General features: G+C 45.5%; 7 protein-coding genes and 2 long non-coding RNA genes across 18 annotated transcripts in view; 3 read left to right on the top strand and 6 right to left on the bottom strand.

Annotated features, from left to right (window-relative positions):
- Positions 1 to 5408: 5408 nt before the first annotated feature.
- On the bottom strand, positions 5409 to 34187 carry ARHGAP27 (Rho GTPase activating protein 27). Of its 4 annotated transcripts, none has more exons than XM_079133203.1 (16): positions 33523 to 34187; positions 13069 to 13488; positions 12755 to 12937; positions 12488 to 12568; positions 12332 to 12415; positions 11927 to 11994; positions 11566 to 11656; positions 10940 to 11044; positions 9123 to 9221; positions 8100 to 8211; positions 7870 to 7995; positions 7704 to 7802; positions 7472 to 7549; positions 7249 to 7383; positions 7021 to 7126; positions 5409 to 6940 (listed from the first exon to the last, which is right to left on the bottom strand). In XM_079133203.1, exons 1-16 carry the CDS (start codon positions 34177 to 34179, stop codon positions 6763 to 6765), a joined length of 2622 nt encoding a protein of 873 aa, XP_078989329.1. In that variant the 5' UTR covers positions 34180 to 34187; the 3' UTR covers positions 5409 to 6762. The 4 variants fall into 4 exon arrangements, with proteins under 4 accessions (XP_078989329.1, XP_078989330.1, XP_078989332.1 ...); XM_079133204.1 differs by having other exon boundaries at positions 7870 to 7992; XM_079133206.1 differs by lacking the exon at positions 33523 to 34187 and adding an exon at positions 16705 to 16954 and having other exon boundaries at positions 7870 to 7992.
- A 1223-nt stretch (positions 34188 to 35410) lies between these two features.
- PLEKHM1 (pleckstrin homology and RUN domain containing M1) lies at positions 35411 to 88513 on the bottom strand. Of its 3 annotated transcripts, XR_013762758.1 has the most exons (14): positions 82854 to 83028; positions 76321 to 76409; positions 73550 to 73797; positions 71152 to 71778; positions 63621 to 64011; positions 56615 to 56885; positions 53042 to 53962; positions 50489 to 50634; positions 46059 to 46252; positions 42198 to 42261; positions 41620 to 41777; positions 39453 to 40880; positions 36513 to 37294; positions 35411 to 35544 (listed from the first exon to the last, which is right to left on the bottom strand). XR_013762758.1 is itself a non-coding variant. In XM_079133201.1 (12 exons), exons 2-12 carry the CDS (start codon positions 76366 to 76368, stop codon positions 40769 to 40771), a joined length of 3180 nt encoding a protein of 1059 aa, XP_078989327.1. In that variant the 5' UTR covers positions 76369 to 76409; positions 88338 to 88513; the 3' UTR covers positions 40743 to 40768. The 3 variants fall into 3 exon arrangements, 2 of the variants coding, with proteins under 2 accessions (XP_078989327.1, XP_078989328.1); XM_079133201.1 differs by lacking the exons at positions 35411 to 35544; positions 36513 to 37294; positions 82854 to 83028 and adding an exon at positions 88338 to 88513 and having other exon boundaries at positions 40743 to 40880; XM_079133202.1 differs by lacking the exons at positions 35411 to 35544; positions 36513 to 37294; positions 82854 to 83028 and adding an exon at positions 88342 to 88513 and having other exon boundaries at positions 40743 to 40880.
- A 2724-nt stretch (positions 88514 to 91237) lies between these two features.
- On the top strand, positions 91238 to 94592 carry LOC306656305. The gene is made up of 3 exons (XR_013762469.1): positions 91238 to 91726; positions 92289 to 92410; positions 94039 to 94592. It is a non-coding gene; the product is annotated as an uncharacterized lncRNA (long non-coding RNA).
- Positions 94593 to 99291: 4699 nt separating this feature from the next.
- Positions 99292 to 143361, bottom strand: LOC306657325 (leucine-rich repeat-containing protein 37A2-like). Its single transcript, XM_079133209.1, has 14 exons — positions 141972 to 143361; positions 139313 to 139384; positions 138045 to 138116; positions 134661 to 134732; positions 133983 to 134063; positions 115749 to 115820; positions 115080 to 115154; positions 110202 to 110320; positions 106500 to 108433; positions 106026 to 106130; positions 101047 to 101096; positions 99737 to 99788; positions 99516 to 99658; positions 99292 to 99417 (listed from the first exon to the last, which is right to left on the bottom strand). The coding sequence occupies exons 1-14, from the start codon at positions 143318 to 143320 to the stop codon at positions 99348 to 99350; spliced, it is 4266 nt and encodes a 1421-aa protein (XP_078989335.1). The 5' UTR covers positions 143321 to 143361; the 3' UTR covers positions 99292 to 99347.
- A 2013-nt stretch (positions 143362 to 145374) lies between these two features.
- RDM1 (RAD52 motif containing 1) lies at positions 145375 to 153619 on the bottom strand. 2 transcript variants are annotated; one of them, XM_079133208.1, is made up of 8 exons: positions 153518 to 153619; positions 152963 to 153142; positions 151373 to 151495; positions 150507 to 150675; positions 149391 to 149489; positions 147701 to 147786; positions 145987 to 146184; positions 145375 to 145394 (listed from the first exon to the last, which is right to left on the bottom strand). In XM_079133208.1, the coding sequence occupies exons 1-7, from the start codon at positions 153611 to 153613 to the stop codon at positions 146083 to 146085; spliced, it is 855 nt and encodes a 284-aa protein (XP_078989334.1). In that variant the 5' UTR covers positions 153614 to 153619; the 3' UTR covers positions 145375 to 145394; positions 145987 to 146082. The 2 variants fall into 2 exon arrangements, with proteins under 2 accessions (XP_078989334.1, XP_078989333.1); XM_079133207.1 differs by lacking the exons at positions 145375 to 145394; positions 145987 to 146184 and having other exon boundaries at positions 146498 to 147884.
- A 912-nt stretch (positions 153620 to 154531) lies between these two features.
- On the top strand, positions 154532 to 158204 carry LOC306658237. Its single transcript, XR_013762994.1, has 3 exons — positions 154532 to 154811; positions 155759 to 155877; positions 157831 to 158204. It is a non-coding gene; the product is annotated as an uncharacterized lncRNA (long non-coding RNA).
- Positions 155050 to 200445, bottom strand: LYZL6 (lysozyme like 6). 3 transcript variants are annotated; one of them, XM_079134998.1, is made up of 5 exons: positions 200026 to 200445; positions 159393 to 159602; positions 158257 to 158415; positions 157021 to 157099; positions 155050 to 155819 (listed from the first exon to the last, which is right to left on the bottom strand). In XM_079134998.1, exons 2-5 carry the CDS (start codon positions 159535 to 159537, stop codon positions 155750 to 155752), a joined length of 453 nt encoding a protein of 150 aa, XP_078991124.1. In that variant the 5' UTR covers positions 159538 to 159602; positions 200026 to 200445; the 3' UTR covers positions 155050 to 155749. The 3 variants fall into 3 exon arrangements, with proteins under 3 accessions (XP_078991124.1, XP_078991126.1, XP_078991125.1); XM_079135000.1 differs by lacking the exon at positions 200026 to 200445 and adding an exon at positions 163264 to 163578; XM_079134999.1 differs by lacking the exon at positions 200026 to 200445 and having other exon boundaries at positions 159393 to 161325.
- A 962-nt stretch (positions 200446 to 201407) lies between these two features.
- Positions 201408 to 202859, top strand: RPRML (reprimo like). The gene has a single exon (XM_079130714.1). The coding sequence runs from the start codon at positions 201895 to 201897 to the stop codon at positions 202255 to 202257; it is 363 nt and encodes a 120-aa protein (XP_078986840.1). The 5' UTR covers positions 201408 to 201894; the 3' UTR covers positions 202258 to 202859.
- A 23869-nt stretch (positions 202860 to 226728) lies between these two features.
- Positions 226729 to 237288, bottom strand: part of GOSR2 (golgi SNAP receptor complex member 2) — a 19640-nt gene continuing 9080 nt past the window's right edge. Inside the window, exons 3-6 of one of the 2 annotated variants that reach the window (XM_079131137.1) lie at positions 236292 to 236400; positions 235364 to 235496; positions 232473 to 232613; positions 226729 to 228875 (exon numbers count right to left, since the gene is read on the bottom strand). In XM_079131137.1, coding sequence (XP_078987263.1) covers positions 228714 to 228875; positions 232473 to 232613; positions 235364 to 235496; positions 236292 to 236400 — 545 coding nt within the window. In that variant the 3' untranslated portion in view covers positions 226729 to 228713. The remainder of the gene's footprint in view (positions 228876 to 232472; positions 232614 to 235363; positions 235497 to 236291; positions 236401 to 237288) is intronic. The other variant, XM_079131138.1, reaches the window with a different exon arrangement.

The raw sequence follows: 237288 nt of genomic DNA, 5'->3' as shown, positions 1-237288 counted from the left end.
CCTTCCCTATCAGTGCTGAAGTTTTGGGAAAAGGCTGTTCCAGAGCTTCAGGAATAAAGGGTCCATCAATCTAATGTGCAATCCTGCCCACCAGGCAATGTGGCTACATCTGGGGTGTTTCCCAGGACCCAGGACTGTGGGGGATCCTCTCAGCCACATCCGGCATGGATGAGAAAAGGGTTAACTGCCGGAGGAGGATGTGGGCTGTATATCACTCAGTTATCCAAAAACTTATCACTCAATAAACACACAAAAGCCAATACTCTTTTTAAATGAGAGGGGGCATGACAGGTCTGGTCATACCAGCTCTGGCCTCTAATGACAACAACTGGGTGTAGCCCAACTCTCCTTTATTTATTTATTTTTAAAATATTTTATTAGTAGTTGATGAACCTTTATTTATTTATTTGTATGTGGTGCTGAGAATCGAGCCCAGTGCCTCACACATGCTAGGCAAGCGCTCCACCACTGAGCCAAAATCCCAGCCCCAACTCTCCTTTATTTATAGACAGATAGATAAAGGGGGCGAGACTGGGAGGAGCTTCTTCTGTGACGGACAGGATAGGGTGGAGTTAGGGGAGCCATTCTCTCAGGGACACTAGACAGGGAACTCTCTGATTCTGCTAGATAAGGATGGCTTCCTACACAGGTTCCTTGGGCCTGAGGAATGAAGACTAATGAGGCTTCACAAATGTTCTTGCATCAGGTCAGGCCCGTGCAAGTTACTCACATCTTATTTTCTAATCAAAAGAAGTTTCTGAGGTGGGTGTGAATGTCCTAACTTTATAGATGAGCATGAGGTGAACCATTCACCCAAGATTGCTCAATAGGAAATGGCAGGACAGGGGTTTGAACTCTGTCTGTCTGCCTTTTTACTAGTTCATCAGCAAGTATTTATTTATTTAAATATTTTTTAGTTGTAGATGGACACAATACCTTTATTTTATTTATTTTTATGTGGCGCTGAGCATCAAACCCAGAGCCTCACACATGTTAGGCAAGCGCTCTATTGCTGAGCTACAGCCTCAGCCCAACAGGCACTTATTGAATATCTGTGTTTTAGTCAGCTTTTTCGCTGCTGTGACTAAATGATCTGACCAGCCCAATTATAAAGGAGGAAAAGTTTATTTGAGGGTTCCCAGTTTCAGAGGTCTTAGTCCATAGAAGGCAGACTCCATTCCTTGGAGCTGGAGGTGAAGCAGAACCTCATGGTGGAAGAGTGTGGCAGAGGGAAGCAGCTGGCATCATCAGAAGCAGAGAGAGAGATGCACTCTCCAGATACAAAATATATACCCCACAGTCACGCCCCAGTTCCCACACCTCCAGCCACACCCTGCCACTTCAATTAATCCTATCAGGGATCAATTCAATGATTGGGTCAAGACTCTTACAACCCAATGTATTTCTCCTCTGAACCTCCTGCATTGTGAGCTTGTGGGGGACACTTCAGGTCCAAACCATAACAATCTGTTATGTGCCAAGCACAGCACTGGGTGCTGGGCATACGAGGGTGAGCAGCAACAGGATCCCCTCTTCTGGGGCTCGGTATCATGGGCTCTTGGGGGAGACAGCAATAAATAATCACCATGTATGAACGTAAAATGACAAATTAAGAGAAGAGAGGTATGTGGGTCTCTGAAGGTGTAACTGAGGAAGCAGACCTAGATGGGCACTCAGAACAGCTGCCTGGGAAAGGGTCACCTGAGCACAATGACAAAGGGTGACTAAGCAAAGGGAAAAGTGACCTGCAAAGAATACAGCACATGCAACTGTCCTGGAGCAGAAGGGAGCGTAAAACATTTGAGAAACAGATGGGTAAGGGTTAGGGTTAGGGTTAGGGTTTAGGATTAGGGTTAGGGTTAGGGTTAGGGTTAGGGTTAGGGTTAGGGTTAGGGTTAGCCAGAGTAGCTGCAGTGCAGAGAACAAGTAAGGCCTGAGGTCCAGCAAGTGTTCACTGCCTGTTGCTCTGGCCAAACTGCTCTCAGCACCATGCAAATATCACCTCATGCCATCTTCACAATTGCCCTGGAGTTTGGTACTGGTACTGCATCCCAGTCACCTGAGTGGAGGAACGCAGCTGCAGAGGAGCGGGTCAGTTGCCCCAAATCCTCTAGTAGGTGCATTGGGGAGCCCGTGCTGGTGTCCCAAGATGAGGGGGAAGACTTTTAAGTGGATCAGTCATCAGGTGTGTTTTAAAACAAGGCTTCCCTGGGGTGGGGGCACTGAGGATAGGGGGTGGGGAGATGGAGAGAAGTGGATCCAGGCAGATGTGTGCCCCTTAGAGCAGGGTGGCACCCTGCAATGAAGAGAAGTGGATCAGAGAGGAAGAACTGACCACGATTCGCAACCATCAGGTAGGAGGGTCGTGGTCACAATCCCCGGTTTCAGCTAGCGCAGTGGAGGCTTAACAGAGCTATTCCCTGGGACAGGCAAAAGTGCTGGAGGAAGCTCCAGTTCATGGAAAAATCATGAAACCAAGTCCTGGACTAAGAACTGTCCCAGAGCAGATGTCAGGGGGGCTTGGAAGTTGAGAGCTTCAAGGAGTGGGCAGGCTGGGTGCTGGGGATCACTCAGGATACCATGGGGAGGGAGGATGGCGGAGGAGGGCTGACCTGGAGAATTCCACCTTTCGTGACGGGGCACTAGACAGTGAGATGCTTGGTCAGAGGTGGGAGGATAATGAGGAGGCAGGGGAGCCAACCAAGAGGAAGAGGCTGTTTCTAGGAAGGAGTGGTCCATGGAGGACAGCATGTCCAAGGAGGACAATGAGTTTGGAGACCCCAAAATGTCCAGCTGCTTTCCATGTGGAATCATTGTTGAGGCTGGGGACTTCTGTGGTCTGAAGTGCATGCGGAGTGAGCAAGGTTGGTGGACAGGGACAATGAATGTGGACATCCTTCGAGAAGTTTGGCTGTGAAGAGGGGGAGAACGGCAGCAGATGCAGAGATGTGGGGTGAGGGAGGAGAGAGAGGTACTCAGCATGATCCCATGGTGCAGGCAGGGCCTGTTGGGGGTTGTGGAGGATGCTGTGGGCACCACCCTGATTCCCTCCTTCAGGACTGAAGCAAGAATTTCTGCAGTTGCAGGCAAGATCAGCAGCTGGCAGTTCTCATCTGAGCCTCTCTCCAGGATCACCCCTGGGCTGAAGAGAGCTGCTTTGCCCAAATCCACACCACCCAGTGAGGCAGCTAGCATCCATTGACTCACTGGATCCAGTAAGGCGGTTTGAAGGTCTGTCCCTTTGTTTGAGGCCTGGGATGGGCCTGTGGCTCAACTCAATTTCTCCTGAGGCCTGGCCCACCTGTCTTCATCCCCGACAGGTGCTGCTCCTGAGTGCATCCAGTCTACCACCTGCTTGTTTCTGTTTCCTGGGGAATTCAACCCAAGATGGCCACTGAGCATGTAAGAGAGGAACATGCTCGGTGACAGTGATATTTCCTGGAAAAAATGGAAATTAACTGTACTCTGGAGAGATGAGTGCTCCTAGGTACCAGGGGAAAGGAGGAAAGGCAGGATGTGGTGAGGAAGGGCTGAACTTTAAATGTGTACACTGCTTCTGGGAGGTAGAGGCAGCCATTGTCAAGAGGGAGGGAGGTAGGAGGCCTGGAGTCTGAGGGGCGTGAAAACCCAGAATGGTTGTTGCAGAAAGTGGAAGAGAACAGAAATCCTCCCACATGGCCGATGGGATGTGAAATGGTATAGCCAGTATAGAAAACAGTCTGACAGGCCCTCAGAAGGTTAGAGTCACCCAGGATCCAGCAAGTCCACTCCTACGTCCCTCAGAAAACTGAAACATGAGTCACATGTTCACGTTCCTCTGGTTGACATGTTGGAGTCCTGCCCTCCCCTGTAAGCAACCGGGTGGGTAAAAGAGGGGGAGCTGAGAAAGGGAGGGTGCAGGAGTGGAGAAGAGCCATGTTGCTGTAGAAGGAACGTGTACCTCTGGGAGGACACAGGCAGCTCGTGTCCACGTGCACAGACGTGTCCACCTGACTGAGCAAGCTTGTGGGCTCCATGACCCTTTCTAGAGTAGCTCAGGGGCAGAGGCCAGGCCAAGGAGGACTTAGGGCATCAGTGAGATGGTGGGGAAAGGGGCTTGGGAGAGGCTCTTTGGCAACCATTGACATCTATGCCACTGTCACTCCTCATGTCTCTCCCCAACCAGAGAGCAGCAAGAGGGCAGGGTCTATTCCCATGCATCTTTGTGTGTTTGGACAAAGTCCAGGTCCTTCAAAATATGCTCAATGGCTCCTGCAGGGCTCACCATGCACCAGGCTCAGTGCTGGGACTTGTGGTTGAGCCTCGAACTACCAGTGAGGTGCATAGTAGGTCCTCAGACGATGCAAATGGAGCTTTGGGCCAGGTGCCATCAACCTACCATGACCTCAAGTGAGTTAGTTACATGTCACTTCCTCACTGGTGGTGGGTGATTTCTGCTGCTCCTCCTGGTGATGATGGGAGGATTCTAGGGTGTCTCTGCCTGCCGCCACATTATTAGTCCCTGAGACCTTGCTGGAGTCAGAAGCTTGGGGTGGGGTGAGGAGCTGACACTTCCTAAGACCTCTCTGACCAAAATCCTCCAGCTACTTGTCCTGGTGACCCAACCAACACCCTTGCCAAAAGGCCTTCATCAGGGTGATCCAGAGGGCCCTGCAGGCCCTGTCCCTTGCCAGCCTCTCCAGTCTCACTCACACCCATACCCACTGGCTTTCTGGGCCCAGTCACAATAGTCTCAGATTTTATTCTCCCTGCAAACTTGCCTGCCTCTGAGCCTTTGCACATGCTGTTCTCTCAGACTAGACACACTTCCCTTAATTCCTTGCCTGGTTGATTCCTCTTTATTACTGCTTGCCTCAAAGTGGCTTCTGCAGAGCATCTTGAGTCCCAGGCAGCAGTCATATCCCAGCCCCTGGGCTTCTTCCTAACTCTTGTACAAATGTATTTGGCCAAGTCATCAGTTGCCAAACGCCTGCCTTAGACTTGGATGATGGAGCCCTGAAGTGGGTCTCTGCTCTGGAAGGTTCCAGTCTGAACCCTCTCTGTTTATGGCTCTTCTCACAGGATGAGGAATCTAGGGAGAGCTGGAACCTTCCTCTACACCAGGCTCCCTACATGCAGAGTCCCAGAATGCCCTGCCCCAACGGCCCAGGCCCACTTCCTCCTGGGTCACCAGCAGAGTGGCCAAGTGGCAGCGGGTCGTAGGAGGTACTGGCCATCTGTGCTCATGGACCGGAAGATGGAGCCGCCTGCATGCGAGCCTCTCCTTGGGTGGGAAGGTAAGGGCAGCAGGTTGGAGGCCAGGACTAACTCTTCTTGTGCCACCATGTTTGGGTATGGATCTTGGAGAGTCACAGGAGTTAAATTAGAACCTGGCCTTCCAAGTCATCATCAAAGCAGGTTTGCCAAAGTAGGAGAATAGAACATATTTTATTTAACAGCTGTTAGCTTGATTGATAACCTTTAAATATTTAGACATTAGGCCTCCATCTGAACTCCTACCCTGCCCCCACTGGCATCAGGGGTGGGCTTGGCTCTACCAGGACAGTAGGCATGTATAGCATCCTTGCCCCAGAGCACAGTGCTGGGCACACAAGAACAAACAATAAATACTGACTCTGAGAAACAGGTGGGGGTGATCCAAATTTGCTTGGCAAATGCCTAATAAATATTACCTATTATTGTTGGTTAAGTCAAAGAATGGATGGGCGGGGCTGGGGTCCGAGATCCATAAACTGAGGTGGTTTGTGCATGAAGAGGGAAGGGGTCTGCTGACTCCAAGGTTCACCTCTCCTTTCCTGAGGTTGTCCTCCACCCCCTGCAGGCTCTTCCCAGGTCTTCACAGCAAGGTGGGCACCAAGTAGGCACACCTTTCCCCTCCCCCCAGAGAAGAACAACTGGGGCAGTTTCCCTCCTTGCTTTCAGGAACCTCCCCAGCCCAGACACAGACAGGACAGACCCAGCTTAGTTCTTTGTTTTGCCCATGGGTCCATGATGGGATGGGGCCTGGGTGGCTCAAAAGATGGTAGCCCTCCCTGGAGGCTTTGCTCTGGTGTGGGAGGAGCCTTTGCTGGGGAGTCAGGTCACCCACTGGACCCTGAACAAGTCACTCTGTCCCTGAAAACCTCAGTTTTCTCATCTGTAAAATGGGATTAAGTATGGAAAGGTGCACATCAAGTGCAGGTGCAGGGTCCACATCCAGTGGGCATGAAGAACCTGCCCAGGACACAGTGGATCAGAGAGAGCATAGGTGCCCAACCCCAAACAGGAACCTGGACCTCAGCCAGCCTGCAAAAGGCCCAGGAGCTCATCCCTGAGGTCTGAGGAAGGCAGGTTCAGCAGCCGGGCTGGAGGGAAGCTGTCAGTAGCTGTTTCATGTCGGGCACAGGGCCTGGACAGGGCGCCAACAAGATACCGTTAAGTCCTCAACCAGGTGAAGGTCTGAAGAAGCCAGGAAGGTCCTCTCCAAATTCCTCCTCCCAGTGGGAGTCCCAGAAAACACAACTCACACCCCCACACATTCTCGAACCTGCCCAGCAGGCAGCGCAGTAATAAAGAACAGAACCTAATTAACCCAGGAACATGACCCGCCAGGCTGGGGAAAAATCACATTTCACGAACTGCCCACCAGGGGTCACCATACCCTCAGAACCGAGGGGTCCAGAAGCCACAGTGCTTGCAGACCCACGGAAGGCCAAGGACCTCCGAGAGAAATTCCAGTCTCACTAGGACCATAGCCATGTCCCAGGTCCTCAGTCCGTGCAGTCAGTGGGGCGGGAAGATATCTGAGCACTGCTGCAGGATGAGCTCCACCACCTGGTTCTGGAACACCATGGTCATGGGCATGCTGGTCTCCTCGGTCTCGGGCCGCAGCAGTGTGGGCCCGAACACTATGGCCACGCTCTGCACCGACATGCGGTTCTGCTCACCGTGCTCAATCACCCTGTGGAGGGGTGGGATGGGGTCAGGGCCCAGACCTGTGGCAGGCATGGGGGCTCTGGCCAGGACCTGCCCCTGCCTCACCTGCACAGGTGCTGGAAGAGCAGCCGCAGCGTGTCATGGTTGGGGGCTGGCAGTGAGCGCACCAGGTCACGCACACAACGGCTGCGCTGGGCCTGGTCCTGTAGCTCTGGGCAAGGGAGGTCAGGGGAGAAGGAGGGTTGGCTGGGTGGGAGGGCAGTGGGCTCAGTCAGCTTGGTCTGAGGCCGAGCAGGTCCCCCAGCCTTCCCCTCCCGCTGCCCAGGTTCTCACTGATGGCCGCGATGAACTGGCAGAAATGCGAGAAGGGGAAGAGGGGCTCGGGCAGCTCCCGGAAGAAGAGCTTCAGAGCGCCAGTGATGACGTGGACGTCCTCCCAGCGCCCATCGTCCAGGTCCAGACGCTCATCTGCAGCAGGAGGGGAGAGAGGATGAAGGGGAGGCCAATACCCCGTTGCGCTTTGAGGCCCCGGGGCAGGGACTGGGATGAGCCTCACCGTGGTCCACCTTATAGCGCAGCTTCTGAATGGTGGCCAGGTTTCCACTGATGCGGTACAGCCCGTCGATGTCCAGCCCTGGGTGAGAGGGAGGCGCTGACCCAGGTGGGGCCAGAGTCCTTTCTGGCCTTTCCCCGCTCTACCCTGAGCCCACCCAGGAATCTCCATCTTTTGTCCTGGAAGGAGGACGTCAGGCACGCAAGGGCCGGACCCAGCGCGCAGCCGCTCGTACCCCGGGCCTCCACCGTGCGGATGCACTGCTGGACGAAGCGCGGCACCGAGCTCCTCTCGCGCTCACACAGCACCGCCAGCGCGCAGCCAAACACCTGGTCTGGGGGAGAGGCTTGTCAGCGTCGACAGGCACAAGCCCAGGGGCCCACCCAGGGGTGCCACCATACCTCTGATGTAGCCCTTCTCCCGCAGCGATTGTAGCGTGGGCCGCCTCTGCAGGAACTTGCGGAGTTTGTGCCGGACCTTGCTCAAGTCGCTCTCCAGGCCCCCAGGGCTCAGAACAGGGCCAGCTGCTGCAGGGAAACACAAGGCCCGATCAGTGGGTGGCTTTGGGGTTGGCCCAACGGGCTTTAGCCAAGGTGACACGTCGTAGATACCCTCCATCGGCCCCGCACACCTGCACTGGACCGAGAGTCATCCTCTCTCTCCCGCCAGCTTCCCAGGCGCTCACTGGACCCGAAGTCAGCGCTGCTGGTCTCACTCTCCTCCTCCGGGGGCAGGTCTGCAGACTGGAATTACCACAGCCTCAGAGAAGGAGTGCCTGGGGCCAGCTGAGGTTCTCTCCAGGATGGCGCAAGGAATGGGAGAGCCACCCGGGTAGAGTTCTTTTCCCTAATGTGGTTAACTTTCCTCATCTCCTCCAGGGAATCTCAGAATTGTCACTTTACTTGACTGTAGAGAGTCCTTAAGGTGTTGGAGAGTCATTTTTCTTGCTCACCCTTTCTTATCCTGGCCACTCTTATGCCTACCTTCCAGCTGCTGGCCCCGCTTCCCTCGTTTTCCTCAGTGTCTCTACATGCACTTGACTAGACTGGCCTCTAGTCATGAACTTGCAATTTCAGCTGGGGCTGGAGCACCCTCAATGATTCCCTGCCTCTGGATTCCTACTTTGAGTACTACAGCTAAAGCCTGCAGGAAATGCTGGCGTGTAGGGAGTGAAGAGTCAAAAAGCCCCAGGTCATTGCCAGGTGAATAAGTGTTAGAGGAGGTCTCCCCATCTCTACAAATGTAATTGATACTTTGAACCTAAAAAATGGTAGCTTCTTGAATCAATCCTTTTAAGTCTTATCTTCTAATTTTAGTCTGTCATTTTGGCCTGAGGCTAATTCTCAAAGCATATACTTTGCTTTCTGCCTCCTTTGAAATGGGAAAAATTCCTTTAGGATGTACCCAATCCCTCCTGCAAAGTCCTCCTGCAAGGACAACCCTAGGGACAGGATTAAGGAAGCCCTTTCTTCAGCAGCCCACCTGCCATGCTGGCTCTATGGGGTGGGGGTGGGGGATTGGGGGATTGTGTTTGCAGGGAGGGGCACTCACCCCCTGGTGCCCATGAACTCCCACCCATAGAGGGCACAGCTACACTGCATAATGACTGGCCAACCCCTCCCCACCAGCCCTGGAGACCCCAGGCTTTGCCTACCAGCTCCTGGATGCCCTGGGCAATGGCTTTGTGCCAGGTGCTGATGATGGCCTCTGAGTCATGCTGGATCAGGTACTCTGAGCCATCTCGGCTCTGCAGCTGTGGGGGGGGGGGGGTGACACAAGTTACTCAGTCATCTCTGGTTCCCTAGGTCTAATCTGGGGTGGGCTGGGAGTGGGGGTACAGAGGGAAATAACCTGTTCCTGTCCCCAGGGACTCAGAGCCTCATGGCCCAAAGGCCTTGCCCCAGGCCCAATCTTTCTGCTCATTGAAAGCTGGGCGTGACAGCACCACTGTACAGAAGAGCAAATCGAGGCTCAGCAAGGTTTAGTAGCTTGCTCGTGGGCACACAGCTAGCGAGTGATGGAGTCCAGTTCTGCAGGGCTCAGTTGTTTGGTATACTTCCTCATACCCAGCCTGTCTCTCCATGAGCCACGGGACAAGTCAGGCCTCACCCAGAGCACTGGCCGGCAAAAAAGCAAGTGAAAGAATCCTCCTGGGGGAGACCCTGGCAGCTGGAAGCACATGGAGACAATGCGGAGACAGAGGATGTGAAAGCAGACCACGGCTGAGCCTGCAGAAAACCAGCCTCCTCATACTGAGGCCCTCGGAGTGTTGCCTCCGCTGAGTGGCCAGAAACTCCCACCCTGTCCCACACTCCAGCTGGGGTCACATGTCCATCCATAGCCCCCTTCATTGAGAAGCACAAATTAATCAAACACCAGAGGGGAACTTTCTGCCGCAGGACTGCTTCTGACTTGGACAGATTGCTCATTGGCCTCTGGCTCTAAGGACCAGCTGCTTCAGGTTCATTGGAACGTCTGGCTGTGGAAGTGCCCCCCAAACCTGCCCTTTAGGGCCCATGAGCGGCAGACACAGCAGAACCTGTCTCAGGGAGCAGGGAACAATTTCTCGGGTCAGACAGGACTCCTTTGGCTTCCCTCCTTTTAAAATTGTACCTGTATTCTTTTTAAAATGAAAAGGAGGGGTCTGGGTGTGGCTCAGTGGTGGAGTGCTGCCTAGCATGCTTGAGGCTCTGGCTTTGAGTCCCAGAAGCCGCCTTAGCACCTCTTCATTGTCTGCCCCCAAATCCTCTCCATCTTGATGCCATCTCTAACTTATTTTGCCTGGTCCTGGCTTTTCAGTGGATTTTGCCAGCTTACCTTCTGGGTTGTGTTGTGATCTGTCTCACAACTTTCAGGGACTAAGGTGGGAACACAAATAATTTCAAAATAAGACCATGATGGAAAAGCAAAGGGCTGGGCACTGGAAGACCTTCCTGGGTCTCCTTGCTCTTCCTGCTGGGAGAGCCTGACAAGGCTCCCCACTGTCCTGGTTTATTCAGGGGGGACTCAGTCCTGCTGGAAGCAAGGGTCTGGCCCGTGAGAGCAGGTTTCCTGGCCCAGCCTGTCGGAGCAAGCAGCTGTAGTCAGAGTCTCCTGTCGGTCAACTGGGAGCAGCTAGGAAGGCCACCCTGGTTCTCATCACCCTCTGAGGCAAGGACTACTGACTCAGCTGGAGAGGGAGCTACAGGAGCCATGATGCCAGGGCTGGGGATGTGGCTCCATGGTAGAGCTCTTGCCTGGCATGCATGAGGCTCTGGGTTCAATTGCTAGTGCCATCAAAAACAAACAAACAAACATGATGCCAAAAACGTAAACAGATCTCTGAGGTGGGAGCAGCTTTGACCTTGAGCCCTGAGAATTTCAGCCTCAACTCTCCCCATGTCCCCCTTTTTCCTTCCTAGAGCCTGTCTGTAACGTGGCTCCTAGGCTATCAGTAAGTCCCTTCATTCTTCCTCCTTACCCACCACTCACCTCCAGCACATTCTTCTTGCTGGATTTGTCTTTGGGGGCCCAGGACAGCGAGGCCCCCTTCAGTTCCACAGTGTACTCGGGGGTGGAGAGCTTGTAAGGCTGCCTCTGTAGCAGACAGGAAGGGTGAAGTGAGGTTGTGGGGAGCCCTCAGCTCAGACAGGCCTGCTGCAGCACCCAGGCTCAGACCCCCATGCTCCTTTGGCTCTAGGAACAGGCTGGGGTCACTAGAGGGTTCAGGCAACAGCTCTGGGGAAAGGGCCCAGGGGTTCCTGGGACCCAGAGATTCTGGTGCTTTTTAGCCACAGAGCCTGTTGCCTGGCTTGTCTTCTGCTGCCTGCCCACCCAGGGAGGAAAGGGAAAAAGAGAAAGGAACACAGCCAGCCCCTGTGAGCAGGTGTGCGAGGCCCCTGCCTCCCTGCCCTCCTGCTGGAGTTGTCCACCCTTAAGGACTGCTCCCATCCCCAAGGTGGCTGGAACTGCTTGTCCTGGGGTGAACCTGCAGTCGTCATCCTTTCCCTGCCAAGGCACATCTCCTTTGACACTTGGGCACCACTCTTGCAGACCTGGCCTTTCCCAAACCAGAGACAAAGAGTAGATGGGACGTTCCTGCAGTTCCCAGGTCTCACCAGGCCGCCTGCAGCTGAGGTCTTTGAATCCTTGAAGAAGGTCAGGACGCCACCCTCCAGCACCGTCCAGGAGGCGCTCCAGTGCTTCTTCCTGGGGGGTGGGGGGGAGGGCTTCAATTCGCTCCTGGGCTGAGGCCCCCTCCCGCCCCCACTTGGGAGGGCTGGACTCCTGCCTCCTGCCTCTAACAACTGATAACCAAAGGACCTTGGGCAGGTTACTTTATCTCTCAGGGCCTGGGTTCCCCTCCCAGTACTGCACATGAAGTTGCTATGAGAATTAGTAAGAGCCTGGCCTGTGGGAACGTCACCATTAAGGCCCACCCTGCCCTGGTCTGGGTGCAGATGGGCTCTGGTCTCTCACCGGAGCCGCTTCCCTTTGTCCACTGTTTTGGTGCGATGGAGCACTCCTGCCTTGTCCAGAGTCCTGATCTAAGAGAGAGAAGGGGAAAGAAGGGGAAAGACGAGGTGAGGCATGAGAGGAAGCTAGTCTCCCCCTAAGCTGGCAGCTTCCCACAGGCTGGGCCTGAGTCTCCACCAAGCCCTCTTCACCAGCCCAGCCCCCCGCAGCTGGGGTGGGGGAGAGGGGATGCCTGTTCCTCCAGCGGCAGGGCAGGACATTCCTTCTAGCTCTCCCAGCTGGGGCCCACTGCTGGGCCTATGAAGAAGACAGGTATATCCCACTCCATCTGGGCCCCAGGACCTCCAGAAACCATCCCCCATCTCTTTTGTGGTGGTCCTGCCAGGGCCTACATGTCCCTTCCCTTACTCTTTCTTCTGGAGGGCTGATCTGGGCTGGGGTGTCACTGTCTTGGCTGGATTTGCAGATGCTTCGAGGGGCAGGGACGGGGACCTGGGGAGAGAGATGCTATCGTATATAGTTCCCTCCACTCTCCCCAGTGCACTCCCTTCACCAGTTGGTTACCTGGGGCAGCTCCCACCGAACAGAGGAGTCCTCCGGGTTGTAGAAGTATGGCTTCCCCTGCTGGTCCTCCAGCCTCACCCACTGTGGGGACAGGGATGGTCAGAGCCCTAGCCCCAGCTCAAGAGAGAGGGGGAAGAAATTTCCTCCAACCAGAGTCCAAGATAGCTTCAGGGCCAGGTGCAAGCCACCCAGTGTTTGGGGTTGGCTTGGGATCTGTGTGGGAGCGATCCTGTGACTGTCTGGGTCCATCCACCTGCAAGCCCCTACCTGCTCTTGGGTGAAGTGGTTGGTGTAGAGCATCTGCTTGTCTGGGCTGATGTGACAGGACCAGCCTGGGGGTGCAGCCAAAGGAGAGGTGGGGCCAGGTTCACTGAAGGAACCCACTGGGGAATAGTCCTCTTCGGGGTAACTGGTCAGCAACTCGGGGTAGTCCGTCTCAGGGGTGGGGGGCTGCGGGAGCAGAAGATGGATCAGAGGTCTCAGTGCCAGTCTCCCCCACCCCCTGTAGCAGACCTGCCCCGTCAGGAGGCGGAGTCAGAGGAGCTGGGAGGCGGTCCCACCCACCAGGCCCCGCCCCTCACTCTCTGGTCCATTGGGCTGCCGGGGCTCAGGCCGGGGCTCAGGCCGGGCTGCATCTCCAGCTGGTCCTCGGGTTCGTCCTCGGGCTCGTCCTCCCAGGCGGTCTCGCCCGTCAGCGCGTTGTAGAAGAACACCCTGCGGCTCTCCTCATCCCAGTACTGGCCCCACTCGGCCTCGAGGCTCTCGGGGCTGCCCACCGAGGCCGGGGAGGTGGCCGGGCTGGAGGTGCCCTCCGCAGGCTCGAAGGGCGACTCCCAGGTGGTCACGCCGGTGTCGGGGTTGTAGTAGTAGGGACGTCCGGTGCCCGCGTCCGTGTGCGTTTCCCACACCTGGCTGGGGAGCGGGGCCACGACAGCGCGTGGCGAGGTGGCCCGAGGTTGCCGCTCAATGTTTGCGTACACCGGCTCCGGGGGTTCGTCCACCTGTGTGAAGAGGGAGGACAGGTGTCTTTCAGGGAAGCTCCAGGATCACATAGTGCTCACTTGGCCACTTGCCACCAGGGCGACCTTCAGCAAGTTCCATTCTCTCTCTGCTTAAGTTTTCCTGGGTGTCAAATGTCTGTTCTGCCCAGTCCAGAAGTTGCAATGAAGAGAGAGAATAAGGACATGTTCCTGAAGGTACTTTGTGAAGTAGTTAGTGCAGCAGATAGGTGGGGCAGTTACATCAATTTTTAAATTAATAATGAAACACTGATACCCAGTTGGCACAACTGTGTACTCCCAGAGGCAAGTGAGAAGTTGAGAGAAATGACCCAGGACTTGTCCCTTCGGTGGTTTCCTTTCTTGTACTTGTTGCATTCCATAGCCCCCAATGAGCGCTCCCACCCCTCCCCCTCCAGACCAGAAAGAGCTGGGATTGCCTGCTGCCCGACATCCTGATTTAGGACTGGAACTTTCTAAGGCGGAGTTTATCGGTGTCAAAGAAAGAAGATGACAGTCAGATGGGCTAGAAAGGGGGCAAACAAGGTTGAGTACCTATCTCCCTTTAAAGGAAGAGGGGGCAGGTGGGGTCTGTCACCTGGAATACAAGCCTGGCCATGTCTGGGTACCCTAAGGAACAGAAGCTTACCTGATTCACACCTCCTGGCTCCCTGCTGGCTGCAGGTCGAAGTCAAAGCCCTTGAGCAGGCAGCACCAGAGGCTGCCTATCCTGGCCTGTGCTTACGCCTTATTTCCTGCCACTCCTTGCCCCTGGTCTTGAACTTTGAGCTCTAGTAGCACCCTGCAGTCCCCACCCTCTCGCTGTGTCTCCTGCTGACAGTGGCTCATTCACAGCCAGCCCCATCTCTGCCCCTTCTCACCTACCTGACGCTCCTCCTTCCTCAGGACTCAGCTTAGGTGCCAGGTCCAAGACCTAGCCTGGGATTCCTCCAGTGTGCCCACTGCACCCAGCCAGCACCCTCAGCACCCCCTTAAAGGATATACAACTATATCATCAAACCCCAACCAGCGAAAAAGCATGTGGGGATTATTATTATTTTCTAAGGACACCCTATGCACCAGTGGAAAACAGTAGACCTATTATGATTCCAATTTTATATCTGGAAAACATCCAAAATGCTAACAGTGGTCCTAGCTGTGATTATAGGGGTTATATTTGTTTTCATTTCGTTTTGCTTTTTCAGTGATGCTGGGGATTGAACTCAGGGCCTCATGCATGCCAGGTGAGTGTTTTCCCCTGAGCCACAACTCCAGTTTTCTTTTTTTTTTTCTTCTTCTTCTTCTTTTCTTTAAACATTTTATAGCCTCAGAATTTTCTAGCATAAAACTTCTTTAAAAAGTGTCTGTTGACTGTGACATCTCTGAGAGGGCAAGCATGACCTGCTCAAGATGGGCTCTCTCTGGGCCACAGACAGGCACCTGAAGAACATTCATTTGTTCAACAGAGATTCGCCTGCTATGTTCCATGCCTGGTGCTGTTCTAGGTACCAGGAATGCAGCGGTGAACGAATGACCACAAAACACCCCCATCTTGGCAGGGCTGGCACTCAAATGTAAATGGTCGTGTGTCGGGGGTGACCAGTGAAATGTACAGCATGTCAATGATGATCCCTGCTAAGCAAGAGAGCAGGACACTGTTGGAGAAGGGGGCATTGCCGTTTTAGACAGGGTGGTCGGTCCCCAGGCACACGGGCTAGGGAGAGCTAGGACTCCAGTCCACTAGTTCCTCACTCCTCGCCTTCACCCCTCCAGGCTTCTCTGTAGCTGAGATGGGACTCTTCACCCCACTTCTCTTTCCTTCTCCCTCTCCACAGGCCTCATGTAGCACTCCATATTCCAACCACACCAGGCCCTTGCCCACCTCCAACACAAAAGGCACCTTCCTCCCTCTGTGGCTTTGCTCCAGCTGTTCTCTCAGCCTGGACTCTCTTCCCTCACTCCCTGCGCACCCAGATCCTGCCCCTCTCTGACCTCAGTTCACAAGACTCTGGAGAGGTCTAACCTGTCCATTGGCATTTCGAGTTGGGGGTCAATCAGCTACCAACTGGTTGGCACCTCCCACCCCCCACTTAAGGCAAGAGTTTCTTGAGAGCAAGATGCAGAATAATGCCATGCATTCCATTTGCTCCTATCAGGTGGGCCAATGCCCCCAAGGACATGGCGGATCTGCCAAAAACACTGCTTGAATACACAAATCAATCCTATGCAAACATCAACACACATACACACACACACACACACACACACACACACACCACAATAGGAGACAACTTGGAGCAACAGCTTCCTGAGAATGAGGGTTGAGCCATAGAACCCAGGAGGAGGACAGGACAGAGGCCACAGGACAGGAAGGTGAGTGAAGGAAAGGCACCTCCTGCCTAGCCCAGCTGGAGCCACGGGGCAGTGGCCTTGCCTATCTCTGGAGAGGGGTTGGTAGGGAGGACCCATGGAGTGGGGCGTGGAAGCCACGGGGCTCTTCAGATCAGGGATTTCCTCACCTAGATTTCAGAGGGGAAAGTTTAGGGCTCAGTGTGATGGAGTTGTCACCAAGAAGAGAAGATGCAGAATCACACTGGGAGCGAGGTAGAACGCTTAGAAGGAAGCATTCTGAGGACATGGCTGCCCTGGGTTACAGGCTCCTTAGGGAGAAGTGGGGGCCTTCTCTGGGGACGAGCAGGCAGGGGCCACTCCCCTTTAGGATGCTGCAGCCCCTGGGAGGGGGCCGATCTGCAGCCCAGCCCATCAACAGGGTTCTGACTATAGCACCAAGGGCTCAAGAATTGTCTCCTAGAGATACAGAAGACACCAGGCGGGAAAAAGGAAGTTACCTCCCCACCTCAGGCCAGAGGACAGAGCCAAGAGGGACCCTGGCGTTACCATGTCAGCTGCCCAGCCCCGCACACTTCCTTACAGCGGTTCTCCCCTGGTCTCTAGTTCTCTCCCCATGGCCACAAACAGGTAGCAGCACTGGCTCTTGCCCCAGGCTGAGGACCTCAGAATTGCTCATAGCCAGGGCTCAGGAACAGCAAAGAGGCAAGAAACGAAAAGTCCCTGACGTCCTGAGACTCCCTGCCCTGAGTTCCACATCACCCAGCTCCTAACAGTCCTGAGTAATGGAGGCTCACAGAGAGCCCCTAACCCCAGAAGGCCCAGTGCTCCTGTAGAGGCTGAGATTGTCCCCAGGGCCATCATCCCTACCTGTGCCTGCAGGGCCCGGCTCTGCCTCCTGGTCAGTTTGGCAATCATGTCCACCATCCTGTCCCCTCTGAGCTGCTGGGACAGAGCCCTGGGAAAACTTTAGGGGTGGAGCCAAGGGACACAACCCCAGGGCTGGCACAGGGCAACAGGGAAACAAGAAGTTGCCCTGAGATGGCGGTAGGCTGAGAGTGCAGCCCATTTCCTGTCAGGGTTGCGGAAGTGCTGCCTGAGACAGGCTGCCTGAGGCAGGGGTGTGGGTATTTTTTGTGCACTGGCTGCCCACTCTGAGCTCTGAGTCCAGGAGGAGATCTGAATCCCAAGCCCACACAGCACAGAGCCAGTCACATTTGAGTCACAGGTAGGGTGGGGGGATGCTGCACAGATGGGGACCAGCAGAAGGGGCTGAGGGCTCTGGCCTGGGATGGCCTGCAGTAGTAGTGCCTGGGCTGGAAACAGGGACAATGAGTGGCTGTCAACTCCCCCAACGCCCAGGGAGGATGTGAAGGGAAAGAGGAAGCCCGCAGGGGAGGGGAAGGGTTCCTAAAGAGGAAGGGGCCCAGGCAGATGTGGTATCAGGGAGCTGGTGCCTGGACCCTGCACACCACAGAGAGGGCAGGAGTGGGTCTGACCACCCCACTATCTGGTCACCTGATCGCCTATGTCTGTCTCCTTCAGATTTGGTCACCAAGATGCACCCACCCCCACCTTTGTGTCCACATCAAGTACAAGAGAGACTGTGCCTTCCCCAACCCCACTCTCTAAGGACCCAGAGAAGCATGGGGGGTGCCAGATCCCCTCCTCACCAACCCTGGGACCCCCTCTCTTCCCACTACCCCACATGTGGGTGGGATCCAGACCCCAGCCATGTGCAGGAGACACAGCACACCCTGGCTGAGAAGCTTCTGCTGCTGCTCCCTGGGGACCATCTTGCTCCCCTCTCCTCTCCGAGCTGCTTCTTCCCCAGCCCCAAGGGCCAGGTCCTGACTACAATGGCTGCCCAGCTCCCTCCCACCTCAGGTTCTGCCCTCTCCCTGTTCTTCCATTTCAGCTGTCCTCCTGCCTCCACTCTGATCTTTCTCCCCTGCACCCCCTGTGGGCTCAGATTCTGAGTGTGGGGTCCTTGGTGAGAGCACAGCAAGGCTGGGCCTCCCCTGTCCTCTGCCCTTAAAGTCTCCAGTGTCTTCCTGAGCCCATGCCAGGCCCCACCCAGGAGCCGACTCCTGGGGCAACCTGGCGAGGGTGGAGGGCAGGAGGCTTCGTGCTTGCCACACATGTGGTACATCTCACTGTTCCCACCCTGAGACCAGGACCAGATATACACACTTGTGCCCCCTCTGAGTCACTAGGGAGGAGCTGGATGGGGGCATGAGGGGAGGATGGGTATGGGAAGCCAGGCCCTCAGCACTGCCCTGCACAGAGCATGGGGGCAGGGTCTCCATGGCAGGACCAGGAGTGATGGTGTGGCGGCAGGCAGGGGGGACCTGGGAGCTGTCAGGCTGCCTCTTTCCCAGTGAGTGGCCGGTCCCAGGTCTGGGAGTCTCCCAGCAGGCTCAGGACCCCACACTCCAGGGACACAGCAAACCCACAAGCTCTGTTTGCTGCAGGCCACAGAGGTTGGCTCTCAGGCCCAGCAAGAGGAGGTGATGACCACAGAGGCTCCCCAGAGGGTCTGCCTCCCTCAAGTATATCTTCACACCTCTGAGAGACACACAGGGGAGGGGAGGGAGAGAGGAGGTGCCAGAACCAACCAGCCCTGCCTCACCCACTGACACCCCCTTGGCCTTCACCTTTCTCTCCCAGACCCTCCCAGGAAGGGTTGGGGCAGAAGCAGGTGTGAAAGGGAAATCCTGTCCTTTGAGTAAGAGGCAAAAGACCCCCAAACCAGCTGTTCCACCCAGGTACTGGCTCTGGGAGTGCTGAGGGACATGGCCTCTGTGCCACCCAGGCTGAGCAGAGAGAGTCCCTCTCTTCCTCTCCCTGCCACACCTCCTCCAGGACAGGGCCTGGGTCTCACTTTGCATCCACCGGGGGCCAAGCCCAGAGCTACCTGTCCAGAAATGTGCAGGGGTAGGGGTGGGGTGGGGACAGGGGGTCCCAACACAAGGTCCTGGTCCTCATCTCAGAATGCTTGGAGGACCCATGCCTGCCTCAGCCCCCTGAGATTCCAATGGGACTGGTTTGGGCAGGGACAATTTGGCCAGGCGGCCGAGGGTGGCGCCTCCGCTCAGTGAGGGATGTGCTCTGAGGTTCGGAACATAATGGGTTTGGGGCTGCAGCTTTGGCTGACGGGGAAAACCGAATGGCGCAGGAGTCCAGAGTGGACTCTTGGGCGGACTCTGCCTCGGCTTTCCTCTGAGCAACCGCTGGACTTTCTGCGCCTATAGAATGGGGCTGTCCTCCCTGTCCCCACCCAGGGCTGGCCTCTGGGAAGGGGCAGAAGAGGCCACTGAGTTCCCACACCCACGGGACAGAGTGAGACACTTCTGCTTTCCTGAGTATAGGTTTCGACAGGGCACCCTGGGCACTGGACTCTGCCCCAGCCAGCGGGTGACCTCACGGGGCCCTGCTAACCCTGCTCCTCCGGGTGCGTGGGATCTGGGGTGCGGCTCCTCACTGGCTCCCACCGCCTGCGCTCTGAGTAAGATAGGTAAAGCCCCAGCAGGGCCTGCTGGCACCAGCAGTGAGGGGAAGTGGCCTGCCAAGGAATCTCCCAGCCAGTGGTTATGAGCAGAGCCAATCAGGCAGGAAGGGGTGACAGGGGGGTTGTCACCTTCTGCCTCCCCAAACTTTGTACCCACACCCACTACTTCTTCTGCCTCTCCTCAATAGAGGGGACAGAGCCCTCTTCTCCAGGCTAAGCTTCCCAACCTGGGCCCCCAGCCTCCCATGTGATTGGGAGAGGCCTCACCACTGACCCCTTTCCTGCTTGCTTTCATCCCTTTGACATTTCTACAGATGTAAGGTCTCTCTGTCTTAAAAAGAAGAAGCACCCCCTGCTGGCTGCCTCCCTGCATCTCCTTTAATGCTAATCCTGGCCCCTTTCTTCAGTCAGGCCTCCTCCTCAGCCTCCTTGCTCAGGCACCTGGCCATGCTCAGAAGACCTCCGGTAAGTGGGTCCCTTGCAGCCTCATCTGTCTCTGATAAGCATTTTTAAAACCCTCTCCTCCCCAGGCTTCTTCAGACCACGCCTCCCCGCTGTCCTCCTCTTTCTCAGTCACTTGGAGCCAAGCTCTGCCTCTTCTGCCCTGGCCTCAGGACTTCTGGTGGCACCTTGTTTCTCGTCCTAGCACTCTGGGAGAACGCACCAGCTGTAGGTTAACAACGCAGATCCGTCTCTCAGCTTCTGCATCCGGCTGCCCTGGATGTCCTCTGTACATATGTTGGGACAGCTGCATGTCCAACATCAAGTCCATCTTCTCTCTCCCCCTTACCCCATCCAGGGCCACCTCTCTTGCTCAAGCAGAGGCCTGGGATTCTCCCTGTTCCTGCTTCCTTCCTATCAGCTGTTGTAGAGTCTGTTGATCTGACCCGCCTAAGCCAGTTCACAGGTAGTACAGGGGTTAGAGACCATGGGGACACCACTCCCAGGAAGTAAACAGATGGACCTTTCACAGGACACTCACTCCTGTCTCTTGAGCAGCATCCAGCAGAGGAAAGGCTGGGGCTGTTCCCAGGGACTGAAGAGACAAGTGTCATGTGTAGCCTTTGGTGGCATGCTGGGTCAGCGGCAGCTGTGCATTGGTGTTTTAGGACAATGGGGAAATCTGACCATGGCTCTTGCATGATATTAAGGAGTTCATGCTAATTTTGTTAGATATATTAATGGTAGGGTGGTTATGGAGAAGCACACTTATTTCCAGAGACACATCCTGAAGTTTTCAGGCATGAACCATGGTGATGTTGGAAATTTATAATTCCTCAGCAAAACAAACAGACAAACAAATATGGCCAGTGTTGCTCAATCTAGGTAATAGGTATAACAGCATTCGCTTTTTAAAAATATTATTTTTATTGGGTTGAAGGTAGCTTGGTGGTAAAGCATATGCTTAGCATGCAAGAGGCCTTAGGTTCAAACCCTAGCACCACCCCCCAAATTATTTTTCCTTATCTATATATTTAAAGTTTCCTAATGAAAAGTAAAAAAGAAAATATTCCTTAAGCTTTCTTTACAGTTCCTCATCCTCCACGTTACCACAGCACACATTGCTCACTATTCTTACCTGGAAGTTGACTTGCCCTTCCAGCACCCCCAGTCCCAATCTCTCACAAAGTAATTTCCCTTCCCTTAAGATGCAGCCCCCAGCAGGGGGTCCTGCTCTCCCTCTTCTTCCAGCAGCAAACTTCTACTGTATGAGTCAGGCAGGGCAGGGCAGTGGGTGGGCAGGACCTGGCCCAGGCCAGAGGCTATGCCCAGGGGCGGGGCTGGAACCCAGGAATCCTGGTGCAGGCTGGGCCTGCCATGAAGCCCCAGGGATAAAGTGGGGTGGTCCTGTACCAAACCCTTTGTCCCCAGGAGCCCAGGGTAACTGAACAGGCTGTCCAGGTACTGTCTACCCCTGAGACTGGGAGTGGTAGAACTGCTGGCCTGGAGACTGCAGGAGCCTCAGGCTCAGCCTCACAGGAGGAGCCCTAGAGGCCCCTGGCTAGAGACCACCCTCTTGTACACTGTAGCCACGCCCCCGAGCCAGCTACTCCAACAGCAGCAAGTTTACATCTGGTGACCTAAGATGTAAACTCCACCCCTGTGACAGTCAGCAGCTACAAAGAGGCAGAACAAAACAACCCAATGCAGCCAGGAACCTGGCCATGCCCAAGATGCCCTCACAAATCACGGCAGAAAGATGACCTGGTCAGTAAAAGGTGATGGGACAAGTGACAGCCATCTAGACATAAAATAGACAAAGGTGGGTCTACAGCTTCCTCCATCTACCCAGAAAACCCTTCAGGGATCAAATGTTTAAATGCAAAAAATGAAACCATAAAAATATTTGAAGATAGGGCTGGAGTATGTGGCTCAGTGGTAGAGTGCTTGCCTGGCAGGCGCGAGGCCCTGGGTTCGATCCTCAGCACCGCATAGAAATAAATAAAATAAAAGATCCATTGACAGCTAAAGAAAAAAAATTTTTGAAGAAAAAAACATAAATAAAATTTTTACACATACTCTCACAGATATTCTGGTCAATGACAGAACACAGAGGTTATACCAGAGATAAAATATTTCTATTGCCTCGTGACCTCATAGCCATTGTAAAGTCACAAGTGATGCCTGAGTCATAAGTGATGCCTGACCCCCGTGTTCATGGTGACCTACTGAATTGCTGTAAACAAGCTATTGTGTTGCCAGCTGTATAAAATGATAGCACATACATCCATGTGCAATGCATGCTACTGGATAATAGTAACTAACGACTATATTACTGGTTATCTATTTACTATCCTAAGCTTTTTATTGTTATTTCAGAGTGTTTGCCTTTCACTTATAAAAAAAAAAAAAAAGTGGGCTGGGGAGATAGCTCAGCTAGTAGAGTGCTTGCCACGAAAGCACAAGGCCCTGAGTTCGACCCCCTGGCAGTGTCCTCCTCCATCTAGTTTTGCCACATCAGGAGGTCACTTGAGTGATCGGGTGATCTAGGTTTGGGAAGTGTAATCTAGATGTTCCCTTGATGAGATCACCGAAGAACACCTTCCTCAGAGTGTGCTGCCATGCTAAGTGACGTGTGTGTGTGTGTGTGTGTGTGTGTGTGTGTGTGTGTTTGTAGAGAGACAAAGTCTTAGTTGACCTGTAATAATTCAACAGTCTATTTTGAAGACTCAGAATCTAAAAAGCCATAAAGTAAAGGATGGATACACTCAATTATGTAAATACATTCTAAGAAAATGCTTTTTTCTTAGACTCTTGCTATGTTACCCAGGCTGGTCTCAAACCCCTGGGCTCAAGTGATCTGGAAATACAGGTCTGTGCCATGGTGCTCAGCAAGAAAATTTATAAGAAAATCAACAACAACAAATGCTGGTAAAGACACAAAGAGAAACTTCCATATATCATCAGCAGATGTGTGAACTAGCACAGCCATTATACAAACCAGTATGAAGTTTCCTCAAAAACCTAGAAATAGCTGGGTGTGGTGGCACACACGTGTAATTTCAGTGACTTGGGAGGCTGATGTAGTAGGATGGCAAGTTCAAGGCCAGCCTCAGAAACTTAGCAAAGCTGTTAAGCAACTTAGGGAGACCCTATCTCAAAATAAAAAAATAAAAAGGGCTAGGGATGTAAAGCACCCCTGGATTAGATCTCCAGTACCCGCCCCCCCCCCCAAAAAAAAACCCCTAGAAATAGAACTACCATATGTTCCAATAGTTCCCCTACTGAGTATATAACCAAAGGAAATGAAATCAACGTGGCAAAAAGCCATCTGTGCTTGCACATTTATTACAAGAGCCAAGAAATAATCTAGGTGTCCACCCACTGATGAATAAAGTTGTATATATATGATGGAATCTGATGAGCCAAAAAAGGATGAAATCCCATAATATGTGAATGAAATAAATCAGGTATGGAATGACAAATACCACTTGCACTAAAAAGTTGATCTTGAAGCAGAGAATAGAATAGTGGTTCCCAGAGCTAGGAAAGCACACCCATAATCCCAGTGGTTTAGGAGGCTGAGGCAGGAGGATTGTGAGTTCAAAGCCACCCTCAGCAAAAGCAAGGCACTAAGCAATTCAGGGAGACCCTGTCTCCCTGTCTCTAAATAAAATACAAAATAGGGCTGAGGATGTGACTCAGTGGTCAAGTGCCCCTGAGTTCATTCCCTGGTACCCCACCCCCCAAATAAAAAGCTCCTAGAAATCAGTAAGAAAAAAGACCAATAACCCAATAGGACAGTGGACAAAAAATATGAGTAGAACATTCACAGAAAAAGACAAAACGACAGACTTTAAAAAATTGGAAAGAGGTCTGGGGTTGGAGCTCAGTGGTAGAGTGCTCACCTAGCACATGTGAGGCACTGGGTTCGATTCTCAGCACCACATAAAAATAAATAAATAAAATAAAGGTGTTGTATCCATCTACAACTAAAAATATTTTTTAAATTGGAACAAAAAATGGAAATTCAAACCACTTTAAGATAATACTGCATATTTAACTATCACATTGGCAGAAAATAAATAAAAAGTTTGACAACATCCAGTGGGTTAAGGCTCTGGACAGACACGTTCATTTGTGTCTATCCACATACCAGCCTCATGGATGGTAATCTGGCAATATTTATCATTTACCCTTTAACCCAGGAACCCTTCTGGAATTTTCCCTATATTTATGTGCACATGTACCAAAGATTGTTCATTATAGCCTTGTTTGTAATAGGAAAAAATGGTAGACCCTGAAGTGTTCATCAATAGGAGATTGGTTAAATGAATTATGATTCATTCCTGAAAAGGAGAACCATAGCTATAAACAAGAGGAAGAATCCTCCGTATGTACAATCTCCAAGGTACACAGTGATAAAAAAAAAGGCTAAAGGAAATGAGGTATAGGAAAGTGTGGACCACACTACCTGCGGGGAGGAGCACAGAAAACCCAGGCATTGGCTACCTATTCCTAGTAGTTTGTATTAAGAAACTCTGGAAGAACAGAGAGAATGATCTAGAGCGGTAACCTTGGAGCGGATGGAGAACGGGGAGAGAGCAATGGCGCCTGTGAGGTTTTTACTTTATACTTCTTAGTATGGCTTTAACTTTAAACAACTGTAAATATGTTACCAATTAAAACTATCCAAGCCTCTTGGCAGGTAGAGGGGCTAGAAAATACAATTACAACTGGAACAAAAAAATAAGAACTTGTGAGGAGAGTCAAGTCAAGTACAAAGGTTGTTTTTGGTTTTGGTACTGGAGGTTGAACCCAGGGGCACTTTACCACTGAGCTGAGACACATCCCCAGTCCTTTAAAAAAAATTTTTTTTTAAAGTTTGAGACAGGGCCTTGCTAAGTTGCTAAGGCTGGTTTTGAACTTGCAATCCCCTCGTCTCAGCTTTTGGAGTCTCTGGGATTACAGATGTGCACCACTGTGCCTGGCTAAGCACCGAGTTTTAAAAAGGATTTTTTTTTTTGGACCTTATATCATTGTACTCATTAAAGGAGCAGATATTCACTTTGTTGTTGTTGTTGTTGTTGTTTAAGATATTCACTCTTGAGATTCAAAATTTGTGGCCTGGAAAATCAAGTTGAAAAAATATCTCAAACAGAACAGAAGTATATAGAGCTAGAAATAAAGAGGAAAGTAGGGGGACCCCGTCAGCACTCACGTACAGTTGAAAAAAATAGTAATTGTGCAACAAACAGATTTTCCTAAACTGGACCTGAGTCTACAGACTCAGGTTCCAGATGGGAGTGCCAAGAAGAATCCCATCTATAAAATCCTATAAACATCCTATAAAATGTGTGTTTGATTAGGAACCCCAGGGAAGGGGGCAGAAGCCATAAATAAAATGGAAAGCATTGTAGGAAGAAAAGAGAAACCAACAGCAATCTGACTGAAGGGGAAAATAACCCACAAGGTCAAGTGTTAGATGCAAAATAAGCCAGAAGTAATAAAAAAGCAAGAGCAGGAAATCAGTTGTTGAATGAAATATGAGGAGATGGATCTGTCCCATTAAGACAGTTAAGCCTGTAGTCCCAGCAGCTCAGGAGGCTGAGGCAGAAAGACAGAGAGTTCAAAGCCAGCCTCAGCAAAAGCAAGGCACTAAGCAACTCAGGGAGATCCTGTCTCTAAATAAAATACAAAATAGGGCTGGGGATGTGGCTCAGTAGTTGAGTGCCCCTGAGTTCAATCCCTGGTACCATGCCCCCCAAAAAGAAATAGCTTGGTTTTAAAACTACAGTGATATGATATGAACAAGGAACACACTCCCCTGTCCCCCAGGGTGCTGGGGATCTGGGGATTAAATCCAGAGGCTATTGCAGGCTAGGCAAGTTTTCCACCACTGAGCTACGTCCATCCCCAGCCCTTTTTTCTTTTTGGGTGCTGGGGATCGAACCCAGGGCCTTGTGCTTACAAGGCAAGCACTCTACCAACTGAGCTATCTCCCCAGCGCCCCCCCAGTCCTTTTTTCATTTTGTGACAGATGTCATTAACTTGCCAAAGCTGGCCTTGAACTTGTGATTGATGCTCTGGCCTCGGCCTCTCAAGTAGCTGGCATTTAGGAATGAACCACTTCAGCTGGCTTAAAAAAAAAATGCACTTAAAACCATGTGATCATGGTGGAAAATAAGAGGATACTAAAAGATACCAGGCAGGTGCAAAAAAATAGTCGAATAAGATAAAGGGTGGCCACATTGATACTGGGAAGGTAGAGTCCAAGGCCGAGTGAGCCCTGAAACAGGATGAAGAGGGACACAGCAAGATGGCAGAAAGGCAAGGGTGACTGCAGAAGAGTCAAAGTCTCTGCGCTCCCAACAGCATTGTAGTTAAATATAAAAAGCAAGACTATTAAAAGCACAGGAAGAACTTCATAGAGTCAGTCTGAGCAGGAAGTTTAACAAATCTCTATAAGAAACAAAGCCACGCCCCCCCCCCCCCAAAAAGGGCAAGGTAATAAATGTTTGAATAATACGATCAACAAACTTGATCTGATCCACATGGAACCATATTTATATCCCTTAAATAGAGAATATACACGTTTCCTGTATGTCTATGAAAAACAGAAGTCATTTACTTGGTTACAAAAATAGTCCATAATAACTTTCTTAAAAAAATATTTTTTTTTTAGTTGTCGATGGACATTTATTTTATGTATTTATATATTTATTTATTTTTATTTTAATTAATTAATTAATTTGTATGTGAGAACTGAACCCAGGGCCTCACACATGCCAGGCAAGTGCTCTACCACTGAGCCACGACCCCAGCCCCCCATGATAACTTTTTAAAGAAAGAAACTAATCTAAAGAAAAGGAATGCTTTCCTAAAAAAAAAAGAAGAAAAAAATGACCCAAATTAACTACAGAATTAGTAGAAAACTTGAATAGATTAATCATCACTGATGAGAGAAAAGTCTGCCACAGAAAAAGTCACAGATCCAGAGGATTTCATGAGAGAGAATTACAGAAGACTTTAGGATTCACCTCTGAATGTCACCTTCCTCCTCCAGGAAGCGTTCCTAGATTTTTCCTGCCAATGAGACTCTGGGAGGGGTCCTCCTCCGATGGCCCCGCTCACAGCTCCTTGCAGAGGCATCTGCCACATCCTATTGTAACCCTAGACTTAATGGTCAGGCTCTCCCACTGGACAGCAAGCTACCTGAGGGCAGGGCCTTACTTTTCATTGTCTTCCCAGTGCCCAGTACAGCACCTGCTGGTTACTCGCTTCCTGTACGTGGGGGTGAAACAGCAGGAAGCACCCATGTCAGCACATGGCCATGCCCCACACGGAGCCTGGGACAGCCAGTAAGGGAAAGAAACCCAAACGCTCTCAGGAAGTAGATAGAAATTTCTCTATTATCTAAATATTGATAATGAGGCTTAAGCATTTTATAGGGGGAATATAGTTATTTACACATTCAGACAGGCCCAGCCCGGCCAGGAGTGCTTTCTTATCATAATAAGGAAGGAAGGAGGCTGGGGGATCTGCAGGCAGCCTCTGCTGGTCTCTCTGCATCCCAGGACTGGACAGGGACCCCTGCCCCATTCTCCTGCATGACTGCCAGGGGACCTCTGGCCAGGAGGACCCCTCCTGATTTGATCCATCCATCCGTGCAGCGTCTGTAGCCAAAGAGCCCACAGCCTGGCAGGGGCCTCCCCTTGCCTAGGCCACAGCTCTGGAAATTCCCTCACCACCAGAATCCTTCCTCAATCCGGACACATGGCTTCCCAAACTGAACCAAGTTCTCTTATGACCCTGGGCCCCAGGGCCTAGCAGCCCCATTTTCCCCAGACACCAACCAACAGCCACTGTTCCCTTCAGCCCAGACCAGGCTCCAAAGCTCCCCAACACCCTGGCAAGGAGCCCTGACCGCATTCCTGATCCCTGTCTACCCCTAGTCATGATCCTGGGCCTTACTGGGCCCCAGGGCCTGGCACTGACCACCCATGGGGCCGGCCTTCAGCACCGGGGCCCCTCTCCTCCCGCTACTGAACAGAGTTGGAGGAACAGCAGAGAAAATGGGCCCAGAGTGAGGCTCAGGCTACTCAGGAGGAAGGGCAGGTGAGTGGGCTGGTCCTGGGCCCTCTCAGAGCCTGGGGGTGAGGAGGCTCAAAGACTAAGGGTGAATAATGAGCCCAGCCCCCTTCTGGCCTGCAGGAAGGGAGTTCTTAGTGGCCAAGAATGTGGGGCCAGGCGGGAGGGAGCCCCTGAGAACCTGCTCTCTCACAAGCCAGGTCACAGGCGGGGCAGCAGGGTTGGGGATTCTGGGTCTGCCTGGGGCTGCAGGTGAGGCATGGGTGGGGTGGGAGAGTTCAGGCCACATGTGAGGGAACTGGCTGAGTCACTGCAGGGCCCTGCCCTAGCTGGAGGTTGGGGGTTGTCACTGGGTCCCCTCAACTTGACCTCCTCTCCTGCTCTTCCATCCACTTTTCAGGGCCTCCCCAGCTGGCCTGGAAGTGGGAGAGGTGGGTCTGTCTTGAGGCCAGTGCCTTTATCTCAATCATGGCCACCTTGGGTCGCCCTTGGAGTTCGTCCCGGGAGATTGTGCAGAGAAGAGGAGGAGTCGGAGAAGGAGGGGAGTGAATGAGGAAATTGCAGTGCTGGTCCCCTTCTTCCCCGGAACCCCCGGCTGCCTGCGGAGGTCACTCACAGTTCCTGGAGTTGGAGGAGAGAGGAACGAGGCCCTGGGGCTCCTTCCAGTCCCGGCTGCCAGCTCAGGTGCGGCGCCTCCAGGCTGCTTGCATAAGAAGTTGCAGCCCGGCTCGGCTGTAACTCTGCCCTGCCAGCAGGCACGGGCTCCCGTCCAGATCTGCAGCCCTGAGCCTTCCCACCTCCCAGGCCTGGGGCGGGGATGGTGACCACACCTTGAAATCCCCAATCAGGTCTGTAGCTGTCGGGGAGGGGCCTCCGCGGTTCCTGGTCACGCTGGCCCTTGCCTGGCTCCCTGAGAGGCCTCCTAGGGTGCCTGAGGGGAGTCCTCCCAGCATCCCTCACCCCTCTCCCTCTCCCCCATCAGCAGCGCTGGCTTCTGCCCTCTCCTGGGGAGTCTTAATTCTCTTGCTGCTTCCCCAGCTGCAGACAGCAGGGAGAAGGCTGGGAAGTCCTCCTGCTGCCCCTGCCCTCCCTCCACAGGGCCTGCAGACAGGCTGCTCAGAAAAGTGTACATTTGCTTGTCTTCGGCTTGAACTGTTCTTGCTGAGGAAAACAGAATGGCCAACCCTGAAGGCCACCTGGCTGAGACTGAGTCAAATGGGGGTGCTGGGGCAGTGAGGAGGTCGGGGTCAGAAGGCCTGGAGCTGATGTGAGCACAGCCAGCTGCTGGCTGCGGGACCTTTGGCCAGTCACTAAATCTCTCTGAACCTCTTTCTTCTCTGGGCAAATGGGTGCACCTGCACTGCCTTCCCAGCTGCTAGGAGTCTGTCCTGTGTCCAGGCCTCTGAGTCCACAGGGCTAGCAGTCCTGTCTTAGGCACTCTGTGTTCCCCATGTCCAGCCTGGCAACCAGCCCACACCAGGTGCTCATCTGTGCTGCTCGAGGAAGTGGCAATTGACAAGGCTAGAAAGTGCCATCCGTGGGAGTGGCTCTTCTCTTCTGTGGGGTCCCTGGCCCTGCCAAGTGACAGCTTTGAGTTGGACTAAGCTTGACAGATGGACGTCCCTTCACACTCGCCGGCGACTCTGTCACCTCCACCTGCACATCCTTGCCCTCTGTTCTGGATCACTCCTTTCTCCCAAGAATCCCATCTCCATCTCTACCTCCTCCCCATCCGCAGCCTCCGGGTCTCCCAGCTCCTGTCCATCCACTTAAGCCAGGGAAGTCTCCATCCTCTACCCTCCACCCTCTGTCCACGCAGCGCCCCCCACCCCCGTCCCCAGGGGTCAACACTCTACCCACAGTCCTCTCCCTTCACCCATCCTTTGACCATCTGGCCTTCAGGTGGCCACTTTAGATAAATACCCTGTGTCCTTTATCCAGCTTGACCTCCCCATCGCCCCCTTTCTTCTAGACTCTTCCTCAGCTTCTGGGTCAGCACTCTCCTACTTTTCCTTCTTGTCCCTGGCTCTATTTCCTCTTTGCTCCTCTTTATTTTTTATTGGTTCTTTTTAGTAATACGTACCATTAGGATTCATCTTGACATAATTATAAAAGCATGACATGTAATTCGCTCGAATTCTCTCTGCTCTTCTTTCCCTCCCTTTGCCAACTAAATTAAGGTGGGCCCCATCTTCCCTCCACCCCTCTCCTTCTCAGTCCTCACCACTGTCAGCCTCCAGGTCTGAGCCGGGACGCTAGGACTCTGCCTGACTGCCCTCCCCCTGCCCCAGCCCATTGCTGCCAGATCTTCCTATCACCACCTTGTGCCTAGGCCATTCCGAGGACCCCGACCACTCTTGCAGCTGTGGATGTAGAGGTCTTTTCTGCATCCCACTCCCTCCTCTGCTAAGAGCCTTCCAACAGCTGCAGGAGAAGTCCACATTCCTGGCAAAATCTCCTGAGACCCTGCTCAGCAGGCACCACCCACCCCTGCCCACTCTCTGGGCCCCCAGCACCCAACACTCAGGGTGAGTGGGGCTGTAAGACACCAAATGTGCGGTCATCTCCACACCTCTTCTGCCCAGGCTCCACTGTACCCTCAGGGCAGCCCATCACAGATAGCCGGGGCTGCGCTGGATGGAGGCATCTGTTATGATTTAGATAAGAGGTGTCCCTCAAAAGCTCAGCTGAGAGACAATGCAAGAAAGTTTGGAGGTGAAACATTGTGTTACACGAGCCTTCACCCAATCAGTGTTAATCCCCTTGAATGGATTAACTGGGTGGTTGCGGTAAGCAGGTAGGGTGTGGCTGGAGGAGGTGGGTCACTGGGGATATGCCTTTGGGGCTTATATTTTGTCCCTGGTGATCAGGAGCTCGCTCTGCTTCCTGGTGGCTGTGTCCTGAGCTGCCTTCCTCCTCCACACTCTTCCCCCATGGTGTTCTGCCACATCTTGGGCCCAGACCAGTGGAGCTGGCTGTCTTTGGACTGAGACCCCTGAAACTGGGGGCTCCAAATAAAGTTTTTGTTTTCTAAAATCGTTCTTGTCAGGTCTTTCTGTCATAGTGGCGGAAAAAGCTGACTAAAACAGCTTCTGTCCTCTTCCACCAGTTTCCTGTCCCAGAGGATGAGTTCCCCAGGACTGCCCCAGTACCTTGATCCCTGCTGCTGTGCCTAGATCCCCAGGCCCACCTGGGTCTTGGCAAGCATTTAAGCAATTCATGCTTAATGAAGGAGCAGTTGGACTTGGGGTGGGGGTGACCCCTCCTACTGCATTCTTTGAGGGAGAAACAGGCAGGCTCACCTTTCAGGAAATTCCTTCCTGAAATGCTGCCTGGAACAAGGAAGGACTGGGGTGGGGTTTCCTTCCCAGGGGAGAACTAACTCCCAACCCCCAGAGTGTGTCGGGACAAGGTGTCAGGGAGAGGCACAGCTGACCTTGTGTAAAGCACAGTCACAGGGAATGTAGTATTGTTACACACATCCCACAGAGGAGTCAGTGAGACCAGAGATGGTAAGCAACTTGTTGAGGCCACACAGTGAATTAGGAGCCAGGGGCAGCTCTCCACCCCAAACGGAAGTCTCTGACAGCTGTCCCAGTTTCTCTCTGTGTAAGTACCCCCCAACACCATCACCTGGGCCCCCAAATCACTGCAACTGGGAACCTGCTGGGAGCTGAAAGGAGGACAAAGGTACCACTGGGCAGTGACTCTGGTGTTAGGGTGATTTCTCAGCAAATGCTGAGACCAGGGGACCCTCCTTTGATCCCAAGTTCTGGGTTAAAGGCCCTTGGGTAGATCCGCAGAGTCCTGGCTGGTGGACAAGGGGTCTGTCATTCCGGCGCTCCTCAACACACTCAGTGCACAATCTCTAGGTCACAGGAGGGGGTTCAGGGAGCAAGACCTTCCCCCGCCCCCAGACGGGAACCTCTCAGGGCGGGCACACTCCCTCCGTCGCTAGGACAGAGAATGAGAGAGTCTCGAAAGTATGCCGCCCACGACAGCCTGCCCTGGAACGGAGGGGACCCAGGGGACAGAGAGCTGGCATCCAGCCATTTGTCCTAGAGAGGCCTCCTTGCCTGCCGGCAAAGAGCACCGCACCCGGGGCCGTGCCGCTCCGCGCCAGCCAGGTGCTGTTGCCTGCTCTGGCCACAAGGGGGCGGGATGTCCCGGAGAGCCCTGAGCAATGCCACGCAGATTCCAGGGTAAGAATGCGGAGAGGGGCGCCCGCCGGTCTTGGTGGACCATCTGCTGCTACCTGCCAAGTCCTTCCACACTTCACATCATTTAAGGCTCACGACAACCTAATGTGTTTACACACAAAGACACCGAGCCTGAGGGAGTTAAGTGGCTTGTCAGCAACTGGCGGGTGATCAGCAGAGTCAAATTCAAGTCTCTGTAGTTTCAAAACCTGAACCCTGCGTTGCTACTAGACAGGGCGGAGGGCTGACCGTGCAGCTGGTTGACCGGCAGGTGGTGGACCACCTCCTAGGTCTGGGCACCCCGAACTCAGTACTGCCGCGTGCAAGCATTGGCGTTTATTGAGATTACAACCATATAAAAAGAAATCAGAGGCTCCCAGGCCTCAGAGGTCCTCCATTCGCCCCTGTCTTTGGGCTAACGAACAGAGGAGACCCTGAAAGGGGAAGTGAGTTGCCCATAACCCACAGCTGGTGGCAGATGTCAGAACGGGTTTGGGCACCTTTTTCCCCCTCGGGGAGCTCCCCGTCCCTGAAAAGTTTCTAAAGTTCAAGATGTGAGGACCTTCGTAGTAGTCTGGGGATATAAAAGTAGTTTTAAAACGTGTCTGCTGTGCGCGGTCACGCACGCCTGTAATCCCAGCAGTTTGGGAGGCTGAGGCAGGAGGATTGCGAGCTCAAAGCCAGCCTCAGCAAAAGTGAGGCGCTAAGCAACTCGGTGAGACCCCATAACTAAATAATATACAAAATAGGGTTGGGAATGTGGCTCAGTGGTCGAGTGCCCCTGAGTTCAATTCCAGGAATTAAAAAAAAAAAAAAAAAAAAAGGCGGTATTTTCGATTTCTCAGATTAACACAATCGGACACCCTCACAATAACTGGACTTCTCTCTGAAACAAACCCATCAAGAGTTTTAAAGAAGGAACTGAAACGTTGGAAGCAGCCCCAAAGGGAAGTGGTGCCTGACTTTCATATCCACCAGCTCATCTGAACTCTCTCCCCCTCAAGCTCCTTGGAGAAAAGCGAGGCAGGTAGAGCCGCCGAGGTCCACAGACCCATAGCGGATGCACTGCGGAATACAGAGTGTGGGGATTTTAATATGGTAATACTGGACATGCATCTGCCGTAGGATCTGTAACCTCCTGGCATGGCTTGGGACAGTACCTGGTAATCAATCTCATTTGCGTTTCTGCAGGAAAACATGAATAGTTACAGTAAGTGGAATCAGTAAAGACTCCAGATCAGTTCCAAGACCAATTTTGCCACCAGTTGAATTATGAAAACATTTGGGCTTCCAAGGAACTTTGTCATTTAGGAATTGCAGATAGTTGTGAGCCTGACCACTTGTTTCATGCTGAAGGAAAGAGAACTCGACCAAAGCCCATGGATACTGAGGGGAGCATCACGAGGGCGTGGCCCAGCTCCTGCCTACCGGCTGGCGGCGCCTTACCTGCTCTGGGATCTCCTCGCGTTGAGGGCCGCGCACATCCGAGATGGCCTCGTAGATGTTCTCTGAGTCGCTGCGCGCCAGGGGCCTTGGGCTCACCCAGGATCCCGCCACGCTGCAGGCCTTGAAGCGGCCTGCGCTTCCAAGGAGGCCGGCAGGGGGCGCTGCGGAGCGCACCAGGTCGTCCAGGGACTGCGCTGGGCGCACAGACGCCGAGGGTCGCACATACAGACAAGTGGGCAGGCCCGGCGCCAGGCTGCTGTGGTGAGTGGCGCCGCTGCGACGCGCAGGGCCGCACAGGGAGCTGGCACGGCCCCGGGGCTCCCCGGGTGTGTGGTCGGAGCCCGCGGGCGCGGACAAGCTCACGAACCGGTAGTCGTAGGTTTGCGGTTCGGGTACTGCGGGGCCCGTGTGGGGCGCGGGTGTCTGCGAGGCAGTAGCAGGGTCGCCGAGCGCGGGCAGCTCGCGCACATACTGCGCGGGCAGGTAAAAGGGTCGGCCACCGGGCTCGCGCCGCACGTGCCACCAGTGTTCAGTGCTGCGGCGCAGCAGCCTGTAGCGCTCGTTGGGCTGTATGGCTACGAGGCGCCCGTCCTTGCCGGTGTACTCGAAGGGGTGCTCCACCAGCACGTACACGTCCCCCTCGACGTCCGCCGCCATCGCGGCCACCGCGTTGTCCTATGGGCAATCAGGAGAGGGGCCACTGAAGTCACCGCACTAGGCGGCAAAGGCCTGGGCCTGGATCCTGCACTCGCCCTGTGCGTTCGGGCTTCAGTTTTCCCATCTCTAAAAGGGACTTGCATTTAAAAATCTCCGAGGCTCCCCTTCTTACAGTCCGTGACGGAATTACGACAACCCCTGTCTATCCGTGGGGTTGATTATAAAATCTGAGCCTCGCTTCAGTACCACGTTGAGGAAACTGGGGGTAATACCGGTCCAGCTTTGCTGCCGGGCAGCCTTGGCTCCCACGGGGTGATTGCCTGCAATAAGGTCAACATCCGCCTAAAAGATGACTTAGACTCAATTTTCCTGTCACCTATGTGGGAAGAACGGCCCATTTCCCGCCGCCTCCAGTCCCTCCCCGCCCGGTCCTGTCCTCAGGCCGCCAGCCCACAGGGAATTCGGGGAAGCTCCGCGGCTTCTCCTCCCTCCAGGAGCCTGTACCCAGAGCCCGCGGAATCGGGTTGAAGTGCGGGTTTGGGGCGGCCCCTGAGCTATTCTACCCTGGGGTTGTTCCTGCTTTTAGTCCAAGGACCTTGACGTAGGGGCTTCGACTGCCGAGGCTGGAGAACCGGTTTTCTCGGTTTCTCTTTCCTTCTCCAGTGGCTTCCCCACAGACGTGAACCCGGAGACCGGCCCGCCCAGACCGGCCGACACCGCCCCCTGCTATCCAGCTCCCAGGCAGCCTCCCCGGAGAGCCTCGATTAGCACCTAAAGAATGCACTTTGTGACAGTGACTATCCATAGGGTGTCCCCAGGATGCTGCCCGGCTACTGGTGTGTCAGGGAAGGGTTCAGAGCCGAACTGTAAATCTGCCTGTGTGCTTCATCAAAGCTAAGAACCGGAAGTGCCTGGTCCCTCCAAATTCCTACATTGACCGACCACACCTTCGTCTGCCCCGCGGAGGTGTCCCGGGACCAGCAGTCTCGAGTTCGGTTTCTTGCTGAGGCCAAAAGACCCCAGGAACAAGTTCCGACGGGGGTCCCATGGCGCTCCTACTCTGCTTTACTTAAACGTTCCTTGACTGGGAAGGGGTGTAAAGGGAGTCACTGAGCACACTGGGCCAGGGGGGCGCAGTCTGTGAGCAGTTCAGAGCTAAGCCAACAAATCCCTTGGAGGAGGACCCCACCACCCCCAGGTTCCTTTCGCTTGAATCCCACTTGAGCACTCACGTTAGCTGGGCGGGCCTCTGGGAGCCCATGGGCTGGATGGGCGGAGCCGGCAAAGGGCTGCAGGTTAGGCCACTGTCATCTCCTTGGGCGGGGCTTCCAGTGGCAAGGCTGGAGAGACTGCGCGGAGCAGGAGCTGACAAGGGGAGGGAAGGAGAAGAGGGACACTCAGGAGGGCTGTCCCCAATTTCCAGTGCAGCTGTGTCTGGGAGGACAAGGAGGATCCATAATGCCTGTCCCAGGGCCTTTGGGAGTGCATTGAGGACAGGGCGCAGAACAAGAGAAGGCATGCGTGGGGTGCCAGAACCGGGAGGGCTGCGTCTGAAGGGGCGCTGGGGGTGGTGAGGGGAGCCCAAGGACCTGCCCCTGTCCCGCCTCCCTCCTCCACCAGCCGCGGGATTTGGTGTCCGCGGGCCCCTGAGTGCCGCGGGGTGAGCGGCTCTGGAAATGCTCTCCTGGAGCTGGTTGTCTCGTCCGGGCGTTCCCATTCCGAGCGAGGCCATTTGCACCCTGAATCACCAGATTCGAGCCCTTTCCACCGGATTGCCAGTACTACCCATTCCGGGCCCCCCTCCGCCCTCCGTAAGACCTTTCTGGCCGCAACCCAGCCGGGCCTGGAAAAACTAGGAGGGAGATTCCCACGGGCAGAGACGCCCACCAGAGCGCAGTGTCTCGGGCTGTGTGGGAAGGGGACCTGCGCTTCAGCTCCTTCCCGGATCCTGGTGGGTGCGGAAAGGGAGGGAATGGTAGAGCGGGGAAGATCCCCGGAGCGCAAGAATGCACGGGTCGCCAGGAGGTGCCCTGCTTGTACTGCCCGGGGGACAGGAGCCGCAGAGGCGCTAACGCCTGAGTGGGCACTGGGGGCCTGGGTCTGGTCGCCTCCCACCCTCGAACGGAGAGCTGCTCCTCGCCTACTGCTCTTCAGGGGATCCGGCCGACAGGACCCTCCTCTGGGCTCGCTCAGCTCCAGCCCCCAGCGCTGTGCGAAGGGGACGCGCCGTGCGGGGCGCTGGAGTGAGGACAGGCCACCTGGGGCACCCTTCCCTCCCTCCCCCTGCTCAGTCCCCCCCCCCCAACGCCGCCCAGCCCTGCTGGCCCTGGCACCTCAGGGCGTCCGTCCGCTGGCTTCTCTTCCACTTGCCCCGACAGACGCGAGAGGGTTCGGCGTCCGGTGCTCCCTCCTCCACCGCCCGGCTCCCGCGCTGCCCTGTTTCCTGTTCAACAATATAACGAGGGAGGTACCGGCGGAGAGCACCCGGCAGAACTTCCTCCTGGGCTGGGGCTGGGCTGCGGTTGGAAGAGACAATCCCCGGTGTCCTAGCTTCCTGTCCCCTCTGGGCCGGGCCAGTGTCCCAGGAGCAGAGACGCCACACCTTCCCCCGTGCACCTCCTGGAATCCTGGGCCACACCTGGCTGTCTCCAGAGAGGAGGAGGCAGCCGGGCCAGGATCGGGGGATGAGTGGGGTGGCAGCCTCCCACCAAATGCTCCTGGCCAGATTTCCCTCCCTTCACGCCCCTCCTCCAACTAGTAGGGGAGGAGGGCCACCCTCCAATGTGTTGGCAGGGTAAGCTCGGAACAACCTTCTGAAGGCCAGGATTTCTTGAGTCCAGTTCCAGGGTCCTCCACCTTGGAGGTCTTATCTTTTGGAATCTGCTGCCTCTGGGAAAAGCAAACTTACCCCTGTGACTTGGCCTTGCACTCACTCCCGACTTGGGCAAGCCGCCCCCGTGGATCCCAGCTCTCAGGGTGGCAGGAACAGTTGTGCCATCTCCCTAGGTGCTTGTGCTGAAAGCTGGCTGCTTCAGGTAAGTGAGTTGAGGGTTTGATTGGAAACTGAATCTGGTCATGCTTGTTCTTGAACTCCATTTCCTCCACATCTTTGACCCTGTTAGGAGTTGCCCCCCAGGGAGTCCTCCTTGTGCTATGTAGAATCTCTGCATCTGCGTTCTGGAGGCATGTTGCGATCCCCGAAGGCAGGCATATAGCAAAACTCAGCACTGCCCTGCATGCTTAGAAAATAGTGACTGGATTGGACCCTCCCCACCTATCCTAGCTAGGCAGTGTGGCTGGTAGTGGTTGTACTCCTTGTTTGGAGTCTAGTAGGCTGATGCCCAACTCTGCCCTGTGTTGACCTTTAGACACTGGGAGTATTGCTTTATGTGTGCATCTCAGTTTTCTGTCCAATAAACTGGGGAGAGTTAATGCCAACTTCATAGGCTTGCTGGGAAGATAAAATGAGATGCACTAAGAACAATGGCAACTACACACACTTCATTAGTTATTATTACTACATTTATTGAGATGGGTTGGGTTTTGAGGTTGGGTTGTAATCTCCAAACCTCCCATTCCCTAGGTAGAAGGGGAGGAAGGGGAAACATGTGGCCTTACAGGTACTTTGGGCTGAGTCCAAAGGCAGGAGAGCACAAGCTCACGTGTCCTTGGCCCTCCACTGGGCCTGCCTCCTGCAGCCCTCACACCAGCTCCTCTTTGCATCTCTGGGCTTACCATCTACTGCCCTTGGAAGAGGGAAGACCCTTGGGGGAAGATGGGGCTCATGGATGGGCAGAGGGTGCCAATGATGGGCTGAGAGGGATCTTTAATGGCAGGAAACTGTAGACCTGAATGTTATTCCTTTTTTTTTTTTTTTTTTTTTTTTTTTTTTGCAGTGCTGGGGATTGAACCCAGGGCCTTGTGCTTGCGAGGCAAGCACTCTACCAACTGAGCTATCGCCCCAGCCGGAATGTTATTCTTTTCTGCTCCATTTTCCTGCAAACTGACTTTCTGGGGAATTAAGTCTGTTTCCTTCTTTTGTTCTTACATGGATAGTTGGGGGCTTCTCCCTACAGGGGCCTCCAGGGGTTGTGAAACTTCTGAGAAAGGATGGTAACCAAGTAAAAGTCACTTTGAGCCCTAAATCCAAAATTCATGATTTCAGGGCTCTGCTCAAGCCACCTGTTCCCCTCCCACCCACCCCTTTCACACTGCTTTATTTCTCCTGTATTCCTGAGGTGTCCGGTGATCAGTGTGAAGGGGCTGTGTGTTGACATTTAAGGCGCAAGAAAAGAAGCCATGGGGGAGTTCGCTTCAGTTGCCATAGACAAGTGTATGAGCGAACCTCCCAAAGTCCCTGAAATCCCACCCCAGGGGACCCTGACTCCTGGGCATGAAGGGTGGGATGGAACACTGTTGTCACAGGCCCTCTTCTCCATGGCCATGCCTGGAACACGAGTTGCCTGCCTCCAAGTGTCCTTCACTGACCTGGAAACCTCCCTGTGCCCAGGGTCTAACAGGAGAGTGGGGGGCCCATCCAATGGTTATGATGACTGGTCCCCCTACCTCCCATGGTTGAGTTAGGATTCAGAAGTCAGACAGTGATTAGAAAGATCAGGTCTTTACTGCAAAATCACTCAAAAATCACACAGCAGCACTTCCTTCAATACATTGCAAAATCTAGGGCCAGAGCCCTACTTTCTAGAAACAGTTTATTGCATAAAATAACATTTTAAGAATAGTGTGGGTACTACTGAGGATCACCTCAGCTTTCCACTGGAGGTGTGGGGGTCAGAGTCAACTCATCTGACAGCATTAGCAGCTTTTTGGTACTGGAGGAGGGGGCAGCTCTAATGCACACAATCCCAGGGGTAAGGAGGCCCCTTCAGGGAGGGCCTCACTCCTGCTGCTTCCCAGGGCACCATAAGGAATGTACTCCCAGGCCCAGGGCCCACACCAGGCCACACTCCTGCCCACTCAGGGACCTGGGGCAGTGAGAGCTCTGATCAGGCCGTGTGGATGGGGAGAGAGTTAATGCTGGCTGTGGGGTGTGGGTGGGTAGGGATATGGACACACTTCCTGGCTCAAGAGGCTCTGGTGCTCTGAGCACAGGTGTGCACCACCTTCCACAATGGGGACACAGGAGCTGTGTGGCAGCCTCCGCTGCCTGCCTACCGCCTCCTCTGTTCTATTGCACAATTCATCCAGCTCTGTGGGGCTGGGTGGGTGACTCAGCAGCTCTATCACTCCAGGGAGGATGGGGGAAGGCTCACCTTGACAGTGACAGGTACATCTCCACCTGAGGCCTCTAACTCCAAGCTGAGGGCAGGTGAGACAGTGAGAGGAGCCCGCTGGGTCCAGAAGAGGACGGGAAGGCAGCAGAGACTACACCCACACTCCCCAAACCTCAAGGACCTAGACATGCCTCGAGGGAAACTCCAGGCTCCCATCCAGCCCCCGGACCCCCTTAAAAAAGCGAATCTGTTTCAAGGAAATTCTCCAGGCGCTGGCGGCCCCTTGCTGGGCAAGTCCAGGGCAGCTTTGGGAACTCATGGCTTTGTAAGACTGAGGCTGCAGAGGCATCCACAGGATAGCTTCTCTGCATGTCCCTGCACAGTTCGGCAGTGGAAGGACAGGGTCACTTCTCCACAGGGTGGGGCTCGGCAGTCATGACACCTGAGGCAGCCCCTGCCCTTGGCTCACTGCCCTCTCTGGGGTTCAGCCTGCTCAGGGGTCAGTCAGGCAGGGGTGTGACCCTGAGTCAGTTTGAGGCAGGTCCTGCCCATCTGTGGAGGAGTAAGGTGGGTGGGATGAGGGTGGGCAAGATGAAGGCCTTCCCCCAACCGAGGAAGGCTCAAAGTGCTGACAGTGCTGGTTTTGAGTCATTTCCCTTCTGCACAATGACCCCAGACTAGAGAAGAGGCGGGGGCTCTGGCGCTGAGAAAGGGAGGGCCTTCCAGGTGAGGAGCACGGGGATAGGAAGACAAGATGAGGTGGGAGAGGAAGGACATGGTCCTCAGGACTGACCTTGTCCTGCTGGAAGCAGTTTGGCACATGGCACTCGAGCTGTGAGCAAGCAAGTGCCAGTAAGGACGAAGGAAAGGCACCTGGTCCACAGACAGGCTGTCTGCCTGCCTTCGGGCCAGGCCTAAGTGGCTACTGCACATCTGCCAGGGTGAGAAGGCCTGGATTTCTTGGGTGACTTGTGTAGGGTCAAGAATAAAAAAATATTTTCTGTTGACATATGAAGGGGAAAAAACCCACCTTAAAAAACTAGACCTTTTAATCAGGAATGTGGAATTGAAAATGTCCCCCAAGTCTCATTCCACAGTGTCTGAACAGCCCTAATGGAGGTGTGACAGTGAGGTGAGCCCAGCCCGGTGAAGGACCTCCTTCAGCCCTCTTGTCCCTGCTCCTGGGACAGAGGGTGGTGGGAGGCCATGGGGTGTCATTGGGCTTCCTGGCTTTCTCTGGGAGGCCCGTGCTCTAGTCACACCTGAGGGTCTTCCTGACAAGGGGAGACAGCTGTGACACCAAGAGGAGCCTGGGCTGATGGCACCCCGGCTGGGATGGCCGGCAGGAGATCGGCCTAGGTCAGAGTGCTCTGTTCCTGGTATTTGCGCCGGCGGGCACAGCGGGGGCAGCCTTTCTTCACCACAGCCTGGCAGCTCAGGTGGAAGACCGTCTTGCACTCAGCACACCTGGGGAGAGAGCACGTGCGCAGTTTGTGCCAGTTGGCTGGAGGCTGCCTGGGGTGGGGGCTGGCTAGGGCTCTGGTCAGAACCCATAGTGAGGCTGTGTGTGCTCGGCAGCCCCACCTGCCTGCTTCAGAGAGGAGATCCACAGCCATGCTGGCCCACTGAGATTCCCCACCCACCTCATTTCTCACAAGTGCTGCTTGAGTGTCCCTAAGTGATTTCTTGCCTATCTTTAAAAATAGAGTTTGAAAAACAGTGCCAGGCCCACGCAGGGCTGGTCCTGGCTGGGGTGGACCTGCTGGAAGTGGAGGAAAGTGTCCACTGGGGCAGTTTTCCACTCTCCATGGGATGAGGGAAGAATGTCTGGGTGAATTTTCCCTTCAGAGGCTTCCGATAATGAGCAACGACTGGGGACAAGAACAATCACTACAGTGGCAGGTGCCACCCACACTGTGAGCCAGGCCTTGTGCCAGGGCTTCAGGGCGAGGGCCAGAGCTTGTTCAGTCCCTCCTTAGCTCAGACGCAGACTGAGGTGGGGTTCCCTCCTGGAGCCAGCAGCCTCCTCTTCTCTAGGGCCATGGATGCTCAGTACAGGAGGAGAGCCACGTGAGCCCCAGACATGGGCTGCTCCAGACCACTGTGCCGCCTGGGCATGGGCACAGAGTGGATGTTCACGCCTCCTGAGTGACAAAGCTAGGTCTGCTCCCTGGGGTGTTGTGTGAGCTGTGGGTGTTCTGCATACCTGACTGTGGTGTCAAACTCAAAGGGGAAGATGATGTCATGGTGGTGGCAGATCTGGCAGATGAAGCCCCGCTGCGTGCACAGGTCACAGTGGTAGACGTGCTGGGAGGCAAACTCGATCAGGGCCTTGAGGAACCCTTCGTACACCCCGTCTGCGATCTGCAGGGATAAGCACAGGCCTGGCCTCAGGAGATGCACTGCGGCACCAGGCTCCCTGCTGGGAGGTACTGCCTCCCATATGGGCAAGGAGACCGCCCCAAATCAGGCTGCACCTGAGGTCACTGGGAGTTACTGGATTTACAGATGAGACCAAATCTACTCTTGAGGAAGGCAGTGTTCTAAACCTTCAACCCAGGATTCTGGGTCTGCTGGAGTGCCTGATTACTCCAGGGAACTTCGGGGGCCTGTCACTGCCCAGGATGCACTGGGGCAGCAGGGAGGCCCATTCTGAAGTGTGAAAACGCTGAAGACTGCTATCTGGTCTCAGTAATCTGAGGTATTCCTCTTCCATTTCTCTTTCTGATTTCTCCAGGAATGAGACCCCTCTAAAGAGGTCTGGGGGGAGCTGGACATGTTCACCTGCTGGAGGTCAGCAACGCTGAACTTGTGGGGAGACTCCAAGAGATAATTCCTGTGGTTGAGCCTGCAAAGAAAATACAAGAGCTTCCTCAGAAGGACTTGGGAGGAGGAGCACCCTTCGCTGTCTGTCTTCCTTCCCTCAGCACTGCTAACCAGCCATAACCTCCCGCCTTGCCAGGCAGGGCTAAGAGCACAAGTCAGCTGAACGGGACTTGCCGTGGCCTCCCAGGTAAACTAACCAGCTGCTGCAACCTTGGGCAAGTTACTTAATCTCTCTGAACCTCAGGTGTCCTCTGAGAAGTGGAACTGTTTTTGAGGATTAAATAATGTATTTAGAGCACTTGGCACAGTGCCAGCACATAGTGAAGCACATAGTGAACACATAATTAATAATGATGAGGATGAGGATGATGAAAGCTGACAGCCAGTACCAGGAGCTGGCTGAGACCTTACACTCAGTCACTGATCTATCCCCTCAAAAACGCTGCAGGGCTGGGCCTGTTGCAACTCCCATTTTGAGAAAATGGGCAAATGCAGAGAGCTTAAATAACATGCCTGGGGTCACATGCTTAGTAAGAGTCAGAACGGGAGCTTGAATGCAGGTATCTGGCTCTTAGAGCCGGCATCCTTCTCCATTCCACTGAGACACTACCACCATTACATACCAGGGACCCTGCTGAGGACAGAAATGCATAGATGTAGCCACTGCCCTCTGGCAGCTCCTGGTCTACCTGAAGGACAGACATTCCAGTATCTGGTTTCAGTGCTACATGAAAGGAACTGAGACATGTTCTAAGCATAGTAGATCGTTTCAGAGGGGAGCGGAGTGGAGGACAAGGGCTTAGCCACCAACCCTGTTTTGGTTCCCACCATACCAATAGCAGAGACTCTGGGTCACATCCTGAAGGATGGAGAGGAAGTGCCTGCAAAAAATCCCTGGCACAGATCCCTAACTGGCCTTGCTCATGTGCCTGTGCAGGTCCTGGGGAGGGGATTAGCAAGTCAGAGGAAGCCTGGGAACCTGCACCAGGATGCCCCGGATATCTGGAGCAGATGGTGTCAGGCATCGGGAACGGGGGCTTGGCCTACCCCATCCAATGGCCTTAGCTGTGGTTCAGGGGAGCCCAATGTGCAATGGAGAGGGCAACAAACATACAGGCAAGCCACACTGTGCCATGTGGGGTGAGGACGCTGCCAACTTGCCACTCAGTTTACCATGCTGGTTTCCTTAGTAAACTTCCAGCTTTCTGGGAACAGGAAGCTGCCATTTATCACCAGGAAAACATGGTGGGAGAGAGGCACACAGGCTGGCTCCAAGCTGGAAGGAAGGGTGGGGCTGACTTGGATGGAGAGGTCCCTGTCATCTTGGAAGCCCCGGGAGCCAGTCGGGCCTAGAGCTTGATCTGAGAGTCACCGTTCCCTGGGCCTGTCACACTCTCAGTAAGGTTCTACAACTGATTTCTCTGCAATGCTCTGTCAAGGCCAGAGAGAAAGAGGTACCACTGGCCTCCAGGAGAGGAAGGCCTGGGCACTGGAGCAAACCCTGGCCTCCTCCGGGCCTCGGTTTCTCATCCACACAATGGAGAGACCCCCTCTCAGTCTTCTGCTGTGAGGCTGATAGCCTGGAGAAGGGACCAGAGAGAACTTCGGGGCTTTCTGGGAGACAGTGGAAGCTGGAGAAGGTTACTTCTCAACTCCTGTAACTTATGCAATGATGGGACAAAAAAGGGCCCTGGCAAGGCTGGATGATCTGCAGGTCTCAGGTAGGCATCCTGGGTGCTACCTGCTTCCTGACCCCTCTTCCTCCTCTGTTTACCCCTACTCAGCTATTGGTAGGAGCCACCAGGTCTGGTAGGGCCATCCCTGTGAGCATTTATTCGATGGTTCCTTCCCAAAGTCCTGAAAATGCTTTTTTAGAGACACGTCCCAGGCCTGAGAGAGGACACCTTTCTCTAAGGAGACCCACCAGTCTGTTGCCATTGGCAAGGGGCCGCTCCTCTTGACTCCTCCCATGTCCTGCCCATGTCCTCTCCTTTCTCTTCCTTCCAGCATAGTCAGGCCTTGCCAGACCCTGGGGTCAATAACGACACCAGCCACCTTGCCAGCACTCTCTCCTCAGCCCTTACATCCTCTGTTGCCAGAGTGGTCTCTTATCACAGACTGAACCATGATAGTCTGGGCTCAGACCCTTCAATGGCCCCATGCTGGTGGCAGTCCAAAGGACTTCAGTGGAGGACATGGGGCCTCTGAGTTCTGGCCCCTGGCCTTGCAGTCAGCTGTCTTGAGCTTGTTTGGGCCCTTGTGAGCTGTGTTCCGCTCACTGCCCACCTTGGGTCCCTCATCCAGGAAAGCCAAGCCTTCCCCTGGCCCTTTCTTCTCTAGCTATTTTTCTAAACCCCAGTTCAACAAACACAAGATGCCCCTGGTGCTGAGAAAGCTCTTTTCCCATGTGCTAACAGTGAGGTCTGGGAGCAGATGGTGGAATTTGATGAGCTGATACAGATGTTCTGCTTCATTCCCTTTTATTATAAACACCCCTTTCAAATTGACTAACTTTGTAAAGAAATGAATTACTCTGATTTCAGAGACCCAGCAAAGGTGAACACGAAGCCCATGCTGGGCTAGCAGAGGTTTCTGACAGGCAGGGAGGCTAAGTCTATCCTGAGCCTGCAGTCACCTTCCACCCCTGGGAACCAAAGGCCTCCAGGCCCTGGGTACCCAGGAGCTTCTTGGAAGGGCTGCCTGGGGGTGCGGCTGATCACACACTCTCAGAGGATGCTGCCATGGACAGCAGCAGCAAACAGTGGAGGGAGGGAGCACGGGCTAGCAGGGAGGAGACAGGGAGCACAGTTGTCATCACTGGGCTAGCGTGTGTCCCTGGCCTGCCTCTCGTCACACTTCCTGCCTCCCTTTCTACTCCAGACAATGTTCTCCCTGTGCTTTCTGTGTACAGTGCCTTCCTCTGGGGCCTGCACCTGCTATTACTCTTTCTGGAACACTCTTCCCCTCTTCTACCTCCTACTTACTTTTCAGGTCTCACCTTGGGAGTCATTTCCTCCAGGAAGTCTTCCCCACTGGGACTTCCCTCCCCTAATCACTTGAGTTTCCAGGCATCCTTCCCCTCACCCCACTGACCCGGTTGGAGTTGCTGGTTGGCTCATTGCCTTCCCTCCTAGATCAGAGGCTTTCAGAGGGGAGAACCTGGGTCTATCCTACTCAGCATCTTCCCTGTACACCTTGCCAGGTGCTTGGGTATGTTAGCAATACATAAATTACACACACACATATATATATACACATATAGGTATATACAAATATAAATATGTATTTATATGTGTGTATGTGTGTGTGTGTGCATATATATATATTTATATATTTTTTTTTTTGGTGGTACTGGGGATTGAACACAGGGGTGCTCTACCACTGAGCTACATCCCCAGTTCTTTTTATTTTATGAGACAGGGTCTCACTAAATTGCACAGGCTGGCCTTGAATTTATAATCCTCATTCTCAGCCTCCCAAGTAATCAATTTGTTCATGAATAAATAAATACATGAACAAAAACCACCCCTGAGGGGCTGGGGCTGTAGCTCAGTGGCTGGGTGCTTGCCTAGCCCAAGTAAGGCACTGGGTTTGATCCTCAGCACCACATAAAAATAAACAAATAAAATGAAGGCATGCTGTCCATCTACAACTAAAAAAAAAAAAAAAATGAAAACAAAGCAAAACCTCGCTGAAGGATGTGATGATTCTGCAAGCCTAATGGGAAGTTCTCTGCCCAGCCCTGGCACTGCTCAAGGGGATGCCTTGCCAGGGCACTGGCCCAGAGTGTGCTGGCCTCTGCATGCGGGAGGAACTCACCTCTTGCTCAGCTCCTTCAGGGCACCACTTCGACACAGGCCCAGGTAATCCCCGAGAAGCTTCAGCTGCTCCCGGCTCCTGCCAATGAGGCGCATCTGCTCCACATGCTCATACAGTGAGGCGTTCACCAGCTGCAGGTTGACCAGGGGCTGGGTCCGGATCTGCGCCAGAAACTTCAGGGCCTGCCGACAGACCTGGGGGCACCACGGAAGGGCCGGCTGTTAGCAAGCACCTTCGGGCTGAGCGCTGCATTGCCCGACTCTCACCTGCCCTGCAGCTCTCTCCAAGGGATGCAGTGCTATCTCCATTTTACAGACGAGGAAACTGAGGCTCACTTTCCTACTTAGCCAAGAGCACACAGCTCAGAAATGTCAGTGTGACTCCCAAACCAGCTGTCCCTCTAATGACACCCATGTTGCCCCCTCCCAACCATGACAAGATGTGGGAAGTCACTCTGGATGAGGCCCCCTCCCCTGGGCCTCACAGACCTTCCTCACTCTTTCCTGTCCGCCCAGCTCCCTTTTCCTGCCTGTAGGAAACAGGTGCTCCCCTCTGGGCCCTGACTCAGGAACCAGGTGACTGGTGGGGCAGCTCTAGCCACAGGAAACCACAGAGCAGACACAGCTTAACAAGGTTCCCCCTATGCCCTGGGCTCTTGCCAGCAGCAACCACTAGGACTCCCCTGTGACTCCATAGAGCTGAGTGGTCAATCTCTCAACAGATGGAGAACTCTCAACTGAAGGTTCCACTCAGGACCCTGGCCCTAATACTAATGCCAACAATTGTGCACCTACTATTAGCCAGACATAGGGTCAGGGGCCTTGACCATATCCTCTCTTCATCCACAGAATAACCTGTGGGGAGAAGTGGCATCATTCCCATTCTATAGATGAGGAAACTGAGGCTCAGAAAGCTAAAGTGGTTTATCTGACCTGCCGATGGAAAGTGGAGCCCAGGTCTAAGCTGCAGCCTTGTTTCTGACCACCAGGTTGTTTCTGAACTCCTGTGGCATGCTAAGGAGCTGGGGCCGACTGGAGGAAAATCAAAGCACCGACCTCAGGAGACTATTTATTTGGCAGTCCTGGGAATTGAACCCAGGGCCTCACTAGGCAAGTGCTCTACCACTGAGCTACATCCAGCCCCCTTTCTTTTATTTTGAGACAGGGTCTTGCTAAGTTGCCAAGCTGGCCTTGAACTTGGGATCCTGCTGCCCCAGCCTCCCAAGTTGTCAGTATTACAGGTATATGGCACCATGCCTGGCAGATTATTTTGAGTTTAGCTTAAGAGATATTCCATGTGTTTGGCACAGGGCCTGGCACAGAGCTCATCCTCAGTAAATGTGACCTTTTGTCAGCAGCTGTGTAGGAGCCTACCATGGTCCATTTGTCCCTTTGAGGGTCAGAGAATGTAATGGGGTCTTCAGGAGAATTGGTCCTATATCTGGGAGCTGGGGAGACCTCTGGTCTCTTGTCTCCCAGCTCCACCAGCAGCTCTCTTCTCCCGTTGCCATGAACAACTCCTTTTCCCATGTCCTAGAGCCCTGAGGTACCAGTCTCCCAGCCCAAGGGCAGCCCAATGGCAAAACCCTGGTGACTTGGGTGAAATTGCTGTTCTCCAGCCCTGGCTCAGCTCTCCCCACAAAAGCCTCTGGCCTTGAGTGAGGCTCAGATGAAATACACATAGGAATGAGTGCCAAACACTGCCCAGTGCTACAGACCAGCAGGGACCTTGTGCTCCCCAGGGACTGTCCCTGTCCTGTGGGCGTGGAGGAGAAAGACAAAAGCAAAAACCCCAGTCTGAGGCTGACATCCTGCCAAGTGCCAGCTGGACCTCAGCACAAGTGGGTCAGCCAGAGCAAAGAACAAACAATAAGGTCCCAAAGCCCTGGGCCAGCCACTTTCTGTTTTGAATTTTCTTGTCTCTCTCAGGTTACTGATTTTTTTTTTTTTTTTTCAGTGCTGGGGATCAAACCCAGGGCCTTGTGCTTGCAAGGCAAGCACTCTACCGACTGAGCTATCTCCCCAGCCCTAGGTTATTGATCTTTGACAGAGAGCTGGATACTTCCTGATCTCAGATAAGCCTAGAAAAGTATTGCAGTTTCCTAGGGAGAAGGAAGAGCACAGGATTCCAGCAGTGAGTAAGGAGCGGTCCGACAGAAGTATCAGGATCTGGGGAAGAGGGAGTGTGCTCACTGTCAAAGGTTCCTTGCGTTCCTGGTGATTCTGAGGGTTAGTTTTCTGTGTGTAGTTAAATATTACCGAGGCAGGGGTGGCGATGGGTGGACAACAGAACGGCCAAAGTGAAATTACCTTTGGGGTTTCCCCTCCCAGGAGAGTGGAATTTACTTGCGCTCTGAGGACACATCCTCAAGCCAAGACTGTGCAGCCTGCAGGTCCTGGGCCTCAAGAGAAGCAAACAACTGCTTCCTTGTATTTCTGTGTCTATCTGAGTAGAAATCTTTGTCTTTGGGATGAAGGCAGATTTGAAAGGAGAGGATGCATGGGATAATGGGATAGGATGGAACAGGATAGGATAGGGTAGGGCAGGACAGGGTAGAGTTACTAATGGATTTGTGAATGGATGGATGGATGGGTGAACAGGTGGTGGATAGACGGGTGGTCTTGAGGCAGACTCTGAACAAGTGAATCAGGGATAAGAGGTGTGACTGGCCTCAGAGGAGGGAAAGGGCAGTGTTGCAAGGCACTGTTATAAGTGACAGGCATATACTGCCACAGGCTTCACAATGGACACAAGACAATACACTATTTTTTTTGTGGGGGGGGGGCTACCAGGGATTAAACCCAGGGACACTTAAACACTGAGCCACATCCCCAGCCCTTTTTTATATTTGATTTTTAAAAATTTATTTATTTTGATTCATTGTACACAAATGGGGTACAACTGTTGTTTCTCTGGTTGTACATATATTTGAGACAGGGCCTCACTGAATTGCTTTGGACCTCACTAAGTTGCTGAGACTGGCTTTGGACTCACAATCCTCCTGCCTCAGCCTCCAGACCCACTGGGATTACAGAATTGCCGCTGCCATGCCCAGCCTGAGACATACGCTTTTATTAAACCTCCTTAATAAAAGAAAAACAAACGAACCAAAAACCTTAAAAGATGAGGGATCTGAAGCTAATTTGCTCATGATAACACAGTTAGAAAAGTGGCTAAGTGCTGGGTGGTGGTGGTGCATGGCCATAATCCTAATGGCTTAGGAGGTTGAGGCAGCCTCAGCAACTCAGTGAGGCCCTAAGCAAATTAGTGAGAACCTGTCTCAAAAAATTAGGGCTGGGGTTGTAGCTCAGTGGTAGAGGGCTTGCCTAGCCTGTGTGAGGCGCTGGGTTTGATTCTCAGCATCACATATAGATAAATAAATAAATAAAATAAAGGTATTGTGACCATCTACAACTAAAAAACAAAATTAAAAAATTGAAAATTAAAAAAAAACAAAAGGGCTGGGAATGTGGCTCAGTGGTTAAACACCCCTGGGTTCAATCCCCAGTGGAGGGGAGGGAGGAGTGGAAGGAGGGAGGAAGGAGAGAGAGAGACTAAGCCCAGTTAGAGAAGAGGACAATCTGAAAGATCATAGAATATATTTTGTTCAAAAAAGAAAAAAAAGAATATATGTTGTTCAGAAGCATCTGGTGGACATAAAAAGTACCCAAGATATAATATTAAGTGAATAATGCCTGTGATAAAGCAGGACGAGTCCAAGATGATCCCAATGTCACAAAAAATAGATGTGTATGTAAATTAATGCCCAGGAAAGACTGCACCCCAGAATACCCGTAGTGAGTATCTCTGGGTAATGACACACAATTTTGATTTGTCTTTGGGCTTTTCTGTAAGTTTTAAGTTGAACAATAACCATGTATTACCTTTATAATACAGAAAAAGCACACTTTCAAAAATGTGAAATAAGTAGGCCACGCAGGGCTGGCAGTGTAAGTGTAGTCACCTGGAGTCCTCAGGTTTGGCAAAGCTAAGGCTGAACTGCTCTAAGGGGTGTGGCCTGAGCATTCACTTATCCAACAATCCACCCACCCACCCAACTACCATCCACATGTCCGTTAATATATCTGATCTATCCTATCCTGTCCTTCTTCTCTACCCACCTGCCTACCTGCCTGCCTACCTAGTTGCTGGTGCCTTAGTTTTGTCTGTTCCTTGGAAGCTGCAGAGAACCGTCCTCAGATGTCTACCTGGGGACCCAGGCAGGTGTTCACAGAGCTCTGTTCAGGGGCTACAGATAGGCCCCAAGCTTTTTTCTTGGTCCTCCCCACATCACAGGTCTTAAATGAGCGATCCTGCTCCCCAGAGCCAAATCACTTCAAACAAACAAACAGCAGCAACAAAAAGGGAAGAATATTCCTCGGTCATTCAGCAGCCCTGTGTGACCAGGACTCACTAGGCCTGAGACTTACCGGGCGCTTAGTGAGGTCCCAGTTGTGGATGATCCTGGCTGGAATCACTGAAGCATCATCTTGGTGGCAGATGTCACAGTAATAGAGGCCAGAGAAGGCACAGAGTTTGGGTCTCACAAAGGAGAAGCCAATCTGCCGGGAGCAGCCTGGGGAGATAGGCATGGGTGAGTGAGCAGAGGGGCCAGGGTCAGCTCTAGGTAACAGAAGCTACTATGGCGGGAAGGGCCTGCTAGTTAGTATTTTTTAAAAGGAGAGTACAAAGGTAAAAATAACTCACTCATATTTCCACCACTAATGATTAACACTATTAATACAATAACACACTGCATGAATTATCATCACCATTTTATAGCTTAAGAAGATGATGCTTAGCCAGATGCAGTGGTGCATGCCTGTAATCCCAGTGACTCTGGAGACTGAGGCAGAAGGATCATGAATTCAAAGCCAGCCTCAGCAATTTAGCAAGGTCCTAAGCAACTCAGTGAGACCCCGTCTCTAAATAAAATACAAAATAGGGCTGGGGATGTGGCTCAGTGGTTGAGTGCCCCTGGTTCAATCCCCACTTACTCCCCCAGACCAAAAAAAAAAAAAAAAAAAAAAAGTTGATGAAGAAATCTGTCTGGTTACATCACAACTAATTTACACATGGAACTCAAGTTTGGGCTTGGTTGGTCCCAAAGGCTGAGCTCTCTTCCTTCGTCCCATGGCTCCACTGCTTGCTCCCCAACACCAACCTCCTCTCCATCCACCCCTCTACTGGGGCCTGTTAGTGCAAGCAACCAAGTCAGGGCCTGGCCAGCAGAGAAGGAGCTGAGGAAAGGGGGCTGGCCACAGGAGTGGATGGGGACACTAAAAGGAGGCAGGGTGGCCTGGACATTTCCTGGGGCCAGCCTGAACCCTGAGTAGCCCATTATTTCAGAACAGAGGGGTAGAGCCAGTTTCAGTCCCTTGGTTGAAAATCTCAAGGGACAGTGGGAGTGGGGTGTGGCCAGGGCAAAAGCTACGGCTGGCTCAAATGCTAAACATGTGCTCTGCCTCCCACAGGGGCAGGAGAAAGTGTCTCTTTGGCCTGGACCAAAGTGCAGGATCTCCTGCTCAGCAGCTGCCTCACCCTCACCTTCACCTAATTTTCTCAAGATCCCAGTTCAGTGTCTATAAAAATCAGCTGGTACTTGCTATTTTGTGGGGATATTACAAAGTCATAATGAGATTGGGTTCTGAAAGTGACCTGCAAACTGAAATACAACACAGTGTGCACTGGTGTCTGCCTGGCTGCTGGGCTGTGCCGCAGGGTGGGAAGGAAGCAGGAACTCCTGGGTTTCACAGTCCTGGCTGGCAGGTGACAGCCATGGGGACAGCTGTTCTCTGTGCCAGTGCTGACTTCACTGGTGGGAAGTCTCCCCTCGAGTGCTAGAGTCCCGGCCCCTTGGGCCAAAGAGATAAAGAAGCAGGAGTTCTGGGGTGGCGGGGCTGCTTGCTGGTGTTCTCTGCAGGAAGCTCTGCTCAGCCTGCTTCTCCCATCCTCCAAGGGGGCCACCGCAGGCCACTTCCTTCCAGACATTTGAAGCAGGCTTTCCCCTCTGGTCCCACAGGCTCCACCCCATCAGGACAGCTCTGAAACTGGAACTCAACTTCTTGCTGTGGCCTTCTGCAGCAGTGCAGCTGGCACGTCCCCCTGGACACTGGGGAGTGGGACATCACATAGGCTTGGACAATTCAAGGGCAGAGAGGGCCTCTGGGGTCCTCTCCACTAGCTTGTGCTAGTAGGGCTCCGGGGAGCAACCATCAAGGTCCAGTTTTGCCTCTCACACTTACTAGCTGTGTGAGCCTGAGATGAGGCACTTACCAGCTCTGGGCCTCAGCTTCCTCACCTATAAACAGAACAGCAGTCCCTGTCTCTATTAAATGAAATAATCCAAATAAAGCATCTGGCTCAGTGCCCCACACAATGATGATAATGACATAGCAGATGCAGTGATGTAAAATAATACCCATAATGTATTACTAAGGAGAAAAAACCAAATTGCAGAATCACACACAGAGTTGTCTGCCTGAGATAGTGGCCACAAACCACAGGTGCCTCTTTAAGTGAATTTAAATGGAATATGCAGTTCCTTAGGCACACTAGCCACATTTTAAGCACAGGTGGCTCACAGCTACCACACTGGACAGCCCAGATCTAGAACTCTTTTATAATCACTGAAAGTTCTACTGGACAGCATGGAATAGCATGACTTGCAAAAAACATGCAAAAATATTTGCTTTTGGGAGGATCCCAGGACCCTTTTGTAAAAGCATATGACAGCGTAGCAAGAAGGTAATACAGAGGGTAGAGAGTAGCAGGAACCAGGTCCCACACAGCAGCAGGAGAGGGGAGAGACAGGGGCTACCCACGAGCAGGCAGCTGGCCCCAGTGGGTCCTGGGGAGGTGCAGAGGTTGCATGGAAAGTCCCCTGTTGCTTTGGCTCAGGGGAGAGATGAAGGCACCGGAACCTCGCTGGAGGTGGGGCAAGGCTGGCAGGGAGCGGGTGGTGGGGAGGGTCAAGTCAGCACCTGCACAGAAGCAGCCCTGGGAGTCCAGGCCCTTCTCTGTGGGGATGGCCACCAGGTACTGCAACAGGAAGCCGTTCTCCCTGGTGGCGAACTTCAGCACCTCCTGACAGTTTTCATCCAGACTCCCGCCAAGCGTCACGGCCTCTTCGGCTGTCTCCAAGTAGGATGATAAGACCTTGCGGACCAGGTCCCTCCACTGGGCAGCCTCCTCCGCATTCCCTGCCTGCAGCTTCAGAACTGCCTTGGCTGTGATGATTTTGAAAAAGGCCGGGCCCCCGAGGCTTGTGTCTGGCAGGATGTCTCGAATGGTCTCCACTCCATGGCTGTCGCTTAGCATCTTTTCATTGTTTTTCACTCTGAAGCATTTAAGAGAGTCCAAAGACAGGGAAAAAATATAGGGTATCCAGGTCCTGTCCACATACAGGTACAGAAGGGACTCTTTGATAGCATCTGGCTCGGGAACCTGTGCAGACGTCCAGTCAAACTGTGTGCCCTGGGGGACTATAGACTCCGGGAGCAGGGCTGAGTTAGAGAGGTGGCCGCCCAGGGGAGCCTCGGTGGGGTCCTCAGGCTGGTCTGGATACTGGATGTTCACCCATTCGTCCTCCTGCTGAGGCCGGACCTTCTGCAGGGCCTCCCGCACCCGGTCCAGCCAGTCCTCAGCCTCATCCTGAGAGGAGGCACGCAGTGCCAGCTTCTTGCCAGAGAAGACCAGCTCAAAGCGCCCGTCACTGTGGGCCGGCCCCACAGCCTCACAGCGCAGCAGGGAGCAGCTCTCCACACAGGTGCGCTCCTCATCGCTCAGGTAGAGGCGAAGCTCCAGCGGGGAGAGCTCGCAGAAGAGCTCCTTCCAGATGCCCATGGCCCCTCGCCGAGCCACCGTGCCCAGCTTCATGAGGCCCCGGAACGGGTTGGACAGCCCTGAAAGCACAAAGAGGCACTTTAGAGTACGGGCCACAGTGGAAGTCCCCAGAACACAGCCGGCCGTGGGCTGCTACCAGATGAGATTCTGAAAGCCAGACGGGAAGATTTTTTGAGCACCTTGGCCAGTCCTCCCTCGGCTTTGACCTCCCTTCCTGCACTTCACTGAGATGAATGTGCTCGATGCACTCCAGCATCTGGGCCCACAGTCAGCCTTCCCTCCTGTCACCAGGGCTGTGCTTCTATGTGAGGCCAACCCCTCCCCCCATCCACGCAAGGCCAAGGACATCTTTCCAGCAATTCTCTCTCCTGTGTTGTGCTTTCCTCCCTTCTCTACTGGATCAGGCCTGCTGGCACACAGAATGCTGTAATTTCTCCCATTTTTAAAATCTCTCGCCTCAACTCACATCTCTAATTACTACTTTGTTTCTTGGTCCTTTTTGCAGAAAAACTGCTTAAGAAATATTGGCATCTCTGTCTCTATTCCTGCTCCCATTCCTTCTTGAACCTGCCCCAATTAGATTTCTGACTCCTCACTTCACTGAAACTGCTCCTGGGAAGGCCACCAATGCCCTCCTTGTTGCCAAACCTGAAGGCTCCCTGGAAGCCTCCCCTGCCCTTTGGGGTCCTTGGTTCCCTGACCTTTCAAGGCTGGAGCGCTCCAGGGCTCAGCCCTGAGTCCCCGTCTGCTCTGTGGACACCCACTCCCTGGCTGAGCTTACCTGCTCTCAGGGCTTTATGCCAACAGACCCCAACTCTTTTCCTCTAGCCTGGTCCTCACCCGTGAACTTTAATACATCCATTCCACATATGTCTAATAGGCATCTCAAAGTTCATGTGTCCAAAAATGAATTCCTAATTCTCGAGCTGCAAAACTGCTTCTTCCCTAATGTTCCTTATCTCATAAAGTGGAAAACTTCATCCTTCCAGTTTCTTGGGCTAAAAACCTTGGAGGTATCCCAGATTTTCTTTGTTTTCTTATTTAATAGTCCCCGGCTCCTCCCCCACCTCCACTACCACACAGGTGAGGCCACTGTCATCTCTCTCTTGAATTATGACAGTCCCCTAATTGGTCTTTCTTCCCCTGCTGTCCTTTGGTATAGGAGCTGGAATGATTAGTTTAAAAGATAAGCCAGAGCATGTCCCTCTGCCATCCCGCCCCAGAACAAAGGCCTAACCACCCTTCGTGGGCCATAGGCCTCCATCCCACTGACCTTATCTCTTATCACCCCTCCTCCGCTCTGCTCCAATCGCTCTGGTCACGACTGTCCCCTGGACATGTCAGGCATGTTCTTGGCACAAGATTTGCATTTTTCTCATTGAGTGAAACACACAGACCACCGCATGCCTCCCTCCCTCCTTCCTTTCCCACGTCCTCACGTCCCCTTATTTGTGAGGGTGCCTTGGCCACCCTCTAGCTTGGCACTGCCTTGACTCCTTATTTTCCAGGGTTTTTACTACCACCTGATCATACTCTATGATTATTTGTCATTTTCTTATTTCCTGGACCCCTGTGCCAGAACACAAGTCCCATGAAAGTAAGGACACTACTCGGCTTCCTGCTGTGTCCTCCACACCTAGAACACTGCCTGCCACATCAGAGATACCCAGTAAATACCTGCTCCATGAACAAAGGAGAGAAGGCTGGTGCCTGACACTGCTCAATGCCCTTGCTCCCCTGGAGTCTGCCACCAACGAGGGGTCCATAAGACTCCTAATTCTCTCTCCTCCAGCCTGGACTAACCTTAGAGATTTGTACTGTGTGGGGTTTCCTGACCCCTCTGGATAGCCTAAGAAGTGCACTTCAGGGACTGGGGCTGGGGCTCAGGGGTAGAGCGCGCGCCTAGCATGTGTGAGGCACTGGGTTCGATCCTCAGCACCACATAAAAATAAATAAAATAAAGATATTGTATCCATCTACAACAAAACAAAACAAAACCCACACACCTTCTCAGGCATGGTGAGAGACCACAGCCAGCATGTGGACCAAATCCAAAAGAAGCCAACAAGGAGACCACAGCTCTACTCACTCAAAGCCCCATGGACCTGACAGAATTCTCAACCATGTCACTGCAAAAAGAAAATGAGGAGAGACAGATGCCAGGGCCCCCTTGTTTTGTTTGTTATAAAAGGAACCCATTTTGAGGAAAATTAGGTTATGGTTATTTAATGCTTTCTGGAATTTCACAGGGTGTAGAGATAGAGCTGGCTTCACCGTAAATACCACACGGAGGACAGAAACGAACAGATCTGATGAAGCTCACCAGCGCTGTTAAATGAACCATCTAAAATAAGGCCTTTAGAAGGAGCCGTTAGGACACCTGGGCCCCAGGCCCCAAGGCACAAGGTGCTCTGAGCCACAGAAGGAATCAAGAGTCCTCTAATTCTTGATTTGATAGTGCAATTTCAGGGAGCATATTTTTGCTTCAACATATGAAGCAATATTTTAATTCTCTGTAGATAGATTTGAACACTATTTTAATAAGAGTTTATAAGAGAATACAGCACTTTTCCTGAAATGCTCTCCTGAATTACTAAGCATGAGTATGCCTCTTATTACATTCTGAGATGAGGTTTTTTCTGGGAGAACACACCACCCATTGGATAATGGCAAACACGATTTTATTGCATGGTCCCTGCCAAGCCACCTACCCATCTGCCTGCGGTGCACCACCCGGAAGTTCTTATGCTCCTGCGCTGGTGCTGCCCTGGCTTTCCTGCTTCCTGGGGAAGGCACACATGCTTTGTCTAATGCCCCCAGGGAGGAGCTCTTTCTCGGTCCTTGAGAAAAATGCCTGCAGAGAGCAGGCCTTGACTCTGGAGTCCCTCGAGAAGCAGCTGTAGAGCAATCTGGGGTGCCCTCCGGGGCTTGCTCCTGGGTAGGCCGGTAGAAGTCATCTTCAGAGATCCAGCTCTTGCTTTTCTATTGAGAAAGAAGACAGAGGCTGTCTGCTTTTAAGTTGTTAAAAATTACATGCCATAAAATGAACCCATTTTAAAAAATGATATGAAATTCAATAGTCTTGGTATATTCACAGAGTTGTGCGACCATCACCTTAGTCTAAGTTTAGAACATTTTCATCACCCCCAAAAGAAACCCCACGCCCACTGGCAGCCACCCTCATTTCCCCATGACCATCCCAGCTCCAGGCAACCACTCGTCTACTTTTTGTTTCTATAGATTTGCACATTCTGGCTATTCATACAAAAGAAATCATATAATGTGTGATACTTTTGTGACTGACTTCTTTCTCTTAGCATGATGTTTTCAACAAGTATGTGTGAAAATTCAAATTCTCTTTTACCGCCAAATATTTGTGTGGGTGCACCACATTTTATTTATCCACTCAGCAGTTGATAGGTATTTGGGTTGTTCCACTTTTTTGGCTATTGTGAATGATACTGCTATGAACACCCATGTACATGTTTTTGTGTGGATTTAGGTTTCCCTTTTCTTGGCTATGTACCTAGGAGTGGATTTGTGGAATCATGTAACTCTATGTTTAACTTCTTGAGGACCTGTTAAACCATTTTCCAAAGTGGCTACACAATTTTACATTCCCACAAGCAATATACGAGGGAATCAATTTCTCCATAAACTCTCCCACATTAGTTATTTCTTGATTACAGCCATCCTGATGGGTGTGAACGGGCTATTACGTTGAAGTTTTGATCTGCATTTCCCTAGTGTCTAATGATACTGACATCTTTTCATGCGCTGATTGGTCATTATTATCTTCTTTGGGAAAAAAAATCTATTTGAATCCTTTGGTCTTTTTAAAAATTTTTTTTGTATCAGGAATTGAACCCAAAGGCACTTAACCACTGAGTCACATCCCCAGCCCTTTTTTATATTTGATTTTGAGACAGGGTCCTGCTAAATTGCTTAGGGCCTCACTATGTTGCTGAGGTTGGCTTTGAACTTGTGATCCTCCTGCTTCAGTCTCCTGAGCCACTGGGTTACAGGTGTGTGCCACTGTACCCAGCCCTTTGGCCATTTTTGAGTTATTTATCTTTTTTGTTAAGTGCTGAATTGTGCCCCGCCCCCCCCCCCAAAAAAAAAAGACTTGTTGAGCTCCTAACCCCAGCACCTTAGAATGTGACTTTATTTAGATGTACATGTAATTAGTTAAGATGAGATCATATTGGAGTTGGGTGGGCCCTTCATCCAATATGAGTGATGTCCTTATAAGAAAAGAAGACAAGACACACACAGAGGAGAACCGAGTGAAGACAGCACAGAGGGAGAATGCAGGTGAAGGTGGAGGGTGTGTCAATGAGTTCAGGGACACCAAGATTGGCTGGCTGCACTGGAAGCTAAGAGAAAGGCATGGTACAGATTCTTCACTGGAATCTCCAGAAGGAGTCAACCCTGATGACATCTGGACTTTCGACTTCCAGCCTCCAGAGTTAACAAAGAATGCATTTCTGTTGTTTTAAGCTGTCTGGTTTACGTCACTCTGTCACAGCTGCCCTAGAAAATGAATATCTGTTGCACGGGTTCTTCGCATAGTCCATGAACTAGACCTTTACCAGTTATATGATTTGCCAGTGATTTCTCCCATTCTGTGGGCTATCTTTTCACTTCCTTTCTTTTTTTTTTTTATTTGTTCTTTTTAAATATACATGACAGTAAAGTGTATTTTGACACATTATGTATACATGGAGTATAACTTATTCTTATCTTTTCACTTTCTTAACGGTGCCTTTGGAAGCACAGAGTTTTTAATTTTGATGAAGTCTAATTTATCTATTTTTTTCTTTTGTCTCTGCTCCTGGTGTCGTATCTAAGAAACCACTGCCAAAGCCAGTGTCATGAAGATTTACTCCTACGTTTTGTGCTAAGAGCTTTATAATTTGAGATCTTACATTTAGGTCCACGATCGGAGTTAACTTCTGTGTTAGGTGTTTAAGAAAAGGGTGCAACTTGATTCCTCTGCAGCCTTTGCAGGTGGCTGGCCAGTTGCCCCAGCATGTTGGTTTTTCTGCCCTGCTTACGGGGTCTGAGATGAGGGAGGTGCGGGGAACAGGCTGCCTCTGCTCCCCTTCCCCGCCGCTTCTGCTGCTCTCTGCGTTGCCCTCTCGTCTGAAGCTCACCTAACAGGGGAAGTGGGGGAAGTCTGGGTTCTGTGGCCTTGTGGAAATGAATTCCGGTTCCTTTATTTCACTATTTCAAGCCCTCCCTGCCTTTCTGTGCCTAAACATGCAAGAGCAGAGGCAAGGAAGCCGACCGGGCTGTCCTACGTGGCTGTCTACACAGAGGAAATGAGTCACACAAGGGGTGGGACCAGCCCAGCTGTTTTGTTAAGTGCCACCCACCTCACCCTGATGTTGCTATTTCCAACCCCTATATCAAGACATCCTCCTTGCTTATGGAGACAGGAAGGGGTGCTGGGCTGGGGCTGCCCCAGAAGGGTTGGTTTGAACAGTTTAATCCATTCGATGCTATAAGACTCCTAGGTCAGGAGTTGTGAGTTCTGATTCAGGCACCTGGGGGAGCCTCCCAGAACTGGGCCCCCAACACCTCCTCCAGAGGCAGAATTGGCAGGTGCTTCTGCCAGGGATGGAAGATCTGTCAACAGCTCCTGGGGACCATGTACAATGCTGCACTCTTAACAAAGACTGCCTATGACACCAAGACCCAGGAGAAAACGGGCTGAAGCAGCTCCCTGAAACCTGTGGCTATCCTGGCAGCCTCGTGCACACTTGTAACGTCCTTCCTGCTGTCTGCAGCCCCTGCTCATAGTCCTGCTGGGAGACCTTGATCACCTCCTCCTTAAGTTTCCAAATTGGTTCTCAACCCACACTTCCCCCCAGTCCCAGAAGGGTCAGAGACCCCCACTGAACCCAGTGATATTCTGTGCTTAACACCATCCTGTTTGGACAGTCATTTTTCTTGCTATCTCCCACAAGTACATGGCACAGGGTCAAAAAAACGGGGAATAAATCTCGACTATCCCAATGTCATTAATGTAAAATAAGAAAGGTGAATTGAAGGAACCGGAAGGATGGAAACAAACGTGAATGTTACGACCATGGATGCGGGGCTGCTCTCTCCACCGAGGACAGGGGGACTACCAGGAAGCGTGCAGACGAGTTCACTGACCTCAGAGCAGCCTCCAGGAAATGGTTCTCTAGAGAAACTCCTTGGCTCTCTCAAATGACAGGGAAAAACACTGGGAAGCGGATTCCTTGGAAAAAGCGCTGAGGGTGCACATCCCACCCCTGGGCATGAAGGGTGTGGGGGCGTGTGCCTGCAAAATCATCACACAGGGTTTTTTTCTCTCCCCTTTTCCATGCCTGCTGGCTCAGGGGCCCACATCTGGCCAGCTCCCTGCCCCTTTAAGAGTGGGGGATCACCACTGACTCAATAATCACACCACAGCACCACCTGCCACCAGGGATCCAAGACAGAGAAATGCCACCTTGAGTTATTCAGGCACCATGACACTGTACACAATGGCTAAGTTCCAGAGAGAGCCATCTAGCTGAGGAATGCAATGCCGGGTCTCTGGACCACTTTCAAAAGGATTAGACGTTCTGTCCAGGCTGTTCTCATATGCCAGGCAAGGGGACTTTGTACCCACAATTGTGGTAGGGGTCCCTATGCCACAGGTGGGTGGTCCATTGGGGAATGATTGGACCAAACTCATAGACAGTCACCCTTGGGAGCTTCCAGTTTTCCACACCTTCCTACCTACCATTCACCACAAGTCTAATTATGATGTGGATCATTTGTCTAATCTAGTGTCTGTCCCCAAAGGGTAGGGATCTTGTCTGTCCTGTTCCATCTCTGCATCCCTAGCATCCATCATGGTGCTTGGCTCATATTAAATGCTTTGTGTTGAATGAATTTAAAATGAAACATTTTTTAAAAGAAAGGCTGACTGGCTCTTAGGGCTACAAAACTTGACATTGACTCTAACATTCCTCCAAACATTTTTGCTCGAATAATAAGCATAGAAGCACAGAAAGACAGGAACTCAGGGACAGACATGTAGGGCACAGCCCAGCACCATCCCAAGATGGGGAGCCTACCAGGACCCTGTGCACGTGTGCCAGACAGGGGCAGTCAGTGACTGCCTACTGAGTGAGGGAATGAGTGAATCCACAATTCCTGCGCAAGACAGAGGAGGAAGCGGGCAGCATCAGAGACTCTGGCACAGGACCCAGCATCAAGTACTTTGATTCCATGTTCCCCAGCATCCCGCTAGTAATCGGACTCCCCTGAGGCAGCAAGAAGGCAAAGCTTGCCCTGGTCAGACCAACTTAATCACCCCACACACCTGATGGTGCACTGCTCCAAAGAAACTTAGAAGTTGGCATCTTGAGAGTCTCTTGAGAACTCAAGAACCCTTAATGGTGCCCATTCTCCCAGGTGCAGAGCTCAGGGCTGACAATTCCAAAGTGAACAGGCATGGTCCTTTGTATCGTGGAACTAAGATCATTCAAGTGAAGAAGTAAAAAAATAAACAAGCAGACAACTGAGGAGGCAGTGAAGTTTTCCACTGTAATGAGTGTTATGCACAAAGGAGAGTAGACAAATGGGACGGAGTTGAACGGGATGGTGTTTTTTTAGACATGGGGTTCAGGGTAGACTGAGACAATGATGAGGGCCAGGAGCGAATCAGAAAAGTGGTCCAGGCAGAGGGAACAGTGAACTGGAAGGAGCTCACTTTGTCAAGGCAGCAAGGCTGGAAGCAGAACTTAGTGGGCGGTAGAAGAGCTTTGTTGACAAGTTAGCTGGCCTATCCCATTAGCTCTGGGTCCTTGGCAGGATAGTGTGGCTAAACCTGCAAAGCAGAAATCAGACCCTGGGCAGGAGTGAACCCAACATCGCCAAGGTCACTCTGTGGAGCCCTGTAGGGGTGCAGGCCACCATCCACAGGAGGTATTGCTCTGCCTCCAGTTCAAGTCAGGTGCTGCAGAGCCTTTCAACCTTCAGCATGGCTTAGGAGCCACCTAGTCACAACCTTTAGAGTTCCATGACATTCATCTTCCAGAAGTAAATCCAAAGCCATCTTCAGCATAGTAAACACAGAGAATCTAGCTCACATTTATAGTTATGTGATTTATACAGTCATATTCAATAATGCATGAATATGGAGTGAGACCCCAGCAACTTAACAAGACCCTGTCTCAAAATAAAAAAAATAAAAAGGACTGAGGGTGTAACTCAGTGGTAAAGCACTCTAGGTTCAATTGCCAATACCCCCCTGCTCCCTGCAATCCCATGAATACACTAAAAACCACTGAATTAAACTTTGGTTAGGTGAATTGTATGGTGTGTGAATTATACTTCAGTAAGGCTGTTAGAAAGTGGGGAGAAGGGCCTCTCTGGGCTTCACAGTCCTGATTCCATCCTAAGTCATATGATCTAGAAGCTACGACCCAGGAAGAGGTAAGCATGGATAGAGCTGAAAAAGCAAGACCACATCCCAACCTAAGCCCCAGATGGCACTGGGGTAAACTGGTGCGTTCTGATTTCTACCTCTGCTTTCATGACTCTCTTTTGCCCTCCATGGTGTAGTTTAACTGTGAAGACTAGAGAGAGAAGTAGAGAAACTCACACCTGAAAAGGTGTCCATTTTCTCTCTTTCACGGTGGCCTCTCCCCTTCCTCCTCCACAGGTCTCCCTGGGCATTCCAGAGCAGCTGCTTTCCTTCACCCTGCCCTGTTAGGTAGCTAGGGCTTGAGTCATGGAAAGGGCAGAGACCACACACATACCTTCCTGCAAACACAAGCCAATGACTTTGGGAAATGTCAAAGGCCACACGAGAACAAGTGTGAGGCACAACCTCTGACAGGTGCTTCATTGGGCCAGCAGTCCCCAAGCCTGTGGGCTCACAGCTCTCTCAAGGAGAGGCCCAGGGCTGGCTCTCCTAGGGTTACTGACAAACTGGACCGGCTTGTCTAGAAGAGTACTAATAGAAATATACTGTGAGCCACACGCATAGTTTTAAGTGTTCTAGTAGGGACATAAAAAAGCTAAAAAAAAGAAAATGTGAAATTAATTTTAATATATCTTACTTAGTCCAATATTTCCAAAATCTTTTCATTTTAACATGTAATCAATAAAAACATTATAAAATTATTGAGTGAATTTTATCCCCCCCCCACACTAAGTTGTCAAAATATAAAACTTATTTTACACAGCACATCTCAGTTTGGACTGGTCATATTTCAAGTGCCCAAGAGCCAAATGGACTGCCACATTTGACCACAAAGTTCTAAACCCTGGGTCATGTAAAATGAGTATTTTCAAAGCCTGGTATTTTATAAAAATATTAATTTAACGGTAAGTACTAAGGAGGAAACCAAGGCTCAGAGATGCGAAGTCACTTGTCTAAGGCCTTACGCTGGTGAGTAGTAGTGGCTAAGAGCAGAGACTGTGATCAGGTAGGAGCCACCTTCTTCACAGAGTCAACGTGAATGACAGGAGGTACCTGTGGGAAGTGGTGGCATGGCACTTGGCTCATCACTATTCACAGCCCAAGAAACCTTGGCCCATCCTTACCATGCTATTAACACTACTGCACGCAGGAGAGGGAGGCTCATGGGGAGAAGGCAGAGACGACTCAGGGTCCCTAGCTGGGTAAACCCTGCTTCTGCTCTGAATCATTTCCCCAGGACTTCCCCAACATCCTGCACCACTCACCGGGCTGGTGGGGGAGGAAACCACAAGCTTCAGTCCAACCGAACCATCCTCCAGGGCTTTTTGCTGGGTGTTCCCTTGGCTGACTGCTCCACTCGTCTCTCTCACAGCGCTAGAGGGCTGCTGGCCTAAAGTGCTCCCCACAGCTTGGGCGACATCTGGCTGCGGCACATCTGGGATGCCAGGTGCCTGAGAAAGTGACTGCTGCTTGTGACCACCATCTGGGCTCCCCGAAGATGCTTGGGCAGGAAGGAGCTCTGCAGGCACATCGAAGTCCAGGTGTGTACTTGAGGCGAGGGAGAGCGAGGCCTGCAGCGTGGGGATCTCTGTCTTTTGGCCAGGTCCGTTGGTTGGCACAGAGTTGACCTGGGCTTTGCTGAATTCTGACAACACCCTAGAAGTTTTCAAACGAAGAAACCTGTTTATAGGATGATGGATAAAATGCCTAAGGCTACTGGGACAGTGGTAAGAATGGAAAACTGCTGTTCTGATTTAAAAAAATCATACAAAACAACACTCTCTTAAATACCCACTGCACTCCCCAGCCCCCAGCCCCACGCAGCCCTCCACATACTCCCCACAAAGGCTGTCCCTGATCAGGTCTTAGGCACACGGGTGGTCAGGTGAGCTGTGTAGCTGGGGTCTCAGGTGAAATGCTCACGGAGTACAAATGAACACTTGTGCATGGGAACTAACTGCCATCCTGAGAGTCTGCTCAGTCAAACAAATGATTGTGTGGGCAGTCATTTCCCCAGCACCGTCTGTGGCAGAGACTCCTGGACAGATGGTGTCTACAGTGGGGTTCCCCAACAGCAAAGCAGCAGAGACACCGAGACTGCTGGGACAGGACTGGGCAAGACGAGGTTGTACTTTTGTCTTGCGACAGTCACTGGGACAGCAGGGATGGAATGAGGTGCAAGGGCTGATCCCCCTCAGAGCTGGACTGGGTGTGGGATCATAGAAGCCTCATGTCCCCAGAAGTTGCTGTTGCAGCTCAGCGTACACCAAGCGTAGAAGGGAGTGTACAAGTGACATGGGCTGCACCTCTTCAGGCCTCCTGTGGGACTGCCACTCCTTGCCTCCTCAGAGGTGCTTCCTGGGGCCAAGGGGAGTCAATGTTATTGTCTCTATATGCATGGATGCACTGCACAGAACATATTTCTGAGCCTTCTGGAATGTGCCCTGGCTAGTGACTACTCCTTTGCTCTGCTGTGGTTTCTGGGGATCCAAGTTTGCTTTCTAAAATAAACCCATTTGCTGTTTACTCTTCTGCTTATAAAAACCAGTGGAGTATGCCTCAGGTGGTAACAAGGTTGTCTGGAGTTCAAAATCTGCACATATCTACTTAAACTGGTTCCAGAAGATATATTAAGCGTCCCTTAATTGAGGCTGGTATACTCAGGGATTTTAGCACCCAAGTTGCTTACCTGCTTGGCTTCCCACTGAGCTGTGCTCTTACCTATGCCATCCTGACTCAAAAACATTCCAAGACATTATAGTTAGAAATAGGTGACCAACCCATACACTTATAAGCAACAGACTTCCAATATGGACACCAAGACATTGCAATGAGGAAAGAACAGTATTTTCAACAAATGGTGCTGGAATCAATGAACAGACACATGCAAAAGAATAAAGTTTGAATGTGATCTCATACCACATACAAAAATTAACTCAAAATGAAGCGAAGACTTAAATGTAAGAGCTAAAGCTATAAAACTCCCAGAAGAAAATATAGGTATAGGTGGGTGCAATGTTGCAAACCTGTATTCCTAGTTACTCGGGAGGCTGAAGCAGAACTGTGTTTGAGACCAGTCTGAGCAACATAGTGAGATCCTGTCTCAACAAATAAATTAATTAATTAAATAAAAAGGCATAAATTTTGTGTCTTTGGATTAGGTAATAGTTTCTCTAAACCATAGGCAACCAATATAGATAAATTAGACTTCATTAAAATTAAAAACTTTTGTGTCCCTAAAGATCTATCAAAAAAGTGAGGGGGTTTGGAGTGTAGCTCAGCAGAGCCCTTGCCAAGCATGTACAAGGTCCCGGGCTCCATTCCCAGCACTGTGAAAAAGGAAAAAAAAAAACAAAAAACAAAAAAAGAACAAAATGATGGGAGAAAATATTTGCGAATCATACACAGTGGTCTAGTATCCCCAATCTACAAACCATTCTTACAACTCAACAATAAAAGATAATCAAATTTTAAAATGGAAAAAGGATTTGAATGAACTTTTACCCAAGAGAAATAAACAAATGCCAGTAAGTACATGAAAGGCATTTAACATCATTGGCTTTCAGGGAAAAGCAAATCAAAACCATAAGGAGATACTACTTATACCCATTAGGATGGTTACAGTCAAAGAGACTATCAAGTACTGGCAAAGATGTGAAGAAATCAACTCATATTAGTGGCGAGAATGTAAAACAGTGCAGCTACTGTAGAAAGTTTGGTAGTTCCTCCAAAGGGTAATCATAGAGTTACATGTGACGGGCAATCTATCCCTGGGTATATATCTAATAGACATAAAAATATGTTCACAAAAACCTGAATACGAATGTTCCCAGCCACATTACTCGTAATAGCCTACATGTGTGGGGGAAATGTCCATTAGCTGATGAATGGATGAACAAATTATGATCGATACATACACTGGAGTATTATTCAGCCATGATATGTGTTATAAAAGAGATGGATTTTGAAAACATTATACTAAGTTGAATGAAAGCAGTCATAAAAGGCCACATATTGTATGATTCCATTTATATGAAATGTCCAGAATTGGCATTCCATGGTATCGGTAAGGGGTTTCCCTACAGACTGATGAAAATGTTCTTGAATTAGATGGTAATGATGTCGATTAACCCTGTGAACATACAAAATACCACTGGATTATTCTTTTAAAAGGTGAATTTTATGGTATGTGAAGTCTATCTCAATAAGAAAAATGGGTAACCACTCAGAAAGGTGGGAACATGTTTAGGAACAGTTATGGGGGAGGCAGGCAGCGGCTGCTTCTTGTTCTTAATGTCTTGACCTAAAACCAGAGCAAAGAAAATCCAAGAGTGCAGCTTGCAGGGAGTGGGCAGTACTGAGTTCTGGAAACAAAGGGCTTCCACAGGCAGAGAAGGAAAGGAAAATTTGCTAACAACTGTACGTATCCATACCACTGTGACAGAAGGGGGCCACTTCTGAAATGAGGCAGGGAGGCAGATTTTGGCAAATGTGCTCTGTGAAGTCCCAGGTGCCCAGGAGCACCAGGAGATGGTATAGTGAATGGTTAAGAGCAGGGGCTCCTGAGTCTATGTGGTCTCACTTAGTACACTGCTGTTAAAGCAGTTCATGGACTTCAATTGGCTTATCTGCAAAGCAGGAGCCATAATAGCACCCCCTTTTATGATTGTGACAAAGACTGAGATAATGTAGGCAAAATGCTTAGCAGAGTGTCTGGCACAAAGTAAATACTCAATAAACATTGACCTCAAATTTTTATGGTAGTTGCTTTTATCACTGATAAGATGGCTTAACCTTCATGTACACAAACATAAACATTTAGAGGAAGAAGTCAAATTATGAAAATATTTGTTATCATTATAAAGTGATTATCAATTAATGAATCCTAATGAAAGACAAATTTTCATGACAAAGTAGACTGGGTATTAGAATCAGTGAGTGATAAGGCCTAAAGAAATGCTACCAGATAGCAGGGAGCTTGTATGATCAATCAGTTTCCACTAAATCAAAACCAAGGTCAAGATGAAAACAAGTTCAGTTCCATCAGCATCAGTACCAATCTTCAGGGTCCAGAGAAAATAAGGGAGACACTTACATCGAGTGAAAACAACTGCTAGTTAGAGATGAGATTTTGAATGAAAAGTAAAAGAAAAGAAATTTTTGAAGAATTGTGAAAAAAAAAAAAAAAGCAACTGAAATGGCTACAGTCCTTTCACTTCTATTTGGATTAGGACACCAATTTCCAGAAACTTCTAATAAAAAAAAAAAATTAAACGTGATTTCTTTTAGAAAGCAATTTGAAAAGATACGTGTCAGTGGGCACAGTGGTGCACACCTACACTCCCAGCTGCTTGGGAGGCTACAGTAGGAGGATCACAAGTTCAAAGCCAGCCTTAGCAATTTAGTGAGGTCTTAAGTAACTTAGTGAGACCCTGTCTCAAATAAAATATAAAAAGGATTGGGGATGTGGCTCAGTGGTTAAGTGCCCCTGGGTTTAATCCCTGGTACCAAAAAAAAAAAAAAAAAAAGGAGTATGTGTTTTATATGTGTGTGTGTGTGTATAGTCATATGCTCACACACATGTGCAGTAATTAAAAATCATGGTCTGGAAAACCACCTCACAAAGCAGTCCTGACAAGCACTTTTTCTGAACATGTAATATGTGGACCCTTGCGTTAGTGGAACATGGCACTGTTTTGGTGGGCAAGGGCCACTGAAAATGGCACAGAGGTGGGCCGCATATGCTGAGAACCATTTTCCCCAAGGGAAAGTTTCACGCCAAAAACCTCTGACAAATACTCATGAAGGTTTTGCAGCAGTTTTTTTTTTTTTGTTGTTGTTGTTGTTTTGTTTTTTTCTTTTTGGTGATGGTTGTTTTGTTTTTTGGTACTGGGATCTGAACCCAGGCCATTTACCACATATCCAGTCCTTTTTAGTTTTAATTTTTAAAGACAAGTGGTGGGAGAACTGATATCACAGGTACTTAGATTAAAAAAAAAAAATCACAATAAAACCACCTAGTGAGCGCTCACCATACCATAAGGGTCTGTTTTAACACTTTACATAACTTGACTCATTTAATTTGCTTTCCTTTGAAGAATTTGTAACCTCATTTTGCACATAAGGACATCGAGGTCAGAAAGGATAAATACCTGGTACTTTTTCAAGTTCAAAAAGCTGATAAATGGACAACTTGGGCGGTCTTGTTTCTGAGTCCACTAGACTGTACCTAGGCTTAGGGAACAGCCAATCCTCTATCCACAAGGCAGACTGCAATGTGGTTTCCACAAAACAGAACTCCTTATATTAAATTAATAAATTCCATCTAGAATGTTGTTTTATACTTTAATTTACAGGTTCTAATTTTATAGTTGTAATAATAAGTACAAGGTATTTAGGCCCAATTTTAAGTTACAAATATTTATGTAATAATAACAAAAGTCAACTCTTAAGTGCTGGTGAGACACTTGTATCCTTGAAATATCCTCCAAGAAATGCTGATCTCTGTGGATGCTCAAAACTTACTATGAGGCCCAGCTCTAGGAACCACGGTGCTGGACATGTGTTTGTGCATCTGTGTGTTTAGTGTTTGCCAGGGGCTCACCCACACTGTCCAGGGTTTGTACATTCTGACCCTCGTCCCTTGAGTTTCCCCATAAAACCCAAGACAGTGCTTCCCACACAGGGTGGATGGTTACTGATTCAATGACCTCAAGCTGGAATTTTCCAATCATAAGACTCATGAAAGATAAACACCAGGCACAAGACCCAGCAAAGCAGGATGGTCTGTGGAGAAGGCAGAGACATAGAAAGAGCTGAGACAGGTGGGCAAATCTACCTATGTCACACGGTAGGGACTGCTCCTCCCCAACACACCCTATCTAAATTCATCCATTTGACATCTGGAAACACCATCTGAAGGGCTCAGTGCTTGGCAGCTGTCTCTGGAGCCAACCAGACAGTCTCACCAACAGGCGTCTGATTTGATTCTCAAACAGCCATATGTAAGGGAATCTCCATCTTTTGTTTTTGTTTGTTTGTTTGTTTGTTTTTTGTGGTGCTGGGGATTGAGCCCAGGGCTCTTGTGCTTACAAGGCAAGCACTCTACCAACTGCGCTACATCCCCAGCCTGGGAATCTCCATCTTAAAGATGAAGAAACAGCTTCAGTAAGAGTCAGCAGTTCGCCTGGCATTATTGGACTTGTAAGTGGTAGAAAAGGACTGAAAACTAGTCTACATACCACCGAACCCTGGTGCTATTCCCGCACTGGGTGGGAACTCTGAAGGACCTGGACCAAGGTCAGGGTGGGCAGCAGGAGTAGAAAAAGGGCAGGCTGATGGAACATGGGCTTAACCAAGGGAGGCTCAATAAAAGGTCTACATTCTTCACCTGTTAATGAGCAGAATCCACAAGTTTGATAATAATTTGTGGCAAGGTAAGAGGATAAGGGTACATTCCCGGTGGAGTATAAATAGGCAGCGCCTGAAAATTACATATTAATTCACCCTTCAGCCTAGCAATTTTGCTTCTAGGAGTTTACTGAACAGAGATATTTATATGAAACTAAAAGACCACAAATACAGGATTATTTATGGGACCAATGAACTCCAATATCCATTAAATATAGGGCTGATTAAATAAACTAAGGTATATTCAAGCAATGGAATAATATGTGATAGAAAATGAGAATGAAGATAATCTGATATGAAAAGATCTCTAAAACAGAGATAGAAGAATATACATATATTACCTTTTGTGGAGAAGGGGGATAAAAAATAAGGAAGAGATTTTTAAAATCTGTATATTGTTATTTGTTACTGATACATTTAGAAACTTTGGAAGTATATGCAATAAATCAGCAATATTTATTGCTGTGGAACAGAAAGGGAAAAGAATTTTCATTGTATTGTTTCATTGTATGGTTTAGATGTCTTTTACCATAAAAAGATTATTTGAAAAGTAATCTTTAGCTGGGCATGGTGCTGTACACCTGCAATCTTCAGTGGCTCAGGAGGCTGAGGCAGGAGGATCATGAATTTGAGGCTGGCCTCAATAATTCGGTGAGTCCCTAAGCAACTTAATGAGACCCTGTCTCAAAATAAAAAAATAAAAAGGACTGGGGATCAGTGGCTCAGTGGTAAAGGGCCACTGGGTTCAATGCTGTGTACCAAAAAAAAAGTCTGGTGTGGGGGTGCATGCCTGTAATCCTAGTGACTTGGGAAGCTGAGGTGAGGATGGCAAGTTCCAGGCCAGCCTCAGCAATTTATCGAGAACCTGTCTCAAAATATAAAACGAAAAAGGGTTGGGATGTAGCTTGGAGCACTTCTGGGTTCAATTCTAGTACTGCAAAGATGTTTAACAGAAAAAAAGAAGAAAAAAAAAAAAGGCTGGGTGAAGTAGGTCATGTCCAGGCTCCCCTCTTAGGTCAAGTGTCAAGACTCGGACACTTCCACACTCGCTTATTCCTCTGTCTCGGGTTTTGTGTCCCAGGGAGTCTTCTATGAAGTTACACCCTTATGCATATGCTCACTGTACTTGCTGGACATTGTACATATTGTCTAAACTATTAAACATACTTTACGCTAAGCCTCAGGGATACTAAGTGACTTGTTAAAGGTGGCCCGGGATCAGAGCTGGAGTTTTGTACCAGCTCTGAGCCTTTCTAAATCTAAAAGCCATGCCTCCCTTTGACTTTCTTATATCTTGAGAGTTCAGTGACAGAAAATCACGTGATCAGAAAGAGAGACAGAAGGGGAGGAAGCGGGGGAGGGCAAGGTTGTGGGAGGGGCACTCACTCTTGCAGAGACGGGTCGGAATCATCAGCATTTGCTGTGCCCAGGTCTGAATCGTAGGACATGGGCTCCTCAGAACGGTCTGGACTCTTGGAGCCATTCTCTTGAAGTAGGCAGCTATCGGAGTTTAGGCTGCAGGACAGCTGGGAGGAACTGGCTGTGTCCAGGCTGAGGGAGGAGGCAGTGAGCTTCCTATTCCGCCGGATCTTATGACCCGAGTGCTGGACTTCAATGTCCTCTGAGCCTGAGGAATGGGAAATTGAATCCAGAGATTCCTTCCGCTGTAGTTCTGCACCAGAGGTAGTGAGAGGGTCAAGCTCAGAGAGTGGGCAAAGCCCAGAGAGGGCCAATGGGGTGAGCGTCCATTCATTTAAGATGGCAGACTTATAGGACAGTTCAAAGGACAAAGATGTTAGTCCCTGCAGGAAGCTAAGGAGGAACTCGCCCTCCTCGGCGTCTCGAAGCAGGGCCGTGGGCTGATAGTACTCGCACAGCCGGGCCTGCTCCTGGAGGAGCAGCTTCAGGTAGCACTCCATCAGGCCGTCATTGAGGGCCAGCCGCAGCCAGGCCCGGCAGCGGCCCACGTCTGTGTTGACAAAGACCAGGTGCTCCAGTTCCGAGATGATGTGTCTGGGACCGGGGAGAAGAGACTTGTTTCAACAAACTGTCTCAATTTATTGAGATGTCATTTTACCCACTGGTTAGCAAGAACCCATCATAACTATGGCAAGTATACATAGGAATAAAAAATACTTGGATAATATGTTTTAAGGGGAATACAGAAACATTAAGCTATAACCCCTGACGTTTGAGTTTGGTGTTATGAAAGATAATGGCCATGTTCACTATAACCATCCCTACCGTCCCTGAAATCATCTGTTTGTCCAAGACATGTTTGTTGAGCCCTCAAGTTTTTGGAACTGGGAAGAAACAGGGTAAAGTAAATCCCTTTATTTTTTTTGTGGTGCCAGGGAACAAACCGAGGAACTTGTGTATGTGAGGCAAGCACGCTACCCTCGAGTTACACCTCCAGCCCTAAGTAACCGCTGTTCATGGGCAAAAGAAGGTGGGTCTGTTTGTCGACACAGCTGCTGTGGGAGGTTGGGCCATCATTTCTGGGTTGGCGGGAGAAAAACCATAGAAAGGGCAATATCTGAGCTGGACCCAGAGGCCTTTCAAAAGGCATAGATGGAGAACCTTCTAGGAAAATTGGATGGACAGAGAAAGGGCACAAGTGGTAGGAAAGCAACAGACCTGTAACAGGAGTGGTGCGTACTCCACTTACAACAGGTGGAGGGAGAGTGGCTGACTTGGTCATGAAGTCAGGTAATGGAAGATCTTGAGTAAAACTGGTAAGGCCACATAAAGCAAAGGTTCCCACAACTAGCTATGCAGAAGCCCTTGGGAAATTTACCAGGATATAGAATTGGGGGCCTGAAATTAGTAGACTGGACTCTAGGGCAGCATTTGGGAGCTATAGGTACAGGGAAGTGACCTACCCATAGGTATAAGGACTGCGTTAGGATGGATTACTCTGCACAAGGAGATCAGATCCTAATAAGGGAAACTCAGTTTCCAAATCCCTCGGGCTGACATAAATGCCCCTCTATGAGACCACAGTGCCTTGTGTGTGTCTCCTGTGGGGGAGTACAGACCATGTGCCACTGGACTTGGTGGCTGAGCTCCAGCTAGTTTAAGCTCAGTAAGTGTTAAGCAGCAGATGACTTAAGGAAAGACAGGGTAAGATAATGGGGACAATTAAAACCACTGTTGCCCAGAAGAGAGGTAAAAACCTGAGATAGGGCAGTGGCAAGAGGCAGGGAAAGGAAGCTCAGGGACTAATAAGGCACCTGGGGCTGAAGGTAGCATTTAATAGCCTGTGAGGTACCATGCCAGCCACTTGCTCAAAAGTTCCAGCAGTTAGGAACAGGGTCAGACACATGACTCAGGTGGACATTCAGATGGCTACTTGGATTCCACTTTTTGATAAAACAAACAACAAAAAAACCCCCATACCTCATTATGAGTATAATATTTAGAAGGCAGATGTTCAAAATATCAGAGGACAGAGCAACTTTTTCTATAAAGGGTCATAAAATAAATATCTCAGGCTTTGTAGGCCATACAAGCTCTGTTGAAACTGCCTGACTGCTATACATGATCAAAATGCCACAAGCCCTGGCGTGAGAAGCAACCACTGACTCTTGCCCGAGGGCTGAGGCTCTCAAAGTGTCAAGGTCTAGTGTCTGTCTGGGAAGCTAGGTCTGGTGACAAACCTTTCACTAGACACTCTCCAGTACTCCCTCACCCCATCTCTACCCTAGAAGACAGGGAGCAGATAAGCCTAGCATCCCACACTCCGAAGCTCCTCCCCTAAGAAAACCTCTCCAGCTGATCTCACTTGTGAGTGACAGCTTTCAGGAGGGACCAGAAGACAGGCTGAGGCAGAGGCTTCTGGTGGGCACTTTTCTTCCTTTTCCCTCCAGCCTCCGCGCGAATGTGCTTGGCATGCAGGCCGTGGATAAATACAGCCTCCAAGGCACTGCACATGGTGTTGGCATCTCCATCTTCACTGGTGACCACTGTGTCCAGGGACACATACTGCTTCTGCAGTGCCTTCACAGAGCCCACCAACTTCTTCTTGATGACCTAGGCAGTGCCAAACAGAAGACAAGCCGTTAGAAGAAAATTCTGTGGAGTGTCCCTGGAACATAACCTTAGCCTCTCACCAAATACGTGTGCAGACACAAGCAGACACACCTATATAGGCATCTATAGATTCCTTCAGCAAACTTAGCACATGTTCATTATAGCAAATAAAGATGAAGCACAGTGAAGGAAAGGAAAATCACATAAATCACATGACCCTCCCCAGGAGTACTGTTGCCCAGAGGTAACACTATTGGTATTGTTTTGCATATCATTTGCTGTGGATCCTTTTTGCTTTCTAAATCAAATTCCAGTGAACTGATAGTCATATAATCTTTGGGTTTTTTTTTTTTTTTTGTACTGGGGATTGTACCCAGGGGCACTTTACCACTGAGCTAAGTCCCCAGCCCTTTTTATTTTTTATTTTGAGAAAGGGTATCACTAAATTGCTAAAGTGCTGAGGGTGGCCTTGAACTTGTGACTCTCCTGTCTCAGCCTCCTGAGTCACTGGGATTATAGGCTAGCCATATACTCTTGTGTTTAAAAACTTGCTCTATCATAGAGCAAGGGAACAGGGGTGAAGCTTCCCAGCTAAGTTACATGACCAGCATTCTGCAAAGAATCAACAAGCTAAGGGGCAAAAAATTGCTGTTGTGGAACAATAAAAACATAGAGAAAGGGCTGGGGTAAAGCTCAGTGAAAGCATGCTCAGCATGCACCAGGCTCTGGATTCAAACCCCAGAAAGACACACACATACACACAAATCAAGAAAACAGGAGTATGGCTACATTAAGAAAGATTCTAGGCTTGGGAACCGAAGGCCTACGTTCGGTTCCAGCTCTGTCAGTAACCATCTGAGTCACCTCAGACACTTCACTTAACCTCTGAGCCTCAATTCCCACATGTGTTAAATGGAAATAATATCTCCTGATCTATACTACTGGGGACATCACTCCTTGAGGAAGGGCAGGACCAGTTTTTTATTCATCATTGTGTCTTCGACATGTGGCACTGTGTCTGGTACACATAAGAACTCAATAAATGTTTGTTAAATGAATATATTAGAAAATGTGCAAGAAAGTGAAATACCAACTCAAAAAATGAATGCAAGATATTATTAGTAGATTATATAAAAACTAAAAATCTCCAGACCCCCAAGGCAGGGATAGCCAGAGAGGGGTAATGGCAGGCCCAGAGGGCATCACTGAGTTCTGTAATGTTCCTGATGTCCATGTAAGTTCCAGGTGACCAAATAAAGGTTAAATGAAAAACTAAAACAACAACAACAACAAAACAAAAACAAAAACAAAAACAAAAAAACCTAAAAATACTTTTAAGTGTCTGTAAGGTGTTAAGTATGTAGGAATAGGATAAGCATACACCCTCAAGAAACCTTAGCCTCAAAGAGTCTGCCATGCTATAAGGTCAAACTGACCCCAGCTCTGCTCCTGCTCCAGGGGCCCTCGGTGGGATGGGAGGGCCATGAGGGGTAGGGTGGGGACGGGGAAGGAAAAGGGCCTCTGCCCAAAAACTAGCTGGGAGCTGGGTGCCATGGTGCATGCTGACGATCCTGCGACTCAGGGGGCTGAGGCAGGAGGATCTCAAGGCCCTAAACAACTTGGTAAGACACTGTCTCAAAATAAAATATATAAAAGGGCTGGGGGTGTGGCTCAGTGGTTGAGCACCCCTGGGTTCAATCCCCAGTACCAAAAACGAACAACAAAATACCAGGTGAAGCTGAACCCTCTAGTGGCCAGGAGAGGAAGGTACATTTCTGAGAACTGAAGTTCCTTTCAGGTAGAAAGTTCTCTGAATTGGGGAGAAAAAGCAGGGAGGAAAGGGCAATACTGGCTTCTCCCAAGAAGCCCCCTCAGGATTCTGCTGAGAGACCGGTCCAAAAGCTCTCCAGTTTTCTGCCTCTTCAAGGGAAGCGACAGAGCCAGTCCAGAGTACCCGAGACAGCCCTGGGACTAGCATGGGGCAAAGGACTCTCTAAGAAAGAGGATTTGAGGGACCTGGTAAACTGGTGACAAGCAACTGTGTTTGAAAAACCTTGGAAGATGCCCACATTCAGACATATGTAAGCTACCAATTTGCCTCCACTCTTGAAAAACCAAACCAGTGCCTAGAGTCTGTTCTGCATCAGATCAGCACCTTGACCAAACTGACCTAATCATGGCCTAAGGGCAGAGGGCTGATTGGAAATCCTTCTTCTTCAGATAACTTAATTTCCTGTTTCTATTTATTTATTTATTGCAGTGCTGGGGATCAAATCCAGGGCCTCACACATGCTAGGCAAACCTCAACCACTGAGCTCTTCCCCCTGTTCCTCCAATGTTTTAAAAATAAATCCCCATTTTACAACCAATACAATCTAGAAAGGGCAGGATCTCCCCAGGGTCTGCCTCTGCTATAACCTTTTCTCAGCCTGAGGCCTCTTTCTAGGCACTGCCCATTCATCTCAGTGAGAAAAGCCAATAAAATGGCAGTCCTCCGCAGCCCTTCCCACCCTTGCCACCTACCGGGATGGCAGCCCGGGGGTCCAGTCCATTCTCCACCACTGAGAGCATTTCCACTCAGGCAGCAGCTCCTGAGGAGACTCACATGACACCTGCAGGGAGAGATGGTGGCCAGGTGAGCAGGCTCCCAACTCACCCCAGCAGCCAGAGTTCCCTCCCAGCAGGCAGCAGGCGGAGGCTCACTCAAACTGCAACTGAAAGGCCTTTGAGCAACACAAAAGTAAAAACCGGAAGTGGATTTTAAGGAAGGAAAGGGAAGGAAAAAAAATCAGAGGCTCAGTGCTTGGGAGGTGAGGCCCCCTGAGTGCCACAAGTGCGTGGTTAAGGGCTCTTCATACCAAAAGGTGACCCAAAAGCCAGGGCCTGTGGGATGTGGGTGGGGGTACGGACCACACGCTGATCTAGGGTGCAATGGGGAAGCTTCAGTTGAAGGTGCCAAGAATCAGATGGACCAGGACTCACAATTAACACCGAAAGCCCAACCCTGAAGCAGGCCCCCAATTCTCGTCCCATCCAGGGTCTGCCAGCTCGGCAGTGGAAAGCCCAAGTGGAGCAGCTTCAAAATAGAGAACTCTTAACACACTTCTGCTTCTCCTTTGGGGTGCCAGGGATGTGTCTAAACAGACCAACATGAGTTCTGCTCGCAATCTACCCCTAACCAGCAAGGCACGCGAGGGCGCAGTACCAGATTTCTCAGGCGGAGAGGAAGAATGTGTAAGATTCTTACCGGTATAAATGGCATCTCCAATCCAAAGGGTGTGGCTACCCAAATCTATAAGCAAAGAATGCCACTGCCCCAAATAGTTGGAAGTCAGTACATCATTAAATCCCTCAGGGCAGCTGGCTCCCTCCCTAGACCTGAACCTGAAGGTGCTGTTGGAAGGCCTGGGTGGACCCTCACATCTAAACAAATCTCTAGTGAATATTCTGCTGAGCCTCAGGGGAATAAAAAATAATAATAATTACAGTTGTGTCTGCTCTCAAATCATTATGACCCAGAGAGGTTAACAGAACCAAGGAACGTGACATAGATTGCCTCATTTATGCTCCTCCTAGTCACAGGAGTTCCATTTTATTATCACCACCTGACGGATAAGGACATGGAAGCTCATCAGGTCAAGGAACTATCGTAGGTGCCATGGCTGACAGTGGCCTTGCTCTATCAGCCTCGAGGGTAATGCCAAGCCCAGCTCAAAGGAATCCCAGATTCTGAGTGAGTGCCATGGGTGGGCTGGAAGGAGGACACCTCTACTGGGGACCCAAGAGAGGGTGCAGGGACAGCAAGACTAGCCTGGCAAGCAAGAGTTACAGGAGTGTGGTGGAGCATGGGGTCTGGGAAGGAGAAAGCAGGGTGGCCTTCATTGAGGTTGCTGCTTCCATCTCTGGCCTCTGTTGGCCAAGAAGAAAGAAGGTACAAGGACTTAGGGCCTAGAGTGGACCTTCCAAGGGAGGCCACAGAGGGAGGCAGGTGTGTGTGAAGGGTGGCCCTGGCTGACAACTCACCCTCTGCCACATTTCGTTCCATCTACCAGTGGATTCTCAGAGCTTCCCGAGACCTGCTAACAGGTCATGTTGACCAACAGGCCTGATCCTGGAGGCTGGGTTCCTTCAAAGTTACCCTCATGCTGTCCAACAGGTAAAATCCAGCCTCTGGCTCCAAGACACAGAGTGAAAGCCCAATCCACAATTCCAGTGGCCTAAACCACTCCCTCAAGCCCTTCTAAACACGCCCTCAGGCTCCAAAGTTGCCCTTTCTTCAGCCAGCTTCAAGGATCCTAGGGCTGAGACCTTAATAATCTCAATAATAGCTTGGGTTCATTAAGGCCTCATTAATTAGCTGAGAATAACAGAGCATTTATTAGAAGGGGCTATCAATAATTGGGTGCTCTGGCCAAGGACCAGTTTGCTAAAACAAACAAACAAACTAAACTTGAAGTTAAGAGACATCAGCTGGATGTGGTGATGTGCACCTGCAATCCTAGCAACTTGGGAGGCTGAGGCAGGAGATTGCAAGTTCAAGGCCAGCCTCAGCAACTTAGGGAGAACCTGTCTCAAAATAAAAAGGGTGGGGACATAGTTCACTGGTAGAGTGCCCCTGGGTTCAGAAAAGGGGTGGGGGGTGGGGAGACAAGTAACTTACCTAAAATTAAAGGAGCTGTACTAACAACAGGTCAGAGGGATTCAAACAGGCATTCACAATTTACAAAATAGGATCAAGACTTTGGGGCTCAGGCCACAATTCAGGAAACCTCTACTTTTCTTCAGAGGAAGTCAAAATACCCTACTTATTCATGTCCATTTTGCAGCTCTTCAGGGAGGCAGGAATGTGACCACTGATGACATAAGAACTTGCTGGTGGAAACTAAGAGGCTCTGGATCTCTTGACTGCTGGGTCAGTGTTTATTATCCACTTGGTGGTTCAGACCCCAAATCTACCTTTGGGTGGGCTGGTGTTACTTCCTGTTCTCAGAATATCCTTTACTGATACCAAGAACCAAACTGGAAGGAACCATGGCTTCACTGAAGGGAGTAAGGAGAGAACAACGGCCACTGGGGAAAGACTGGCAGGGGAAAGGTGACTCCCACCATTCAGGAAACCCCCAAACACAATCACACCCCTACACAGACACTCGCTCAACCCTCCGTGGCTTTCCAGAGTGAACAAAGCAAGTTTCTTTGATTTCATTCTCCAACCTCATTTATTTCTTAGAGCAATTCCATGAGAGATGATCATCCCTATTTTACAGAGGAGAAAACGGAAGCTAAGTAGAAACAGGGCTCAGCTAAGGGACAGGATTCTCTGGTCTTCTCGCTCTTCCATCAGATCAAATTATCTCAGGTCTTTGACTTGAAAAATTTTAAGCAAGCGGGGTGGGGGGTGGTGGTGGATGCTGATGCACGCCTGTAATTCCAGCGACTTGGGAGGCTGAGGCAGGAGGATGGAGTTCAAAGCCAGCCTCAGCAACTAAGCAAGACCCTGTCTCAAAATAAAAAATAAAAAGGGCTGGGGATGTACTAAGTGGTCAATGCCCATGGGTAAGATTCCCCAGTACCAAAAAAAGAAAGAAAAGAAAAAAAATTTTAAGCAAATTATTATTCACAGACTCTTCAGAGCTGTGGTCAGAAGCTCCACTTTATTGAATAAGGCCTGTAAGCAACAAGACATAGTCTTGCTGATCAGATTTAAAGCCCCAATCAGCTGAGCCCAAGTCCTTCCCAGGGTACCTGAGTTTTGGAGTTGTCCTCTCTTAAATGTTTTAACACACAGGAAGGACAGTTCTAGTTGTTTTTCTTCATTATACCGCCTGTCCTTCTATATACAGTATGTCCAATTTCACTTCCTCCAGAGGCCGAGGAAGAGATAAAAAGAGAAGAACAGCTTAGACAAGACTTACATTAAACGAAGAAATGGATAAACTGGCTTTACCACTCTCAAAACACTAAAACCATCAGTAAACAGCAACCAATTCTCTTTAGAGACTTCTCAGCCACTCCTAACAGCCTTCTGTCTACTGCCTGAATCTTGCCCCGGTTGTTCAGAACAACAGGCTGGTGTTTATGCCATCCAACTGCTGTACTAATTGATGAGTCATGTTATTTCACTTGGAAAAGAATGACAAAGTTATCTTCTGATTCGGAAAGGCAGCTGATCTTTCAGACATGTGAGTGCTGAATGAGTAAATAGCATCTCCTTCTATCTGAAGCAGGGTGGATTTCTAGACAAGTGTCCTGAATGGGGTGGGATGGAAGGAGAGGATAAGTCCTTCAGAGCAATAGATTAAAATTAAATATGTTGGAGGGTGAGGTAGGGCGTGGTGGCACACACTTGTAATCCCAGTAACTCGGGAGGCTGAGGTAGGAGGATCACAAGTTTGAGGTCAGCCTCAGCAATTTAGTGAGGCCCTAAGCAAATAGATGAGACGCTGTCTCTAAATAAAAATAAAAAGGGCTGGGATATGACTCAGTGGTTAAGCGCCCCAGGGTTCAATTCCCAGTTAGAAAAAAAAATATGCCGGAGGGTAAGAAATTTCTAGCTTCTGATCCCCAGACCAAGGATTAGTGGGCGAAGACAGAACTGTGAAAGTGGTGAACACTAAATATCTTTCCTCCTTCCTTTCTAGCCAGTAGTCCCCACTTTCCCCATATCATTGTCCCATATGCTGTAGAATTCTAACAAGGTGCTTTACCACTGAGCTACATCCCCAGACCTTTCAATTTTTCATTTTTAGACAGGGTCTCACCAAGTTGCCCAGGCTGGCCTCAAACTTGCAATACTCCTGCCTCAGCCTCCCAAGTCACTGGGATTTACAGGTGTGCACCACCGTGTCTGGCAAGGAACAAACTCTGAATGAAAGAAAATAGGAACTCTGCCTGAGTCATTCACCATTGCATTTCTATACCTAGAATTGCGCTTGGCACACAGTGGTACTTGGAAAATGCTTGTTGAATGACTTGACACATACAATGAAAACAGGGCATAGTGCAGGTATGTCCATTTTGAAGACTGTGAGGAGCTGAGGTACACCATTCTGAAGTGGTAGGGGTACCGTGCAGCTGCTGCTAAACAAAGCTGTCATGTATAACTAATTAGAACAAATAAAATAGTTAAAGAAAAAGAAAAAAACAAAACAAAACAAAACAAAGCTGTCAGTAAGGCTGAAAGCCATTCAGGTAAGTTGCATCTTAATGCAAAGATACTGAAGGTAGCACTGCCATTCAGTTTTCAAAAGAAAAGACCATAGCGACAAGCAAAGACAATGGGTCCTCTTGGGGGCCCTATAAATCCTGCCAGAGCTTGGGGTGTACTCAGTGCAAGCATGTGCAAGGCCCTGGGTTGGATCCTAGCACCAAAAAAATAAATAAATAAATTGCCTTCAAATGGCTAACCCTTCTGAAACCAGGTCATCAGAATTCAGAGGAAATGTAAACAAAAAGTCCCCAGGAAGCTATAAATGGTGAGCATGAGGTGCCTCAGAAACATCTGTCTGCCTCAGTTACTGTGAAATAACCTGGCTTCTTGTGTTCGTGAAACCCAAATTGCTAAAATTCAATGATCCAGCACCTACAAAAGAGGAAGTAATGCAACAGCTTCTGAACCCAACTACGTCTCAGTTTCCTCATGGACCCACTCACCTCTACTCTTCACATGTAACATGACTCTGACACCATGTGTCCCCTGTGTTTAGTGCTGGAACTGATCTGCCATCAGCTCTGGCAAGGAGCACTGAGACAGGATCCTCCACAAGTGCCAGGACAAGACACATGGCCATGGCTCTGTAAACAGAACCAACCCCAGTGGCATTCCCTGAGTTTCTCCAGGTCCAGAATACAGTCAAAAGGAAGATGGGCTTCAGCTGTCCCAGGGTGAGTGAGCTGGATGAGTGACCATCACTCACCTTACAGGTATTTCAATGACATCTACCATTCCAACAGTCAACACAAGTAATATAATATGAATGGTGGGAAAAAACGATTCCTGGGGACAGGTATAAGGGACCAGACAACAGGAAAAACCTCTGACCCAAGATTAGGGGATCTCTACTTCCCCAAACTCATTTACCAGTCAAGCTGCTTGGTTAGTCAAGCTGCTCGGCTCTGAGCAAGCACCCAGACCTGACTGTTCAGGGGTAGCTGGTGGGGTTCCCAGAGAGTTCTGCACTAAATTTTCAGGCTGAATGGAAGCTTGGTCAAGAGAAGAATGGGCACAGAGTTGGTGTGAAGAGTTGCTATGGAGACAACAGGTGAAAGGACTTGGATGACTTCTGTTAATAAGAGGGAAGAGGGTGGTAGGAACTGAGGCAACAAGAGTTGGGGACAGTTTAACAAAGACTTAGGGATGGGGTGTCCTCAGGATGGTAGAAGAGGGAAAAAGAAATATATAATGAGCTAGGTAGTTAAGGGCAAAGTCTGTGAAGAAGCTACACACAAAATTTGGGATAAGGCTGAGACCAGAGTTATCACGAAGGGGGCGAGTTCAACAGGGCACCTATTTTTGTGGTAGGTCTTCAATGAGAGGAGGGGAGAGGTAAGATGTTTGGGATAAGCAGAATTTGGGGTGTGTGGGGGGGTGCTGGGCAGAGGTATGGGAGCCGGGGATGAGAAAGCTGAGCCAGAAAAGGGGAAACCTGAATGTTGGGTTTAGGGGAGGTTTGTGCGGAGCATTAGGATTGCCAGACGGGTGAGGATTGGCTAAGAGGAGGTAAGGGATATATCCAGTTCCGAGGTGCAACTGGGTAAAAGAGAGGTCACGAGTGAGGCTGCATTTGCAAGACCGGCGGTAAGGAGATGGGGGCAAGAGCTGAGGTCGGGTCACGGAGGGGAGAAAATGGAGAAGACGTGCCAGCGGTGGCAGCAGGGATCGAAGGCTAGGGTGAGAGCCCAGCGCGGGCTGGGAGAGCAGAGGCTCCGAAGCCGAACTGTCTCGAGGCAACCAAGGGGTCTGGGATCACCGCATGGACTGGAGGACCCACTGTCCGTTCGAGTTACGGCCCCACCGCCCCTGCGCTGCCCTCTTCGCCCCCTGACCCCTAACTCACCAAAAGGAGCGGGGAGCGGGGCTGGGGGCGCTCCTGGCCGCTGCAGCCCCTCAGCCTCCGAACCGACGCTGGGGCCTCCCGGCCACTGACAACAGGAAGCGGCGCCCCAGCGCCTGACGCCATCACGTTGACTCGGCGATAAGGCCCCGCCTCCAGCCCGAGGAGCCAATCGTAGGCCTTGGAGTATCCAAGGGGCGGGGCCAGGGGCGCTTCAAAGCCCCCGGGGTGCCGAGCCCAGTCAGCAGGTGACTGCTATAGATGTCTTCAGGTTCCTGCACGCCAGCCCGGCTCCGAGGGGCTAGTCCACCGGCGCGGGTAGGAAAGCGACTGTACTGCGTCAGACTAGGTCCAGGCTTCTGGGTCCCTGACTCCACTCGGCCTTGGCACCAACTGAGCGACTTTGGGGTAGTGATTTATCCTTACAAAGCCGACGATTGTCCACCCGAGTGGCACCGATAACACCTACTCTGCCTTTGCCTCTCGAGGGCATCAGTACAGCCCAGTAGGCAAAACCTGGGCCCAAATCGGAGCCTTCTTCCTGGTTTTTTGGAGCCAGGAAAACATACCTGTTTTGACGGCGCTTAATACCACGTGATCGCCTTGAGGCGCCTCTGGGCTGTCTCTTGTGTGCGCCATGCCCCCGTCAGCCCTGGAGGCCTGAAACCCAGGGGCTCGCTTTTTCTCTTCCAGCCTTGTAGTTGTTTGTTTTCTTTCCTTCCTAGAAGTGACATCTCTCTTTCAAATGAACTTAGAAGAAAAATGTGGAGTAACGACTGCCCTTTGACCCCAGGGACCGTGCTTTGAGCACTTAACACTTGCAAACTTTGATCAATGAGAGCCTAGAGCCTGAGTCAGGACTGTGCATTGTTGGGGTGGGGAGAGATACTTGCAGGTCCTAAGAGAGCACAAGGGTGACCAGGGACAGGCCAATTCTTGGAAACAAACTACACTGACTTTGGTCGGGGGGGTCTTGTGCTCCCTTGGCTTTTAGGCAAGAAAAGTGTCCCTCATATCTCCACAGAACTTGGGGGCCCAGTGCCTACTTCCATTTATAAAACCGGATATTGGCATTGGTGACCCACCCTGTTCCTGGGCTGCCTGATCAGTAATTCTCCTCCCCTCAGTTTCAGGCTAGATGGGTCACAGTGTTAGGTACAGTTGGCAGTTGAGCAGGAAGATGACAAGTACACACATACAAATTATTCTTTCATGTCAAACATTTTAAACAAGATGGAAGGTAAGGGCTTTTCTAAGGAAACCTACCTACCTTGGAAAATGGATAGCTGTTTCTGGTCATAATCAGCACAGACAGAACATTGATGGTTTGGGACAAGCATGTCCTGCCCCCAAATCAAGCATTCTACGTCCTCTCAGTTATTCCCTTGCAGTTTCACTCAGCTGTTGAATGCAGAACTGTGGAATTCCTCAAAATAACCTCTTGTCTGCTTTTCAGGAGTCCCTATTTCCTGGTCCCTTATTTTCCAGGTTCCTTATCTCTGAAAAGTCTGCAGACTTGTCTACCTCTTCTCCTCTTGCTCTACACAAGGTGAAACTGTACAAAGGCCTGGGGTGGGATGAGGGAGGGTGGAGGAAATGGCAAGAGAGGGCGATGCACAAATGCACATAAGTATTGCACATTTCCACAAAACATTTCATAATGGAGCCTGAGCTCACCAGCTAGACTCCAGATGGGGGGGGGGGGGGGAGTTATCCTGTGACTGCAACAATAATAAAGGCACCTGCAAAATACTGTGGGACCAGAGAAGAGAATTTGAGAGGTTTCCAGATTCATAGTATCTATGAACATGTGAAGAACTGTTGAGTTTGGGCTTAAAGGTTAGTTCAATCCAGCTTCAATCTTTGATCCTCTATTACTCATCTCATTCCCTCGTCTTTTGGTAATAGAACTTCCTGTAACATTGGTCCACTTCATGCTTTGAATATAGCTGTAGCTGCTCTGCCACAGCGACTTAATTATTTTTTATTTTTTGGTACTAGGGATTGAACCCAGGGGCAATCAGCCACTGAGCCACATCCCCAACCCTTCTTCTTCTCTTTTTTTTTTTTTTTTTTTTTTTTTGAGGCAGCGTCTCACTGAGTTGCTTAGGGCCTTGCTAAATTGCTGAGGCTGACTTCAAATTCACAATCCTCCTACCTTAGCCTCCTGAGCTGTTGGGATTACAGGTGTGCACCACCACACCCACACGGAGATTTATTTTTAAAATAGACATGTTTCTTTCCCTCCCCCTCCCTAATCTCAGGGGAAACAGGATTACTCTTCTTCTCCATCCTAGGCCCAGTTATCTGTCCTCGAGCATACCTCCAACCATAGGAATGAAGTAATTCGGATTTGAATGAAGTAATTCGGAATGAAGCCATTCGGGATGGCTCCAGAAGATCTAAGAGATCTATCAAATTAACAAGTGGATTCTGTCTGTCTATCTCTTTTTCTTTCTCTCTCTCTCTCTCACACACACATACACAAATGCGCGCACATACACCACACACACACCCATCAGGGCACACCTGGAATGTAGCCTTTGAATCACCTCTAAAAACTCTCACTTCTCCCTGATGGGCAACCTCTTGGACAGGAGTCTCCTATGGGTTGTTTTTTTTTTTTTTTTCCTTTTTCTCAAAACTGTGTCCTCCTTATAGGAGTGGCACTGGGGACAAGGACTGAGCTTTTGGCAACAGTCTTATTTTACTTTTGGGATGAGCCTCCTTCACTCACTATGATTCTGCTGGGTTTAAGTTCCCTACTCCGGGATGTGTGCAAGACCATGGCCAGCCATTCAGAGCCTCCTCTTCCCTGACCTATGGTCCAACAGGCCGATCAGAAACCTTTTGAGGAAGGTCTTTCTCTGAGCCATTTCTTCTTTACTGATGACCATTCTTGCAGACAAGGGGAGTCCTCTCAAGGCTGAAGCTATCCCAGAGGAAAGTGGAGCTGAGACGCAGATAGGGAGAGGATGCAATGAACCAAGATGCAGCCAGCCTTAAGCCCTTAGGGGTTCCTGTTATGTAACCTTATAGGCCATTTTTTATTCAAGTATATTTTAGTTGGATTTCTTTTATGTGGTACATGAAAAGCCCTAATATATATCTTTTTGAACTTAAGCAAGTTATCTATCCTCCAGCTTCAACTTCCTATTAAATTGAGAATAAGATCTCCCTTCCAAATAGCTATAAGATTTAAAGAGATAACATGCATACACCTTCAGTATATGATTCCTATTAGTGATATAGTGACTATGGGAGACACAGACATGATTTATTTACTCTGCAAAAAGTGTATGATGCACCCATGCATTCAGAGGCCTCCTGCTGTGACAGGTGCTCCAAAGACCTGCAGTTATTAATTGGAAATTACTGTTTCAGAGGTTACCTTTTGAGCAGGCGATTTTTATTTTCCTGTCCCCTCCCAGTCAATGTGCATTCTTCCTCTAAGAGGTAGTTTGGTGTTATGGTTTTCCCCATCCCATTCCCACCTATTTGGCCTAGATTCAGGTTACTTCCAAGCAGAGTCCCCATCCCTCATTTTGTTAATAATCAAACTTGCTTAGGAGACATGGTGCTTGGATGTTGTACGTGTCACAGTACACTTATTTCTGTTACAGAACTGGAAACACCCTTACCAAGAGGAACTATGGCTGTTGATTATTCATGTGGAATAAAATCACAATGACCCACATACATTTCTTAGAGGAAAAAAACTGTCAACCAGTGCATGGCAGCTGGTTGAGTTTTTCCTTTAATGTTCCACTGCTACTTACTAATTCACTTTGCTGCCTGTGAGCTCCTAAGAGCACAGAGAGAGAGATTGGCAGGAGCTAAAAAGTTTTAAGCTGTTTTAAAAAAGTAAAATATCTATTAGCTTGTTTTAGGCAAATTGCAAAGTTATTTCCTGTGAACCACTATCCCAGTAAAGTGACCCCTTATAGGGATTCCTAATTCCCAATTTTTATTTTTTCAGATTTATCATTAAATGCCCAATGTAAACCCATGATATAAAATTCAAAATGTATAAAAAGGCATATTATACTGCAACCTCCCAGTTGCCCTCTCTGAAGACAACCACCATCACTAGTGTTCTGTAATGTCCTTCCAGAGGAATTCTATACCAGCATGTCCATCAGAACTGTAGTGATGAAAATAGTCTACCATGCTGTCCGATATGGTAGCCATTAGCCATGCGACTACTGAGCCCTTGAAATGTGACTAGTGTGACTTAGAAGTTGACTATAAATTTTTAATTTGTATTAATTTAATTTATAATATATTTGCAACATATATAATATTATACATAAATATTACATATATACTTTTTTTATACTAGAGATTGAATCCAGGGTGTTTAACACTGACTATATCCCAAGTCCTTTTTATCTTTATTTTGAGACAGGATCTCACCAAGTTGCTGAGATTCTGGCTAAGTTGCTGTGGCTGACCTCCAACTTATGATTCTCTGAGTCTTGCAAGTCACAGGGATTACAGGTAGACTCCCTTACATCTGGCTAAATTTGTATTTATCCATGTGTAGCTAGTGGCCACTGTGTTGGGCCACACAGTTCTATACAGATAACATACAATGCACAGTCTCATACTGTACATGCTGGATTATATCTTGCCTTGTTCACTTACCAACACCTACATATCTTGGAGATATATTGTTCCAGTCTACCTCATTTTTAAAAACTACTATAAAATACCTAGAAGGGTATTTTATACTTTACAATACCTAGTTGTAATTCATGAAGAGAATTCCTTACTCCATTAGAGAGCCACAGACCATCACTTTTTATAATTATCTCTAAAATCCTCCACATATAGTAGGGTGCAGTGATGCATGCCTGTAATTCCAGCGACTCAGAAGGCAGAGGCAGGAGGATTGCGACCTCAAAACCAGACTAAGAAACTTAACAAGACCCTGTCTCAAAAGAAAATATTTTAAAAAGGGCCAGAAATATAGATCAGTGGTAGAGAACCCCTAGTTCAATCCCTGCCCCCCGACCCAAAAATATCCTCTCCCTGTAACCAACACATCTCACAACAACCCTGTGTTCGCACTCCTCCACTTTAATCAGCCTGGACAGGAGGTAAATTGACATTAAATTTTATTTTATTTTTGTACTGGAGATTGAACCCAGGGGCACTTAATGACTGAGCCACATTTCCACTAACTCTTTTTTGTATTTTGTTTAGAGACAGGGTCTCGCTGAGTTGCTTAGGGCCTCACTAAGCTGAGGTTGGCTTTGAACTTAGGATCCTCCTGCCTCAGCTTCCTGAGTTGCTGGGATTATAGGTTGCTGGGATTAAGGGCACAGTATGGGCTTTAATGATCAATCTCACTGTCTTAAAATTGCCCTTAAGCCACATGGATCCCTGACTAGCTTGGTGCCTTCAGACAGCCTTCCTCTTAGGATATCTCAAGTGATGAGAATCTTTCCAGTTTCAAATGGCCCTTAGAGGAAGCAATGTCACTCACCTGTTTTGGTGTTTAGTCCTTTCTTCTGGAGGCCCCTATTGGGGGCAGCAGATTCAAAATTGGTATGAGACAGATCTCAGCTTTAAGTGGCACAGTCTCTTTACAGTTTATGGGGCAGATACTTAGCACTGTGCACTGTCAGTTTCTCTTTTGTAACAAATCACATGATGAGAATGAAGGAATGGTTTAAAAGTCACCCAGTAATATTTCTGAGTCATCCCTAAGGGCAGGGCTTGGTACTAGGCACTGGGGGAAAGGGAGCAGAGCAGGGTGGAGAGGAAGGGGATGTGATTCTTTTTCAGGGCTCCTGATCTAATAGAGAAGGTGGCCGAGCCACTACATTGCTGGCACTTCCTTTCACTAGGCTGCAATTCCAGGTGACCACTAGAAGAGTGGGTCCAAATTGTGTAACCTCCAAACCAGGGCTCATCACACGCTGAGAGAGAATTACTGGCCCCAGTTTCTGTCCCCCGCTGGCATCCAGGGTTTCAATGCAGTAGAGTGTCCTTTCCTGTCCTCTGGATTTGGGCTTGCTTTGATCCTTCACATGAAGTACAAAAGGCCTTCAGATGTTTTGATGGCCCTTGTGTGCATCTGCCTTCACTGGGAGGAGTGCTTCTCTCCGGCAGCTGCTGCCTCTCCAGCCTGGGCTGCAGAATGAATACACTTGGAACAGAGATGCAGGGAGAGGCGTAGCCAAGTGGTCAGCACAGCATCAGAGACAGATCTATATTAGACAGCTACAGCATTCTGCTGCAGGGAGCCTGAGTCCAATCTGGAGTTTCAGGGTGGTTTGTTACATAGCATTATTGTGGCAATTGCTAAGCCATTCCTTTTTTAGATTGTAAGTCCAGCTGCTACAAGTGACACCTAGCACAACAGTGGGTTAAGAAAGTTCATTGGGTTGTCATGTAATAAGCCAATAAAGAAGTCTGGCGTTTCCTACACACATTGCCATGTAGGAAAGATAGTGGAATGAATCGGACATGACTTTCCTATGTTTATATATGAATACATGACCAGTGAAACTCCACATCATGTAAAACCACAAGATCCTAATTAGAATAAGTTATAATCTATGTATGTATGATATGTCAAAATACAGTCCACTGTCACGTATATCTAAAAAAGAATAAATAATAATAATAATAATAATAGTCTGGTGGCTCATATGTGAGAGACCCAGTCTCTATCTATCTTCCTGCTCCACCTTCCTTGGGGTATGGCCCTCATCTACATGAAGCCCTCTTAGTATTCCCAGTTTAGAAGCCCCTTGAAGAAAGGGACTCTGTCCTAGTCAGCTCTTTCCCCCAGTACCAGAAACAGGTCTGACTTATAACCCAGACTCAGCTCAAGCTGCATCTTTTTCAAGGACTCTCCTTAGGCGACCTTTCCCTCCCTGAACCAATACCTCTTTTCTGTAGAGTTTTTGCCCAATCGTGCATTGCCCCTTCTTCTTCTTCTCCTCCTCCTCCTCCTCCTTCTTCTTTCTTCTTCCTGTTCCTCTTCACCAGGAATTGAACCCTAGGGTTCTTAACCACTGAACCACATCTCTGACCCTTTTATATAATTTTTATGTAGAGACAGGGTCTCTCTGATTTGCCTAGGGTCTTGCTAAGTTGCTGAGCAGCTCTGAACTCACGGTCTTCCTGCCTCAGCCTCCCAAGCCACTGGGATTACAGGGGAACACCACTGCGCCCAGCTCCATCATCTTCTTCTTTTATGTTTTTTCCCCAGTCTGAGGATCAAACCCAGGAGGACTCAACCACTGAGCTACATCCCCAGCCTTTAAATTTTTCATTTTGAGACAGGATCTCACGAAGTTACTGAGATCCTCTGGTCTCAGCTTTCTAAGTAGCTGGGATTACAGGTGGGTATCACAGTGACTGACTTATCATCTGTAAAAACAATGTCTCATTTCTCTGACAGGTTTTACTGGAATCACAGTGTTCATTAATTCAGTGGCCATTGGCCCTTGTGTCTACCTTTATTATTCAGGATTCAGTTAAGAGCTGGTCTTCTGAGCTGTAATTTACCCCTTGGTAAGATGGAGGCAGCCATGTTTTGCACCACCTTGTCCTGGACACCCCTCCCCTCCCACATGTATGCACCCTTACAGTGAGAGGTATATACCTGATCCGTGGACACATAGCTCATCCACAGGCTGGACAGACAGAAATTCTGGACTCAGGCACAAACTCTACCCCATTTAGGATGAGCTAGGAAAGGCAGACTCTGTCTCTTGGGAGTTTTAATTTGGAAAGATGGTTAGAGTAGCACTTGAGACTAATAAGAATTGAATACACTTGAGATACTGATATGTAAAAAACGTTAACTAAGCCTCACTGTGTGTGTCAAGTTTGAAGTAATATAAATATATCCAAATAGTAACCTGGAGCTGCCTGGAATCCTCATCCAGACTCTGGGAAGCCCAGCAGGACAAGGATTTCTATTCTTGCTTTCTCCCCAGCTCTGTCTTTTGGTCTGACACTCTTCTTAAGTCACAATACAGAAGATAAGAGCTTATCTTCATTTTCAGTAAGGATCTTTGGGAGGCAAGTTGGTAGGGCATTGAGGGAACGGGGTCTCTTGCCCAGCATCAGCTAACTGATCAACCAGATGAGGAACTGATAAGCACTCACTTTGTTTGGACCCTAAGCAGCAAAACTTGTTGTATTGCTCCTCTGGGGGACTCAGTACTATACTTCCATGGTTGGTGCTATTCTCCATCTCATATTACTGGGCTGCCAGCATTTTTTTTTTTTTTTTTTTGTTGTCAGTAGGATTATCAATTCTTATTCATTCAGACTTTCTTTTGTGTTTAAGGCTCACTGACCTGCTAATCATGTGGGGAGGCGGGCAGGCAAAAGGACAGTCAGTGTAGGTAATAAATGATTGGGTCAGAAAGATGGGGGCTGATTCAAGAGGAAATAAAATACTAATAGTTCCAGAGAACTTCCCCCTCCAACCTGTTGCCATGGTTACCTGCCTCCAGGGACTTGTTCCTCCCTGCAAAAAGTTGCTAATGAAAGCCCCCAGGGCTGCTCCCTTCCTGCCTGTGTCCCTGGAAGGCTCTCTTCCCACCTTTTGGCCCACCTTTTGGTCGTGTAGGCAAGATGACAGGAGGAGGAGGCATGAGAAGAAAGGAAATCTAAGATGTGTAAAAGGGCAGGACACCCACACTCCCTCAGGCATCAGCTTGGACCCTCTCTTCTGCAGTCACCTCTGTCCCTCTCTCTCTCTGTTCTGTCCTTTAAATAAAACTTTTTGTGCTTGCCTGGGGGTTTCTTGGGTGTTCAGTCTTCAACACCAGGGGAACGGGACTCAATCCTGATTCTCAACACTGGTATCATCTCTGAAGGTCCCACTGACATCGGTAACTGAGGTAAGCTCCTTCACAAGCACCCCACATCTTTCTGAGGACAATAATGGGTACCTGTCAGCTAATTAAATGCAGTTAGTGCAAGCTGCCATTCGATAAGACTAGGGTGACAGGATTCATGGCCTAGGTGGCTCCTAATCATCTGTCCTGCAGGTCAGGCACGTCAGGTTCTGCCAGAACTGTTTCTCATTGTCCTGTCCAGGCTCAGAGCACTTTTGGCTTGGGTACACAGTGTCTCTAATCCCCGTTTGCCTTTGGACATGTGCAGATAGACAAAGGGTTGGAAAAACTGCGAGGTTCTGGTCAGGGCCATTCCCCGGTGAACCTCAAAGGTTTCTCCCCCTACTCCTCTCCCAACTGCCCCTATGGGGAATCCTGTGGCGACTGGTCCATTGAGTGGTACTGGCAAAAGCCCCTGTGACACACCTGCCTCTGAATGAGCCATACTGCAGTTTCCCTCACTCACTTCCCCCGAGTACACCCCTCCCCTGGCCGATCAGACTCTAGGGTTGAGAGGGACACAGAATGGTTTGTAAGGAAATGCCTGGGTTTCCTTTGTTCACAGCCTTTACAAGCCTGTAGGGATTTCCGTTGTCATTTCTGTGCTCCTGTGTGCTTGTCGAGCTTCTTTGACTACAGAAAGGGATATTTATACCCACAACCCTCTGAAGATTCCTTTGGCCCATGGTGAGTGTAGACTTCTTATTCCAGCCTTCACCCCTAGAGTTCTTCTACTGCCAAACCTTGTCTCAATACCAACTGTCTATTTGATAGAGAATCATGGTCATCAGTGGGAAATATGAATTTTAATACCATTCTACAGCTCAGCCTCTTCTGTAAAAAGGAAGAAAATGGTCCAAGGTTTCTATGTGCAGTCCTATGTAAGGACTTCTCAGACCTTGTTTAAAAAATCTAAATTGTGCCAATCCTCCATTCTAAGTGAGGCCAAATCCCCCCAGAAATTCATTAACCAATGGGAGGCTCCACACATACAGATCAAGATTCACTACAAAAGGGGTCCTGTGTCCTCCCAGGGAATTACAAGTCACATGGTGAGGGTGGATAATCCAGAGGCTTGCATTTTTTTTCATGGTCACCCATGAAAAAGCACATGGGTTATGATCAGACTGGTAAGGCAGCAGGTAAATCCAGAGGTCATGCATGGAAGGAGGGGCGGAAACTGCTGACCACTAGAGGCTCCAGCATTTGGGAGACGTTTCCTAACCAAAGAGATAGTTCCTCAGTGCAGGCACCTATGGGTTCTGCTCTTTTGTTCAGTTCCTTTTTGTTGTTCAGAGGGGAGCCTCGTCCTCAAGTATTAATGGGAGATAATGTCTCATAATTATCTACATCCAAATCTGGCCTGATTACTGACAGGGGGAATGATAAAAGGGTCTCCAGAACAAAAAATGGTTAAAATGCCCTATGCATGAGGTTTTGCCTCTCAAGCTCAAAACCGTATCTTCCCTTACTTAGCATCTGCCAGATCTCTCTCTCTCTCTAAGGCTTGCATTTGAAATGTAAATTGCAGGGGCCTGCAGAGCTTGCAAGACTCACAAGGTTTGCAGAGAAATGACTGAGACCTAAGGGGGGGGAGGTTGGCAGTGGGGAGTGTCACTTTTAAATTCAAGTTGCTTGTGGGACCTAAGTAGCTGACTCTCTTATCTCCTTTTGCAGTCTACCATGCTGCTTTCTTAACAAGTTCCTCCCTAAACACTACAGCACAGGGAGGGAAAATGGAATGATCTCATATATATATAAGTCTTCTTTACCTTGAGAATCGTTACCTAAGGATTTCAGGGCTCTCTTATTCTTTCAATATCTGAACTGACTCTAATCTAAGCCAGAAGTGCACTCTGATCTGATAAGGATGTTCTGCTTTCTCCTTTACTAGAGCAATTATGACTTTGCCATTTTGTTTAGAACTCCTGTTTAAAATTCTGTATGTTTGAGCTCATGGTTTCATGGTGAATTCACATTTGATCCTGTGCCCCTAAATTAATATATTTTTCTGATTAGTCTTTTTTAACTATAGAGGTTTTTTACACTCTGTCTTTGTTCACAGGCCAGTTTTCAAGGGTTAGCTCTCAAAGTCTTTGGGAAAATCTCCTTCCCAAAATCCTAAAAAGGACATATAGTGTTGGTGTTGGGAATAAATTTGATAGCCATCAAGGACAAGTGGCCACCTGAACCTTTGATTTCAGTGTCCACCATGGCTACCAGACTTTACACCTAGCATTTCCAACTGTAGAGATCTGCCCTATGTTTAAGTCATAATATAAAAGACTGATAGGCTCTATTTTAATTTCTAACAGGTGGAATCTAATAGAGGTTTTAATAAACATCTGTTGCCTCCTACCTGTGGAGATACACCTCCAAACTGCTACAAGATCTTTGTTTCCTGTTTTATTATGTGTGCAACACCTGTGTATTGTATTGTGTCTACATGTGTGCTTATGTCCACATATCATGTACATGGTATCAAAATTGGCATATAGATAAATGAGCACTCATAAATAAATTTAAAGGAAAAATGGATCCAAATGCCTTTTAGTTCACATGACTTAAAGTGTTCAATTTAAAGACAGATGAGAATAAAGATGTCTTTAAAATTGCTAACTAACAAGTTTTTCTAGATGGTCAGACAACTAATAGAGTGTTGATTTCTATAGAATGTCTAGAATGTAATATCTATTGCTTCTAGGACTTTTCTTCAACAAGGAAGATAGCTAGTACTGCTCACTACACTTGTCTGATATCTTGGTTTTTACAGTTAGAAATGAGTAAATTAGATTTAATATCAATGGGGTTAATCTTCATAAATGTGTTTGTTAGAGACATCTGATTAATTTACAAAGTGCTAAAACATCAACTGCCAAATATAAAATCAAGTACTCTTGACTTCTTAAATTCCATAAGGTAATATATTTAAACATTAAATGTGTTTTTATAAATTGGTAAATGGAAAAAGGTTTAAGATTGTTTTTGTGTCTTCACTAAAAACATTACTAAGTGTTAAAGTTCTATCAGGTGAAATTTATATACAAGTATAAGAGGCCTCAGTTGGATTTCAATTAAAATACTTTAAGAACATAAACGTACTTCATCTTATTAAAATGGAATAACATCTAAATTAAAAAATTTTATAAGGGTTGTTTCAGAATGTGAATTTAAAACAGGGGTAAACAACCAGAAAGGAGATATAAGAAGGTTCTAGGTATGGAAATATGTTTTAATATGAAAATAGAAGAAAAAATAAATTTTTCTGGATGAGAAAGTCTTTGTGTGGTAAAAAGTTGTAAAATGTGTAAGTAAGTTGCAAAAAGTTTATGGAGGGCAAATTTCAAAAAGTTCATGTGTAACTAAGTTGGTTATATATATAAGTAGCACAATTAATTAAAGTTATTGAAGGTTTTCCCCTAAGGTCAAATATTAATGTACTAATATAAACCAGAGTTTAATCTTCTATGGGTTGAAGTAACAAAGATTTCTTAAAACATTAATCTGCTCTTATCTATCAAGATAATTTCTTGTGTCTGTTAAGTTTTATTATTTAGAGGAACTAGTCTGGTTAAACAACAACTGCTAATTTATAGTATTACACTACATTACAGATCCTGAATTTTTCTTTACAACTGAACTTGGTTCATATAAGAACAACATTGTAATTGTGGTGCTGTTACTGGCCTCTTTGTGTACTAAATGTATTTGTATCTTCCAAGTATACAAATCTTTTTTTGTGTGGGGATGGGTACCAGGGATTGAACTCAGGGGCACTGGACCACTGAGCCACATACCCAGCCCTGTTTTGTATTTTATTTAGAGAAGGGGGTCTCACTGAGTTGCTTAGCACCTCACTTTTGCCGAGGCTGGCTTTGCACTTGCCATCCTCCTGTCTCAACCTCCTGAGCCACTGGGATTACAGGTTTGTGCCACTGTACCTGGCTATAAATCTTTTAAATATAAGGTTTAGAAGAACATTTTACCCACTTCAAACTAAACTTTAAAGATTTGGGATTATAAAAATTATGTTTCTTAGTTCATAGCTATTATTACAGACTAAATATGTTGTTACTCTTGTTAATTTCATTTTGTATTTTCCTTGTAAACTTTATAACTACTATCTGTTAGTGTCTTACAGAAGTATAACTTCTAATATAACAACCTGAATTAATTTGAACTAACAGGCCATCACCTACAGGACAGACAGGATGTAAGGCTAACTTCTAGTACTCATACAGACCCCAATTAAATAGAAGGGGTAAATAATCGTAAAGTTATAGACATTATAACTTTAGACATTAAAGTTAAGACCCAGTACTCTAAGACTGCTGAAACTGGCTAGGCTAAATGTTTAAGACTAAAGTTTAGAGACTAAAGTTAAGAAAGCACTTGCCCTCTGGGGTCAGCTGGAACCCAGGGAATAAAGGGACTTCTCTAAGGGCTTTGCAACTCTGGGCCTCATGACATCCTGATCATGGGGTTTAATGAGACCCTGGACAACAGAAAGCTGACCAGTGCACGTGCTGCAAGGAGGAGGGTCATTGTAGAGGGAGATGTCCCTGATGCTTCCAAGGGAAGCCATGTGGTCAATAAGACCCTGACCCATCCTGACAGATGTCACCAAAGGAGCTAAGAAGATGCTCTCAAGTTCCCAAGAGTGACCCCCTAAGGGAACTTGGCTGAATCTTAACAATAGATAGGAACAAGGTCAATTTGACCAGCTTGGTCTTAAATACCTAGCAAAAACAGTTATAACCAAAGTACAACCATATCTGGGCATTTAAAAGAGAAAGAAAATAGTTCTTTCAACCTAAGATGTACATTTGTGTTAGCCCCATCAAGAGTAAGCAAGACTGGAGGCTACAAAAGAGGGATTCTTAGGAGTGCCTGATAACTATCAAAAGAGACTATCAAGAGTCAGAAGTTTTTTTAGTCAATAGTCAATTTAAGGCCTACAAATCTTCCTAACCTTCTACACAAGTAGGCCTGATCTGTATTTGCTAGTATGATTACCTAGCCCTAAGTGACAGATATAAAGGAATCTCTACTGAACACAGAGGATATGCTAATAAAAAGTATTTTATAAAAATCAGATGACATTAGCTATCTTAACATCTTATGGGGGCATCTTGACATTTTAGAAACTAAGTATTGTGTTTACATTCTTTAACTCTGGCAATGTACTAATAGCCTTAAAGATTTACATTCCTAAATAGAGGCCATGTCCTCACTGGCTCTCGCACCTCCTGGTGAGAGATTACTGTTTTCTTTCATCTTCATGATGTTCATTGACATGTTCCAGATGCTGTGATGTTTATTTCATACTAATCTTATTCCGGTACTTGTCTTTTTCTCTCATAGAAGGACCCACCTCTCAGAAGACTTTATAGCCTATTGCCACCAAATCAAATTTTACCACTGACCCCTCAACTGACCCAAAACATTCCCAAAAGGGAAACCCAAACTGCTTGCCCCATGTCACCCCTCTCAGCCTGAAGCAGCCAGAATAGTCATCGTCCATTTCCCCTTACAACAGTAAAGGTTCTGTTCTCAAGAGGGTAGATTGAGGCTGGGGGGCAAAAGGACAGTCAAAGTTGGTAATAAATGATTGGGTCAGGAAGATGGGGGCTGATTCAGGAGGAAATAAAATACTAATATCTCCTTCTCCTCCAACCTATTGCCAAGGTTACTTGCCTCCAGGGAATTGTTCCTCCCTGCAAAGAGTTGTTAATGAATGCCCCTGGGCTGCTCCCTTCCTGCCTGTACTGCTGGAAGGCTCCTTTCCCACCTTTTGGTCATGTAGGCAAGATAAGGGGAGGAGGGAGACCTGGGAAGGAAAACTAAAATATATAAATGGGCAGGACACCCCCACTCCCTTGGACACCAACTTAAGTCTCTCTCTCTCTCTCTCTCTCTCTCTCTCTCTTCTATTCTTTAAATAAAAACTTTCTGTGCTTACCACAGTGTTTCTCAAGTGTTCAGTCTTCAAAACCAGGGGAAAAGGACTCAATCCTGATTCTCAACACTGGTATCACTAAAGGTGATTTATTAACAACTTTGTCTCTGAGGATGGGAGTGGAGGAATGCTTGCATCTTTTTGCAAATTATCACTTGTAATCCTGCAGTTGTACATGATGCTGGATGAGGCAGGAAGTGGGCAGGTTTGGGGCTAGGTGGAGTTGGAGGGAGCTGAGCACACATGTGACCCTAAGTGGGGTCAGCAGAGGCTGAGGCAGTCCATGAGAGTAGAGAAGTAGCTCTACACATATGTTTTCCAAAATAAAGGCCCAAGGAGGACAATCTTGGGAAATCACTGCTCTTACATGTTCTATACCCTATCCTGCTAGTTGTCCAAGGGTCAGAATTTTAAAAAAGAAAATCCAATAAACCAATATTAATTTTCTACCAGTTTGTAAGGGTAGAGAATCCCCTGCCCAAAACAGGGCATATGTTTGCACCTGAGTTTGAAGGATTGGGAAGAAAGCAGAGCTTGGCCCCCCAGTGCAGCAGGTTCAGTGATTCAAATATTCTGGCAACCCCAATACCCAATGAGAGAGGCCAGAAGGTGGAAGATCTTTGTGGGCAGGAGGTCAGGTATGTTGGAACAATTGTTTCTTGATGAACCAGAAAAAGAGTTCACCAGAACAACTGATTTTGATTTAGAAATCCAGGACTGGGATTGTGGTTCAGTGATACAGCACTTGCCTAGCACGTTTAAGGCACTGGGTTTGATTCTCAGCACCAGATATAAATAAATGAAAAAAATAAAGGTCTATCAATATCTAAAAAAAAAAAAAAAGAAAAAAAGAAATCCAACCCCTTGAAGATGGATGTGTTTTCTGGCCCTCTGAAGCTGATTTTTTATACTGGGGGCAGGAGGCCTAGAAATGCTTTCCAACCTTGTCCACATACCCGCTTACAGAAGCATGGCTGCCACAGAGGATTCTGGTTTCAGACCAGCTCTTCCTGCCTATGCCTTTGTTGTCTGTACACATATATTTAACTATTTACATTTTACTTCTTACTACATGTGTTGGGAGCCACCTATGAACCGTGTTGTGAACTGAGCGATGTCCCAGCCATTAGGCAAGGATCCCCCAGTTTGAGAATGCCTGCATCATACCCGCACCCTGACCTAGCTCACAGCTCCAAGTTCAAAAACAGCTTCCCGGAGATGGGGGTAGCCTTCCAAACAACTTGTTTACTGCAAGACCCCTGCCACACTAAGAAGCAAGCACGAAAACAAGACTCCTCCCACACTGAAACCTCATACCTGCTGATCCCCTTTGATCTGTGCTGCTATAAATAAAGCAAGCACAGGCTTTTTCTTGTTAGAGCCAGACCCTTCTGGTCAGCTTGACCGGCCATGCCCCTGCTTTAAAAATATTCTTGCTTTTTGCCTTTATTTTCGGATATATCACTTTCGTAGCTTTTATTTCATAGCCAGCCCGTCCCTCTGATGGGCACCCACTCTCTTACCCATGTGGGATGTGAGAGAGACACACATAGAAAATTGTGAATTTTATACCTTTTAATATGAGAAAAATAAGTACTTTACAAGCACTGATGAGAAGCCAATATTAGAAAATAAAATTTGCCAGTTGCCTGAGGCAAGGCAGGTTTACTCTCCAGCCTCTTCACCGCCCTCAGCAGAGGCGGGGGCAGAGGTCTGTGATGGGGCTTCCATATCCCTGGGAAAAGAACAAGGCCAAGGCTGTTACTCTTGAAAGGAGCAATCAAGCTTTTCCTTACCTCTTCACTTTAGAATTTTACACCCCCGGCCACTTACCCAGCATCCTTATTGAAAATCTCATCCTCATCAGAGGAGTCCTTGTCATGTAGCTTCTGTGCCATGTTTTTCTTACGAGTGGCATTGAGAGGCCTGTACATATCCCTAAGCCAAAGTGGCCGCCTTAACCAGAAAAAGCCCTCCTAGAAAAGAGAAGAGGGGATATTAATTCTGCTTTCCCTGCCTGCCCTGGCCATACCACTGGTCCTCCTCAAATTTACCTGACTTTCGCTATCTGTTGAGCCTCTCCTACACAGAAATCCAAAAAAGCCCCTGTGGGGGAAACACACATACAAGACAATTAGTGATGGATGCCATTTTTTGGTGTCTTTTTGCAATGTACACCTTTGGTCTTAAAGGACAAAGCCTGTACCTTAGTTCATGAACACAATGAGCAAAATCACTCTAGACTGGTTCCTGAAAACAATTCCCTGCATGCTGGGCTACCAGAATTCTCTATGTGTGTTCCAAAGGGCCACACAAGTATGGGCAGAATTGACAACCCTGCTTACCATCTTGGCTAAGTGCCTTGTGCAGTGCACAACCATACTGGGCCCAAGTATTTTACTCCAGAGCCTTTCACATCAGTTCTCTTTGGATTTAAGTCTCACATGCATCATTCATGGTGGGGGTTGGGCAGGGTGGCTGTTGAGGGGGAAGGTGTTTCTATTTCCTAGCTGCTTTATCCTACAAGTTGAATCACATCAAGCAAATGCCAAAGTCCAATTAGTAAAGTTGTCTAGCTTACAGATTTCCATACTGCAGGCTGTCACTTATGATTGAGTTGTAAAATAAGTTTGGACACATAAGATATCCTTTCTGAAGATAAACAAAAAAAAAAGCGAGCCTTGTTTCAGAGACTATTGATGTTTACATTGGTATGTAACTACTAATCCATGATATCAAATGTAGCTTGCAGTCCAAGTGTGGGTGTAATTAATGGAGAAGTGAATAGCTGGAGAGGAACCTTTCTCTGACACTAGCGGTGTGACCACAGGGCAAGATATTTCCCCTTTCTTCTTCTCTATATCTTATTATAGAGAAGGAAGAGACAAACTTGTCTCTAAGGTCCCTATTAAAATTCTATGAAACCTGGGTAAAAGGAATAGAGAGTGGGTGTGAGAAGGTGATCAGTAGGGCAAGAAGGTAAAGTTTTCCCATCATTCTAGAGGAAGGACTCATACATTCTACCTCCAACAGACTTGAAGGGGAATAGCCCTGCACGCGAACACCCCAAGGCCTTCCCTCCCTCCCCTGAAAGCCTTCCGGAAGGGCGCTGGTTGGGTCTGATGCATATGAACAGTGGGAGCAGGCACAGCCCAAACTTCTCGCGCTCCACTTTATTTCCTTAAGGATGGTGAAAGCAGATGCTTCCCTGCTAGCACCGGTTACCTCAGCAGGCTGGGGAACTAGTTTTCCTGGAGCCAGGGAGACCTGAGAGGAAGTATTCTTCCTGCCTTCAGCAGGATGAGGGAATTGAAATAGACGAGTTCTAAAATTCTCATTTAAAGACTGCCAGGCTCATATTTACCTTGAGGGCCTTTCTTTATCGTCCTGTGATGCTGTTTTATGGGAATAAATCTGTTTTGGAAGAAAATAGAGTCATAAGTATCCATCACCATGACCACTAAACTCTAAGTCTCTATTCAATCCTTTTATTTATTTTGTCTCATTTACTCAGTGAGATGATAACTTTTCTGAGGGCAGGAATTTTATCCTGTTGAGAGTTCTCTGACTCTTCCACAGTACCTAGTTTAGGGTCTTGCGTGCAGTTGGCACTTAATATATTTTATTGACTGTTTTAGATAAAATTCAACAGATAATGCCAAATAAAAACTCTTAAAAGTAGGAAAAGAAAGAAACAACCTCAACTTGATAAACATGTCTACCACCACCCTAAACAACAGTGTTGTTTTAAAATCAAGAACAAGAGTAGGATGCCTGTTATTGCTGCTGTTCAACCTCATGGAGGAGGTCCTAATCAATGCAGTATGAAAAATAAATGGGGCAGGGATAGGGCTGTGGCTCAGTGGAAGAGCACCTGCCTAGCATGTGTGAGGCATGGGGTTCGATCCTCAGCATCACATAAAAATAAATAAAACAAAGGTATCATGTCCATCTACAACAAAACAATATTTAAAAAAAAATAAGTGGAGCATAAGAATTGGAAAGGAAGGAACTGAAACTATATATCAAAATTTATATCAAAATGGATTCTACTGTCATGTATAACTAAAAAGATCCAAAAAAAAATCCATATAGTAAAAATACTAAAATTCAGCTGGGTGTGGTGGCACACATCCATAATCCCAGCAATCTGGGAGACCAAGGCAAGAAGATCACAAGTTCAAGGCCAGTCTGGGCAACTTTGAAAGACCCTGTCATAAAATAAAAAATAAAAAGGACTAGGAGTTCAGCTCTGTGGTAGCATGCCCCTGGGTTCAATCCCAGGTACTGCAATCAATCAATCAAACAATCAAAGAAAACACTAGAATTCTTCTGAGGTACATTAAGAAGAAATCAATGTATGGCATGAGATAACATGTTCCTAGAATGTAGTAAAGATGTTAATTCTCAAATTAATCTTCAAATTCAGTGTAGTCCTATTCAAACTCCAAGACAGTTTTTGTTTTTGTTTTACAAAAACCAGTCAACTGACATTTGGTGGAGAAAATATATAAGAATAGCTGTGAAATGTATGAAAATGATCAGAAGAGCAGGAGGTTGCCCTACCAAATATATAGCTTGAAATATGTTATAAAGCAACTGGAATCAAGCGGTGTGATGCTAGTACTGTACAGGAAATGACACCTGGGTCAATGGGAAGAGGATCCAGAGAAAGACGGTATTTCACAGCAGTGAAGAAAGAATGAACCGTTAGAATTGTTTTAAAACGACTAGATATTCACATAGAGGGGGGAAGATTCCTTATCTCAACCATACTAAAATGAAACACAAATTCCAGGAGGATTAAAAATATAAATTAATTCTAAAAATTATATAAAAAGTATAAATACAAATGCAATGTTAGAAAAGCACTATTAGAAAGTATCCGGAATTACCTTTATTCCATGAGGTAACAGAGGCCTCTCTAACAAGGGCACATCCATGGCCACAAGGCAGTGCTGGTGACTTGGCTAGAAATGCACCTACTCTTCACAGCCCCGCCCCTTTTGACTGCATTGTCTTTTTTCTTACGGATATGTAAAACTCTTTTTATACCACATATGTTAGTCCTGACAATGGTTTGCGGGTTTTTTTGCTGTATTTCAATGCTTCAAATATTTCCCAGTATTTTTCCCTTAAGGAGGCAAACAGGCTTTGCAGCAGGGGAACTGGACTTTTGTTCTTGGTTTGCCACTGAGGCTGTAAGTTGATCTCCTTCATTTGTAAAAGAGGGTTTATGATATTCTCCTACAGGATTTTTGTGAGGATTAAATCAAGTAACATGTGGGAACTGTCTGTCCTATGCTTAGCATCTGTAAGTACTGTTTGCTAATGGCACCAGAGAGGTGTCGTCACTTCTACCAAAGGTATGCCTGTGGTACCAGACTTGGAAAGCTCTTTTCCACCACGAGATTATAAAAAAAAATATATATATATATTGCTTGTATTTTCTTCTAAAGCTTTCATGGCTTCTTTCTGTTCCCTTTTTTTTTTTTTTAAACATTTACTGAAACATGTTTAAGGTGAGAAGTAGACATCTTTTGTTACTTGCCCCCCAAATAGGTAGGTATCTGTTCTATTACCGTTAATTCATTTTCCTCCCAAAGATTTGAATATTAAAAGGTGACATTTTAAGTCTTAGGGGCTGAGAGTGTAGCTTAGTGGCAGAGCATACCCAAGGCCCTGGGTTTGATTCCTAGCACATAACATGCATGTATATAAATATATGCAAATATCTTAGGATCACTTGGGTCTGTCTATTGCTGAGCTCTGTATGCTACCTTCAGATACTGGATTTATATGATTCCTCATTGTGGAATTCACATAATACCTCATCTCTCTTCTTTTGAACACCATATTGCCTACTACAATAGTATCTATTGCTACTATATGCTCCCTGTCTTCATGGAGTTTATCATCTAAGTAGGAAAAGGAAATAATAAAAATATAAATAAACACAAATATAAGGTTGAATTGTACATAAAATTTTTTGTTTGTTTGATTTTGGTACCAGGGTTTAAACCCAGGGGCGCTTAACCACTGAGCCACATCTCCAGCATTTTTTGTTTTATTTTGAGACAGGGCCTTGCTCAGTTGCTTAGGGCCTCACTAAGTTAACTGAGGCAGGCTTTGAACTGGCAATCCTTCTGCCTCGGCCTCCTGAGCCACTGGGATTGCAGCTATGTGCTACCGCACCCAGGTGTACATAAAAATTTATAAATCAGTATAAAAGTTTACAAAAATTTCAAGAAAAGTCACATGCCACTCAGAGATGCAGATTGAACCATCTGTGCAATGGCCAGTGATCATCTTCCCAGAGGCTTTTGCAAACTGACCCCATGCATAAGCACCTCTTAGGCTCAGAAATTTGACTCTGTCCTCACTAAGAGAGGACTTACTTCTTCCCTTCTGACAAGTCTCACTTTATGGATACCACAGGACTAACCCAAAATCAGAATGCCAGATAATGACCTGACAGTAAGAAATACTTCTGTTTCACAAAGAGAACATCTGTCTACACCACAAGGGAATTGCTTCTTTGTAGAGATGCCTTTAAGGCACACTCAGGCACAATAGGAAAGCTACTTGGTGAGAACAGAATTAGAGCAAAAGGGCTGAGGTGGACAGATCCATCCATCTTCCCTCCTGGCCAGAGGTTGCCTGGTCAGTGGAACTGACTCCACACCTGCCCAGGATCCATGGCTACTCTCGCAAAATGTTAGGATGGGCACTAGTCACAACAGTTTCTTTTTCATCTTTTCTGTGCTTTTACTACTGACCAGCTCTCCTGTAGACAAACATATTTTTCTTTTCTTTTTTTGTACTGGGGATTGAATCCAGGGGCACTCTACCACTGATTTACTTTCCCAGCCCTTTTATTTTATTTTGAGAAAGGGTCTTGCTAAGTTGCCCAGGATGGCCTCGAATTTGTGATCCCCCTGCCTCAGACTCCCTAAGTCACTGGCAATGTAGGAATGTGCCACCACTCCTGGCCTGGATGAATTTTTCTGAAGATATGTTAAGACTGTCAGTTTCTATTCAAGTCTGAGCCATCTGATCCTTATATATATCTGTTCTACTCCATTAAGTTTTGATTTTGGTGTTTCTCTCTTTCTTTTAAAAAATTGTTTACCAAAATTTTAAGTTCTGAGGGGAGGGTCAAAGTCTCACTATGGCCTCAAGAAATGGAAACAAATCTCATAGTTGGCATAGGCCCAGGAGAACTGGAGTATTCGGAGAAGGCTTTATAAAGAAAGATGAACTTGAGTTGACTTTTGACAGATTCATGAAACTTCCACAGACATGGTAAAGTAGGGAATTTTAGACAGGCAAGGAATGGGCATGGCGTGACTGGGGTGTGTGGAGGGGTTGCTTTGGCTGGAATGGAGGGCTGCCATGACAGTGGAAAAGCTTAGCCCGCTAAGTTGGGTGGTTGAATTGGGAGGGTAGAATCTAGATTGTCAGCTTATTAATGGACTCTTAACATTCTAGCACTTGCCTATTGAGAAAAGTAATAAACCATCATGTAAGCAAACAAAAGGTAAACAGAAGTGGGCACAGGAGCACGCTGTCACTGTGGCCTGCCCTGGAGTGGCTGATGAGAATTCAGCTGCTGTGCCTTAACTGAACACCTAGACAACGCCTCACGCACTGGAGGAGGAGGTGGCTTCGTGGGTCCAGTGAGTCTACAAGATAGCACTTTTATCTTTTAGCCCTCTCCTTTTACCCCAGGGTGATGACTACTCCTTGAGAGTGAAGTCATCTCTTGTCATTTCAGCATGAGAGTGATTGGTGAGTACATAATATTGTGGACGTTGTTTTAGATTGGGCAGATTTTGCTATGATGTCATCTCTGACCATCTTAGTCTTAATTTCTCAGGAAATTATGGCTTATTCTCTTGGTTTCAATTTCTCAGATATCTCCTGGAAATGAGGTTCCTTTTAAAAATCCATGGAGCTGGGCACAGTGGCACACACCTGTAATCCCAGTGGCTCAGGAGGTTGAGGCAGGAAGATCGCAAGTTCAAAGCCAGTCTTGGTAACTGAGCAAGGTCCTAAGCAATTTAGTGAAACCCTGCCTCAAAATAAAAAATAAAAGGGCTGGGGATGTTGCTCAGTGGTTAAGCACCTCGGGGTCCAATCCCTGGTACCAAAGTAAATAAATAAATAAATAAAATAAAAATTCCTGGAATATATTTATCAATAAAAGAACAAAGCATAACTCAGTAACTGAAGAGAAATGTCAAGTAGCAGCAGGGGAAGGAGCTTTGATTTTCAGGGTATATGTTCTAAATCTATTACAGTGATAAGATGTATTCTGGAAACCTCAATTGTTGTCCTTACCTCAATGAGACAGAAAATTATAATCAAAATCATCACTACTACAGTCACAGATATTGCCAAGATGAGTTTGTTGTTATAACCATATCCTGGAACTCCTTTTGTGAGCTAAAAGAAAGAAAGAAAAAGAGTAATTTTTGTTAAGTAAAAAAGAGATGGGAAAGGATGAAAGTTAAGTATTCAAAATTTTCTTTCTTCCATGTGAATAGCTTGCAGTTTCTTAAAAAACATACCAAATCTAATATGTTACATCTTTTTATCACACATCTTTTTTTTTTTTTTTTTTCCTATTCTTGATCTTGTGTGTTAAGTCCACTTTATTCTCTAATGGAACAAAATGGGGATCTCTGTCTTGGCCAAAGTTATGTGGCCAAGACAAGTGTGAACTAGAAGCCCCTGGTCTGCCTGCTTGGGTGCTTCCATTGCATACCCTAAGTGATGGAAAAGTCTGGGCTCCTTGTTCGATAGTGCCCTCACCTCACTTGTCTCCTCATGCTCTTTCATTTCACCCTGGGCTTCTGTGCTCTCATTAATATAGTTCTCAGTTTTCCACTGGTCTGTATCCCATTCAGCCTTGGACACCTTGATTTCTTGCTGCTCACTGAGAAGCTTCATCAGGAGGCCTGTTCTGGAGATGAGCTTGGCACAGGCCAGTTGCACATAGGTCTCAGAGCAGTCCAATTTCAAAGTCCGGATAACATGAGAAATGAGCCTTCTCACATCATTGTTAGGGATGAGGGACCGTAGTTGCTGGTTTAGCTGAATTTCAAACTGATCACCTGGGGATGCCGTCAATGGGAAAGAGAGGTCTTCGGGCTTGGGTTGCGAGTCAGTGTTCGCATTGAGGTATTCCCATTGCGTCTCATTGGTTTGTTGAACAGTTGGCATTATGTTGAATGCGGTCGCAGCGTTATCTGCAGATTCTACAGAAGGGGTCTCATAGGTTGCATTTTCAGAGGTGGCTTCTTCTAACACAGTGACATTTGTTTCGAGAACATTTCCTTCAGAAGGAATTTTTGCAGTTTGGTTTTCTACGGGAGGGTTTTCTACGGGAGGGTTTTCCACGGGAGGGTTTTCTACGGGAGGGTTTTCTACGGGAGGGTTTTCTACTGGAGGGTTTTCTACGGGAGGGTTTTCTACGGGAAGGTTTTCTACAGGTTCTGAAAGAGCATTTAATCCTGAGAAAGGATTCTCCTGAGAATCCGGGTCTGAATTTGAAAAGGCCCCTCGTGCAGGGGAGTTTATGAGGCTCCTTAGGGCGGAGAATGGGAGCCTCTTGGCAAGCATCGGTCTGCTGTGCGAATTATCCTTTCTGAACTTTCGACTCCCTTTGGCCTTGGGTATTCTGCGGGCTGCAAAAGGGTTAGTTTTATGAAAGCTGTGAGTTTTTTTGGAACGTAAGATTGGTTTATCAGCCTTCATGCTCTTAACTCTAGCATTTGCATCTTCTAAAACAAAAAGGGTGTAGGTTAAGTCTTTTGTTTTGTTTCTGACCTCAGGCTGGAATTTTGAAATGGTGGAGGTGGAAGACTTGCCCAAGGAGAATTGTTTCAGGAAAGAAGAGACGGCTGCTTTATGTTCACTTGTAAATGAAGGTTCCAGGAGGGAGTTTTCCACTAACTTCCTGGGCCTCCGCTCCATGTGAAGCTGCTCCAGTTCCCTTGCGATTGGTTTCCGGAGGCTACTTTCTTGGGCGACTTTCTCCACAAGTGGCGGGGCACTCTGTTTCCTCCTCCACATATTCTGTTTTCTTATTTCTCTGAACCGCCTTTTCCGCCTTTTCCATGAAAAGCCTCTGGGCCCCTTGATGAATTTGTTCGCTCTCTGCAGTCTTTTCTCTGTACTCTCAATCTCTGCCACATTGTTTTCCTGTGGTTGGGCAGGTTCCACTTTCTTTTGAAAGATTTGGCGTTTAAATTTGGGACCTAAAAGCCTAGACTGCATAAGCATGGCAGTTTTCTCTTTTTTTTTAACTTCATCAATTTTTTCCTGAATTTCTGCATCTAACAAATTTTCCAGAAAATAGAGCTTCTTTAATTTGTTTTTATAAGTTGAATTGTTGGATGCAGGTGAAAGAGAGGGGTTCTTTGTATTGTTCTTCAAATATTCCATGGCATTATCTCCATCTTGAACATTTGAAAAAAGCAGTTTAATGAATGGTAATAATGTTGACTCTACATCTTCTAGATTTCCCTCTGAGAAATATGGCAATATGTAATTTAATGCACTAATAACATCGCTTTCATCATTGAAGTCTAGCTGCTCATTTAAGAATCCCGAAAAGGTGACACCATTTTTATCTGAAGCTGGCCTTTCAGGCTCAATAGTCAGCTCAGTGCTGGTGTTCTTCTTCCGGGCCTGTAACACCTTCATGAATGCGCCTTCTGCATTCCCTACAGATGCTTCTTGAACTGTCAAAAAAGAAGAGACTGATTTTGATAACAGAAGACTGATGGACAGCTTTTTGACAGTCCACAGCCATACATCCCAGTCAAATATAAGAGTGTCATTTAGAAGGAAGAAAAATAATTTCACACTTAAACCTATGAAATGGCAACAACAAAAAGAGAAAAAGACATCTTTTTGACAAGGTGCTACTTAACTCAGAATATCCCATACTGTGAAGTATAAGGAACTCTGTTTAGAACAGTCAATTGCCCAGTACTCAATAAAAGCCCAAGACTGGAAGAGAAATATTTATCAGCTCTATGAGCCTCTCTACAGATCAGCTGTGTCTCCTTACATTCACATACCCCATGCTGTCCCCGCTGATATTCAGAGGGGGCACAAGGCCTCCTCCTTCCACGTTTTCAGTGTGCCATGCATGTTCTTGCCAGCATCATAGATGATCATGACAAAGGACAAAGCTACTTTGGTCAGAAGCCTGCCCTGTTTTCATATTAGATGTGAAATCTAAATAATTCTGGCTTTACTTGGGGAACAATACAAAGCTTCGCTACATGAACTCAAGTATACCATTGTGGAGCTGGGTTTTTCTTTCTCCTTTTCTTTGGTACCTGGGATTGAACCCAGGGGCACGTAACTACTGAACCACACTCACAGGCCTTTTTATTTTTTATTTCAAGTCAGGGTCTCGCTAAATTGCTTAGGGTCTCACTAAGTTACTGAGGCCGGCTTTGAACTTAGAATCCTCCTGCCTCAGCCTCCCAAGACCCTGGGATTGGATTCTACCACTAGGCTGTAGCTGGTTTCTCTCCCAGGAAAACTAAAGTATTTTTGGTGTGGTGAGGGTCAGAGGAGGAGGTAAGGATGGTGAGAAAAGAGGAATGTGGGCTAGACTTGAGTACAGAAGACCTGGGCACAAGGCTACAAATCCTTGACATCTCTGATCTTGTTTTCCTTATCTGTAAATGGAGATGAAAAATACTTGTTCTCTGGGGGAAAAGGAAATAATGTGATTGGTGAAAAATTATTTTGAAAAATAAGTTACATTGTATGTAAGTAGCAAAGTGCTATTAGTTATTATTTGCCCCAGATCACTGGTAAAGACCTGTGTTTAAGCTATTTGGATATGAAAGCAACCGCATTTTGGAAGTTATGAAGTTAGTGCTAAAAACATCTGAAAACATAGAGAAAAACATCTGAAAAACATCTGAAAGCACATGAGTTACCTGTGGATAGAAAAGTTTGAGATTCAGAGGAGTTCAGAGTTGGATGGTCTAGGTGTAATATCTGGTTATAGAAACAGAAAGTCCTAGACTTCAAATAAAATATTTATTCTCTTTTTATAAAGTTGCAAAACAAAACAAAACAAAACAAAATAGATCTATGTCTGCCCTATAAGGGAGAGGACCCTTGAGACCTAATGCATAAAACCAGCTTACTAACTGCATTGTACTATGTGAGTAAGTTATCACTGGAAGACAAAGCACAAAGCAGAAAGCACAGGATGCCACGTGTGGCCATTAATGTTATTCCTTCTCCCTTCCATTCCTTTCTCTTGGTCCTTAGGCACATGGAATAGTTATATTATTAAATTATAGCAGAGAACCTGATTTTTAGCAAGAGTGCAATTCAGAAATTTAGGGAGTTGAATTCTAGACAAATGAATAAAAATAAAGCAATTTCATCATTAGTTTGAAAATCTATGATCACCAGTAAAAAGCTGAATAACAAAACAAAAGTTAAAGCACTTCTCATCAGGCAGTTTAGACTCACGGCAACGGGTGTTGTTTGTCCGACAGGCACTGTCACATCGCAACTTCACTGTCTTGCAGACAACTTCAATATTGTTTTTAAACTGGCAGAGGCAACAGGCCATATGGCTAGGTAAGATCCTATACATGGAAACACAGATGATTACATTAATGTAATTAATAGAAAAGGAGTTCCTCGAGTAGCAGAAGAGCAGCCCAAGGCTACCACAAGGCAGTGCAGAATGGAGTCTTGATAAATAAAGCCTGGACAAGTTGGGTTAAAACCAATGGCTAACTGCTTTTATTATTATTATTATTATTATTATTTGGACCAGGGATTTAACCCAGGGGCATTTAACCACTGAGCCACATCCCCAGCCCTTTTTATTTTTTATTTTGAGATAGGGTCTTTCTAAGTTGCTTAGGGCCTCTCTAAGTTGCTGATCCTGGCTTTGAACTCATGATCCTCCTGCCTCAGCCTCCTGAGCAGATAGAATTACAGGTGTGCGCCATGGTGCTGGCATGCTGCTCTTGAATATTGTAAATAAACTGGAAGGAGGAGAGGGGTGCCCACCAGAAGGGTAAGCATGGCAGTGGATGTGGCAGGCCTAAATGAAACAAGAGATTAGAACTGGGTGACATTAAGAAGCATCTCCTTTCAAGTCAGTCTTGCTCTGGGTTAGTAGTACATAAGAAGGGTCTGAATAAGTCTCCAACTACTGGAGTCCATTTCTCAATTCCTGTTGGGAGTGGCAAATGTTAGACATTTACTCTGGGCATAAAAAATAGCTTAGTTCAACTCACGCTGTGTAGTTAAACAACAGCAGAGATCACATTGGCCAAATCTGGATACTCTGAACATGTAAAAGAATAAAGAGGGCTTGGGGGTGAAGCTCAGTGGTAGATGTATGCCTAGCATGCTCAGGGCCCTGGGTTTGACCCTCAGTCCTGTGAAAATAAATAAATAAATAATAAATAAGGTATAACATAAACTAAAGAAGAATCCATGAATTCATAATGATATTCAAAAAGAAAAGGAGGGGGACATTTAAAAGAATAATGCTGGTACCAGGTGTGGTGGTACATACCTGTAATCCCAGCAGTTTGGGAGGCTGAGGCAGGAGGATTTCAGGTTCAAGGCCAGCCTCAGCAATTATTGAGGCCCTAAGCAACTTAGTGAGACCCTGTCTCAAAATTAAAAAAAAATAAGGGACTGGGGTTGTGGCTCAGTGATAGAGCACTTGCCTACTATGTGTGAGGCACTGGGTTAGATCCTTAGCATCACATAAAAATAAAATAAAGATCCATCAACAATTAAAAAAATATTAAAAAAATAAATGAATAAGAAGGGCTGGGGATGTAGCTCAGTGGTAAAGCATCTCTGGGTTCAATCCCCAATACAAAAAAAAAAAAAGAATAATGCCAACTAGGAAATGTAGAAGTAATGCTAGAATTAGAAAAGTGTCATTTTGCAATCACCAATGTACCAATGTAATACTTATTCAGTCAAGAATTATCATTAATGTACATTTGGGTGAAAAGACATTTGAGTATAGGAAATTATTACCCCACAGGCTACTTATTAATTGCCAAACAAAAACATAACTTTACAGTGAGGAAGTCTGAAAGGTACTACCTTAATCAAGTTATCAAAAATTATGGGCCACCTGAAACCACAAAGTAGGAAGACTGTAGTATCCTTCCCAAAAATGTTTAACCTGAATTCACTCATGAGATTGTTGATAATTTATAGGACAATGATCTTAGATGCCTCAAAAGTGCTAAAGTCACAGAGATACAGCCACATCAATGTTCATAGCTGCTCAATTCACAATAGCCAGACTGTGGAACCAACCTAGATGTCCTTCAATTGATGAGTGGATAAAGAAACTGTGGTATATATATACAATGGAATATTACTCAGCCATAAAGAATGATAAAATTATGGCATTTGCAGGCAAATGGATGAAATTGGAGAATATCATGCTAAGTGAGATAAGCCAATCTCAAAAAGCCAAAGGACGAATGATATCGCTAATAAGTGGATGATGACACATAATGGGGGGAGGGAAGGGTTAGTGTTAGGGTTAGAGTTAGGGTTAGGGAGGGGGGCAAGAATGGAGGAAGGAAGTACTGTATAGAGGGAAAAGAGGGGTGGGAGGGGTGGGGGAAGGGAAAAAATAACAGAATGAATCAAACAACATTACTCTATGTAAATTTATGATTACACAAATGGTATGCCTTTACGCCATGTACAAACAGAAAAACAACGTGTATCCCATTTGTTTACAATAAAAAAAAGTAAAAAAAAAAAAGTGCTAGGGTCATGAAAAACCAAAAAAAAAGAAAGAAGGAAGGAAAAGGAAAATCTTTAGGTTAAAGGAAACAAAACATAACATGTAATACCTGATCTATCACCCTGAATCAAAACAAAACAGATTTAAAGATTTAAAGAATGTTATTTTTAAAAAAAATCTTGCCAAGATAGAATGACAGAGACCAATTTAATCTTCCATCTGAAACAACCAAAAAAGACAAAATATGTGAAACAACAGTTTTTGAGACATTGGTTATCAAACAATCAAGGTCAGTGATCACAAAGAAGTGGGAAGTCAGTGAAGCGCATCCCGGCTGACTGCTCTGAGCGCGTTGCGTTTCTAGGCCATGGTGCAGAAGGGGAAGCAGGCCACGACTGGCAGAGGGACAGTAAAGTACTGATCAAGTGTGAGGAAACCACTGAGGCGGGAAGAGAACCACCAAAGGGCTAGAATATCAGAGTGGGTTGGGAAGAGTCACTGTTTCCATAAGCCAGATGGGAAAACCTCATGACTCACAGGGCACCAGGTACCCGGAAAGGCCTTACCTCAGTAGCTGTGATAATGAGCTTTAGACCAAAGGTTACTTCTGCCCCACCTCACAAATCTTAAAAGTTCAACCCAATGAGATAAAATTGTTTTGAATAATATAACTTCACCTAGAATGTGCTCAAGCATATTTATAAGAATATAAAAATAAATCCTAGCAGCTTGGCAGGTTGAGGTAGGAGAATCTCAAGTTTGAAGCTAGCCTCAGTAATTTATCAAGGCCCTAAGCCACTTATCGAGACCCTGTCTCAAAATAAAAAATAAAAAGGGCTGGTGATGTGGCTCAGAGGCTAAGAACCCCGGATTTCATCCTTAGTACCAACAAAACAAACAAAACTAAAAAATCTGAAATTCACAATGTTCAAAATCAAATTAAAAATACTAAGCATGCAAAGAAACATGGAAATATGAGCTACATTGAGGAAAAAAGCAATCAATCAAAACCAAGCCAGAACTTACACAGATGTTAGAATAAGCAAAGACTTAAAGCAGCTTCTATTAATGTGTATGTCATCTGTTCAAAACTTACAGACTGAGACTAGCTACAGAGAGGAATACTTTTCCTGTCCAAGGCATACCAGGTAGAACCCCGCCACTCTGGGTAATCGAGAAGGTGGTTGGTAATGAGTTCTGACTATTCAGGGAGGAAGGCATCTAACTGACATGGGAGAGAGCCACTGGCAGATGATGGAGGAGGCCAAGGAAGACGAGACCAGAGCAGAAACTAAGAGATCTGACAAGAGGAGGAAGGCAAGTTAGTCCAGGAGGTGACCTGACAAAAACCAAGGGGCAGAGTGCTAAACGAGGGGCCCTTTTCCATACTACTCTGTGAACCCCTCAACTAATCTTAGCATTAGAGTAAGTTTCTATTTAGCTGGTCATATAAGACAGGAGAATGGCAGAAATTAAGCAGCAGTAAATGGTATAATGAACTATCACAATAGGCCCTTCCAGAATTATTTTCAAAACTCAAAGAAACCAACTAAACAAAAAAACCTAACTAAAAATGGATCATAGACCTAAATCAAAGTGTGTAATTTAATTTCTGAAAAAAACCAAAGGATAAAAATCTTCGTGATTGTGAATTAGACAATGGGTTAGATCTTAAACAAAGATATCTTAGGCAGGACGTAAGCACAAACCCTCCAAGAAAAACTCGGTAAATTACAGTTCATCAAAACTAAAAAATTTAAAACTTTTACTCTTCAGGAGATAACAGAGTGAAAAGACAAATTACAACGAGAGAAAGGATAATTATTAAACACCTATCTGAGGGAAAGGACTTGTATCCAGAGTATATAAAGCACTTTTAAAACTTAATAAGATAAATATGCAGTTGAAATATGGGAACAGATTTGAACAGATACTTCATTGAAGAAGAAATGTGCATATAAATAGATATTAAACATCATCAGCTATTAAAGAAATACAAATTAAAACCACAATGAGATATCACTACATTCCTACTAGTAGAAAGACTAAAATTAAAAAATGAAAACAAAAACTTGAAACAAGGATTAGATGAAGATGTGGAAAACTGCAATTCTTCTCTACTGATGGTAGATAAGGTACTAAGTGAAAGAAGCTAAAAATCTACTCCTAGATGATTTGATTTATAAGACATTCTGGAAAAGGTAAAACTATAGGGAGAGATAAAAGACTGGTGGTTTGCAGGGGCTGGTGGTGGGAGGAGAGGATGAATGCAAAGGGATGTGAAGGGCTTTTTTGGGGTGACAAATGTTCTATATCAGGAATGTGGTGGTAGTTATATTATTACACAAACTCATCACACTGTACACTTATGTGTGAATTTTATTACGTGAAAATTATACTTCAATAAACTTAGGAAAATAATAAGGGCTGGGGAGATAGCTCAGTTGGTAGAGTGCTCACCTCACAAGCACAAGGCCCTGAGTTCAATCCCCAGCACCACAAAAAAAAAAAAAAAAAAAAAAAATATATATATATATATATATAAAATAAAACAAACGTAAAAAATACCAACTAAAATAAATCTAAGAAAAAAAATAACTTACAGTTTTTCCAATTCGAGAGTCATCAAGAGGATATTTTCAACTGTTGAAAGTGATACTTGTGTTGTTCCCATGTCTCTGAAAGAGAAAGCCGAGATATTCGCTGTGATGACCCCCAATATAAAAATAGTCTATACTTGAAAAGATACTTCAAGGGCAAGTGATGACTTCTATTTTGGCTTCTCTATAAAACAAGCTGCCTCAAGAGTTTATTCCTCACAGAAGATAATTCCATAATGCTCTTGTGGAAGATACTTAAGTTGACTATTTGCATCATCAAATCAAGGCCCTTGACATTGAATAACAGAACCTATATCTTTTCTTTAAGTATGAATTACTTCTCATTTTCATATTGCATTCATTTCTCTCTCTCTCTCTCTTTTAAATAATATACACCTATTCCTCTTTGCTTTCTGGGATAAACGATACTCTACACGTGTTTATGTGTTCCATATCTGTATGCATTCTTTAATGCTGCTGCCTTCCCCATGGCTATCTTGCCCCATGATACATCCTTTCTTAACACTTCTTTAACACAATGTTTTTCTCCAATAACTAATTAAAATTAAAATTATGAGTTTCTAAGTCTTAATATAAAATACTAAACCTTTGATGAAGTAAACAAGAAAAGCAGAAATCATATCTTGATTTTAAAATTATTATAATACTTACAGATATTTTAATGCTGGCAACTTAAAAAGATGTGAATCTTCAACAGTTGTCAGAGGATTACGACTGAGAACTCTGAAAAATGTAATGGAATTAAAATTATATTTTCAACATGCATGAGACTACATGAAAAGCTTCTATTCTTTTTTTGGTGAAGAACATATATGTTAAAAAAATCATTTTGTCTTTATCTATAAATCACCCTTAGAATTCATAAAGCACTGTTCCTTTGGGAACTACCCAGCTCTCCAGAAGATAAAGTGCAAAAGAGAAAGAAAAAGAAAAAGAAGGGAAAAAAGTGGAGAGCAAAGAAAAAACTATGCCAAAGAATTTTCAGGCCTAAAACCCTAGAAGTAACTATGCTAGTAGGAAGTCCTTGCCCTGTAGGAAACACTACTTTTAGTGTCTTCCATGGTTCAAGGTGTTTGCCTTTCATTTTTAGAAATTTAAAACAATTCATGACCTAATTCACTTGGATAAGAAAAAATCTAGGACCAATTCCTTGACTTGGACATCAAGGAAAAAGGGATGAAGCTAAGCAGAGGAGCTGGCTGAAGCCACGCTCCCGCGCTTGCTGTTCCTGTTCTCTTCCATCACATCACAGGCTTGGCTGCGGGCCTGGGGTCACCTGCTTACTTCTCAGTCTCCTGGATTATCAGTTCAGTTCCTTGAGGGCAGGGATCTCATCTTATTGTCACTGTCATTCCTGTGCCCCGCACAGTGCCTAAAATTCTCCAGATATTTAATAAATGTTTGTTGAATAAATAAATAACATTTTGTTTACATGCCAATACAATGAATAAATTCTTTTTTTAAATTTTAATTTTTAAATTGTATTTGTTCTAATTAGTTGTACATGATAGTAGAATGCATTATACATTTTGATAGATCACACAGAAATTGAGTGTAATCTCTCATTTTTCCTTTGGAGATGCTCTCAGTACGTTGGGCAGGCTGGCCTTAAACTCCTGGGCTCAAGTGGTTGTCCCACCGTATCCTCTGGAGTGGCTGAGACTATAGGCATGTACCACAACACCAGAAATAAACTTTTTTTATTTTTTTGAACACAGGATTGAACTAGGGGTACCTTATTATCGAACCATATATCCAGCCCTTCCTATTTTTTTAAATTTTGAGACAGGCTCTCTTGATAAATTGTCCAGGCTGGCCTCAAACCTGCTGAGGCTGGCCTCAAACTTGCAGTCCTCTTGCCTCAGCCTCCTGAGTCCTAACACACCCACTGTAAATTCATTTTTGATGCAAATTTTACTTTAAAATACAGAAAGATTTTTTTCAATTCATTAAAGCAAACAAACAGAAAACAAAAAAGAGAAAAGAAATAGGAAAAAAAAAAAAAGAAAATCTGCCTTTAGCTTAATTCTATTCAAGAAGCATTAGTGTATTTCTACAAAACATTTTTTGGCGTGGGGTGGGGGGGTTGCGCAGTACCTGAAATAGAACCCAGCTGCACTTAACCACTGAGCCACATCTCCAGCCCTTTTTATGTTTTGACATAGTTGCTGAGTCTGGCTTTGATCTTGTGATCCTCCTGCCTCAGACACCTGAACTACTGGGGTTACAGGTGTGTGTTACCATGCCCAGGTAGAACATTTTTTTAGTTGGTTCTCTATAGTCATTCATAACATTTTAGGATTCATCTTAACATAATTATGAAAGCATGTAATATAATTCACTCTAATTCAGTCCCCAGTACTTCCCCTGTCCCTCCTTTCCTACCACCCCCTGTTCTCTCCCTTCTACTCCACTGATCTTTCTGCTATTTACTTATAGTTTTTAAGAATAATAATTATTACACTTAACATCTACTGGGCTGCCAGGCATCTATGATCAGCATTTCACATTTAATCCTCATAATAAGCTTATATGGTAAATGTTATCATGAACCCATTTTACAAATGAAGAAACTGAGGCACAGAGAGGTTATATAACTTGTTCTAGGCCACCACGCTAGTAAGAAGCAAAGCTGGAATTTGAACTTAGTTCTGACCCCAAAGCCTGTATGAAGAAAAAAAAAAAAAGTTTAAGATAGCTGTTACTTTAATCTTAACCTTGAGAGGACTAAATACAGAAATGCCCTTGTAAATTTCATCTGCTCATCTGGAAAAGATGTTATGAGAATATACTTTTATTTCTTTTCCCTAATTATTTCCCATGATTAAATAATTAGCCCACAGAAATGGAGACTTTAGAAATGTAAAACCTTGTTATAGGTGACATCGATGAAAATGGTAGAGTAAGGACATCTGAAAATACATCCCTCTACAAAAGCAACAGTAACAAAAAAATGGCAACATGGTCAAAATCACCTTTTCCAGTGTTCTGGAAATTTAACCAAAGGCTTGCACAAACTAAGAAGCTTATATTCCAGAAAAATAGCTGAATTGCTATGAGAATCGTGAGATCTGTGTTGTTTTAACCACTCCTCATGCTCTAGCTCAGTGGTAGCCTTGAAAAATAGCCCATATCTACAGTACTAGAGGGGGCAAACAGAGTTGGGGCTCCTTCAAAGACTCTTTCCTAGTAAATTGGAGATGCCCTGGAATACCTCACAAAGGTTTGTTTTTGTTTGACCTGATTGAAAGCTGTCTACTGCTAAAAGCCTCTCTCCAGAAGGTATTTCTGGAAAACGATTATAGAAAGTATTTTAACTATGGCAACTTCACGAGACAATGGATAACAGATGGAACCAAAAAAAATAGTCTAAGCAAAAAGCTCAATAGAAATGCTGAAGAATAAGATGTCCATATGACATATTCCAACATGTCCCTGGGAAATTGAAAGACCATGAGAGATACATGCCTGGGAATTTGGAACCCTATACACATATGTAGGACATGTGAGCATAAGCAGAAAAAATACTGAGAAGACCCTAAAATTCTCCACCCTAGCTGATACTGAGGTTCTGTACAAGTAGGAAGTAAAAGCTGAGGCGGAGCTATAGACTCAGACTGCCTGGCACAGTACTGTAGGCATGACCCAATATATACACAGAGCCCCTTAGCAAAAACTAGAAGACTTTTGGTTTTAAACACTTAATGAATTCTCTGTTCAGTCACTAGGAGAATGTTAAGCTAACTAAGCAGAGACTTCAGTGGCCCCACATGACATGACAAAGAGTACCGATATTACAGAATTAGTTTAGCAAACTCCTTAAATAATCAAATAGGAACTACTACAATAAGTAGCAATAAAATCAAACCTTTGGGATGGAAATTTGATTTCCAGAATTGCTACATTATAGTATTTAAAATGTCCAATTTTCAATAAAATGATTGAAAGAGGCAAGGAAATAAATTGTGACCCAAACATGGGGGGAAGGAAATGGGGGAAAATCAGGAGAGAATGTCCCTGGGGAAGCCCAGCATGGGACTTACTAGGTAGAGATTTAATTCAGCTAGTTAAAATATGTTAAAAGAGAAAAAGAAACCATCTAGTATGGTAGATTAAATGAAAGTTATGAGAAATTACAAGGGAAAGTAGCAAATATTTTGACATCAATGAAAATGAAGACACAACATATCAAATGCTTATGAAATCTAGTTGGAGCAGTGCTCAGAGGAAAATTTATAGATGTGCATGCAAATATGAAAAAAAATATCTGTGAAAAAACTAGAAAAAAACCCCCATCAAACTAAATCCAAAGCAAGAAGGAAGGAAGAAAATAATAAAGACTAGAGCTGAGGAAGGAAGAAAGCAAGGAAGGGACATAGAGAAAAAAACAGTAGACAAAATCAACATAACCAAAAATTGGTTCTTTGCAAAGATAAAAAAAAAAACTGACAAATTTTGGCTGACAGGCAGAGGTGCGGGTGGGAAGACTCAAATTACTAAAATCGGAAATGATCAGGAATGAAAGAGGTGGTACTATTACTGACCTTACAGACATGGAATGGGTTATAAGAAAAAACTGTGAACAATTTGTATGCTAATAAATTAGATAATCTGGACTAAATATATACACTCCTAGAAATGGATTTGAGAACAGAAAATCTGAATAGATCTATATTAAGTAAAGAGATTGAATGATCAAAAAACTTTTCAAAAAAGAAGAGAACTCCCCCCCCCCCCGTTTGTTGAGACAAAGAAAAGCTCAGAACTAGAAGGCTTCATTGGTCAATCTACCAAATATTTAAAGATTTATCACCAATCCTCATAAAGTCTTCCAAAATATAAAAGACAGTACATTTCCTAACTTATTCTATGAGTCAGCATTGCCCAAACTGTATGAAAACATCACAATAAAATTATGAATCAATATGTCTCATGAATATAGATGTAAAAATTCTTAAAAAAATGCTAGCAAATTCAACAGAATATATAAAAAGCAGTTTACACCATGACCATGTGGGATTTGTCTCAGAATGCAAGGTTGGCTTAACAAATATAAATCAATCATTGTAATACAGCATATTAATACAATAAGAGAAAAGAGTTGATATCGTAAAAACATTAAAAATGCTTTCATTATAAAAAACATCAACAAACTAGGAATAGATGGGAATATCTTCAAGCTAATAGAGGACATTAAAAAAAAAACATTCTAACATCAAACTTAATGGTAAAGAGTGAAAGCTTTCCCCTTAAGAACAAAGCAAGGATATCCACTATTACCACCTTCTATTAAACATTGTATTGGACGTTCTAGCCAGGGCAACTTGGCTGGGGGAGACATCTACAATGGGAAGAAAGAAATAAAACTATATAGGCAGATGACATGATATTACATGCAGAAAACTATTAAAAATCCACACACAGGAAAAAAAACCCTAGTTTTAATGAGGTTAGCAAGGTTGTAAAGCACAGATCACTGTGCAAAAATTAACTGTATTTCTGGGTTTAGGGGTAGTTCAGTGGTAGAATGCTTCCCTAGCATGTACAAGGCCCTGGACTTGATCCCATGTACAAAAAAAAAAAAAAAAAAAAAATCTGTTTTTACTCAGTAGCAATGAATAATTCACAAATGGTATTAAGAAAACAATTCTGTGCATAATAGTGTTAGAAAGAATAAGATACCTAGGCATAAATATAACCAAAGAAGTATAAGACTTACACACTGAAAACTAAAAAACACTAGTGAAAGAAATTATAGTGTGTCTAAATCAATGGAAAGACATTGTGCATTAATGAATCAGAAGACATTACTGTCTAGACGGCACTATTGACTGGGAGTGGGGGCAGACATATGTAATTCCAGAGACTTGCAGGAGGACTGCAAGTTCAAGGTCAGCCTCAGCAACTTAGGCCCTAAGCAACTTAGTGAGACCCTCTCTCAAAACAAAAAATAAAACAGGCTGGGGATGTGACTCAGTGGTTAAGAACTCCTGGGCTCAATCCCCAGTACAAAAAACAAAAACAAAACAAAACAAAACAAACAAAAAATGTCACTATTCTCCAAAAGGTTCCAGTGCATTTTCTATCAAAATCCAAGCTGGCTGGACTGGGGACATAACTCAGTGGTAGAACTCTTGCCCAGTAGGCATGAAGCTCTGGAGAGAAAAATCTAGGTGGCTTCTTTCTAGAAATTGACGAGCCAGTTCTAAAATTCATAGGGCAACCAACCTAGATGCCCTACAATTGATGAATGGATAAAGAAACTGTGGAATATTACTCAGTCATAAAGAAGAATAAAATTATGGCATTTGCTGTTAAATGGATGGACTTGGAGAATATCATGCTAAGTGAAATAAGCCAAGCCACAAAAACCAAAGGTTGAATGTTTTCTGTGATAAGTAGATGATGATACATAACGAGGTGGGGAGTGTGGGGGGGGGGAAGAGCATAATGGAGGAAGTTTGGATTGTGTAGAGGGAAATGGGGTGGGCGGGGGTGGGGGAAGAAAAGATAGTGAACTGAGACAGACATTATTACCCTATGTACATGTATAATTACATGAATGGTGTGAATCTACATTGTGTACAACCATAGAAATGAAAACTGGTACCCCATGCAGTCTGTAAAAATAAAAATAAAAAAAGGGAAAAATAAATATACACCTCAAAGCCATGCACCAGTTCTAACCTCCTCCAGCCACAACCTACCACTTCAATTAACCCATGGGTTAAGACTCTTACAACTCAATCATTTCTCCTCTAAATTTTCCTGCATTGTCTCACACGTGAGCTTTTGGGGGACACCTCACATCCAAACCATAATACTGCTGTTATTTCTTGTCCTGAAGTTGATTGTGTCTGATATCAAAAGTCCCTCCAGGTTTCTCATGAAAAATAAAATAAAATAAAATAAGATAAAAGAAATGAAATAAAATAAAATAAAATAAAATTCATATGATAATTCAAGGGACCTAGGATAACCAAAACAATCTTGAAAAAGAATAAAATGGTAAGATTCAAACATCCCAACTCAAATCCATAGCAGAGTACTGTGGGAATAAGGATAGAAACATTAGTTAATGGAATACAACTGACAGTCCAGAAATAAATCCTCACCATTTATGGTTAATTGATTTTTGACAAAAGAACCTAAACAATTCAATGTTGAAAGAATAATGTTTTCAAGTGGTACTAGGGCAGTGGATATCCACATGAATATTAATGAAGCTGGACCCCTTTCTGTGTGACACATAAAATATATCCAATACCTAAGTATAAGAGCTAAATAAAACTATAAAGCTCTTAGGAGAAAACAGGAGTAAATGCTCATGACTTTGTTTTAGGTAAAAGTTTCTTAGATATGACATGAAAAGCATAAAAAAAAAAAAAACAAAGGAAAAATTAGGTAAATTAGATTATATCAAAATTTAAAACTTTTATACTTGAAGGACACTAATAAGAATGGGAATGGGAGAGATCCAAGACAGCAGGCTAGAGGGAGGCTGCATTCCTTGTCACTTTGTAATTTGGGTTTCAAGCAGAGGAAATCTGTTCCTCTGTGAAGCAGTCTTTGCTGCTCATCAATCCTGTTTACCCCTTTTGTCCACCTCGACCACCCACAGGCTGCCAGCATATCTACTACTTCTTGCGTGCAGATTGCTGCAGATTGCTCACTGACCGCCGCCTTTCACCCGCTATTTACCCGTTTGCCTGCTTCTTGCCTGCCTGTCGCCTGCCTTTTACCTACCCATCACCCACCAACCCAAAGTCCACCTGCCGATTTTCCTCCGGTGGCCTGCAGACTGCCAGTGGATCACCAGCGGCCTGCTGCTGCCTGGAAGTTCACTATTACAGTGCGCACAGATTTGGTTACACGTGGCTGCCACCATTTTGGGACAACAGCCTGCAGGACCTGCAGGAACCCTGGCACAACTGACCACGCCCTGCCTCAAGAACCCCTCAGCCTGACTGAACACATCCTGCCTCCAGGATCCCTGGCCTGACCAACTGCACCACACTTGGACTTGGCACCCATGCCCCAAGCTGCAGCTCCCCATTTGCCAACATGTTTGGAAGCCAGTGCAGCCATGTTGGGTTATCCTGGAAGCAGAAGCTGCCATCTTTAGGTGGGGCAAATCCCATCCTGAGATGCCTTCTGGAGACTGGAAGCTTATTGTCAGGTACCTCTCATGCATCAGGCTACTGAACACTGGGAGGTTTGAATACTGTATGACTGTTATAGTGTAGTTTTTTTTCCTCCTTTTTGAACATTTTTTAGTATTTATTTCTTTATTTTTCTTGCTATTTTCCTTTTGTTTATTTTCTTCCTCAGAGTTTCTTTCTCCCTTTTCTCATGCCAATAACCAACTTCTTTTGATTACACTTTCACTATTTCTATGATCTAGTACTTCTGTATGCTCTTTTCTTATCCCATTAACAGTTACATCCTACACCCCTCCCCATCTTCTTTGTCTTCCATTAGAAACTACAGACCTCATTGCAAATCTATTTGTTTTACTGTAGATAATAGTCAAACTCATCCTCTCTGTTTATTATGACAATATTGTTAATGTCTTCATAGGGGCTATTTGGTTTAGGGCTGCATATCATCTGTACTGGGTGCTGCTAATATTGATCTCCCCCTTAAAGAAGAGGTTTTGGAAACCTGCAGGGTCACCATGAGCCTATAGGGGGAAAACTGCAATACACCAGATCTGCACTGCTAGAGGGGAAGATATGTGAACAACATGAAAAAACAAGGGAAGAAAGTGTTCCAAACAAACCTAGATGCTATATTAATAGAATCCAATGAAAGTATGGTAGAAGAAATGTCAGAAAAGGAGTTTAGAAAATACACAATTAAAATGATTTGTGAAGCAAAGGATAGACAAGAGAGCAAATGCAGGTACTGAATGACCACTCCAAAAAGTAGTTGAAAGAGAAACTGCAGGAAGCAAAGGATCATTTCAACAAAGAAATAGAGATTCTGAAACAAAACAACAACAAAAAAAGAGAAATCCTTGAAATGAAGGAAACAATAAACCAAATAAAAAACTCAATGGAAAGCATCACCAACAGACTTAGATCACTTGGAAGACAGAACCTCAGACAATGAAGACAAAATAGTTAATCTTGAAAATAAAGTTGACCAAACAGAAAAGATGGGAAGAAATCATGAATAGAACTTCCAAGAACTATGGGATATCATGAAAAGACCAAATTTAAGAATTATCGGGATTGAGAAGGGCACAGAGATACAAAACAAAGGAAAGAATAACCTATTCAATTAAATAATATCAGACAATTTCCCAAACCTGAAGAATGAATTGAAAAATCAACTATGAGAGGCTTACAGGACACCAAATGCACAAAATTACAACAGATCCACATCAAGGCACATTATAATGAAAATGCCTAACATACAAAATAAAGATAGGATTTTGAAGGCTGTGAGAGAAAAGCATCAGATTATATATAGCGGGAAACAAATACAGATATCAGCAGATTTCTCAGCCCAGACCCTAAAAGCTAGAAGGGCTTGGAACAACATATTTCAAGCTCTGAAAGAACGTGGTTGTCAACCAAGAATCCTATACCCTGCAAAAGTAACCTTCAGATTTGAAGACGAAATAAAATCCTTCCACGAGAAACAAAAGTTAAAAGAATTTACACATAGAAAGTCTATGCTGTGGAATATTCTCAGCAAAATATTCCATGAGGAGGAAATGAAAAACAACAATGTAGGTCAACAAAGGGAGGAACTACCTTAAAGGAAAAACCAATCAAAGGAGAAACCAAGTCAAGTTAAAGACCAAAAATAAGCCCAAATGACTGGGAATACAAATCATATCTCAGTCATAACCCTGAATGTTGATGGCTGAAACTCATCAATCAAAAGACAGAGACTGGAAGATTGGATTAAAAAGAAAGACCCAACAATATGCTGCCTTCAAGAGACTCATCTCATAGAAAAAGACATCCACAGACTAAAGGTGAAAGGATGGGAAAAAAAACCTACCATGCACACAGACTCAGTAAAAAAGGGGGGAGGTTTCTATCCTTATATCAGATAAAGTGGACTTCAAACCAAAGTTAGTCAGAAGGGATAAAGAAGGTCATTTCATACTGCTTAAGGGAACCATAAATCAGGAAGACATAACGATCATAAATATTTATGTCCCAAAGAATGGTGCATCCATGTACATCAAACAAATCCTTCTCAATGCCAGGAATCAAATAGACCACAACACAATAATTCTGGATGACTTTAACACACTGCTGTCACCACTGGATAGATCTTCCAAACAAAAACTAAACAAAGAAACCATAGAACTCAATAACACAATCAATAACTTAGACTTAAACATATATAGAATATTCCATCCATCAACGAGTGAATACACTTTCTTCTCAGCAGCACACGGATCCTTCTCTAAAATAAACTGTATGTTATGCCACAAAGCAGCCCTTAGTAAATGAAAGAAGAAATAGAGATGCTACCTTGTATTCTATCAGATCATAATGGAACAAAATTAGAAATCAATGACAAAATCAAAAACAGAAACTACTCCAACACCCGGAGACTGAATAATATGCTATTGAATGAAGCATGGATAACAGAAAACATCAAGGAGGAGATAAAAAAATTCTTAGAGTTAAATGAGAATGATGATACCACATATCAAAATCTCTGGGACACTGTGAAAGCAGTACTAAGAGGAAAATTCATTGCATGGAGCACATTCAAGAAAAGAATAAAAAGTCAACAACTAAATGACCTAACATTACATCTCAAAGCCCTAGAAAAAGAAGAACAGAACAACACCAAAAAGTAGTAGAAGACAGGAAAAAATTAAAATCAGAGCTGAAATCAATGAAATTGAAACAAAAGAAACAATTCAAAAAATTGACAAAACAAAAAGTTGGTTCTTTGAAGAAGTAAACAAAATAGATAAACCCTTAGCCACAGTAACAAAGAGAAGGAGAGAGAAAACTCAAATTACTAAAATTCATGATGAAAAAGGAAATATCACGACATTGAAATATATAAATAGAAGCTACTTTGAAAATCTGTACTCCAACAAAACAGAAAATCTCGAAGACATTGACAAATTTCTAGACATATGATCCTCCCAAACTGAACCAAGAGGACATACACAATTTAAACATATCAATTTCAAGAAATGAAATAGAAGAAGCCATCAAAAGTCTACCAACCAAGAAAATCCCCAGACCAAATGGATTCTCAGCTGAGTTCTGCAAGACCTTCAAAGAAGAACTTATACCAATACTCCTCAAAGTATTTCATGGGCTGGGGAGATAGCCCAGTCGGTAGGGTGCTTGCCTTGTAAGCACAAGGCCCTGGGTTCAATCCCCAGCACTGCAAAAAAAAAAAAAAAAAAAAGTATTTCATGAAATAAAAAAGGTGGGATCCCATCCAAATTCATTCTATGAAACTAGTATCACTCTGATACCAAATCCAGACAAAGACACATCAAGGAAAGAAAACTTTAGTCCAATATCTCTGATAAATATAGATGCAAAAATTCTTAACAAAACTCTGGCAAATCGCCTACAAAAACATATTAAGATAGTACACCACAATCAAGTGGGGTTGGGGGAAGGAAAGATAGTAGACTAAGACAGACAGTATTCCCCTATGTTTATGTAAGATTACATGAATGGTGTGAATCTACATTGTGTACGACCACAGAAATGAAAAGTTGTACCCCTTTTGTGTACAAAGAATCAAAATGCAGTCTGTAAAAATTAAAATTAAAATAAAAAAGAACGTGAAATGATAACTTAGAGAAGGGGATAAAATATTTATAGATCATACAGCTGATAACGTCTAGTACAGAAAATATTCAAAATATATAAAGAACTCGTATAACTTGGGGAAAAAAAGACAATGCAATTTTCAAATGGGCAAAGGACATGAATAAACATTTCTTCAAAGAAGATATGTAAAGGCCAATATGCTCATGAAGAGATGCTGAGTTTCTCAAGTTGTTAGGGAACTGCAAATGATAACTATGAGATACTACTTTATACTCATAATGTTATGAAGAGAAAGAATGTCACAAGACTGGTTAAGCACTGTTCCTCAATCTAGGGCATTAAATAAAAATAAGACAGATAATAACAAATGTTGACAAAGATACAGAAAACCTTGAAACCTCATACATTGCAGCTGAGAATATAAAATAGTGAAGCCACTGTGGAAAACAGTCCGGGAATTCCTCAAAAGTTAACTATTGTCACCATATGACTCACCAATTCCATTTCTAGGTATGCACCCTAGGGTTAAAAACGTGTCTACACAAAAACTGATACATAAGTGTCCACAGCAGCATGATCCATAATAGTCGGAAAGTAGAAACAACCCAAATATCCATTAATTAATGAATACATGAACTGATATAGTGGTATCTCTATACAATGGAGTATTATTCAACCATAGAAAGTACTGATAACCGTTACAAGGGTGAACCTAGGAAACAAAAAGGTACGTGAAAACCAGACATAAAAGGCCACGTACAGCCAGGTGCAGTGGTGCACGTCTGTAATACTAGCAACTTGGGAGGCTGAAGCAGGAGGATTTGGAGTTCAAAGCCAGCCTCAGCAATTTAGAAAGGCCCTAAGCAACTTTAGAGATCCTGTTTCTAAATCAAATACAAAATAGGGCTGGGGATGTGGCTCACTGGTTGAGTGCCCCTGAGTTCAGTGCCCTGGACCAAAAAAAAGAGGCCATATACAATATAATTAGTTTATATGAAATGTCCAGAATAGGCAAATCCAGTAGGACAGAAAGTACATTAATAGATGCCGGGGCCTGTGGGGAAAGAAATAGGAAGCGATAGCTAACTGGAACTGTTTCCTTTTGGAGTGACGAAAATGTTCTGGTAGATAATGGTGATTGTTGCAGAACATTATGAATGTGCTGAACATCACTGAGTTGTGCTTTGTAACGTTGCTTTTTTGTGGTATGTGGGTTTTTAGCAATTTTCTTCTCTCCATGTTTCCCCATTCATAAGGTAAAGGTCTAGTACACAGAGTGGGGACTGGGGATATAACTGTGCCTGTGCCTATGATGAGATGTACCTGGGGTAGGCTTGCTCGTCCCCCTCTTTCTGTGCACTTAATGTCAGAATACAGCCAGTGTGCTAAGCCAGAGGATGGAAAACAACCATATCGTAATGTATAAAGCACCAACAGTTGCGAGCCTAATCATGTCAGTAGACAGGAAAAAGAGGAGCGAAGTTTCAGACTCTTCTTGACTAAGGTCAAAGTGAGTAACTGGTGAAGCCGGGAGCCACATAGCTTACTTGTTCTTGCCTAGTGATCTCCCCTTTTCTAGTGCATTTTTCCAGATATTTTTCAGTCTCATTAACTCGCTCAGTTTATAACACTAGTTCATACTCAATAAGATCATGTTATGAAGAGAAAAAAATGTGAAGGTCACATGGCTTCACATTCCAATGTCACATGTCTGTTCCTCAACCTTGGGCTCTGAACATTCCCTGCCATGAGTGGCGGCATGAAAACCTGTGAGGTGGCTGGTGTGCTCTGTACAAGTAGGCTCCTACACCTCTATCTCCTCTGGTTCTCCCTCCACTGGCCTTAAAGAATGACTGTGAAGCGATATGTAGCCAGAAGAATTTAGTGAAGTTTGCTATCTTTCCTCTAAGATGATCTCGGTCCTTCAGTGCTCCATGGCCTTAAGCCTATCATCTCAGCATTCCCTCTTAACAGGCAGCCCCTTCTCCCATGGACATCGAGATCTTTGTATCTGTCCCTAGTGAAATCAAAACCATGCTAGCTTATCCTATTTTTTTTCCTTCTGTATTAGAGCATTATTTTCTTCACTAAGGTTGTACCTGTGCAATGCAGAGAATGAGTTAGAAGTTGGAGCACTCTACAGTGATTCTTCTATGAACCAAACATTTGAACGTTTGTAGATTGACCGTGGACACTTCACTAGAGATCATTTCCATTTCTCTCTCAGTTCCCTCATTTTATAGATAAACTAAGTGCCCTGACTCCTCATCCATTGTGTTTTTGATACCTTTATGGGAGTATTATGTGGCTAATTTTTTGCCTTAAAGACTGTCTCAGAGGCAAAGTTTAAGAAATAGTGCTTGTTTGTATGTTTGCTTTGTGTTACTGGGGATTGAACCCAGGGGTGCTTAACCACTGAGCCATATCCCCAGTCCTTTTTATTTTCAGGATCTCACTTAGTTGCGTAGGGCCTGGCTAAATTGTTGAGGCTGGCTTTGAACTTGTGATCTTTCTGCCTCAGCCTCCTGAGTTGCTGGGATTACAGTCATGCACCACTACACTCAGCTTCTAGCCATTTTTATTTTATTTTGCGATAGGGTCTCACTAATTTGCTGAGGCTGGCCTCGAACTTGCCATTCTTGCAAATAACTGGGATTACGATGAGCATCACCATGCCCAGCTTAAGAAGTACAGTTTTAAGTGGTTTTTAAAAATGTACCTTATTGGAAAAAGAAAACCCAAATATTTTTGCATAAGCCTTTTGCTGTAGAACAATGGGACAGAATAAAGGTAGCTCACAAAATAAGGGAACATTTCTTACTTGTTTTTTTTTTTTTTTTTTTTTTTTTTCTCCAAATTCTTCTATACAGGTCCAGACAGATGGGCTACGTTTCCTTTCTATTAACTGAAGAGACAGAGAAGAATTGAGGACTGAAGCGTCATCACTGTCCTGAATGTACTGAAATCCTAACAGCTTTAGCTGAAAATATGTCCAAAGCAGGCAGTCAAAACAAACAAAATAGGACAAACTCCAACACTATCTATGCTAGAATCCCAAGGCAGGCAGGGAAACTGGTTCATTGGAGGAAAGTAGTCAAAGAAACAAGCAGAGTAGCCCTCACCCTGTTCCAGTATGTTTGAAGTATTTGGGGATGGAGTAACCCCTTTCCTTTATTCATCTACATAGGTCCATGAGTCACAAGAACATGACTCCCCACATGAAGCTCCTCAATACAAGACCTCTGACTGCATCACATCAGTCTTTTCTAAAGGCAAAGCCTAAGGAACCCGAAATGGCAAGCCTGTATCTAAAAGTGCTGAGCCAAGCCTTGAAGAAGACTCCCTGGCAGTGAGGAACAGAAGCAGCAGCAAGGCCCCTGGAATCAGGCAGACCTGGGTTTGAATTCTGACTCTGTCACTTTATGCTGAAGTGACTTGAATTACAAACATCTGTGAGCCTTACTTAGTAGCATTTTCCTCACCAGGTAATCTGAAGATTAGATGAAAGAACATGTTAAGGCATCTAGGAGGGGCTGGGCCCAGAGAAGACCGTGATGATGTCAAATAGTCACTGGCCAATGAACAGGAACCCTGGAGATGCCCAGAGATGGTATGGCCAATAGTTCTAGGAGTGCAGAATTCTCAGAGGCAACTGGAGCTGTCTGCTCCAAAGGTCCTATGCAAGTTAGAAACCGACTTCAAGATACAATGCACAAAAAAACAAATTGTCATCAGCCAGCTCCTATTACAAGGAAACAAAAGTTGCATAGAACATTACTTATAAAGCTTGTAAGAGCTTCTGCCATTTATTAAAACTGTGAATCCAGGCAAGTTATCCAAGGTTTCTGAATTTCAACTTTCTACAAAATGGGGAATATCAACATTGAAGAGTTCTTGGGAAAATAATGGAACATGTTTTGAGTATTTATCATGTGCAAGCACTATTCTAAGACCTTTCAGTATACCATCTCATTTGCATAAGTACTTAATACAGTGCCTGGAACATAATAAACAACTAGTAAATGTAGGTATTAAATAAATGTAATGGAAGAATTTCTAACGTTCCAAGAAAGAGAAGAGAAGATGCCTGTGTTACAGGTGGGAAGAAGAGGATGCAACTGGGAGAAGAACAGTGTAATAGTTACTGGATATGAGATTCTCAAAACTTTCAAACCATTAAAAATTAAGCCATTCTAACTCACCCCAAAAGACAGACCAGAGCTTTCTTTTCATCTTTATGCCTCTGAATCGGAGAGGCTGCTGCCAGGATTCCAGTACAAACCAAAAAGTGATGACCATACCCTGAAGCACGCAAATTTTTGTGCCTCTTCAGTTGTCGGTAGGAAACTGGTGCTAGTGGACAAGTGGGGAGCAATAGGGTGTCTCTGGGACCTCAATTTGCCTTTATAGTGTGGCCACATCTACCTCATGGATATTCTCAGCAGTGGAATAAATAATTCAGTAGGGATAAAGCTTGGATTTCCCTCTTATTTTTTCTTTGTGCTTATGGTCTTGGCATAATATTGACGTGTCACAGACAAGTCAGCATGTGAATGTGTTCAATCTGAATAGAGCCTGCATTTCTACCTTGGAGAGTCCTTCAGCTTCTAAACTCATGGAGCTTGTATTTTTAGAACCAATGAAGTAACTAAAAGAATTTAAAAAATAAGCCATCAGTCTGGACCTGTGTAGGTGAATGAAGGAGAAGCACTTTAGAGTCAGGGGGAAAAAAGTATACTTGACATTTAGGATTATCAACCAGTGCTGGTTTTCCATAATATATTCATTTCTGATTTCATCTGGAAGAGATATGATTATTACTACCATTTAAAGAGTGGTACTTTACTAATAAGCTCTTGGCACATCTTTGACACAAATTTCAGGTTCAAAATAGACTGAGCTTAACATACTGCTAATTTGTTGTATCAGTGTTTGTTATAGGCCTTATTTAAGCTTATTTAAGAGATTTACCAGGTTGTAATTATACGGAACCCAGAGGTGAATCCAGACTTTGTGGGGAACTGAACCTTATCTAATTTGGGAAATGTCCTCTGATAAAAACATGCAAACTTTATGCATACAGAAATTGAGAGGGCCCCAATCAGAACCTTAGAAGGGGGCCTGTGCACGAGGAGCCCTAGACCTTAGGTTCCATTCAATTCATGACAAATCCATATCAACTGGGGCCTCTGTACAAACTTTCGTAATTCATGGAAAATTGGTATTTCAACTTACAAACACCCCAGTACTGTGTCATATTGGTCATAAATCACTGGCATCTTCCCTTGGCTTATCTCTCACTATGGCAAAGTGTTTCCTGAAGGAAGAGAGCTTTGTCTATTAGAAGAATTTTACCCAAAAGTGCTCAGTCCCCCAACACACACTTGGTAGACTGTTACCATTGTGCTGATCTTTTTTTTTTTTTTTTTTTTTTTTTTTTCTTTCCCTCTCTTTTTTGGTACTGGGGATTGAACCCAGGGGTGCTTAACCACTGAGTCACATCCCCAGTCCTTTTTTGTATTTTATTTAGAGACAGGGTCTCCTGAGTTGCTTAAGGCCTCGCTAAATTGCTGAGGCTGGTTTTGAACTCAAAATGCACCTGCCTCAGTCTCCTGAGCCACTGGGATTACAGGTGTGTGCCACTGTGCCCAGCTCTGTTTTTCTTTTTTAAGAGACAGGTCTCACTATGTTGCCCAGATTATCATTGAGCTCCTGTCTTAGCCTCCCAAATGGCTGGGACCACAGGTGTGCACCTTGTCTGGCTCATTGTGCCAGTCTATAAAAGCAACTGAATTGGTCTGAGAGGAACAGCTCCATTCAGATCACATGAAATGAGTATTAATGTCCAATGCCAGTTAGCTCTGATTTTCTCACGACCATGAAGCAAATGCCTTTTTTCTGTTAAGATGAACACAGAAGCTAAAGACAAAAGTTGGTGGCTTCTCCACTTTAGGAGTCTTTTCTGACCCACTACCCATCCCTACTACTTTGTTTGAAAAGTAGACCCTCAGTATTTTTTCCCCAATTTATGCTTTAGCAAACTGATGAGGGGGAGAGGTGACTGTAGTAGATCAGCATCTGCAGGAAATTCCAGGCATATCCTAACCATCCCTCCATGGAACCCCAAATGAACCATATGAACCTAGATTTCTGACCCACAAGACAGGTGGACAATTTTTTCCAAAATCGGGTTGAGAGGAGAACTTTCACCATGAGTCTAAAATCCCTTTCAGGGGCTAAGGGTATATGTTGCTCAGTGGCAGAGTGCTTGGCTAGAATGCCCAAGACCCTAGGTTCCATCCCCAGCACCAAACAAACAAACAAAAAACCAAAATAATTAAAAAAGTAAAAAACAAAAACAAAAAAAATTCCCCTTTGAACTGAAAGGGAATAAAACCCATATTTCTTGTTGCAGGTAGTCAGGAAAGAAAGTATATGTAATTAGGTTAGAGCAATGTATTGTCTTTACAAATATTTTTTACACTATAACATAAACATCATATTTCCCACACCTCAAAGGTTCCTATTGCCTACAGATAATTCATGGCTTCAAAGACACACATTTTTAGAAAAATATTTCTTTTAGAAAAATAATGCTCTGGGGAGAGAGGTCCCCTGTGCCAGGTTTTCAGAATTCTTTTCTGCTTTCCATTGAGAAAGCGCCTGCACTTGTGCTCCCTGGAGGACTTTAAGCTAAACTTGATTCTTTGTAGCCCAATGGTGCATACATTTAAGCAGTTAGGGACTCTGAATATGAAATGGAATCAGAGTTAAACTCCCAAGTGAAATTCAAGGACCATTCACATGTCAGAGCAGCATCCAAGGCTACTTTGGGTGTTACTTGCATGATGCTTTCTATTGTCCATGCCAGAGATCAGTTCTAGAAAAAGCAGAGCATGTCCTATATAAATGACAAGTCTCTTGGCCTCTTTGTACCTTAGTTTCCTCATTTGAAAAGAATGGATGGATCTTAAGACATACTTTTCAGAGTTCAGACAGGGTTTACAACAGCTAACCAATAACTGTATAAGGTTTTTAACACATAGATTTTTTGTTGTTGTTCTTGTTTTTTTTGGTACAGGTATTTATCTTCTATTTCACTTACAACTTGTGTAAAAACTGCAATCCATGCCATGCCTGAAATGTTCCAAAGCCCAGTTCTGTGATTAAATTGCAACCAAGGTTTCTACAAAAAAAAAAAAAAGATATAAGCCAAAGAAGGAGGAGAAGAAAAAAGATATTCTTTCAGAACATTGATCATTTAGCAGTGATTCTAACTTATCTATGATGAAATGTAACCACAATACTTTTTCCATGCACTAAAGAAATCTCACTGTGGAAGATACTGGCTTATGATTTATACTTCTGCATTTATACATGCAGAGCCTTAGCTATAAAACAGTGAATGCTCACAAAATACTTGATACTTATTTCTCTAAAACAAGTCTTCACAACTTCAATGCTATTGACATTTTGGGCTGGACAATTTTCTGTTGTGAAGGTTTGTCCTGTACATTGTAGATGTTTTGCAGCATCCCTGGTGTCCGGTCAATAGATGTCAAAATGTCACCTGGGTGCAAAATCACACTAATTGAACCACTGCTCTGTAATAACTTGTTTCAACCCATGTAATAATTCTCATACTAATCTTTGCTAGAGGCTAAAAGGATTTGCTAAATAACTTTAGTAACTTTTTACTAGTAAAATTTTAATCATAATTTCAAATGAGTAGCAAGGGAGTTTATAAAATTTCAAATATCATGAAGTCATACTTGTAACTTACATAAACTGCAAAAAAGGTAGTGGTTCAAATGTCCGTCTTTCGATAGATTGTATTTTATTGCAGGATAAATCTCTAGGAAAAGTAAAAGGAAAATAGTGCCTTGATTAGATATTAGGTATCTAATTAGTATGAATAAATAGAGTTGAGAATTGTTAATATCGAATACCTAGTTTTTGTTTAAATTCTAAACCTTTGGATTTATATTTGAACTTCCTAGAGTTTTTAACCTTGCCCACTCTTCTGGTTCAATTGGTTTTTCTTTCGTGTGTGTGTGTATGTGTAGTACAGGGGATTGAACTCAGGCCTTGTGCATGCTATACCCTCAGTCCTTTATTCTATTGTCTTAAACCAGTTTAATACTAGAAGAAAAAGAGACCTTTCATATCATTTGAAAGGCAGTTACTCCTCTAATTAATAAATGACTTTCAAAACTGTACTTTCTATCATAGTAATGGAAACTCATTTTGGTTTCATATTACCTTAATATTCCATAAAGGTAACTGCTTCAGTTGTGTACTGCTGGGACAATAAAAAACAACAAGGAACTGGATTTTTAACTGAAAACACCCATTCTGACTAGAGTTGACTCTTACTTCCATGGGTTTCAGCTTGTCCTTCACTTTTCACCTGGATGGGTATAACTGCCATGACTGGTGTCTCTCCCTTTCTAATCAGTCCTGGACACAGTCACCACATAGGCTCTCTAGAAGTGGTTCTTAAAGCCCAGTATCACCTGGGAACTTCTGAAGAATGCAAATTCTCAGCCCTACTTCAGAACAACTGAATCAGTAACTGTGGTGGGCGGCGGGTGTCCAGAACCAAGTTCTACCAAGTCCTCCGGGTGATTCTGAGAGAAACTTCAAGGTTGTTTTAGAGCACAGCAGATGGTTCCCCATCGGGGCTCCTTTGCTTGGCACTCAAGACTTAGAAGGTCTGGTTCAACTCTCCCTCTTGTACCCTACAGGTGCCCATGGCACTCCTCAAACACATTCCTGGGTTTTGCCTTCCTCCTGCTCTCCCTTTGCAAGCTTAGTATATTCTCCCCAAGATGCCTAGCTGATGATTCCCAGTGGGCTCCTTCAAGGTCTGTTCAAACAGCACTGCTCTGGGAACATTTTCCTTGACCCAGTTTGAAATCTTTTCTCCTATTCTGTGATGTAGACACAATTTATACCTTTTAGTGCCCATATCCATTTCTTTTTAATGCAATTATTTTTGCATCCCATTTCTTTTGATACAAACTCCTGGAAAGCCTGGATTAGGTCTTGTTCATCTGAGGTGCCCTCCAGGTTTGAAACTGACACAAGTATTTGAGTAAACTCAAATAGTAATAAAATAAATGGATAGCACCGGGGAGTAAAGAGGGGGACAAAAACGACTATTTGAAAAGAAATCCAGTTTATGGCTTCATGGCTGGCCCTTCTACTGCACCTCTTCAGCACCTTGTCATCCCCTGGGCCCTTGCTGCATTATGGTTTGAGTTCTGAAAGGGTAGGAACCTGTCTCATTCATCTTTGTGCCTCTAATACTAGGCACGGTGTTTGGCATGTTTTTCTGAGCTCTTTTTTATTGGCATTTTTAAAAAACAAATGTGAATATATATGCTAACATGAAATTATTAGCTAACAAAGTATTACATAGTAGAAATAATGAAAAGTCTACTCCATTAAGCAGTTAGCTCATCTATTTTCTCCAAACCATGTTTGTAGGGTTTGAGGCAGAAGTGACCAAGACCACCAATATAAAAGTGGTTGTCCCTTAGGGCCTAAGAGGTTTGATAATTTAAAGGACTATTTTTAGTACCATGTGAAGCTCTTTATACCCACTTCCTTTAAGCTTTCTACATTTGAAAGAATAAATTTGCTAAAAAAGCATCATTAATTAGTTTAATAGGGTTAATGACCCATACATATCTGGATCCCATGTACAAAGGATAAAAATCAAGCTATCACAGCAAAGAACCTAAGTTATCTTTTTATCTTTAACCAGACAGAAATACTATGCAAGTACTCCCTCCTTGACAACAAGAAGAGAGCGATTTTAATTTTGTGATTAATGAAAAGTTACGGGCAGTTCTGATCTGTTTACTTAATGGAAACATTGCAAGTTACATCATTTAATCATCATTTCAAATATCTATTTTTTTTGGGGGGGGGTGGGGGATACCAGGATTAAACCCAGGGGCACTTTAAAACTGAGCCATATCCCCAGCCCTTTTAATTTTTTTATTTTGGGACAGGGTCTTGCTAAGTTGATTAGAGCCTTACTAAATTGCTGAAGCTGGCCTTGAACTTGCAATCCTCTTGCCTCGGCCTCCTGAACTCCTGAATTTACAGGCATGCACCACCATGCCAGATCTTTCCACATTTTTATTGGTGCATTATAGTTGTACATAATGCTGAGATTTGTAGTTATATATTTGTACGTGCACACAATATAACACTATGATTTGACCAATCTCACTCCCCAGCACTTCCCCCTTCTTCTCCTCTTCTCACCCCGTTTCCTCTTTTCTACTGATCTCCCTTTGATTTTCATGGGTCTCACCCACACCTTTCTTGTCCTTTTTCCTCTCTAGTTTCTACTTGTGAGAGAAAACATACAACTCTTGACTTTCTGTGTTTGGCAAATATCTATTTTTAATGTAGGTATGGCAATTCCTGCATTGAAATTCTTAATACTGGTATGTTCTCAGTAGTTTATTCATCTTGATATTATTATTTATGTAATTTATTTACTTAGCTAATTATTTAATCTTTAAGTGTTAATTTAATTCAGTTTAAATTGTTAAAACATTCTGGGTTGATGGCATTCAAATTAATATAGGTGGCCTATTTTTTTTTTTATCTCCTGTAGGCATCAAACTGAGGTTAACTTTAATTCCCTTTGTTCTACTAATCCAACTTGTTTAAACCTTTTTTTGTAAAGGTCAGATAGTAAATATTTTAGACTTTGCAGGCCACATGTTTTAGACTTCTGCTGCATATTCTTTTCTTTTTATTTTACAACACTTTAAAAATGTAAAAATCATTCTTAGTTTATGAGCTGTGGATTGAATTTGATCCATAGGCTGTAGACTAGATACAAATACATACGAACACTTATAAAACAAGGTTTATAGAGTGTTAGTAATTGCTCTGATCTTACTACCACTTTCCACTATAAGCGGAATTGCTTTTTTCATCTGTATCTTATCCACATAATTTTTAAAACTAAAAATGCTTAGGAGGTATTTAATGCTAGAGATGGGCTAATACCTATACAAACTTACATCATCACAAAATTTAATTGCTGGGATAGATTTTACAGATTATCTAATTTCAACCCCTTATTCATTTTATAGATAACTCATAACTCACAAAAAAATGTGATTAACTAACTTACAAATACTGGAGGGATAGCAGGCCTTCAAAGGAATCTTTGTGTAATTCAGTCAGGGAGTTTTCACTGAGAATTCTGGAAGATGGAAAGGTTATTTCTGGATCAATATTCAACACAAAGATGGAGAATACCCAGTGGTAAAAAAGTATGAGAAAATGAAAGTTGTCATATTCTGTCACCAGGAGTATAAGGTGGCATAGCCTTTTTGAGGGCAGATAATACTTTATATTGATAATAATCTTCACCCCCCAAAAATCCCATTTCTATTCTATATACGTATTTCCTCTGTTCACCAAGAAGCAGGTTCATGAAGGTTATGCATGTAAGAGGAAAACTGGATACACTACACATCCATCAGTAGGGGAATATTATTAAATAAACCACGATACGTTCATACTTTGGAACATTATGTATGACTTCAAAAGAATACGGTAGCCTCTGTGTGCTAGAAAGAAACCTGACATATGAAGAAGTGAAAATCAGTTGCATGATGTTACCATTTATGTAAAGAAAGATAATAAAACCATGCCACAGACCTATTTTGCTGTATGCAAATATGTGTGTAGGGAAATGCAAAGGCAAAGGTCTGGAAGGACATACACCAGGCTCAGAGTGATGGCTCCCTCAGGGGTGGAGGCTCAGAGCACAGGGAGGGCTCGCCACACCTGTTGTTTCACATTCGTTCGTTAAGATCGTAGCCATGGGGCTGGGCTGCGGCTCAGTGGTAGAGCGCCTGCCTGGCAGGTGTGAGGCTCTAGGTTGGAGCCTCAGCACCGTATGAAAATAAATAAATAAAGGCATTATATCCATCTACAACTAAAATTAATATTTTTTAAATTATGTAATCATGTATTACTTATATAATGGAAAACAAATTTAAATTTACAAAATTGAATATTTAATTATTGTTGCTGTGATCCTGGGGATGGAACCCAGGTCCTCACTCATGCTAGGCAAGTGCTCTACCACTGAGCTATCACCCCAGGCCCCATGAAATTCAATTTTTTTGTTGTTGTTGTTGTTGTTTTTTGGGTGCTGAGGATTGAACCCAGGGCCTTGTACTTACAAAGCAAGCACTCTACCAACTGAGCTATCTCCCCAGCCCCGAAATTCAGTTTTTAAAATAACCACGGAACTTCATTCAACACAGGCTGATTTGAGATATGGAGGGGAAAATCTTTTTCTAAGAGTTACTGACCTCAACGTTCTAGACTAAGAAGGATCTTACAATGCAGTTTTTCTGTATTCACGTTTGGAGAGAATATACTCACAGTTTCTCAGTCCAACGGTATGATCTCCATATGTTTTCTTCAATGTAAGAAATAACATTTCCTTGGAAATTCCTGTGAAGAAACAGTTTATACCTTTGAATAAGTAAGAAAAGAATGAACAGAATAAGTAAAACAATTGAGGCAGACACATGGGGGACATTCAAATATAGAAAAAACAAACACAACAGAAAACCCAGCTTTCTAATTTCCAGAACTATCAGCTTCCCAGTTTGTACAATAAAGGAATAATGTGGGCCACGGGCACACATGACAAGGCAACTCCTCAAAAGTTTAACTTCCTATCTGTCCAATTTTAACAGAAAAATGGGCAAGAATTTACCATTATTAACAAATATGAATCAAGAAACACACGGACAAAGAAAGAAAGAAAGAAATACACTGCAGGTAACCCACCCCGAAGCTTTGCCTAAGTGCCCTCTGTTGAAATTGCTTCAGGTATTAAGAGGATAAGGACAATAAGAAATCAGAGGAACTAATGTGCTGATGTAGAAAGACCTCTTGAAAATGTTGCACAGGAAAAAAAACATGAATCAGAGGGAAGGTTAAAAAAAAAAAAAAAAACTTCATCAGAGGGGGAAAAAAAAAAAAAAAGACACAGAAGAGAAATCAGAAAGAAAGACACACACCAAAATGTAACAGGGGTCATCTTGTGGGTGGCTGGGTATGGACAAGGGGTGACAAAGGGTATAGAGTATGAATTTTTACTTTTATCCTATATACTTGTGACTTTTTAAAAAAAAATGTGAGAATGTATCTATGAATGACATGTTTAAAAGAAGCTGTTAAATATGTTTAGTTTCAACTCTACAGATAACTTGAACTTTTTGAAATTCTGTTCTTATCCCTTAGCAACAACTTTCCTGTTTATACACCTTTACGTAGACTTTTTCTTGGAGTTTGGTGTTGGAGGATAAGCCTGCTCATCTGCCTAGGGACATTTCTACTCAACCAGAAGCCTTCTGACGGCTTTATGGTCCCCACTAAGAAATGCCTAAGACTGAACTCATTATGTCACCAGCATTCTCATCTCCATACAGGACAAAACCGGTGGGGCCATATTTTATTTTCCTTTTTTCTGTACACCTCATCCCCCATCTCTTTAGTCAGTCACTAAGTTCTTTGTTTTTCCTCTAGTGCCCCCAGGATTTTTTTTTTTTAATATGATTCTGGTTTGTTTTATTTCTTTTAACAGACTGTGGTCATGTCCTAAAATGTTTTTAAATTCTTATTTTTTAAAACCTGGCATTTTTGTTATCAAACAGAATAAGTTGATGGAAGGGTGATTTTGTTTTAATTTTTTGTTTGATCTTTTTAGTTACACATGACAGTAGAGTGTATTTTGACATATCATACACACATGGAGTATAACTTCCCATTCTTGTGGATATACATGATGTGGAGTTACACTGGTCGTGTATCCGTATATGCACGTAGGAAAGTTATGTCTGATTCATTCTACTGTCTTTTCCATTCCTGTCCCCTCCCCCACCCTGCCCCACAAGGATTTTCTTTCTACTCCCCTCACAACTACTGACTCAGCCCCTTCTTGTTTTACTCCTAGATTTTGCTAACATTTTCTAGGTGCCCCCCAATTAAGCTTTCTCCTCTAGATCACTCTAAATATGGATTCTAAAACAATCTCTTGTTTTAATTATTTTTTTCTCTTGCTTGAAAATATTCAGTGGCTCTGCTTCCTAACCCAATTCTTTGAGGCATACTAGTCTACTAAATCCTGGTCATTCCTTTGTGTAGGCTGTACTCCCTGTTTTTTCAATTATAATTAACAATTATAGCCACCCTTCCAGCCCCAGGTAACATTTTAGCTTATCCGTGCAGCTTTCCCTAACATCCATACCTCAGTGATGACAGATTCTGAAGAATTATAGCACCTATGGTCTACTTCCTCTTTTAGTACTTATATATCATCTCCATTTTTATGTTTCTTCCCACCTATCATTTTCGTATTCTGAGGACAATGTCTTCCTTTTGTGGCTCCCACAGTACCTAGCCCTCAGCTGGGCACAAATGGATGCTACATATTGAAAGGCCAAGGTCAAGATGAATTCTGAACATAACTAAGGGACTGAATAATAATATTAATAACATTCATAAATATATGATAGGCACTGATATAAGTATTACATGTACTCTTCATCTAAATTACACAACAATCCTGTGAAATGGTAACTATCATAATCCTCATTTTCCAAATGAGGAAATCGAGTCGCAGAGCTCAATAATTTGCCCAAGTTCACAAAGCTAATAAATGAAAGATCTGGGTTCAAACTCAGACAGTCTGATTCAAGAATCTACCCTTCACCACTGGTTATATCATCATTAACGTGTGGTAAAGCAGATGGAGTAAAATGGCAAAGTTTAAGCAACGATATGATAGGGCTCAATAAAAATGGGTAAGGAAATAAAGAACGATCACAAGTAAAAGACTGGAGAAAGGGCACTTTAGTAAGGAGGAGGAGAGGATATGGAAAAGTTGACAAGCAAAAACTAAAAGCAAAAAGTCAGTCAATGTGGGTTGGGGAGAGGAAGGAAGAGAGGAGGAAGGCCCAGGAGACCCTTGAGGAAAAGGCTACCAAGATAGGCAGAATGCAGAGCACAAAGGAGAAAAGGCGATGCTTACAAGACCGTGAAGGTGCCATTGTAGCTGTAGGGCTCGAGCACAGGCACTCGGTGGAGTTTCTGCACTGGGTTGAGACCGACACACAACAGTGTCTCATCTTGGCAGGTACAGAGCTCACATATATTGGTGCTCGTGGTGACATTCTCTTCCTTTTCTGTGGCATAAATTTCGGGGAAATGAGTCGCTGTTTGTTCTGGATTCACATGTGGAACTGTGAATTCAGTCAGGTGTGATAGCTGTGGAAGTGTCGTTTCCGGGTACTTTGAAAGAGTTGTAGGATTATTCAGGGTTGCAGAATTTTCAGTTACTGCAGTGGGTACTGGAGTCAGGGTAATCGTCACATCTGGAGGTTGAACTCCAACACTAGATGACACCGGCTGCGGGGTTGGATTCGTTGTTGGAAGTGTAATCTCATAATACACGGGAGGTTTAGCTATAATCTCCTTATAGGGCTCTGGAAGCTGAATTGGCTTCCCCTGCATGGTTTGAGAAGATGCGACCTCCACATTGGGTTTTGGTGTTATGGTGATTTCCACGTCAAAAGATTGAGCCATGACTGAAGTCTCCTCATGGTTGACTTGAGAATTTGTAGTCCCTTGGTCCGGACGTACTAGTGTCACCTCAGGGGGCTCTGGAGGAAGAATTGTAGTCCCCAGATTTAGCTGTGGAAATGTTATCTCAGGGGGTTTTGGAGGAGGATTTGTAGTTCCCTGGTGAGGACGTAGAAGTGTTACCTTAGGGGGCTTTTGAGGCAAAGTTGTAGAATGTTCAGCCTCCACAATGGGCTCTGGAGTTATGGTGAGTTCCACATCCACAGGTTTAAACGTGAAGCTGGGTGATGTTGGATACTGAGCTTGATTCTGAGTTAGGACCTGCTGCTGAGTTGGAGGAGTTTCTTGTGTTGGAACTATGATTTCTTGATATACTGGTCGCCAAGTTGAGGTCTCCTGTAGGGTTTGAAAAGTAATTTCGGGAAGCGTTGGAGGAGCTGTAGGTTTCTTCTTGGCTGTAGAATGTTTAGTGGGTTCTGGAGTTAGGGTGAGTTCCAGGTCCAAAGGTTGAAATGTGACACTGGGTGATGTATACTGAGCTTGATTCTGACTTAGGACCTGCTGCTGAGTTGAAGAAGTTTCTATCTGAGTTGAGGTCTCTTGTTGGACTGAAGAAAATTCAACATTTTCAGAGACTCCTGGAGACTGGGAAGGGGAATTAACCTGGGTTGGCGAAAATGTAATTTGCTGGATGGGAATCGGTTCCATTTCTCTGGTGACATCTGAAGGTACAGTAACTATCAGGGCCACATGCTGAACTGTGGTTTTAGACAAAAATGTAGGCTCACCTCTGAACATCACTTCCAGATCTTGAGCTGAAAATGACACGGAATCACTGACTGAAGGATAAGTTTGACTAATAGTAGATTCTGGAGGCTTAGTCGGGCGTGTTTCCTGGACTGGTGGAAGTTCAACACTCACAGGGGGCGTTGAGGGCAGAGATGAGCTCTCCTGCTGACTTGATAAAGATTCCTCAGGCAGCTCTTCAAGCTGACTGGGGACCTCTTGATCAACTGGAGTTTGTTCCTCCTCTAGAGGGGGGCTTGGTTGAGGTTCCAACTGCTCAGGGGACACTGAGGACTCATCTAGGGTCTCCTGTTGGGCCGAAGTGTCAACCTCATTATTTAACTCTGGGGTTGGAGGCTCAACTTGATCAGAACCTAGAGAAGAACCTGTCACCTCCTGACCTTCTGGAGGTTGAGCTACTTCATTAGGAAGTTCTGGAGGCAGAGTGGGGACTTCAGGCTGGGCTGCAGAAGGTCCTACCTCATTAGTTGGAATTGAGGGAGGAACTATAGCCTCACCGTTGATCACAGAAGTTCCCACCTCTGTAGTGGGTTCAGGTGTTATAGTAATTAGCACATCTGCAGGTTTACCAGTCACACTGGGCAAGTCTGGAGGTTGCACTGGTGCTTCCAGCTGGCTTTCAGAAGACTGGTCCTCCCCAGGAGACTCAGAAGGCTGAGCTGTGGTCTCCTGCTCACTGAGAGAAGGTTCAGTCTCCACAGCAGGGCCCAGAGGCTGAGCTGGGGTTTCCTGCTGGGTTAGAGTAGGTTCTACTTCCTCAGCATACTCTGGAGGCTGAACTGGGGCCTCTGGCTGAACTGGGGCCTCCTGAATAGGGGCCTCTGGCTGAACTGGGGCCTCCTGAACAGGGGCCTCTGGCTGAACTGGGGCCTCCTGAACAGGGGCCTCCTGAACAGGGGCCTCCTGAACAGGGGCCTCCGGCTGAACAGGGGCCTCCGGCTGAACAGGGGCCTCCTGAACAGGGGCCTCCGGCTGAACAGGGGCCTCCGGCTGAACTGGGGCCTCTGGCTGAACTGAGGCCTCTTGAACTGAGACTTCTGGCTGAACTGGGGCCTCCTGCTGGGCTAGAGAAGATTCAACCTCCTTGGTAGGCTCTGAAGTTATGGTTATTTCCACGTCCGCAGGCCTACCTGTAACACTGGGCAAATTATAATAATTAACTTGACCCTGACCTAGAGATGGAACTATAGGTAGAGTTGGTAGAGTTTCAGCTGTATTCTCCACAGGGGGCTTTGGAGCTTGAATTGGAGCCTCTTGCTCGGCTAAAGAGGGTTCTGAGAGCTCTGAAGTCTGAGCTGGAGCCTCTTGTTGGGTTGATGAAGGTTCTACTGCCTCAAGACCCTCTGAAGGCTGAGTTGGGGCCTGCTGCTGGCCTGAAGGCATGCCAATCTCTTTAACTGCCTGTGGAGTTATGGTAATCAGAACTGCAGGTTTACTTGTGACAACTGGCTGAGTGTCACTTCTTAGAGATGAAAGTTTATGATGCACTGATGGCTCACCTGCTAGGGCCTCCTGCTCCTCAGGGGCTTCTTGCTGGGATGAAGAGGACTGGAGCTCCTCAGGAGTCTCTTGGGCCTCCAGAGGAGGTTCGACCTGGTCATGGGTTTCAAGAGGCTCATCTGGGTTCTCCTGGGATTCCGGAGGTAGGCTGCCAGGATAAGCTACATCCGTACTTGGATATATATAATCATCCTGCAAGGTTTTTTGAAGCTGAAGTTTTGCAAATTGCTTTGGAGTTCCAACAACAACCTTAGCAAATCTCCGACGTTGAGCTACATCCTTCTTCAGATTTGGTTGCAAAAAAATAAACTTGGCTGTTTTTGAAGTCGGACTACCCAGAGGTGGAACAAGTACTTTAAATGACGGCTGTTTTGTAGGACGAACTAAATTGACAGTAGGAATCTTACTTTCGAGTCGAGAAGGTAGAGCTAGGACCTGCTTCTGATCTCTGTCTAGCATTGGAACCAACTCTGGGAGCCTCTCTTGCCGAGTTAGTTTGTCGTGCAGATCCTGACGTGGAACAGCAAGTTGATCAACTTCTGGGGGCCGCTCTCCAGGTGAATCCCTGCCCAGGAATGGAAGCAAACTGTCAGTTAACTTCCGTGGTGGATCCAACATCTGGGAGCGAGCAGAAGACCCCAGGTCATCAAAGCCCCCGGGGTCTGCCGGGGGTGTAAGCGCATAGGGCGATAAGGGTGGGAGTTCAGAGGAGTGCAGAGACCAGGGCTTGATAGGCCCTGGGGGTTCGGAGGTCAGGTGGGGAGGGTAGTGGGTCAATGGCAGAGGAAAAGCTGCAACGAGCAGCAACAAAGGTTGCCACACGAGGAGAAGCCGAAGTACCCAGTTGCACAATAGGGACATGACATACGGAAGCTCCGAGGCGCAGCGACCCAGGCCAATGGGGTGCCGGGTCGTGCTAGTGGGAGTCGAACCGTTATGGCAGCCCTTAGCTGTGGGCGGCCGGGGAAACCGGGTGTCCGCCCCGCCCCGCCCTTTATTTATGACATCTTTGTTTACGCAACCTTTATTAGGTTCGCTCGGGCGGGGGAGCCTTTTCCCACAATCACCCGACCCAGGCTTCCCTTCCCCCAGCAGGGGCGACAATCGCTTCTCACAGGCCCCCATCCCCATAGCCAGGCAGGATTTGGGCCACAGACCTGGGTGGTCCCGGGACTCTAGCAACCCACTTGGTCGGGGCGACAGAGATTCCCCGGGAAGCCACAGGGTTAGGGGATATTCGGTAGCGGGTAGGGCTAGTTCAGTTCTGGAGGCTTGAACTCTTCCTCTTCCAAGCGGAAATCTGAGAGACATTTTTCCTCCCCTTGGTTGAACTGCTTCCACGAGAAGCAAGTGGCCTGCAAAACGAGGGCCGGTTAGGGTGGCTGGCAGACTGTATGTTTATACATTAAGGTTATTTATTCCAAAATGTTGCCATTTCCTCTGAACTCTCAGTATCCTGTTTCATGTGTGATAACTAATTCATAACTCTGTTAGGCTGTTAGTCATCAGTGATGACTCCAATATTTCTGCAGGATGGGCTTTAGGCAGGAGCAATTCAGTCTGAGAGGGGGTTTGAATCCGTGTGGACAGCCCTTTACACTGGAATGGGAAAACATCCCCTTCCCACCTTGGGTCAGATAGACGTAACACTTTTTTAGAGGCGTCCCTCATGTGCACACATCTGGAGAAGCCAGGATGTTAAAGCCCGCAAGTTAATTTTCTTTAAACGCTACTAAAACTAGAACCCAAATGACGTTTTCCAGAGTCCTTAAAATAATCTATTTTATTACTTGCTTATTACCTCACACAACCCTGGTGTATAAAGACAATGTGTCATCTTCTTATTCCCAGTGCCTTGCATATGGCTAAGCACACAGAAATGGTTTTCAGAGTGGATCTGTAGGGATGGATCTCTTATAATGGGATTTCTGCAGTCAGTGTAGACTTCCTTCCCTTTCATAGAAAGCTAGACCTCTTAAAAGTGTGGTTTCCTTGACTGGTTTTATTTAAATTGAACTAAAACTATTTTACATGGAAATAAGAAAGGACTGTTTCAGAATGCAACCCACTTTCTCTGCCTTTTTAAAATGAAACTCACATCTTTGAAGTCATATAATTGAAAATCCCTAAATTAAGTTCCTCCCTTGCACCTCCCCCAAATATTTTATACATAGTAAATAATAACTATTTTCTTCTAGAAATTACTTTGGCAACTTACTTCCTAGTTAAGGGCTTTCATATAATTGATTTACAGAAAAGTTCTTCAGCAAAATATTCTACTTGAGTATAGGGAGATGTTGAGATTCAGAGCTATAACACAATCACACCTAAGGCCATACTCTGTTTCAAATCTCTGGGACGTGTTCAAGCAGCCCACTTTCTCTAATTCTTGGAAAGGGAGCCTAGCCCCTCTTTTGGGCCCACAACTCTAGTAGTACTCTAAGAGGTCTTAATTCTGCTCTCTAAGCTTCAAACAAGGGGTCAGGAAGTCCCTAAATCCCCTGCACTCAAAGTAGTTTCAGAGTTTTCCTATTTTCCTAAGAATGATACATGCTGAAATGCAGAACTCTTCCAATCCCATTGATTTCTTTTGTCTTTTATGATACCAAGGATTGAACCCAGGGGTGCTCAACCACTGAGCCACATCCCCAGCCCTTTTTTTATTTTTATTTTTTTCTTTTGAGACAGGGTCTCACTGAGTTGCTTAGGACCTCACTAAGTTGTTGAGGCTGGTTTTGAACTCCTGATCCCCCTGCCTCAGCCTCCCAAGCCACTGGGATTATAGATGTGCGCCACTGCATGCAGCCCACTGGTTGTTTTCAATCATGGCGACACTGGCTATGGAATCCCTGCGCTTTCATCTTCATATACTTGAATGATATCATGTAGTTCTTCTTCACTTCTGGCATCTCTAATCTCTTCACTGGGTCTGTACTCCACAGCTATTTTTCCACTTTCTGAAATAAAGTTAACAAGGATCAATTCCGAATTTTCCTTGTTCTAAAATTTCTCCTGCACATCATGGTAGCACCCTCATGAGACATGCCTTTGATTTCTGAAAGAAAATAAGAGCATTTCTTAGAAATGTCCTTACCTACATATCAGTTTTAATATAACTCTTTGTTAAAAAAAAAAAACACATAATAAAGTATCAACAATGTCTGGTTTAAAGAATGTTGTGATCTTAGAGATAGGAACTAAGAAAGAATGACACAAAATATTTGTAAACAAAAATGTTCAAATGGTTGAACAATAAGGCATGAGGAGGAGTCAAAGTGAGTTCAAACCCAGGTGTAGATCCCTGGACTATAAGACACTTCATATTAGAAGAAGGAGCAATTTTCTACCCCCTGAGAACCAAAATTCCACCAGAAACAATGAACAAATTTTTGGAGAAAGTACTAGAACATTTTATTGGTAGGAAATGGTCTACTTACCTTAAAGACAATACAATTTTCTTCAAAGCATAAGGTTTTTAGTCTAAAGAGTTTTGAGTTGATATAAGCTTAGTTCTTAAAGGCTGTTACTCAGAGTTGACAATTGGAAAATCTAGCCCATGACCCAGGGAGTCAGACTTTCACTGGAAGGCCTCCCCAGATTGGAGGGCTGAGACCCATCAGGGTTACCTCTTATAAGCAAATTAGGGTATCTAATAACTTAGTTAGTATTTCTTAGTCTCTAAGCCTGTAGGGCCAGTTCTGTTTGGGAACTCTGCTAATTATCACGTTTCCTTTGAACACAGCCTGTAACATTCATATCACAGGAGAACCCAAGCAGGAATGTGACACCATTCAAAACATGCTACTTTGAAGGCTCACATGAAAGCAGCTAATTATTATGTAAGCGTCATATTTACCCAATATGTCAGTGCCATAAATGAAAACTGAAACTGAATTCTTTTTTTTTTTTTGCGGTGCTGGGGATCGAACCCAGGGCCTTGTGCTTGCAAGACAAGCACTCTATGAAACTGAATCCTTAATTCAGCAGTTTATCTGTTCATTCAGAAAGAAATGACAATAATGATAGCGAACATATTTTGTTTGCTTACTGCGTAAGCATAGTTCTGAACTTTTTACATTTGTCATCTCATTTACTCTTATACTATCTCCCCTAAGAAGGGCAGAATTACTAGCTCTATTTTAGAATAACAAGATTTCATTTTAGAGATATTAAATATCTAAAATCTGTCTGACTATAAAACCTAAATTACATTAAAAATCTAAGACACAGAGTTAGGACTCAAACCCAGGTGTCCAAAGCTTATAATCACTATATTGTTGACAGGCAAGCAATTGAGAAGGAAGATATGGATCAAACACTTTCTGCATCAGCACAGGCAAGTTGTTCTACAATCATAGACTGGGGACAATAATATTTGCAGTCATTTTTCTCACAAATGTCATAGGACAAATTTGAGACCACTGCTATGAAAGAATTTAGTAAATGAAAGCAATATATGGAGGGTTTTAGAGATCCATATTTTCATCTGATTAACTTTTCAAAGTGAGTTTATTTACTCATTGAAACTGAAGTACTTCAAAGGCTATCAAAGAAGTCTTACCTAAAACCACAATGGACAGTTTCTGGAATGCATCTGACAAAGCCTTCTGAATAGCAAGCTTCTGGGCCATCTTTCTTTTCATAAGGAATGATAATGGTCCTACATCCAAATGAAACAAATGGATTTAAAATATGGGTATAAATGATTATTGTTCTATATTTAAAAAAAATAAGAATACACCCGCAATTCTGAGATCATTATCTGCACAATTAAAAGCAGCACATCACATGGGTTTTGTTGAATGGCTGTTGTAGGTTTATCCTGATGGAGTCCATTTTCACTGCCCCAATCCATTATGGAAGTTCTTAATGTGCTAGAAGGGAGATCTATGCCAGAAAGCTGGCCTAAGTCTCACATCACTCACTAATTTTATTTTATTTTATTTTTTTATTTTTTTGCGGTGCTGGGGATTGAACCCAGGGCTTTGTGCATGCAAAGCAAGCACTCTACCAACTGAGCTATATCCCCAGCCCTCACTCATTAATTTTAAATGGACAACTGGAAGCTACGCTCCTAGACTCCTATGCATCAGGACTGGAATCACACACTGAGAAAGATTTTCTGGTTATGCAAATGACCAGTCCCTGCCTGCACTCAGCCACAGCAGCCTACTCTGCTCCACGAGCAGCCCTCAGTCCTTCCTCTAAATAAAAACCCTAAGCCAGAGGGCCATGGATTCTAGAAAAAACTCAGTTATCAACCGGAGTACCCTTTCTAGGTATCTATATTTGATTCTTTTTCTGCTCAAGACTCTTCAAATGACTGAATATTTATATAAGAGAGTATGAAAATCTTATCTAGATTTTGCTAAGATAAGTGAAGACCACAAGAAATCTGCAGTTGAAGAACTATTTTAGCATAAAGCAGGTTCTCAACCCAGAATGAGAGACACATTATCTCTTTCCTCCTCCTAAGCTTCTTGGCAGGAGATCAGTCTCAAATTTTAAATTTAAAGGTTCTGTTAGGTCTGGCCCAAGGCGAAAACCTGTATTATAAGGCACAAAAGTTCTGCCTCAGACTTTAGCATGGCAAGGGAAAGACCTGATAGGGAGCTGAAAAGTGAGTTTTAGAAAGAAGAGAGACCCTTCTCCTTCCCTTCCCTGACTGAGAACCAACCTTCCTCCAGCTGATCCAAAGGCTCATCTGCAATGCCTACTCCAGGACTCCTGCAGGCATAGGACAGCAAAACCACCTCTAAAGCACAGAAGAACTTCAGGCTTCGCTTCTCCAGTGGTGCCTCCAGAGCTTCATTTTCTCTTTCTTCAAGGTCAGAAAGCTCCTGAAGCTGTTAGGATTTGAATTAAAACACCTTCCTATGATTTTCTATTTTTCTTTTTTTCCTGGGAATGGAACCTTGGGCTTCACACATGCTAGGCAAGTGCTCTACCACTGAGATACATGCTAAGCCCCCACCCCCAGTACTTTAATGCACACAAATAAAACTAAACTGCAATAATCACAGATTGAGATGCCCCACAGCTTCAAAATCAGGTAAGATTTGCAACTAAGTTTCTAGATATAGGAAAGCATTTTTTTTTTTTTTTTATTATACACCACACAAACACTGGAGAAAATTATGGGCATCACCATTGAGATGATTAAGGTGATTATCATTATTTATTTGGTACTCAGAATTGAACCCAGAGGCACTTAACCACTGAGACACATCCCCAGCCCATTTTATTTTTTTGAGACAGAGTCTCACCAAGTAGTTTAGGGTCTTGCTAAGTTTCTAAGGCTGATTTTGAATTTGCAATCCTCCTGCCTCAGCTTCCCAAGCTGCTGGGATTACAGGCATGCACCACCACACCTGGAATTATTATTAATTCTACGTTGTGGGCCAACTCAAATATATCCACTTGCCCTCAGTGATAGGTAGCTTCTCACATCTCCCCCTACAACCCAGTTCAATCTTTCTGTCTAGAGTCTAGGATTATAATGTTGAAAGGAGAGTGTAGTTAAAGAAAGTCTACAGGGTTTACCTTGATGATCCTTTTTGACCATCCATTGAAACCAAAGTAATAATTTGCCAGTTCTTGGCATTGTGAGCTGTTTAGAGCAAAGGTTTGATGTCGAACTGCCTTATGTCTGGTGCCAAGACGAACCTAAAGTCATAAAAGAGACCCACAAATATTATAACCTGTCAGAGATTTTATCTTGGATATACCTGAGATGTATTGATACTAAGTTCACAGAGTGATTGTTAAGATTAAATGGGATAGAAAGAACATTTTAAGTACTGCATTCCTAATAAACCCTAAACAAATGTTATCTATTCTTTCTAAGCCACAGTACTTTGCTGCATCATTTTCAGGACTCCTGATTAATTGGAAGGTTCCCCTCACCTCTGGTGGTGATAAGTGATGATGAAATCAACAAGGGAGTCCTGCAGAAAAATTATAGGATTGTGAGGGAGCAAAGACTCATTTTATAACTATACTGCACCAATAAAAATATGGAAAAAGAAAAAATCATGTCTTTCCATCCAGTAGCTCCTGCTTGAGAACATGACTTAAAAAGCAGTTAAGATGAACTGCCACTCACCAAGTTACTAACCTATATTAGAGGTGAGAATATATATACCTGTGTGAATGTTACAAGCCATTAAAATGATTAATGGTTCAGTTGCATTAACAGTCTTCTTTGAGAATGTAAATATCTCCTAAGCATTAGCTCCCTAAATATTTTATATATAATTGTGGAGTGGAGTGTCTCAGACTCAATCAAGTTTAAATCAGTAAGCAATATGAATAAGAATAGGCATCAAGGTCAGTAGCCAGCAACTAGATCAAGTATCCAATTAGGAACTGAAATAGTCCCTGAAAAAAGAAAGGTGGTTGAAATGAGGTACAATGAGATTTTTGTTCTGAGACTCTTAAGAAAGCAAAATTGGTTGACACACTAACGTGGAATAGGATTTTTACAATGCATTAAAGAAGGTTTTGCCCATCTTCTGCAAAATGAAGGGAGCTCTTATGAGCAGTTTGAGAATTATGAAGAAAAAGCATCCTTTATGTTACAACTGACGACTCTTAAGTTTGTGAAGTTCACACACTTTAAATTCACATAAAAGTAAATATAAGCAGAACTTCTCTGATGAAGATTTCTTAAAGGGCAACAAAAAATGACATGGGATTTTGCAACAGTAAGTCTGAGTTTGACCTCCAGCTTCCATGGTTATTGTCATGAATCTTTTTTTTTTAATCTTTAGTATAGATGGACATGATATCTTTATTTTATTTACTTTTTATGTGGTGCTGAGAATTGAACCCAGTGCCTCACGCATGCTAAGCAAGCGCTCTACCACTGAGCCACAACCCCAGTCCCAACTGTCATGAATCTTAAGCAAGTCACTTAACCGTCCTGATTTTGAGTTTTTTCATCTAAAAAACAAAAACCAAAATAAAACAAAAACAAAAACCAGAAACAAAAAACAAAACCTCGAACTAAAGGATCAATGTGGTAATGTATCTGGAAGCATTCAGTAAACCAGAATGTTGCAAAAATGCTACCCTATTATTGAATTCTGCACTTCATTTCGTTGGAGCTAGGAATTCCATATTTGAACTCACCCTCAATGGAGATTTCTGAAAAAGCAGTTTCCTGTCGCACGCCACTTGGGCTCTCTGAGCATCCCTTGATGAATAAAACTTAATGACAGCATAGAAACCAGGCTCGGCCACTGCAGCATTTGGGAAGACCCGGACTGAATACAGGAGGCCAAACCGGGAGAATACTGTGAACAGAGAATGCTGTGGGGTGGTCCCACGCCAAGTTAAGTGCATGAACGCTCACGCCCCGAAAACAAAACTGCACATTCCCTCCTGTGCCCCAAGCCCTTCTACACGATGTGCGCAGCTGAAAACACTTCACCCTTCACGAACGAGTTTTCCTCTTACAAAAGAGGCAACGTTTGGCAGAGATGCATCACAAGGCAACATGCCCTGCTTGTTGAGAGGAACCTCTCTGGGTGGCGGTAAAATCTGTTGGGGCTCATTGGCTGCTGGGGTCCCCTCTAGAACTAACAGCTCTTCAGCAGAGGCCCTGAGGCGGGTGAGGGGCTAGAACTCCCAGACAGCGGGTGAGCGGCTTTCTCCATTCCTCCCTCCGCCCTGGCCCCAGCTCACATGCAAGGCCTCGGCCGTGGGTCCAGAGCTCAGCTCCCACACCAACAGTGTTTTGTCACTCTCAGTGGGAACCGCAAAAGGAACCAATTCCGCCATCCTACCGTCACTGCGCCTGCGCGGCTGAAGCCCAAGCAGTTCTGCGCCTGCGCAAGGCATGCCCGCGATATTTCAAAAAAGGGGGCGCGTGCAGGGGGCGTGGCCGCAGGTGGGCTGGGGGGCACGAGCCCAGATCGCTACCCCGCCTCTCCCACCCCGGGCGGTCTCAGTGTCCATTACTTGACTCCGGCCACACCACCCCATGCCTTAGGAAGAGTTTAGTGCTTCTCTTCAAGTATGTTTTTGTTTTTGCGATGCTGGGGTTCGAACCCCAGGCCTTGCACAGGGTAGGCAGGCGCTCCATCATGAGCCCTATCCCCAGCCTAGTCAAGTGTATTTTTAGGGCAGATCCCGAAGTGTGGGTTTACAAGATCAAGTACAGGACTTCTTTATAGCAGGTAGTTTCATCTTCACTTGTGGAGCAGACTCGGGTTCTTATTGTAACACGGGGTTGTGTGAACGCTGAAGGGTTCACGTCTGACGCACCTGAAGCATCAAAGGACAGAGGGTGGGAATTCAATAGTAGATTTATAGAAGCAAGGAAAGCTTCCACAGCACGGGAGGGGTCCTAAAGAGGGTAGCATCGGTGGCTGTCTGTGTAGGGTTGTTTTGTTGTTGTTGTTTGTTTCTATTACTGCAGCAATTTGCCAATTTTAACACCTAGAACACCACTTTTCAGACACCATTTGCTCCAGTGTTGGTGTCCTATTTGAACCCACTCTGATTCCAAATTTATTTCTCCTCCTTACTCTGTCACCCAGTTTCCCATGTCATTCAATGTCCACAAGCATGTGTGTGTGTGTGTGTGTGTGTGTGTATGCCACCAGAATCACTAGGACAACTTGGGAATTCTAAAGAATTTCATGCAAGACTATTAACAGGTCAGTCAGTTTTACTTTAATTTGCACACCTAAAACTTCCCAAAATAGGGTTAATGAATAACACGTCTAGAGGTCCTTTCTTGCAAACTCAGTAGATAGCACTAACTGTTAGCAGAAAATGAGCAAGCAGGGTGCAAACTTCACAGATCAGCAAGGCCCTTTATTCATCAGTGAAATCATGCGTCTGGCGGATCCACTTTCCTAATGGAAAATAAGCCCCTGGCCAAAGGCAGAATCTTTGTGCTTATTATCTATGTTACACTGAGAGGTGACTTAATTATTGACAGAGTGTGTCAGTCTGGGCACTCTGGAAACAGGTTTGTGAGAATTTGAAAATTTGTTCTTACTGGGCAATAGTTTTACTTGGGGAAGAATGGAGGGTCTGGGGTCAGTGTTCAGTGCTTATCTCTTTCCTTCGGGGGTCCCATTGTACTGTTACTGGGAAAGGATTTATTTGGGGAAGGATCAATGCTTTGGCTTTGCCCCAGAGACTGCCATTTTAGGCTTGATGGATATCTCCTTCCCAGGGATTGTCCTGTACTGGGAAAGGATTAATGTTACCAATGTGTTGTTTTCTTCCTCACTCCCTCTTCCCAGGCCACACTGTTTGGGGGTTTGTCATTTTCCATAGCTTACACTAATTACCTAGTAAGGTAGGACCACCACCCAGATTAAAACCCTAGGTTAGAGCTTGTTTTTGGTTTTGGCCGCCTGACTGGAAGGCCTCACTCACCCTTGGATGACCACACATTCTATTGTTGTCTCAGGTTTCCTTAGCTACCCTAACATTAGTCAACCCCAAAGAGTTGTTTTGAACTCAAGAAATTCTTTTGTTTTAAGGACCATGTACAGGACAAACTCAGGTTAACAAACACATTAAACGATCCCACTGTGGGAATAAGAAATTAAAATCGTGCACCTTCAAGTGTATCAGGATAAGAAAACAATCAAGACTTTCCTATGAAAGATTAGTTCCTCATCAAAATAGTATAGAAACCCCTAGACAGAGGCCCTCAAAAACTTAGCCAGACCCTGTCTCAAAGGGAGCTGGGGATGTATGTGGCTCTGTGGTTAAGGTGTTCTGGGTTCAATCCCTAGTACAAAAATCATTTATCCCTGGATTTCTTCTGATCCATTTTATTTGTGAGCAGGAAGGGAAAAAAAATAAAGTGTCGACAAGAGGAAGAAGTGTCGAAGATTCCTAGAATAAGGACAGGAATTCTGGAATGACTGCTCAGAGCACCTACACCCTGTTTCAATTCAGATGGCACCCGGTCATCCAGTAGGAGAGAGGCCGGCCGGCACAGAACAACCTCCAGTTTAACCTGTGGAGAAAAAAGGACACTTATTAGTAGCTTCTCCGCACACCTGTCCCAGCTCCTGGTGAGTCTCCCTGCGGAGCAACACCAGGAATTCCCTTCACTACTAGCTCTCTAGCTTGTTTTCCAGGCCTCTCTGATTCTTTGAATTTCCATCATCTCTGGTTCTTTTCCTTTTTTCTGCATTCAGTATGCTTCCTTATTTTCAAATCCTAATCTCCCTCTAAAAGTAGACAGTACTGTTTTAGAGGGCTAAGAATTACTTGAAAAGGAAGGAAGAAAGAAAATCCTGTGTGCAACCACTGACTCTCCTCTTTCAGAAACAATCAGCCTTAAGGCTCATCCATGTCTCATCTTGTAAGGTCTGCAGAAGCACAGGCAGGAGGACTGCTTGAGCTCAGGAGTTTGAGGCCAGCCTGGGTGACAGAGTGAGACATCATCTCTATAAGAAAGAAGAGTGGGGCTGGGGTTGTAGTTCAGTGGTAGAGCACTTGCCTAGCATGTGCAACGCACTGGGTTTGATTCTGACTTGGGTTTGAAGCACAAAAGTTTAGTGACCATCTGAATGTTCACCACTGAGGAGCTGGAAGCTTTGGGGGTGTCTGCCCAACTGAGGAGCTCCTTACCTGTTGGCAGTTGTTTGTATTGCTTAAATCTTCCTGTGCCTATAGCCAACTGGACTAAGGAAGAACACTCGTGGTCCAAACTGGACCAATCAGATTCTGTGTCCCTGGAACTTGGACTAGTTGCTTAGACTTCAGCTCATAAACTTGGGACTTTGATAGGCTTGTGAATGGGGAGCAGAGGAAACAGGTCTATTTAGAGTTCAGTGAAGTGAATGCACCAATAGAAATAGAAACCGGCCATGGAAAACTTGTGCCAGTTTCTGGTCCTAACTGCATTCTCTTTCTGAGGTCTAGCTGCACCCCTTCATTGGGCTCAGTGAGACACCGTCTCCTCTCAGAATAAGTTTCCCTCGCTAGCTCAAGTCGTTTTCTGTTACCGCAATCAAAATAATTTTGTTATATACAATATCAGAGAATGTACCAAACCCAAGTCTTCTCAGATTTCCAAGCCAGTCCACTATCCCTTATTTTTCTAGACTGCTGAAAGAAAGTGTCCAGGAGACCCTGCCCACAGCCTCTTTCTCTGTCACTCCTCCTTCTTGGGGTCCTGCCCATGAACAGTCCCGTTGTGTCCTCCTCACCAGTTCCTCATCCCTCTTGCTCCAGACACCATCTTTTTTGCGCAGCTGATGCTCGAGAGAAGGTTGGGTTCCAGCAGATCTGTCAGGAGGAAGGAGAACATTAGTTAAGAGCACAGAGGACAATCACAACGACAGAGGCAGACTCTGACCTTCCTTGCATAGGATCTGCTACCCAGGCTGGTGCACTTCCAGATAGACAAGGCCTCCCTCTCAGGGTTCTTTTAGACACTCTCATAATGACTACTAGAGATTGGGGTAGCTGGTGATATGGGCAGGAGAGGCAGGAGGACTGATATTTGGGCCTGTCCACTACCATTCTTCTTAGTCAAAGTAGGTGGTGGTTCCCCCAAAGTTTTCAGGGTTTCCAGGAAGAAGAACTATCAAGAGGCAACTCAGAGTCAAGGTCAAGTCCTGCCTAATGGGGCACCTCTTTTGGTGAGGATTACAGAAATATTAGAGTAACAAGGAGGAGGTAAGGGGCAGAGTCATGGGCCTTGCCAAGCCTCCTGGATCAGCTCTGAGGTGAGAAGTTTGCGCTTGGCCTTTGGTCAGACCATTACTCTGCAAAATACTGAGTGGTTAGACTTGAGCCTTCAAAGTCATGAGTTGCATTCAATGCTACTCTTCTTTTCTTTCTTTCTTTTAAATTTTTTTTTAGTCGTCAATGGACCTTTATTTTACATATTTAAATGCAGTGCTGAGAATCAAACCCAGTGCGTTGCACATGCTAGGCAAGCGCTCTACCACTGAACTACAACCCCAGCCCCACTCTTCTTTCTTATAGAGATGAGGGCTCACTCTGTCACCCAGGCTGTCCTCAAACTCCTGAGCTCAAGCAGTCCTCCTGCCTCAACCTCACAAGTCAATGGAACAACAAGCATCCCATCACCTCAGGTTCACTTCTCCCTTTGAGCCTCAGTTTCCTCATCTGTAAAGTGGGAATCACAAACAGTTTTGAATGGAAAACTGGGCATGGACATTTGGATGTAAAAAGATAAGCATGTGAAGTGCTTAGATATAATATGCTCTCAACCAACTTTGGCTGCTTCAGGATCTGCAGAATTCTCTGACTGGATGGATATCAGGGCCAATAAGTCAAGCCTCTGCTCAGTCAAGGGATTCCCTGACTCTTAAAACTCTCTACGGACATGCCCAGGCTGTGGATGGGAAGAGAAATCCTGTGAGTGAAGCCTGGTCTCCTCTGTCATCCCTCCCACCCTGGGACCTGGGCCAGACCTTCACAATCCACGTGGCAATAGTTTTCGGAGTGACTCCGGTAATCATTGCACCAGTAGTGACTGTTGATCTGGAAGATGCCATAGTCTCTGCTGCCATCTACGTTTTCATTTACCTTTGATATGTTGAACTTGCTTTCCGCAAAAGCCAGGCAAATCCCTTAGAATGAGGAGAAGAGGGTCAGGATTTAGGGAGGTCCCAGCTGAGTGGGTAGGGAGATGGCAGAGAAAGGGAGACAAGGATTCAGAGGAAAGGAACAAGCTCTGAGAGGTTAGATGCAACCAGAGGGCTAGAAATGACCATGGGCATCTCCTCTCATCCTTTGGTCCTCCCAGCTACCCATCAATATAACCAACCATTCATCATCCTTCCATATACCTATGCTTTCTGCTTTATTGAGCATCTACTGTATGTCAGGAAATATGCAAAGCCCAAGAAGGAGCATTCAGCTGGGTCAAGTATAGATGCTGCTTTCAAGAGACTTTTAGTATAAGAATGATAATATGTACCTAAAAAAAGCAAGGTGAAAAGAGAAAGTGTTGCCAGACAGTTGCACAGATTCCAGATAAAAGGGGAGTTGTCCCTGCCATGCAGGAAGATGAAGCTTTTGCGCAGGCCGTTCCCTATGCCTGGAATTTTCTTCCCCTAACACTTGGGTTATCAGATTTTCCATTTCATTCTGCTCTACTCAACATCACTTGCTCAGTGTCTTTCCCTGAGTTCCCATCCAGAACAGTCAGTGTCACCTGTCATATCCTCCTGCTTTATTCTTCTTCATGCATTTATCACCACCAGATAGTACTGTGTGTGTGTGTGTGTGTGTGTGTGTGTGTGTGAGTGTGTGTATGTGTGTGTGTGTGTGAGAGAGAGAGAGAGAGAGAGAGAGAGTTTACTATCACTCCCTTCCCCCTGGATTGTGAATACTTTGAAGGAAGGGACTTTGTTTATCTTTATACCCCTAGAATCTGAAACAGTTCTTGGTACATAATAAGTGCTCAGTTAATAATTTTTGAATGAATGTGAAATGATGGGAAAGGCTTCTTGGTTTTGAAAAGATGAATGGGAGAGAAGGAAAGATGGCCAATAGGCATGGCTAGGAAAGGAGAAAGAAGAAGGGGTGGAGGAAATGCACTTACATTCACTCAAGGAGTAACCCTCAAATCCATCCAAATCCTGCTCGTGCAGCACCTTGGCCAAATCACAGCGACGGATGAGCGCGGCCTGGGTTACGACAAGAAGGCAGCAGGCTACCGTGATAAGCAGTGGTGCCCTGGTCATCATCAGATTAGGCCAAGAGTCCTTGTCTCACAGACTTCCTGTCAGTTTTCTCTGGGAGCCTGGGGAATCTGGAGAGAACAAATTTCCTTGCTTACTACCAGACTGCTCCCAGTCTCTTTCCTCTCATCTATTATTTTACAAATATTTTTTAATTTAAACATTTACAAAAAGAGACTCTCATGATCCTCCCTGTACCCATTTCTCAGCTTCAACAGTTAAAAACCAAGGCCTATCTGATTTTCTCTGTAGGTAATCTTGTACTAGATGCTCAGGGTCCAGCCACATTTGGGTACTGGGGCTGGGAGGGAGGTTGACAAAGGAGATTAATGAACAGTATGCTTCACTGGCATCTGTGCATGTCTGTTTGAGCATGTCCTTTCAGAATAAGAGTTAGGTAGGACACTGGGGCTGGGGTTGTGGCTCAGTGGTAGAGCCCTTGCCTAGCACATGAGAGACCGGGTTCAATTCTCAGCAGTACATAAAAAAATAAATAAATAAAATTAAGATATTGTGTCCCTAAAAAAAGAAAAGAGATAGAACCCTGGATGCTGATCCCTTCCCCATCCCCCACCCTTAGACACATGATACACGACCTTCCCCAAAGGCATATTGTGCCTTCTGCGAGGTGGGCTGGTTGTAGGCTCTACCCTTTTGTTTCCACTCCAGGGTGGTAACTCAAAGCAAGTAAGAGTGATCTGATTGTAGAAATAACCAAGTTCACACTGGTGAAACCAAGGGCTTTGGATTCACACTGCCTGCTTTCAAAGGCTGAGTGCTGTATGACTTCGGCCATACACTTAATTTCATTTATGAAACAAAGATATACTTACATGGCGATTAAATAAAATAATAAATGCTCAGATCTTGGTTTCACATTCCCCACAAAATGAACCCAGACTCCTAGGAATATGGCAGATTCCTAAGCTATAGCAGGAACGGATATGAGATAATTCTGGATTATTTGGTACTACACAAGTTAAGGAAGTGCTCAAAATATGAATTGAGGCAGTCAAATGGACATAAGAGCTAGCTCAAAGAGCCATCAGCTGGCCAAACCTTGAACAATATTTTTATAAAAATTTTATTGAGATACAATGCACAATAGATCATTAATTTATTGAAAGTGTACAATTCAATAGTATTTCGTATATTTGCAAATGTATGAAACTATTCTCACAATCAATTTTAGGACATCTTTATCAACCCAGAATGAAACGCTGCACCCATTAACATTTTGTAGCCTTCAGAGATTGGTTTGAGCAAGAATAATCAGCAGGCGCTAAGTCTGAAGAGGCAGGAAGCTTGATGAAGGGCTGGTGTGCATGTGGTCTCAGAGAGTTGCCCCTTGATTGCTTGGTAGTTGCACAGTTAAACAGCAACTATACAGTGGAAAAACCAGTGGTTTGATCTTGTAATCAAAATTAGTATTGTTGGGCTGGAGTTGTGACTCAGTGGTAGAGTACTTACCCAGCATGCATGAGGCCCGGGTTCAATTCCCAGAACCACAAAAAAAGAATTAACAATGTCAGTGAGGGATGGAGGGACATTTGTGTGCCTCTAGATGTGATACCATGAGAAGGGCACAGCACGCTTTATGTAGTATCCTGGCCAAGGACGTATGGTTTGTGTCTAATCCTGAGGAAACAAAGCCAAACTGAGGGAAAGATCTGTGAAATAACTGGCCTGTGTTCTTGAAAATGGTCAATGCCATGAAAACAAAGAATGGGGCTAGCCAGGCAGTGGCACCTGCTTGTAATCCCCAGTAACCCAGGAGGCTGAGGCAGGAGGATTGCAAGTGAGGCCCTAAGCAACTTAGACTCAGCCTCAAAATAAAAAGAGCTCGGATGTGACTCAGTGGTTAAGTGCCCCTGGGTTCAATCCCTGGTACCAAAATTTGAAAAAACAGGGGCTTTTTCTGTCATAGGTGTGTCTGTCTTTCCCCTTAAACTAGGGGTATGTGGCTCAGGGTACAGGTCCTGGATTCTTCCACCCAGCACCTCTACTCTCCAGCAGCTGCTGGGTGGACAAGATGGCTTCTCAGGTGGGCTCGCTTCCATTGTGGTTCTCTTGTTCTCTTGTCTCACTTCACACTAGCCTGAGCCTGGAGACATTCTTTTACTTCGCTTACAGTCCTCACCCAGGGTGGCCAGATTCAGCCAGTAAAATTACAAAATGTCCAATTAAATTAGACTTTCAGGCAAATGACAAATCATCACTTAGTTGAAGAATGTCCCATGCAGCCTTCCCCACCCTGACTCAGAGACTTCTCTCAGACCCCACTCTTTGAGCCTGGGAAGAAGGGAGCTCCCGTTCTGCCCTTTAAGCCCCCTCTCACGGCAGACAGTGGTCCTAGCATGTGTGTTCCCACCCCACTTCCGAAGCTTACCTCTTTCCCACCCCTCTCTGACCCCAGGTCCCAGTCTCTGCCCAAGACTTTCTGTGAAATCTATAGAGCAAGGCAGTTTGGAGTAGGAACCTCTTCCTCACCAAGCACACTTCAGCCCCACCTGGCTAATGTCTCTCCTTGTCCTAAAGAGGATAGGAGTGCTGGCTACCCTTCTGGAACTCTAGATCTGTGACATCATAATTCCCCCTGGAAATATGCTGGTTCGAGCCATGCAAACTGACCAAGCTTGGGGCAGTAATGGCAGACGGGTCTGGGAGGTGAGGTGATAAGTGTGAGAGAGCTGGCTGGGCCAGACAGGGTTCCGTCCTTCCACCTCCCATCCCTTCTGGGAATAGCACCAATAGCACCACTCGGGGGAAACTCCTTCCCCCACAGGTTTTTTGGTGCATGCTTCCATTCATAGGATCCTGCCTCCTTGAGGAGACAAGAATTGTCTGTGGATCCACATATTTTGAATTGGAGCCAAGTGGAGCTTAAGTGCTCAAAGGAAGCCCTAGGGTACAGGGATAGAGGTCAGTAGCTTTCATTCCTGTGGATACAGCCTACATCAGAGGCTGGGCCTCCATGAACAGGCAGTAGAGTCTGGGGCAGACTCAGACTGCACCCTTTCTAGGATTCAAACACACCCTTCCTTTCTCGCAGTTCTGAGATTCAATAAATGTCCCTTCTTGCATAAACAAGTTTGAACTGAGTTTTTGTCACATGCCACCAAAGGTGACCTACCTATTACAGCTACCTCATTGTCTGAGCCAATAATGACTGGGATACCAAATCTGGGAATAATTTCCCAGAGGAGCATCCTGGCTACCTTCCTAGCCTTCTCAGTGCGGGTCAGAAAGGCTTCCATCTAGCCAGAATAAGAACACACAAAAAGATATTTATAGCCCCATGAGCATGGTAGTTCAGTAAAGTTTATTTCCAAGTCCTCAGAAGGTGCTCCTCCTATAGTTTGGATTCCTGGTGGAAGCCCTGGCCCTGGGGCAAGGATTGTTATGGGCACAAGTCTCACATTGTACGCAGATCACCCAGGAGATACTTGTGCGCCAGTGGACATAGAAATGCTGACTCAGAACATTATTTTTTTAAAAAATATTTTTGTGTTTTAGTTGTAGGTGGACACAATACCTTTATTTTATTTTATGTGGTGCTGAGGATCGAACCCAGGGCATCACGCGTGCTAGGTGAGCGCACTACCACTGAACCCCAGCCCCAGCCCCTCAGAACATTCTTAAGTGCTGTGCTCCCCCATGGAACTGTCTGCAGAAAACCTCTGCCATAGATATCTTCCTTTAAAAAAAAAAAAAAAGTCTTAACCTGCTTACTTTCATGGTGGGAATATTTGGCTCCCATTGTGTCATAGGGTCAGGCAGAAGGACGGCATTTAAGCCTGCGGCTGGATTTCCTTCCTGTTTCTTGCAGGCAGCTGACCTTACTTCTGTCTGCTCTTTGGTTGTCCTGAGCAACCACGGTGTTTCCCTTTCTGTGGTCCCTGTAATGTATAACCCCAGTTTTCTAGGTGCCTGCATTGCATCCAGAAGATTAAGAATTTCCTGTGCATATTTTATGCCTTTTCCCCCTGAGTTAATTATCCCCTTTTCTTGATATAAGGCCCTGTGAACGTGAGGGGTGGTGAAAGCATACTTTGAGTCTGCGTAGATATTGACACGGATTCCTGTTGCCAACTGGAGTGCTCACAGAGCAAGAAGTTCTAACTTTTGTGCTGAAGTTCCCTGAGGCAGAGGCTTTGCCTCAGCGGGGGAGTTCAGAGTGACCACGGCATATTCAGTAAGATGTACCCCATCCTTTATGAAACTGCTTCCATTTGTGAAGTACTCCACATCCAGGTCCTTGAGGGGGCTGGCCTGTCAGGTCCAGTTTACTGGAGAACACCCTCTGACCTCAATGCAGTTGTGATCAGTTTGCCTAGTCCCATTGGGCAGTGGAGTTGCTGGGTTTAGAGTTCAGATGACTTTAACGGGGACATGTGGATTTTCGTATAACATGCCCTGGCATCTGACCATCCTCTTATTAGTCAGCCAATATCGTCCTTTGTATTCTAACAATGTCAAAATCGAATGAGAAACTCTGACAACCAGTTCTTGGCCCTTTGCCGGATTATCAGCTTTCAACACCAGAAGGGCTGTGGCTGCCAGGGTCCATAAGCAAGGTGGCCAGCCTCGGACTACAGAGTCCAGCTGTTTAGAAAGATAGGCCACTGGACGGTGCCATGTCCTCAGCATTTAAGTCAGGCTCGGACAGCTGTTCCAGACTACTTGTGGACATCCAGAAGGTAAGGCTTTGTGAGGTCAGGGAGTCCTGGTCCAGGCACTGATGAGCGCTTGTTTAATGTCCTCAAAGGTCTTTTGCTATGCTGACCCCCACATCAGAGGATCCCATTCTCCCCCGCCCTTTGTGGCTTTATAGAGGGGGTTTGCCATAACTGAAAAGTTGGGGATCCATATACGACAGAATTCAGCAGACCCTAGAACTCTAATCTGACAGTGGGTTGAAGGGATCAGAATTGAGCAGATCGCCTGTTTCCTTTCGGGGCCCAGTTTCCGTTGTCCCTGAGTTAGATAGAAATCAAGGCATTTGACTTTTTCTAGACAGATCTGGGCTTTCTTTGAAACTTTGAAATCTAGGCTTACATAGGAGAGAGAGAAGCAGCTGAGTCCCTTTCGTGCCGTCCTCTCTGGTTGTTCTGGCCACCCACATTATGTGGGTTCACATATTGAGCAATGTGCACCCACATTGTTTTGCAGGAAAGGCTTTTAAGTTAGAGGCCAGTGCTGTCCAGAAGATGGTTGATGAGTTTTTTTTTATCTTTATTTTTATTGTAAACAAATGGGATACATGTTGTTTCTGTTTGTACATGGAGTAAAGGCATACCATTTGTGTAATCATACATTTACATAGGGTAATGGTGTTTGATTCATTCTGTTATTTTTTCCTTCCCCCCACCCCTCCCACCCCTCTTTTCCCTCTATACAGTCCCTCCTTCCTCCATTCTTGCCCCCTCCCACCCCCATTATGTGTCATCATCCACTTATCAGTGAGATCATTTGTCCTTTGGTTTTTTGAGATTGGCTTATCTCACTTAGCATGATATTCTCCAATTTCATCCATTTGCCTGCAAATGCCATAATTTTATTATTCTTTATGGCTGAGTAATATTCCATTGTGTGTGTGTGTGTGTGTGTGTGTGTGTGTGTATATATATATATATAAATATAAATCACAGTTTCTTTTCCGGTTGATGAGTTTTTGAAGCCCTGTGGTAGCCCGGTCCAGGTCAGTTGGCCTTTAGTTGGGGACATTCTTTCTTCCAGTGTCCCTCTAGATAGCTTGGCTTAGTCTCAGCCTAGTCCCTGGGTGAGGTGGTCCCTCCATTCAGACCTTCCTTTGGTTCTGCATTTGGCCCCGGTTTTGACATTTGTTTTGACCTTGTCCTGGTGGGACCTTCCCTTTGGGTGACCTGTGAGTTTGCAGTGAGGGCAGCTGCAAGGAGACCCATCGTCTTCTTTATCTTTTGGTCTGCCTCTTCTGGAGCCTCTTGGTCTCGGGGGGGGGGGGGGGGTGAAAATTGTGGAGGCCTCTTCAATCAGCTCTCTGGCATTCTTTTTAACAAAGTCCAGTCAACTCCTCTAGTTTTTGTAGCTTTTGGTTTAAGTGTCTCTCTGAGCTTGTTTCACCCGCTGGTTGTCTGGTGCCTCAGGATCAAAGGAGTGACAAGTTGGAAGGTCTCCACAGTCATTCACAGAACCGGCTGGGGCTTCCATCAGGCTTTGGAGTACTTCTGATATCTTTTTCATGTTTAGGGCTCTCCTTTTCCCTCCCTGTAGACTGCCTATGAGGGCCTCTTGGTAGCTCTTTTTCTTTAGAGGTCTTCTTCTTTGTTGGGGTCCCACCCTGGGTCTGTGTTGGGACATTGGACCTGGGCAAAGGCTTGGGTGTTGCCTTGTGTGTCCTGAGCATGTTCCTCTAGCCACTTTAAAGCTGCTTGGGTCATCTGTCTGCATTCTTCTGTCAACCCAGGTGAGCTGGTGGGTCTGGATAATGGACTGTGTCAGATCAACCATGGCCCAGGGCTTCTCTATGTAGAAAGGAGTATGCTTCTTCCATCTCAAGAGATCAGTGGAGGTGAAAAGCTGGCATGCAAAACTGCGCTGTTCTCCTCAGATGTTTCCCTCCTGGTCACCACAGGCAGGTCCTCTATTCTCTTGTAGGGGCATCTGGAGAGCTCTCATCTGAGTTGTGGCTCTGGTCTTGGGACAAGTCTCCCATCTTGGTCTTGGGGAGTGGAGGAGTCTTTGGCTCTGGGAAGACTTTGGCACTGAGGGCATTGAGGAGGGAGGAGGAGCCATCGTTGCAGGGGCCACCATTTGTTGCCTTTGGGCATGAGGGGGCTGAGGGGCAGTCTGCTGTCTCAGAGGTCTTGGCAAAGTTGGGTAGAGTGGCACATAAAGTAGTGGGTTCTCTTCTGGCTCATGGGGAAAACTGGTTTCCTCTCTGTCTTTCCTTTTTTTAGGGTTTTCTCTGTTTAATTCCCTTTGGTTGTGCCTTAGAGGCCATCATAGTTTGAACTAACCTCCAGTTGGATTGTCCTTCTGTAAGGCCCCCCAAAAAGGAAACCCCAACTCTGTCCCATGGATGGATGGCAACCCCAATCAACCGCAGGAGGCGTCACTTGATGCAAACCGCAAGAGGTGTTTATTCCAGCGCGCTGGGACCCAACTCGAGGAGTCGAGTCCCTAGCAGAAAATCTTGTAGGTTTATAAAGGCAGAAACCACACATCGGGAGGGGTCACACATGAAAGGGGGAAAAGGGGGAACAAAGCTGCCAGGAAATTTGAAAGGGGGTCTGGGTTTGCTGACAACATGTTTCACAATGTTTTACAACAGGCTATAGATTCCGGTCAATAGTTTCTGGTAATCCTACTGTTTGAGCACTATCTGGCTATCAGGCTCAATTTACTCTTTTACTCTCTGTTTGGGAACAGAGAACAGCTTTAAGGGCTTTGTTCCCATTACTGGGAGGGAAACCTTAGGGAGTTGAGATAAAACAGACAGCTTAAAAAAATGTCCATTCTTTCACTTCCAGGCAGGTTCTCAACCAAGGGGGCTGCTTCTGTACTATCTCTTGCCAGCAATCCATATAAGGGAATTGATCTGGGTGTCCAGGTGTTCAGACGGCCATTAAAAGGGCCTCACCAATGGCACTTTCGTCTAAAGATCCTTTTGGTGGCCATCCCACCTCAAAAGTTGGCCATTCTAATTTGCAAAGTATATAACCTTTGTGGAGTGAGCTTTACCCCATAGTACCATTAAAACCTTTCTTAAAGTTTTCTAACATACATTTCAAAAGACTCAGTTTCCTTTGTGTGACTCCCATGTTCCACCCTGCATCGGTGTCAAACACTTAGGACAAGATTCGCTTGGTCCATCTCTGGCCATTCCCCTCATGTGGACCTAGGGTCCTCTTAGCCTTACGCGTTGGTATCAGCCCCTGACCTCGAGCTTCCACCTAGATGTTGGCTGGTGGAAATCCACCACAGACTGTATGAGGTACCACAGAACCGCGGATCGGGACTCCGCACTCGCTTCGGCCCTTGGATTGAAACCCTTCCCTGTCCTTCTCATTCACACACTTTCACACGGACACAGTCAGAGAAAAATTTCTATACCACCAAAAGCCCCCAAATTCCACAAATTCCCAAATTCCCTGACCCTGAACAGATACTACTCAGGTGACTCCCTGGATCCTTTTCGGTTCCAACTCCTGTTGGAGGTTACTCAGGACCCTCAGAGGTTGATCAAGTCTCTCTTCCACCTGCTTGGCCTCTATAGGGAAGTCAGTTGGGCTACCAGCAATGGACCTGGGTTCTACCTGTTCAGTCAGGTGGTGCTCTAAATCTAGTCCTGGTTTCTGTTCCTTATGGGTTCTGGGTTTTATTGTGCTCTGGGGCAGAAGCTCTGGCACAGCACTGGGTGAGTCACCTCGCCTATGGGCAAAGAGTAACCTGTGCTGCACCAAGAAGTGTTATCCTGGGGATAAGAGAGGCAGAGAAACTGTCTTTGCCTTCACTGTCCCATCGGGGTCATCAAATGAAGTGGGACAGAAGAGGCTGGACACCTGAGGAATTTTCAGGAGGCAGGTTTATTGACTGCAGGGAAGACCTTCACACCTGTTAGGCGTTAAAGGCGCAGTTATGGTTCGTCGCTAGCTCCCAGAAACGCTCCACAGATACAGGTCTCACACGAGGAACCTTTATTTTATGCAGATGATTCACATTTGCACGGGGGAAAGGGAAGAAGGGAAAAGAGAGAGCATGGCGCAAGGTTTCTCTCAGACATAGGAATTTCGCAGGCTGAGAGGAACCAATCGCGGAGGAGAATTCTTACAGACTGACTGATGGACCAATGACATAAGTAGGAGGCAGGAAGATTACGGCAACGTAAGCTGGAAATTCCTATAACGTGAGAGGCGGGGAGAATGCAGATTGACAGGTGGTGGGGGAAGCCAGATTCCTTACAATACCCACTGGGTGGAGGCCAGGAGGTTCATAGGACAATGACGTTTTGTTCCATCCTCTGGACAGAGGTTTCAATTTTTTTCCCTGCAAACCTGGCATTGTCACAAAAAGGTTAAACTACCAACCACAATATTCTCTGTGCATAAGTTTTGCTGATAGAAAGCTTTCTGAAGAAGAACTTATATGTTGCAATTATACTGGGGGTTTCTGCTTAATTATGGTAAGGGTCTTCTGGGTGGGAATCTCTGGCTTGCTTCCAGCTGGCAGTCTGCCACTGTAGGACCCCCAAAAAGGAGACCCCAACTCTGTTCCTCGGATCCACGGCAACCCCAATCAACCGCAGGAGGCGTCACTTGATGCAAACCGCAAGAGGTGTTTATTCCAGCGCGCTGGGACCCAACTCGTGACTCAAGCAGGAGTCGAGGAGTCGAGTCCCTAGCAGAAAATCTTACAAGTTTATAAAGGCAGAAACTACACATTGGGAGGGGTCGCACATGAAAGGGAGAAAAAAGGGGGAAAAAAAAGGAAAAAAGAGGAACAAAGCTGCTGGGGAAATTCCAAAGGGGGTCTGAGTTGGCTGATAACATACAACATGATTCACAATGTTTTACAACAGGGCGTAGATTCTGGTCAATAGTTTCTGGTAATCCTACTGTTTGAGCACTATCTGACTATCTGGCTCAATTTACTCTTTTACTCTCTGTTTGGGGCTGTTTCCTGGAACAGCTTTAAGGGCTTTGTTCCCATTACTGGGAGGGAGACCTTAGGGAGTTGAGATAATGGGAGGGAGACCTTAGGGAGTTGAGATAAAACAGCTTAAAAAAACTGTCCATTCTTTCACCACCTTTCCATGAAGGCCACAATATCTCAATATCATTAGTCACCAAGAAGTCTGAGAATTTACTTTCAACTGTAGCAATAAAAAAAGCTCAGTTTTGAGCTGGGATTGTGGCTTGGTGGTAGAGCACTTGCCTTGCATGTGTGAGGCACTGGGTTCGATTCTTAGCACCACATACAGATAAATAAATAAAGGTTCATCAACAACTAATGAAAATATTCTTTAAAAAATCAGTTTTGTCACTAATGACCACTCAATCTCAGAGACGGCAGGATCTGATGGAGAGTAATGGCTTCTCAGTGGCAGCCTCCCTGGTGCCCACCACACGGGGAAGGGCAGAGGCAGCCAGGGCAAGATGGAGAGTGAGTGTAACAGTGGTCCACTTCACCTTTTGAATCCAGCTCTAAGGCTTATTTTTAAAAAGGGATAAGCTGGGGCTGGGGATGTAGCTCAGTTGGTAGAGTGTTTGCCTTGTAAGCACAAGGCCCTGGGTTCAATCCCCAGCACGACAAAAAAAAAAAAAAAAAAAAAAAAGGGATAAGCTTTCCTTCCTTTTGCTCTTCTCCCTCTCTCCTTCCCTAACCTGGGGAACAAGATTACCCTGAGCTACCTGTGCTCCACAGGAAGGAGATATCTGCCAGAGGATCTAGGAGGTGAATATCTCCCAAATTAACAAGTGAATGTTAACACACCAGCAGGGGGTCCTGGGACTCCCTGTCAGGACACACCTGGAACATGGCCTTTGAGGAGCTCCTTTAAAACCTCCCTGTCCCTCCTGATGGGTAGAATCATAGTCTCTGGGACAGGAGTCCCCTGTGCTTCTCCTTTGCTAACAAACCAATAAAACTTCTTTTTCCATTTTCTCAAAATCGAGTCCTCATTATTAAATTGGCATCAGGGACAAGGATGGAGCTTTCGGTTACAAATTTGGCAACACAGATGGGACCTGAGAGCAGCCCCTACTTGGGCTTTCTTGGGCAGGGCAGGCACTCCCAGCAACTGCACTTCATGCTGAGGATGTAAAGTGAACTTTTTGAAAACTGACTACTAGAAAGTTAGGAGACGATGAACCAGAGGAGGTATTTCTGTGAGTAAAGGGAGGAGTGGAATGCTTAACCTCACAAGGTTGCCTTTACATTTGAGAAAAACCTATCTGGGGCCTTTTACCCTCATTGCCTAAGGATTAGCTAGCCTATCTTAATGGGGATGGAAGAGGAAAGCTGCCAATCACAAGGGATGGGGCAATGGGTATTATTAAATTATTATCTGGGGACAAAATGGTCTCTCCTTTTTAAGATCTGCCCTATTTGGTCAGAGGACACTTCTGGTTGCACCCCTGCCTGTTGCCCACAGAGCTAAAATAAAAAGGCCCCCGAGTCCCCATGAATTCAAGCGCCTGTGTCTTGGCCCTGCTGATTTCTGAAGAGAGAGGTCCCTAACAATCTCTGAATGGTCAATGTGACCTCCATCAGGCAGAATGACCTAGATACATAGGTATATAAGGAGAGAGTCTCTGGGTTCAACTGACAGTGGGGAACTCACTTAAAGTTGATGGTGAAAGAATGGACATTTTTTTTAAGCTGTCTGTTTTATCTCAACTCCCTAAGGTCTCCCTCCCAGTGACGGGAACAAAGCCCTTAAAGCTGTTCCAGGAATCAGCCCCAAACAGGGAGTAAAAGGGTAAATTGAGCCAGATAGCCAGATAGTGCTCAAACAGTAGGATTACCAGAAACTATTGACCAGAATCTACGCCCTGTTGTAAAACATTGTGAAACATGTTGGATGTTATCAGCAAACCCAGAACCCCCTTTGAAATTTCCCAGCAGCTTTGTCCCCCTTCTCCCTTTCATGTGCGACCCCTCCCAATGTGTGGTCTCTGCCTTTATAAACCTGCAAGATTTTCTGCTAGGGACTCGACTCCTCGAGTTGGGTCCCAGCGCGCTGGAATAAACACCTCTTGCGGTTTGCATCAAGTGACGCCTCCTGCGGTTGATTGGGGTTGCCGTGGATCCATGGGACAGAGTTGGGGTTTCCTTTTTGGGGGCCTTACAATGGCATTATGATGATGATAAGGGAGACTGGTCACCCAACAATGCCCTGTGCTCCAGACCCTGAGTGCAGACTGGAAGGAGAAGAGATTTAAGGCACAACTTTTAAAAATGTGCCTGACTGTCTGATCTCCCTCCCGGAATAAGATTTGTTGGGGCAATTAAATGTACAGATAACATTCTCACCCCAAAAGCCACAACTTCCTTTGCAAGTGCCTCCCACCTTACTCCATGTTAGAATGGCTCCAAAATAGGCAAGACTTCAGTTCATTTAAAGTTGTGTTCAAAAGATTGATTTTTGCTGTAAAGGTTACTGTGATCTCAAAATAAACATGAAATATAATATAACTAAGTAAGGTTTGGGATTATAAAAAAAATGTTTCTTGGACTATAGCTATTATACAAACTCAATATATTCTTGCTGTTGTTAATTTCATTTTGTAATTTCCTTGTAAACTTTAACTGTTATCTGTTAGTGCCTTACAGAAGTGTAACTTCTAATATAATAACCTGAGTTTGAGATAATAGGCCATCATCAACAGAAGACAGATGGAAGGTTAACTTCCAGTACTAATACAGACACCAATTAAATAGAAGGGGTAAACGACTTTAGAATTATAGATATTGAAGTTATAACCTGTTTCTCCCTCTTTAAGACTGGTAAAACTGACTTGCTGGCTGTTTAAAACCCAAAACTTGGAAACCAAAGTTAGGGAAGTAAAAGGGCCAAGGAAAAAAGCAGCCAATATTTGGTCCTTGCCCTGTAAGGTCAGCCAGTACCCAGAGAAGGACAAGAGGGACCTCTCTAAGGGCTCTGAAACTCTGGTGAGTCACCTGATCTGCCAGTCAGGAAGATGGAGAGGACCCTAAAGAATAGAAAGCTAACTGGTTGTGCACATTCTGCAAAGAGGAGGATCATTGGAGACATAAATATCTCTGATGCTTCCACGAAAAGCCACATATGATCAACAAGACCCTAACCTGATCCATCCTGGCACATGGCCACTGCTAGAGGAAAGGTAAAGAAGCCAGGAGGCCTTGCAAACAGCCCCAAGAGTGATACCTGAGGAATCTCTGTTGACTCTTAAGAAGAGATAGGAGGGCTGGGGAGATAGCTCAGTCGGTAGAGTGCTTGCCTTGCAAGCACAAGGCCCTGGGTTTGATCCCCAGCACCGCAAAAAAAAAAAAAAAAAAAAAAGATAGGAATAAGATCAGTTTTGACCTGCTTGGTCTTAAACACCTGGCAGGAGAATATAGCCTGAGCATGGTCCTACATGGGGTTTTAAAAAAAATCACTGAAGATGCACTCTTGTGTCAGCCTTACCAAAAGTAAGTAAAGCTAGAGTTCTTGTGGGAGTGCCTAATATTTAACTATCACAAAGGACTGTAGAGACACACATTTGTCCTGTTTCAGAAACTGGCTGAAATACTAATTGCTCTTGTATTAATTGCTCACAAAAGGTAATGTTTTGCTGTCTTGTTTATTGTTCTCCTAGTGTGAACATTGCCCCAGGTATACCTTGTTCGGTCACCTGCCAACTGCCACCATGAACTTCTGGACTGCTGTGATGTGACAACCCATAACTGTCCACACCCCACCTGGCAGAAAACAAGGACTTTGGGTCACTTCCTCTCAACTTCATCCTCTCTCAGCAGGAAGCAGCTTGGAGATGTCATTGCCCGTTTTTTCATAGAAATGGAATGTAGAAATTACAGTGGGGAAATGTCCTGGTGGTATACTTCGCCTTTTGGATGTAGCTCTAAGGCTTATTTTTAAAAGGGACAAGTTTTCTTTTTCCTCTTCTCTCTCTCCCCTTCCCTAACCTGGGGAACAAGATTACCCTGAGCGACCTGTGCTCCACAGGAAGGAGATATCTGCCAGAGGATCTAGGAGGTGAATATCTCCCAAATTAACAAGTGAATGTTAACACACCAGCAGGGGGCCCTGGGACTCCCTGTCAGGACACACCTGGAACATGGCCTTTGAGGAGCTCCTTTAAAACCTCCCTGTCCCTCCTGATGGGTAGAATCATAGTCTCTGGGATAGGAGTCCCCTGTGCTTCTCCTTTGTTAGCAAACCAATAAAACTTCTTTTTCCTTTTTCTCAATACCCTGTCCTTGTTATTGAATTGGCATAGGGGACAAGAACCAAACTTTTGGTTACATAAGGAGGTCAGGGGGGCTGGGGATATAGCTCAGTGGGTAGAGTGCTTGCCTTGCAAGCACAAGGCCCTAGGTTCAATCCCCAGCACTGAAAAAAAAAAAAAAAGGTGGTCAGGGTCAAGGCCAGAAGCAAAGGAGAGGGACTTCTACTGAGGTCAACTTCCTGGTTGATGAAAATGCTCGTGGACACAAGTAGGGGACCCTATCAGAAACACACTTCTGTGCTTGTGCCCCTAAGTAGGTCAGAAGGGTTATGGAAAATAATATTCCTGAAAGATAGCTCCCCAAGGAAAATGGAGAGAGAGTGTGGCTTGGGACGAGAAAGGGGAAATTGGCCAAACATTAAGCCTCTCCCAGCGCACCCTTTCCCAATAACGATGGGCCCTAAACTTGGACCTTCCCCCATCGCAAATTAGCCCTAAATGGAGGCACAGCAAAGATTGAAACTCTGGAAAACAATGGATCCCAGAATAAGAATGATGAATTTCAACCTTTTTACAACCACCCTCCTGTAAGGGAAATCCCACAGAACCACGCCGGACATGGGAAATCACATAAGGGAGTTTATTAAGCAAACAGAGTGTCTCCCTGCAGGGTAAGAGAGAAAATGAGAGGAAAAGAGAAAGGAAAGAGAAAGGGCACGTGCTACAGAGAGTGGAAAGCCAGGAGGATAGAGAAAAGTGAGTAGGACAGACAGAAGAATGGGAAAAGATGGCGGGAAGCTATGGTAAACAGTTGAATTCCACCAGGCTAACAGGGGACCAATATCGGAGAAGGATACTTGCAAGCTGACTGATGAACCAATAGCTAGCTAGGATGTTCACAGATTGACAAGTGGTTGGGAGGCGGGGAAAATGACTGAACCGGAAAGGTCCAGGGAGCAGCTTTGTACATTACATTCCCCCGTTTCTGTTTTTATAAGAAAATCTTTTGCTCTCCAGTTCTTTCTGAAGCCTTCTCTCTCCTTCCTGCCTAAGTGACTGGGGCTGGTTTTGCAGGTGAGATGTAAAAAGTCCATTCTCCTTCCAGACTTCCAAAGGCAGATGGTTTTCATGGACTTCATTTCCTCGATTTGACTGATCCCCTATTTCTACACTTACTGCCTGTCCCCAATTCTGACTTCATTTACCCCTCTAATTCTAGGAACTCCTTTGCTGTAGGGAAAGGGGGTCGATGACCAAGCTGGAAAGGGGCAGCGTGGGGCAAGCAGTTTGGAGTTCCCATTTTAGAAATCGGGTCAATTGAGGGGTCCAAAGTACAAGTCTGGTTGGGGAAGAGCAGGTTGTAAAGGCATCTGGGGATGGGTGCTTCTATGAGAGAAGAACAAAAAGACATGAGTACTGAAATGAGATGGATACAATATAAATGTTGCAGAATCTGGAACATGCCAATGCATATCATAAAGATGACAGAAGTCAATAATTCCTCAACAGGGGGTGAAGATCTGAGAAGTTGTTCCCATAACAAGGCCTAGCAAGGGCTGGAGAGGACAAAGCCTTTATTTGGGAACTTTAACATTGTCCAGGTTATCAGGAATATAAACACAACATTTAGTAGAGATTGCTATACTTCTGTTACTAGCAAACATAGATTAAGCCTATCTGTGTCTGTAGGCCTTAAACTGACTAAAACTTCTGACTCTGGTAGTTTCTCTTGATAGTTATCAGGCACATTTGCCTAAGAATCTCTCTTTTGTAGCTTTTAATCTTTATTCTAGTGGGCTAACACAAGTGTACATTTTAAGTTACATTTAAGTAACTTATTTCTTTTAAATGCCCAAGAATGGCTATATTTTGGTTTTAACTGTTTTGCTAGATGTTTAAGATCAAGTTGGTCAAAGTGACCTGTTCCTGTCTGTTAAAGAGTCAGCTGAGTTCCCACAGGGGTCACTCATAGAGAACTTAAGAGCAGCTTCTTAGCTCCATTAGTGCCATTGGTTATGCAGGGTCTTCTCGATGAGGTGGCTCCCCTTGGAAGCATTAGGGGTGTCTCCCTTTTTCCATGACCCTCCTCTGCAGCAGGTGTACTGAGTGGCTTTTCCTCTAGTGGCCTCATCAATTTCCTTGGTCAGGAGGTTGTGTGACCCAGAGTTGCAAAGCTCCTTGGAGAAGTCCTCTTGTTCCCTGGGTTCAGGCTGACTTTGAGGGCAAGACCCAAATATGGACTTTTCTTGACCTCTGTATTTAATTTTAATCTCTAAGTTTGATCTTAACCATCAAGCAAGTCAGTCTCACCAGTCATAAAGTAAGAGTGCTGGGCTTTAGCTTCAATATCTATAACTTTACAGTTATTTACCCCCTTTTATCTAATTGGGGTTTACATTATACGGTGTTTGCTCTTGAAGAAGTACTTCTGCAAAATATTGATCAGGCAACAATTAGAGTTTACAAGGAAAATACAAAATGGAATCACCAACAGTAAAACATTCAGTTTGTGCAATAGATATCTTGAATTTTGGCTGAGTTCCCATTTGAGATCACAGTAATCTTTACAACAAACATCAGACTTTTGAACACAATTTTAAATGAGTTAAAGTCTGGCTTACATTGGAGCCATTCTGACATGCAGCAGGGTTGTGGGGCAGAGCCTTATCTCAGGTAAGACGGGGCTTTTAGCTCTATTCTCTGATGGAAATGCAGATCTAAAGAGTTATGTCAGCAATCTTTAAGAAGTTTACATACATTGACTCCTGAGTCTATATGAACATTAGTTAACACAATTTAAAATTATATCTAAAACATGAATTAAAGAAAGGCTGAGAGAGCTTTTAAGTTTCCTTTTGTGTGGCAAGTGGTAAAATGCTTTCATGTTTAACCTTTAAACAAATCAGGCTCTCAATAACTTTTAGAAATACATTTAACAAATTTTATGTATACCCTATTGATGACAAGTCCTATAATAGAACATTAAATGATAGGTTTACCATTACAGACAAGTTTAATTTGGAGAATAACAGCTTGATAAATTTTCTGCTTTAAAGGCTTATATACCTGGAAAATATAAAGAATAATGTTTTTAAGTATGTTACTCCATGGAATAACTTTGTAAATTAATTAGATGTCTCTAACAAACACATTTGAGTCATCCCATACATGTCGACTCTAATTCACTCATCTTATTGTAAAAAAAACAAGATATCAGACAAGTGTACCAACAGTATTTGCAGTCTCTTTCCTGTTGAAGAAAAGTCCTAGAAAAATTGATGTTAGACATTTTATAAACATCAACATTTTATTAGTTTGACCACCTAGAGATGTGTGAGTTAATTTTAAAAACATTTTACTTCTATTAGTTTACCCAAGTTAAATTGAACCTTTTTAAATCACATGAATTAAAAATATTTGGATCCATTTTTAAAATTTTAATTTTTATGCATGCTTATATTTAACACAAAAGCAAAGGCCTTGTAATGCTTATCTCCATTGCAATGTAACGGATGTTCAAAAATAACTCTAGAGTTGGATAAAAAGAACTGTTCAAAAATCATTAACCTAGGTATGTAGGATCAAAATTGTGATCTCAAAAATATAGCATTTAAGAAAAACAAAAGTCCTAGAAGAAAAATGATAATGGTCATTAATTATAGCATGAGAAAATGAGAAAGAGAGAAGAGGTGAAAGGGAGAAAAGTATTTTGAGTTGTAGCCCAGGAAAAATTTAAAATGGACACTTTTTTTTCTTTGGGTTTGAGACTGGTATCCCACTGCACCTTCCTCCATTTACATTTCAATGTAAGCCTTGACTGAGATCTGAATCTGAAAGGGGCTAAAATGTTCTAGCAGAAACTTGATGCTTAGGTCCTTTTAACCCTTTTTCCTGGTTAGTAATTAATTTAGGTTTGGATGCAGAAAATTGTCAAACAATTATCTCCCACCACTTGTGGGGAATGGGACTGCTTATATTACATGGGGAAGCAGGGGAAGATGGAGAAGCAGGGTCTGGAGGCGCTTGAGCCTTCAGGAAGAGCTAAGAAGCAAGAAAGAAGAGACTTGAAGATAAGGAATCCCTTTCCATCTGCCCGCTCGCTCACGGAAGCTGTGTGCCATTACACAAACGGATTTTGATGGCTTTAAGTTGGGGGTCGGGCAAAGGGTTCCCAGGGTGGAATCTGCCAGATTGGAGGACCCAGATTCCATGAGGGAACTGATACAGCCAAGTCTGTGGCCAGGGCATCCCGAGGCCAGAGTACTGGGCTGGAGATCAGGGGCAGCACATTGATTGTGTCATCACACAAGCACCAATGTGTGTGCCGGGCAAAAGCCGAGAAGGGTTTGAGGACCTGATATCAGGGTTTTTGAGTGTGAATGCGAGTGCAAGATGAGCCTCAACCCTGAGAGAATCTCCACCATAAAATCAGGAATCCACCTGGCAGATAAGACCGACTGTAGGAGCCAGCCGTAACTATAAAAGTTGTGGCTGGGGGTACCCCCACCCCTCAGCTGCCTCGACGGTATAAATCGGCCTAAGGGAACCGGCCTAGAGGACTCACCAACCTGAAGTCCAGGAATGGATGCAGATTAGAGTGTCTGGACAGAATGGAAGATGGGGCAGTGTCCGGGGGGCACTGGGGCTTAGATGGAGTTCCACTCGCGACAGTGGAAGGACCCATTCCAAGTCACCCCACCAATGTAAGGGAAATCCCATGGAACCACACTGGACACAGGAAATCACATAAGGGAGTTTATTAAGCAAACAGTGTTTCCCTGCAGGGTAAGAGAGAAAATGAGAGGAAAAGAGAAACGAAAGAGAAAGGGCGTGCACTAGAGAGCATGTGAAAGCCAGGAGGATAGAGAAAGTGAGGAGGACAGACAGAAGGAAGGGAAAAGATGGTGGGGAAGCTACAGTAAACAGTTGAATTCTGCCGGGTTAACAGGGGACCAATATCAGAGAAGGACACTTGCAAGCTGACTGATGAACCAATAGCTAGCTAGGATGTTCACAGATTGACAAGTGGTTGGGAGGCGGGGAAAATGACTGCAACGGAATGGGTGGGGGAGCAGCTTTATACATTATACCTCCTACATTAACTTTTTAACCTGTACAACTAGCCCCTGACGGTCAAAACTGCACGCACATGGCTTCCAGTGATTACATCATTGTACCTATTAAAGGAAAGTCCCCACTGTAACTGAGGGCCAATTTTCCCATCTGGAAAATGGGACCCAATAGTGCTGGAGTCCATGAAGAAAAAAGGCTTCTCTGAATCCGTGGAGGTCTGCTTCCTGACATTTTGTGCTTACATTTTGGTTCCCTGACCAGGAAATGGGTATAAGGTAAAACTGACCCTTCCTCCTTCCCCTTCCCCTCTCCCCACAGTTAAGTTAAATGGCTGATGAGACAGATGTGGGACTGACCCTTGAGAGTGCAGCACCCCTGTGGTCCTCTGAAGTCAAGGGTCCCCCCAGCCACTGCTTACGCTATGGTTGAACCCCCAAACTGACTGTGCACACCCTACCCTGCAGAAAGAGACCCTCCACACCCTCCGAGCTCACTTTGGCTGAATGGCTGCCTGTACTCCACCCCTAACCAGCCCCGACCCTGGGTTAGGTGTTTGCAGCCTATGCTACATGGATGGTGCAAGGACTTGTGTCGAGGCCTTTATTGGTGCTGGGGGCATCCTCTTTCTGACACCATTCCCACACTTGGCACCTCTCCCTGATCCCTCCCTTCCAAAAACCCTGCAGACCTCTAGATCAGAAACCCTTTTTAACCATTTTGCTCCTGCTTCCAACACTGGCCTTTAAATTCTCCAGAGAGGTAAAATCTGGTTCATCTGTCTGTGTCCATCTGTCCAGTTGCCCATGCAGTCTCTAGCAGACAGGTGTCCTGCCCTACAACCCACGCCTTTGGCCCACAGGACCCCGGGGGTCCCTCCACCATTCCATTCCATCACCTGTCCACTTGTCTGTCTGGTCTTTAATTTTAAGACTCTTTACTCCCAAACTTACCTCAAAACCAGACATCTCATTAAGCTCAGCACTCAAATTTGGCCACAATACAGTTTAGATAATCTGCACCCATGGCCCAAACATGGAACCTTCAATCAAGAAATTCTCCAAAAATTAAAAAATCATTTACTACAAAATGGCAAATGGAGTGAGACCCCCATACCTCAAAGCCTTTTTGTCCTTCACTCAAACCCCCTCCCCCCATTAGGCAAACCTTGTCCCACTTTGCAGTTAATTTTTACAGACTCACAACTCTCTTCTTCATTTACAGCCCCTACCCTCAACTTACCCATGGAGCAAAAATTTAACCTGCTTGTCATTGAGAGAGAAAAAAATAACCCCAACCAGCCCAACAGCCAGTGGCATGTCTCAGTAAGGAGTATAATATAGCAACCCCATTCCTCAAAAATAGTGGGAGAAAATGTTTCCTAATTTTCTTCATCCAAACCTGACCTGATTAGCAACCAGGAAGAAAAAAGGGTTAAAAAGCCCTAGCAATTTCCCTTGCCTGGCCTTGCTGAAGCCAGCAGGCTCAGTGAGGGACCAACCTGAGGGGTCCCTCCTCCTGGGCTGCAACACAGAAAAAATGATTTAAAGACTTTCTCCCCATCCCCTTTCTCTCTGTCATACTCCTTTACATTTTATTACAGAGTCTGAATTTTTCCTTTAAAAGCTAAACTTGGTTAATATGAAAACATCACCATGGCATACTAAATGTGTTCATATCTTTCAGGTATATGAGTCTTTAAAGCAGAAAATTTAAAACTTTTTTATCAAGTTGTTGTTCTCCAAACTAAACTTGTCTGTAATGGTAATTTTAAACTTTTAAGAATAGTGAATTTTATTGGGGATGTATTTAAATCATTTGATGTTCTGTAACTGCACCTGAGCCTTATGTTACCGTCTATGCTGGGATAAAAATGTAAATGTATTTCCAAAAGATAATGAGAGCCTGACCTCTTTAAAGGTTAATAATATGAAACATGAAAGCATTTTGCCACTTTTCCGCACAAAAGGAAAGTTAAAAGCTCTCTCAGCCTTTCTCTGATTCATGTTTTAGATATAATATTGTATTGTGTTAACTAATATTCATAATAGACTCAGGAAACAATATATGTAAACTTTGTAAAATGACATTTAAGAAAGAGGCAAAGATAAGCTTCAGAATTAGAAGACTTTACCTAAGATTTGTGAAGAGCCCTCCTTACCTGAGATAAGGCTCTGCCTGCCAGCTCACTCTATGTTAGAATGACTCCAAAGTAGGCCAGAGTCCAGCTCATTTAAAGTTTAATTCAAAAGGTTAATTTTTGTTGTAATCTCAAATCTCAAATGTATAACTCAGTCAGAATTCAAGATAGCTATTGTGCAAACTGAATATATTTTTAAGCTTGCTAATTTCAATCTGTAAAAGTGTTATCTGTTAATGTTTTGCCAGAGGTACTGCTTCAAGAATACACAACCTAGGTTAACTTGAGACAAGAAGCCATCACCTGCAGGACAGATAGTATATAATGGTAACTTCCAGTACTAATGTACAGTCCTGGGTTAAATAAAATGGCAAATGACTATAAGATTATAGACATTGGAGTTAAAGCCCAGTACTTTTACATTAAGACTGGTGAGACTGCCTTACTGGATGTTTAAGATCAAGTTTGAAATTAACACAAAAGGCCCAAGAAAAACAGTATTTGCCTTTTGTTTTCTGAGTCAGCCTGAACCCAGGGAACAGGAGAACTTCTCAACTGTGGGCCACATGACCTCCCAATCAGGGAGATTAATGAGAACACCGGAGAACAGAAAGCCAATCAGTGCATCTGCTGCCAAGAGGAGGGTCGTTGGAAAAGGGAGACATCCCTGATGCTTCTAAGGGAAGCCACTTCATCAAGGAATCTTACCTAGCAGATGGCACTAAAAGAGCTAAGGAGCTGTTCTTAAGTTCCCCAAGAGTGATCCCTGTGGGAACTCAGCTGGCTCTAAACAGGATAGAAACAAGAACAATTTGACCAGCTTGGTCTTGAACACTTAGCAAAAACAGTTACAACCAAAATACATTCATAACTGGGTTTAAAAGGAAAGACAATTATTCCTTTATTGGAACTTAAGACCTACACTTGTGTCAGTCCCACAGCCCTGATACCCCCAAATTCTGAGACTTTTTCCTTTGGGAGACTCATATTTATCCCTGCCTACCTAAATTACTCCTCAAAATGACACTTTAACCCACAATCAAAGCCTACCCATTCCAATAACGGCACACACCAGATGTAGGAGCCCCCCTGCCCCCGCCACACACACAAATTATTCCCTTACTCATAGGGCTAAAAACATCCACCAGGATTAATCAGGATCAGCAGGGTTACAACAATGTGCCAATCAGACTATATGATAGAGTTCAGGACAAATTGTTATGTTTCCCAAAAGGCCAGTAGCCACTTGGCTCCCTGTAAAAGTGCTAAACATTTTATCTGAGGGTTCACAGCTGACATTGTTATCTTGGCTGGGAAAATCGTCTCTGCATCTACTGCAGTGGTGGCAAGGCACCAAAAGGCACCAGCAACTCATTTTCTTCAACAATTTCAAAAATTTTACTGAGACTTGACAAACTCGAGTACATATTGATCAGGAACTTGATCCTTTCCATAATGCCTCTTTAGATGTGTTAAAATTACAATCTCAGGTTCTGCCCACAGCTCATGCAAAAGCATCTATTTTTACTGAAGACATCTGGGGGCAGTTTAGCTGAAGGAATTTCTTTTCTGAACCCATGCCCCAAGCCGCAGCTCCCATTTGCCAACATGTTTGGAAGCCAATGCTGCCATCTTGGATTATCCTGGAACCGAAAGCTGCCATCTCTAGGTGGTGCCAATCCCATCCTGAGATGCCTGCTAGAGACTAGAAGCTCATTGTCAGGTACCTCTCATGCATCAGGCTACTGAACACTGGGAGGTTTGAATACTGTATGACTGTTATAGTGTAGTTTTTTTTCCTCCTTTTTGAACATTTTTTAGTATTTATTTCTTTATTTTTCTTGCTATTTTCCTTTTGTTTATTTTCTTCCTCAGAGTTTCTTTCTCCCTTTTCTCATGCCAATAACCAACTTCTTTTGATTACACTTTCACTATTTCTATGATCTAGTACTTCTGTATGCTCTTTTCTTATCCCATTAACAGTTACATCCTACACCCCTCCCCATCTTCTTTGTCTTCCATTAGAAACTACAGACCTCATTGCAAATCTATTTGTTTTACTGTAGATAATAGTCAAACTCATCCTCTCTGTTTATTATGACAATATTGTTAATGTCTTCATAGGGGCTATTTGGTTTAGGGCTGCATATCATCTGTACTGGGTGCTGCTAATATTGATCTCCCCCTTAAAGAAGAGGTTTTGGAAACCTGCAGGGTCACCATGAGCCTATAGGGGGAAAACTGCAATACACCAGATCTGCACTGCTAGAGGGGAAGATATGTGAACAACATGAAAAAACAAGGGAAGAAAGTGTTCCAAACAAACCTAGATGCTATATTAATAGAATCCAATGAAAGTATGGTAGAAGAAATGTCAGAAAAGGAGTTTAGAAAATACACAATTAAAATGATTTGTGAAGCAAAGGATAGACAAGAGAGCAAATGCAGGTACTGAATGACCACTCCAAAAAGTAGTTGAAAGAGAAACTGCAGGAAGCAAAGGATCATTTCAACAAAGAAATAGAGATTCTGAAACAAAACAACAACAAAAAAAGAGAAATCCTTGAAATGAAGGAAACAATAAACCAAATAAAAAACTCAATGGAAAGCATCACCAACAGACTTAGATCACTTGGAAGACAGAACCTCAGACAATGAAGACAAAATAGTTAATCTTGAAAATAAAGTTGACCAAACAGAAAATGGGAAGAAATCATGAATAGAACTTCCAAGAACTATGGGATATCATGAAAAGATCAAATTTAAGAATTATCAGGATTGAGAAGGGCACAGAGATACAAAACAAAGGAATGAATAACCTAGTCAATTAAGTAATATCAGACAATTTCCCAAACCTGAAGAATGAATTGAAAAATCAACTATGAGAGGCTTACAGGACACCAAATGCACAAAATTACAACAGATCCACACCAAGGCACATTATAATGAAAATGCCTAACATATAAAATAAAGATAGGATTTTGAAGGCTGTGAGAGAAAAGCATCAGATTACATATAGGGGGAAACCAATACGGATATCAGCAGATTTCTCAGCCCAGACCCTAAAAGCTAGAAGGGCTTGGAACAACATATTTCAAGCTCTGAAAGAACGTGGTTGTCAACCAAGAATCCTATACCCTGCAAAAGTAACCTTCAGATTTGAAGACGAAATAAAATCCTTCCACGAGAAACAAAAGTTGAAAGAATTTACACATAGAAAGTCTATGCTGTGGAATATTCTCAGCAAAATATTCCATGAGGAGGAAATGAAAAACAACAATGTAGGTCAACAAAGGGAGGAACTACCTTAAAGGAAAAACCAATCAAAGGAGAAACCAAGTCAAGTTAAAGACCAAAAATAAGCCCAAATGACTGGGAATACAAATCATATCTCAGTCATAACCCTGAATGTTGATGGCTGAAACTCATCAATCAAAAGACAGAGACTGGAAGATTGGATTAAAAAGAAAGACACAACAATATGCTGCCTTCAAGAGACTCATCTCATAGAAAAAGACATCCACAGACTAAAGGTGAAAGGATGGGAAAAAAAACCTACCATGCACACAGACTCAGTAAAAAAGGGGGGAGGTTTCTATCCTTATATCAGATAAAGTGGACTTCAAACCAAAGTTAGTCAGAAGGGATAAAGAAGGTCATTTCATACTGCTTAAGGGAACCATAAATCAGGAAGACATAACGATCATAAATATTTATGTCCCAAAGAATGGTGCATCCATGTACATCAAACAAATCCTTCTCAATGCCAGGAATCAAATAGACCACAACACAATAATTCTGGATGACTTTAACACACTGCTGTCACCACTGGATAGATCTTTCAAACAAAAACTAAACAAAGAAACCATAGAACTCAATAACACAATCAATAACTTAGATTTAACAAACATACATAGAATATTCCATCCATCAATGAGTGAATACACTTTCTTCTCAGCAGCACACGGATCCTTCTTTAAGATAAACCGTATGTTATGCCACAAAACAGCCCTTAGTAAATGAAAGAAGAAATAGAGATGCTACCTTGTATTCTATCAGATCATAATGGAACGAAATTAGAAATCAATGTCAAAATCAAAAACAGAAACTACTCTAACACCTGGAGACTGAATAATATGCTATTGAATGAAGCATGGATAACAGAAAACATCAAGGAGGAGATAAAAAAATTCTTAGAGTTAAATGAGAATGATGATACCACATATCAAAATCTCTGGGACACTGTGAAAGCAGTACTAAGAGGAAAACTCATTGTATGGAGCATATTCAAGAAAAGAATAAAAAGTCAACAACTAAATGACCTAACACTACATCTCAAAGCCCCAAAAAAGAACAGAACAACACCAAAAAGTAGTAGAAGACAGGAAATAATTAAAATCAGAGCTGAAATCAATGAAATTGAAGCAAAAGAAACAATTCAAAAAATTGACAAAACAAAAAGTTGGTTCTTTGAAGAAGTAAACAAAATAGATAAACCCTTAGCCACACTAACAAAGAGAAGGAGAGAGAAAACTCAAATTACTAAAATTTGTGATGAAAAAGGAAATATCATGACAGATACCACAGATACCACTGAAATACATAACATAATTAGAAGCTACTTCACAACAAGCTACAACAAAATAGAAAATCTTAAGACATAGACAAATTTCTAGAGACATATGAGCCTCCCAAGCAGAACCAGAAGGACATACACAATTTAAACATATCAATTTCAAGCAATGAAATAGAAGAAGCCATCAAAAGTCTACCAAGCAAGAAAAGCTCAGGACCAGATGGATTCTCAGCTGAGTTCTACAAGACCTTCAAAGAAGAACTTATACCAATACTCCTCAAAGTATTTCATAAAATAGAAAAGGAGGGAACCCTTCCAAATTCATTCTATGAAACTAGTATCACTCTGATACCAAAACCAGACAAAGACACATCAAGGAAAAAAAAACTTTAGACCAATATCTCTGATGAACATAGATGCAAAAATTCTTAACAAAATTCTGGCAAATCGCATACAAAAACCTATTAAGAAGATAGCACACCACGATCAAGAGGGGTTAATCCCAGGGATGCAAGGTTGGTTCAACATCCAGAAATCAATAAACGTAATTCACCACATCAATCGACTTAAAGTTAAGAGTCATATGATTATTTCAATTGATGCTGAGAAAGCGTTTGATAAAATACAGCACCCCTTCAGGCTCAAAACACTAGAAAAAATAGAGACAGTAGGTACATAGCTCAACATTGTAAAGGCTATTTATCCTAAGTCCGTGGCCAGCATTCTTCTTTTTTTTTTTTGGGGGGGGGGGATACTTTTTATTAATCACATGAATAATTGCAGTAGAATTGTTATCCTCTGAATATTCTGTTTAAAATGTCAGATAAAACAAATGAGTGATTATAGCACCCTCCTGACCTTAAGAACCATTCTTTGGAACAAAAAAATTGGAACTGTCCTTTGGTACGTAGGGCATGGAAGCATTTACAGCTTGCATTGGAGTCTTGAAAAAGGAGAGTCCATGGGACAACCCGGTTTCCCTTTAGGAGAAGAAAATGAGGGAGGGTGAATGAAATTACCAAAACATTTTATGCATGTTATAACTCAGCTGGAAAAAATGCCAACCATGTTATTTTTTTTCCAGTTGCAATTTTCTGTCACTTTGGTTGTTTTAAGGAGATGTGAACTATGAAATGTTAGTTAAGCAATTTAGCTGTGACTCTTAAAAGTATATTTTACATTTAATTTACATATCTTTTAAAAATTTATTTATTTAATTTTTAATAGACTGCATTTTGATCCAACATCATTCTTAATGGAGAAAAACTGAAAGCATTCCCTTTAAAAACTGGAACAAGACAGGGATGCCCTCTCTCACCACTTCTATTCAACATCATGCTTGAAATACTAGCCAGAGCAATTAGACAGACCAAAGAAATTAAAGGGATACAAATAGGAAAAGAAGAACTCAAGCTGTCACTATTTGCCAATGATATGATTCTGTAGTTAGAGGGTCCAAAGAACTCTACCAGAAAACTTCTAGACCTAATAAATGAATTCAGTAAAATAACAGGATATAAAATCAACACACATAAATCTAATGCATTCCTATACATAAGCAATGATTCTTCTGAAAGAGAAATGAGGAAAACACCTCTGTTCACAATAGCCTCAAAAAAAAAAAAAAAATACCTGTGAATCAATCTAACAAAAGAGGTGAAAGACCTCTACAATGAAAACTGAAGATCATTAAAGAATAAAATTGAAGAAGACCTTAGAAGATGGAAAGATCTTTTGTGTTCTTGGATAGGCAGAATTAATATTATTGAAATGGCTATACCTCCAAAGGCGCTATACAGATTTAACACAATTCCAATTAAAATCCCAATGATATTCCTCAAAGAAATAGAGAAAGCAATCATGAAATTCATCTGGAAGAACAAAACACCCAGAATAGCCAAAGCAATCCTGGGCAGAAAGAGTGATGCAGGAGGTATCACTATACCAGACCTTAAACTCTACTATACAGCAATAGTAACAAAAATGGCATGGTATTGGCACCAAAATAGGCAGGTAGACCAATGGTACAGAATAGAAGACACAGAGACATACCTACATAAGTACGGTTATTCCGTGCTAGACAAAGGTGCCAAAAACATACAATGGAGAAAAGATAGCCTCTTCAAAAAATGGTGCTAGGAAAACTGGAAATCCATATGCAGTAAGATGAAATTAAACCCCTATCTCTCACCCTGTACAAAACTCAACTCAAAATAGATCAAGGATTAGGAATTAGACCTGAGACCCTTCACCAAATAGAAGAAAAAGTAGTCCGGAATCTTCATTATGTTGGCTTAGGACCAGACTTTCTTAACAAGACCCCCAGAGTGCAAGAAATAAAAGCAAGAATCAATCAATGGGATAGATTCAAATTAAAAAGCTTTTTATCAGCAAAGGAAACAATTATGTGAAAAGAGAGCCTAAAGAAGGGAGAAAATCTTTTCCACACACTTCAGACAGACCACTAATCTCCAAAATTTATAAAGAACTTAAAAAACTTTACACCCAAAATACAAAGAACCCAATCAATAAATGGGCTAAGGAACTGGGCAGACACTTCACAAAAGATATGCATGTGATCAACCAATATATGAAAAAGTGCTCATCATCTCTAGTAATTGGAGAAATGCAAATTAGAACAACTCTAAGATTTCATCTTACTCCAATTAGAATGACTATTATCAAGAAATAATACACAAATAATAATAGATGTTGGCATGGATGTGGGGGAAAAGGCACACTCATACATTGCTGGTGGAGTTTCAAATCGGTGTAACCACTCTGGAAGGCAGTATTGAGATTCCTCAAAAAACTTGGATTGTACTCACCATTTGACCCAGCTATCCCACTCCTTGGTTTATACCCAAAGGACTTAAAATCAGCATTCTACAGTGATGCAACCACATCAATGTTCATAACTGCTCAATTCACAATAGCTAGATTGTGGAACCAACCTAGATGCCCTTCAATTGATGAATGGATAAAGAAACTGTGGTATATGTACACACGATGGAATATTACTCAGAAATAAAGAAGAATAAATTTATTGCATTTGCTGGTAAATGGATGGAGTTGGAGAATATCATGGTGAGTGAAATAAGCCAAGACCAAAAAACCAATCATCATCCATCTCTAAGTGGATGATGATACATACCGGTTGGGGCGGGTAGCAGGGGTGGGCAAGAGAAGAATGGAGGAACTTTGGATGGTGTAGAGGAAAATGGAGCCAGAGGGGGTCGGGGAAGGAATGATAGTAGACTGAGACAGACAGTGTTCCCCTAAGTATATGTATGATTACATGAATGGTGTGAATCTACACTGTGTACAACCATAGAAATGAAAAGTTGTACCCCATTTGTGTACGATGAATCAAAATGCAGTCTTTAAAAATAAAAATTAAAAAAAAGACTGAAACACAGATTTTGAAGATTAAGCTGGGATCAGGTGGAGCTCTGCTCTCTGATGGAGATGCAGATGGAGTTACTTGTACGTGTCTCATTTTCGGGTTAAAGACTATGCAACCATTAGTCTTTGTATTCAGGAAAGTTACAGAAACCAGGACATCTATGTAGCTTTTCCACAGTTGTAATCCACAGTTGCAAAGTGCAGCGTTAGGAGCCTTGTGTAGCTCTCAAGAAAGTGCATTGTTTAAAGTTACTGGAAAGTGGGCAGGAACCAGAGAAGCCGAGTGGTGAGACACTGTAGTTGTCTAGCATAAGAATTCCTTCCTTCCCAGGGGCCGTGTGCCCGAGATCAAGGCCAGAGCTGACAGGACCCTTGCACAGAGCCTCCTGGTGCAGGCCATTGCCACAGCAGCTAAGCATCCTGAGCCCTTGCACAGAAACATTCCCAGGCACCGGGCATGCCACAGCCATGAGGGCATCAAGGACCCCCAGTCTCAGTCACTGCTCTCCCATCCTCTGTCACCACTCTTTCCACACCTGGGCAGAGTCCTATCCATTCCAAGAAGTGGAAAATCCAAGCTGGTTCACATAGATCAATTCTGGGCAAAAGGACAAATGCAGATCCCAGGTCATCTGTCTAAATATTTACAAGTTACATATCAAATAACAGGCTCTTACATACAATATGTTCTATCCTCATACCTCTACAAATATTCCTTCAATATGATACAAACCTTAAATTTGTATCAAACTGTATTTGCCTATGACATAAAGTTAGCAAAATGTCAGAGATGACTGGATTTAGTTTTTATTGCACACGTCTGAGTGCTCTTTCATGAGCTGTGTTGGGATGAGCAATAAAATGAAGATGAGGCCCCTTTGACAGTCCTGGCAAGATTGGGACATCCTCCTGCTCGGATTTCATGGCACCAGCCACCCTTGGCAATTCTCCGTGCAGGTTCAGCCTCTACCCAAATCTGCCTGTGGCTCAGCCTTGGTGCTCCCTTCTATCTGCACCCACGCATTGGGAGAGTTTATCCAAATTGGTGACCTGTCTCCAGGCCGGATTCCACCACTGAGCTACAGAGAAATGCATCCAATCACAGCCTTCTCATCTCTACCCATTTTTTACAAGACACTTGGCACATAGCTCGGCGCGGCTAGGGAAGCCCCTCCGTCTTTCTCTCAACCCCACTGTTGAGTGTGCAAGTTCTCTGAGAACACACCAATATTAGCAAGAGGAGCCAAAGTTGGTAAGGAGAGGAGGAGAGAAGCATTTCAGCTAAGATACAAAAGGTTACTAGTATTTAGCTATGCAAGAAGGGAGGAAAACAATATTCCAAGCCAATAAAGATTCTAATTTACTTGGTCTCTTAACAGTAATCATCTCTATAAAGCATAAGTGATTTTTATTTTTTTCTTTATTTTTTTATTATCCCAAATTCTTATGAGAGGGAAACTCAGGAATGAAGTAATCGTAAAAAAAGAAACATTTATCAAGCTAGATCACTGGAAGAATGATAGTGATGCTAGTGAAGACTCCAGGTATAGGCATTAGCATCTAGAATTAGTTTGCATGATTACTCCAGCCCAACTAACTTGTCACATAGAGCCAGTGAAATCTTGCAGCAATTCAACAGAGCTGTGACCAAATTAAAAAACAACAATGTGGTTTACCAATTTTTTTTAAATTTTGCATTCCTAGGTGTAAGATCTTGCCTTTCTGTTAAAATAATCTGTGGTTTGTAACCTAACCACGTCCTTCAGTGACAGCTTTTCTTGCAAATAATTGCAATAATGAAAAGAGTGAACGGTTCAACCCGCATACTGATTGATAATGACAGTTTTTCTGATACAGGGGAAATGAAGGATTGAGTAGATTCTGTGAAGTGAAAATTCCCAATTATGTCATTCCTTTGTTTTAATTAAACAGGTGTAAGGTAGTTTTTGGTGTCGCACCTCTGAGACCTCTCTTATGCAGAATTACTTACAGTTGTTAGATGTTATACTCTTCTCAATAAAAGCACTAATACAAAAAAAAATGAAGATGTACATAATTCATCAATTATCAGAACTGTTCCATGAGCCAGGCGTGGCAAGGCATGCCTGTAATCACGGCAGCTCGGGAGGCAGCAGGATCACAAGTTCAAGGCCAGCCTCAGCAACTTAGTGAGACCCTGTCTCAAAAAATATAAAGAGTTGGTGATGGAGCTCAGTGGTTCAGTCCTCAGTACCTGCTTTCAATCCTCAGTACCAAAAAGGGAAAGAAAAGAAAAATAAAGTGCAATTTATTTAATGTTACAAACCTTTCATCAGTTTACATTTACAGCTGAGGCAAATACTATACTAATTTTTGAATACTTCCAGAATTATGAATCAGAGCACAAAAACATGAAGAAATTATATTCTCAGCACTATTAGAAAATGATACTTCATTCATATCTCAGGTATTTTTTCTTGTCAGAGAAAGCTAACACAGTACTGTATGATTCCATTTGAATAAAACTAGAACGTGTAAACTGATCTATAATGACAGAGAGCAGATCAGAAGTAACTTGGAAATGGGGAAGTAGGAAGGGAAAGGAGGAGGGAATCACCAAGGAGCACAAGGAAATTTTGGAATAAATGGATATGTTCACTGTCTTGATTTTGATAATAAATCCAGGTGTGCATATGTCAGAAGTTATCAAATTGTACTCTATAATATGTGCAGCTTATTGTATATCAACACCTCAGAAAAGGTGCCCAAAATATTTAAAAATTAGTATCGTTACATAAAATATATCTTGTGAAAAGGAAGTTAAGGGCTGGGCGTGGTTGAGAACCCTGCATCAGGTAGATTGAGAAGTGGGAAAAAGCTCCTCCCACTTCCCTATCTTTGGGCCGGTACCTGCTGTGCAATTCACTGAGAGACCACTAGAGGGCAGAAGTGGTCCATGTACAGGAAGCGGGGGCTGCAGGGCTTCAAGGTTTAAAATTCGTTCCTGTGGGCTCCCTATCATAGGAGTTAAATATCATCGGAGTGTTAAACACCCCCTTTATTCTTAGTAGAGATGGAATTTGAACCCTCGTCTATTTGGTCCTGATTCCACCCTGCTGATCCCTCAGCACCAGGAGACCTCCCGGTGCTCCCAAATCTTTTTAGAAGGACCTCCTGGTTCCGGTGGGGCAGCCGTTGTAGCTATGGGTCTGTCACCCACAGGGTTGACATGGAGTAGTTGGAGATGGCACCAGAGGGTTGTAATTCTCAAGGTGCCCTCACTTGACCTGAAACTCACAATTATGAAGCAGGGCAATTTCCACGATCAGATGCTGCAAACTATCAGGCTTAGCTAACCAGCTTAGCTCAAGATGGCTCTGGAAAACTCATTTTTATAAGGGAGGGAGAAAGGAGAGAAGATTTCGTGGGGGCAGGGGAGACGGTGGAGTGGCAATGGGAGCCTTCCAAAGAAAGCACTTGCTAACACTGAGCTGCCAGGGTGGGGACATGATGCCAAGTGCTGGACACAGGGAATCATTTCACCTTCACAGCACTCTTGTTGAATTAGCTGCAGAAAGGTCAAGTGACTCGTCAAAGTCACAGAGCTGGTAGGAGGCTGCCTGAGAATGTGAATCCAGGCTTAGCCACTACTGTGTAGTACACACTTGGATGGACTGGTCTTTCTCAATTCTTTGGTTCATGTTTTAAACTGGTTGGTGTTGGTAGCAGATGAGGGGTGTTCTGGTTTAGGCCTCTGAAGATAAAGTTTGTAATGCTTCAAGAGAAGCTTAAGTGCCGACAATGGTCCGGGAGGTCCCCCTTCCCCTTTGTGTTGAGCATTTATGGTGTGTGAGGTTCCATTCTAAGGTTGATACTTTAACAGCGATAGTAATAGAAGGACTGGTGAGCCAAGGCCAGCGTTGAGGAAATAAGGGACAGGTGATATGGAGCTATGTAGTGATATTGTTCATTTGTGCTCACAGGAATCTGTGTAAAGCAGCTTAACCTAACAAGACCAGATCAGGCTAGGATGCAGGCCCAGGGAATGCACCAGAAGTCCTTCGGGTATCAAAACAAGGTTGAGCATCCTAGTGAGCTGGTAACTCTGGGCCACAGTCCATGGGTGGGTGAGGCCTTCCGTGGTTTCTCTCCCGTCCTTCCCCAGGTGGAACAGTCCACCTGAGATCATGCAGTTTAATACTCCAGGCTAAGCGCCCCAGGAAAGCAGCTTCTCCTGGTCTGGATTCTGCCAAAGTCCAGGGCCCTGGACTGGTGCCTACCGTGCCCTCTTCCTGGCCATTTTACACTCTGTGGACACTGATTGGGTTGTTACAGCCACCAAATAAAGACTCCTGGGCTCAAGTGGGAAAACAGAGTAAAAGGAGGCCAGAATTAAACAGACCCTCTCTTCCTTTCATAGATGGGGAGACCAAGGCCTGGGCAGGGGCAGGGGGCAGCCAAGGCCCCACACGATGGGCAACACGATCACATATTTAGTCAGTGTTCAGTTTTTGTTTTTTGCCAAAAAGCATTTTTTAACAGCTTGATTAAAACAAGAGTCAAATAAGAAGCACACATTATGATTGGTTGATGTACCTTAAAACTCTTTGAATCTACACATTTCTCTTTCGCCTTTCTCTTTTTCCTTACACTGTATTATTGAAGTAGCAACAACACTTATCCTGCAGATTATCTGCCACCTGGATCTGAGGATTGCAAACCTCTAATGTGGCTTCACTCCTGTTTTTCTCTTTTACATTTCTTGTCAACTGTTAGTTGAATCTAGAGGCCTGATCAGATTAAGGTTTTAATTTTGGCCAGATGAGTGCATGGTAGGTGTGTTCTCCTCCAGAAGGCACATGGCTAGTGGCTTTCTTTTGTGACATCGCCAAAGGATCATAGCACATCCTTAAAGGAAACTCCCCCAAATTCCCTGTGATCAGTATTTGGTGGCTGTGTCGGACACTCCTGCCCTGCAGCTGGCGCTCTGTGTTCTGCACTGGGCCAGCCATTCCACCTGGTCTTATTTCCTGTTGTGTCCCAAATGCCTACAACAGACACTTGATGAATGCATGTCGAACGAGTAAATTAAAGATGATGCCATGGGGTAGACCCTGCTGCAGATGTCCAGGTCCGGGACAGGAGCTGAGGGTACGGGGATGAGTAGAAAGGGACAGGGACTCCAGGAGAGCAACCAGAGTGGGTCCTGCACTCCACCCTGGCAAGGGGTAAGCCCAGTGACACAAAATCCTGCAGGTGGCGGACAGCAAGGTGAAGGCAACATGCAGGTGGCAGAGTCTACCCTGAGCTGGGGCAGGGTCAGACCTCCAGTGTCAGAAAGAAGGACGCCATGGGACTGGGTCGTCGTAGCTCAGTGGTAGACCGCTTGCCTAGTATGTGTGAGGCACTGGGTTCAATTCTCAGCACCACATGTAAAGAAAATAAATAAATATATGTCCATTGACAACTAAAAAAATTAAAAAAAAATTAAAATACAAAAGAAAGGAGGAAGCCAGGCCCCTCAACTTCTCACTGGGTAGGTGACCAAGGCAGGAACTCAGGTCCCAAGGATCAAGTCGGAAGCTCTGTGTGTCAGTTAGAATCAAGCTGGGTTGAAAGGAACGGAAAACCCCATTATCATTGACTGAACCAGGTTAAAGCTCATTTCTTTCTTGTGTTGAGACACCCTGAGAGATTCAATCTAGAGCCGACGGGGTACCGAAGGAAACAACAGAGAGAACGTTAGCCTCCCTGTCTGTTGCTCAGCCATGCTTAGACATGACTTCTACCCCACAGTATACTATTCCAGGTCGAAGGAAGGAGCAGGGGAGGGAGAAAAGCACTCTTCTTTCTTTAGGGCAATTTTCAGAATTATGCAGACTACTCTACTTACATTTTATTGGCTAAAATGAGTCCCGTGGCCATGCTTGACTGAAGTTGGGAGGATGGGAAATCGTCGTCATTTCACACCACTACCTAAAAATTGAGAGACTGACGCTGAAGAACAAGAGAACCTATGTCCAGGGACTCCAAGTAATTCAAGGCAGAGGTCAACAGGGGGAGCTGGGGCTGCAGTTGTGGCTCAGTGGGAGAGCACTTGCCTAGCATCTGTGATGCACTGGGTTCGATCCTCAGGACCACAAGAAAATAAATAAATCAAATAAAGATATTAAAAACAAAAACAAAAACAAAAAACAGGGGAAGCTGCCTCTGTCTCCATCCTCCCGTCCTAGGTCTTGGGGCTTGGACTTAGGCAGGATGTGACCATGAGGCTCCATATGCAGGAAGAGAGGCGCTGCAGTGCCTAGCCACGGGCACAGTGATTCACAGAAGCTGTTCCTGCAGCCCCAGCGTGCGTTCCGTAGCTAACAAAGCACAGCATCAGCCCAGGAAGAAGGGTCAGCAGGGTCGGTCTGCCTCATTGTCAAGGACAGGCACAGACTCAGAGGCCAATAGCTGCATGACGCTGTGGAAAGCATCCCTAAGATGATGAGTCAGGGACAGGACTGCCTTTTCCTAGGAGGCAGTGAAGTGGCTGGTGACAGCTGCCTTTTTCCCTTTGCTTTCAAAGAATTGAAGTTGAGCACAGTGGCACATACCTGGAGTCTCAGCAGGAGGATTGCTTGAGCCTGGAAGTTCGAGATGAGCTGGAGCAACATAGTGAGACCCCCATCTCAAAATTACAAAAATGTAAATAATAGGATAGTGATGCATACGGCGCACGCCTGTAATCCCAGCAGCTCAGGAGGCTGAGACAGGGGGATTGCAAGATCGAGACCAGCCTCAGCAACTTAGCGAGGCCCAACTAACTTAGATCCTGTCTTAAAATTCAACATAAAAAGGGCTGGAGATGTGGCTCAGTGGTTAAGCACCACTGGATTTAATTACTGAATATATAAAACAAACAAAACCAAAAGAAAAACGAAGAAAAGATAACAAAAAGAAAAAAATTCCAAATTTCTCATAGTCTCATCTGACCCACTGTCATTGGGTCTGCATTTATTGTTCATACGTGTGAGTCTGTGAATGCACATACATGGAGAAATTTACCACAAAAAGTGATATAGTACACACTTAGATAATTGCTTTTCTTCACTTTATAGTAGTATGTTGCAGCCATCTTTCTATGTCAATGAATATTTATCTACCACAGTGGCTCTGCATTAGAATTCCCCAGGGAAACTTTAAAAATGTTGTTCCTAGAGTCAAGTTTAATTGATCAAGGGCGGGGCTGAGTTTTGAGATTTTTAAAAATCTCCCCAGGTAATTTCAGTGTGCAAGCTGAGCTTGCAAGCTACTGTGCTATAGCATCAGAAGCTCAAGTAACATAAAATTAACTATTTTAAAGTGAACAAGTTAGTGGCAACTAGTATATTCACAATGTTGTATGACTACTTTCAGCTAGTTCCAAAACACCTCATCCCTCTCAAAGGAAACAGATACTCTGCATGTACCTCTCTCCCCAACCCCTGGCATCTACCTACCATTCTGCAATCTGTCTCTGTGAATATAATTTACCTATTCTGAATATTTTATATAAATAGTATCATGCAATATGTGAGCTGTAGTGTCTTGATTCTCACACACAGCACACTGTTCTACTTCACCTTCTCTAATTCAGTTCTCCCTGGCACTGCTCCCCAATCCGTCACACGTACTTGAAAGTGGCCAGGATCATTGCGTCCAGGACAGGTTCTATTGCTTGACAGGCAATAGAACAGGCAGTTTTGTGTTATTATAATGAAATACCTGAGGCAGGTTAACTTATAAGTAAAGAAATTTACTTAGCTCCTAGTGTTGGAGGTTCAAAATTCAAGATCAGGTAGACTGCCACCACCTTAAGGAACTGTTAATACCTTCTGAGGGTAAGCTCCCACTGACCCAAGGACCCCTGCTAGGCCTCACTTCTTAAAGGTTCCAACATCTCCCAGCACCACCACACTGAGATCAGACAAATGTGGACCACTGGGGACACTCAAACCATATCCAAACCACTGTAACCATAAAGCAGCACTGACCTGTCCTCTCACCCTTCCATAATCTCGAATACTCCCCATGGCATCTGAACCCAACAGGGAAGCCCCTCACCCAAGCTCAGTCATCAGGGGCGGTGTCTTGCTGCATCGCCCTGCGTGATGGGTGGCAGCGAGGCGGGTGCACAAATGGGCAACCCAGCAGGACCTTTCTTTCAACTTGGGAAGCCAGATGCTCTGGAGTTTAATTACACGCTGCAGTTGGAAGCCCAGAATGTCAGAGCTGGAAGGGAAAGAATCGTGTTATAAATAAGAGCTACCAGCATTTATTGAGCACTTACTCTGTGCCAGGCACTGCACCAGGCCTGTTTCCAGACGTGACCTTATTTAACCTTCCCAACACTTTTAGGAGGCAGAGGCCTGTTCTACAGGGAAGGAAACTAAGGCTGAGGGAGTCTAGAGGGGATTTCCCAAACTGCACTGAGTGGTGAATAGTAGCACAGAATATCAGGTGGTGTTAGGGGAAAAAAAAAAGGAGTTCCATGGTTTAAGGTCTCACCCTATGACCCCCATAGGGGCTTCATTAGAGATACCCACATATTAAAGGCCCTGAGAAGACCTGCAGTAAAGAGACTATTTAGGCCAGTGTCTCCTCTCTCGTGGGCTTCACGGCACTGCTGGTCCAAAAAGCATGGCTTGGGGAATTCAGATAGTGACCAATCTCCTTATTTGTGGTAATGAGACCTGGGTAGAACTTTAGGGGCAGACCAGTCACAGACCTCTACCTCGTGCTGCCTGTGCCTGCAGTTGGGAAAGGCAGACTATGGCCCATCTGGCCCAAGGATCGGCTTTTGTCAATAATGTCTTATTAAAGATGTTCTGATCATGTTCCCTTGATTTATGGAGAACTCAATCAAAGCCCAGAGAGGAAGGTTGACCTGTCCAAGATCACACAGTCATCTAGGGGTAGAGCAAAAACTAGATCCCAGATCTCTGAAATCCAAATATCCTCTAAAACACACATCAGGCAGGAGGTTGGGGCATGAAGTCCCACTACACCTGTGATACTGTCTCTGCGCCCCACTGTGTGGCACCTAACCTGCACTGTCCCCTTTCCACTCCTGAAGAGACCTCTTCCCCCGCCATAGCCAGGCATTTCTCCTGCCAGTTTGGGTAAGGTCACACTGGCCCGAACAGCCTGGGAGTCTCCCTCTGCCTTCCACCCACTTCCAGGAAACAGAGCAGGGCCAACCCTGCAGTGGCAATCTCGCTGGGGGCAAAGGCTGAACCGGGCAGCTTGTGTTTATTTTAATTCCGTACCTAGATGCAGTGAAATGTTATTAAGTCCTCCCCACCCCGCCGCCACCCGTTTACAGCGTGGGACCATTTGGACAGGAACTGGGCAGAAGGCAACCTTTACCTGTTCCAGGAAGAATTTGCCGAAAAATGAACAGTGCAAACAGGATCCTGGGGGGTGGGTGTTTGAAACCACTTCGCAAAATAAATTCTGCTGAAGGACTCTGGGGCATCCCTGCAGCACACTGTCGTATGAGGAACACTCATTTACATTTTCCTAAGGGGTGGAAGGGGTTATGAATGCACAAATAAAATCATTCTTACCTCTTCATTAAAAAGGCTCATGAAAATAGCACTTTATTAACCTTGTTAAACATGTGAATAATTTAAAACTTCTGTGAGTGCGCCAGAGTCCATGATACCCCTAATCTCAGCTACTCATGGCAGGAGGATCACAAGTTCAAGGTCAGCTTTGGCAACTTTTTTTTTTTTTCAGTGCTGGGAATTTGAACCCAGGGCCTTGTGCTTGCAAGGCAAGCACTCTACCAACTGAGCTATACCCCCAGCCCATTTGGCAACTTTTTGAGACCCTGTTTTAAATTTTTTAAAAAGTGAGGTGGGTTGGGTATGCAGTTCAGAGGTATAGCACTTACCTAGCATGTGTGTGGCCCTGAGTTCAATCTCCAATACCGTGCACACACAAAAATTTTTTAAAAAGCTATGGACTGTAGACATTTTAGTTTCCATAGATTCATCCAGCCACTAATACTAATTAGGGAGGTTTTATTCAACCTCTGGTTCTGGGACAGGGGAATGTCATATTGACCCTGATGGCCCAGTCATGCCACAGGGCTAAAGGTTCATTCAGAAACAGCTGCGGAGACAGCAGGGCAGATAGCCTCTGGGTGGCAGGCCCTCCTGGAGAGTCAGACTGCCCAGATGGCCCTTCCAGAGCCTGGAGATGCAGACTGTCACTGAGGTAGAGGGTAAAAATAGTCCCGTGTGGGTGGCAGCTGAGCCCAGAGGCACCTGCTATCTTGTCTCTAGAGAAGGGGAGGCAACCCAGTTAACAGGCATTTCATTGGGTTTCTGAGACACCCTCCCCCTGGCTTCAGAGGCTTCCAGTATTTCCCTGACCATGAAATACCCCTGCGCACACATGTGCCCACACCCACACACCAAGCGCTGGAAAGAGTTTGGGTTTGGTTGTAAGATATCTAAGGATTTAAATCCTGGCTGTGCCCTTTACTGGCTCTGTGACTTTAGGCAAGATTGTTTTCCTTTCTGAGTCTCCATTTTTCTTATCTGTCAAATGGGACTGAGGATTTCATTTTACAAGTCTTGCTACGAAGATTAAATAACATATTTAACATATGTTAATATTTCACTCTGCAGCCTTGCTCTTCTGACTCTCTCTTTTCCACCAGTTGATTACATTCTAGCACATTCTTCAAGAGTGATGTGGAGGTGGGGGAGGGGTGGGCTGCTGAGGCAAAAGGAGCCCAAGTTGGAGGCCAGCCTTGGCAACTTGGTGAGACCCTGTCTCAAAATACAAAATAAAGGGCTGGGGAGATAGCTCAGTTGGTAAAGTGCTTGCCTTACAAGCATAGGGCCCTGGGTTCGATACCCAGCACCAAAAATAAATAAATAAATAAATAAAAAATAAAGGGCTGGGGATGTGGATCAGTGGTAGAATGCCCCTAAGTTCAATCCCCAGTACTGAAAAAAAGAAGAGAAAGAAGGAGGCATAAGAGGAGGAGGAGGAGGAGGAAAGAGAAAGAAAGTGAAAAGAGTATTTCTGAGGTGAGGCAGCTGCTGTGTCATGGGGACACTCAAGCAGGACATTGGAGAGATTCAATCGCAAGGACGGACGTTCCCTCTGCCAACAGTCAACTAGGTACTGAGACCTGTGCCAGCAAGGGTGTGATGTCCAAAGCCCATCCTCATCCCCAGTCAAGTCTTCAGATGACTGTGGTCCTGGTCAACGCCTTGACCACAGCCCCATGAGGGATCCAGAACTATAGTCCCCAACTAAACTGCTTCCAGATTCCCTGCCCCGAAACTATAAGAGAGAGTAAATGTATTTGCTTGGTTTGGGGAAATCTGAGATGTAGACGTCAGTAACTAACATACACTTACCTTTCAGGGAAATCGTAAGAGTGACAAGTTAATATATATCAAACTGCGACCACACTTGCTAGAAGGGAGGAGCACTGGACATGGAGCAGCTGGGTGGGTTCAAACCAGGCAGAAAGCCCACTCCTGATGTGGAGGAGCCTGAGACACGGAATCTCCAAACAGGGATGAGAACACACGTGAAAACAAGAGTGTTAACCAGGAGCCTGCAGCAGCAGCCCAGGAAGCCAACCAGCTGCCCTGCAGCAACCAGTCCCAAATGGCTGGAATTTGATCAATAATTGCCAGCTTACCTAATTTTGTCCACAAACCCAAGTTCTCTCTCCCTTCTGGCTCCAGGTCAAAGATAATGTCTTTATCTCTCCTTCCCTGATCTCCAATCCAGAGAAATCAGTTCAGGGAGAGTGGAAGAAAGGGGCGCAGCAATAATAAAGAGTGTAGCTTTGGAACAGGACAGATCTGGCTCAAATTTTGGATTTGAAGCTTAACTGACTATGTGGTCTGGGGTAAGTCAACTGCACACACTTAGTCCCTGATTCCTCATGTGAAGAGAACAGTCCAGCTGAAACTCCAGTGCAGGTGCCAGCATCCAGTGAGGTATTGTATTGAGTCACTGAACATATAGTAGGTGCTTAATAAAGCAAAGATCAACCATCACATTCAGTTCCTCACAACGCATTGGAGCAGGCTGTCCCTGTATCATACCCTATTCACCCTTACCGGCTGCTTTCTTTGCAGCAGGTAGCCAGACTTCAGGGTACATGAGGGTCAGGAGCTATTCTCAGCAGTGAGGTGGGTAAAGGACGTAGCCCAGCATTTCTCCAAAGAAACCCAGTTGACTAAAAGGCCAGATACCTGCTGCACCAAACAGTATGCACCAACACCACACCCCCACTTCCAATGTATGTATACAGATCCGCACAAATAGGAAAGGCCTTAAGAGTTTGTACCAAGGTGACAACATAGGCCTTCATTGGATGGTAAGATTATGAGGTTTTCGATTTTTTCCATTTTGCTAATCCATGCTTTCTGACCGGTCTACAATGACTATGTTTTTGTAAAAAACAAAAACTCGAATAGCTTTTTTTTTTTTTTTTTTTTTCCGAATAGCTTATTTTTTAATTAAAAAAATTAAATGGGGCAGGGTAGGGGGGATGTAGGGAGGAGGCAGGGAACACTCCTCAATGCACCACTACTTCAGCCTTCAGTACGGGAAAAGCTGGGAGTTTCCCGCAGAGGCGATGCGATGCGGAACGCGGGCTACCCGAGGACACTGGCCGGGTGAAAGCAGTGATGCTGGTGATCACAACTCCTCTGATGTATAGGGAGGCCTACTCCGGCTTAAAGAAAGAGATAAGACGAGATTTAGGTAAGACTCCGGAAGAACCTGACCGCTGAGAGCACCAAATCCTGGACGCTTTGGGGAGATTTTCTAGCCCAGAGGATAACAACTTTCGCCGGCCCTAGGACTGGGGACTGTCGCGGGATTCCGACCCCTTGCAGTGGTGGGACTCGGGAGGCTGAGCCCTCGCCTGGATTCCCGCCCGGATTCCCGCCCTCGAGACGCCTGGTGGGGCGGGGCGGGGCGGGGCGGGGCCGTTGAAGGGGAGGGGCGGCCGAGTGGCAGGGAGCTGAACCCAGCACCGCTACGCTCGCGGTTCTCCGGCTCCTGCTCCTGCGCCGCCTGTTGCTCGCTCCTCCCTGTACCGCTTCCTGCCCGGTGCCCAGGGGTAGGCGGCCCGAGAAGGTGCCACGCGTGGGCAGCCCTCCTCCCTCCCCCACCCCGCGCCAGAGCGTCCCCGAGAGCGCGAACAGAGGCAGCCTCCCCGTGCGCCCCGGACCGCTCGCCAAGAACCCGGGCGCAGCGCCACGATGAACGCGACTTTCCTGAACCACAGCAGCTTGGATGAGGTGGGCGGAGTGGGCAGCGGCGCAGGGGCCGCCCTGGGGAACCGCAGTCACGGGCTGGGCACGTGGCTAGACTGCTGTTCTGGGGGCGCGCCGCTGACCGCCAGCGACGGGGTCCCGGCGGGACTGGCTCCAGACGAACGCAGCCTGTGGGTGTCGCGCGTGGCGCAGATCGCCGTGGTATGCGTGCTGTCGCTCACCGTGGTCTTCGGCGTTTTCTTCCTGGGCTGCAACCTGCTCATCAAGTCCGAGAGCATGATCAACTTTCTGGTGCAAGAGCGCCGGCCCTCTAAGGACGTGGGCGCCGCCATCCTGGGGCTGTACTGAGCGCGGAGCCTGCCGCCTTCGCCAGAGCTGCTACGAAAAGGGAGACCTGGACCCTCGTCCCCCTCTCCGCCCGGCAGCCGCAGCGCTAGGGCAGAGACATGCCTACGAGCATGGACACCGCGGGACTCGCGGCTGCGGCGGCGCGGAAAGGGACTTCCACGCCCTTCACTGTCCTGTGCGCTTCAGCGGGGGGATAAGGTTTCTTAACAGATTTTTTTTTTTTTTTTTTTTTTTTTTTAAAGAAGTTCGGGGCAGGGTGGACCTGAGTGTGGGATGCAGTGTGGGGCTGAGGTCGCTCGCGTGGGAGTTTTGTGCGTGTTAACGGAGGAAAGGTCACGGGCGGAGTAGAAGAGAGGTTGAAGAATGGGGGTCGCTGAGCTTGTTGGCCTGATTTTGCATCTGAAAAGAAATTTTTGTAATAAAACGGCAGCCGTCGGATGTCCGGCGACTTTCCACCAGCGCCTGTGGGTGTGTGTGGTGGGAGTTGGGAGTGTGGCGGAGGGAGGCATACATCCCAGGGGGGAGACTTTTAAACCCGTCCAGAAAAATCTAGCTCCTTTGTGGACCTCCTGAGGTGCGGTGCAAGCAGATCTGGGGCTCCACACCCGGGACCAAGCCACGAATGGATAACGGAACTGTTTTCTACACCGACAGCGGAGGTGGGTCCTTCCGGCCGACCTGACAGTTGGTGCGATTAATTAAATCATCAGAAATTTGAGTCTCTTCCGTGAGGTTGGGCATGGGGAGGGGATCGGTGAACTGAATCCCAAAAGAGGAAAACAGGGTATCAGGAAAATGAACACACAGAATTCACTTGGGCGGGTGGGAGAGTAAGGAAACTAGATCTACTTAAAATTTTAATAAAATCAAAAGCCCCATCTAAGGGCTTGTTTTGCCCACACACTTACAGAAGGTAGGTGAGTAGCTCAGAGAAGACTCCTTGTTGCTTCCCCGAGGAGCAAGGGGACCCACCACGTTTAAAATGAGAAAATGGCCTCCAATTGCAATAGTCTTCTGGGGAATCGGAACCTCCCATTATGAGATCTCCAGCTGCCCCCCAAATCCAATGCCTCCTGGAGGTGCCAACTTCTCTTAGAGCTGTGTTAAGCAGTAAGAACCTTGGTGCTCACTGGTTGAGAGGAGGGGGTCAGTTCTGCCATCTGCAAGTGTTTGGTCTCGGGTAGAGCTGAAACTGGGGAGACTAGAGAGAGTAGCTGGACTTCTGGGCTGTGCATGCCCCCTTAGCCCCAGTGATGGCCCCACTCAGGCCCCCTATATGTGGGGAGATTTTGGCAGGAAAGGCTCTAATGGATTTCTTCCACACTCCTCTTTTGCCAGGAGTGGAAATGAAGAAATGAGAAAGAAGATGGCTGATGCCTTCACTGGCTTTGGAACAAGAAGCATAGAGAATCTTCTCATGTTTTCTCATGTCTTCTCCTAAGGGAGGAGGTGGTAGGAGAAGTATCTCAACAAAAGCACAGATAGTCATTGACTCAAGCACCTGGAATTTTCCTGGGTAGTCCTATGCAGTCAGAATTATCAATATTGGGATGTGTTCCTTCCCCCTCATCCTGTTGTCCTATAGGTTTATTCAGTGGGGCCAGGCCAGTGAGGCCAGGGGCCAAGGACTCCTTGTTAAGTATCTATGGGACAAATCCCCTAGCCTCAAGGATGTTCCATGATGGTTTGGTGTGACTTTGGTGTAGCCTTTGATGATTTAGGCAACCAGGACACCTGGCTCCAGATAGTACAGGTGCCAGGTGCCTAGGCCACCTGGTGACCTTAACCTAGAGAACGCCACTCAGACAGCTGCAGCAGTCACATAAAGCCCCAAAGACTGGGAAAGAAGAGTTTAAAGAGGAACAAAAGCTTCTTTCTGCCTGGCCGTGTTCGAGTGAACACTACCAGATCTTTCCTATAATAAAATGGTCTGCTGCTAAATGTGAGTGGGGCGAGAGGTGGGAGTGGGGCTGATTCAAGAGTGGAATTTCCTGACAAAGGAAAGCCTTAAAAGACAAACAAAAAACCGTGAAGATTCTACGCACTACCATGCATGTTTGCCCCCACATCCCGTGCTGTTCAAGTGTGCACTAGTGGACACGTGCATGGGTATGTGCTCACGCATGCAGCCACACACAAAGGCAAAGCTCACATCTCAAGGAGAAGCAGGATCCTGGGGAGGGGTAGTGGGTGAGGAATCACACGTGTAGTCCTTCTTTGTTCTCCTAAAGGTCTGCTGTGTGTTTGCTGAGCTGCCTACTTGAACCTCAGGCAGGAACGAAAGGTGCACAGCTCCTGAGAAGGGCCACACCAGATCAGAATCCTGAGCCTTGGGTGCTGTGAAGAATGGAGGAGGGGCCTCATCTCAAGAGTCACCCTCTCACTCTCAGCCTTTAGGCAACAAGAGCTCTTCCCAGGAGGCCTGCCAAGAACACAGGGGTCAAATCTCAGAGGGCCCTGGATTCAGGTGAGAAACCTGAGACTTTGGTCTGTGAGATCTTGGCTGCTCAACCTCCTAGCTTCATGGTTTTAAGAAAGTTCAACCTCTTGGTGCCTCAGTTTCCTCATGTATGAAATGGGAACAATAAGGTCTGTAGCTCCCATGATACATGTGGAAAATAGGAATAGGGCATGGTGTTAATAGACACCCAATAAAGATAACTATGATTATTGTTAGTTTTGTGTATACATAAACTCTCTCCTAGTAAAGTAGAATTGATTCTCTGAAATGGGATCCCTGGACAGAAAAATAGTAATTCATATTTGCAAAGCATTTTGTAGTTTTAAAGCACTTTTCATAAGCAGAAATACTGTGTTGAGTGCCCAATATGCCAAACCCAGAATTCCTGCCCCTGTGACGAGAGTTTCATTACTACCCACATTTTATAGATAAGGAAACAGGCCCAAAAAGGTTGCCTGAGGTCATGTAGCTAGGGAGCTAGTAAGAGGAGCAGACGTTCTCCTAGCTTCCTATTTATAGAAGAGGAAACAAGTTCCATTTCATGGAATTGCCCAAGTTCATTCACTTGACCAGTGTCAATTACAGTTCTGTTGTGGACTGGGTACTGTGCCAGGGGTGAGCCAGAGACTAATCCCATCCTGCAGCTGCTGAAGCCCCAAGCACTAGCCCTGGGTTGGGGGTAGCTGGTTCCCTGCATCTCAGAGACTAGGTTAAGCTGTCCATGTCCTGTCCTCTGAGTCAGGGGTGTACTTCTTGAGTCTGATGTGCCCCCACTGGCAAGATGTGCTTTGGAACTGGATGGTGGAGGGCTTACATCACCATGCCACTTACTTTCCCATTTTCTGGTCCAAGTCAAGTTCACACAGAGGGTGCATGGCTATGGCTGCTAAGAGTCGCTCTCCCCAAACCCCAACTCAGCAACAGAACAAGAACAGTTTTGATAAAAGCTTAATAAAAGCTCTTGATAATGTAATGAATTAAGTGAAAAAAAATGTTCTAAAGGATAGATGCATTTCTGTCTCCACCCATGTGAAGTTCAAGGTCAGAAAAGGATGTAGTTGGTCAGAGCAATGTGAGATGCTGAATCACAGATCCCCTAATCCAGCACGAGGGAGAGCTGAATCGTGCCAAGTCTTTGGATGCCAGCTCAAAAGAGACTGCAAAAACCATGGAGGTCATCCTCAGTGTGCTTTCGTTTTTAACATTATTCCACATGCAATTAATACTTACAGTAACAAAGAAAGAAAAACAGAGGCAAAATGATAGTCACAATCTTGCAACCTGGGAAGAATTGCCACGAATTCTTTGGCTTTTATCTTTTGATATGTTTAGGGATTGATAAGAGCTAAAATTGAGATTATTTTTCTCCAAAAAATGTTATAGTATATGTACTCTTTTGAACATATACTGTGAGATTATTTTTCCACCTGACAATAAACGGTGATCAAATCTTATGTTGGAAACTAGTAGCCACACGCACCATCGTTTTAAGGGCTGTACTGTTTTCTTTTATGCACACATCACACTTTATCTAACCGATCCCCTATTATTGGGCACTATGTTGTTTCCAGGTCTCTGAGCCTCTGTCCAGGTGAGTGGAACAGCTCTAGTGCATGCCCCTGCCTTGCAGATGAACTCTGATGAAAAAGCTTAGCTTAAGACTCATGGTAGCTGGAGTACTTGTGTCCCAGCTTCTCTCCCACTGTGGTCTTGGGATCATTTTGGCAGAAATCGTCTTCATGCTCCAGGATGGAAGCTGTAAACATTCAGAAGTGACGGAGAGATGAGGAAGGGAAAAGGTGGAGAGGATATTTACTGACCTTCACCTTGAGACCAATACTTTACAAATAGCTCTTTATTTAATTCTCACAGCAACCCTGTATATTGGGGCTCATAGATGAGGCCATGGAAGCTCAGAGAGCCCAGTTACAGTCAGACAATGGCAGATTAGGCTCTGGTCCCCATATGTCTGCTTCTGCCATGTGCAATCACTTGAGTGCTTGGGGCAGGGGTGGGGACTAGAGTGAGAAAGAGCTCCAGGGGAGTGTGCAAAAGGGTTAGGAAAGGTAACAAGTATCTTTCGTATATCGGGAAAGGAGGTGGGGCCTCATGACCTGATAAGCTCAAGTTCTTAGGTGAGACCTGGAAATCCTCACAGAGGAGTGTCCATCTCTTTCTTTCTCAATCATTTACCATCAAGTCTCTTTAGTTATTTTTTGTCCCATAAGCAATTCCATTTTAAGGCATTATCTACTTGTTTTAGTCAGCTTTTTCGCTGCTATGACTAAAAGATCTGACCAAAACAGTTGTAGAGGAGGACAAGTTTATTTGAGGGTTCACAGTTTCAGAGGTCTTAGTCCATAGAAGGCCGGCTTCATTCCTTGGGGCTCGAAGTGAGACAGAACATCATGGTGGAAGAGTGAGGCAGAGGGAAACAGCTCACAAGATGATTAGAAAGCAGAGAGAGAGATCTCCACTTGCCAGATACAAATATATACCCCAAAGCTACACCCCAATTCCCATCTCCTCCAGCCACACCATACCATTTTTCAATTACTACTCAGTTAATCCCAATCAGGGGATTGATTCATTGATTAATTCATTGACTATAACCCAACCCCAACCTTCTTGCATAATGTCTTACACATGAGATTTTGGGAGACGCCACATTTAAACCATAACACTACTTAACACACTCTCCTTATCACAGAATGGAATTGTTTGCCATCTACAGCTACTAAACAGAGTTTCTCATTATTAGAACAGAGTCTGGTCACAGCCCAATGCAGGGAGGCTGACAGATCTGTGGATGTCCAGGGTCTCTGGCACAGGAAAGATGCTCTGGCCCCACTGCAGGATGGGGCTTGTTGGGGTCAGGGGGGGTCCCCATGTAGCTCTCTCGCTGTGAAATAGAGGAAATGGAGGCCCAGTGACAGGAGGTGGTGGAACCAATATTTGAACAGTGGCTGCCTTCTTTTATCAAAATCCTTGCCACCTAGCCTGCCAGCTCCAAGGGTGCCCCAAAGTGGCATGTAGTGGATAAGAGAAGCAGGAGAGGCATCCCTGGGGTGCCACAGAGATTGTTGTCTGAAGAACCAGCTTCCTCTCTCTTTGCCCTGGCACTTCTCACTGGCACAGGCAAAACAGAGCCTGTGCCATGGAACAGGGAACTAGAATGATCACAGGAAAGGAGAAATTATTTGTGCCATGGTAAACTTACCATGCCCTGAGCTGTAATGATTAGGAGAGGTTTGCAATAGCAATGTCAATCCGTTTTTCATGCCCTGGGTCCTCTCCACCCTAGAATGTGCCTTGTTATGCTCCTGGCTGCAGACCTAGATAATGAGATAGTTCACCTTCAAAAACATGATTTTATATTAAACTTACTGGGATATACATATGGACAACCACATGTGTATATACCAGAGGGTGAAAAACTCTAATGAATTGCCATGGAGATGAAACCTGGAATAAGGTTGCCACGGTAACTAAATTATTGCTGAAAGGCCACATCACCTCGGAGAAGTAGGAAGCTCCTGTCAAGAATTGGCAGTTAGAGGCCAAATCACAGACCTTCCCGTCAGGGCCGGGTACTCTTTCAGTTTCTTTTATTTATCTTGTTTTCTTGCCTCATATTTCTTCTTGTCATTTCCAAGAGGGGATTTTGATTCTGGAGACCTTGACTTAAGCTCTGGTTGTGCCACTAAGAATAGGTTCCTGGCTCCCATATCTGACTTTCTACCTACTTGCTGTGGGACCTTGCCCAAGTCATGCAAACTGAGGAGACTGGACTGGATGGTCTTTAGGATTAATCCAATACTCTGATTTGCAGAGAGACCAGCCTCCCACCTCCCACTGCCTCTGTAGGATTGTTGAGCTGTCCATGGTGCTGAATGTCCAAAGGTTGAGTTCTTGCACCATGTTTGGCTCTCAACAAGATCCAAGCTCTTCTCAGCACTCTTAGAGCCTGCTGAATCCCAGGAACCTATTTTAAGCTGGAGAATACCTCTATCATAATCCAAGGAACCTATTTTAAACTGGGAGGAGACTCCACAGGACCTTGGAGTTCAGAGAGGACTAGAGTAGATTTCTGGAGATATGTCCTAACCTGACTGATGAAAACTCTCATACCTCTTTGTGGACCTTTGTTTCCTCATCTGTGAAAATGAGGTGGAGAATAGATGATCTCTAACACCAGATGCATCCATAAAAGTCCTGAAGGCTTTCCTGGGCTATGGAGGAGAGCAGAGTCCTAAAAATTCAGCTCCTTTCCCATATCTTGAAGTTCAGGTGACTTCAGGTAGAAACAAGGCACATGCCCTTGTCAGGAACATGTGTCCTTTTGTCTGGAAGGAAAGACAGGCAGCAAGCAGATGTAGCATTTACATGTTCTCAAATGACTACCAAACACCGAGGATAATTAGTGCTTGTTGTTAAATGTGTCAAAACTATAATAAAACCCCAACTATGTCATCCACCTACTTATCTGATCATGTTTCCAGAATCCACTTCCCTCCTCAGTAGCACAGGATGAAAAAAAATAAAGAGGAAAGGGGCTGGGGTTGTGGCTCAGTGGTAGAGCACTTGCCTAGTATGTGTGAGGCACTGGGTTCAATCCTCAGCACCATACAAAAAATTAAATAAATTAAATAAAGGTATTTTTAAAAAGAAAAAGGGAAAACCATAAAGGGAGCTCATGGTAGGAGGGACACAGACAATGTGATTTGCTCTGAAATGTCTTTTCCCCCCTTGATACTCTCACCTGGCCACATAATGCAGTGGTTGGGTATGTGGAGCCACGGTCAAGAAGTTCTTGACTCAAACCCTGCTTCTATTCCTTAGTAGCTGTGTGACCATCTTTCCAAGCCTCAGTTTCTTCATTGTTAAGGTGGGAGTTAGTTATACACACCTCTAAATTGAAGGGATTAAATAACCGAGCATTAGTGGAAAAAAATAGCAAGCACAGTGTCTAACACACATTGAAAATGATTGTTTTCCTTATGTATAACTGCATAACAAACGCCTCCCAAACTTTCCCATTTTATTATCTCTCATGATTCTGCAGATTGACTGGGCTTGATGGGCAGTTTTGCTGCATGTGATGTCACTGAAGCTGCAACATCCTGGGGTTCAACTGGTACAATGTCCAAGGTTGGCACTTTGGCAGGCATTACTGGAAGGCTGAGCTTCCAGGCATTACTGGAAGGGATGCCTAGATTCCTTTCTACAACATCTCCATGAGTATACAGTTGTGCTATTATATGGCAGATTTATTCACCAGGTTGGAAAAGCAGAAGTTTCTGGGCCTTCATAATTGGCCCAGAATTGGCATTTCTCTTCTGCCACATCCTATTTATTAAATGAGTCACCAGTCCATTCCAGATTCATAGTGGGAAACTATACGAGGGCATGAATACAGGAAGGCATGGTTCATTAAGAAACCAACTACATGGGCTAAGAAATATTTTTATTGTTGGAATTCCAGGTATGCTTCACTCCTTTTCCCACTTTTAGAAATCATCTTTTGTGCACGCCTGTGATCCCAGTAGTGCAGGAGGCTGAGGCAGGAGGATCGAGAGTTCAAAGCCAGCCTCAGCAACTGAAAGACTCTAAGCAACTCAATGAGACCTTGTCTCTAAATAAAATACAAAATAGGGCTGGGGATGTGGCTCAGTGGTCAAGTGTTCCTGAGTTCAATCCCCGGTATCCACCCCCCAAAGAAACCATCTTTTGCTGACTTACACAGTAATTAAACAAATATTCGTTGACTAAATAAAGTAATTTAGAATCATGTGGTTATTACTCTAACTGTAGTCACTTAGGATCAGAGTTGTTTCTTCCATATCACCCCATAGGCCTATGACAGGTCTCTACATATAGTAGATATTAAATAAAGACTACACATTTTTGGATATTGATATTTCTATGCCAACGTTATTTGCGTTAATATTTTCTTTGTGTCTATTGTCTTCAACCAATTCTCCTTGCAAGTTTCCCATGTCATTCTGGTAATAGCATAGCTGAATTTTTAGAATATATAGTCTTTTTACTGGTGCGTTTCATCTGTTTTCATTCATTGTGATCAAAAGTATGTTTGGATTTATTTCCACCATCTTATTTAATGTTTTTTAAACCACTAATGTGTGTGTGTTGCTGGGGATTAAACCTAGGGGTGTTCTACCATCCCCAACCCCTTTTTTAATTTTAATTTTTATTTTGAGACAGGGCCTCAGTAAGTTACTGAGGACAACCTTGAACTTGTGGTCATCCTGCCTCAGCCTCCCAAATTGCTGGGATTACAGGTTTGTGCCACCTTGCTAGGCTTATTTGCTTATTTTCTTCCTTATCTTATGGCTTCTATTGGCTTAGAAGCTAAGCGTTTTATAATCTTTTTTTTTTTTTTTGAACAGTTACCCTCCCATTTTGAAGAGCATCCTTCCTAGTTTAAAAAAAAAAAAAAAAAGAAGTAAATTTTATCAATATTTCTTCCTTCATTCTGGACAATAATCAGGACTGTAAATGTTTAAATTCTGATGACCTCCCCAATCTACTAAGCTAACATCATCTAATATTTTTATTTCCACCTTTTTTTTAAACTTCCTCCAAAGGGGCATTTGTTTGTTGTGTCTTTTTGCTTTTATTTTAAATTTACAGTAAATTTCTTTTTTTGGTGTACAATGCTATGAGTTTTGGCAAATGCTTAGGGTTGTGAGATTACTAACACAATTGAGATTCAGAACAGTTCTACCCCAAAAGACACCCACCTGCTGCCACTTTGGGATCAAACCTTCCCTCTTTCCCTCAACCCTGATGACCACTGATCTGTTCTCTGTCTCTAGGGTTTTTCTTTTCCTGAATGTCAAATAAATGGAATCATGCAATGTGACCTTGACTTAGTTTAATACATCCAATGTCATTTCATGTATCAGTAGTTCATTCCTTTTTAGTATTGAGGATTAATATTCCATTGAATGGATATTTTGTTTTGTTTTGCTTTTTAAGCTGGGGTCTTGCTACATTGCCCAGGCTAGTCTTAAACTCCTGGACTCAAAAGATCCTCCTGCCTCAGCCTCCCAAGTGCTGGGATTACAGGTGCATGCCAACTCACCCAGCTGTATCACAGGTTTTTACATTTAAATTTTCATTTTTATCTATCTCTAGTTGGAGGAAATTTGTGTTGTATCCAGTTTCTTGTGACTATGAATAAAGCCAACATAAATATTCATGTATGTTTTTCTTAATGTATGCGCGAACAAAAGTTTCCATTTCTCTTAGGTAAATACCTAGAAATGAGATTGCTGGGTTGTACAGGAAGTATTTGCCTACTGTGTAAGAAACTGCCAAACTGTTTTCTCTAGTGGCTGTTCCCTTTCACACTCCCATCAGCAGTGTCTGAATGTTCTGGTTGCTTTGCATCCTCATCAGCACCTGGTTTTGTTGGTGTTTTTGTTTTTGCTTTTGTACTGGGGATTGAACCCAGAGGCACTTAACTACTGAGCCCCTTCCCTGGCCCTTTTTATTTTTTATATTGAGACAAGGTCTCACTGAGTTGCTTAGGGCCTTGCTAAGTTGCTGAGGCTGGCTTTGAACTTGTGATCCTCCTGCTCAGTCTCCTGAGACTCTGGAATTACAGACGTGTGCCACCACGCCCAGCTATTGTCAGTGTTTTGTATTATGTTTGTTAGCCTTATATGTGTGACTTTCTAGTATGTGGGTGGTGGTTCTTGTTGTGGGCTGAAGATGCTTTTTTTCTAATGAATGATGATGTTGAGTATCTTCTCAGGGTTTTATTTTCTACCTTTATATCTTCTTTGGTGAAGTGTCTTTTGCCCATTTTTAAAGTTGGGTTGCTTGTTTTCTTACTGTTGAGCTTGGAGAGTTCTTTGGATATGGTTTGGATACAAGTTCTTTGATTAGGTATCTCATTTAGGTTGCCCATCACTGAGTTCGGTCAGTAGGAGTCAGCCCTGAGAGGCTGACCACGTTTGACTGTCCTAGTTCAACTGATTCTAGCACTGAGGACCAGACCTGGAGCACCCTGGGAGGCCCTGCCTAATGGCCCAGCTAGCCTTCCTCAGGGGACCTCTTTCTTGCATCTGTTTTTCCCTTCTCAGTTCAGACGGAGAAGAAAGAAATTCAGCTCTAGGGATGGAAAGAATGACCACTGAGGACCTCTGGGGATGGGAGGACTGTCTACAATAGTCAGAAGGGGGAATAAAAATCAGAAGGGAGATACATTTTGGGGTGGAGGAAGCGGGGCGAAGGAGAGACCCTGAAACAGGAAAATTACTCAAGACATGCTCTAGCTTAATCCCTTCCACCATAATTCAGGAGAAGGGTGTTGCTCTCCAGGGGAGTTGGTATGTAGAGTCTGAGGTGTTCTCTGCCTCATGCAGTGGGGGACAATCACATGGATAGAACACTTATAATATTCATAAGCTCTTGAGAGTTGCTTTATTCCAAAAAACCTGTGCTTCTAAAGTGCAGATGAGACCCAGCAGAGCCTTTTTCTCTGTTCTAAAGAGAAAGTCAAACCGCCTTTTTTTTTTTTTTCTTCATCCCTAAAATTAAGAAGAAAAACAAAACAAAACAAAACAACTGCTTCTTTCCCTGGAGACATTAATGCAACCTGAGCTCCAGAAGCTGAAAAATAGCCAGAGACTCCTAAGCACCAGACCAGGAGAAAAACTGAAAAGTGTGTGTAGGGGGTGGGGAGGGTTGGATTTAGGTTCCTCCAAAATGTTTTTCCTTTTTAAGTCAAACTTCTTTTTTAAAAAATAAAATAAAATAAAAACTGGAGGCTACACACTTGGCTGCCTGCTTTGAGCTTACTCTGCCAGTCTCTCCATCTGTCTGCGGGAGGAAGTAGAAGACACTTCTGCTCAGTCACCCCCACCCCACCTGCGCCCCTCCTCCCTGATACCTCTCTGGTGCACTAGGTGTCCAAGGCATTCCTTCCACTGGCTCTCCACCATCCTAGGAAATGCCTCTGCCTGTTGAGGAGAGCTTTGGGTGTGGCTTACTTTGTCAGGCTTCTCTGCATGGCCACAGGGACACCTTTTATCTTGTGTTGGACTTGACTCTGCTAACACCCTTGCTCATCTGTGCTGTTCACTCTGCCAAGTGTCAGTTCTTGGGAGTAGGTTATACATTTCATGGTGGGGAAAAGAGTCCTATAGCAGGTTTTGGGGGTCAGGCGGCAGATTAGAACTCAAGTCTCCTAAACCATGTGGTGGGTGAGCCTTTTCTGGACTGTGCTCTATCTTTGGGCCGACTCAAACTGCCCTCAGTCTTTGACTTCTGTGGAAGCTGGGTCCATGCCCAGCCTGGCCCAAACCCTCTGGAAGCCAGGGAGAAGTCTTGTCCATAGGGTGGGTGGTGGGAGGGATGATGCCCTGATCACTCCAGACCAATGCTGAGAGCACAACCCCAGGCCTCGGGTCCCTCATCTTTTTAAGGTTCTCTTCAGATCCCGTCGCCGATGGCTCTGGGCTTAGGCTCTGGGATGCCTTGGTCTCTGCCATCAGCACTTCCTTCAATTTAAGAATAAAAGGAAGCCATTCTCCGAGCCCCCACACACGTCTCCCACCCCCAGTCTTCTTTGCTAGCTCCTGCTGTTGCGACTGTCAGGAGTGGATTTTTGGGTAATTGTTGCTATGGAGACCCTGTCTTGAATTATTGTGCAAATGCAGCCCATCTTTCTCCTTATTTGGTCTGGGATATGTATGCCCAGAAAACGTGGAGACTAAATATTCTTCACTTCTCCCCCTTGTCTTTCAACTTGGTTTACCTGAGCCAAAATCTCTTGGTAGCCTGATCCCTTCTCCCTTCTGCTCCGAGGCCCCCTGGCTGGTCACTGTCAATGGAAATAAGGTCCTGGACAGCTGAGGACCCTGCTCTCCAAGGGTTATGTGTGATGACGTTTAGCAGCAACCGATCCCAAAGCAGCAGCTGACTTGGAGCCTTCAGCCCCTTGGGGTGGGAGGACTAGGCCAGAGTCTGGCCACCTTTCTCTGAGAGACAAAGCCTTGTCTAAAGTCGAGTTGCTCGATCAATCTCAACTCCTCCCACTTGCAAAATCGTACCATGCACGCTGATCCCTGTCGCAGCATCCTGGGTGAGCGCCTCGCCTCCGTCTCCCTGGGTGCGCATCCTCCCACGTGCAGATGTCTGGATCATTAGCACTATTTTTATCATGTCTCCCTCCTGTCCAAGATCTGGCCCATCTCCCCATCGATTTTTCTACCAACTACAGACTAAATCTGTAGTCAAAGTCTTCTATCGCTTCCCTCTTCTCCCACAAGCAAACCAGTCTCATCTTTGTTCTGTGAGCTCCGTGGCCCCAACTCAGCTCTGGGTGGGCAGCCTGGCCTGCTGCCTCCACGTAGTCTATTCCACCCTTCCTGTGTGGCTTTCCTTGACTGGGGATACATCGCCTTCTTCAAAACCCTACATTAGCGTCCTTTCTCTACGACTGCTCAGGGTGTGGCTGTTGTTAAAAAGGCTTTCATCTTTGGACAGAGCCAGGAGATACAAAGTCAGGGCAGAGCGTTGAGGAGGGCAGAATGGTGGCCTCCTCTCCCGCTGGTCTGTTAGCTACGCAGGCTTCTCCCAACCAACAGGAATCATGCTACACTGAACACATGGCTGCCCGCCCCCTCCATGTGTGTCTACTGAAATTTGACAAGCTTCCCAATAAAGGAATTCATTAGTCAAAGGACAGTAACCAAAGAACAGGAGAAATGAGCTTGAAAGGGTAGAATTCTGGCCAGATGAGAGGATTTTTCATTATGTTTCTACTCAGGAAGGGGAAGGACCCAAGTTAGACTTCACAAGAGCTGTTGAAATAACAGATTGTGATCCTGGACTAAGCTTATGGGCTCTTGATCAGTTTTCCTCTGAAGGTTAGGATGAACCCTCCTTCCCATTTTCCATCTCTACAGAGTGGTAGTTCAGAGTCCATATTTTCATATCTTGTCAACGAGGCTCCATGAGGCACGGAAAGAGGATTCTGGATTGTCCAGTTACTAGTCTAATGTAAGGAGAGGTAGCATCTGAATCTCCAATCTGATAGGGGAGTTAGGAGCTCCACCTTCATGGAGTTCATAGTCTGATGGTGGAGACGCAGTCCCTGTTCTAGAGAGTTCGTCAGTCACCTGATGGGAATTGGAGGCAGGGTGGGAGAGATGAGACCCACACCATTATGCTCAAATAGCACATGGAGCCAAGTACAATTGAATCCACTGTTAACAAAAGCAAGCGATCACAAAGGTAGCTAGGATGATGGCGTTGATGCCTGATTTGGAAGGCTTCCTGGAAAGGGCCAGGCATTGCTTCAGAGGTGTTCTTGGCCTGAGACTACATGGAGAATTAATGAGTTTGTTCCTTAATGAGTCTAATTTGGATATCAAGTCTTTTCAAGCTTTTATCTGAGTCTTATTGAAATAAGAATTTAAGGAGCTCCAAATCATTTGCATTAATATTTATGGTGTGTCACCTTTGCATGTAGCATCTCGTGGGACAGCTTAGGAGGGCAGAGCAAAGAAACAGAATGGAATGAGGTTTCCATGCAAGGCTATTTCACAGAAAGAGAGAAATCCAATGCAAACCTGCTTAAGTAGGAAAAGGATTTATCAACTTCCCAAACTGTTACTTTCTAAAGCTTCAGGTGTGGCTCAATGCAGGGACTTTACTGATACTGTCCTCTCTCTCTCTCTCATCTCTGCTTCACTGGTTCTGTCTCTTGGTGGGCTTTGCTCTCCCTATGGCTGGAATAACAGCCTCCACGTTAAGATGTCTTGATCTCTGAGGCAGTGATTAGTTAGAATTAGGTCAAAAGTGGCCTTGCCAGCTGAGTCTGTTCATTTTGAAACCCTTTCCTATTGTCTCTCCCAGTAACTTCCTCCCACATCTTATTGACCAGAACTGAATGACATGACCCCTAGCTGCCAGATAGTGTGGAAAGGCAAGTATCTTCAACTGTTTTTGTTCATTAGAACCAGGACTGAGGGTGGGGAGGCAGGGTGGATATAGTTCGGGGAAACAGCAGAGTCTATAGAAATACCAGAGAAGGTTGTCATTGGCTCTGCATGATCATGGGGTCATCCATGAACCCACCACCATGGCCTACAAATTGGCCAGTTCTCCGATTTGCCAGACCTGCTTCAGGTATTTACCCCTGTTGGAGGAGGCAGCCCCACCTAAATCCCATGGAATAGGTTTTCCATGAGAAAGAGACATTATATAATGTCACCAGCAGAAGGGTTTGTAGTCCAAAGAGGGGACGTTGGGCAGATAAACAACATATGCTCACTACAAGAATTTTCCTGCAAAGAAAGAAAACATACCAAAAAAAAAAAAAAAAAAAAAAAAAAAAAAACAGCTTCAGAAAATAAATAGCTTTAGGAATCTCCCCCTTCTCTGACGCAAAATATACCAAGTTATGTTGCAGGAACCAAATATAGCCACTCTGAGAAGATGCAGAGAAGAATGTTCAGAAAGGAAGACTTCCTGGTGGGAGTGAATTTGGAGCTGGGCTGTGAAAGAGCTGGTGTCTAGAGAGGAGGGGTAGGGAGGCCAAAGCTCAGAGGGAAAAGCAGTAGGCGAAGCCAGGAGCAGGGCTGGCTGAGAGAGTATTTCCACACTGGGCTATTATTCCTCCCTCAGGGTACCTGGTACCCCCCAAACTGGAGACTTCCCTTGGATCAGCGACTGGCTTGGGAGCCGCAGCCATCGTAGCATTCTCTTGGCCTGGGAGGTTGGACAGGAAGGAAAGGGAGGCTCTCCAATGCTGAGCAGAGGAGAAGAGGGAGGTGGCTCCAACAGGGGAGCAAAGAGCCACTTCTAATCCAATTAAGAAGTGATTATGTGGTTGTTTTCAAGGGCCAGTCAGTTACCAGGCACTTCCCGGGAGACTCTATCTGGCAGCTTGACAGTTCACTGCTAAACCTGCAATCTAGAGCCCATGGGCTGCTGCGGCAGCTGGGTGAGGAGCCTGGGCTCAGGCAGCTGGGGTGGGAATTTGTAAGGATGAACATGATGGGTAAGGAGCTTGCTGTTGTCATGGAAACTGACTATGGGTGGATGAGACACGGCCTAATGGATAACTGTGGCGAGAATGCCACCCACCACGGGGCTTCACTGTGAGCCGCCAGTAGGCACCTCTCGAACCCTCTGTTCCAGCCAGTGTGTGGGCTCTGTCCACCTTTGTCTGCCTCCTCTTAGGGATATCACAACCTGGCAGCGTGACTGCCAGTTTATGTAAATATCTGAGGGATCTGGGGTGATGTCCTCAAACCAGGAAAACCTTGACATGGTGCCTGCCACCCTGAGTTAGCTGTGTGTGCAGCAGGAATGGGATATAAGTGTACAGCTGTAGAACCGCAGCTGGGCTGCCATGGGCGTCATGTCCCAGGGCAAGACTACCCCTGGTAGCACAGTAAGGCAGCAGGAGCACCAGGTTGGAAGCAGGAGACCTCCACTCTGATTCCAGATCTATCACCATCAACTGGCTGTGTGGCCCTAAGCAAGTCACTTTCCCCCAGAAGTCAGGCGTGGTGGTCCCTAAGATTCCCTCAAGTCCTGCTACTTCTCTATTCTTGGATTTGGAACTGGACCATTTGATCTCATCAGCACCCTGGCTCAGCCTACTGCTACCCCATCACAGCACAAAGTCCCCCAGAGACTGTCCAGGCCCTTCTCAGGCCACTGAGCAGGGTCCATCGTAGGTAAAATGCTGGGGCAGCCCCTGTCCTGCGTGGGGCCATCTGACCCCTCAAGTTCAGCATATCTGTGCTCACTCATGGATGTTCCCAAAGGACACAGAGGTCTCCAGTTGCTCCCAGAGACGGGCCTGAGAAGTTGCCTGTTGCCATTACCCTTCCATTTCCCATAGGTACTATTTGAATTGTCTCTTTCCCTGGGACAAGCATAAAGGAAAAAGCAATTTGCAGCATGGGCTTTTGGCTTTGGCACTAAAAACACACTCAGAGATTCCATTTACTCTGCCCTCCCATCTCCTCCTGCTTTCCTTTCCCTCCTTCCTGGCCCTGTCACTCTCCCCCTAGTGCCTCCTCAGCCAGTGGCCTCCTCCCCATCCTATAAGGGGCAGCAGAGGGCATGGGTTGGGGGCCAAGAGGGAGAGGCGAGGACTCAAGAATTCTGCGAAGGAAAGGAGAGAGAAGTGACTCAAGGGTTGCCACCAGCTCCTGTGGACTCTCAGAGGCATTGAAAAATATCGGAAAACTAAGAAAAAAAGACTCAAGTCCCCACAATAAGAAAGTGATTTCTGGCTTGTCTTCATCCCATACCTCCTCCAGGAGGCCACAAGGCATCCCTTTGGGATATGGTTTCCTCTCTTTAGTACTTGCTGCTCACTCCAGTTTCAATCAATATTTATTAAGTGCCTTCTGTGTGCAGAGGGATTCGGAATAAAGGAAGACAGAAAGTAATGAACACATTCTCAGGTCCCTCACATCTGGCGCTGGGTAGACCCCAAGCCTGAGCTCCTGCCACAGAATCCTCCAGCACGTTCCACTGATGTCCCTCTGCTCAGACATTCCCCCTGCTTAGCCCTTAGCAATCCTGGTCAAGTCTGACTTATCTGAGATTCGGCCCAAAGCTTCTGCCAGAGTCCCACTCCCCAAAGCACCCTATACCCATGGTGATGGAGTTTGTGCATGTTATTGTTCTGGGTTAATTATGTACATGTTCCTGGTGTTGACTGTTCAGGGGAGGGTGCCAGATTGTGCCGCCCAAAGACAGCTGCGCCCAGGTGTTTAGCCCATCTCATTTGCTCTTCTAATTCCCACCGAGAAAGAGGCAACTGGGCGCTTGTAACTGCCACCGCCTAAGAGGTATGGCAGAATGTGCCCTGTGACTTCTAAGGTTTGATCATAAAAAAGTATACAAATCCCACCTGGTTCTCTCCCTTAGGACACAACCACTATGTTGTAAGGAAGCCCTGACCATGTGCAGAAGCCATGCATGTGCTGGTATTCCCAGGCTCAGTGACATCAAGTACAGGACATGACCTTCAGATGATTCTCCTCCAAAGCCTGAGAATCTTCCAGCTGAGGACCCAGAAGTCACAGAGCAGAGACACATTATCATAGCCCAAATCCTGATCCTTGGAGACCAAGTATTGTTGTTTGAAGTGCAAGTGCATAGGGTGATTTATCACGCAGCACGATAGGTCACTAATGTGGATGGGATCTTGTTGAATCATGTTTGTACCTCAAGGCCCAACCTCGCAACTGTTACCTAGTGGTGCTCATTGGACATTCCTTGAATGAATGGATGAATGGACTTTAGAAGATGACAACTGCAGTCCAGCCCTTCAATCACCATTGTCATCTTTCCCATGTCCTCTCTCTATGGTTCCTCTGCTTGTAGGGAAGCTAGGCAGGCCCCAAGCCTGCCTTTAATGACATCACTGAATCTTGAATCGAGCAACCTGGCAAGCTGCCCTGGACACACAAATTCTTATGCCAAAGTGCTTGTAGTTGGAATTTCTGATACGTGTAGTCCAGAGCATCCTTGTTGGATTATGTATTTTACCATTTTTGCCTTTACTACAGTTCTGCCAAGTAGCCCAATTCACATACAAGGACACTGAGGCTGAGAGAGAAAAAGAGAGCAGGTGAATACTAGTAAGTAATAAAATGGAGCTTGCAACATAAGTCAATATCACGTCCACAACATTATTAAAGCTCCTAACAAATAAAGCCTGTCAGATTCTCGCAATACTTTCTTTGGGGTTATCAGATCGTTGACTAAAAACCACAACTAAATAAGAAGGGATCAGACCCAGGTCTTATGAAATGCTAATTAACAACCACCACCAAACTTCGGTTACCATACTTTTAATGTCCCAGGCTGTGCTGCAAGCACTTTAGATGCATTGCAGCACTCACAGGCCATAGTCACCTGTGACAGGGTCATTATGGATCCTCATAAGGTAAGAGCACAAAGATGATATGGCTCATCCAAGGTTCCATGAACGGCAGGAGCAGAGTTGATTGTCACACCCAGATCATCTAAGTTCTTCTGCCCTCTTATAAAAATCACTTCCATTGACTTCACTCTCAAATGCAGGCACATGAACCACCATTATGAAGTAGTTATTCCTATCCCCCATTACGTAGGCTGGACACTGAGGTTCAGGTGATGAAGCCCAAGGTTGAACTGATAACAAGTGGTAACGTCAGGACTCTAAGCCATTGGCAGCCCTCCTCATCTCAGACACCATCCCACCACTCCATGTCGCCATGCTGCACTGTAAAAGATGATGTCCAAGGTCCTTGGTGGTCAGGTCTTCCCAGTGGAGCAGAGCTTGTCCACACCTCACACCAGAGTGACACTTTCTCCACTAGGTCTCACCAGCATGTCAACATCATGAAAGTGAGCTGTGGGGAGTTCTCAGAGTACCTGGCAATGCCAATCTCTGCTCTCTCATGCCTCTGACCAGTGGGACTTCACCAGGTCTAGCAGGGAGAGTCTGGGTCAATGGGTGCTCCTGGGGGAGACAGGCAGAATCCCAGCACAATCCTCTCTCTTGCACATTTACACCAAAGGAGAGGCTTCTCTCCTGGGGCCAAGGAATCCAGGACACGAGCCAGGATTCTTCCCTTCAGGTTCTAGGATGCGACCTCAGGATCCTCCACCGGCATTCACTCCAGCCTTCCTTCTCCCCCTTCTCCAACTTCCCTCTGATAGTCTCTATTCTTTGCACAGTTCATCCCAAAAGCAACCGACCAAGAACTGAACTCCCACTCCTCCCCTTCAACCCGGCTCCCCTCCCCAAACTCCCCAGGATCGTGGGTCCATCCTGCCCTCCCACCTGCATCAGTCACCCCTCCAGGAAGCCTCCTTGCCCATTCCTGCCACTCTGGATGAGTTTTCTACCCTCTGAACAAAAATCTCCAGTATCTATTCCCCTTGCCTGGCACCTAATTGCTACCCTAATTGCTTATAATTATTAAATGACATTTTATGTTAAAAGCTGTGACCAGTACTGGGCTTAAACTGTTCCTTAAGTGAATAGTCCAGACCTCCCCCAATATTAACCAAGTGCAATTCCCTCCAAATGGGTGACTTTATTCCAAAGCGTCTTTTCCTGAAAGGAGGGGGTCCCAGCTCCCATTCAGGAATTCACCTCCTGAGGATGCCTGTCAAGGGCCTCCTGGGCTCCCTCGGCTGAGGTAAGAGTCTACTTTCTGTCACAGTGGAAAACAGAAATGGTTTCCTGAAAGAAATCACCATGGACACTGAATTTACACTCACTCCATTTGTATGGCAACGGGAACTTGGACAGCACTTAGGAGTGACCCAGGCTTCCAGTTCCAGGATTTTATCTTGATATTCACAATAATCTGCAGAGGTCCCTGGTCAGTGGTGATTACTCTGTCCTCCCACAGAGGTCCTCCCTCCATGACCCCTTGCCTGTGCCCCTACACATACCCTGGACACAGGAAATTCTTAGCAGAGGGTGCAGAAAGGTGCCAGGAGGAGAGCAGAGCCAGTGGATGGGCTCTGCCCTATGGCACCTATTGCCCTGGCTGGAAAGGAGAACAAGGAGAGAAATTTCTTCCCTTCTGCACAACCCAGGGCAGTTTGTCTCTGACGAGTTAAAAATTTTAGTTTCATTTCAGGTTTCTTGGACCTCTGGGTAGCAACGATTTCTTCCATGGGCTCTGAGCTAGTTCCAGGAAGCTGCGAATCATGCAGATGATGGGCAGATGGCATCAGCCCTCCCTCACTGCCTTCAGTAGCTAGAGGCTGACAAGAGCTTCTTCTCCCCCATCTCAGCCTTTTCTCTCAGCTTCTCCCACTCTTCCTTTCCTTTGAACACAGCCAGCACCTGTCACTGGAAAAGCCCTTCCTAGTCAATGATTCTACTGTGACGGTTGTTCTGAGCCATCGTCCCTCAGCTGTGGAGAGGTGGCACATTACTTTGTCCTGAACGGGGCTCTCCTCTCCAGCTGGACAGGAAAAATAGCCCCTCACACCTGGAAGGCATTTAGAAAAGTTTTTTTTTTAAGTCTTGAAGCCCAGGTTCCAGGCAGACCAAGTAGCTCAGAGTCTCTTGGGGTGAGAACACAAGTCAATTTTTAACTCCAGGTAATGCCAGGAAGCAGCCATGGCTGAGAATCACTGCATCAGACCTCTGGAGTCTGCTGCAAACACTAGGTCATTTGAGCCTCATGCCCACCTGGGAAGGACTGGCGTTGCTCCACTCTAAGAGGAGAAGCCAAGACTGAGAGGGCTGTGTGCCACGCGGCTGCAGCTGGCAGGACTGGGCTCTGCCTTCTGGGTTTGGGGCTTATAGTGCTGCCTCACACTGTGATCACTGCAGGGTGGAGAACTGGTTTGCAGGAGCAGCTCACACGGCACCGGGCGCATGCAGAGCTCTGGGAGCAGGGCACTGAAGCACTGCACATAGGTGAACCTCCTGCCTGGAGCTGTGGCCCACTCTTCTGTGGGAAGGCTGGAGACTTCCCTCCTAGGCCTGGTCAAGCCTCCACCAGCTCTCCAGGAGGAACCTAGTCACAAATACCTGTAAGGAGGGGCAGTGAGATCACACCAAAAGAATGCCCGAGTTAGGAGTCAGTTTCTGAGGCCAGTCCCCTCTGGCCAGGCACACGCCATGAATCATGACTTAATTAGTTTTGACACTTACCTAGTGTGACCAACCATCCTGTTTACTCCAGACTGAGGGGTTGCCAGGTTTCCACTTTAGATCTCAGATAAGATGGTCACTCTCCTGACCTCCCCCGAGTCCTGGTTGATACATTTTCCCTTCTGGGGTCACCTGCCTCTTCCCCTTTTACTTCAGCAATTGCTGTTGCGAGTCTATGAACATGAGGGGTGATGAACCCTCTGGTTTCCTCCAAGTCTGGTTACAAAAACTGTACCCATTTCTAAGTCTGTTACCCAAAGCCTGGACTCAAGCACTGTCCTGCAGGCCATTTACTCCATAGTTTCTGACCACCTACTATGTGCACAAAGTAGGGAATGCACAAGGGTACCTGCAGGAGAAACAACTACCATTCTCCAGGAGATGGCTAGAGGTGGGTGGGGGGAGATTTCTTGGAGGTGACATGGGATTGTGGGGTGTCTCTGACACATGCCAAAGGAAACATCTTGTGTAAAGATGCAGCTATGCAAAAGAGCATAACATGTTCCAAAGTCAAACAATCAGGGAGTATGGAGCAAGGCAGAATGTGGTGGGGAGGGCCGGAAGGTTCCCTGGAGGGGTGGGGAAGGGCTGGTCTGTCACACTGTGGTGCTTTGCTCAGTTGATAGAGCAGCTTTAGGAAAAGAGGGGCACTTACTGGATTTGGCCTCTACCCAAACCAGTAAGAAAATTAGGTCTCCATTCTGCCTTTCAGCCAGCCTAGGGCAGTGATTCCCCATCATTATGGTTTAGAAATGAAACCCCCCACCCCACCCCCAAAGCTATGTTGAAAGTTTGGTCCCCCATGCAACAAAGGTCAGAGGTGGGTCCTTCAGACAATGACTGAATTTTGAGAGCTCTGACCTCTTCGGTGAATTAACCCATTGATAGCTGGATGGACCACTAGGAAATGGGATCAGTGCCCTGGAAAAGTTCATCTTCTGCTTTGTGGATACCAGGAGCTGAGCAACCTTCCTCCACCATGGCCTCTGCCTTGTTTTACCTCATTTCAGGTTCAAAGCAATGGAGCTGGCAGACCATGGACTGAAACCAGGAGCCAAAATAAATCTTTCCTCCTTCAAGTTTTTCCTGTCAGGTATTTTGGTCACAATGACAAAAAGCGAACACATCTTGGGTTGAGATTCCCATCTTCTCTAGGCCATGCCTGCACATTACAATCACCTGGGCAGCACACAATGCCCAGGCTGCACTCAGGGCCAAGCAACCATGAAGTCAAGGTAAAATACCCTCATGTGGATATTTCTAAAAGCTCCCAAGGGAACCCAAATGTAGTCAGATGGTAGAAGACTACATGTGACTATATGAGGAAGTGTTGCAGAGGTCCATTTCCCTCTTCTCCCATTTACCACACAAAAAGGTGGGGGAATAATGACCACCATACCTTGAGAAATGTTTCCCACACTTGCAGTACCCACAAGCCAAGAGAAGGACTGAACAGGGAGTTCTGGAAATGAAACCTAGCTGGGGTTTCAGAAGCCATTTTTGGCAGTACTCTGAGAAGTCCAAGAGTAGCTCAAAGCCACTGCTTAGCAGGAAAAGTTGGTCTAAAGGGAACCCAATGAAATCTGTCAACATCAAAGGCACCCAGGACAATTCTCACAGACCAGCCATAAGTAGGGTTGTGCCGCCCCCTAGTGGCAAGGTGCAGGCACAGCGTCCGCCTTCCACTTCAGAAGCTCCCCCAAATCCTCTCCCCTTTAATTGGGAAAATGTTCCAGAACAAAGAACTTGCTGTTTAAAGTATGAATAGTCTGCAAAAGCTTGATCTGCACCTGGTGCCAGCAGGCTGCCTTGGTCCCCGTGCACTTCTGGTTAATTCCCACACCCTTACCAAGTGTCTCCAGGAAGGAGTGGGAGGCAGGCTAGTGCAGATCTTCGGGGATGTGGGACAGCCAGACAAGGAGCCAGTTTCTCTGGGACACCCAGGGTGGCCCTCAAAGTCACTAAAATTCAACCATATGCACAGCAGGGGTAGCAGGACATACCTCAGTGTTGGTGGAAATTAATGGGGACACAGGAGGGAAACTTCCTAACTTCCAGTAAGGATTATGCAGAAGCTGAAGTCAGTGGCAGTAAGGATCTGGGTTTTTCCTGAGAACAGGTGACAGCCCCACCCCATCAGTTAGTAAAGGACGGTGCTTCTCTGCCAGGGCTCAGAGCCACAACAGAGATTCCCCAGTGCATCTGCAGGATTCTCAACCTGCATTTGAAGTTTTCTCTGCACTGACATTCTGTTGCTTTGATTGTGATCCTCATTTTCTTTCCCATTTTAGTTTTTACCTGGGATTGAAGCCAGGTCCTCATGCACACTAGGTAAGCACTCCACTAAGCTACATCCCCAGCCCGAGTTATTTCCTGTCTCAACTCTCTTCTGGAACAAAGGAGGCTATAAATAACTTTATTTTTGGACTTGATGGGCATTGCTCTTCACACATGTGTTTTTCAATTCTGGGAATCAAACCCAGGACCTCACACATACCAGGCAGGTGCACTACCACTGAGTTCCACCCCACAGTTCCTTTGCACATGTATTTTGAATTCACACTATCAAATTCTATTACCTTTGATTAAGACAAAAGCCTTAGAAGAGACAGTGGTTCCAAAATAACACATGTAAGAATGACCTCGGAGACAAAAAATGTTCTCACTCAGGTCTGGAATAGGCCCCAGGAATCTGTAATTTTTTAACCCAGCTGCTTTGGAGGCAGTCAGTCCAGTCCCAGGCCATGGAACTGTGTTTAAGAAACTGTCCTGGAACCATAAAAAAGGGTATTACAATGTCAATTCTTTTGTAAAGTATGATTTTCTAAATAAAATAAATCTCAACTTTGTTCAGCTGTTGTTTCAAAAATGAGTGGAAATTCAAACTTGCAAATCAAATCCATTTACATTCAACAGGGAAAGTGGCTTTAGGGAAAAACCCAGCACGAAACCACCTATAAAATCAGGACTCTTGCACTTACTTGGTCTTAAATCTGGTTCTTCTTAAAGGACCAGACCTGGAGCAAATATCCATGTAATAAGGGTGTTCTAAGTTCCTCCTGGCAACCCATTTCAAACCACAGCAGGCAAAATAACTGCTGCACCAGGTGGCAAAGGCTGCCTTTTGGAGTTTCTGGCTAGTTCCACCTAAGAATTCACCTCAACCCCATTAGAGGGCGCTCCTCCCCCAGCCTGGGACCCTTTCCTGCATTCAGGGCTGTGGAGACGGCAAGGCCAAGTATTTCTCATCAGACACTGGACATGAAATGGGAAGGAGGGCAGTTTTGTGACAACAGCTCTCAGGGCCCCTGAGTCACCACACAGACTACCATTCCCAGTCCCAGGCGGTAAAGACTCACACACCACCTCCACAACTTTTATTCCAAAGTAGGAGAACCCACTGCGAAGGTGTGGCATGAAGATTTCAGCAATCACTATAAAAGCAAGTGTGGAAACTGGTATCTACTACAAAAAGATGCCCTACCAGCCAACAGGGCTGGGGGTTGGGGGATTTCTGTCTCCCAGAATCCAAGTCCAAATGGCTCAGTTGCAACTTGCACACCTTCTTCCAAAGTGTACTGCCTGGCAGGATCCTCAGGTGCCGAGACAAGATGGCCAGGTCTGTGCAGCCTAATAATCCATTTTATGGACCCCCAAGAGCTCTGTGATAAGTAAGGGGAAGATTTCAAAATGCCTCCCCAAAGGCAGTTGAAGATGCTGCAGCCCCACTGTCCCTGCTTCAGGTCACTGTTTTTGCTCTGCAGGGCTGTCGATCCTTTTTAGAAGGGGTCAGAGAGTCCTCCTTCCTGGAAATCTAAGGTCCCTCTTTAGCCCAGATGGGTAGGGGTAATGGACATCCCTTCTGATCAGAAGTCTGAAATTAGTATCCAGGAAATTCATTTTAAAGATCTTGGACAATTAAGAAAATTCACCAAAGGAGGAGTTATGTTACAGATATGCCTGAAGAGACCAATATTGCTACTGAAATAGGTGAGTAAGGGAGGGAACAGAATATACATAGCAGAAGGGAAACAAGACAGAAGACAGTTCAAGATATAAGGAACAAAGACAGCATGTAAGTAGGACGATCAAAGGCGGAATTAATACTGACCAGGTTTCCAGTCCTGGGGAATTCTGAGTGTTCGGTTGCTTTGCCATAAGGCTAAGTCTAGGGCTGGTAGGACACGCAGGGCCTCTGACAGATGAACAACTATGCTAACCAGGTCTTTCTGATACTTTCAATTAATCACATTAGATGGACTTCAAGACAGACTGGCTTTATAATAAATTCCACAATACTCCAGGTATTGGTACAGCCTTAATCCAGGGCTGGGAAGAAGAGAAAGGTTCTGGTTCCTGGAAAGTATCATGAGGACATACATAACAGGGAAATCTCCAGGGTAATTACCCTGGGTAGGCAGGTGCTAATGTATTTCAAAGAAGAAAGAGAACCAAAGAATTAAGAGATGTTAGAACTAGAGATAAGACTATAACTGACAAATCACTAACCTTTGCTCTTTGCTACCTTCTAAGAGGCAAAGGTTCACCAAACCCTGGGCATAGGTGTCCAGCTGCAGTCTCTGAATTTTAAAAGAGCTAACCATTCTATTAATACTTGAAAAAAAAAAAATTGTGACTTGGGTCTTTAGACTGAACACTCCCAGGAACACTGGCCTCATGTCAGAAAGGACAAATGCCCAGCAACCACAGTGTGGAAAAGCTTACCCTTATCAGCAATAGCTTTAAAGTCTCTGCTTCTCCTAGGTAGCTGCTTCCAGGAAAGGATGAGTGTTAGCAGTTAGTCATCTATATGTCATTTGTTTGGGGGAGGGTGGCTAGGAGCAGGAGTATGTAAATTGATCCACTACAACAGGTGCAGGAAAAGGCCTCTTCCCTCTCCTTTCTGCTTTTGCTCCAGTCTATCCATTAGGAGCCACAAAGGCTGCTGATGACAAGGTGTGAACAGTGTGGACAGGCCTGCATGTAAGGCTCACTGCAGAAACCTTCTCCAGGTGCACACCCAGTCACGTGGACAAAGCCACCAAAGCCATCCCTTCCCTCCCCCAGTCAGAGTGAGGGTGAGAGAATCAGAACTTCTTTCACTTACTAAGTACCATGCATCTTGGTGGCACTAGCTCCCCAAGATGTCACAGAAAACAGCAGTTTGATCACAATTACTCCCAAGTGGTCTTCACAGTTAAGGCAGGCATACATTTCAAAAGGTGGCTTCCAGGCCCTTCTCTCTCTCACGTGCACACACTCACACTCACACAGTCGCACGGTGGGAACGCTGTCCAGCCACTGGGTGTGGCTGGCTCATGTCAGGTACTGCACCACAAGGAACATGACCACACAGGTGAGCAGCATCCCGCCGATCATGAAGTACTTGTCCTGGAAAGCCCTCTTCTCAATGAGCCGCATCACTGTGTTAGATAAGCCCAGCATGTTGGCAATATCAAGGATCTTTTTCTGAGTCCCCTGCAGCAGATAAGAAGAGAAAGAAAACAAAAGACTGACCCACTGTACAAATGGTGGGTGGAGGTTATAACGTGCTGGGGGCTTTACCAGTGGATTTTCTTGGTCATGCCCAGAGCATATAAAAAAACATCCACCAAGAACAGATTCACTCTCCTATAGTCGATTTTTTGTTTTTGCCAGAGTCGAAGGAGTAGCATTTATTCAAGTATAAATAAAAACGGAATTCTTACAGGGGCAAGAGGGGACCCCCATAGGGGTTGCCCAGGTCAAATGGTTTTTGATCTAGGTACCACAGCAATGCAAAGGAGAAAGAAATATCTGTTCCACAAATGGTGATGAAACTGACTGCATAACACATTGTCATTTACATGTATTGCACATATACATACATTTCATACACATCATTTATTGTTATGTGTATAAAAAGTGAACCTGACACTGTGATAAAAATTAATTTGAGATAGATCACAGAATTAAACATAAAAGCTACAACTACAATAAGGCTTCCAGAAAACAATAGGAAGATATCTAAAAACTGGAAACAATTCAAGTACTCATCACCCACAGGATGGATACACCAATCAGTTCTATCTGCACAGTGGAATACTGTTCAGCAATAAGAAGTATCTAGTTACCATCCATAACCAAACATGTAACAATGTGAACCAACCTCAAAAATATCAGAGGAAGATGGTACACACAAAATAGTAGTATGAATGGTTATATGCTTTCAGTAACAGGCAAAACTAATTTAAGGTGAGATAAATCAAAACAGTGGTTGCCTGGGGTAGATGGGTAGTTTGACTAGGGGCAAAGGGATCTTTCAGGGGTAATAAAAATGATCTGTAACTTGACAGGAGTGCTAGCATGATGCTTTTGTTAAAATGCACTGAACTGTACAAATAAGCTCTGTATGCCTCACTACATAAATTATACTTCAATAAACAAATTTAAAACTCAAATATATTTTTAGAGACCACATTGAAAAACTTCCTTGGCTCCCTACCTCTACTAATCCTTGTTACTAGCCTGTTCACTTTGTAGAGTAGAATCTTTAGGGATTCTACTGGGTATAACATGTGGGTCAAAGTCCACATTTATGAGAAGGTTTGATGTGGGAAAAGATGAGAACACAACAGACAGACACCAACACAAAGACCAAAAGCCTCTTATATAAATGTTGCCACCAAAACAAAAGGATATTTTATTACTAAATCAACAGTCAAAATCATCCAGCCTACCATTCTTCACTGCTTTCTAATATTTAAGAATATTTAATTGTTCATGAAGTAACAAGTATAAATGAATGCAGGGAAGACCCCAAGTTACTTATATACACAAGTCACTCATCATACTTGGATGGATGGATGTAACTTACACAATCCATTCTTCCTTTTTCTTCTTTCTCTTACTAGGGATTAAACCCAGGTGTGCTCTACTCCTGAGCTACATCCCCAGTCCTTTTATTTTTTGAGATAAGGTCTAAGTTGCAGAGGCTGCCCTTGAACTCACCATCCTCCTGCTTCAGCCTCCAGTACTAGCAGATGGGATTATAGGTAAGTGCCATTGTGGTTTCCACATCCCCCCCTTTTTTTTTTGGTACTAGCGTTAACCCAGGGGCATTTAACCACCAACTCACATCCCCAGCCCTTTTAATTTTTTATGTTGAGACAGGGTCTCACTAAGTTGCTTGGGGCCTAAATTGCTAAGGCTGGCTTTGAACTTGTGATCCTCCTGTCTCAGCCTCTTGAGCTGCTGGGATTAAAGGCGTGCACCACCTACTTTCTTAAAATGAACAGTTTCATAAGCAACCGAGAGAAGAGGCCAAGGAATAGGAATAGGAGGCATCACTGACAGAGCTTCAGAACCGACATTCTGCCCACACAAGGGTTAACCAGCTTTGTGAAAAAAGATCTCCAGGGTTGAGGTGAGGCTCAGTGCAGAGCACTTGCCTAGTGTGTGTAAGGCCCAGGGTTCCATCCCCAGTACTACAAAATATTTAAAACACAAAAAAAGACAAAGGGAGAACACGCACAGACTCAAGTTAAACTTGTTTGCTGTCAGAGAAGACATACTGGTGATAGTGAAAATGAACTTCTCGCTGAAGAGCCTGCTGAGCTCACAAAGTGCAAACTGATCAATGTGAGGTTCAAGAAACAAATTTCTAAAATCACCTAACTGTAACTTTTGAAAAAAAATAAATAAAACTATTTTCAAATTTGAACTGACCTAAATCATTAGGGTGCTTCAGCCCAGTTCTTTCATACTCTTTCCAGTGTTCCTTTCAAATGATTTAGGCAGAAAAATCCCTGACAAGGGCAGGTAGAGGGAATCAAGAGGCAAAAGAGGTAACAGACTAGGTGTGCACAGCAAAGTGAGTTAGAAACTTTGAGGTGCAACCTCCAATGCCTCGACAGGCTCCTCAGCACTTCATCACTGCAGGTGGCAGAAGGTAAGTGGGCTCCTCAATGCCACCAGACTTCAAGGAAGCTAATCTTTGCTTTAACAATAAGCTCTACCCCCCACTGGCTCTTCCATTAGTGTGATATGGAGTCTTGTCCTAAAAGGGCTCTACTCTTCAGCTGAGGTATGGAAAAGAGAACAGCAATTCTTCACAGAAAGGGTAGGGTCATCAACAAGTACCCGGCTAAATTAGTGCAGGGCGCTATTCTGAAAGGCAAGCACCCACCGAGGTCATCTGAATTGCTGCAATTGTCAGCATGGGGATGAATGTCTCTGGCTTGCCTGACCCTCTCCCTGGTAAGGATGGAAGGGGCTGTTCAGAAATGTGTGGAGTCCTACAGAGCTAACAGCTCCATGTGGTCCAACAAAAACTAAGATAAAGCTCACACTTTTGAGTGACAGTTTCTCACAGCTCAGTGGCTGGGAGTTCTTCATTACAGGGACCACACCCTGATAACAGGCAGAGCACACCCCATCAGACATTGGGGATGACACAGGAAAAGGGCTGAGGTTGAAACACCTCAACTAACAACAGAGTCTGTGTCATGCTCCTGTAAACCATACCCAGGGGGTCAGAATCTCAGTGCCAATAGGACAGGGCTTCTAGGAATCCTTACAGCTAAGGAGAGAATGAAGAGTCACTGAGGATCCTCACTATGTGTTCTAGAAGCTTAGAAGCAATCTACGGAGAAGCTATCTACTGCAGTTTTAGGCAACCCAAAGACCCACCATGGGAATGCAGGACTGAAGTAAGGCAGTGCACCGTTGAGGTCCTAAGGGAAAACCAGCTTAGGATGCAGTTGCATCTTCATTCCCACAAGAGCACAGCAGATTCTATAACAGATCTTCTCAGCCTATTACTGGTCCCTTTGTAGTAGCAGTCAATTCCACGTAGGTTCAGTAGATGGGGAAAGACCTGGATACCAAGAAAGGCCACTTTATGGCTCAGGAATCTGATTACTATGGGGCTTACAATAATTCAACTCCAACAGGAAGAACCAAAAACTCAAGGAAAACCCTTGCTGTTACAATATCAATTTGGGGGACACATAATCAAAATGTAAACAGAGTTTCAAACTGTTGGATGAGGCCAAAACAAAAGGCCTTCTCCCTGTTCTCCAGTAGGGACCCCACCTTCAAGGTCAGTCTCTGGGCCCTCAGTCCCTCCAGAATACTGTGCCCGCCTCCAATGAGGTCATCCATGCCGTGGTGAATGCTGTGGAGGGAGGAGTTAAACTGCAGTGATTCATCCATTGGTATGGTGGTGTCAGAGTCCTGTGAAAGAAATGCAGGCACTTGATTAACTATGCTTGCTAGTCAGCTCCAGGGGTCCCACTGCTTCTGACTGTTCTGCCTTGCAGTCAAGGCCAAGCCAGAACAGCCAGAGGGAATAATGCAAGAATCAGAGAACCCAACAGGGAAGAAAAAGCAAAGCAATACAGAGAAGAGCAAGCTCCTTTCCTCAAACTGTTGCTCTTCTGCTACCCAAGTATTGCTGATTTTGGCCTCTGTATCATTTCTTCACTTAGGAAAAACTTCTTCAAGATCTCATAAAAGTTTCTCATAAAAGCTTTCTCTGACTACTAAGAAAGCTTTCCAAATGTTCCTTGACTTGGCTTCCCCTTAATGCAGTATTAAATGTTTGCTTTTGTTCTTTAGCTATTTTACCTATAGCTTATCCCTAAGATTAGATTGAGACCAAGGATCGAAGAGCCTCTGCTTTCTATTGAAGGCCTAATAGTGTTCAGGATGGGAATATACTCCCAAGGAAACAAGAAAAGTGCTAAAAAAAAAATAAATAAATAAAATGGAGAAGAAAAAAAAAAAGAATAAAGGTTGAGTATTCCTTACCCAAAATGCTTGGGCCCCAAAGTGTCTCAGATTTCTGAGTTTTCAGATTTTGGAATATTTGCGTAGATTTTGCCAGGTGAGTAGCCCTAATCCAAAATGCTTCTTTAGGTCTTGTAGCATTTCAGATTTTGGATTTTCAGATTAAGGATGCTCAGCTGTACTGATCAAGAGCTTTCTACTTTACAAGTTCAATACTGTAAACTCACTCTATCCTCACTCTATGCATTACTCTAATTATTCTCATTTTACAGATGAAGAAACAAACTGCAGACAGATGGAATAACTTGTCCAAGATCACATAGCTGGTAAGAAGTCCAGCAGGACAGGAATCCTGGTACTAAATTCAGGGACTGCTCTCTTAACCATACCAAAGAGAGAGACCAGGATCAATCCTCACGGCTCTCATTTCACCCTCAACGAGGACTGAGGACAGAAGCAAGTCATCATCAACTGTGACAATATTCTTTTCTCCTTCCTGCCTTCTGACAAGTACAAACTCCTGCCAAGCAATGTTTTGACCACCTGCACCCCAGTTCCCATTGATACATAGATTAAGCCTTCTTTTCTCTGCTGCTCAAGTTCAGAACCATCTCTCACATGCAACTTTTCAATCACCCCTACTAACACAGGATTATCACAGCTAAAGGAATCATTAATTTTTTCACACTTAGCTCTCAGCACCTTAGTGTTCTGCACAGAGCAAATGCTCAGTGGGTCAAAGGACTCCTATGTTTGAAAAAAAATCAATGAGCCAGGTGCAGTGGCACATGCCTATAATCCCAGTGGCTCAGGAGGCTGGGGTAGGAGGATTAAAAGTTTGAGGCCTGCCTCAGTAACTTAGTGAGATTCTGCTTTAAAATAAATAAATAAATAAATAAACAAACAAACAAAGGGCTAGGGATATAGTTCAGTAGTAAAGCACACTTGAGTTCAATCCCCAGTGCTCCCCCCTCAAAATCAATGAGATTTCTCCTCATTTGATTAGAATTCACTGAATGCCTTTTATATGCAAATCTTTCTTACCTTCCTACCAGAAAAAGGTATCTCTGATAAGTCATTATCTCCCAGGAAAATGTGTTATAGTTCCAGATGGCAATATGACCAGGAAGAAGTTTCATTTGGCAAGTTCATGTTTACTAAGGGCTCACTGTATGCACAGTCACATCAGGCTGGTAAGTAACAAAATAATCCTGAGAGATATCCCTGGCCTAAAATATGCCTGATGCAACATGGCAACTACCAAATCCCACACAACATCATTTAGTGTGTCTTTATAGAGCATTACATTTTTGAACTGTTGGTCATTCTGACCTGACTGCTTATCCTGGGGAAATAAAACCTGTGGAGGCACATTCTGATGCACTGGGGGAAATTCACTGCAATGCACAGATGAAGCAATAAGAGTTTTAAACATCTGCAAAGTGGGAAAAGTTGTGAATTCCAGTAATAAGCTTAGAAAGCTGATACCCCTTCAGAAAATAAAACCCTCTAACAAAGAACAAAATATAAAACCCAGACCCATCTCATTTGGTAGAACACGTTATGCAGGATACAGAAAAGGTCAGTATGTTCTACAACCATGTGCAGGGACTGATCCTATTGAGACTAAAGGACAGGGACAATGGTGTCTAAGAAAGGAAATATGCAAACCATCAGGCCATTTTCAGATTCGAGCCAAGCATCCATCCAACACTGAACATCTGTTAACAAATTCCTCTAAATTGCTGTTCAGACTACAGGCAAAAACATTTTAATGCATCTGACGCTGGAACCACACACATACACACCATAATGGCAAATGCCTGGAGGCAGCTTTGAAATGCTGCCTTCTCTACTAGTGGTCTAAGTTCTAATCATCTGTCTCTATCTGATGACAAAAACATTTCGACCATGTGAACTTTCACCTCTGTGCATTGGACAGCTGAACCAGGTAATTTTCACCTCTGCCCATCCCTCAATTTAACTGCTTCCTCTTCAGGTTTTTGATTGGAAAAAAGAAATTCCAGTCTAGATTTAGTTTCGGTGGCAATGCACAAAGTCCCCTGTCATTTCCAGTTGGTCTCCTCCTTGTCAGTCTGTTTCAGATATCCCCCTACAAAGATGAAGCTCAGTGACCTGAGCTCAGCCCCAATAATCTGTCAAGTGTCTACCAACCCCCTTGGTGCCTGGCTTACGTTAGTGGTGAAGGTCCGAGAGAGAAGCTCCTCTCGCTGTCTCTCCTGCTGCTCCCTGGCATAGCGCCGATGCTGGAAGTTTCTGAGAGCAGTCTGCAGGTGCTGGACATCATACTTTAACTGGTCAACTCGACTGGAATTGATGGAGAGACAGATTAAATTCCAGGAACCCAGTGTGGGACAATTGAGGCAGCCAGAGGACAGAGGACATTTCCTTACTTTTCCCCTGAAATCTGATGTGGATACTGAAAGTAGAGAGGCCTGAGGTTAAAGTGGATGCTCACTCACAAGGTTTCAGCAGTTTTCTTAAATATCTGCTGGTTTCTGATTCTAGATGCATGATAGGAAACAGCTGACAGGAAGCAGGTTTGATGACCCCTATGGATTATATCGTGCTCCTGGAAGAAGCCCACCAAAGGGCATCTTTGAGGCAAAGCATCAGTGAAGTTTCATAAAACTTTTAGGAGCAAGTAGGGGCTGGGTGGAGGTATTGAGGGTGGTTTCATTTTAATTTCATGGTGGAGTATCACACATTAGATTAGTATTTCATTATAAACAAGACTGATTGAAGTAAGAGCATGATTTCATTTCAAACGAGAACCCAGTAGGAAACAAACAGCAGAGCCAAATTCCCTGGCAGCATTAGGCTTCAAATGGTCAGGGGTATGGTCAGAAAAACAGAACTGGAGGCAAAATTCCAAAACACCACCAAAGAGGTATTGGATCTCAGGCTTCTGGCAAAAGACTTCACAGGCTTTGACTATAAGGGGATAACACTCAAAATTGTGACCTATAGGGGAATTTATCTTTGCGCTGTCTTAGTTTTTCAACATTTACATGGATTTTCAGAACAGTCTATCACCTCCCTGGGAGGAAGGCCTTCCCCAGTGGCCTGGGGATCGGGGCCATGTCTGAGGTCAGCACTTACAGTTTGGCATTCTGTCTTTTGTTAGGGGGTTCCTTGCTGGACAAAATCTCCAAACGTTCTAGACGGCTGAATATCTGGTCTATACTTGCTTGGATTTCATTTTCTACTACTGCACAAAAGAGAAAAAAAGAATAATTGCTGGAAAAGAGACAGCAAACTTAAACTAAAATGATAAATCAAACATATTTCTCCCATATCCAATAAACTAAAAAATAATGTATTTCAAAAGGAGAAAAATGTATACACAAATGAACAATGGAATAAAATTCAAGATATACTAAAAATATTTCAAACACACAAATGCATGCATACACACACACACACGCCATAACAATGACAATGTTTTAAAAGCTAAAAGTACATCTATAGATCCTAATTTTAGAAAATAAAACATTAAAAGGTTGCCCAAATATTTTAAGTCAAGTTTCCATATATAGGTCTCTCTTCCTTTGAGATTGGTCTCAGAAAAAAAAAATACTTAGTAAAAAAGAATGCCAATTGGATTCCCCACAGTAATAAAGTTAAAAAAAAAGGCACAAAGGAAAGAGAAGATTAGTATGGAAACATAAAGACAAGAGTTCCCTTAAGGCTTTCTGTAGGAATGGGTGGGCTGAGCTACACTGGAGTCCCCAAAATAGATCAAGTATCAATAGGAAAGGTCTAGAAAGAATCCAGAGGTAAAAAGATATGAAAAATAGAGTAATTTTCCTTATCCCTTTTGATAAGACAGTCAAAATGACCTCTTTTCCATTTCTAATCATGTAACAATGAGATTGTTGGGAAGGCAAACAAAGTCGAGTGGACAGAAACTGAACTGTGCACAAAAGAAAGCATCCAGGCTCCTTGCCCCACCAAGAAGTGATATCAGTGGCACTGCCCCTTTCTAGGCCTTTGCGCCTGCAGCAAACACAAATGGTTCAGATTAGGATGCTGTGGGGCACAGAGCCAAGAGAAGAGATGCTTGAAGCTGTGGACAGAGATGAGGGAACCAAGAAAG

This window comes from Sciurus vulgaris (assembly GCF_902686455.1).
Source record: "Sciurus vulgaris genome assembly, chromosome: 3".
NCBI classification, from domain to species: domain Eukaryota; kingdom Metazoa; phylum Chordata; class Mammalia; order Rodentia; family Sciuridae; genus Sciurus; species Sciurus vulgaris.
This window is presented reverse-complemented; position numbering and strand designations above follow the sequence as displayed.

What these genes read in the sequence shown, in the direction of transcription:
- RPRML (XM_079130714.1), top strand. Translation starts at nt 201,895, where the DNA reads ATGAACGCGACTTTCCTGAACCACAGCAGCTTGGATGAGGTGGGCGGA.
- LOC306657325 (XM_079133209.1), bottom strand. Translation starts at nt 143,320, where the DNA reads ATGTTCAGAGGTGAGCCTACATTTTTGTCTAAAACCACAGTTCAGCAT. An exon ending in TTGCAGTTTTTACACAAGTT is followed by an intron (nt 115,821 to 133,982) that starts GTAAGTGAAATA and finishes TACATTTTTCAG; the next exon opens with AGTTCTCAGTCGTAATCCTC. An exon ending in TAATTTTCTGTCTCATTGAG is followed by an intron (nt 101,097 to 106,025) that starts GTAAGGACAACA and finishes CTTCCAAAACAG; the next exon opens with ATTTATTCCCATAAAACAGC.
- ARHGAP27 (XM_079133203.1), bottom strand. Translation starts at nt 34,179, where the DNA reads ATGGCGGCGGACGTCGAGGGGGACGTGTACGTGCTGGTGGAGCACCCC. An exon ending in ACCACTTCACCCAAGAGCAG is followed by an intron (nt 12,569 to 12,754) that starts GTAGGGGCTTGC and finishes CTGTCCCCACAG; the next exon opens with TGGGTGAGGCTGGAGGACCA. An exon ending in TCAGCCCTCCAGAAGAAAGA is followed by an intron (nt 11,995 to 12,331) that starts GTAAGGGAAGGG and finishes TCTCTCTCTTAG; the next exon opens with ATCAGGACTCTGGACAAGGC.
- RDM1 (XM_079133208.1), bottom strand. Translation starts at nt 153,613, where the DNA reads ATGGCGGAATTGGTTCCTTTTGCGGTTCCCACTGAGAGTGACAAAACA. An exon ending in CCACGGCCGAGGCCTTGCAT is followed by an intron (nt 153,143 to 153,517) that starts GTGAGCTGGGGC and finishes ACCACCCCACAG; the next exon opens with CATTCTCTGTTCACAGTATT. An exon ending in GGTCAAAAAGGATCATCAAG is followed by an intron (nt 150,676 to 151,372) that starts GTAAACCCTGTA and finishes AAATCCTAACAG; the next exon opens with CTTCAGGAGCTTTCTGACCT.
- LYZL6 (XM_079134998.1), bottom strand. Translation starts at nt 159,537, where the DNA reads ATGATGACCAGGGCACCACTGCTTATCACGGTAGCCTGCTGCCTTCTT. An exon ending in TTGCCACGTGGATTGTGAAG is followed by an intron (nt 157,100 to 158,256) that starts GTCTGGCCCAGG and finishes TCCTCCTGACAG; the next exon opens with ATCTGCTGGAACCCAACCTT. An exon ending in GCAAGAGGGATGAGGAACTG is followed by an intron (nt 155,820 to 157,020) that starts GTGAGGAGGACA and finishes TTTTCTCCACAG; the next exon opens with GTTAAACTGGAGGTTGTTCT.
- PLEKHM1 (XM_079133201.1), bottom strand. Translation starts at nt 76,368, where the DNA reads ATGCTCTCAGTGGTGGAGAATGGACTGGACCCCCGGGCTGCCATCCCG. An exon ending in TCCGACCCGTCTCTGCAAGA is followed by an intron (nt 64,012 to 71,151) that starts GTGAGTGCCCCT and finishes GAAAACTTCTAG; the next exon opens with GGTGTTGTCAGAATTCAGCA. An exon ending in TTTCCTCCCCCACCAGCCCG is followed by an intron (nt 56,886 to 63,620) that starts GTGAGTGGTGCA and finishes CTTTCTCAATAG; the next exon opens with AAAAGCAAGAGCTGGATCTC.